At 39.6% G+C, this 283617-nt stretch overlaps 24 protein-coding genes and 1 non-coding gene across 44 annotated transcripts in view; 15 read left to right on the top strand and 10 right to left on the bottom strand.

Moving 5' to 3' along the window:
* laptm4b (lysosomal protein transmembrane 4 beta) overlaps positions 1 to 10548 on the top strand; it is a 14554-nt gene extending 4006 nt beyond the window's left edge. The window contains exons 4-7 of the mRNA XM_078268026.1: positions 4 to 126; positions 358 to 456; positions 1742 to 1837; positions 8320 to 10548. Of these exons, the coding sequence (XP_078124152.1) occupies positions 4 to 126; positions 358 to 456; positions 1742 to 1837; positions 8320 to 8394 (393 nt within the window). The 3' untranslated portion in view covers positions 8395 to 10548. The remainder of the gene's footprint in view (positions 1 to 3; positions 127 to 357; positions 457 to 1741; positions 1838 to 8319) is intronic.
* Positions 1 to 54269, top strand: part of LOC144529081 (DNA-directed RNA polymerases I, II, and III subunit RPABC4) — a 55151-nt gene extending 882 nt beyond the window's left edge. The window contains exons 1-10 of one of the 5 annotated variants that reach the window (XM_078268020.1): positions 41460 to 41718; positions 41949 to 42017; positions 46556 to 47146; positions 48826 to 48925; positions 49697 to 49849; positions 50896 to 51053; positions 52285 to 52426; positions 52772 to 52898; positions 53020 to 53157; positions 54002 to 54269. In XM_078268020.1, the coding sequence (XP_078124146.1) occupies positions 46789 to 47146; positions 48826 to 48925; positions 49697 to 49849; positions 50896 to 51053; positions 52285 to 52426; positions 52772 to 52898; positions 53020 to 53157; positions 54002 to 54007 (1182 nt within the window). In that variant the 5' untranslated portion in view covers positions 41460 to 41718; positions 41949 to 42017; positions 46556 to 46788 and the 3' untranslated portion in view covers positions 54008 to 54269. The other 4 variants (XM_078268021.1, XM_078268022.1, XM_078268024.1 and 1 more) reach the window with 4 other exon arrangements.
* Positions 16888 to 20366, bottom strand: rpl30 (ribosomal protein L30). Its single transcript, XM_078268056.1, has 5 exons — positions 20306 to 20366; positions 20143 to 20191; positions 19319 to 19464; positions 18243 to 18373; positions 16888 to 16988 (listed from the first exon to the last, which is right to left on the bottom strand). The coding sequence occupies exons 2-5, from the start codon at positions 20161 to 20163 to the stop codon at positions 16936 to 16938; spliced, it is 351 nt and encodes a 116-aa protein (XP_078124182.1). The 5' UTR covers positions 20164 to 20191; positions 20306 to 20366; the 3' UTR covers positions 16888 to 16935.
* LOC144529087 (uncharacterized) lies at positions 21726 to 29783 on the top strand. 2 transcript variants are annotated; one of them, XM_078268033.1, is made up of 4 exons: positions 21726 to 22134; positions 25908 to 26102; positions 28967 to 29020; positions 29113 to 29783. In XM_078268033.1, the coding sequence occupies exons 1-4, from the start codon at positions 22044 to 22046 to the stop codon at positions 29124 to 29126; spliced, it is 354 nt and encodes a 117-aa protein (XP_078124159.1). In that variant the 5' UTR covers positions 21726 to 22043; the 3' UTR covers positions 29127 to 29783. The 2 variants fall into 2 exon arrangements, with proteins under 2 accessions (XP_078124159.1, XP_078124158.1); XM_078268032.1 differs by having other exon boundaries at positions 25902 to 26102.
* rida (reactive intermediate imine deaminase A) lies at positions 29847 to 34176 on the bottom strand. Of its 3 annotated transcripts, XR_013502954.1 has the most exons (7): positions 34030 to 34176; positions 32858 to 32963; positions 32339 to 32393; positions 32174 to 32242; positions 31429 to 31602; positions 30994 to 31049; positions 30294 to 30313 (listed from the first exon to the last, which is right to left on the bottom strand). XR_013502954.1 is itself a non-coding variant. In XM_078268031.1 (6 exons), exons 1-6 carry the CDS (start codon positions 34092 to 34094, stop codon positions 30257 to 30259), a joined length of 408 nt encoding a protein of 135 aa, XP_078124157.1. In that variant the 5' UTR covers positions 34095 to 34144; the 3' UTR covers positions 29847 to 30256. The 3 variants fall into 3 exon arrangements, 2 of the variants coding, with proteins under 2 accessions (XP_078124157.1, XP_078124156.1); XM_078268031.1 differs by lacking the exon at positions 31429 to 31602 and having other exon boundaries at positions 29847 to 30313; positions 34030 to 34144; XM_078268030.1 differs by lacking the exons at positions 31429 to 31602; positions 34030 to 34176 and adding an exon at positions 33733 to 34005 and having other exon boundaries at positions 29847 to 30313.
* stk3 (serine/threonine kinase 3 (STE20 homolog, yeast)) lies at positions 34413 to 41379 on the bottom strand. Of its 2 annotated transcripts, none has more exons than XM_078268019.1 (11): positions 41204 to 41379; positions 40296 to 40376; positions 39947 to 40075; positions 39633 to 39747; positions 39138 to 39302; positions 38799 to 38966; positions 38479 to 38616; positions 38110 to 38235; positions 37823 to 38027; positions 37380 to 37573; positions 34413 to 37173 (listed from the first exon to the last, which is right to left on the bottom strand). In XM_078268019.1, the coding sequence occupies exons 1-11, from the start codon at positions 41224 to 41226 to the stop codon at positions 37015 to 37017; spliced, it is 1503 nt and encodes a 500-aa protein (XP_078124145.1). In that variant the 5' UTR covers positions 41227 to 41379; the 3' UTR covers positions 34413 to 37014. The 2 variants fall into 2 exon arrangements, with proteins under 2 accessions (XP_078124145.1, XP_078124144.1); XM_078268018.1 differs by lacking the exon at positions 41204 to 41379 and adding an exon at positions 40731 to 40945.
* Positions 54270 to 56775: 2506 nt separating the features above from the next.
* On the bottom strand, positions 56776 to 79965 carry LOC144528478 (E3 ubiquitin-protein ligase RNF19A-like). Its single transcript, XM_078267080.1, has 10 exons — positions 79813 to 79965; positions 69932 to 70793; positions 64704 to 64912; positions 64406 to 64550; positions 63821 to 63983; positions 63416 to 63530; positions 62945 to 63103; positions 60740 to 60959; positions 60463 to 60606; positions 56776 to 59922 (listed from the first exon to the last, which is right to left on the bottom strand). The coding sequence occupies exons 2-10, from the start codon at positions 70531 to 70533 to the stop codon at positions 59118 to 59120; spliced, it is 2562 nt and encodes an 853-aa protein (XP_078123206.1). The 5' UTR covers positions 70534 to 70793; positions 79813 to 79965; the 3' UTR covers positions 56776 to 59117.
* A 4468-nt stretch (positions 79966 to 84433) lies between these two features.
* On the top strand, positions 84434 to 96923 carry ptpn2b (protein tyrosine phosphatase non-receptor type 2b). The gene is made up of 10 exons (XM_078266970.1): positions 84434 to 84676; positions 85141 to 85231; positions 85351 to 85451; positions 87331 to 87429; positions 89385 to 89522; positions 90152 to 90361; positions 90934 to 91095; positions 92871 to 93079; positions 93207 to 93302; positions 95462 to 96923. Exons 1-10 carry the CDS (start codon positions 84620 to 84622, stop codon positions 95481 to 95483), a joined length of 1185 nt encoding a protein of 394 aa, XP_078123096.1. The 5' UTR covers positions 84434 to 84619; the 3' UTR covers positions 95484 to 96923.
* Positions 96924 to 97229: 306 nt separating this feature from the next.
* On the bottom strand, positions 97230 to 101614 carry psmg2 (proteasome (prosome, macropain) assembly chaperone 2). Its single transcript, XM_078266971.1, has 7 exons — positions 101400 to 101614; positions 100556 to 100727; positions 99977 to 100035; positions 99607 to 99725; positions 99335 to 99514; positions 98015 to 98135; positions 97230 to 97827 (listed from the first exon to the last, which is right to left on the bottom strand). Exons 1-7 carry the CDS (start codon positions 101454 to 101456, stop codon positions 97747 to 97749), a joined length of 789 nt encoding a protein of 262 aa, XP_078123097.1. The 5' UTR covers positions 101457 to 101614; the 3' UTR covers positions 97230 to 97746.
* An 859-nt stretch (positions 101615 to 102473) lies between these two features.
* LOC144529346 (putative 2-ketogluconate reductase) lies at positions 102474 to 106327 on the bottom strand. 5 transcript variants are annotated; one of them, XM_078268370.1, is made up of 7 exons: positions 106282 to 106327; positions 105751 to 105838; positions 104870 to 105248; positions 104396 to 104564; positions 103932 to 104110; positions 103722 to 103818; positions 102474 to 102998 (listed from the first exon to the last, which is right to left on the bottom strand). In XM_078268370.1, exons 3-7 carry the CDS (start codon positions 105243 to 105245, stop codon positions 102842 to 102844), a joined length of 978 nt encoding a protein of 325 aa, XP_078124496.1. In that variant the 5' UTR covers positions 105246 to 105248; positions 105751 to 105838; positions 106282 to 106327; the 3' UTR covers positions 102474 to 102841. The 5 variants fall into 5 exon arrangements, with proteins under 5 accessions (XP_078124496.1, XP_078124497.1, XP_078124498.1 ...); XM_078268371.1 differs by having other exon boundaries at positions 105751 to 105792; XM_078268372.1 differs by lacking the exon at positions 106282 to 106327 and adding an exon at positions 106151 to 106259.
* Positions 106328 to 115219: 8892 nt separating this feature from the next.
* LOC144528795 (neurocalcin-delta B) lies at positions 115220 to 131937 on the top strand. Of its 3 annotated transcripts, none has more exons than XM_078267624.1 (4): positions 115220 to 115423; positions 125915 to 126345; positions 128118 to 128223; positions 129849 to 131937. In XM_078267624.1, the coding sequence occupies exons 2-4, from the start codon at positions 125968 to 125970 to the stop codon at positions 129941 to 129943; spliced, it is 579 nt and encodes a 192-aa protein (XP_078123750.1). In that variant the 5' UTR covers positions 115220 to 115423; positions 125915 to 125967; the 3' UTR covers positions 129944 to 131937. The 3 variants fall into 3 exon arrangements, with proteins under 3 accessions (XP_078123750.1, XP_078123751.1, XP_078123752.1); XM_078267625.1 differs by lacking the exon at positions 115220 to 115423 and adding an exon at positions 115810 to 115917; XM_078267626.1 differs by lacking the exon at positions 115220 to 115423 and adding an exon at positions 120789 to 120951.
* A 4458-nt stretch (positions 131938 to 136395) lies between these two features.
* On the bottom strand, positions 136396 to 157214 carry grhl2b (grainyhead-like transcription factor 2b). The gene is made up of 16 exons (XM_078267359.1): positions 156853 to 157214; positions 154788 to 154977; positions 153887 to 153954; positions 153088 to 153466; positions 152043 to 152113; positions 151670 to 151826; positions 150666 to 150777; positions 144314 to 144408; positions 141192 to 141350; positions 139857 to 139914; positions 139453 to 139592; positions 138543 to 138580; positions 138255 to 138346; positions 137565 to 137650; positions 137406 to 137470; positions 136396 to 137317 (listed from the first exon to the last, which is right to left on the bottom strand). Exons 1-16 carry the CDS (start codon positions 156870 to 156872, stop codon positions 137203 to 137205), a joined length of 1845 nt encoding a protein of 614 aa, XP_078123485.1. The 5' UTR covers positions 156873 to 157214; the 3' UTR covers positions 136396 to 137202.
* Positions 157215 to 163851: 6637 nt separating this feature from the next.
* znf706 (zinc finger protein 706) lies at positions 163852 to 167069 on the top strand. Of its 2 annotated transcripts, XR_013502963.1 has the most exons (4): positions 163852 to 163961; positions 165759 to 165904; positions 166122 to 166294; positions 166447 to 167069. XR_013502963.1 is itself a non-coding variant. In XM_078268155.1 (3 exons), exons 2-3 carry the CDS (start codon positions 165770 to 165772, stop codon positions 166215 to 166217), a joined length of 231 nt encoding a protein of 76 aa, XP_078124281.1. In that variant the 5' UTR covers positions 163852 to 163961; positions 165759 to 165769; the 3' UTR covers positions 166218 to 167069. The 2 variants fall into 2 exon arrangements, 1 of the variants encoding a protein (XP_078124281.1); XM_078268155.1 differs by having other exon boundaries at positions 166122 to 167069.
* Positions 167070 to 170118: 3049 nt separating this feature from the next.
* Positions 170119 to 180727, top strand: LOC144528516 (14-3-3-like protein). Its single transcript, XM_078267151.1, has 6 exons — positions 170119 to 170230; positions 172007 to 172317; positions 176172 to 176295; positions 177328 to 177491; positions 178924 to 179019; positions 179229 to 180727. The coding sequence occupies exons 2-6, from the start codon at positions 172021 to 172023 to the stop codon at positions 179301 to 179303; spliced, it is 756 nt and encodes a 251-aa protein (XP_078123277.1). The 5' UTR covers positions 170119 to 170230; positions 172007 to 172020; the 3' UTR covers positions 179304 to 180727.
* Positions 180728 to 181994: 1267 nt separating this feature from the next.
* Positions 181995 to 190642, top strand: LOC144528990 (polyadenylate-binding protein 1A). Of its 2 annotated transcripts, none has more exons than XM_078267899.1 (14): positions 181995 to 182739; positions 183799 to 183992; positions 184373 to 184488; positions 186479 to 186618; positions 186756 to 186850; positions 187132 to 187269; positions 187647 to 187742; positions 187844 to 188210; positions 188332 to 188442; positions 188568 to 188710; positions 188835 to 188919; positions 189361 to 189491; positions 189790 to 189889; positions 190252 to 190642. In XM_078267899.1, exons 1-13 carry the CDS (start codon positions 182547 to 182549, stop codon positions 189880 to 189882), a joined length of 1902 nt encoding a protein of 633 aa, XP_078124025.1. In that variant the 5' UTR covers positions 181995 to 182546; the 3' UTR covers positions 189883 to 189889; positions 190252 to 190642. The 2 variants fall into 2 exon arrangements, with proteins under 2 accessions (XP_078124025.1, XP_078124024.1); XM_078267898.1 differs by having other exon boundaries at positions 188565 to 188710.
* LOC144529489 (small nucleolar RNA SNORA5) lies at positions 187390 to 187526 on the top strand. The gene has a single exon (XR_013502996.1). It is a non-coding gene; the product is annotated as a small nucleolar RNA SNORA5 (small nucleolar RNA).
* A 196-nt stretch (positions 190643 to 190838) lies between the features above and the next one.
* On the bottom strand, positions 190839 to 193752 carry LOC144528992 (type-4 ice-structuring protein-like). Of its 2 annotated transcripts, none has more exons than XM_078267901.1 (4): positions 193662 to 193752; positions 192044 to 192112; positions 191812 to 191935; positions 190839 to 191194 (listed from the first exon to the last, which is right to left on the bottom strand). In XM_078267901.1, exons 2-4 carry the CDS (start codon positions 192090 to 192092, stop codon positions 190987 to 190989), a joined length of 381 nt encoding a protein of 126 aa, XP_078124027.1. In that variant the 5' UTR covers positions 192093 to 192112; positions 193662 to 193752; the 3' UTR covers positions 190839 to 190986. The 2 variants fall into 2 exon arrangements, with proteins under 2 accessions (XP_078124027.1, XP_078124028.1); XM_078267902.1 differs by lacking the exon at positions 193662 to 193752 and adding an exon at positions 193598 to 193620.
* A 4623-nt stretch (positions 193753 to 198375) lies between these two features.
* On the top strand, positions 198376 to 204514 carry lix1l (limb and CNS expressed 1 like). Its single transcript, XM_078267900.1, has 6 exons — positions 198376 to 198943; positions 201238 to 201401; positions 201765 to 201905; positions 202445 to 202540; positions 202847 to 202924; positions 203738 to 204514. The coding sequence occupies exons 1-6, from the start codon at positions 198598 to 198600 to the stop codon at positions 203987 to 203989; spliced, it is 1077 nt and encodes a 358-aa protein (XP_078124026.1). The 5' UTR covers positions 198376 to 198597; the 3' UTR covers positions 203990 to 204514.
* Positions 204515 to 207465: 2951 nt separating this feature from the next.
* Positions 207466 to 213950, top strand: sf3b4 (splicing factor 3b, subunit 4). Its single transcript, XM_078268088.1, has 6 exons — positions 207466 to 207550; positions 208833 to 208961; positions 209084 to 209626; positions 211357 to 211524; positions 212744 to 212905; positions 213620 to 213950. Exons 1-6 carry the CDS (start codon positions 207517 to 207519, stop codon positions 213787 to 213789), a joined length of 1206 nt encoding a protein of 401 aa, XP_078124214.1. The 5' UTR covers positions 207466 to 207516; the 3' UTR covers positions 213790 to 213950.
* A 5322-nt stretch (positions 213951 to 219272) lies between these two features.
* On the top strand, positions 219273 to 229641 carry LOC144528927 (synaptic vesicle glycoprotein 2A-like). The gene is made up of 12 exons (XM_078267803.1): positions 219273 to 219882; positions 220517 to 220697; positions 221643 to 221794; positions 222434 to 222567; positions 222761 to 222850; positions 223558 to 223665; positions 224543 to 224631; positions 224730 to 224894; positions 225048 to 225181; positions 227048 to 227254; positions 227347 to 227506; positions 229458 to 229641. The coding sequence occupies exons 1-12, from the start codon at positions 219273 to 219275 to the stop codon at positions 229639 to 229641; spliced, it is 2214 nt and encodes a 737-aa protein (XP_078123929.1).
* A 5479-nt stretch (positions 229642 to 235120) lies between these two features.
* Positions 235121 to 237027, bottom strand: LOC144528889 (cathepsin S-like). Its single transcript, XM_078267757.1, has 7 exons — positions 236902 to 237027; positions 236468 to 236590; positions 236208 to 236345; positions 235860 to 236084; positions 235609 to 235774; positions 235407 to 235509; positions 235121 to 235279 (listed from the first exon to the last, which is right to left on the bottom strand). Exons 1-7 carry the CDS (start codon positions 237019 to 237021, stop codon positions 235180 to 235182), a joined length of 975 nt encoding a protein of 324 aa, XP_078123883.1. The 5' UTR covers positions 237022 to 237027; the 3' UTR covers positions 235121 to 235179.
* An 894-nt stretch (positions 237028 to 237921) lies between these two features.
* Positions 237922 to 244300, bottom strand: LOC144528888 (cathepsin K-like). Of its 3 annotated transcripts, none has more exons than XM_078267753.1 (8): positions 244196 to 244300; positions 243065 to 243185; positions 242829 to 242975; positions 240173 to 240325; positions 239852 to 240076; positions 239380 to 239545; positions 238400 to 238505; positions 237922 to 238301 (listed from the first exon to the last, which is right to left on the bottom strand). In XM_078267753.1, the coding sequence occupies exons 1-8, from the start codon at positions 244279 to 244281 to the stop codon at positions 238202 to 238204; spliced, it is 1104 nt and encodes a 367-aa protein (XP_078123879.1). In that variant the 5' UTR covers positions 244282 to 244300; the 3' UTR covers positions 237922 to 238201. The 3 variants fall into 3 exon arrangements, with proteins under 3 accessions (XP_078123879.1, XP_078123881.1, XP_078123882.1); XM_078267755.1 differs by having other exon boundaries at positions 242853 to 242975; positions 244196 to 244299; XM_078267756.1 differs by having other exon boundaries at positions 244110 to 244260.
* A 7576-nt stretch (positions 244301 to 251876) lies between these two features.
* LOC144529382 (leucine-rich repeat and immunoglobulin-like domain-containing nogo receptor-interacting protein 1) lies at positions 251877 to 253706 on the top strand. The gene has a single exon (XM_078268445.1). The coding sequence runs from the start codon at positions 251877 to 251879 to the stop codon at positions 253704 to 253706; it is 1830 nt and encodes a 609-aa protein (XP_078124571.1).
* A 5651-nt stretch (positions 253707 to 259357) lies between these two features.
* On the top strand, positions 259358 to 264450 carry vps72a (vacuolar protein sorting 72 homolog a). Its single transcript, XM_078268060.1, has 6 exons — positions 259358 to 259775; positions 260935 to 261087; positions 261289 to 261409; positions 261650 to 261826; positions 263123 to 263267; positions 263439 to 264450. Exons 1-6 carry the CDS (start codon positions 259659 to 259661, stop codon positions 263827 to 263829), a joined length of 1104 nt encoding a protein of 367 aa, XP_078124186.1. The 5' UTR covers positions 259358 to 259658; the 3' UTR covers positions 263830 to 264450.
* A 14413-nt stretch (positions 264451 to 278863) lies between these two features.
* LOC144528848 (ras/Rap GTPase-activating protein SynGAP-like) overlaps positions 278864 to 283617 on the top strand; it is a 37708-nt gene continuing 32954 nt past the window's right edge. The window contains exon 1 of the mRNA XM_078267699.1: positions 278864 to 278963. Within this exon, the coding sequence (XP_078123825.1) occupies positions 278864 to 278963 (100 nt within the window). The remainder of the gene's footprint in view (positions 278964 to 283617) is intronic.

Raw genomic sequence — 283617 nt, 5'->3', positions numbered from 1 at the left:
TAGCAACATGCTGCTTGGATCATTCCATTCTTCTGCTACCAAATCTTCGACTTTGCCCTTAACACACTGGTAGCCATTAGTGTGGTCGTTTATCCCAACACGGTGCAGGACTACCTCCAGCAGCTGGTAAGAACCATTTCACTTCAACCCCAACACCTACTTTTAATGACTTCATTTTAAACTGCACGGTTCTTTTTCTTCTTGAAATATTGTCAAACGCTATAATACAAAATGTTTATAATCAAGGAATAGTTTACTAAAAAGTTTTGTCAGATGCAGATTTGTAAAAAAGACACTTTCTGTCCTTTCTTCAACTCCTGACATTGATTTATTTGAATTTATATCCCTCCCTTCCAGCCGGGGACATTCCCTTACAAAGAGGACATCATGTCCACCAACAACATGTGCCTAGTTTTTGCAGTTCTCCTCTTCATTGGTTGCATCCTCTCCTTCAAGGTAAGCCCACAGATTCTCCCAATCTGCCTAGGTGTGGCCTTTTTTGGCTTTAGTAATTGAATCTGCAACATCCATCTGAACAGATGTAAAGGAAAAAGGTATTCTTTGAAAATAAAATGATATGCGCAACCCATGTCTACACATTACACACACTCACCGAACATCTGTTCCCTGTAGAACTGCCTTTTTTTTGTTTTAAATAGATTTGCTCATCAGTTTGCAATGTGATCAAGGCAATTAAGTCTCACACTGTGCACATCTGAGGCAATACGAACCATATGGCTCGTGTAACGAATCTGCCAGTGTGAACATTTCCATTATCAGTGTTCTCCACGAGATTATCACACAGTCAGAGAGCAGCGGCTCAGGGAGAACAGGAAACCAACTCCTGCCCAGTAATTTGTCCCCCTTAATGCATGGATGATTCTCCAGGCGTAGCTGTGCTCGGGGGGGCTCTTGGACGAGATGGGACAGGAAGTTGTAGTCATCTGTACAATCAAATCAAGTTGTTTCTCCTCCAAGCTTAGATTGGAAATGTTCTTGGCAGATATCCAAAGCTAAAGCCTGGGTTTTATGATAGGAAGCAGCCACTGCTGAAGTTCCTGCTGAAGAATCCACTTGACTGCACTTGGCATAAATGACAGATACAGACAGGCAGAAAGAAGGAGCACTGGAGAGGGAAGAGAGGGATGCGGCAGATGTAGATGAGAGAGAGAGAGAGAGACAGATGGTTGGATGAATAAAAAGATGGAAAGTAGGGGCAGGTCAGACTTAGACTTTGTAGCAACGCGAACTGCCAGCCTAGCACATTATCATTGTGATTGAAAATGTTAGAGAGTTAATATCACAGGGAGGAGGTCAACTCAGCAGATGGTAAAGTGATTGGCTAACAGGCTGCCTGGTTTCCTGGTCGGTCTGGCAGAGGTACAGACTCAGCAGGCTACTCGCACATATACACAATGAACCTCCTGTTCTTCTGCCAAGTCAGGCAAACCTAAACCCGACTGCTACAATGTTGGTGGAAGACCAAGAAGGGCAACATTGTCCAGGAAAATATCCCTATACTTGTACAACTATATCAAATGTCCATGTATCCTGACCTGTCTCGTTGCAAAGGTAGCCAATATATCACAGTCTTTATCAAGTATGATGCATCTCTGCCTTCATCATCCCTGACCTTGATGAATGGATGACATCATAGCAAGCAGCATCAGCAATAATATAAAGTGGAAACAAAATTGTTAAAGGTCATTGTGTGTTCTTTGTTTTCACCTCCCGGGGACAGGCCTACCTGATTGGCTGTGTGTGGAACTGCTACAGATATGTGAGCGGCAGGGGCACCACGGAGGTTCTGGTTTATGTCACAACCAATGACACCACGGTGAGTCCTCACATCCACCTTCTAGCGCCTCACCTCAAGCGCACATACTAAAAATATACTCTCACTCAGATCATAATAAAATTGCATTCCACCGTATAGTTTTTTTTGGCTTACAAGCTTTCAGTTCATTATATAAGGGGAAGATAATTTGACTAGAATCTTTTAAAAGTTGTTTTTGTCACTATACTTGGCACATTAACTTTAATACACTGTAAGATTCTAGGCTCAACATCGGTGAGGCTTTATCGACCTAAACTAAAATATAGACTACATTTATTTTTGTATGTTATTTCAGCTCAATGAGTTGACACCTCTTAATGTACAAGGTAAGGATTCTAGCCATTACTTGATAGAGACGGAGCGCATTTAAAGGAACACGCCGACTTATTGGGACTTTAGCTTATTCACCGTATCCCCCAGAGTTAGATAAGTCCATACATACCCTTCTCATCTCCGTCACCCATGTCCTGGTTAGCACAGATCCTGGAGGTAACCGGCTCCATCTAGCCTACTGCTCCCAATAAGTGACAAAATAACGCCAACATGTTCCTATTTACATGTTGTGATTTGTATCGTCACAGCGTGTACAAATAACAACGTCACATGAGACACAGCCATCTTCTAACCGTATACATACTGGAAACGATATTCTCAGAAAGGTGAAGCACTGCTACTCTCTGCTACTTGGGCGGAGTGATATGCTTGCAGCACCTGAGAAGCGCCGTGGTGAGGAGCAGAGAGTAGCAGTGCGAAAGCGAGGCTAGCGGTGGGGGTGTCAGACAGAGTTACAACACGCACAGAGATGAAAAGGGTATGTACGGACTAATCTGACTCTGGGGGATACGGTGAATAAGCTAAAGTAGTAATAATAATATTAATAATAATAATAATAATAACTAGAAAATGCATTTCCTGCAGAAAATGCGTGGGAATGCTGAATAGCTGAATTGCTAAAGCTAAACTGGATGAATAGCTTAAATCCGTAAGAAGAAGTTAAAGTAGTGATAATAGTTGGAAAAAGTTTAAATCGTTTTAATAAGTATGAATTTCATTAAAAAGTTAAAAGTTGACGCCAAACTGAATTGTTGGCTTTGAACGATGCCATTGATGTAAAACATTGTGAGTTCTGAATGTATCTATTAAGTATGGAAGAGTTACAAATGCTATGAGAAACATCTATTAAAATGCAGAAATCCAAAACAAAATGTTTAAAAAATCTCAAATGGTTTGCACTGCTGAATTTGAAATGTAAAAGTGTCAGCTGGAAGCTGAACTGCATTACCTTAATAAGCTAACGGTCGAAAAACATTTCTATAAAAGCTGGAAGCTGAACTGTAATACTGTCAAAAGTGGAAGTTCCAATAAATTGACTAAAAAGGCTGAAAGTATAAATACTTTGTATTATTATCAGCCATTTCCATTGCGTAGAACAAACAAGCATGACCCTAAAGAGCTGAGTGGTGAATATATTGCCTGAAAAGAAGCGGGATATATACATGGATGAAATCACAAATGACCCTGGAGGTAGGGAGAGAGGGAGAGAGAGAGAGAGAGAGAGAGACAAAAGGAGGGAGGGAGAGAGGGAGTGAGAGCGAGGAAGGGACGGAGGGAGGGAGGGAGAGAGAAGGAGGGAGAGAGAGACACAGATAGGCACAGACGAAGGGAGGGAGACAGATAGATTGACAGACGGTAGTGGAACGCAAAGGATATAGACTAATGTTCATATTAATGCCTGTAGTATTCAAGTTGACTGTCTGTGAAAGTGTTGTCATGGCTACTAATGACCCGTGACTAAACGCCCTTTGATCTGTGATGAGATCTCTTTGATCAGCTAACGACCGCAACACCTGCAGCTATTCAGAGACACTGCGATTGAGCTCTCAAATAAAGGCTCAGTCTGCTAAAACGATAAGTGCTGTCAGTCAGATGACCTCATCCTGAGCACCACAAGGCCTTTCTGAACTTAATCATATAAAATTCATATGGATAAACTTAAAAATGTGGGCATGTCAGTGATTTTTTAAAAGTGGTTCGCTCTGAAATGTGAAGGATCTTTAACAGGGGAGCGAATGGAAGAAGATTTGGAGCTGTTGTCATTTGGAAGCTCACCGAGCCAGAAACTAGACAAAAATACCTAAGTTTTGATGTATAAATTGTGTATGACAAGTAAAAACTGTGGGTGTGAGAGCAGTTTATAGAGCAAGGACAAAGATAATGTTTTCGAAGCTCCACACTCTAATCTGTGATATCACTCACTCTAAGAAGCTACATACACACTCTGTTTAATCAATAGAATTTCCTGAAATGAACACTAAACTTTAACAGCTTTTTCACAAAAACTGTAAAAGATATCAAAACAATGAGCACACCCCGAATACCTGAATATTTTGTGAACAGTTTAAAGTTTAAATCACGTCTGTAGGTGAAAGAATGTAGGAGGAGATACATTTTGAAGCAGAAGAGGATTTGAAGGATTTGAAGCACGCTCTCATTGACTTCAATGTTAAAAAAAAGTGTTAAAAAGCTTAATATTTAAAAAAGTATAAATAGTAGAAAAAAGGTTGAAAAAGTCCCATCATTAACTGAAAGAGCTGAAAGTATGCAGAAGTTACGGAGAGCCAAAAAACGTACAGAATAAGAAAAATAAAAAAAATGGCTGAACAGAATAACAATAGTTGGAATGCTGCTGAATCAGCATTCCCACTAATAAGTTGGTGTGTTCCTTTAAGTCCCGCCCCCACCCGAGGGGAAAAGAACCTTCCATTGACTTGTATTGCGTGAAGGTTCCTCCTCGTCAATTTCGTCTGCTAGCAAACAATAGAAAATATTCACTTCCAACAATGCAAGAACACATAACTTAAGTTTTCATAAGCTGCCGACCCGAAAAACTGAACCTTTTATAAAGACAAAAGTGGATACAGACATGAGGAATCAGCAGGAAGAATAGGGAGACTGTGGGATCCTGACACTAAACTAATGTTATGTAAGACGTTACTTGTTAGCTTAACTTACAGACATATAGTTAGCCTAAAACCAGCATGTGGATATTTGACTTGGTAACAAAATGCTTGCTGCAAACGTAACATCAGACATAACGTTAGCTTAGTGTCAGGATCCCACAGTTTTCCCATTCTCCCTGCTGATTCCTCACGTTCGATCCACTTTTGTCTTCGTAAAAAACCCTGTTTAAGGGTCAGCAGCTTACAAAAACTCAAAAGTCATGGGTTATTTACCCTGTTGGTAGTGAATATCACCACACAGCAGCTATTAGGCATTTTTCTGTTGTTTGCTAGCAGACGAAGTTGACGAGGAGGCTCCTTCACGCAGTACAAGTCAATGTAGAGCAGAGAGTTGTTTTCCCCCTCTGGTGGGCGTGGCTTTCAGAGTATGACGTGATGCGCTCTGTCTCTATGTACGTCATTATGATGATATAGTTTGAATGGTGCTTAGAGCAGCTATGTAGAGCCTGAAAAATAAACAGAGATTTCATTTTTAAAACTAGTAAATGCTAAATCGTCAGAAAACCTCATTAACCTCGACCTCAGACTTGAAGTTAAATGAAAATGCATGTTAAATAATGAGTAGTGGAAAAAAACAAAACCGCTTCGGCTTCTTCCGGCACCTTTTCGGACATATTGAACACATTGTTTGTAACACTTTATAGATATTGTTTTTTTTGTTGTTTTTTGTGTTGCAACACACTTATTGTGTTTTTATATTTAAAATTTTAATTTTTGTTCGAAATAAAAATAAATACAGGAAGAATGAGTCCATGTAACACAGGAAGACAGGAATGATTTTCTGTTCAGTGTGAGAAAGAATTTCACTGACAGATGATTTCATAACATTTTATTCTTTTTAATAAGAAGAAAATAAAAAGATCAGAACTTGTTAGCTTATTAGCTGTATCACCAATCTCTTTATTTACATTATTTACAGAAATCTAAAATGAAATTGAAAAATGTATTTTCGGTAAAGTATTTTGTCCTGTGCCTCCGTATATTGTAGCCATTGAGTCGTTTCACATGTCGAATAACTTCCATTTCCAAGAGGTTTGGGTTAGTGAGGTCCCGCTGTAAAATCACCACAAAGTACTAGAAATGATCAGTAGAACAGAACTGTGAAGTGAAACCAGTTTATCTGGGTTGTCTGTCAGTCAGTAAAGTGACATTGGTGCTGTGGGTAGCAGCACAGTAGGTGCTGTAGATCTTCCTGTGGTGTGATTGGCTGGCTGTGTAGAGCCGGGTGTCCATCCCACTTGTCCCCTTCAGTGTTGACTCATGGGCTTTCTGAGAGGCTTTAGCATAGTCACAGTTTCCATTTGTCTGTCTGTAATCCTCCACACTGATACATAAGACATTAATCTGTCCAACACCCGCTGTCGTCACTTTGTCCTTGTTGTCGTGGGCGGGCGGCCCTGGTTCATATTGCTGATGTTTTTCACCTTTATGCAACTGACTCTACATGCAGGATCTGATCCATTAGGGTCTGATATGATATTGTGTATCATATGTCCAAGTATTGGATAAGGCCCATCCGTTTTGTCCACTACAGATATGATGGAGGCAGGATGCGAAATAAATAGTTTTTTTCCTCAACCAAATTTTTTGAGAAAACACTGAATACATTTAAAATAAACACTCAGTTTAGAAAATACTTTGTTTAGGAATTATTTTAAATTAATTTGCGTGTAAAGCATGCAAAAAAACAAAACTAACGTGTGCAAATTTGTTTGGGTTAGCAGGTAACACGCTTACATTTTTTATTTAGTTAGTGTTGTGTATTATATTATAATTCTGGCTGGCATATTTTTGCCATGTACAAAACATTCCATGAAAACACCAGAAACAATAATAGTCTGTCTGTCAATACTGTGCTCTCAGTCAGTTCATTTATTCCTACTGAAGACATTCATCTTAAACTGTTCACAAATGTATAGGACCTTCTTTCTTTTTTTTTAACTCAATTATTTTGCATAAAAATGAGTGAACAAGTTTTGCGAAGCAGCCTGGCAAGTTGGTAAATAGTCAGCACAGTGAAACAAAGATGTTTAGGGATCTAATTGAGCTGCAACGATTAATCGAATCGATTAGAATATAAAAATTCTTTGATTCCAGCTTCTTAAATGTGAATATTTTTATATATATATATATAATATATATATATATATATACAGTAAACTGAATATCTTTGAGTTGTGGACAAAACAAGACATTTTAGGACGTCATCTTGGACTTTTGGAAAACACCGATCCACATTATTCACAATTTTCGGACATTTTAGAGACCAGACAACTAATTAACGCTTAATCAAAGAAAAAAAAATCAACAGATTAATCGACTACGAAAATAATCGTCAGTTGCAGCCCTAGAATCTAATGAACTTGATATTGTAGCAAATGTTTACTCTGTTTTCTAAATATGTAAAACGCCCCTTTAGTAAACAAATCATACCAATTGATAAAATACTGACTATATATGTATATTATTTAACTAATGGAAACAGAAAACGAGTATATATGTATACTAAAAAAATCAAATGTTTGGTCAAATTAAACCAAGAATGCACATGAATTCAAAAGCAGAACAGCTGTGGCAACTAGGTGAAAGTGAAGGCCACCGCACAAGCTGTGTGAATTTTAATTAGAGAAGTATTTAAATACAACAAATATCTGTGGCTGACAGTTTACGCAGGGTAAACAGCTCACATATTTGCACGAATAGTGACAACATGGTTTTATCACTGTATTCCCTCTCTCAAACACAGTGCTGAATGAATAGAGCGCTCCATCTATTTTTACTAGATGGCTTTGTACTGCCTCGAACATCAAGTACCCAGCTGCTTATCTGCCGTGCTTTTACATAAACGCCATTAAAATGCACAAGGGTCGTCTCTCTCTCTCTCTTTTTCCTCCCTCGTCCTCCTTCTCTCTCTCTATGTATCTCTGTCCGTACTCTCTTCTTTTGGACATGTTACATAATTGTCTGCTTGTCCGCTTCATTTCAAATCCTCCCAGTGATGTGTTCGCCGGGCCTCCCTGGCTGCTTCACAATTCAGTCCCCTCGGAGCATATTCTCTCTCACTGAATTAGCAGCAGTGCTGGTTTTATAACACCATTATAGAGAAAAACCTCTGATGGAGAGAAGGCAATCTGGCCTCTTAAGGAATGCGTGTGGATGTTATCCTTGCAGCTAGAAATGCATTCCGTAGGGATAGAATAAAGAGTATGAAAGATGGAGAAGAAACCTTCAACAGTTACTAAGGCTGTGTCGGAAATTACTTTCTATTTACTATATAATGTACTAGATAAACTGGCCGCCATTTTATTTGAGTGTCTTAATTCTGAATGTGTACATTTCTGCATCAAATACATAGTTTCCTCAAAAACAGCCCAATTGGCTCATTCATCACAATGGATGAATATACATTTGAAGTATGCTTGCGACTGAGACGCCTTCTGTTTTTTTTTTGTTACATTTCAGGTTCTGCTGCCACCATACGAGGAGGCCATCGCCATACCGCCGAAGGAGCCCCCTCCCCAGTATATGGAGGCATGAGAGACGTCCTCGATCCTGGACCCCATACCCCAAACACCTACCACATCTCCCTCCAACGCTGCCTGGAAGATGTTGAAAAACAAGACAAAACAATGTCTTAGAGGCTGATTTCATCTTGGATACATGCCAACCTTAGATTAGATAAGACTGACCCTGAGCCAACAACTCTCCACTCCCCCCCCCTCCCCCCCACCCCCACCACCACCCTCCTGGTTGTTGTGACGTGTTTTCCTCCCCTCTCGTTTCCTCTGTCCTCCTCCAAGGACAGTATCGCAGCAACTCCAACCGCTACCAACCAGCCCTCTTGGCAGCTGGTGTCCCCTGGCAGCATCTAAACTCTTGCACGCCCTGAACACTCTGTCCCAACTTAATTTGCACTTTTCTTTGAGTAAAACGTGCACCGGTTTGGCCACCAACTGTTAACCCCCAATACTGTGAATCTCCCTCGTGGTCTTTGTCTAGAAACAAACTACCTGAAGAGAGATAGTGACAGAGAGCGCGAGAAGGAATGCGACATACATGATCAGTTATGCAAGAGCACTTTTTTTCCCGAAATTGACAAATTCCTTCATTGAATGTAATGTTGAGGTATTTTTGTATGACTTTTTTGTATTAACTGAGAGATAAGAAGTGAATAGTGAAAGGCTGTCCTGCTGTGATATCATCTAAGTACTGATGTGGCTTGTCCAGCAGGTAATCGTATTGAAAAAGGTTCCTCGACCAATAACAACCACGTCTTCCTTTTGTATCCATGTAACACACGGTCTGTAATCCATTGACTGCTAGTGAAAAACCATGTTCACCCATTGATTTTCAAACACAATATTCCAGTTTGCCTTCCTGTCCAATTCCTGTCTGATCCAAGATCTCAAAAGCTAAGAAAGATGTACTCATCCAGTGAAGCACACATGCATAGATGTTTCACACACTACAGATTAAAAAGGCAATACACATTCTGTAAAATCTACAGTGTGTAAACATTAGTGTCTGAAAATGTTTCAGTTAAGACGTCTGTCGTGTGTTCCCGTCGAGCTGCAGCTTCAACAGTATCTTCTGTGTCTTTATTGTGTGTGTTTTTCTACATGGATCATGGTGTATAATCTGATCTTTTTAGATGAGCTAATTTAGCTGGACTGAGGGCATTTTCCTATTAAGGCGGCGCAACATGCTGCTGTACATGCAGAGCCTGTATGTTTGTGTGTGTGCATGTGTGCGTGCGTGTGTGACTGTATGATGTATCTCCTAGTTCCTTTTATATGTAGTAACATTTCCTTTGCAGCGATATAGTGTTGAGATGTTTCCTGTTCTGGTGACCTTTTTTTTTTTTTTTAAATAAACCATGGATGGGAATCTAAAGCATTGATTTAGCGTAGCATATTAGCATAAAATCAATATACAGTATATGAAGCTAACGAAGCTAGATGCTAGTCTTTTGCCTCAAAACTATTCTGGCAATTGTGAGAAATAATAATGGAACAAACTATATTAGACATAGCTAATCCCATTTTTTCCAATAAGAAGTATAATAAGTAGTATTTGCTATCGACAGAAAAACATTCAATCAGAGTTACACTTTATCCTTCGGACTATGCAACAGTGCATCAACAATTTCTTAGACCTGGAAATACACGTACCATGAAGTAGTATTCCATTTGATAGTAATAATGTAGTTGATAATGTAGCCGTTTGTTGCCCCGATCATCATTGTCCCTGTGTGAATTGTGACCAATGCGTTTGCAAATCCAACAAAGCTGAAAATGAAATTGCACTTTAAAGTCAGCATGAGCTCCCTGTGAACTGATTCAGTCTGTTTTTATTCATTTTTACCATGGTATGCTGTAGTGGTTCTAAATATGATCAGGCACCCTCTTCTGGCTGATACAAGCTTCTAATACAAACGACATAAAGAAATCAATATTCACATTGTGTGATGTGACTGAAAAGCTGCCGATTTTAATGTGACTGAATGAGGATTTCAGCTGCAGGGTTTAGAGAAACAAGTATTGTACAGTATGTGGACCAGAGAATGGCTGATACCTCATTTTATTAGACTCCCTTCAAGACTTGTTTTCCATCGCTTTCAATTCACACACACGTTGGATCTGCATAAGCTCATGTCTTCAATTCTGAACAATAAAAAGCTATATCAGTTGATGTCTGCTTCTGGCTGTATTGATTTAGTCAATGGTTTGTTTGTTTTTATACCTGAGCTTGTCATCTTGAAAAGAACAAATAAAAAAAACTATTTTTGAAGTTACTGTTATTCACATTCATTTCATTTAAATTAAAAAAAGAGGCCGTTATAAGGCAGTATTTGAACGTATCTAGAAGTACATAAATGGGATAGTCCAAACGTTTGCCATGACAGAAATAAGAATAATTAATTAAAAACAGAAATATTACAATTTTTTTGTTGTTGATTTTATTTTTAATATACTATACTATTATATATACTATTATACTATTATATATACAATTTATATTCACTACATATACTACATACATACATACTACATATAATTGTATACAACATACTTTACTACGACTTTTTTCGACTCTGACTTTCTTTTTCTGACTATAACCTTTTATCACACGACCTATGATACTATTAGTATTTTCGACATGAGTTTCATGAGTGGGACACTGGCTCAGTGGTTTGCGCTGCTGCCTAGGTTCAATATCCAGTCCATGCTGCCCCCTTTGTTGTTGACGTTTTTGACTTTTTAATGGCTTTTTTCGAAATGTTATGCTATTACTGTTTTCAACATTAGTTCTTTGGTAGCACACTGGCTCAGTGGGTTGCACTGCTGCCAACAAGCAACCAGCAAGTATCCACTGCAGAGTCTGACCCAGTTTTGATACCCAGTCCAGGATCGCATGTTTCATGATGTTTTTTTCGACATACTGTACTATAACCTTTTCATGCTACATGCTATACTATACTATACTATGACTATTTTTGACATACTATGACTTTTTTATCAGTTTATTTCGACCTGCTATACTATGACTTTTTTTTTTTACATACTCTGCTGTAACTATTTTTTGACATACTATGACTTTTTTTTTTACTTTTTTTTTTGACATCCTATACTATGACTTTATTCCACTTTTTTGACATGCTATACTATGACTTTTTTTTTTACTTTTTTTTTTGACATCCTATACTATGACTTTATTCCACTTTTTTGACATGCTATACTATGACTTTTTTCGACATACTGTACTATGACTTTTTATCACTTTTTTCACATACTATATTATGACTTTTTCATCACTTTTTCAGCATACTACACTATGACTTTTTTTATCTCCTTTTTCGACTTACTATACTTTTTTGCACTTTTTTGAATACCAGGGCTCTTTCAGTTAATCTCACTAGAGTTAAAAACAAAAAGTTGTGATAACTAAACATCAACGCCAAGGCTTGATTACAGCTGGAAGGACCAGCTGGTGTTCTCCTATACCATGACACCGCACTTTTCCCCAGACAGAAAAATTACAATTACAGACAGTAAAATGAACAATAACACATTACAATTGATTTATATTAATAATTCATACAGTATATGCTGTGTATTTGAAATAACAAAACTAATACATGTATTATTAATGATGAATTTATTAGTTATATATATGTGTGTGTGTGTGTGTGTCTCTAATGCGTTTACAACTAGAGCTATCTACTGGGATGGCAGTAGCTCAGTCAGTAGGGAGCTGGGTTGCAAGCTGAAGGGTCCTTGGTTCAAGTCCCCGTACGGGTGGACTGGTAGCTGGAGAGGTGCTGGGCATTCCTCTTGAGCAAGGCACTGAACCCCCAACTGCTTGGGCTGCCTTTCCTCACTCTGACATCTCTCCATTAGTGCATGTATAGGTACTGAGTATGTATGTGTAATTCAGGCCTGTATGTAATAACAACAGAGTGAAAAGATTCTAATGTCCCCTTGTGGGATTAATAAAGTATATATTATTATTATTACTTGAGATCCGATCACATCTTATTTTGTTTAATGGACAGGTCAAAACGGGGCATCTCTCTCCATATGTATACATCATTGGTATTTTTTAACATTTCAATGAAATTCATACTAATTAAAACATTCCCACTTTTCCAACTATTCTCACTTCTTTACCTTCTTCTCACGCAATTATGCCAATTAATTAATCCAGTTTAGATTTAGCTTTTCAGCACTCACAAGCATTTTCTGCAGAAAATGCATTTTCTAGTTTTATCTATTAAACAATTTCAGGTAAATGTGGATTTTTTTTTTTTAATGACACTAATTTCCTCCATTTTCTTGTTTCTGTTAAGTAATACAAATTCAAAAACCAGGGGCACTCTAATTATCTTCTTCAACATGGACCTTTTTTACAGCAGACATCTAACCTAACATCGTGCTGATCCAGTTCAAATTACAGGGTGTCTGTGTGTTGTGATAGGGGATTTGGCATTTTGGGAAACACCATTTAAAAAAAATAAAATTAAATTAAAAAAAAGCATTATAAACTGACATGGAGCTCAGTGGCTCACTGGGGTTCTTCAATTCAGCAACAAGATTATATTACCATAAAGACAGTCAAGTTTTAAAATGATGGCTTTTAAAAGAAAGTGTCTGTTATGCTGATGTGCGTGTGTCCTGCCGCCCTCAGAAATTCAGTTTCCCTCAGTAGAGACCAACAAACTGGCAGATCAGAAAGGATTTACCCGCCTGCCTCAAAATGGATGCTGGCATTACCTTGGGTCTGACAGCAGGCTACCCGACAGACACGCACACTTACTTTCTGCCACTAGGACAGGAAGAAAAAAACAAGTGGGTCACAGTCTCTTTTCTTGCTTGTTGGGTGCAGATAGACAATGCCATCAGATCTAAAAGGGGGACATATTTGTGAGAGAGCCAAAAGGTGGTTTGGCAAAATTTGTTAGCAGACTTTGTATGGCCTGGATATCATTAAAATTCTCCTCTAAAAATGTTTTTACAAAAAGGATGTGAATAAAGATTACAGACACTTTACCCAGTAACACACCTACTAAATGTGCTCCATAACATGTACAGTATGTCATGTTGTCTGTCATGACATTGCCTAGAGACAAGTTAATGATCAATAATGTTGTGTGTGAGAATATAAAGCACTCAGCACCCAGTAAATGTTGTCTGAGGTCACATACCATTCAGTGTATTGTCCTATGGGGAGAAATATTCAATTCTCAATTTACTCTAGTGACCAACATGGCCTGACGCTGTGACTGTGATTGATTTGTATTCAAGGGACTTGAGATATATATGACTGGAAATAATATCATCTAAGATCAGTCAAAATATAGAAGTACAAAAATAAATACCAACAGCAGCCCAAAAATGTGAAGTGTATGGCCCTTAACAGGCTTCAAGTTGTATTTATGGCGCAGATTGTTTACGCTCGTTATTCAAATCTTATTCTGCAACCTCTTTAGAAATTGTCTTCATTTGTTGCAGGGCATCTGCTGCACATGAAACAGATCATCTGTGATGATTTCATTCGATTTAATTGGAATCAAGAAAACAGATTAGTGAAGCAGTCAGTGGAAAAACTGGGCCAAACACTGGATGGATGATGGACGCTTATAATTCTGTCTGGGTAGATGCATTGGCATGTTTCAATACTGACGCCAAAAACAATGACATCTGATCCTGACATATATGGAATTATGTTCCAGTATAATATATCATGCCAGTTCATATTTCATACCTTTCAGTGGCTGCGTTCCTCATAATCATTGCCTGCAATTCACACTACATACATTGATACTAACCCTTTATATTTGATAACTTTTGATATATCGTCAAACTTAAATAACTTTTGATGCTAAAGAATATATTAAAATTAGATAATTATGCAGCAAGGTCCAAAATTACATATTTTTAATAAGATTTCTAAGTGAATGTATGAATGTTTACCACCATCACTGGAAAGAGGAAGTTGATTCCAGCAGTTGAGCCACATACCGGCTTGTTCTGAAGCTTTCGACCAAATGACATGGCCTTATTAGCACATTACGTTTTCTCTTTTGTCATGGAGCTGTAGGTATTCAAAATTTACATTATTCTGAGCATTACTACTGTAAGACTTTGATATTAATGTGGTCAAGAGATTAAGTGGACCATCAGTGAAAATTGTTTTGTCAACTATTAGTGTTTTGTGGAATTAAACACAATGCTCACCTTGCTTGAAGCCCTTGTATACTGGTATGCTACTTATGAGCATCACTCTATGGCTGCTGCTCACTCTGTATAAAGTATGTACAATGCGTATTCTCCATATGTATGGAGAGAGATGGTTGGTATTTTTTAACATTTTCAATGAAATTCATACTAATTAAAACATTCCCACTTTTCCAACTATTCTCACTTCTTTACCTTCTTCTTACACAATTATGCCAATTAATTAATCCAGTTTAGATTTAGCTTTTCAGCACTCACAAGCTTTTCTAGTTTTATCTATTAAACAATTTCCCTTGTATACTGGTATGCTACTTATGAGCATCACTCTATGGGTGGCTACTTTTCAGGGCCCCAAACAGTCCTGGGTCAGCCTCAGTTTGATGTCCATCAGCAGTTGCAGATACTGTAAAAGGCTTTGACTTTATCTACCTATAGTTATGCTACCAAACTGCCCTTCAGCAAGGCACTTAACCCCCATGAGCTGTGGCAGAGCAGATTTGTAGCTAGTGTGACCTCTGTGAAATATGTTACATATTTATCAGAGCTTATACATTTATAGTCTTAGTTTACTGGACCAGTAACTAGCTAGTGGTGTAGGCTACTGTAAATTTATGTAACAACAGGGAGAGGACACCCCAATGGTTTTTGACCTTATATTTTGCTGGGGGGGAAATAACTGATGAATATACTCTGTTACAGTCATGTTTACAGTGGGCATGGGATTTATCACTTAATTACCTTTATAGTTTCTAGATTTTAGAGTCCACTTTCTTCAGTGTCTTTATTTTCTATGTCCATATATACAAGGGAGCAAGGCATATAATATGTAGAGAAGGAAACTCGTCCTCTATAAAAAAAAAAAAAAAAAGAAGAAACGCGATTAGAAGCGTGGCAGATAATAGCGGACAGACTGAATGATAGTCTAAAAATATACATTTATGAACTACTGCTCTTAACTGAAACCATTCAATGAGTCACTTGTCATTTGCAAAAACGAACACTTTGCATTAAAAGCGAGCAGTAGAAGTTAATATGACTTAGGACATTTATATTTTAGCCCATGAGAGAGAGGGAGGAACAGAGTGAAAGATATTTTTAAGCATCATATTCTAGCCTAGAAAATTGATCTTAATGGTAAATTTCCTGAGGAACATTATCTTCTGCTTACTTTTAAGGCAAAGAGTACAACTGTTAATTTGTGCAAATGATTAGTAGCCTAGAGCAGTGGTCAGTTAATGTCTATATTTAGGCTAATTACGCGGTCGGTCCGTGATCGTCTGCTACGCTTTCTCTCGCTTGGTTCATTACAGCGGCCGTGTTTCTTTTCTTTTTATACAAATGTGTTTCACGTCATCATACTTCCACAAGAAGCTGCTGCTCACTCTGTATCAAGTATGTACAATGCGTATTCTCCATTTCGGCATCAGTAAATTTGTGATCGACCTCGCGGTCTTTTGAGGAAAGCCGTGGACGAGCATCTGTCTGAATTCCTTCATCCTGGCTCAACTAGTCGCTCCTCCTCAGCCAGGCTTGGCCTTCGTGAAACGCACCAAGCCAGGATGCTCAGATTAGACTAGGTCAAGCCTCGCTTTATCAGTTATCCTGGATTTATATATTCTGCTTTTGTTAAACAGGCTTTAAAAATCTAAAAATAAAGAGTTTGAGACAGTCCGTTTAGGATGGCTTCAAATGTGAACAAAATAATACTCTTTGGTCTGTGGCTAAATTAACCATTTGTTCTTGGCTTCTTAGTTTTGGGAAGTATATTCTCACACAAGTCAGAGGACAACAATATGAGTGATAGAGACAGCCATCACCCTCTAAAGCCTTAAGATCTCTGAGGAGTGTCCTTACTCAATTACAGTCAACAGGCTGCAGCTAATACAGCAGACCGTCAATCCCTAGGTTTATGTAAGTGAGGGAAAAAACTGTTCTCAAAGATGAGCAGTTGCTTAATTTTGACAAAATTGTGTTTAGGTCAGTTGGGTGAATCGTCATTTAAACAAAGTTAACCCTGTCGTTATGCTTTGTTACACAAGTCTTTGAAGAAAGATCAACCATTTAAAATCTGGTTTCCAGAATTACTTCTGTGACATTTTCTGCTGTTAGTATCATATTGTTAACAGCTCTGCAGAGACTAGAGGAAATACCTCACAAGACCTTGAAAACATTGATGGTAGTAACCTCATCTGAGAAAATCAAAGAGAACACTGGTGTTCTCTGGTGGACACTTGCAGGATTGACAGTATCAGGACAGGCAGGTTATATTGTTAAAAGAAATGACAGCAGCATGTACTGTTAACACCGACTTTATTTATAACAACGGGGTGGGGGAACAGCTCTACTGAGGTGGCTGCTGCTGGTCTGGCATGCTCCTGATGATGTCAGAATCGCCTGAAGAGGAAAACAACAAAAAGTTAGCTGATCAAAATGCAAATTGCCACATTCACAGTACAAATACATCCAATTATATTCCCTGCATAAAACAGCTAATTTGACCTCCTACAAATACATAAACAAAGTTGAAAATGAGGATAAAGGGTACCAACGATGCATCCATGAACTGGCCAGAAAGCACAAGCAGCTCAACTAAGCGCTCCGAAAGACTCCTCTAGCAAACCACTGGTCCTGAACTGGACCACTTTGATTAGCAGGTCCAAGAGCAGACATTTGCAGTGGCAGAAGGTAAAAAAAAAAAGTACTATCAGATAGAACTGGGCAATATATCAATATTATATCGATATCGTGATATGAGACTAGATATCGTCTTCGATTTTGGATATCGTAATATGGCATAAGTGTTGTCTTTTCCTGGTTTTAAAGGCTGCATTACAGTAAAGTTTACAGTCATTTTCAGAACAAAAGACTGTTGTAACTGTTCTATTATTTGCCTTTACCCACTTAGTCATTATATCCACATTACTGGTGATTATTTATAAAAAATTCTCATTGTGTAAATATTTTGTGAAAGCACCAATAATCAACACTACAATATCGTTGTGGAATCGATATAAGTATTTGGTCAAAAATATCGTGATATTTGATTTTCTCCATATCGCCCAGCCCTACTCTGTTTTAACAAACCAGCGTCTAAGGAGTGATCCCGATTATTTAAAAAAAAAGAAGGAAAAAAAAGCAATGATATTACTGATGCATGGATATTATCTCAGGTAACATTACATCAGATCTGGTAACTAGTACCAGCAGTGTGTCCAAAAAAAAAAAAAAATTGATTAGAAGACAAAAACATTACTTAATTTTTAAGAGACTGACTCTGTATCTCGATTCTGTGCTGAATGCCTTTGCGTTAGTATGAATAACAATATATTTTTTAAGCGAATAGCTTTATTGAATGGAAATGCTGTACTTAAACTGTTGGTGTTAGAGGGGCCTTTTTGCTGCTGTTCAGTCCTGAAAAAAGGCTCACTGGGACCAGTCCCCCAAGGCTAATACCCCTGCATCAATTTTGGCAGTGTCCGATACAAGCTTGTGTCAGAAACGTTTCATTAGTCCATTAATGATTCCAGTATGGGCCCACTCCATAAAATCTAAATTAGCTCTAAAGAGCCAAAGAACATGATCAATGTTTGTGGAAATGAACTGCACCATACTGTAGATGGTGTCAAAGACAAAAAGGTAGGTACTCACCAGGGTCAATGATCGCCAGTGTGCACACCCTGAAGTACTTTCCGCAGGCTGTGCCGAGCTCAATGTTGTTTCCGCTGTAGTGGTGGACACCAGTCTTGGCCAGCATAGCATAGTACTCAATCTCAGATTTCCTGAACAGGGCATACACAAAACGAGTCCAAAAAAAGCAGATAAATACACTTTGACAAGACTTAAATAAAAATAAAAAAAAACAATGCCCCAAAAGGTGCCAACAAGTCATTCTAGTGTAGAAGCTTGAAACACCAATAAGTGTGCAATTGGACAATTTATAACAGAATCAACAGCCTTTCAGACCTGTTGTGCTTTACAACCTCTGCATCGAAGTAGAGCTGGGCGATATGGAGAAAATCAGATATCACGATATTCCTGACCAAATACCTCGATGTTGATATTGCGACGATATTGTAGGCTTGACAATTGTTGCTTTAACAAAATTTGATTTTAGATAAATAATCATCAATAATGTGGATATAATGACAAAGTGGGTAAAGGCAAATAATAAAACAGCTAGAACAGTCTGGTAAGTTAAGAAAATGACATTTACTATAATGCAGCCTTTAAAACCAGAAGAAGACAACCCTTATGCCATATCCCGATATTATGATTTAAAAAATCTAAGACGATATCTAGTCTCATATCTCGATACAATATTGATATATTGCCCAGCCCTACATCGAAGCACACTAACCTGTTAAACACAGCTCTGTTGTCTAAACGGATAAATCAGACCAACTGATTTTAAAGAACCTGATATTTGGTATGAGGATTTAACTAAATGTTAAATCTTTTGACAGCAATGCAAACAATTCTCGGTTTGAACATTTAGCATACGCGCATCATATTGTGAATAGTCTTTTAAAAAAAAGTTATTGATGCTATATTCTATTCATGTTCCAGTCCTATTACTGTTCATATATCAAGTTGTCGTTACACACAAGTCATCAAATAACACTCCCCCCCCCCCCAATGTAACTACTTGCTTACAGAAACTAACATGACAAAATAACTAATCTTTATTGGAACAAGTATGAATGTCTTTATTTTTCTTCATATACCTGAGGGCAGGGCAGTTGTTGGCCAGGATAACCAGCTTGGCTTTTCCCTGACGGATCATCTTTTGGGACTGCTTGTAGCCCAGGACGTATTTTCCACTCTTCATCACCAGCTGGAGACGAGAGTTGATGGACTCCATGGACTTTTTCTGAACAAACAGATGTACATACCTAGAGTTAGTGACAGCACACAATCTACATCACTAACTTCCACCATCGTTGTCATGCAAAACCCCCCAAATAGCAGTGGGAATAACAAATGCCATTAAAAAAGAAGAAAAAAAAAAAAAAAAACAAGGTTAGCACATCAAATGTTATCGTACATTAACAGGAATGTTGCCACGTTAATGCTTTCTAGAAACAGCCGAATATTCACCTATTTAAACTTGCCTCAGTTTCAAGTTTGTAATTGTGGCTCACTTTTAGTTACAATTTTCTGTTCTTTTTACGTCTAAAAACGATTTCACCCTTGTGAAGCACTTTAAGACTTTTGTTCTGTAAAATGTTTTCATTAAATACCATTGTTACGTTTGTGTTAACTTTAGCAAACTAGCATTAGCTGCCCTGCCGGTGTTATAACTTACAGTTTAACAGCTACAAACGTTAGCCGAAAGACAAAGATAGATGGACGGCAATAAATAAAGGGACAGTCGACGCATGCTTTCACATATTTACAGCTGCAATGATTTAACGCAAAACTATACATGTTGCGTGTGAATAATACGTTTATAAGGACAGCAACGGTGCTAGCTAGCAGGCCGTGACAGAAACACGTCTCCACGTGAAGCAGCAGCTCGTGCACTCCTGGCCGAGCCAACGCCACTCACCGTTTTCTTTGCGGCCACCATTTTTGCGGTTTAGTCCTGACCGGCCAACCTGTGGGCGGGAGGAGGGAAGGAGAAGACTAGCGTTAATGTCTGGACAGTAACAAAACGTTAAAATTAACAAATCCTGGTGATTTTTAATCAGAAAACTCGGAGCTCGTCTTACTGTGAGTTAACTCCAATATGGCCTCGGAGAGAAAGGAAGTCCCATGGTGCACTGCGCTGCTATCTTTCGGTAGGCCTGCGCAAACGAGTACTGCGCAGACTACTCACTGCAGATGGTTTAGAGAAAATCAATAGACTGCGTGAAAATATATGTTATATATAACAAATAAACATTAGTCTACAGTGAGCATTAATGAGACAAAAAACAAAAGTAAACTCATATTAAAATACATACATAAACACGTAATAGTTACAGAATAGAAGTAAATAAAGTTTAAAAAAACAAAATGCAACAAAAATAAAAAAGACAGATCCATAGACCAAGACTTGCGCAGAAACTTGCAAACAATGATTAAAGCTAATAATAGGCTATTCATTGCACAACATATGCAACAAAAACACATTTAGGCCTATCTAAATGATCTTACCCATTACTTAAAGGTGCTCTAAGTGATGTGACGCGAACAAAAACAAACTGCGCCAACCTGCACCGAACCATAACAAACAGTGTTCCAGCCAATAACTGACAAGGAGGAGCTGGTTGAGCCATCACTGCAGCAGCATTAGCCAGTAGGGTACTTCCACAATGCATGTTTATGACTCAACCAACTCCTTCTTGTTAGTTATTGGCTGGAACACTGTTTGTTATGGTTTGTTGGGCAGGTTGGCGCAGTTTGTTTTTGTTGGCATTTGTGAAGCCTGGGCTGTCTACAGAGACCGTGTTTTTTTACAGTGTGTTCAGGGGACAGTCACTAGCACATAGTGTGGAGATGTTTGCTGTATGTGACAAAAAATGTTGTAGCCTAAAAAACGCATCACATCACTTAGAGCACCTTTAAAGTAATAACATGGCTCTAATAAAAGCTTTATTTCATCTATCTATTTTACACATTAGTCACTATAATGCATCGTTATAGATTAAACTACCCATGGGTATATAAAGTAGGCTTTTTAAAACTAGCTACATCTAAACCAGCATTACCACCAACATTAAAATGATCCATTATACATTAATGCATCATACATAACAACCCAATAAAACACTCTGACAGGGGCCCTTCTGCCTAGTAGATACTTTTACTTTTTATGCTTTAAGTGCATTTAGCTTTTGTAAGTGATTTAATGAATGCAGATATTTTTACTTCAAGTGGTGTATTTTTCTTTTATAGTGTGATGGCTACATTTTGGATAACAACACTTCTTCTACAACTGAGCAGATGGGTAATTTGACACATTTCCACAGAACATCACGCCTCTCCAGTGGATTAATTCAGGATTAAGATATTGGCTCAAGGGCACATAGACAGTGGGCCTAGTTGTTAGTTTAACGAGGCTACAGGCTGTTTCCCCGCCCCAAAGGTGGCCGCTGCAAACTGACTGTATAATGTATTTTTGTCCCTGTGCCAGCCTCTTGGAAACAGCCTACGTTACAGTACACAACAGAAGCACACATTTCACCTGCGTGCTCAACTGGATAGAGACTTGTAGCCACAACACAAATAGCTGAACGCGTTTTTGGAGGAAGAACCATGATGCGCAATTACGCACGAGACTAAAGTAATTTGACGTCCAGCGCCTGTCAATTTGTATATCCGCCAGAGGATTCGCTGTCCATAGTTTTCAACTCTCTCCATTTACAGAGACGATATCTATGCACGACGTCATTAGTGCAGCCATAGCCTCTCCTCAACTCTTAACCCTGACGTTAACCACCCAGTCCTCTATGTGCACTGGACAGGATGGGATGCTCCACCAGTTCCCAAACGTCAGCGGTAGATACGACTCGACCCAGTGCTAAGCCCGAGGAGAGCAACGGATCCAGCACAACAGGTGATGCACAAAGCTTTACAACTATAGGCTATGTAATGTAATACATATGCTTGTGAGATATGTGGAAAATACAAATAACAATTTTATATATACAGCTAGGTAGCATTCATTGCAAGCATATTTTAAGTGGCCAAACAGAGAATATGACATTAATACCTGAAAATAATGTTTTCAAAATAACGCTATTGTCAAGAGTCCATTAGAAGCAATGATTTCCTGTCCAAAATTTACATACTGTAGTTTCATATTTTGCATGTAAAATAGCAGTAGTATGTTTTTGCATTGTGTGAAGTTATCTGACAAAGCACTATCCATGGCTTCACTTTGGAGATGATAGCTGTGAACTATCTGTAATTAGAATGACACCAACCAAATGTATGTGTATAAATGATTTTTTGAAATCAAATGCATTAATCAAGGTACTTTTAATAGTTATTTTATTTCTTTAAAAAGCCTAACACATAACATATTGGTGGTAATGGTGTCGAACATGGAAGTTCACTGCCATATCCAAATAGAGTTACATAAGCCAAGTATACCGTGGTAAACCCTGCTCTGATAAGGAGGTCCCAGTTTACATGCAAATGATCATCAATGTATTTCTTTGAGTACAGTGTCTGATGTCTGTAGTTCTAGTGAGCCAGATCCCCACAGTGACAGGATGGGACAGTTTATTGTGATTATTTAACAGTGGTTTCTGGCTCTGTCCTCCCTGAGAGTCTCTCTCAGTGACATGAAAGCAGATTTGGTGACAGTCTACGGTTTCAATAGGAAATGGAGAAGACGCTTTAGACACTCCTTTGTTGTAGTGGGTCAGAGATGGCCCGGCTGTGTTGCTAACTAGCACACGTTTCAAGGTAAAACACCAACACTGCATCCTGTGTTTGCATTTAGCAGTGTTCAGAAATTTATAAATATATGCAGGTCTTATTTACCCTCAGAGGCTGTAAAATATTCAATTTTGCCGAATCTGTGTGCAATTACAATAGATGTGACTTTGTTAGCAGTTCTGCCAGCTTTAGCATTATATCAAAAAACCCAAAGAAGAAGCTGGTAGAAAACTGGTAAAAGATTCATATAGTGTGTGATATAGTGAGCTGAGAAACTGCCACTGCTCCTGCTAAAGTGTGTTTATGCTCATGCTACATGACCTCCCTGTAGAGGTTAAAAGCAAAAAGAGTTTCCCCCTTACGACTCCCAATCAAGTAGGCTATCTCATCATTGTTTTCAACTGATGATGGCAGAGCTTCTGACTGTTGCTCTCTAGCTTTATATCAGATGAATGACATTGAACATTGAGGTGTTCCTGTTATCATCGTCTTAGAGGTCAGATGGAAATGTGTCAGGGTGTTTCCTTCTTTTTGCATGTGGCTCATTTTCTTCTCCTGCTTACTACTTGTCACCCCCAAGAAAGAAAGACATTTATTAACCCGACGTTCTTTCGTTTAAACATTTAAAGAATGCAGACTTTAAAGGAAAAATATTGTGAAAAATACTGTATCAAAATAGGGGAAGACATCTCATTTATACCAACATAGAAGGTCAGTGATCACGACTTCTATGATCCATGCAAATACTGTACTTGTAATGCAAATCCCTCAAAAAAACAAGGTAGTCATTCACAATATCACATAACTTAACACATAGCAACCTGTCCATAGAGCTGTGAACTGTGCGTATGAGGCTGTTAATGTTTATTACCAACAATCCACATAATCATTAACCCTCTGTGGTTGCAATTATGTGTCACTGGGGTTTTTTTATGCTATTTTTTTACTTCCTACTCAATGATCTGAGGCAACTAGCCATTGTTTCTCCAGTTATTTCAAAGAAGAACTGCTGATCAACTGTTTCTAGAGAAGTGCACTATTACTACTTATTTTGTTTGGTGGTAACTTTGCGTGGTTCAGTGGTCAGAGACCAGAGACTGGAGTTTAATCATTAATCCATACTAATTTCATTCTCAAAATATAAAACCTAACAGTATTAATTATAAGATTAAAACAATCTGTATTTCTATAAACTTCTTGTCCATTTCCCTTGTCCATTGTCCATTGTCTATTATGAAATGTAATTGCATTTTTATGCCACATCCTCACTGGCTGCTCCTGTCATAATGTCTGAGCATTCTGCTAATAAAGCAGGCATTATTTATTAAGGTGCCTGAATAGTGTACAACAAAATGTGTTGCATTGCACCCATAAAAATATTTGTTACTTAACTCTCTGACTTTGGGTTAAGTCAATGCTGTAGCCATTATTTAGGCAACACAAACATAAAGTAAACTAAAACAAAGGAAACCTAAGAGCACAGTAATGATACCCCAAACTGTCTCACATTTAAATAATGAAAGTCTAGTTCTTGTTTTCTTACCTGACAGGGTCTGTGTGTACTTTGTTTGTGTTGCCCTCTGGTCACCACACACAAGTGACAGTACTGATACTGCCCTGTGTTGCCATGATGTGAAGTGTGAAGATACTTTTTTAAAGTATTTTGTGGGGCAGTTTTTTTACAGATAGAAGTAAAGAGATGAGAGGAAACAAAGGGGAGAGAGGTGCAACAAAGAATTTGAACTGGGGACTTATATGGGAGTTTATAATAACATAATAATAATATATACATGTTTTTTACCCAAAGCAGACAGAACAATATCATTAACATATTTACCTTAGGGAACCCCAGTGAAAACAAATGCTACCTTGACCCTTGACCCTGGTGTCATGCTGTGTTATAAAGATCCTGTGCCTCACATAATAAATTGTAAATTGTTTAATCTTGTGTCTAATGTAAATGTGATCATGTTTCTCATCTTTATTACATTCAAAGTTTTTGCCTTCTCGAATTTGATAGTACGAACAGCAACAACAGGGTACATAATTCATGCACTTTGACTGCAGTCTTAGTAGATATACAGTAATAGTAAGTAGTTTTATATTTCATTTATTAGTTTAAAATTATCTTCAAACTAGAGATGCACCGATAGACCGGCCGGTGACCGGAATTGGCCGGTTTTGGCGTGCTCGCCCATGACCGGCGACCGGCAGGTCAGTCTGACATATGCCGATTTCATGCCGGTCAATGCTACAATTAACTGACAACATGAGTTATACGAGTTACAGTTCTCAAGGACGCACGCACACACGGACGCGACAGCACAGTCTTTTTTTCCTTTCTCTCAACTATTCCGCCGTGTGTCGCGCGTACCAGCTCGCGGTGTGAAGCGCGTGTCCATGCTATTCTCGCACATGTAGGGAACCTCCTGAATTAACCTGCAACATGTCAGCTGTTAGGAAATTCTTCAGCGTGTGTGCAGAAGATAACAAGTTTGCAATATGCAACACCTGCAAGGAAAAAGTAGAGCGTGGAGGGACGACACCAAAAACCAAAATCACATTTTTTTTAGTTGGATATTTGATGTGAAAAGAAGGAAATGGTTCTAACATTGCACTTTAGATGTGTGTGAATTTCCCACACCAGGAGTAATTTATATAGTTCTATTTTATAGTGATCCATTATCTGTTCAAAAAATTTTCTATGTTCTGTGTAAAATGTTCTATTAAAGAAGAGATAGAAAATAAATATTCGTGTGTGCTGTAAAGTGGTTAGAAAAAATGAAATCGGAATCGGCTAAAATCGGTATCGGCTGGCCTAACTCAAAGAAAATCGGAATCGGCCTAGAAAGTTGTAATCGGTGCATCTCTGCTACTGTCTTTTTGGATGTTTGGATCTGTGGACACGTGCCGTGTTAATACTTGTGTTCCTGACAGGGGCAGCCAATGAGAATGGCAAAGTAGCTGAGGACAGCGAAACTATTCCCGACCAGACACCCGCTGGGGACGGCGATGCTAAGCCTGCAGATGAATCTGCTGCAGCTGCACCTGCAGGGGAGGAGCCTCAGCCTGGTGCAGCCAGTCTGCCTGCAGAGGCAGCAGCAGACAGCACCGCAGAGACGGCAGCGCCTGAGCAAGGTAGGTTGGAGTCAATTACAGAAACGGGGCAGGCCAATGACAATTGTTTCTTTTTTGATAGAAATTAATTCACATACTAGAATTTAGGCACATTTTATGAATCCCCAATATTTTCGTAGACTGTGAGATGCAAATAAACATACTCAATACTGGACACTTTGTCTCTGCAGTGTGATGACCAGTATAAAGCGTTGAAGGCTCTAAGCATTTTTTATTGTGAGCTTTATTTTCTATGCAAATAACACTTTTCTATTCTACACTCATCTCGTCTTGTGACATTTATCACACCGACTTTACAAAGTTAAAAGGTTAATCAAGATGGAGCTCCATATGTGTCCCATCAAGGAAGGGGAACTTACTAGGGACAAAATGTACAAATGTTTCCATTGACCAGCAGTAACCTGAGCACTGCTCCGCCTCTTGCATAGTGACCCATTGAACACATCACCCAGGTACATAAAGCCCCTTCCGCCTTTACCTAGACCCTCCACAGTCCCACTGCAATGTCGGTTGCCAGGTGGTATCCAACAACACACAGCCATGGCTTTTAATGAACACCTGAATGTGTTTATAAGTCACACATCTGATTATTTAGTTAGTATTTAGCCCTTGTGTTGTCGTCCGGGTCACCGGGACCCGGAGGACAACATAAGGGTTAACTATACGTTTATTTGACGTTTTGCATTGGCCTGGCGTTGAGCGTCGGGGTCCCCCCCCCTCCGCTGGTTCAAGTGAAATGACATCACGTAGTACGTGAGGGTCACTGGGAGGGTTGGGGGGGGACCCCGAAGCTCAACGCCAGGCCAATACAAAACGTCAAATAAACTGGACGGGTGTCGTGTTGACCCGAAGGACAACACGAGGGTTAAGAATCTGTCTTGACACTTTAATTATATGAATATTATTTTAGTCATGTTTGGACTCACAGTCTTCAATGAACTGCAGTCTTGAAATATATTTAGAATATGTTCTTTCTTTTGGCAGTGTAATGTGTAGGATGTGTAAAGTGTGATGTGGAAGATTCAAGCCTATACAGTCGGTTGATCTGTAAATGTTGTCTCTTGAGGTTGTAACTGTTGTTAAGGGCAATAGACCAAAACATTAACTCAACCAGTGTGTCCAGGATCAGCTCCTGATTTGTGTAAGTTGTAAGATTTTTTAAATCGCATGATTGTGCACAAAAATGGTTGAAGGACATTGCACACAGATTGTTTAGCCAAGACAGCTCTGTTGTTAGGGGGTCCCATGAACACATCCTCCCACACTAAATACATAATGTATTTAACCTCTCCTGGTGCTCTGGTAACAGGGTTATATGCTAAATTACAAATTAGTGAATGCTACATAACTTCCACTGCTCTAAATTCCAAGAGAGCATTTCAGAATGACGGCACAGTGATGATCTCTCGCCACAGAACAGCATTACATTGACTGCTCTCAGTTCACTTATTGCTTCATGATGCAAATTACAAGCAGCAGACAGGTTCATGGGGTCAGATCATTTTCCTCTTTGTCTAATGCAAAGTGTCTTTCACTGTAATGCGTTGAAGAAAGATGGACTGCATATTGCCTCCAAAGATGTTGTTTTTTTTCTATTTATTGTGGTCTACCCATACCTTCAAGCATTCATAGCAGGTCATATTTAATCCTCATATGCTGGTGCCATCCCTTCTTTAATGCGTACAGGTTCAAAATTGATCTGCAGTTTATATTAAGGATGCTATATAGAAATAACCGTCAACAGTTTGAGTGCTAGGATGTTTTTTCATCTTAACATACAATATAGAGAATAGAAAGACAGAAAAGCACAAGCTGTTTCTTACAGATTACTTGTATTTAAAAATACACATTTGTACAATTATTTAAATAAAATAGTTAGCACTCTCCATGACCTTTGTCTTCACTGGATTTTGACTCCCTTTGGTGTTTAACTTGACTCAACCTCAGTTAAAGCCTGACCACAGCCCTGTTTAGATGGCCTGCATGCAGTGTGTGTGTGGCCAACATTTTGTTGTCATCATGGTCTCATCAAGGTGCAATCTGAGTCAACAGAGAAACTAAAGCCAACTCATAGAGCGCTTCCACTGGCCACAAGTGATGTTGTTTCGCAGCCAATGGAGAGAGAGGGTCAAGTGTCACATTTAGCAGAGCAGACACAGCAGCTCATCAGCTTCTGTATCCATTAGTGGTCATTGTTGAGACTGGTTTGGTGGAAGTAATCTGCAATCATGAGTTTTTGATAAAATTCATCACGACAAATGTGATCAAATGTAAATGTGCGTTTCTGTTTGTCATTGACGTGATTTCACCCATTTGGATTAAAAGGTATTTCAGCCTTAATAATTAACGTTTCTTGATAGTGATCTAGATTTTTAGTGCAGTTCAGAACTGCAGGACTGGTCTTAAAGGGTCAGTTCACCCAAGTTGCAAATAAACATAAACTCATTTACCTCCAGCTGTATGTAGCCATGCAGATAGTTTGATTTGTCCAGGATTTTGAGACATTGTACCAAGATTTCTGCTGCAACCATAATACAATAAAGTTGAATAGAATGGTAATTGTGGTGCTCACAGCATTGAAAAAAAGCAAAAACATTTTAAAGACTTGTCTTGTCTTTGCAGAAACAATGTATGTTACTCAGGAGGATAATCCACAGACTTTGCTGTGAGCAATTTTTTTTTTATTGGAAGTACTCCCTATGAAAACAGTTTACAGTTATGTGGATTATCCAGAGTAACAAGGACACGGTTTCTGGAAAGAGATGCTTTTGAATGTTTGACATGTCATTTTGCTCCAGGTGAACTGATCTTTTAAATGTGATTGTCTGTTGTGCACATGTACAAATCTTTTTCTTTCCAAACAGAAATAGCAGAGGCCACAGCAACCGAATCAGAGTCCAAAACAGAGGAGGCACCAGGTGAGTGGCCCTGTAATGTCAACACAATGTCACATAATCCATACAAAACGTCTATGCCACCTTTAACAAGTTTCCCCTCTTTTTGTTTTCAGCGCCCAGTGAGTGAAGTGCAACTTGAACGACTGCACAGATGAGTTTGCTGGAAGTGTCTTACCTTGTTTGTATGCATGAGTGAAAGTATGTATAGGTGTTTGCGTGTGAAAGACATCGCCCTGTTGCCAAGATGCAGACCCTGCTTTGATAAATCACTTTCAGCCAGGGTTCCTTAGTCATCGCTGTGCCTTCTTCCCCTTATGATGATGTATGGCTGCAGTTTCTCCTTGCAAACTGTACATAGACAGAGTTCTACGGCACTTAGTGTTTATTTTCAGATGATGTCATCATTTCAGGAGAACTTAAAATTCTATTTATTACCTGTATAGAAATTTATAATAGCGGATTTTCGATTTAACTTGAACCTAAGAATCCATTCTTTACTTTTCTACAAAATTATAATTCTAAGGAAACCAAAGCCAAAATATATTTGATTTATGAACTTATTTTATTTTTGGGTAGCTGGCTTTGATTTTACAACCATGTTTGTAATAAATATGAAGAGCTGAGGACCGTACACATCAATATAGGAACACGAATGAGATAAGTGTACATTTGAAACTTTTTTTGTCTGTTTCTGAGGTGTCATGATTTCTCTCTGGAAAGATGGCCTGAAATCTGTAATAAGCTATGAACTGTCAAAAAATTAAAAAGACCACGTTAAAAACGACACATGCACTTTTTTTGTCGGATGTGATGTTTTAGGGTGAAATAACCATTTTAGAATCAGAGATGGTGCTAAATGTGTTTTTATTAGTGAGAGCGGAGCTTTTAAAATGTTAAAGTATTTCTCTGGAACCGAACAGAAGCTGAGATACCAAACTATAAACCGCACAAAGACGAAGGTGAATCTGACCACTGTGACCAGGGATGGGTCGTGCAGATACAATCCCACTTTATCATTACATTTTGTTCTTTGATGGTTAATTAAGTGCTGCTCTATTGTTCAGGGTTTTAATCTAAAGTGGTAAGTGGTGTAGTCAACCAGCTACAGTGGCCAGAGGAGAAACAAATGTATGCAAAAGAAAGTCAACAAGATCCTAGTTTGGTCTTTCATGTGTCATCTGGAAATACTCTAAGGCTTCCACTATAAAAGGTCACTTGATGGTTAGACTACAGCTTGTTTGGGATGTGGCTGTCTAGTCAGGAGTCTGAGAGAGGACCGAGAACAGCAACCGCCTCAATTTCCACCAGGCCACCCTGAAGACACAAAGGAGACAATGAGGACATGGGGAAGAAAGCAACGTGGGTAATAAGAAAACAATGCTTCTCTGGGATTTTTATGAACCAATATTAGTGCCAAAATGTGGAAAAAAGGCTGATGTTCAGACTTTGTCCTGTGTGTGCAAAGAAAGCCTATTTAACCTATACAACTATTTTTTGAATTTTCTTTGGTAGTGTGAGAGTGTAAGACGATCTTACGGCAAAAGTGTGAGAGTTGGGAGCCTAGCATGCTAACATTTGCTAATTAGCACTACATTTGCTGCTAGACTTGCTGATGGGAATGCCATTAATTCTGCAGGTATTTGGTTATAAACCGAAGTATTAGGACAACAATAATTTTATCCTGATGATGCCACTAGATGAAAATTGAGGGGATTACCAAAGTTATTACAATTCATCCTAGGGTAATGTCTGTGCAACATTTCATAGTGATCCATCTAATAGCTGTGGATATATTACAATCTTACCAAAGTGGTGAAATACAGTATATTCAATATAGTGAAAATTGCTGGATGATGGAAAATACATGGCACGGATGAATGAGCATGCATCTAGCTACCATGAATCACACCACCCCATGGGTATTGATGCATGAACCATGTATACCACCGGGTACTGCAGTTCTATATTGGTGTACAGGTTTCGTTTGTACTCACTCTGGGAAGAGCAGCGACTTGGTAGGCAGCTCTGGCAGGGAAGTTACTGCTGAAAACTGGAAGGAAAACATTTACATTGTATCAAAAGCATACTGGACAACCACCAGGTTAGTGGAACACTGGGAAACATGCCATTTTTCACAAGACAAAAACTATAATAGAGACAAAGCTCGCAATGCAAATACAAGTAATTACACTTATCAGACATAGTCAAAACTTTGGCCTGTGAAGTCAAAATTCACATGACATGTCCTCTCCTTCCTTTCATCAGGGTCAGGGAAAGTTCCCTGTCTGTGGTTCAGGGTTGAGTAAAGTCAGGAGGGAGGTGGGAGAGCTCGGGACCTATACCCGAGTCAATGGCCTGCGCAGCAAAGCTTGCTGGGAGGGTTAGGTTACATCTGTGTGCCTACATGGCGGTGTCCATTTACAACTCACTGGGCACTGCAGCTTCCATTACACCTGTCTGTTGTGATCCAGGAGGAAATGCCCAGACTGTGAGAGGAGGCTGAGTGAGCCTGCCTGACAGGTGACTGCTTCACTGGTCAGCAGTCATTTCCTGAGAGATGTTTGTGAAATATGAGGCGCCACGTGTACGGATCCTGGAGTCTGCTGTTGGAGGAATGACAGACTTTTACAGTGTTTCATTGTAATTTCTCAGTAAATTGTGTGCTGGATTGGAACACTTGTACAGAACCGCATGTATTGTAAGATGGATGGCTCCATACACAGGAACATGTATGACCATCAAGACAATTTGAGAGTATTTAGATATGTTTAATTAATCATATCTCCCTCCACAAAGCAAACGGTCAGCTACACATCAGCACTGTAGACATTCAGCGCCTTGCTCAAGGATACAGTGACTCAGGTATTCGTGCAGGCAGAACGGTCATTATTCTGTGACGGGACCACAACAGTGGTGCCTATATAAAGTGAATAAAATAGACTGCTTGTATAGGTGACATGGTCACTGATGTAACAGCAGCTCTGACAACCTTGTTCAAGGCTGCCACTGTGTGGCTGCTTTCATATATTAGAAATATATAGAAATATGAGAGAAAAACATGACAGGACATTTTACCAATTTGATTAGAAGACCACATATGTTTTCCATTATAATCTACTTTCTCGCATTAAAAATAACACACTGAGCTTTAAAATGAATAAAGTATTGCCTTACATGTTTTGTAGACCTCATTGACGCTGTTAAAGTCGTTGATATCAGCGAGCAGCACAGTCGTCTTCGCCACTGAAATTAGAAGAGTTAAGTTTAGCATGTTTGATCAAATCATATAAAAACACATGAGCAGAGTTACTGAACAGCCGGACAGTACTGGGATCTCACCATTAGTGTAGTCACAGCCAGCAGCTTTAAGAATCTCCCCCATATTGACGAGAGCCTGAGGGATGATTGTGATACAGTCAATCAATACGTAATATCACCGTCCTTTATTTATGTGGTTCAGATTGAATTGGATTCAGATGAGACCTGGGAAACATCCTATTTTGATTCATCGCTGTCAGTGTATTGATTTTGTCTTTGTTGTTTTGTCTGTTTAATGTTCTGTTTTTAACCATTTACTTTATGGGTTTTACCTCTATGACTGGAAGAACTTTTTCCGTTTCTTTGGTGATCTCTGTCAATTTCTATTTTCTTTGGTTGCAAAAAACTTTATCAGTTATCAAAAGCATGAAAGAAATAGAAAACAATTTAATATTGTATTGTGCTCTAATAAGTAGCAATGCTCTACACTCTGTGCCTATGCTCCATGTAAATAAAACAACTGTGCTTCTTGATGATCTTAAATGTAAATTACTTATCGAAATGGTGTTAACTTACTACTCTGGGAGAAAATTTCCTCACCTGTTTGGCCTGGGCCTGCACCCCTCCATCTACCAGCTGACCAGAGGCCACGTCCATTCCCAGCTGACCCGAGATGTACATTGTTCTATCCACAACCACCGACTGGCTGAAGATGATACACAAACACAGACAGACAAACACACATCTTCACACTTTAAAGTTGTAGTGCGTAGTTTCTGTCGCCCCCATGAGGAATTCTAAGTAATGACAACAAAACTGTCTGCACGTCCACATGATACAAGCACCCCCCCCCCACCATTTAATCTGCTTTAAATACTTATCAAATGAAATAATGATCTTATTTTTCTCACTTATTAACAGCATGAGGTAAAATGATTTCTCTCAGATGACTGACTAAAAAAAATAAAAATGTATGCAAAATAATAAATGTATCTACACTTTAAATCTCAATGACTTGATTTGTAATGATTAGCCTTATGATTCTGAAACCTGGATTTCATAATCTAAAATCCCAGTCATTTTGTGCTACACTTTTTTGTGGTAGTTTATCAAGTCAAATGTTATAGTAAATGACAGATACGAAATTTTTTCCACCAGGCAGCAACAATGGCTAAAGAAACTTGGATCCTGGAATCCAGAAGATAAATCAGAGGCCATCCAGTCAGACGTTACTGCACCCACACTGACTATTGACCTATTGGCCAGAGCAGGAACACCCCTCACATTGTGCACAGACTGAACTGAACAACACGACAAACACACTAGACTTGTATTATTGTCAGATGATTTGTGATCATTTCAGTTAATTTGGTTTTAATCAGGTAATTAGAAAACAAGGTGCTCTTTGTTGTTGCATTTCTGAAGATTTAGATATTAAGTGCAGATAAAGTATTTCACAGGACATAAATCCTTACCTGTATATTCCCTGTCTGACAGGGGCTTTTGGTGTGTAGGGGATTTGTCGACGAATAGATGCCATGATGTCAGCTGTCTGTCTCTACTCTGCGGTGCTTCTTCTCTGCTAAAAGTTCAACTCTGGCACTTTTTTTTATGGTGTCAAGTCAAGCAGGTTGAGTTCATTGTACACTAAGACCCGCCCCTGATCAAAACCCTGGACTGATTCATCCATTCATACAAACACTTTATGTACCTGCTTCTGCACCCCGTGTCGCTAAATAAAAGAAATGACGCATACAGTATGTATCTGTTACCTGTATGGACCGATGGCAGCCGGGGCTGATGTAGTGTTGACGATCTTTCTGTTGAGTGCAGACATGTTTTCCTGATTTGTTTCCCCAACTCTTTCTAACCCGCAGAGTGGCTGTGAATGGAAGGGAGTCGTTGTGTATGTGCAACAATTTAGGGAAGCAGGAAGAGTTGCTGCCGTAAAGTCTACCGTAATGTCGGTTAACAAGAGAACGCTGCATAGTTTTGGAGGCGCTTCTGCGTGCAAACAGAAAACAGCGGCGTTCCTAGTAGAAGAGTAACGGTACAACAGGTGGTCATTCATGATGGTTTCTACTGCAATTGAGTAGGTTCAAGTCTCCTTTTATAAACTCAGATTTAAGATTAAAGCATTCCACTGCAGTTGTGGTTAAGTATAAGTAACTTTTATTATTTCTTGCACCTTTTCAAAATAAAGTATTACAAACAAAAGATAATAAATTAGGTGATTCAAACAAATGTTTACATTCCACTCTACATCCTCAAGTCAGAATCAGAAGGTATTATATAGCGGAAATAACAGTGAAATAAATGAAAACAAAATAATATATATCAAAAAGTGATTTCAGATAACTGTCAGATTCTCTACAATGTCACATTTCAAACGGGGCTTTTATGAAATTGTACAGAGCAAATAGTTTCTGTTAAAGCTGAAAATCCATCTTCCACATTAACAGTACTCTTACCTGTGCAGTTAATACAATAGCATTCTACTAAATAGCAAACATAATTATAAACATGCAGTCTAAAACACACAGAAATCAAGCCACATATGTTTGACAAAAGGCAGAAATATTAACAGCCAAATCAGCTACCAGATTTAAAGCAGCGTCACAAAAAGAAAAAGTTTTGAACACATTTAATAAATAAATTGTGAATGCTTGTGTGTAAATTGCCAATGGACTGCAGACTTAATTTATGAAAGCAATGCATGGCCAGAATGTTGATTTCTGTGAAAGAACAGTTAAATAATAAGACAAAAAAACAAAACAACATACAGATTGATCATTCGAAAGAAACATTACTAATTGAAATTTGGATTCAGTTGTTTAAAATAGGATAGTGTACACAAGTATATTCATAAGACTATGGGATTATCAAAATGTCAATTAATATGCAGTAAGTAGGGGCTGAACCATCAAGACTGCATATTAACATATGTAACAGAAACCTGCAGATATATTGTACATGTAGTTTTAAAAATCATTCAAAGGGTCAATATTAGCACATGTGTAAATTCAATATGTCAAAACTAAACAACCACAACAGAGAAGTTTCTCTCTCACGAAGAGTAGCAAGAGTTTTCAATTAAACATTCAAAATTGGGAAATAAAGCCCAACTGACAATGGATATTTGAGTCCAATAATTATATCAATATTTGAGAGCAGAGATAATCTGATAACAGACAATATTTATATTTTTAGGATAAACACATGACATTTTCTTTCAAGTTGTTTAAGGAAAACAAACAATCACTGCACTGACAGTTTTGTGTAAATAATGAGCGTGTGTAAATCTTCATTCCTTCATCAACAGTCGCACCTAAATGTCAGAAAACTGTACTGGAGAAAGCAAAAACAGCACATTCTCTATCATACCTGCTGAAACATTGATATAGGCTGCAGGGAAATTTGCTTAAAAAAATCTTAATGCAAGCTGCAGCAGCTTGGTTTTTCTCAAGTATCAGTCAGTCACTTGAGTCTTTTATAGTCACTTGTCAGTTTACAGGACCAGCACTGGTCGTCTTCTTCACTGATTTGCATATTAGAAAGTCATATTGGAATCTGAAGTTAATCAATCATAGTGTGGAACAATTACAGAAAACATAATTAGAACCTGAAATAAATCTGCAGGGTTTTTAAAAGACGGCAGGGACATTCAAATAAAAGTCACAGTATTTTGGAATGCTTTGCTTTTTCAAAGTTAGGAATGAATTTTGGTGCCAACTCTGGTTTTAATTCGAGTGAAGTGGATCATTTTGTCAAGTAACAGCTCAGATTTTAACTTAATGAAGAGCAGTGGGTAAGTGGTGTGTTAAGAGACACCAAGATGCATGGAGTCAATACAGACAGTGCACTGGATGTTTAAAAGAAGCCCCAAAACAACATAGTTAAATAAATGATAATTAAGAATAATGAATAATGTTTTGAATTTTCAAGTCCACCATGAGAACATGCATGATCCGTTCTTCACCACCCACATGATTTCCGTCATTTCTGTCCATTCTTGCAGCTTTCCACAGTCCACTTCCAACTCATCTCCAAGTGAGGAAATGGAATTAACCAGCTCGCGACTTGGTTGTAATATTACATTTCTTATTTTAAAACCAGGTTTTAAATATTTTAAGGCATTCAACTTAATCAGCATCATCTTGATTGTCTTTGGTCATGGACAAGCCTCCACAGCTTTTTGTTGCAGGTATTTCCAAACTAGGCTCTATATTATATTTACACTGAAAGTAAAAAGTCTGAGGGAAAAAGAAATACCACTTGTCATTGACCACTGTGATTATACTGCTGCTACTGCCAGAGGAGAGGCTTCCTTATGAGTTGATGGGGATTCCCCAAGGGCTTTCTGTGTGACATGAAACGTTATTTCATTTGGATAAGGAGAAATTAATGTTGTGACTTTCAGGCGTATAATAGCCAGGCCTCCGTTCTCTCTTTGGCCGCAGTCCTAGTAGTATTATTCATGGGAGGGCAACTTTATAGGAACCATAGAAACAAATATAAGAGTTGGAGGAACAGCATCTAGACATAGTGTAGAAACAAGGCAGATAAGTGTAGATTCCAGGAGCCAAAATGGATGTAAAAGAAGCATCCAACTTCATTTAGAGGCAGTTGGCAGTCAGTCAGAACAACAGTGGGTTTTCAACAAAGACAATAAGGTCGTCTTAGTTCCTCTGAGTCAATGGGACGTAAGTTTTGTGGTGATGGTGGCTTTGGGAAACCAAGACTAGAGGAAGGGGCACTCAGAAGTTCTGTTGTCGTCTCTTCTTGGCATCCATGGCATCCAGGATGGGCTGTCTCTTGGCGGTGTAGCGCTGCCTGAGCTCCTCAATCTCCCGCTCCATCATGGGATCCAAGGCAGTCAGGCGCAGCTGCAGCTCCTCAAAGTCCAGGTTCTTCAGCTGATCAACAGCACACAATAAGAAACAGACAAACAATGGAGAAGGAATGAGTTGTATTTAGTGTCTTGTTGAGAATAATATTGCAAGAACTGTTTCGCTTTTGGTATTTATTTTTTTTACCACTGAGGCACTGGTGTTTAATTCCTTTAGGTCATACCCCATTAATTAAAGCAGTACCATCCATGCTCATGGTAGATGTTACTCACAAAGTCAAAGTCTCCATCCTGAGGCACCTTCCAATTGTCAGGGAAGACATTCTTGGACTGGATGTGGTAGCCGGGCTGCTCCTGCGGCTGGTTATGGTTGTAATTCTCCTGCTGCTGGGCTGCCTTGTTGGAGTCCTGCTTGTCAAAATAGTCCATGAAGGATGGACGTATTGGCTGCTGGGGGGTGGCGTGCCCTGTGGAGGAAAAGGAGGGTTGTGTTTCAACACCTGAATAGTCTCCTTAGTGAATACTTTGCTATTTTGCTGTACCTTCACCCGTTTATGACAATCTTACAGACCACGAAAACTAATAACACTGACACTTAACTGTTGGCTCAGGCCCTCATTTAACTTATGGGGAAAAAAACTGTTTTATAGTGTGGATGAGATTACACTTCAATCCTCTTTCTCCCAACAACTGAATAAACATATGTGTGTGCTCACTCCTCATTGATCCATGGTCTTCCTCCTCCTCGTCATCATCATCACTGTTGATGACCATTGTGCCCAGGTCAGACTCTAGCATGGTGCTGCCGTGTTCAATCATGGTCTGTGCCCCATCACTCATGGTGCTGGTGGCCCGCATGGTTCCTGCACCCTCTGAGCCTGACTTCACCATAGTGTGAGAGTCCACCTCTGTCTCCTCCTCCTGGAGGACATTTAGTCATATAGCTTCAAAATATAGCCTTCTAATCAAGTCAAGTTTAATGTAAACATCTCAGCTTACGTACAGAGTTGTCATCCTCCTCCTCCAGCTCTCTCTGCTGCTCCTGCTGCCTCTTGGCCTTCATCTCCATGGCTTCAGTAATCAGGTCTCTGAGGATTGTGACCGGCTTGGCCTGGCTGATAAATGGGTGCTGGACATCCACAAGAACAAAAATAAAAGTTTTGTGGGAATGTTAAGTGACTCAGATGCTCTCTGACAAGGTGTCAACACAAATGGAGCATCTATGTTATTTTGTTCACCCCTTGCATATACTTATGCAAAAATATTCCTACACCAGTTTCTCTGAGTGCATACACCTAGGTGTTGATGTTCTACTCTTACAAGTTTATATCTGTGTGTGTGTGTGTGTGTGTGTCCCCTTCCTTCCTCCAACCTGTAGGAGCTGCGTGGCGGTTGCTCTCTGCTCTGGATTCTTGACCAGACACTTCTTGACAAAGTCTGTAAAGTCATCTGACCAAAGCTCTGGCTTCCTGAACGTGGGAGGAGGGTTGGTGGGGATCATGAAGATCGCCTGGAAGAACACAAAGAGGTTTCAAAGAGTCCGGTGGAATAACAAAGACATGGATTCATGAAAGAATCATGTCAGCTGTTTGTTCTATAGGTACCTCAAATCCAAACCTTCTACCAACTCCTGCTTCAGATCTGAGGGATTGGGTCTAAGCACCCACTTCTTCAAACTATTTTTACACTCACTCTCATGGGATGGATGTCAGCATAGGGAGGTTTGCCCTCTGCCATCTCTATGGACGTGATGCCGAGGGACCAGATGTCAGCCACACAATTGTAGCCAATCTCCTGGATCACCTCTGGGGCCATCCAGAACGGAGTACCAATTACAGTGTTTCTCTTTGCCATGGTGTCCTTCAGAGAAAAAACAATGCCGGTATCATCATTATGGACTTGAAGTTTTCAAATCACTTAATATGGATTCACAAAATTAGTGAAAGATTATACATTCCAAGTGGAAGTTTACCAAGACCATTCACTTTGCTGTCACTAGTACAAGCCCTTAAACAACTGCGATAATGTTACCGTTAGTTGTCCAGCAACTCCAAAGTCTGCCAGTTTGGCATGTCCCTCAGTGTTGAGGAGGATGTTTCCTGCCTTGATGTCCCGATGGATCTTCCTCATGAAGTGAAGGTACTCAAGACCCTTCAGTGTCGACTTCAGGATAGTGGCAATCTCTTCCTCAGTCAACTGTAAAAAAAGGAGCAAGAAAACACACAGATGAAATAGGATCCAAACGAAGAAATTAGACAAACGCAAGTGTGACTTATTGTATTTTTCATGTAATCAGTACTTTTGCAAAGTCACAGACATAATCAACCAGGACATTTTCCTTATTCGTTATGTCAGTGTCTACAGCAATGACCACTGAGGTTTTATCACCATTATAGGTATTAAAAAGCAATGTCTTGCTAATGTCAATGTCTTGGTCAAACTATATCAGTCTAGGATATACATTTCCACAATCTGCTTAGAGTAAAATATAACATTTTAATATTCTCTCTCTCTCTCTCCCCCTACCGTCTTGTTGCGCAGTCTGATGATGTCAGAGACAGAGCCGGCTCCACAGTACTCCATGACAATCCACAAGTCTGTGTTCTTGAAGTAGCTGCCATAGTATTTCACTACGTAAGGGCTAAAAGGAAATGCAAAAAAAGAGTGGTTATCAAAAGAGAAGACAAAGTTTTGTTAAGAACAAAAACAGCAAAAGTGAAAAACCTCAAGACATCAGAGAGCTGTACATGCTGCAGGAGCCAACATTCTGGTAAATCAAACTTAGAGAAAAGTAAACTATGGAAGCAAATACGATGGGGAGCGCTGTGTTCGCCACTAACCTGTCACACTGCTGCATGATGGAAATCTCTTTGATGATCTCCTGCAGATCAGACTCCACAGGAACCTGCTTGATGGCCACCACCTGGCCTGACTCCTTATGGATGGCTTTGAACACGCTGCCATAGGAACTACACACACACACACACACACACACACACACACACACACACACACACACACACACACACTATATGTCCAGAGTGCATTTTATACATGATAATATTAACAAATAAATGCATTACACAGCAAATGAGTAGCATCTTAAAAAGTACAGACAAGTACAAACAGAAAGTTTCAGTCAGTGGTACACAGTGGAAACCGAGGTTAGTCATGACACAAACATCTTACCCTTCACCGAGTTTCTCTAAAACATCAAACACTTCCTCCGGTTGTTTGGTCAAACTGTCTTCGCTCAGCTTTTTCAGCTTGCTGAAAGAAAAGGGAACAGATACATTGTAACTTCAGTATAATAGTCTGCCTAAAACAAGTAGTGAAAACCAAACTAAACCACTATACCATAGGAGCATCTGAAATCAAATGCTATGCAGTTTCTAGCCATTTAATATCATTGCAAATTAGATAACGTTACATTTAATATACCACGTTATCGATACCAGCTCTTTCTCCCTCTCGGGTCAAAGATGATCTTCAAAGAAAATTAGCTCCTGTAGCGTTTAGTTGGAAAGACAACCACATGAATCACAATAGCACCAATTAGCCATTAAATGGTTGCCAAGGATATCATTTGTTTTACAAGAGTTTTGTTAGATTGTTTCAACTCACACACAATCCATTGTTTTGTACTTCATGTCCAAATAATACCGTAGCCAGATCAAAATGCTCCCTAAAAAGGCACTGACGGAGTTACCCAACTACGAAAAAAGCTACAAAGCAATTAGAAGCTTTAACACAGGACTTGCTATTTTGGTCAAGAATGACCTCTAAAACCATTTACTCGTCTTAACTGAGTAACGTTAGAAGGTTTGACAGAAAATTGGTCAAACTAACTAAGTTAGCATAAAGCTAGCAATGCGACAGCTAACGTTACCTGCCGCCTACGTTTTAGACCCAACGCGGCAACGGCACCGCTGCGCTCTGAGTCCGAACCCCATTGTTTCCAAAGACTTGCGCCGCGCCACGACGTTTTTTGCCGCTGCGCAAACTGCGTTTGGTCTGAAAGGCCTATTAGCCTTTAAGCTAACGAACTAACTAGCTAGGCAATAGCTTGGTTTAAGACTAGTCGGAAGTACACAAACCTTTTGGGCGCAGACGGCTCCATGGTGTATAACTTCAAAGAATAAAAAGTCAACGGACTTATAGTAAGTATTGGCAGTTATGGGGCCAATAGTCAAGATGAGAACATTGTCGACAGAGTCGTTGTTGTCAAAAACTAGTGGAGGGCCACTAGCTGACTGCTCGTTAGCTAGCTAGATGATGGACCGTTTGGGGACACACAATTTTTCACAGCGCCCCCTGTTTGACCGGAGTGCAAAACAAAAACATAACAACTAGCTAGCTACTGTCCTTAGAAAAATAAAAACAATGAACAACCTTAAATAAATAAACCACAAACACGATTGTATACGAAGGAATCTGTCATATAACGTTATTCACATTATTTGCGTTGTCTGGCAAAAAGGGAAACTAGCTATGCCAAATGTGACGGAGTATCTTCTGACCAATCACAAACCACTTTGCTTTGAGGTGGACGGCGGTTCTGCGTAGGTATCAGTGTGTGTGCGATGAGGTAAACAGTTGGCGTGTTAAAACAGTGAGTTGTGTTATTTTTTTATCTTTTCATTTAGTGTATTTCATATTAACTATATTCGTACTGCATTCGTACTGAGATTAATGAAATACCTTTGTTATTCACTACGCCTACTGCTAATGGCGGTTTAGGCTAATTCTGTCGGTACCACCATGCTGTTTCTGTGTCAGCATGCTGTGACGATAACGTTACAGATGTGATTGTGTCAACATTACCTCTCCTGTCTGTTATAGAAACAAAAATGGATCCACCGAAAGATGTGCAGCCGCCCAAACAACAGCCTATGATCTACATATGTGGAGGTACACTGCAAATTGTTTGTGTTAATTGTACAGTCAGCTGCTACAGCCGTTACTACTGCTAACGATGCTAGCTTACCAGACCTAACGTTATTACTTTGTTCTGTAACGTTAATGCTCAGCGCTGCTTTGGTATCACTGTTCTATCACTGCTAGTAACGTTACTGCATAACTACTTATGTTACCGTATACTAAAGTGAGCTATTACTTTAATAAAACGTTGATCATGTAGCTAACTTAAAGTTACATTCCAAATTAAAATAGATTTATGGCTGCGTGCACACACCGAGGCGGTTGCTGTGGAACGTTGGCAACTTGAGCGTACTTAAAGGAATTAGGCCACGGTATGCACATGCAATGAGTGACCATCTTTTAAAACTTTGTGTGACAGAACATCCGTTATTAAACAGTTTGGTATAAAGCTAACAAGACAGTCCTGTCTTCAGTCTCATTTAGGCAATACATTCTTATAGTATCGGTCATAAGATAAATGTACTGCAGTAACATATGAAGAAATGTACTACAGTAACGTATCAAGATTGGACGCTACTAGAATGTATTGCGCCGCTGCTTTGAATGGGAAGCGTGGAAATAACGCTCCCTGTGGACACGTATTATGTCATTGCCATGGTATGTGGTTATTATACCATGGCTATGAACCAATCAGATTGCTTTATTTGAGCTACCCGTTTTATAATACGTTATAATTACACACAGTTCTCGTAGAACTGAGTCAACAGTACTGTATGTACTTAACTAGTTTTGCATTGCCAGACCTATCTCCACAGCACTGGAGAAAAGTCTGGCTGCACCACCGCTTATCTGAGATAGGGGAAAACTGGTTTTGGCTTGTTTGTATGTCTTTGAACCAATCACAATCGTCTTGAGGAGGAGAATGATGTCTGAAATAGGCGGCCAATGGCAGGCATATACCAACATGTCTACATCCGGTGAGTCAGACTAGTACTTTACTGATGGCCAAAATTCTGCTGCTTTTTGAAAGCATTATTATGTGTTCCGCCCCAAAGGGCATAAATGAATACCAATCAAATAGCAAGGTGTCTAGTCCATCTTGCCTTCTCTTTTTAGAGTTTTGAGACAACTGTAACACACAAGAATTAAACAACCATTGCAATTTTATCGTAATCTTTAAAAAAAGGAATCATACTAAGTGAGAAATTTTACAGTTAAAAAATCAACTTGTCTGTGCTCTCTGGTTAACAAAATATGCAATGTAGACTGTTTCTAAACTACCTCAAGCCTAGTTTTGCATTTCTGTGCTGCAATTTCTTATCAGTTGACATGTACACAGATACTGATATATCTGCAATAAGCTTATATCCGTCTGACCAATTATCGTCTAGCTCTATTGGTTTATTGAATCTATAGGATATTTTATGTAATATCCTTTCTTTATTTGCAGAATGCCACACTGAAAATGAAATTAAGGCCCGTGATCCAATCCGATGCAGAGAGTGCGGCTACAGGATAATGTACAAGAAGAGAACAAAGAGATGTATCCTTTTAAAGGTCCCATGACATGGTGCTCTTTGGATGCTTTAATATAGACCTTAGTGGTCCCCTAATACTGTAGCTGAAGTCTCTTTCCCGAAATTCAGCCTTGGTACAGAATTACAGCCACTAGAGCCAGTCCCACAATGAGCTTTCCTTAGTATGTGCCATTTCTGTGTCTGTAGCTATTGAGGAGGAGAGAGGGGGGGGGGGGGCGTGGGCAAGGTGGAGAGTGGGAGTGTGGCCTTGACCAACTGCCACTTTGCTTGTGTCAGTACCCGATCCGTACCGCCTGTAAAATCCGCTCTGCGCATGCGCATAATTCAGCGCATGCGCAGAAACTCAACGTGTTTTACGACCCTGCCTGATCAGTTCTACACTTGCGCGAACACCGGCAAACTTCACAGCTCTATGCACGCATTGGCGTAAGGATGTTTGGACATTTCTGGTTACCAGAAGAAAACATTAGACAGTGACAGTAGACCGTTATGATGGCAGAGATGAAGTTTACAAGGTGTTGGCTGGAGTTGCCTAAAGTATCTGTTAATGATATACGGAGGGTCGTCCGGCCATCCAGTACAACACCATGTAGCAAATTAAATAAAGGCTTCAAATTTTACGTTTCATCATTTCTTTGCAACTTTGAAGGTAATTTGCTAACGCCAGCTAGCCTGAGCTAGAAGCCTTGCTTTGGTGTTTTAAGTCATGACTCCGTCCTGCTTCAGGTTAGTCATGCTTTAAATAAAGTTTAAGCATGTGTATACCTCTCACTTCATGTGTTTGTACTTCTATGAAAGTATCAGGTAAAAACAGGGCTACAAATGAGATCTCTGTGAGAGACCAGCTAACTCCTAGCAAACTATTATGTAGCTCAATGCTGGACATTTCACCCCAAATTCCAGTCACTTTACTGCGTTTGTATTTGGTTTAGAAGCCTTTATTGGTGATTTTTTACGGTACAAAGTCCTGCTACATACGTACATATATAGCTAGCTATATGTGCTCCGCTATGTCGCGTTAGCATGCAGCTACAATAGTTAGCTATGAGTATGCTAACGTTAGATTGTAGTAGAACGAAGCAGCACTTTCTATCGCAGATAAAGGCTTCTGAACCAAACACTACACAATTGGACATGTTTCAGCAGGAATGTGACCCGGAATTTGGGAGAATTTAACAACATTGCCAGCTAAGATGACATGTGTACTGCCGTTAGCATGTAGCTACTATAGTGGTATACAACAGTGGTGGCTGGAAGAGCTGTCATCCCGTCTTCAAAAGGACACTTAAGTACGTTTACATTTCATCGCATTAATAATAGACAGTCTATGGTTATTAGTCAAGACGAAGTATTAAAAGTAAAAACATAAACAACACAACATCGACGTCGCTACAAGTCTCGATTGTTTGTAGCTATGACTATTGTATAATAAAGATTTAATAAAAAAGTTGTGATGTTTGGTCGTAAAGTGTTTCAACGCATGCGTGGTACAAATTGCACAGGGACATTGTTAGTTTTCTACTACGTAATTATGCGCATGCGCAGAACGGATCTTACAGGCGGTACGGATCGGGTACTGACAGCTTGTTTGCAAGCCATGATGTCTCTCTCATGGGTGGGCCAAATTCTCTGGGCGGGCAAAGCAGAGAAAGGGAGGTAACCTTGCTCCTTATACGTCATAAGAAGCAAGATTCCAGATTGGCCCATCTGAGCTTTCATTTTCTCAAAGACAGAGCAGGATACCCAGGGCTCAGTTTACACCTATCGCCATTTCTAGCCACTGGGGGACCATAGTCAGGCTGGGGGAACGCATATTAATGTTAAAAAACCTCATAAAGTGAAAATGTCATGCCATGGGACCTTTAATGTAATATTATGTGATGGCAGAAGGCTTTTTATATAAAGTAAATGTATGAACTGAGTACTACAATACCTGTACATTTCCTTGACTCCTTGATTTCAGTGGTTGTCTTTGATGCCCGATGAAGAAGAGGAGAGCAGTTGTTTTGATTATTTTTGTTGTGTACTATTTTTGTAGTGTATGACCATGTATATACATAATGTAGATCAACAACTCCATATGTTCTGACCTCCAGGCCTGGCTACAGATTTCCAAAATATGGTTGAAGCTCAACATTTTCTTTTTGACACACATAGTACTGTTTTTTACCCAAGAGTAATTGATGAAAGGTTTTGGTTTATTAAAAAAAACAAGATTGACTGTGTTGGTTTTTTTTTCTCATTTGATCCCACGTTTCCTTAATATCAGTTTACCCACATATCATTAATACCCTCAAATAGTCCGCAATTATGATAAAATCTAGATGGATACAAGAATATGTACAGTTCTCTGTTCTCCTAAATTAATATTTAGGGTTTATACGCTATCATTGGAGGAGTAAAATAACAATGTTATCATTCAGTTGCTGTAAGATCTTCCAACCTTTTTGGCTTGACATCAATTCAAACAAACCAATGTCACAAGTTTTTAGCCTAACATCCAAAAACTAGCTGAGACATGAGCCGTCATTGGTGATTTGTGAATATAGACTATAGATACTTTGTAATAGTAAATGAATCAATATTTTCTTGGAATTAGGACATTTTCTTACACAGAAAATTTCATTTTCCCTGTCTATGTTATGCTATACCTAAACTTCCTAGGAATTTATTAGAAAATAAACACAAAATAAAGTGTTACAAGTAGGTTTTCTGCTTCCCTATCCTCTAATAGTCTTTAATCTAATAATCTTGTAAAAACCAGATTAAATTAATTTATAATGAAACGAATAAACGGAAATAAAATAATGCTTTTGTTTTGACAAGGTGTAATTTCACTTAAACAATGACAATAAAAAAGCATGAAAAAAATATATCATTAAAATTGTAATTGCTTGTTTTCCTATTATTAGATATGGTTGCTCTTAATTTGCCTTAAATTGCCATACATCTGTACATACATCAGTATCTGGCCGTTTTATAGTCATTTAGTTTTTTAATATATTGGTCTGTGTTCCTGTGTGTCACCAGCCACCAGAGCCCTTTACTCTGAAGTCTAATCTCCCATCAGAGCAGCTGTCCTACTGCAGCACTGCATTGCTGTGGCACTTCCCCCATCAGTGACATCACATCTGACATCTCATCCAGGGGGCGTTTCCAACAGAAATCCCCAGCTAGGCTTAGATAGATGTAGCTGCAGCTCTGTGAGAGGGAGAGGCAAGAAGGGAGGAAGAGTTTGAACACACTGCAGAGGGAGTGCAGCTATGGGGAACGCACAGGACAAGCCTCCGGGCAGCGGAGGAGGGGGAGGTAGATCGCCTCAGGCCACAGCAGGGAGCGGGACGAGAAGCCGTAGTGGAGGCAGCGCGGAAAAGCCCCAGACTCGAAGAGCTCCAGGGAAGGGGGCGGCCAATGGCACTCAGAGAGAAAACAGCCCTGCTGGTGGACAACAGGAACAGGGCAGCCCTGCAGTGGATACAAGTTATCTGGACGCCCCTGCTGGGGCCCTTCCTCCTCACCTGGCCAGGCTCAAGAATGCAGGAAACCACCTCTTCAAACATGGCCAGTTTGGGGAAGCCTTGGAGAAGTACACACAGGCCATTGATGGATGTGCTGAAGCAGGTGGGGAAGATATGAACAGTTTGTGTATTTTTTTAGAGCATTCACCTCATGAGCAGCATTTGATCTGAGGAGAAACACCTCTGTTGACTAGACAAATTTAGGGTAGAAAATGAATTTTACTCTCAGACATCTCTCAGATTTGTAAAAGGAAATTTGTTAAAGTTGACATACACAATATACAGTCCAACCAATATACCTAATACCTGAATTGGAATTGTCATTGGCAATACAGCTGCATGCCACATAAGAGCTTATGTCAAAGTAAATTACAGTACAGGGGAGTGGGTCTTATTTTCTCAATCTATAAATTGTTTGGTCTGTAAAATGTCAGAAAATAGTTAAAATGTCCCATACAATTTCTTAAAGCACAAGACATTATTGTCTGACCAACAGTCCAACACCCAAAGATGTTCAGTTTATAATTGTAGAAATTACACAATTTCACAAGTGAAGATTAAATCAGTGCATTTCTCGCATTTCTGTTTAAAAAATGATATACATTATTTTTTATTTTTTTTAACTCTAGTAAAGAGTCGTACATTTAAAACTTAAATGATAATGTGACTGCATACTTTATCTTATACCTGTTTAAAATCATTTTTAGAGTAAAAATGTGTCAGTCTGTGTTTTTTGGTGAAAGAAAATTTTTAAAAGCAGCTTCTGATTGCCGTCAAGTCACCAATGTAGAAACAACAACAAATCGTGGGCACAGAGACAGACAGACAGCCTCTTCTAGCATCTGTTTACTAGCCCTCGTAAGGGTATCAGATACAAGTTGACTCAGAGTGTCTTTTGGCTCCACAATCCACAGTATCCCATATCAATTTTGAATGCATTATGCTTGTCATGCTGCATAGCAGCCTCTATTTACCAAATCAGCATGCAAGTGCACATCATCCTACATTATAATTAATGTACAGGATGTGTACAGGTCACTTCTCAGATCTGTCACCTGTGTGGCTTATTGAACTGGTCATCACAAGTTTTTAGCCTAACATCCAAAAACTGTAGCTGAGACATGAGGCGTCATTGGTGATTTGTGAATGCAGCACTGGCATGAGACAACACTGCTGACCGTAGATAGAAGTCATGTGCTGGGGCATGGGGGCTTTTAGGTAAGATTGGATGTCATACTGCACCTTCAAGAGCACTTAGCCAACTTTTACTGTTGTAGCTGGCAAAAGAAGCTTTTTCTGCAGCACTGGAGATCGGCTGACAGGACTTAATTTCATAGCAGACTTAGCAGAGAGACTCTCAAAGCAAAGCACTGAAAACAATGTGTGATTATGTCTTTTTTTAGTATTGTTAAAAAAAAAAACCACACAAATGTAGAGGAGTATCAACATTGTTGACATCAGTGTGTGGGCACTGAAGCAGCACATGATGACTGATGCTCTGCTGGCGGTTGTGAAACTGCAGTGGAGGCTCAGAGGAGAAAGGACAGAGTAGAAAATGACTCCATATATCTGTCTACCATGCACGACCTCAGCATCTCTGGACACTCAACACTTTAAATTGACCTGTTTCCGTCTTCCTATTCTCTCTTTAGTTACAAAATACAGCACTAATACTAGTACTAATCTGTCCCTACCCCTGTATATACTGAGATCAAAGATGACTGGAGTGTTATTTCAGCATTAAGTCTTTCAGATAAGTGGGTTGTATTCGTCCCCCTGCAGGCATTGATAGTCCAGAAGACCTGTGTATCCTCTACTCCAACAGAGCAGCCTGTTTCCTGAAGGATGGAAACAGCACAGACTGCATACAGGACTGTACCAAGTAGGTGACAAGTGTCAGCTCTGTGCATGTGTGTTTCTGGCTGTCTGTGATCATTAAAAGATGTTTCTTTGTCCATTTCAATGTAGTCAGATATAAAAGAGTTCTCCACCAATTTAGCATTGCACTGCTATAACTTTGTCAGGCTCACGATAAACAGTAAAAAATATAAATTGAAGTAGCACTATCAGAGATATTGTCTTTTTTTATTCCACTCATTCTTCTTTCTTGTTAAAACTTGGCGCCTACATGACCCACAATGCAGCTTAACCGGCGACAGCTGGGACAGAGATTCAGTTATGTCATGCTAGTAGCGGAAGTGACCACTTTTTTGGCCTTTGTCTCATAATGAAAGATTTTAGTCTTTTTTTAGTTAAATTACATTACATATTTAATATTTCAACAGCTGAGTTTGTATGAGGTAAGTATCAGTATATTAGTAGATCGATCTCAGTTCATTACTTTGCTCACATGCCTATAATAATCTAAAGACTTATTTAAAAAATCCTTTTATAAAAGGTCAGTCTACATCTTGTTTTGCTACTTTGACAATATTTTGTATTTTATTTCATATCATTTCTTTATGGTTTTTTATTCAGTTGTAGTTTACTCTTAGTTGACCCTTTTAACTTTAAACACACTATGTGACTATTTGTGGTGTCTAAATGCTCACTCACGTGTTTATGAATGGAGAGCTACAGATCATCCCAGTTGACACAGTGTGCAGGTGTAGACCGTTGATCCTCTGTCTCTGCGTCTCTCTGATCCTCTTAGGGCTTTGGAGCTGCAGCCCTACTCCTTGAAGCCCCTGTTGCGCAGAGCTATGGCCTATGAGTCACTGGAGCGCTACAAAAAGGCCTACGTGGATTATAAGACAGTCCTGCAGATAGACACCGGGGTGCAGGCGGCTCACGACAGAGTCCACAGGTCAGCTGAAAACAGCCACACGTTATAAACTGTAGCTACTTAAATGTGGCTTCTTTAACTTGTCAAGTTGTAGAAGTTGTCTGTAAGAAATCTAGAGGTTTCAAGGTTAGAGTTTATTCAATGCTGTTGTGTTTTTCTCTTCTGTATCTGCAAGTTCCATCCTCACACTGAAGAGAAATAATTCTTATGATATTTTTGTAGACACCATTCTTTTTATGACAGTTTTATCTACAGTTACTTTAAACGATATGCATTTAATAAGGGTTGAATAGTTAATTAATTTGCCATTAACACCTGAGAGTTCAGGTGTTAATGGCTTTAATGGTGTTAATTTTTTTTTTTAAAGATTCTTTTTTGGGGCTTTTCCCTTTATTCGATAGTGACAGTGGATAGACAGAAAAGGGGGAGAGAAAGAGAGGGGATGACACACAGCATAGGGCCGCAGGTTGGATTCGAACCCGGGCCGCTGCCAAGGACTCAGCCTACATGGGGCGCACACTCTTACTGTGTGAGCTAGAGGTCGCCCCAGTTTGCACTTTTTCATTCAGCCAAACTGATTTTAAGTTGATTTCACTAAATAGCTGCTCTTGGAATCAGCAGCTAGAGTATTTGGTAGGTATGATGGGTAATGTCAGAGAGAACCACTGGTCTATACTACTGTATACTATGTCTATACTTGCCCATTTGTATTCAAATGTTTCTAATCAGAAGCCAAAAATGTTTTTCAAAAAGGGTGTTGTTTTTCTGTGGCTTTCCTGGCACTGTTTTACCACAAGCCACAATTAGTTTTACTTTATTTGTCACTTCTACAGTCTGAATACACTACAGACTCAAAATAAGCTTAGAATTAGCGTGTAGTATGGATTTGAGACGCCTCTGATCTGAACCACAAGGATGAGTGAGACATTCACAGTAGTAGAGGAACATGTGTCAAAAGTGAAATGAATAATGACTGAACCCTATAGTAGTTGCAGCATTAATGTAGCTAATTACAAAACACTTTCTGTGCTCACACTGCATGTTGTACTCTCTGTGTCCATTGCCAGGATCACCAAGATGCTTATTGAGCAGGACGGACCTGAGTGGAGAGTGAATCTTCCAGAGATTCCCGCTGTCCCTCTGTCCGTCCAGCAGCAACACAGAGACAAACCGATCAGCGCTGAAGTAGCCCAAGCCCGAGCAGCCAGGGCTGCACAGGAGGAAGGTCAGTGACATTGCTTCCTCTTGGCTTAGTGAGGAGCTGGACATTTAAAATATAAACATGTGCTAAGTGGATTTATAACCTCCTAGTCTTTCCCCTAAACCATTCACAAGCGCACGTACTCACACTCTGTAGGATTATAGCTATCACTATGTAGTACTGCCATTTACTTGTTTTCATAGTAGTTCTTCTGACATAAAAGCAATCTGGCACCTTTAGTTTTTTTTCCTCATACGTGGACAGAATTGTTTCTTAAAAAAATTGCCTGATGTGGGTGGGAAAATTTAAATCGAAAAGCAGCAGCAGCAGAAGTCGGACAGTGAGAATTAGTGTGGAAACGCTGATGAGCAGCCGTTGAAGGCTCTCCTGCTGGGAAATTGTGTGTGTGTGTGTGTGTGTGTGTGTGTGTGTGTGTGTGTGTGTGTGTGTGTGTGTGTGTGTGTGTGTGTGAGATCAATAATGCAGAGGGGAAGGCGATCCACACCGAGTCTAGCGCTGCTGTAATGGAACAATCCAGGTCAGGTTTCCTGTAGGCTGCTCCTGCTTACACTGATCAGAAAGCTCCACATATCATATATTGAAATATATTTATATACATGTTGAGTATACCGGTATAAAACACATACAGTATAATATAAATAGCTTTATTTGTATGCATTACTTAAAAATTCCATACACAGAACTTAAATCTTAGACAGATAAAGCACCTGACCCAATCCAGACACACCAACATGAACACTTAATGAATATAGCACATAGACAGCTCATCTTTGAATAGCATACTGCTGTTGCTGGGTAAACAGATGGAGGGTAGTTCAGCTTGTTGTCAGTGTTTATGCCTTTAAAGTATAAAATACCATAAGACAACTTCTACAGACAATCAGACTGAAATACCATTTTGTTGGCATTTGGTGTCACATTGTGCCTCTCTGTCCCTCCCTCCAGCCACTTCCCCAAACAGCAGAGAGCTCAGCAGGCAGGACAGCACTCATCCCCTCTGGTCCATTCAGACTGCTGCTGACAGGCTGATGGATTTATTGATCACTCTTACAAAAAGTTTATGCACTGGGCTGATGGGAAAAGCTTCTTGAAAGACAAACAATATGTGCAACATATCCATAATAACCTCCATTGAAACTGAAGACAGAAAGTGTAGTTCTAAAGTGTGTTTCTTTTTTTTCTTTCACCTGTTTCAATACTGAACTGTTGCTAAATTACAAATTCCTGTCCACAGTCAGCAGAAAAGATGCCCACTTTACTTTACTGAAACGGGAAGGCAACGATCTGGTCAAGAAAGGCCACTTCCAGGAGGCTCTGGAAAAGTACAGTGAATGTGTCGCATTAAAACCTGATGAATGTGCTCTCTACACAAACAGGTACACATTCAATTCTTACCTGCACACACAAACCACGAAAGTCCCAAAAACTAGAAACTAGAAGAATTAGAAGAAAATACTGTGTGCTTTAGAGGCACAGGTATAGACACTGTAAAAACAGAAACCAAAGCTTAGGATGTAACATAATTACATTGATTCTTAAACTTGCTGGTCTCCTTTAAGGACTATATAATAGTTAAAACAGTAGAGGGCACCACACGATCATCCATCTCTCCAATCCTTAACTTACAAAACAACTTAGCATTACCTGTAGCAGTATCCTGAATGATAGAAATGAACATGCTGCGTTCACTGACTCCTGTACCCTATTCTACTCTTCTCTAGAGCCATTTGCCTCCTGAAACTGAATCACTTTGAAGCGGCCAGACAGGACTGTGACTCTGCATTACAGCTGGAGCCGGGGAACAAAAAAGCCTTCTACAGACGGGCCCTGGCTTATAAGGGTTTACAGGTTACTCCCACATCATAAACACACACTGTCATTTATTTGAAGCAGTTGGATTATTTGTTGTGGTTTGTGCATTCATTTTTTGATAATTTCCAGCCACTCTTTTTTTTTTTTTTCTTCCCAGGACTACCTGTCGGCCAGCAGTGACCTCCAGGAAGTCCTCCAGCTGGACCCGAATGTTCGGGAGGCCGAGGAGGAGCTTGAGGTGGTGACGAGCTTGCTGAGACAGAGCCTGATGGATAGCACTGCACACACACCAAGGGTAAAAGATTGCACGCACACAGACACACACACACACACACACACACACACACACACACACACACACACACACACACACACACACAACGTAATTCAGTGATTCTCAAGAACAGGTCTCATAATCTTTCAAAAACTATATACTGTACTTTTAAGAAAGGGAGATTTTGGCTATCAAACCATAGGTCATTTGGATCAATGATTTGAGATCAGTATTAGTTTTGTCAACACCGTCATACACCAAAGATTGTATCATTTCCCAAATTTAGTTCAGCAGAGATGTCATTTATCTTTCATATTTTTTAAATGATCCATACTAGTCTTAAAATGAATGAGAATGTAGCAAATTAATAAATGGCATTTCTATTTAACTTGGAATGTCTTCCTTTTAGACTTTTTGATCATTTGCATTTAATGTAAGAGGTTAGGTAATTAATTGATTTGATAGAACATCTTTGGAAGAACCGGGGGAAAACCAGTTTGTTTTTCTTTATCATAAAACACTTGTGTTTACATTACATAAGAGACAGGACAAAGTAAAATGTTGGCCATTTCGAAATTATTTAATATGTCCACTTTTTAAATCCACAAAATACAAGGAACATATACAGTATATTAAGGATTTATCAAGTGGATTTTCTTGAGAAAATGCTAAATTGCTAAAAGCACAAACTTATTCATATTGGCAAATCAAACGCTAAACACAAACAATAAGCAAGCACTAATATTGTTTAAAAAAAAAAGATAATTATATATATACGGTGTGTATACATATATATATATATATATAAGATATATTGTGCCTTTTAAATGTTGCACGGATGCTGACTTTTGCTCATTTCCTCCAGGTTTGATGTGTAGGAATATGGAGGCAGAGGAATGAAACGTGTGTGGACATGTACTGTACTGTAGCAGTTATGGAGGAAAAGGACTCTTAAAGCCATCGAGTGTAGTGAGTAAGACCTGCAAAAATGAAAACGACTGGTGTTGACTCCTGGGACGGACTCCTTGGATGACCAGCTTTTCAGCTCTGCGCCATATGTAATGTGTGCAAACCACACCATAACTCCCGAGTACACAACCTTACATAATGGGCAGCTTTATTTAAAAAAAAGATAGGTATGTCAAAGTACTCATGACCTGCTTGCACTATAAATCATTCACATTATGATGTAATGTACAGTACATACAGATTAATGTAACAGGCTGCAGAGCGCCGTTTCATGGTGGAGTAACACGGGGAAAGTAAGAGTGTGTTATGTGTGCCTTATTGAGATTTCTATCACAGTTAGGATAAAATATGCCAAGATTTAAAGATGTTGTGTTTGGTTCCAAAATGGTTCACTGAGCTCACGACAAAAGCACTGACAGAAACTGATTCAGCTCAACTGTATTGTATATAGAGACAAGGAACTCCCAGAAAGATTTAAAAAAGGTGAAAAAGTCAAGATCTGGTACAATCTTTATGTATCCAGGGATTCAGCTATTACACATATTTCAAGACATTTGTCATTGTTTACATGTAATATCAGCTGCTACATATTAAAAAGGATAAGCCAACAAATTGCTATAAAACATTTCCACAGCTAAAGACCCTCTAAAGTGAGGTGTTACAACTATATTTAAGATGCTAAAATAATGATTAACCACAGTTAAAATATCCCCTGAGCTCAGTGCTTAAGTTGTTAATTTCACTTCATTGGTTTAGTAAATATCCAGCAATTGAAGTTAGCATTACTTAATCATGTACTGTAAGACTTACTTGTAGGTCTCAGGTTCAATCTTGAATGTATGACTGCGTGTCTTTTGTGTAAATAGGTGTCAAGTACTTACGTTTTGGAAAGTCTCTTACCAGAATACTACATAGTTTTATTCGTGGCCCTTAACTCTGAACCCTTGGATCCGTTTATAAAATACCTTACAGCTTCCATTCATCAAACATACTTGTTATTATTCATACCTTCAAAACACAAGAGAAGTAATCTGCAGGGGGAGGAATTACTGTTGATATGACCCAAAGCAGGTCCAGTCTGATAAACAGCTTGTTGTCAGGTTTTTTCATCAACTGGTTGAAGTCTCTTGAACAAACAAATATTTGGGATACTGCAGGTTGGAGACCTACACAGTAACAACTTAAAGTGTAACTCTCGCCAAAATGCAACCTAGGGTCTTTTTGTGAATGTACCTGAGTCAAACTTTCTATTAAAAGCATATTTAGGACGGAAGCGCCACTTTTAAGATTTACCGTATTTTAGTTTTTCGGTCAAATGGCCTTTTGAATGGGAGTGCTAGGGGCACTTTTATGCTAGCCTCAAAATAGCTATTTTTAAAACACTAAGAAGGCTTGACACAACATGAAACTTTGCTCCAAGTATCACCAGGGGCTCTACACCTTAACTACACCGGTGCACAAGGGATATACTAAATCTGTGGCTACTTGTTTTGATATCGACTCGTTTTGACTGCCGAGATGGTAGCAGCCGGAAACAACAAGAGCTACGGTGAGTTGTTCAAAACCTCTCTTTTTAGTAAACTCTGGGTACACAAACAATGTTCTCAATGCTCGAGTTCATGTGTAGAGCCCCTGGTGATACTTCGAGCAAAGTTTCATGTTGTGTCGAGCCTTCTTAGTGTTTTAAAAATAGCTATTTTGAGGCTAGCATAAAAGTGCCCATGGCACTCCCATTCAAAAGGCCATTTGACCGAAAAACGAAAACACGATATATCTTAAAAGTGGCGCTTCTGTCCTAAATATGCTTTTAAACGAAAGTTTGACTCGGGTACATTCACAAAAAGACTCTAGGTTGCATTTTGGCCAGAGTTACGCTTTAACTCCTCCACGTGAGCTTCAAATGTATATCCAGACTTTCACATTAACGTTTTTAAAGCCCTACAGCCATTGCCCACACACACAGCTGTTTTCACTTTACTTGCCTAATTAGAGCTCCCCTCAGGTCTGCATTGTCACCTACAGTCTGTGATTGTCACACCTGTTTGGGAGGGACAAATTAGACCGTTGTCACTAGGCGCAGATGTCTAATTAATCAAAAACACCCATGTGGGGAGGCTTCTTTCTTTTGAATCTCCCATTCCTATTCCTTTTAAACATCCCATGTCAGGCCTATAACACACAACTAATGTAAATCTTAGTATAGCACAATGTGCCACAACTTTTATTTAATTCATCCTTTGACGTATTCATGTATTAATACACTTTCTCCAGTCCTATTTTACCAATTACCTATTTTTTCCCTTGTATTGTCTAAATAAAAGCATAAAAATATCAACTAAATGAAAACACTTGATATGAGGCTTGAAGTGTTGCTTCGTGGAATGCAGCATGTACTGTATGTAAATAGTTTGGATGCAAATGTAAATAATAAACTGCTATGTGGATGCTTTAATGAGTCTTGTTTCTGCACCGTCATAAACTTGTTTACAAGGGTAATCTGAATGTATAGCCAGAGGGAAACAACAAAAACAGTACGACAAAATTGTTGATTGTAATGATTTGCTGATCTTCGGTCCCTCGGCATGTTATAATAAACTTAACTACATAATAGGCAAATGATTGCACTACAGAAAACCATCATTTTCATGTGAAAATTTACAGAAAACAAGCTTGATTGAGAATTTTATTATTTCAGGATATGCATTTACATGCATATTACAAAACAAATTATTAGGGAATATATACTTTTTCAAATAGCATACACTTCTTTTGACCAAGTTAGAAAATATACCTGGCTCTAGTCTTCAAATAATAATATAAAACTCACAGGAATTTAACAGGCATGTTTTACAAAAGGAACTTTAAGAGGGTGGGAATATCGTGCAGCTGGAGGCCTTTGAGGTGCACCAGAACTCCTTTAGCCAAAATCACAGCTTCTCTAAAGATCGACTCATTACTCTGACACATCTCCTGCTGAGCTCGGCTGGTTGACGTCACAGCAAAGTAATCTGTGGTCAGGCTGCTGAACACAACATCTGATACTCAAAATGCTGATTGCTTTGGATACACCTGGTTTTATTGCCAACAGGAGCTGACTAACAATGCAAGGTTCCTAAAAATGACCCAAACTAATATTTTGGTCAAGATTTAAAGTACTGCCCCAAAATCAGGTTTAATGTAGTGGCCTGAGAGCAGTCTTTGGTAGGCTAAACAAGCTAGTGTGACAGCTAGCATTAGCACTCAGGGGAGGATGACTATTTAGTATCATGCATTTGAAGCATTTTATGGAGGCAAATATAATTCATTCTCTCATGAATTTTATGCTTATCATTTGAAGACATACAGAATGAGGAAATAAAAACAAAATAACTATAATTATAACAATATACAAAGGATTTTCCCCCAAAAGGCACTGTGGGTCCAAAAAATAAAATCATTTGCAAGGACTTAAGAAAAACAACTTAAAAACACATTATAGTTAAAATACACCCAAAGCTCTGAATCAAAACTTATATTTTGATTTGGATATCACTGAGGGATAATCAAGAATGTAACTATTATCATCATACATTCAATACTGAATATTAAATCACTGACAGATGTATGTGCTCAAATACACAAGAGGAGTTTCCCATTGCACCTTTAACTATATCAAGGTTGTTTTTTTTGCTATAAAGTTGATGTGCTCCCTTGACTGGACACATGCTCTTGCTGATAACGTTATTTGAAAGTTTCATTTTGTTATTGCAAAGACATTGTTTGGTTGACTTTACAGTTTTAGTGACTGAGCACTAAAACAAGCCCTATACAATTGAAAGAAATGCTACAGTTCCAAATTAAAAAAAATTGGGCTTCGCTCAGTTACGTTTACAAGGAATAACTTAAAATTCCCTTTCTTTAATATACCTCAAGTAATACCATAATACACTAAAACGTTGCAGTGAAGACTTGATTACATTTGCAAAGATGCAACCACAAACAAAACTATTATTTCACCAGGGCAGACAGAGGCTTGTGAAGACGGCCGCTGTCTTAAATCCACAATATGCTACGTTTTGACTTGTCAACACTATTTTCCACCTGATCATACTAACAGGTTTGGACCCAACACTGGGCTTCAACATTAAAAACAACTTTCCCAAAATGGAAAATAAAAATAAGCAAAGACAAAGAACACAAATGACAGGAGTCACATTTTAAACAAAAGCAACAATAATAATTTTTCTTATAGATGATTATGGAAAAATAAAATGTGCTACTGTACCGAGTGGTCCCTCTCAGGTTCAACAATCCTTATAGCTGTGGTGTTTCTCATGCCGTTTTAAGAAGTCACAGAATGAATTGGTGGCACAGTGGTGGACCACAGTGATGACATATCCATCCCTAATTCAGGCAAACCAGATTTTTGAAGATGTCACGAGGGAGGATATGTTCAGGCTTTAGGATAGCAGCTCAACTTTCTATTGGAAATAATATCAAACATTTTTACTTGCTCCTCTATCCAGCTTTATTACGTCTGCTTTTTGTAAGCATTAGGAAAAGGTTAAGATCTGCCTCAAACTTGGATTCAGAACATCATTCAGGGGTCAGGCTTTGCAGATCACCTGGATAACCTACATTACAACCTGTCCAAATACATTCAACTCCACCTACTATAGGCCTTGCTGCTCCAGATGGCACTTCAACAACAGGCTGAAACCTCTGGTTCACACATCTTGCTTGCTCTGTCACTGAAAAACAGAACCCACTGATCTGCCTTTACCGTTTACTTTACAATTCTCACTCCAACTTAGACTCTGACCCTCTCTAACTCTATAGACTGACATTCACATAATATTCCTGCCTGCCTCCACAGCAGGTAAAAATATAATTAGACTTGAACTTATAGCCTTAAACCTGACCACCAGTTTCCCAAGATGCTGGGGGGGTCAATTAAGAGTGAACTTAGGTGATAAGGCCAACTGAGCTAGTAATGGTAGCACTGCCAACACCCAAAGAACAGGAGAGTTCCTTTAAATATCGGTTTGTATACAGCGGCTCCTTGTTGGGCTTACAGGCTGTACGGCAGTGTTTTCGCTGGTCTCTTTTATTTCGTCATCCTTATCTGGCTCTGTGTCTGTGATGGCGCCTCCCCTCTCCTCACTGATGTATAGAAACGCCCCGCTACTTCCCTCTTTTGGTGAAGCAGCTGGAAATGATGATAGCAGGTGGTGGGTGAAGGCTGCATGGCTACTCAGAGGCGGATAATGCTCCAGGCGGTCGTTCTCCACCTCAGGCATGGGTGTGATGGTGACGTCACTGAAGTTGGTGGAGGGATGATGAGGGTGGGGGTCCGTTGGGCCGGAGCAGGGTGGATGAGCCGGTCTTGAGGTTTCAGGGTCGGAGCAGCTGAGCTCCGATGAGAAGTGGCTACAGTGTGAGTCGGCCACTGAGGGCAGGCTGCCGCTCAGAGATGGTGAATCGAACTCAGAGGAGTTGGTGCTGCGCTGCTCTAGGAGCTGAGCATCTATATCTCCTTGTGTCTCGTTTATTTTTGTGTCTCCTTTGCTGCTGCTAGCTCTTTTCCAAAGCTTTCCTCTGCTCTTCTTGCCCCCTGAAGTGGAGGGTTCCTTTGACCAGGGGGACGAGGGACAGCAGTGGTTGTCGTGCTCCGCACAGCAGCAGGTGGACGGGCATGAGCATGTACCACCACTAGCACCTTTAAGGCCGGCAGTGCTACTGCTACAGCTGGCTTCATCCAGGCTGCTGCTGGCGCTGCAGTGCCTCATCTTTTCCTGTTTGGACTCCAAGTCTGCCTGGACGTCCAGACTATTGTCTCTGCAAAATAACATCACTCAAAATTAACTTTAAATGTATCAGTAAAAGAACAAATCATTCAGTATTACAACTTCTATGTTTGGCATCTACCATGCATATTCACTTGAATATTTATTAAGAATCAGTTTTTTTTCTAAGATAACTTTTTGTGCATTATTATGTCCTTATAGGACAGCTGAAGACATGGAAGGGGAGAGAGAGAGGGGGAATGACATGCAGCAAAGGGCCGCAGGTCAGAGCTGAACCCGTTGCCGTTGCATCGAGGAGTAAACCTCTGTATATGGGCGCGCGCTCTACCAGGTGAGCTACCCAGGCGCCCAAGAATCAACTGTTTTTATGTGCTACCGGCATCAATTTCTACTCAAGCAGAAAGCTTGCAGTACAATAAATACTGATAAAACACACAATGACTTTCTTTCAAACAATTTGACCACAGGGCCTCTGGCAAAAGGAGAAAAACTAGGACAGGGATTTCTTTTTAAAAATAGGTCAGAAATGTGCTGGTGTAACAAGTAAGATGAGAATGCTCCGACTACTAACCTTTCCAGAGGCATATAGGCATTGAGGATAGAACCTGCCATTGCTTTTGTGCTTGCGTTGTCACTGATTGTCCCGAGACTGACAGTGGCTGACTCCCCGCTCAGACTGCAGCGCTCCTTCTGGACATCAGCCTGCACTTCCATCCTGAAAATAAAAATTGCAACAAAATAGAAAATAATTTAGGCCTCGATGAGTCACTGCATGTTTGCTTTATCCAGTGTAGAAAAACTAAATGGCTACAGTTCATAGCAATGCAGAGATCCTCCAGGTCTATTACCTGTTGTAGCAGCTGCCAGAGAGGCTGCCTGTGATGCTGGTCCCAGCGAGGGCCGTGGTGCTGGCATTGTCGCTCATGTTGTCCCGCTGAGTGGAGCTCATGCCGCAGCGCTCCATGTGGCTCCCGCTGACACTGAGGCTCAGGCCCGTCAAGCCACCGACACTCGCTCCATCTCCGAGGCTGGGATTGTTGAGCCGAGTCTCTGCCACAGAGGTTGTGTCTGAGGAGAAAAGGGGCAACAGGATGTGTAATTTTGTTAATTTAGAGAAGGTTTGGACTGACAAAGAAGAGCCATAATGTATGTGCAGCAAATAACTATTTGGCGTGGAAAAAAGAAAGAAATTGGTCAAGGGGAGGAGGGAAATACAGATTGAGCCATAAAGGAGAATTGGGGCAGGCGACTCCAGATAACAACAGCAAACAAAAGTGAAATTGAGGTCAGGGTGCAGAGTTTTTTCTTCTGAAGTTATATCAATGACCTTACTGACATTTATAGGCTTTTAATTCATCCTGGAACACCAGATTGATGAATTATTACCCCTAATTTCCACCAGGCGCGTCTGCGCCGTGTTCCGGGCCCGGCGTGCCCCGCGACCAAACACGCCCATTCAAGTCAATGTTTGATAATCCACCAGCTACGCTACGGCGTGTCCCAGAAGCGTGCGTGAAGCAGCTCTCCAATCCGCACCGCTAAAGATATGCGCCAGGCCAGGAACAAAATCGGAACACAGCTGGAAAGCAGCACAGATGTGCCCAGTGGAGAATCGGAGCTAGGTGTGAATAAGTGTCATCATGTCTCACACCTGGTAAGGTCAAAGTCCTTGCTGTCATTTGGATTTATAATCATCATTTCCAGTGAGAAATACAATCCCTCTCTGTAAACACTTCCTGGGAAAGCTCAACCTCACACAGCAGTTAGTTTGACAGTGACAAACACATGACAGAAAAAAACCCACTGACACTGCGCCAGTCATTTCACACCATTGCACACCTCAACTGTTTTGGCACTTCATGGGCTATGAATAATCCATAAGTCCACACAAAGGCACTGACAGATGTAGGTGTACTTCTGCAAGCTTAAAGTGCCCATATTATGAAAAAAAACAACACTTTTTCTGGGATTTGGGGTGTTATTTTGTGTCTCTGGTGCTTCCACACGCATACAAACCTGGAAAAAAAACATCCATGCTGTTTTGAGTGATATACGGGTTTCTGAATGTATCCTGCCTTCAGTCTCCGGGTGAGCTGGTCAAAATCGGCAGGGCTATCTACATCATCGGCCGAAACATTTGGTGTGTGCTAACCACTTTAGCTAATACCACATCAGTTAGCTGTTTTTCCAACTTCGGTCAGTACAAGGCAGGATTAGCCGGGAGACTTCTTCTAAACGAGGGCGCACTTCCAACTTTGCGTTAAATACCTGCAGACGAGGGACATGTAAGTAGTTCTATACAATTTATTTTGTAGATTAGGGTGAACTCGTGTGTGTTGTAGCAGTGTTTTGCCATTGAAAACAAGGTGGCTAACCGCTAGCAGCGTTAGCTTCTAGCTAGTAACCCAGTACCTTGCTACTGCGCAATACCCAACTACTGAGCATGTGCGACTTCCAACAAAGATGGGATAGAAGTGAGATGCCTCACTCTGTAGCTAAAACAGAGAGCTCAACACACAGGGTGAAAAGAGGAGCTGCAGCAATGTGCAGCACAACAAAAACATGGTGTTTTTTTTTTAATTAAACCATGTAAACCTATTCTGGTACAACCTCAAAATACAATTATGAACCTGAAAATGAGCATAATATGGTCGCTTTAACAGAGTGGCATGAACACAAATGCGCAAGCACACACAGCTACCACAACGCCTTGTGTAGTTCAACAGACAGAAATGCAACAGGTTTCTTGACATTCCTGTGTTTGCAGGCTTTTAATCTGATATGATCCATGGTTTGTTGAAGTATTTTGGAAGATGGCTTGATGTACTCTGGGTTTTATGTTTTGGTGTCACCCTTTTACATATTTGCAATGTATGATTTATGTATTTTATTTGAAGTCTGTGTTTCACCTGACTGAAAACAAGTTTCCATTTAGAGACAATAAAGTTAAGTTGAAGCTATAGTTTAAGTTGTACTTCAGCCTTTTATATATTCTGCATTCTCCTGGGAACATATAGGGAATAAGGGGCATTGCGTTCGTTAGAGATGCTGACCTGTGGCTGCTGCTCCGCTACCTATGTTGTCATTTTCGTCGTCAAACTCGATTCGCACCCCTTTGCCATTGCCAGTAGACACTCCACAGCCGCCACTCCGGCACAGTGAGATTGGGACAACTCCGTAGACGTACGCCAGCATGATGGGGACGCCAATGCCTGCACAGCAAATTGTAAACAGTACACACTTAAACAGTAAAAGTTTTATCTGGGTGAAATGGTAAACTGTAGATATATAGCATCATATTACTTTCCAAACACTGTTAAATAAATTCCAGCATATCCACCTTTTCAGACAGTTCAAAGCAGACATGTTTTAGGCTAATTTCCAAACTAAATGATGCTTTTATACAGATTTATACTAGTGACCCCCCAAGTAAACCCTTTTAAATAATTCAAAAGTTGTCATGAAACAGATGATGAAGTAGAGAAATTCAAAATGTAAAAGAGAGAGAAGCCCTTCTTTCTTACCAACAGTGACTGCTGCGACTACAGGGGACACGATCACAGACAGCGTCACACCACCAGCTATTACCAAGTTCCTCTTGTGTTTAGAGATGTCCTTGCCCTCGTAGCGATTATGGATCTGAGGAGGAAAGTCATTGTTAATTAACTTTGAATTAATTCACATTATCGGCAACTGTGACTCAGAAATCATACAAGGCAGCAAAATTAACTGGAGAGATTCTTAAACAATGATTGAGGGGCTGTGCAGAATGAAGTAAGATTGCTTACCATGGAAAATGCTTAAAACTGACGTATGTCCAAATAAACTAGATTTTCTCACACATGCTTAAAAAAAGGTATTACATGTCACATTGTAGTTCTATGCTTTCCATTTTTCCATTTCCTCAGCCGTCTGGTGTTAGCTCTCACCTTTCTGCCCACATAGACTGGGATGCCAATGATCATTGCAGGGATGGCAATGCCAGCTATGAGGGCGATGCCCACGGGCGCGCCCACCAACGTGCCGAGCTGCCACAGGATCTTCTTCTTTCTGCTCCAGGGCTTCTTCCCCCAGAAGGTGCAGCCTGACGGACTGAGAGGATTTGAGTGAGAGAGGAAATGGGTTGTCAGGGCAAACAGAGAGAGAGAGAGAGTGTATCATGTTTACCATAACTACTAAGACTAGGGCTGAAACATAAGTAAAGTGATAAGCACTGATGTAAAATAATTAAGAAGAGATTCAGATTCAGGAAACACTGTCAAAAACTAAATAAAAATTAAAACTTAACAACTTAAGACTCTGGAAACGGCTCGTTATTGGACCATGAGTTAAGATAATTTTGTCAAACTACTATTTCCAAGGTCAAGAATGAACCTTAGACATATTTTTACAATCACACAAAACTGAAATTTGATGCTACACTGTTGGTTGTAAAACAGAACAAAAAAACTGTACAACTGTAGTAACTACTGAGTGCAGATGAGCAGTTCTTTTGTACTGTAGGTTTGTTTCACCTTAAATAGTGCAGGTCAGAGATCTCCTTCATGCACAGCCAGCAAAACTCGCAGCCGCAGACAGCACAGGTCATGTGATTACAGCTCCCATCATTCATCTTGATGATGTAGGCAGCACACCGAGGGCAGGGCTTGATGTCATCACCTGGTAGGGGTTGATTGAGGGGAAAGCGGGAGAAGCCTTTTGAACACAGTATTTTTGGTGCATATTGTATACTGTGGCTTAAAAGGGTGATGGGTGTGCTGAAGGTACAGATGTGTGTGAGCATTCGAGTGCAGGTGTTTATTTGTATATTACCTGCAGCTCCACTCTCTTGGCTGTAGCTGAGTGAGGAGGACCTGAAACTTCTCAACCGAAGGGTTTGGGCCCTTTGTTGCCGTGCAGAGTCACATGTCTGGTTGGGATGCCACAGCTGTTTGCAGTGATAGCAGAACTCTGTCCCGCAGCCCTCACGCCCACAGGTGATCTTCGGGCAACTGGCACAGCCAAACGCAATGACTGCGTAACTGAGAGAGAAAACAAATTTAGCCGACATGGTGGCTAGTATTTGCTGGCAGGAGAGCAATGTAGTAGTATTTCCGCCTTTAAAGCGTAACTCTCGCCAAAATGCAACCTAAGGTCTTTTTGTGAATGTACCCGAGTCAAACTTTCGTTTAAAAGCATATTTAGGACAGAATCGCCACTTTTAAGATTTACCGTATTTTCGGTCAAATGGCCTTGTGAATGGGAGTGCTAGGGGCACTTTTATGCTAGCCTCAAAATAGCTATTTTTAAAACACTAAGAAGGCTCGACACAACATGAAACTTTGCTCGAAGTATGACCAGGGGCTCTACACCTTAACGAAAGCATTGACAACATTGTTTGTGTACACAGAGTTTACTAAAGGTTTTGAGCAACTCACTGTAGCTGTCGTTCTTCCGGTCGCCGTCTATCGAGCCAGTCAAAAATAGTCGAGGGAGGAGAGTAAAGATGAAAAGCTACAAAAGCTTAGTTCCATATAAATGCACGGATAATTTGTTGTTTTGTTGTTAGTGAAACACAATATTGACCTTGTAGTTGAAAAAGGAGCCTCATATAGGAATGACATTTCCTCCTATGGAGTCCGTTCATTCGCATTCGGAGATCGCCTATTTTTGACTGGGAAAATGGCGGATAGTGTAAACAATAACTGCTAACGTGAGTTGCTCAAAACCTTTAGTAAACTCTGTGTACACAAACAATGTTGTCAATGCTTTCGTTAAGGTGTAGAGCCCCTGGTGATACTTCAAGCAAAGTTTCATGTTGTGTCGAGCCTTCTTAGTGTTTTAAAAATAGCTATTTTGAGGCTAGCATAAAAGTGCCCCTATTACTCCCATTCAAAAGGCCATTTGACCGAAAAACGAAAATACGGTAAATCTTAAAAGTGGCAATTCCATCCTAATTATGCTTTTAAATGAAAGTTTGACTCGGGTACATTCACAAAAAGACCCTAGGTGTTTTAGCGAGAGCTACACTTTAATGGACAGGACAGCTAGGTGAGAAAGGGGGTAAGACATGCAGGAAATCGCCACAGGTCAGAGTCGAACCATGGCCCTCTGCGTCAAGTCATAAACCTCTATGTATATGTGCGCCTGCTCTACCAACTGAGCCAACCCGGCCACTGCTATATACAGCTTCAGGAATCCAACACCTTGAGAAGCATTTGTTACATAAACACATGAAATTAGCTGAATTTTTCCATGATGAATTTACCAATGAGCTCTGTTACAATAAATCTTGCATAAGAGAGCTTGCATAATCAGTTCTGCATGACTGCATGTCACCATAGTGTCATCAATCATAACAGTGCTCCATTTATTATTTTTATTTTAATATTTATTTTTAATATTTTATTTATTATTGAAAGGTACACGGCATGACTGAGGCAAAGTCCAACAACTGTTTTGTTATAAACATACAAATGTAATTCAACTTGACAAACTGGCACTATAAAAACATCTTGCAGCAGTCATTTAAAACCCAACACAATTACTGCCTCAATTAAATGGCTTTATTATTTGTGAAAATAATAAAAATGAATGGTAGCAACCGTTTCCTTGTTTGCTGACTCATAAACTCGTTGTGTCCCTCTGGTATGGATACAATAAGACATTAATAATGATTTTGTTGAAAGAAAGCACCTTCGATACTGTAGAAAGGAGCGCAGAGCACGTGCCCTATTAATAAAGTACGTATATATGGCACGTGTGTATGACAACCTCAGTTAAACCCTGAGATTGCTGCAGCTATTCAGCATCCCATAGCGGGGTTATCATGGGAACATTAGAAACATACGATAAGGAAAAACAAACACTCTGGCTGACGTATTAAACTGGACTATACTGGATAGGACTGTGTGCAAAAGCATGAAGGTCCAGTGTAAATGATTAGAATAAAAGTCTGCAGCTTGCATGAAACCTTCAGCCTTTTTCTGCTTTAGCCTGTGTTACAAAGCATGTCATCTTGGACACTGACATTCATGGTGGGCATTTTTTCAGGGGTTTTTATGTTTTATAGACCAAATGATTCCTCGAGAAAACAATTGGGAGATTAATTAAAGCCCCTTGCAGCCCTACTTGAGCAAACATTACAAACAAGAAATGCTCAATCCGTTTCCCATGCACTGAGATCCAAGAACCTTGAGGTTGTCTGGAAAATGGAAAAAAAAAAAAAGTGATAAAATGGACAGAAAAAAAGAAACTTTAGTCAATTTAGCTTAAATTAGAGCAGGGTGATTTGAAAGTCATTTTTTTGAATGATTACAACAACAACAAAAACTGGTTTCACACTTAGGGTCTTCATTTGGGGCAAAGTCACTACAAAGTTAAAAATGAGAGTCACAGATACTGCAGAATTTCCATAATATTCTAAATATTTTATAGTGGTTTTCAGTGCTATGGTGTCGGATGAAGGTAACAAAAACTAAAAAACGTTAACCAATAACTAACGTCACAGCATTATTTTAAAATAGGAAAATACGATGCTTTTTTCTAGGAAAAAAGCATCGTATTTTCCTATTTTCCTAGAAATTGAGAATGTGTGAGGGCACCATATACCTACAGAGCATTCAGTCTAGACAGACAGTCTCCACTAACACCTCAGTGAGGCAAACTGATGGCAAATGGTATATAAGTCGTAAACTGGATGGGAGAATTTCCAAAAAGACCTTTGCATGTGCACTGAACTATCTATGACACCACTGTAAAGTCAAGACTCTGCCAAAGTCTGCAAAAAGATAAATGTTTTATCTCTTTAAATAAAATGTTTGTACAGAGAGGATTCTTACATTTGTGAACTGCCGAGCTGACAAATGCAGCCCAATAACTTGTGAGAGTAATTATACAACAATTAAGAGCGCAGCATTAACCGGTGGAAAGTGTGACAGTGAGCCAGAGCTAAACTGATTAGATGACGCGAGCAAGAAGAGCTGAAACAAGCTCATGAAAGCGCCATTATTCTAACAGACAGGGTCAGCAGTGTTGATGTTGATGCAACAAAGCAGAGAGAGAGAGAGAGAGAGAGAGAGAGAGAGAGAGAGAAAGAAAGAGAGAGAGAAAGCGAGAGAGAGCGAAAGAAAGAGAGAGAGAGAGAGAGAGAGAAAGAAAGAGAGAGAGAGAGAGAAAGGGGTTAAAGTCATTAATGAATTCTGCAATCACTCAAAACTAAAGTGGGTTAGTAACTGCTCCAAAACTCCATGACACACTCTATATGAATAGTTTTCTTTAAAAACCTTAGTGCCAGCATCGGCACAATAAAAAAATAGACTGACGGAAATGCAGATGAGCAGTTTCAATGATGCTGTGTGGCCTACAGGTGCAGTAAACAACAGGTAAAGCAGGGTGACCCAGTGAGCCACAGAGCATAATGTCAGCTTCAGTTCCGGCTCCTGTGAGCAAACTGTTGAATCCCTAACAGCTCCAAATATACCCTGACCCGACCCTCACCTACACCGTCACCTCCTTGTCAAAGAGGAAACCAGAACAAAAACATCTTTTTTTAAGAGGGGCTGAAGGAGTGGACTGAGGTTTGCAGAATTCCATCTGATAGCAAGTGATTAATTTACATTACTAAATAATACCAATACCTGGAAGTTTATGTTTTTTTTAAAAAAATTTTTATTTTGGTCATTTAAACTGTTTTTTAACCCGCTTTAATTTGGACTTTTTTTTTATGTTCTTCATCGTTTTACTGCTTAATTGTTTCATTTTGTGCTACTGTAAAACTCTTTGTAACATTGTTTAGAAAGTGCTTTACAGTTAATAAAACATGAAGGTATGATGACAATGACGATTATTATTATTATTATTAACAACAAGCAATCAGTTCCAGCTTCATTCACTATGTGGTTAGAAAAATGTTAGGTACGGTCTAATAACAAATATCATCATCACTTGCTGCCTCCGTCTTTTTTGGCTGACTCATGAGGACTGACAGAACAAACAGGTCTATTAATGCTATGAGTTATTTATAACTCAGACATCAATGCAAAAGCTCGTGTGAACTTCAAAAGGCCACTATGTTATTTTGGGACTCGTGTAATTTTTTCACAAGTACCAAACATCAAGCACAACGCAGGTAACCGAAAGAGATTTTAAAATATTTAAGAAAATGTGCTTGATATTTTTATGGTTGACTGGCTTTGTTAAGAAACAATAAAGAAGACACGCACATCCCTAGTGGGGATAGGTAGGTCAAAGTAGAACACACCACACCACAATTAGCTTGCGTTAGAAGGATGTTAATGCTTTAAGTAGTGACGTTTCGAGGTCCTTCTAACGGGAGCTATTTAGTGTGTGGATCCATTTGTGTTTTTCTATCTTGCTTTGTTGCCATAAATGTTAGGTGGACAACACTTAATATAAAAAAAAGTTCAAATTCAATCCTACCCTTGAGTTACACCTAGTCTATATCCACGACGTTCTGCTTCCACTCTTTGTGTTGGAATTTTAAACTCCGGTTGATGTATGAGGACTATGGTTAACTGCTCCTCAGATCTCTGCAGGGTAAATACAGACAGCTAGCTAGGCTATATGTCCAATCTGAGTTTTCTGTTGCACGACGAAAACAACTTTTTAACGTACACGTGTGCCACCAAAACAAGTTCCTTCCCAAGGCTATTTTGCAGCGGCACCATGGCTCTGCCCGGTGCTTAGCGCCGCCCATGACGATTGTGATTGGCTTAAAGAAATGCCAATAAACCAGAGCACGTTTTTCTCCCTTCCCGGAATGTTGTGTGGACTAGCCAGACCCTCCTTTCTCCTCCGCAGCGCTGTGGAGGAAGGTCTGGCAAAGCGAGACTAAGTTACACCTGACTGCAAAATCTTTGTAATTTGTCTATGAGTAAGACCCTTTTAAAATCGTCATGTCACCCTCTCTAACTTAAATACAAATCAAAAAAGGGTCTCACCTCCATTCAGCTGGTGAGTCATATTTTATGTAAAGAGCAGGTTGTCCCAATATGGTAATCTTTGAGTAGCATATATTACCCCTCAGCTCTTATTCTTACCCACAGTCTGGGGCCGGGCACCAGCGGCAGTCAGGTTCGGCCACCAGCCACCTCCTCAGCATGAACTCCTCATACTTCTCCATGAGGGCTCGGTTCCCCAGGATCATCTGGATGTCGTGGGGATTGAAGCGTTCTGAGCACTCGGGGCAGCAGATATTGACACGAGACTCTGAGATCTCGATGCGCAGGTACTGTCGCAGGCAGTCTGCACAGGACCGGTGGGGACAGGTCATGATGTCTGGGAAGCGCTCGCGTGCATGGCGCAGTAGGCACAGTGGGCACTCCAGCAGCTCTGATGAAGAATCTGACATTGATGAGGTCGATGCTACGGCCAGTGCAGAGTGGGCAGCAGTTTTATCATGGACAGGCTCTGACTGGACGCTTTCTGTGCTGACAATGCCTTCCACTCCAGCCTGCAGAGGCCTGGACTTGCGCTTGGGGTCGCGGTCAGGCCGGCGTCGCCGACTGAAGAATGAGTGGAGGGACAGACGGCGTTTTTTGGGGGTCTTTCTAACTGAAGGGAGGCTAACAGAGGAGGCAGCAGAGTGAAGGTCTCGTTCTGAGCCTGTGCTGCCATGATGCTGCTGGTGCAGGCTGCTCATCGCGCTAGAAGGGGCGCCGCTAGTGGTGCAACCAGAAATCACCACATCAGGAGAGGAAATGAAGGACTGGGTGAGGGAGGAAGATGGAGAGACAGACTGGGGTTTAGAGGAAAGGATGGTCAGGGGAGGGGCCTGGGCCGCTGTTAGCTAGGTCATAGTGGCTGGAAGCTGGTACAGGAGGTCTGGAAGTCTGTAGTGTGGTCTGTCACTGGTTTAAATCACAGTGATGAGATGTAGATGTTCAGATGTAGGACACCAACCTGACAGACGGAAGAAAAAAACAGAAAATCAGGTACAGAGCCAAAACATTTGGATGATTCAGGATGCACAACAACCAATAAACTGGAGAAATCTAAGACAAGGCAGCCATCACTGAGGCGTTTCACAGACTTGTGTGGAAAGGAATGACAATCCCTTAGACAATTAAGAGTTTTCTGGCAGGCTTTAAGCCTTTTTTCAGGCGCATCTTCTGTGTACGTGTGTTTGTGCATGTGAGACTCATAAATTGTCTGCAGGCTTTCCCTGGAGAGTGTGTATTAGTCATGAGTAGGCAAAACAAGTAAAATCTTTTTTTTTTTTCATCACAGAACTCAGATGTGGCCACATCTGCGTTAGTGTGTCTCTAGAGCGGTGGCCACACCTTGCCTCGAGTGCTTCACATGCTGTTATTTTACACAATATGAACAACAAAGCATAACTCATCATATTTGAGAGCAGTGCTCAAGTGCACTTGTAGTGAATGTGGTTAGCTGTTTGAACGTGGTGCTACATAGAACCGAACAAGTATAAGTATTTAAAATAGTAGTGACTTTCAAGTAATGAGAAGCAGAGCTCATGCTGAAATAAACCAACACCGTTTGTGGGTGTGGTAGTGCTATGCAGGCTTCCATAGAGTCCACAGATCCAGCTAAGGAATTGACATCTTTTGAATAAACATTTCTGCCCTGGCCTCATTCCTAAAGAGACCAACTAATAGAAGGCGGAGGAAGCTGAATAAAATGAGTGCTAATGTCTCACTATTTTTTATTTTTGTGCTCCATCATTCTTTTAACAACAACAATACGACCCAGTTCCCAGATGTAAAAAATATAAATAAAATGCTGGATAAACGACAGCTTTAACTGGTCAGAGACTAGGATAAGAGACTAAACTAAATGCTAAACTCTTGCCTTCTGCAAGATGTCTGTCGATCTTTCAAGGTGACCTATTTGTTTTTGCAGACCAGTCCAAAATCAAAATCAATAACCATGGCCAAATCAGGTTGTAATACGGCTCTAAATCATGTGGGGTGTTCCCAGCTAAAGTGAAGAAACAGTTTGTTTATTGATGTCCATTTGGAACAAATCACAGCACTGCTGACACGACTGACATCAGCAAGAGATGCTGCTGCTGAGGGCTATGCGATGTTGTTATAAAACGCTTGCATCTCCTTGAGATTATAGTTTGACCATGATGAGACACAAAACACAATTAACCATGTTGGTTTATTCGTTCATTTCAATACGATGTGACCGCTATTCCAACACATTTTATGCCCTGATTAAGAGATTGTATCTTTCTTTAGTTTAAATTCTCACTAGGTTTAAGCCACAGGAATTTGAACTAGGGCTATCCCCGAATCAGGGTTTTTCAGAGTTGACTCTCAGTTGGACTACAACGGACAAACCTACAAATATGAGAAATATATTGTTCACTCCTCTGCCCAGTTTTAGGGTAATTTGTTTTCACTGGTCCTGACATGTCCTTAAAACTAAAATTGCAGGTTCATCTTTCAAAATCCTAAAGCATAATACCAAATGGGCAAAATGGAAGACAAAGAATGATTTCCCTTCACCATCTGTATGCTCTAAACTTTGAGTTTGAGTATGTGTTTGTCATTACAGACTAATTTCAGGAAAATTCCAACGGGGAACCATAATGTGACTAATTAAAAAGCCCACTGCAAATCTCGACTGGGACAGCAATCCTGCAGTTCACAAACGCTCACTTTCATAACCTACAAACCTTAGTCTGACTGGCTGCGGTTTATATGCCCTCATGATGACATGCAGGTAGCAGTTTAGTTTTACTACGGCTACTTTAGTGTTTTAGTCTATTCAGCCAGCCAGCCAGTGCCTAGACTCTCCTTCCTCTTTCATAATCCACCAAATAATATAAGTTGAAATAAGTCTGCATTAACAACTAGCACTGAAATGCATCTTGGGTGCAAGTCAACACCTCTAAAAATAAGTGTGAATGCAAAAACATACTGACTCAGGCCACATTTGGAAGGTGGTCTGGGATGTGTGTCCAACATCCAACCTGTTCTGTATAGTGTACATGTAAATTAAACTCAAGATTCCACACAGTAGATTATTATACGTCAAACAACTCAGAGGTTTTTAAAGCTGAGGGACCAAATTGCTACTTCGGTCCACTTTTCCAACTGAATACGTTTTCTGTTTATCAGCAGTCAGTTTCCCACAGAAAAATGTGAAGTGGAAAGCAGAATCTCAAGTGGTCAGTTGATGTTCATTTGAGAGGCTCTCTGATGCTGCGAGAAAACGGCAATTCATCTCAATTGGCTCTAAATATGGCCTTCCACTATTCCACCTTTCTGATCACTTCTGTTGCATAAGGGCTCCTAAAATTAGCTTGGAGGGAAATATACTGTAAAATAGATGTAAATATAAGATAAAAGCTGTATGATGCTTAGTGTTTTCAGCAACATTTCCAACGTTAAGCAGCAGTAATCTCACCAACTATGCACACTGAACAAAGGAAGTAGTTGTCACAAAACTATCAACCTCTCAAGCCTAAAGATGAGCTCTATGGAAAGACCTAAACCTTCAAAAACATATATGCAACAAAACCCCACATAGGAAGCTGATTTGGAAGGAAAAAAAAATCAGCAGAGAACAGGTCACTGACACAAGTCAACCAATGAATCATTGATCAATGGCCTACTAACAGTGACTGTGTACTGCAAAGGTATACAGAGGACACTGAAGGGTTTTGGCTTCTTTGACAATGGTGTTTGTTTTGTTGTGTCATTCCACGACTTTTCCCTTGACATACTAAATTCTTTCTCTGATCGTTCAACCAGTGTACCTGAAATTTGGGCACAAACTATTTGGCCCTTTTGAAGCAGTTAGATGTCTCTTCTTACTTTGAAAAGTAATATTAAATTGCCAATTGGCAATCAACCCAGTATGAACCACCACATTCTTTCTAAGTGTTTACATTCAGTCTACACGCTGTGAAGTAAGGGCAGTGTAAACATCTAGTCATTTTACCTCGTCTGAGGTCACATTCAGAGTACCAACACTGTGATTGCTGTGATATTATGGTGATACCAGGACTCTTATGATTTGGAAACAAACACTTTACCTTTAAGTAGTAGAGCCGCTCTTGATTCATGACACAAGAAAAACACAACTGCAGTCGTGAATGACAGGTGGGACAAGCTAGAACGATTGTCCAGAAAGTCTGAAGAATAATCGTTATCTGCAGTCTCACAGATCCTGATGGTATCTCATCTTTCAATTTGGTCACTAAATAATAGTTCAAACATTATCCTCACTCATTAATTAGGTCTTTGCGTTGTGAAATAGCATCTCTGCTCCTTTTCTTAGAAAGTTATTGTATTACTTCTTAAAAGTATACCAAGTATCTCTGAGGTACTATATCTATCTAAAAGGCAGTACCATACGGGCAGTACAAAACCTAAAGAGGATTAGGTGTTACTAAGAAGTCACAAGCTAGCTGATTACAACATATAAATACATGTAATGCAAAGTGACCTATATGTTTAACTGTGAACTAAACTACTTTTTTTTTTTTAAGTACAAACCACAATTGCATGTCATTAAATAATTAGCACTGCAGCCAAGTTGTAAAGACTAATGTGTTTTAATTGCTCTTTCTGAAAGTTTACGAGTGACATTTAAAACCCAAAGCCTGCAAATGACATCTGAAATCGAAGCAACAAAAACACCAGTGGGTAAATCAACATTAGATGATGTTTGTTGGTGCTACTTCCTTGAGGCGTGCGCCAGCTCCAGGTGGAGCTCCTCTTAAAATAAAGACACAATGATGCCACTCAAAGACAGACTGTGCTGACATTTGACACTATACTGTAGCCTGAAGAACTCTTTGTGATAACAGGCGCTTCACATTATCTGGTAACCTTTGTAAATTTGCAAATAAATTAAATACTCAATTCAGTCAAGTAGAATGATCATTTAATAGCAACTACTGAAAACCTTTAAGCAGGCAATTTCCAGAGTCATCCTTGAGTATCGTAGCACTGAACTGTGTCATGGACCAACAAAATGCTTTTCTACGATGACCGTATAGCTCAACTTAATAACTTCCACTGTGAGGCCTGTCTAGTATTGGCTAAAGTGATGTCCTAACACTATAATACCACATCATAAAGCTTGATAATGTATTGGGTCAACTAACCAAGTCACGTGAGCAAGTGGAAATTTTAACAAGGCAGAGGGGCAATTTCAAGCAACCCGCAAGTCAATGTGAAATTACACTCCCATGGCGTAATTAAATGAAAAAAAAAAAAAAAAAGCCTGCATCGCCACCGTATGGACAGTGAGTGGGATTTTCCGACTGCGGTCAGTGTGTGCGTTTGTGCACGCAAATGCATGTATTCAAGTTCTGTGGCTCAAAGGCAATCACATGCAACCGCGGCTCACACACTGGGATGGTGTCCCAGTTCCTGAGACAACCCCAGGGCAGGAGGCCTACTGCGGCAGAATAAAAGGTTTCAACCCTCCGTCAACTCTCAAAAGAAGTCACTGAGTGTGAATCAGCTGATGCTACATCGGGATTGCCATTATAGTATGATTGAAATCTGTGGTTCTCTACTGAAGACACAGGTCAATGCAAGGTTACTGAAATTCTTTTGGGAGTCACACTGTAATTTACGTGTCGAGATAAACGGGGAAAAGAATAGTAACAAAATGAGTCACTTGGGGCTGCCATGGTAAAGGTTTTAACAAGTATAGACCTCCAGACCACGAGGCAACAACACGTTTGCTTTGGCACTGCAATAAAACAAAATAAATCCAGGTTTCCATTGCCTATAATTTTGCAAAGAGACAATTAGATGCATAACCAAATTGCAATGGAACATGTTATGTTACAGGTCTGTGACTGCACACGTCAAACACCGTTTCATTAATACGTTTTGTATTTTTGTTTACACAATAAGCTATAAACAGAACATTAATCTCTTCCAAAGAAACATACCTCCCTGAATATTTTCATTAACAATTTTCCACAGCTATTTCCAAAGTAAACAGAAGAGCGATCGCGCAAATAAAACAAGGCAACAGTCAACATGTTCACAATTCTTTTTCTGGAATATATAATGTTGTGCTGATGGGGAAATACATAGATACATTGACAGGATGATTTAGTTTAAATAGTGTAAAAAATGGATTCTTTAGGCCAATATCAATATAGAGTTACTAAAACCTGATAACGACACATCGGCCAATGTGAAGTATTTTTCATAAACCTATAACACGCACACTTTATTTGACATTATCTTTCAGTGTGCTGGATTGAATTCTCATCTTTTAACAACTGTCACTCTCTTCATAATTAACCTATATCACAACAAGTGTGTTCCATGCCTCTGGAAACCAAAAAAACATCAGCCCAGTCCTGTAGTACACAACCGTCACCCGGCTCTGGCATTTCCTGTGCATTGAATTGGACTTTGGGTCTTTTCTAATCCACTTCACCTACTTTTGACAAAGCTGTAGTTGAACTACCTCCAGTTTATGGCATTCCTGACAAAACCACAATTACTGGAGGTGCACATTATCTGACATACCATCTAAACCGTATTCCTGATTTGAATTCTTGGTTGACAGTGTTGATTTAAAACGGTGTGTAAATGAGCTTGGGTGGGTTTTAGGTCATCAGGAGTGTATTAAGAAGGAATCCCAGCTGTGTTTCTCAATGCGGAAGACCAAATTTGGGGATAGATGATGAAAGGTTTCGGAAATTTTGTGAGTTTGGTTGCCTATGTCTACCTTCAAACAAATCCCACATACAATGATCGGCTTCCAACACTGGCAACGAGAGGCTCAAAGCGTTCTTCTGCAAAGTGATCATCGCGTACGCTAATTTCCGGTGGCATTCCAGCCGGAGAAAAGACTTCCTGATCATAACAATGCATTCAGTTATTATGGCTTGAGACAGAGGAACAGCCCAGAGACTGGATGAAAAATTCTATAGAAAAGCTACTTTTCACATGACTTTACATTGTTATGAAATTTCAGCTTTTTTTTTGGAACTGTCACTGCTGTCTACAGAACAAAACATCCCTCTGAAGCGAATGGAGAAAAAAAAATGTATTGATCGACTGCCCAGCATTCATCAGGTGTAGGCCAACTTTCTGTCAGCTGGACATCGAAACAACCCTGTAGCTTAATGAATCTCTATTTAGCCTATTATCTGCCAGCCAAAGTATAATAATAATGCCTGACGTTCAACAGAGAGTATGAACAGGAGACACTGGAGCAAATGCCTCTGAGGCTGCTTTCAGCACTATTTACTAACCAGTCTGATTTACAGAACAGGCAATGTACTGTTCCACTGTAACTGCTACATTATAATGAGGCAGTAAAACTAAAGATGCAGCGATTAGGTAGCGAACTTCTCTAAAATAAAAATAAATAAAAAAAGTTTATCATTTCAAAACGTATCGACGTATTATTTTTCCCTTTCTCCATTCAGCACCATGGAGACAGCAAAAAAGATGGCTTGTGTTGGCCCCGGATACAGAGGGGGAGATACCATTTGCCTACTGCATAGAGGGACATCTACGCCGCCCAGTGGGGTTCTGACACGGAAAATAAAGGAGAAGAGCCACATCGTGAATGAATTCTAGAAGTCTAAAGTTTGCTGCCCATTCAATGATGGCTTGATTTCTTAGCAACGCGTTTCCTGCACTTCTGTATACACGTCCTGCTTCCAGGACGGCAAGTAGCAAGCAGTAATGTACACGAATTAGTGTGTAAAATCTTGGTAAGATTTTTCAATAGGCTATATATTATAAAATTACTTTCAAATCGTCGTTTTTTTTTATTGTTACTTGTGCAACTATGGACCCTTACCACCAGAAGCAGTCTGCTTCCTGTCTTTGCTAGCCAACTAAAGGGGAAATGGGTTATGTTAATGTGTTGAGCCTGTTGGCTATCTGTCAGTGCACAAATGTTTGCTAGCTAATTCATCCAGCCAAAAGAAAAGTCAGGATACGTGTCCATGTTTGTAGATAGGAAACATTATTGCAAAATGGCAAATGTTTTCGATTCACAGCCCATGGGTCTTGTGTGTCACTCTGTCACAGGCTGCTGTCTGTAAGTGTCCCACTCACAGCAAGGACTGAATGGTGATGACCACAGGATTATACAAATGCGTCCAAAAAATAAAATGTTTTGATTGGCTAAATACAGCGAACTTAAAAATGAATATCAAACAGCATTTCTACTGGTATATGCATAATGTTGTCCCCCTGCAAATTTAGGTCAGTTAACCTGAGACTAGTTCAGACTGGAGAATTGTTACCCTAGTAACAATACTAACAACAATTTTTGTTTTTACAAATTAGGAGTGGGGGTGATGCTGCAAACCCTTGTGTTAAGAAATGACAAGAAAAAAAAAAAAAAAAAGAGTAGCTTCTTTCATCACAGGTATACTCACAGGAAAAAGGTGTTGTGTAAAATGAAAAATATAAGGACATAATCCTCGGCTCAAAGTATAAGAAATGTTGGAATTTGCTTAAAGTTGTAGTCCATAACATTTGTATATAGTTATCTGTTAAGTTCCTATCTATCAAAGAGTGAGTTAAAACAATAGTGATTGAGCATATGACCCACTGATGAAAGCGCTTGTTTTCGCTGCTCTGCCAATTAATACAATCTGAGCGTCGGTGGCAGCTTTCCTGCCCTAAATTCAAATGCAGCGCACAGTCAGAGATGCTTTTTTCAAGTCAGGCAGCATGGGTTTTTCCCGTTTTCCCAGGTGGAGCCGCTGCCTCCCCCAGCTCTATCATGATTCATGTCCACGGCTGCGCGTCCCCAAACGTGTATGTATTAGTGTAATTTTTAACAAACATATGGGTCCCAAAATGTAACCAAACTGAGGAGTATTAACAGTTTAATTCAGTTTACATTTAGCAAGTCTGTGACTGAATTTATGTTAAACAGTAACGGACCATTAGGAGAAAGCAAAGCACTTTATGACTCACTGACAGAAAGCTTCAAGTAAGGATGGCTTGGATTAATTTAGCAGGCATGCTATAAAAGTCACACATTAATAAATAAGGAAGGACTGTTCCCAGTAATTGATAAGTTATCTATTCAGTAAAACATTGTTGACTATGCTATAAAAGTGACAACAGAAAAACACTGACAGAAACAATTACCATTAATAAAGACAATAACAAAAAAAACTATATAAAGAACAAATGTATTGATTTTATTATATGCACTGGTATTGGGTCACTTATAAGTGCATATAATATAACCTTTAAAAAAACATTGTGAAGCATGCCTTTACTTTAGCTACAATAACCAAGCATCTGCTCTAACATTGCACTTAGCACAAATGTCTTATAAGTTATGAATACAACACAAATGTTGAGTCAACAATAATTTAGCTGCCTGGACCTGTTCCAGTGATTTATCATGAGTACGTTCTGCAAACAAATGAGGATATTGAGGATAACGTCATTTCGCATGCAAAACACCAACCCACGTAACGTTAGTTTTAATAAAAATGCTGTTAATAATATATAAGAATAGCGGCAACGTCTAAATAACTAAAGAAAACGAAAAAAGGCACCGTATGTGTCATCTGACGCTCGTCACAGGAAGGACCTAATTCTGTAAACACTTTCCACCTGGCTATCCAGCGTAGCCTACTAGCTAACGAAATGAGATTTGGCTAGCAGGATAGCTAGTGCCTAACTTTAATCGTCCAAAGAGTTGCTTACTAGCTGTGCTGTTGTGTTGTGTTTACTAACTCGCTGGACAGTTGAATCGACAATATGGTTTATCTAAGTAAGTAACCTTAACGGTCATAAAACTTTATCTGCCAGCAGAGGCTTTCCGCCGACCTATAGTTTAACAAGGAGAGTTCACAAGCTAACAAAGCTAAAAAAACTGCTAGCTGCTCGTCAGCTTCGAGGAGGAAGTTGTGATCTGTGTGATCTTAACTAAAACTTAGCTAGATCTGGCTGTAAATACTATTCTTACACACACTCACCGTTAAATGTCCACCTGGTCTCCTTTTACTTCACAACAGAAGTGTACACCGTTGTCTCCATCTCTCAGTTAGCGTTAATTTAATATTTGTTCCAGAAAACTTCGCTGCACGGCCAACAAGGTACATTCCCCGAGTGAGTCTGACTTTTTTCGTCAAGTCAGTGAATAAAACAGCTACAAACAACAGTCAAACTTCCGGTCTGATTTGTCCGCTTTTCACAATAAAATACAACCATCCGGTTTCCATAATTAGATGTTTTAAGTACTTAGTACTACTCACATTCTTTACTTCCTTAAATAAAAATGTAATAACATTGCAAATATACTCCATTACTAGAAAAAGTAACTAGTTTAAAATGTAGTTAAATAAAAGTGAAAGGTATTAACAACAAAATATACTTACAAACTGTCAAAAACTAGATGTGTTATTCAAAATGTATCTTCTAAAAGGCATGTGTGAAATAAGACACTCTACTGACATCAGGTAAAAACGAAAAACTACAACAACAAAAAATACTTTCAATTCCCCCACCCCCCTCATGATAATATGATTTGTCTGTTCTTATTTGTAAGCCACATGTTTCAATCGGAACATCTTTTCCTGATAGCAGCCGTTAACTTGACACGTTGCCAGTACCAGCCGGTGTTTAGTAGTGGAAATACTGCCATCCGGTGGCCATTGAAGAGTATTTTTGTCATACACCCATCATTTATCATGCATGTTCCTACCATCACATAGGGACATTACATGTGCGCTCTCACTATTTGTTTTTGTCACTTATAGGAGGAACATTGCAAATGCTAGATTTACTCCCTATAGAGATTTATCCCAGCCTCTTCTACAAACATTGTATTCCTATCCCTAACTTTAACTTATTCCTGACTATAGCCTAACTTTAACCATTAAGCAAGTCTTAACCATAAAATATAATGGTTTAACTGGTAGGAACCAGCCTTTTGTCGTGAGCATTGAGTTTAGGCGTGTTCCCAACTTGATTAAGCATTCCCCCCACCCCCAATACAAACACTACAGTCACAGTGCTTTCTGCTCTCTGTAGTCACACATTGCTCGCCCGCAGACTCTTTTCATGCTTTGAGAAAAGACACATGACAAAGTAAAACTTCCTCTTTTAGTTTATGATACTTGGGTGTCTTTAAATACATGTCAGATTGCCTCGAGGCATCTTGGTATTTGTCAGTAGGCTAGTTTGAAAGAGAACATTGTGTTCATCGTGTGTTTTTCTATCTTGTGCAGCCATGTGTGGCCTAATCAGTTCTCACAGAATACTGATGATAAAGCCAACCGTTCTTAATTCCCCCTCAGAGACTTTGACATTTAGAAGAAACAGTTTCCCCAACAGTTTGACAACATAGCAAAAATAATGTTTATGTAAGCTGTATTGATCACTGTAACTACAGGTATATCTCACATAATGTAGGCTATATTGTGTGTCCCATTTAAGTTGCCATTTTTATGGCCAGATCATGACCTGCATCACTTCCTTACAACTTTATGTTGCAGACACGTTCAAACATGTCCAAGCAGACATGAGGCTTTTCCCTCTCTCATCTCTGTTTATTATTAACCTGGCACAAGAAGAGAAGTACATGGAAGAAAGATAAAAGATTGTTGAATAATTAGCTGTGACATTAAGGCAGATCTGTCTGAGGTCCTCTGTCCTCGCCCTCTGTCCTCTTTGTTGACCTATAATCAGTCATGATGAATCAGATTACTGAAGTGTTATTTGAATAGGTCACCGCAAAATTGTGGTGGGCTTTTATCTTTTTTGTTAATCAGTAGCAGTGGCAGTCCTAATAGATTTGGTTATCACTTATCATTTAAATCTGAACAACTAGGCCTAAAAGTTGACAAGTTGTAAAATCAAACATGAACATCAACTGTCAAATTGATTCATACAGCAACTTTCTTCAAATAAAAATAATTTCTAAAATTCGGATCACAATCTAACTCTTGTCACTAGAAAACTTACCAAAAAACGTTTCCATTCTTGTGCTAGAGAAAAAAAAGAAACTATTACAATCCCTAAAAGTAAATATCAAAACTTTGTAGCTGCAGCTAACCAAATTCAATGGGATGACATTTTGCCGTTAGTTGACAATGAAAAAGACAATATAAAAAGAATATTTTTAAAAACACTTGAGAAAACTATTAAAGAATTCTTACAAAAAATCAAGCACAAACAACACAAAAACGCTGTACCCTGGATAAACCCAGGCATCATAAAACTCATGAAAATGCGAGACCAAGCCCTAAAAATAGCAAATAAAACTAAATTAACTCATGACAGAGGACGTTTTACCATGTTGAGAAATAAAGTTGTAAGAACATTAAGAAAAGCAAAGGCAGATTTCTTTCTCACTATAATCGAAAAATCAAATGGAAATGCTAAACTAATATGGAACCAGCTAAGAAAAATGAAAGGTAATCGCCCCAAAGAACAAAATACTCTAGAAATTAAAATAAATGAACTAACAAATAATATTCAGGTTGTAGCAGAGGCGTTCAATCACTATTTTATTGATTCTGAGGTATCACAGCCCATTAAATCACTCAGATCATCAAGATGCAAAGATATTTTTGGTATGGATACAGTGATGCTCAAAAAGCTCAGTACATCAGTCACATGCACCCATTACCAAAATGATCAATCTGTCCATTTCACAAAATATGTTCCCAAGCATGTGGAAATCAGCTATTGTTGCTCCCATTTTCAAAAGTGGAGACCCTCAGTCCATGTCAAACTACAGACCCATCAGTATATTGCCCACAGTGTCTAAGATTGCAGAGAAACTGATAGCAAAACAAATTATTAACCATCTAAATACCACACCCTATCCTCTCCAGCCTATGCAGTTTGGCTTTAGAGCAAATTACTCCACCGAGACTGTGACTTGCTTCTTTACTGAAAACATCAGAGCTCTGTTGGACCGTGGTGGGGTTGTTGGTGCCGTGTTCCTGGATCTCAAGAAAGCCTTTGACACCGTCAATCATAAAATCTTGCTGACAAAATTACGCCATTTCAGTTTCTCCTCAGATGCGCTTAAATGGATTGAGTCTTACCTCACTGACCGCTCCCAACATGTCAAAGTCCAGTCATTTAAATCAGAGGCCCTCAGTCTGTCCACCGGTCTTCCTCAAGGATCAAATTTAGGACCTTTGTTGTTCTCACTTTATATAAATCACCTCCCGTCCGTCTGTTCTGATGGTTCTGTGCAGATGTATGCTGATGACACAGTAATCTATGTTCATGGTAGTAATATCTCTCAGGTGGCTGAGAAGCTCACTAACAACATGGTTAATATTACAGCTTGGTTGAAACAATCCTGCCTACAGTTGAACACATCAAAAACAGTAGCAATGTTCTTCGCCAAGTCCCACAGAAACTGCAGTGTTGAGCCGGATGTTTTGGTGTTAGGGGAAAGGCTGCAGATCGTGTCTGAATACAAATATCTGGGGGTTTTAATTTATTCAAAGTTGTCACTTACATCACATATAAAAAGGGTCTGTAATCGAATCAAATTCAACCTCAGTAACTTTAGATACATTCGCCATCAAATGTCCACACAGGCAGCAAAAATGTACATGCACTCTATGATCTTCTCACATATTACTTACTGTTTACCCATTTGGTCACAAGCTAGTGTTACATCTCTGAAACCTCTGCAATCACTTTACAAACGAACTGTTAAAATCCTGGACAAGAAACCAAGCATTTTTCATCATTGTCCAATATTACAAAAACACAGATTACACAACTGGGAAAACATGGTCACATATTCAAATCTATGTCTTGTCTCTAAAATTATTCACGGTTTATCATCCCCTCCTCTCCACCAGTTTGTCAACATCTGAACAGCTGATCACACAGCAGAACCAGAGGTGCAGCGAGGGGAGATTGTATCATTCCATTTAGGAAAAGTGTATTTGGCCATACTTCTTTTTCTGTTCGAGCTGCTACTGAGTGGAATCTCACCCCCATAACCATCAGAAATCTAAACACATATAGTACATTCAAGATCCAGTTAAAGAAATGGCTCATTGATAATCAGAACTGTCAACATTACCATTAACTTCTTGACCTGCTCTTGCTGCCCCCTGCTGGCTTCTTGCTTTGTGTGTGTACATGTGTTAATGTCTTTGTCTGATGTTTGTCTGATTGTGGTCTACTGTGCTCCTATTATACATTTTACCTTATAGTACTTTTTACTAAATGTATTTTAAATGTTATATTGATATGTAAATATGTAATTTTACTTTCTTTTAGGGTGACTTTTTACCATCTGTCTAGGGACTGCAGATGAAAAATAGCCTTCTGGCTTACTCTGGCATATTGACAGAAATGTTTATTAATATGCACTGTCCCTGTAATAAATTCAAAAAATATATATGTATAAAGCACATGTATATTTGTAATATAACAGAACAAATCTACATACGTATTAGATTCAATTATATTAATTTATTCTCAAAAGGGGGATTTTAGATTTAGAATGATAGATGCTTGACATCTCGTGTGTCACTGAATATCTTTGCTGCGTTTGTTTTTGAAAGCTACTGGAGGACCCCGAGCGGCGCATGCGCACATGCCACTTCTTCAGATGTCAACTACTGCACCACTAGAGAGAGAGAGGCGACGGACAAACGCTTTAGCGAGAGCTCGTTAGCGTAGGGAAGTAATAATCCTTTGACCAAAAGCTTCTCCAGCCTGAATAAAGTAATGAGGTAGTCAGTCGGATAGCTAATTATAGTACCTAGATTGAAATACACTGGCATTGCCACTGTGAAAATGGACCAGGAGTTTGAAGCCATAGATTCAGAGGGCCGGTGGCAAAAGCTTTATCTAGTAAGTCTGTTAGCATAGTTAGCATAAAGCTAACATAGATAGTACTTCAAGCGCGCATTAATCTAGCAAGCTAACAGTTCGGCTAGCTCATCAAGTATCCGATATTTAACCTGTTATTTATCGCCAACTTCCTTCATACGTTTGTTTTTGTTTTTTGTCCATGTTTCAACAAAAAAAATCGTTTGCCTATACACACTGATGCACTTTAATATGATAACGTAAATGTTACCGTTAGCTCAGTATTATAAACTTGTGCATGTGGTTGAAGCTCAGTGTGATTAGCTACATTTTATAGCTAAGTCACTTGTTTTATACTTCACTCTACAAGTAGGATCAGATGTTCAGTGTTGAAAGTAACTGTGTACAGTTTTTTGGGCAAACAGTAGTGTTGGGATTGAGCCCCTGTTGCCATAAAATGTAATGCTATAACCGTTACTTTTTGTGCATCTTTCTATTGTCTTCAGGAAATAAGGAATCAGTCCCACGAGTGCTCCTACAAAGTGGCAAAGTATCCAGAGAATCGCAACCGAAACAGATATAGAGATGTCAGTCCATGTAGGTAAACATTGGTGGAAAGTCCAAACTGTTTACACTGTGACGTTTCTCTAAACCTCTAACAATGTCTGTCAATTTACAACTTTTCCCAAAATCATTTTCTCTCACGCTGCCTGCAGTTGATCACAGTCGGGTGAAGCTGGAGAGCACAGAAAACGACTACATCAATGCAAGTCTGGTAGTCATGGAGGAAGCCCAGAGGAGTTACATATTGACTCAGGCAAGTCCAAGGCTTTTAATTCCAGTAAAAACAATCATGCATACAGGTCTATTATTACAACCTTAACACTAATGTTAGTTAAGAGGCAGTGAAATCCTGGTCTTGACAGTGGTTTATTTATTATTCATTTTTTCCAAGGGTGTCGCTGTGTGAAATTTACTCAACTCTCCAACTTACAGTAATGATATTTTAAGGGTACATGTATACGTTTGAAATAGTATGATTATTGAGGACCAATGTCAAGTAATTTGTAAAGCCAAAATGATTAAGTTATTGCTTTCCTAAAAGAAACCCAACACAGGGACATCTTCATCCCACACAACTTTTAATATTCTCCTGTATTCAGGAAATGAAAGGACAAATAACCACTTAACGTGTTAATGTGATTTATTTTTTCTTGCTAGTGTTAATCAGCCTCGTTAAACAACAACACCGCTGCTAAAGGTTAACTCAGCCGGTAACACTAATCCCCCGGTCTCCTTGTCCCTACGTGTCACGTTTAATGTGAAGATGAGACTAAGTTGCCTGGGTGAGTGTAGGTCTTCCCTAAATCTAAAGTGGTCGTGCAGAGTCAAGCTCGACCCACCCAGAGCTGCATAGTGTCACGGTCGGAAAACGGCTGCTGGCCCCGGTACCCCCGGCAGTCGACAGCCAACAGCTTCCTTGTGTCCTGCTCCAGCGTTGTCTCTCTGGGCATGGCCAGCCCCAGCGTTTTCTCGTTGTGTACATTCAGGTTGTTTTAAGAAGGAGTATTTACAAAAGACTTGTTGTGGGAAAACAGGAAAGCAAAGTATTTTCCGTCGGAACAGTCTTTCTCCCAGTGTTTCTCTTCAGCGCGTCTGTGGTGTAGTGTTGGTTCCACTTGAGGCCCTCGGCCTCTGCTTCCTCAAACTTCTCAATCTCTATCATCATCTCTGTACCCCATCCACACAGGCGCATCTGGCTTATCAGGCCTTGCACACACACATACCCTCATGTCACATGTCAGTATTTGCCCTAGCAGCTCATCATGACATCCTAACATCAACAAACTGCCACTCAAAAGACGCTGAAGATTCTTGTTCACCAAATGATATTGCTCACTGAATACTGCTAAAGTAATTAAAAGCCACAGAAAGTTTGCTCAATTTAACATGACTAGAGTGAAATATCAATTAATCTGTGGTTTGTTTTGGCATTCTAATGTATCGCAACACTGTTTAGACAGAGATGGTGTGAAATGAATTATCAGGTTTCTTGTTGCACAATAAAAAACATGTGAACAAAGTGCTTAAAAAAGCCAAACATTTGAGGTAATGCTTGCTTCTGTCCAATTCATTTTGTACCCTGAAATAGTGGAACCGTAAACAAAATTGTAGCAGTTTATTCTGCAATTATATCACAACTAATTATTTCCACTAACCCTAGTTAGTTAAATCCTAATTGACATGACATCAGTGTGTTACTCTACATGATGGATTATCCTTTTAATCGTTACTGACATATTTAAATTTAGTCATGAAAAGAAAAGCAAGCAAGCAAAGACTTGTTGACAGAGTCTCAGCATTGTCCATGCCTCTGTATGTTATCTATTCTGTTTTATTTCAGACATTTCAAGATATTGCACCTCACAGAGTGCAGTTTTCAAAACTCAACCACATTATAACCTTTAGCAGTCTTGACCTTTAAATGAACACTTGTTAGTTGCACAGTTATCACATTAATAAAGACAATTCTCAGCCTAATGTATTCATGCCTGAAAGATGATACACATTTCCATTGCAAATGATTTCCCAGTGTCCCACTGGACTCATTTCGTCCTGCTGTCATGTAACTGATCAAAGTGTGTGTGTGTGTGTGTGTGTGTGTGTGTGTGTGTGTGTGTGTGTGTTGCCCACAGGGCCCCCTCAGGAACACCTGTGGCCACTTTTGGCTCATGATCTGGGAGCAGAAGACCAAGGCGGTCATAATGCTTAACAGGGTCATAGAGAAAGGCTCAGTAAGTACACAATATGATAATAAAAAGGCCTCACTGGCTACATTCAGGCTGCAGGCCAAAGTTTTTTTTGCTCATTTCTGATTTTTTTCATGACAGTGTGAACCTGGGCTGGTCATATGGCATTCGATCTTTTCCAGTTTTGATTTGGGCCACTTTCATATGTGGTCCAAATCTGTTACAGGTCGGATACAAACAAAAACAAAAAAACAGTCAGTCTGGACAGTCGGATCGGAATCTGACATCAATTTAGAGCGACCATTGTCACACTTTCAGGCCGTGCCCAGTTCTTGAGTCTGATGCGGGCCACATAAAATAAAATAATAAAGTGAACAGTCAGTCATAAGAATCAGATCTGGCAATGAATAGGAATTGAGCATTAAGGTCTGCAGTCCGAACATAGCCATTGTGTCTGGTTTGACATCTTTGACACCCACAGACAGACAGACTGCAGAAATACTGAATAGACCACAGAAAGACTAGTTATATACTGACCACTTTATCCCCAGCAACACGCATACTTTGTTAAAGTAAGCAGTCGGCTCACAGTGTGAAATAAATTATGCCACTTGTTTGATCCATTTTGAGTTCTGTTAAAATGCTTCATTGTGAAGCTTCAGTCTCCTGTCAGCAAGATAACAGGAATTCATTGTTTTGACAGCATGTTCCCAGATGTCTGAGAGGAACTGGGATGCAGCCCAACCTCTCAACTATTTTTAAATCCAGTGATCCTGTGATGTGCCAATTAAATAAACACACACTTACACTCTCGCTCACGTAGAACAGCTGGGATCTCTCTGTTTCTCAGTAAAGCAGCTGGAGTGGATCTGGCTGGGTCGTGAGATTCACTCACTATTTTCTTGGAAATAGAAGATAAAGAGTACCTAGTCCACAGATATTATCAAGGATCTTTTATGTAGGCCAGCTCTCCAATCCTGCAGAGGAGAGGTTACATAACAGACTTATCCTCAACAGCTCTAGCCATTGTCTGTTTACTAATAAAATACTATATGCTGAGAATAAATATTGAGTGTATAATAATAACAATGATGATAGGAGCCAGGTTCTGCCTGTTAAAAGGAAGTTTTTCTTCGCTGCTGTCGCACCAAATGCATGCTCATGGGGGGGAATTGTTTGGACCTACTCTATCTGTAAAGTGGCCATGAAATAACGTCTGTTGTGATTTGACACTATGAATAAAATTGAATTGAATTGAAATTGAATAATAATAATTATAAACTTATATAGCACATTTCATACAGGAAATACAGCTCAAAGTGCTTTATAAAAGAAAAAAGGAAACAAATAAAAATAGGAGGGAAGTAAAATAACAGTTTAAATATTTATATATTTAATTATATTTATGCAAATGTTAGGATTAAAACGGTTTCAAATGAATTGCTGAAGGTTGTGGTGTAAGGACTGTGGTCACAAAATGAAAACACTCAAAGGTAACACAAGTGGAAAACTGTAAAACAAAAAATATAGCAAAAATAGAATTTTGACTAATACAAGTTTAATATTATTTTTATTTCTTAGTGCAACCTGACAGCACAAAAGGTGACTGACAAAGGTGCAACAACATATTCAGACAGCAAGGCTGTGATAGGATATATTTGGTGTGTCACAAAAAAAGAGTTTTGAGATTTAGTATCGTCGTTTACGTTGATGGGAAAGCAACGTTTTGAGGTTTTGTATTTGTGTATGTTTCTGTGCATGTGTGAAAGTGTATTACGTAAGTGTGACCAGGTAAACGTGTAGGTATGTGTGGGGAGAGAGGAGACGAAAAGGATGTGTAGCCGCAGCTTTATTTGATTTATTCTCCAGCTTTCCTAAAGCCGAGGCTCAAACTGTCCTCAAGGCCAGCATCTGCTTTTCATCAGGTGTATTTCTTTGTCAGAAGTTTAACCTATTTGGTATCTCTTACCATGCTTGTCTCCTTTCTCCTTGTGTGACAGGAAAAGTGTGCCCAGTACTGGCCCACAGCCGAGGAGAGGGAGATGGCCTTCAGAGACACACGTTTCTTGGTCACGCTGCTGTCAGAAGACACCAAGTCTTACTACACCACCAGAGTGTTGGAGCTGCAGAATCTTAGTGTAGGCACAGCACGGGGCATTCCCAGTTAATGGTTTCAAAGGAGAACTGAAATGGTTCAAGGGTATCGCACTAAGATGCATCACATGCCCCTGTGTTGTCCGAGGCATCTTTGAACTGAAAACATCCTTGTGTATCGCTAAAGCTCATTCTTTTCTGTTTTCACAGACTTTCAGACAGAGTAAACAGAGTTTGATGTTCCCACACCAAAGTATTTGCAGTGTGTAGGTGTTGAGAAAATGCAAAAGAGCTGTAGATTATGCAGCAGAGCAATTTCTGTATGTAAAATACAAAGCATATGCTTGAACAACAATGTTTTTGAATCAGAATGAATTTCTGCAATCCATTTTTCACCTGGAGGAAGGAAGTAACTGCCAAGCTGATAGAACAATACGCATGAGAAAGAAGTACACACAGGGCTTGACTTGCTGTTTTGGTGTGGCAAGTTTTCAGAACCTGGTTTATTGCATGAATTGAAACTGTAGAACATGTTTGTTTAGTTCAACTCTCAAACACTACTGAAAGTGTACTAAAGTCACCTCAAACAGAACTGATCAAAATCCGCACTGACAAGGCTGCAAATATATGTTTTGTACCTGCTAATAAGGGCCTCTGTTCGCTGCTCTCACAGACAGGGGAGAAGAGAGAGATCTGCCACTTTCATTACACCACGTGGCCTGATTTTGGTGTCCCAGAGTCCCCGGCATCCTTCCTAAACTTCCTCTTCAAAGTGCGAGAGTCGGGAGCGTTGGGGGTAGAACACGGGCCGGCTGTGGTGCACTGCAGCGCTGGAATTGGACGCTCAGGGACGTTTTCATTAGTTGATACTTGTGTGGTCCTGGTAAGTCCTGCCTCTTAGTTTGTATCGGTGTTTCCATATTCTAACTAAGCAGAAAGATTTGCCCGTTCTTTGCTACAGTGGTTTAATTAGTCATTTAGACATTTGTGTGTGTTAGAGCAAACACAGACCCATCTGTCATGTCGTGTTTATTTACATTTCAAATAAACCTATTTTCTGATTGATACCTGCTTCAGAATGTAGTTGAAAGAGGAAAAAATACTGAAGAAAAACAACTCAAACATAAAACTTTTATGTGGTTATGTACTTGGCTAAAATGCAGCATTATTCTCTTGGCATGCTGGGAAAACGCATGAAAACATGATGATGTAGCAATAGATAAGCCAGATCAAAAAATATAAGGCACTTAAAAAGCTTAATTACAGCATATGATCCCAAAACTGTTGCATTATACCCACTGTCACAGACTGGAGAAGTGCAACAGTGTAACAATGTGTCAGACTTAAATTTTCCTTCCTAAACACAACCAACAAATTAGTCACCAGATATCGAGAGAACAGGGGGTTCATCCTGGTTAGCTGAGCAACAGTAGTTTACATTGCTGTCCTGTCCAGATGGCCAAGAGGAAAGACCCCTCATCAGTGGACATCAAAAGCATCTTGTTGGACATGAGGAAGTATCGCATGGGCCTGATCCAGACCCCTGACCAGCTGCGCTTCTCCTTCATGGCTGTCCTCGAAGGATCCAAGTGCATCATGGGAGACTCCTCTGTACAGGTACCTGCACCCATAGACAGTATATAAGAATGGAAGCTGAAGCATTTAAAGACTATTTGTCCATTGTTTATTTCTAAAGAAACACGACAATGTATAAAAGGCTCCATTACCTTGTATCTCATGTTATGGTAAAAATAGGCTAACGATTGTGTCTTAACCACGCGACTTACTGTCGCACAGTAGAGGAATTACCGTATAGTACAGGAGAAGCTCGCAGGCAGTTTTGACTTACATTAGCTGTTTAAGTTTAATTACTAATGTTAACTAGCATTTTAGTGAGCAATAATTACCCTGTGCCTATGTTATCTCCTTACATATACCTACGCTCTCCGTCTCTGTAAGATTCGGAATGATTGAGATTTCTCTTCGCACAGCTACCAGAAGACTTACAACTTTCAGACAGGTTGCTCACGTCACATCTACGTCGTCAAGCTCACTTTGAGGCTGCACAGTAACGCTCAGCCCTCACCGGAAATGTACTTCTAATATACTTCACTGGTCTCAGTGGAAGTCTACGGCGTGGCTTTGTCCATTTCGTTACCTGTCTATGCTCAGTACACTAAGTACTTTTTCCTCTCCATTTTATCTTGTTTGCTTATAAACACAGATACTCTTATTTCCCTTCATCCTTATGGTCCAAACACAGACTGTACTATGTCAGTTTGTGAGTTTCTGCAGGCATCTGTTCAATTGGGATTTTGGCTGTAGAGAAAAATACAAAAGTATGGCAGATAATCAATATTAGTTTATTTTATACGCCACAGTTATTCAGTCTATGCATGCTTAAAAGTCACATACTGTCAATTAAGGGGAATAAACGTTTGCCAGCATGTGAGCCACATTGTAAACAATATTTCCAATTCAAAATATATTCCAGTCTAAATGATTATTTACAAGAGAGTATCATGTGGAGTTTTTATTAAACGTATTTGATTGAGGTTTGCATCAGATAATTATTGTGATGCAGCTGACTGAGAACACGTTGAATCCATTAGACTCACCCCCATTATTAACTGGCAGGAGGTAGATGAAACAAGGCTACTGTAGATCTCCCAACGTATCAGCAGACCCTTCTGGCCAGGCTTCCGGGCACATCTTATTGATAAAGGAGCTTTATGTAATTGTATAGAAAGAAAGAAACACTTCCCTGGGATTTGAGTCTAAAAATAAAAAATAAAAAATAAAAAGTTTGTTTTATTAAATAAAATGATCACAAAAAACCTGTTGCTTAGCACTACATCCTCTGTCAGAAGCCCTCTGTCACTCTTCACAAATCTTGCTTTTGAAATGAAAGTCAGTGTTTCCCACAGATTCAAAAGCAATTTGTGGCGGGGGGGTGTCAGAATAAAAAATGACATAACATTATTTATTATACGTTTATTTGATTCACAGCTGCTATATAGTGTTTTGACCTCGACAACCCAACTGCATTTTACCGCAAACTTGCGACTAGTTAACTTTCTAAAGCAAGCACAATCGCTTGTTTGCTAAGAGTCGGGTCGGTGATTGTGAATGTGTGATTGTGTAAAGGTGTTCACGAGATGGATACCAACCTTTAGTGAACTTGTGAATTTCGCCAGCCGTTATGGAGACAGACGCTGTGTGCACGGTGAGCTCAATGGTGTCTGCCTGGAAGGTGACGTTGGGGGCTAAAAATGCCAAACACCGCTGTGTGTGTGTGTGTGTGTCCCTCTCAAATTATTTGGCATTTATTTATTGCGTCAGTAGAAAAAAAACTTGAAAGTCAACTATCTTCCACTTGTCTGTGTGTTAAGAACCGGTGGCGGGAGTTGTCCAGAGAAGATCAGGAGCCGACATCGGAGTCTCCCCCCTCAACTCAGCCTCAGGCCAGGTGTCCGACAGAGCGATTCAACGGCAGCCAACGGGGAGGTCAGCTGGAGGAGGGAGGAGACTACAGACAGGATGACAAAGTACCAGCACAGTCTCCTTGCAAGGAACAGGAGCAGGACGGCAGCACAACACAGTCAGTACACTCAGTCTGGCTCTTGGTCGTATTCGTTCAATGTTCTGAATCGATCATTGGTGATTTTTTTTTTTTTTTTACTGGACATTGGACAGCTGTTTACCCATTTTCCCTTCTTTTTACACAGCAAACGACGCAGAGAAGACAGCATCTCCAAATCAGGCACAGCCAAGACACCCCAAAGCAAGCCTAGGACAAACGACTCAGAGAAGAAGAGAAAAAGGTGATTATATCTTTTGGCCGAAACCACCTTCCACGATGATTTATCAATCACCATCACAATGCCATTTTTGTATTCATTACATGCTGTAATTTAAACTGCCAAGTGTGATATACAAACATTTATGTATTAAACAAAACCGACTCCATCATATGTGTTAACAAAAATGTTCATGTTCTCATAAAGGCGGAACGGTTAGTCCTGATGAAGCACTCATTTCTGATGACTGTGCACCTCCAAAACTGGCTCACTAAGTCATTTCTCAGAAGCCTTCCTTTGTTGTGTGACATGTCAGTGTTGTTCCAGTAACTCAGCCCAAACTGCACCATTTCTGACGAGATCTTACTCTGCTGTTGTGGTTCTTCTCGGACAGTTTGGGCTGCATTTGCTGCACATGACAAGAGCTGGCCTGTCCAGTCGGGGGTAGTGTATATTTACCCCCCTCTGTGACAGCAACAACAACCACGAAGAGCACATTTAGAGGACGAGGTTTACCCACAGCTTTTAAAAAGAGTACATGGAGGTGTGTGTGCACTTGGTGTATGCTGTGTTTTTGTTTTCTGTTGAGGTTTTGCTCTTGGTTTCATGATTTGCTTGGCTTCTGTGGTTTGGAGTTGTGTTAATTCTGGCTGCACTCCAGCACGGTGTGTGTGTGTGTGTGTGTGTGTGAGGCGTGTACATTTGTGGTTTAGCTGTTGAAGCTCTAAAATGTCAGGTTGAGTTGGAATAATGCAAGGTGCTAATTTATGCTGTGCATCATAGATTCAAATGTGGTGGCATTTAGTCTGTTCAATCTTGTCAAAGGTTATTGAGCACACCAGTGTAAAACACGATTATAATCAACAACCACTAAAGTTTTCCCCTCACTAAGACACTGCTTTGCAGATAAAAGTGCTGCTGTTTTGTTATCAAGCTAAATTGTTTCACCTCTATTGATATTCATCCTGTAACAATTGTGTTCTTTTTGCACGTTAAATGTAATATTCATGCCGATGTAAGTAGGTTTTAGCAGTAAAAGGCACAGGGCAGTATAAATAATAACACATCTAAAGCCAAATCTGGGCAGATTTACATGCCTACAGTACATAACCTTTGTTTTGGCTGAATTTGAACTTGGTAGTACAAGAAGTTGCTTGATAATTGACCTAAATGATTAAAGTTGTTCTGTTCATCAACTAATCGATTGACTAATTGTTTCAGATCTACTCTTATCTTCCAAACCCTTCTACATCATACGGGGATGAGTCTCCGTTTAGCTCACAGATAATCAAATCTAATCACGTGTTCTAATGCTCTGCCATTACTAAATGGAAATGTTCTTCAAAATGTTACAGCTAAGAATATCTGAATACAGTGTGACATGTTGCTAACACGATGGCTGCTTTCACTGTATTTACACTCAATCTAATGTTAGTATGATCAAAGTGATCCAAGACATTGTATCGTGCCACAGCTCCTGCTAACCACTGAGCAAACCTTTAGATCTCTGCGGTTTAGTTTTATTTTGTTAAAGATCCTATGACATGCTGCTTTTTGGATGCTTTTATATAGGCCTTAGTGGTCCCCTAATACTGTATCTGAAGTCTCTTTCCCGAAATTCAGCCCTGGTGCAGAATTACAGCTACTAGAGCCAGTCCCACAATGAGCTTTCCTTAGGATGTGCCATTTCTGTGTAGCTTTAAATGCTATTAAGGAGGAGAGGGGGGGGGGGGCAAGGTGGAGGGTGGGGGGTGTGGCCTTGACCAACTGCCACTTTGCTCCTTTGCAAGCCATGATGTCTCTCTCTTTCTCATGGGTGGGCCATATTCTCTGGGTGGGCAAAGCAGAGAAAGGGGAGGTAACCTTGCTCCTTATGACGTCATAAGGAGCAGATTCCAGATCGGCCCATCTGAGCTTTCATTTTCTCAAAGGCAGAGTAGCATACCCAGGGCTCAGTTTACACCTATCACCATTTCTAGCCATTGGGGGACCATAGGCAGGCTGGAGGAACTCATATTAATGTTAAAAAACCTCAAAGTGAAATTTTCATGCCATGGGACCTTTAACTTGACCACGCTGAAGACAATAACTTGATTAATGAAACTTGAGCTTCACTGACACTCGACACTAGTAGAAAATTGTTTTGAGTTCAACCTCTTTAAATACTCTGTGTCTTGTGACAGGGCGAAAACCAGCGACTGCTAACCACCTTGACCTGCAGCCATGCAACTACAGCTCTGGCAGAAAAGCCAACATCGGCAGGGACCTCAACCTTTTTCCCCAACCTCTGTGCCCTTCTTCCTTGACTCCAAACCACTCTTCCTCACCTCCACCTCAAAAAGCCAGCTCTCCTGTCTTTGTCGCTTTTTGTTGTCGTTGTCCTTGCCCTGAAACGCTATTCGGCCACCGCACATCTCCCTCTTCCTCCTCCATTAGCAGCACGTCACTCCTCAGTCCTCCACCTCACAGCTTTCCCATGTCTCCTAATCCTCTCTAAACTGTTTACAGCAGACACTTCGACATTCTTTGAAGACCGCACATTTGAAAAGACGAACACACCAGCGCTTTCTCCCCTGGTCACACCTCAACCACAGCCTGCGCTGCTTCTGGAGTCAAAACTTTTTTTTTTTTTTTTTTGCTTTATTATTATTATTTGCAGCTTTGTCATCTATTATGCTTCTTTGCATTTATGAAATTAAGAGTGATACTAAGGCCTATGCATTGCCAAATTGTAATGCTGTTCATATGTGTATTTTTAGAAAACCTTTTTTCAGAGGCAAAAATAAATGTTCTATTTTTTATAAGAGATTACTTGAAGTTTTTCACAGTAATGGGGGTCAGTTAAATGAAAAGCACTGCCTCCCCCCCACATGAGAATTTCAGTGGCATGTAATGTATCCATGATGTACATAGTGTTCTTTTAAAAAAGATGTGTAAAAAGACATATTTTTGCTTGTAAAAGAAAAAAAAGATGTACGACAATGTTACAGATTTGAATAACTGATTTGATGACTTGTTCTCCTTTTGAAATGAAAATGTCTTAAATTTCTCTCTTAGAGTGTAATCTACAAATAAAACTGGTATTATCTAGTTTACATCATAACCTGTCAGTCCACAAATGATTGTGTAATAGTTTGAGATTTTGAGAAAGTTGGGTGAGAAGATTGATATGTATGTTAAATATGAGGACAGCAGCTGGTTAGCTTAGCTTACCATAAAGACTGGAAAAAAAACTGAAACTGAAAAAAGACAAGCTGTAAAAACGACAAGTTGCCTTTTTATGGATGGTTATGTGACGGACTATTTCTTGGCTAAGAGTTACTTCCTCTGGTTGCCTGGCAACTGCTTAGAGCCAAGAAATAGTCCGGCACAACCATTCATAAAACAGCAACTTGTTGTTTGGCCCCATTGAAATACAATGGATCTAGTTTCTGTTTTTGGCCGTTTCCAGTCTCCATGCTAAGCAATGCTAACGGTGTGCCAGTGTCTAGCAACGCAAACGTAATTAATTCTGAGGTCTATGAATATTTATTTTTATATGTACAACAGAAAAGCAAGTTTAAATTAACAAATATTTTGGTTTTGATTTATATGACATTTTGTTGGCCATGGTATCTCTTAATTAAAGGACACATAAAAGTGGAATTACCCTTCTCATTTACTATAACTTACCTCTCTGCCAGAGTAAATACATGTACCGGTATTTCACTATATGTCAAACTATTCCTCTAAAAATACTTTTAGGATAGAAATTATGATCCCTTAACTGTTTCTAAGCAAATATTTGTTAATGGCATAATATATGTAATATTTTAAATAGCTTTTTAGGGGAAGCAGAGCCAAACCTTCATTTTATGATTCCCCCTTAAAATTGCAGAACATTCCTTTCCCACAAGCAGTGCTACACAGAAACCACCCAAAACAATGATGCAGACAGAAAGGAAAACCACAAACTTGGCAGAACAGCTTTATAAAGTAAACATATTAATCAGAGTGCTGCCTTGTTACCACTATGAAATTGTTGTAACATGTTTGTAGAAAAGAATCAAATTACAGAGAGGCGGGACTGCCAGGAATACAGAATGGCACCTGGCCAACTACTTTCAGTTAGGCAGGTGGGGGCAGGGTCCGGTGAGAGTAACTTAATCAAAGTCTTAATCATTAGATAAATTCACACTGGATTCTTATCGCAATGTTTTACTGGAAAAAAAAACATTTAAATGCTGCAATACAAGGAAATAGTATTCCAGAAGTGCACGTTTGGGTCAATTCCTGTACATGACATAATGTTTGTACATTTAAAGATTATTCTCAAAATAAAGGAGTGGTAGGGTTCTTGTGGGGTCAGTTTACAACTAAGTTTTAGATCCAGACCAAGTAAACTCAATATAATACATATATAAGACTTTGCTGCAGTCCCCATGATGCTAATTATGAGCTAAAATAGCAAAAACTAAATATGTGTGTATCAGAACAGTGCTGGAGGGATACCGCTGCCAAAAAGAAGACTCCAGGAAGTGGGGATCTTCCATTTGTTGGGCTTTTGGCTCTGAAATGTGAATCAGGCAAAACCATAATTAGAAAGTAATAGTCGCAAATCACACATTATAGTATATAGTGAGTTCTGAAACAAACTAAGCATGTTGCCCAACATGACAGAATACTTTTCTTAAACAAGTTTAAAGTCTCTGCAACTTTATTTCTGTAACCTAACTGTGTATGTAAGGCTGTCTTACAGGATTTTCCAGCAGATGAAGCCAGTTGTTGAGGTGGTTGACAAGCGTGAAGGCATCTGGGATGTTGTCGCCTTCTGAACAGAAGAGCAGCAACACAGCCAGAGGGAGATCTTCTGCACAGCTGAACACAACATCCAGCACACATGGTCAAACATGGTAAAACAACCCTGATCAAAACCTATTACAGGGTGGTTTCAGCGTGATGAATTAAAAAAATATTGTAGTAGAGAAAGTGTGTTTTGATATTATCCAGTAGCAGTATGCTAGAATTGTACAGAAGGGCAACTCTTTCATAATTATGACTGAGCATCTTGTTATTATGAGAAAGAATACAGACATGGTTAACAGTCAACACATGGTAGCACGTCACATGCTGCTTGCAACACACACACACACACACACACACACACACACACACACACACACAGCTGGTGAACAATTATGACTGCATTTAATGAGTAAATTATATCAGGATGCAACATAACCGGCTCAACGTTCAGTTTGTTGCTGTATTTGGTTAATTATACAGAACCATGACCCCTGTCTCACAGACAGGGCAGTTACAACCCTATTTGTACTTCTTAGAACCTCTAAAATGAGCCTCAACTTTAAAGTGCTCATATTATGCATTTTCAGGTTCATAATTGTATTTAGAGGTTGTACCAGAATAGGTTTATGTGGTTTAATTTTATAATTATGCTTTTTGGCTTTTCCCCTTTCCTTTATTGTGTTATATATCTTTTTGTGCATGTTATAGGTTTACAAAGTGAAAAAGCCCAAAGTCCACAAAGGGACTTACCATCTCCAACAGAAAACACTGTTCACAAACTGCTCCAAACAGCTCTATTGTAGTCCAGCCTTTACTTCCATGACGAACGTGCGTCACTTTGTAACACACATTACAATGCTCACCTAGCTGCTAGCGTGGCACGCCCTCATATTCTGCAACTGACAAGCTAGCAGTACTTACTACACATGTGCGACTCCCAACAAAGATGGAACAAAAGTGAGATGCCTCACTCTGTAGCTTAAACAGAGAGCTCAACACACACAGTGAAAAGAAGAGCTGCAGCAATGTGCAGTACATCAAATATATGGTGTTTTCTAAAAATTAAACCATATAAACCTATTCTGGTACAACCTCTAAATACAATTATGAACCTGGAAATGAGCATAATATGAGCACTTTAAAAATAAATAAAAATGCACACAAATAATCCATCTAAAATGTATATTTGTGTTCTTTCAGATAAATCATGATATGAGGTCTGTATGAAGTTGCCAACAGGCAGATGCAGCTCTCTCTCTCTCTATCGATACCTGTCTGTGTAAAGTCCTTTGGTTATGCCTCCTCCGGGGATGTAGAGGCGTGGCTCTGTGTTGGCGTCTGTCAATCCTGGGAAGGCCGACACTCGCTCCATCTCCTTCCAGCCAAGGTCCTTCAAAGCATCCGCACTCACCTTCAGCAGGGACGGAGTGACCAGGTACCTCAAAGGAGTGCTAACATGGACACAAATATGTTAGCAGAGATCATTGCAAACAGCAAAGGCAAAGAAATGCAGCGATGATGTGAAGTCCATGGTTGGAAGTACCCTTGCAGCTGTTGGTCATCCCTCTGGTAGGCGTGGCTGCTGGACAGAACTACAGTCCTAGAGAACCCGCTGGCTTTGATCCAAGACACGAGCAACTGACGGAACTTTTTGGATTTTGTCTGCAATTAAAACAAAGGTTCGAGCCACAAATACAGTAAATACACCCACTCCATTCTAGGTCCATGGAAACACAAACTACATCATCATCATACATAAATGTGTAGTTCATGCTCTCTTAAAACATATCTCAGCTTAAAAAAAACTAGATTATACAATTGAAAAGGTAGGCCTCAAACTCAAGAAACCACTCATTTAGGTCATAAAAAAATGAAGAATCACCTCATGCCGATATGCAACAGACTGGTTTTACCTGAATAATTGGCGCTCTGATTTGAAGAACTGCCATCTTTAGTTCTGCTGCTGTGTAAACTGTTGATGAGGAAAGGTTAACAGATTAATTGTGAGTTAGTTTTTTGTAATGTGCTGGGTTTCTTTTTAACTTCACAGCAGTGACAAATTACACTGCTGACACTCTCACAATTTATTCACAGTGTGCCGACACTCATTGAGACCCTGTTTTGGTCTATTCGGTAAAGAAGCACCATTCAGTCTTCATTTTAGTCTTTGACAACCAATGACTTTGGGAGAATGTAGAGTAACACAATAAGACAACTGGACCAGAAGACACTGACAGGAGACATGGCCTGTTTATCAAACAGTACAACACATTTAACACTAATAGCTTTCAGTACAGATTAGTGTTTTTGGCTACACATGCATATTAGCAAACTATACTTGCACAGACAAATTAAAGTTAGTATTAGTTATATTAGCAGACTTGAATGGATAACAAAGTACCTCAAACAGGCCCTCAGTGCTGGTTTAATAGAGAACATACTTCACAGATGAAATTTGCACATTTATTTTGTATTATTTACTTAGATGGTACCTTCTGCAGGGGTGTGCAGCTCCTCAGCATCTCCTTTGCAGGTAGCGTACGGGTTGTTTCCAGTCATGGGAATGAGACAGTCTGTGTGTATGTAGCCAACTCTGCTCATGTTGAGAGTGGACACAATGAGGTCCACAGCCAGCTGGCCCACATTCCCAACAGCCACTGCTGGCTGGTGGGGAGAATACAACTATGAATTGTTTCATTCTTTTTTTCGTGCAAAAATCCAGCTGCATTTCATGGTTTAGTAACGAATTGCAGCCCTATATAAAAAAGGTAAATGGTGATAACATAAATGAAAATACATGAGTAATAAAAATCTAATGATATAACATTTGACAGTATTAACAGTCACATTTATCTGCATTGAGTACTTTTGATACGCTCGTACTTTTAACTTTTACTTTGCAGGACTTACATTTGTAATTGAGTATTCTAACAGTTTTAGTATTAGTACTCTGTGATTCTGGGCTATATATGTAAATCAAATTGACATGACTTGGACTTGACTCTAGTCGCATTAAATAACTAAAACTGTACCATCTTTTGGGACTTGAAGAATCTGTATTTTTATAATAATCGGGTGGGGGTTTCCGATTCTTCAATGTAACTGTTACAATATGCCCCACCTCCATCCAATACAAGTCAGTATAGCAAACTGGCACTGACAAAACTTTGCGGGATATTTGTCCGGTAAAACCTTGCGTCTAAACCAAAACTACAAGGCGTAAGCACTGACTCATTAATAATAACACACATTGTGCAAGGCAGCCATGAAATCAACACGTAGCTATATTTTTGCCTCTGTCAAAGTGAAACCACAAACTCCAGATGTGTCACTCACCATGACGAGGGTGAAATCTTTGAAGGAGGGCGGTGCGTTTTGCGAAGAGATAAACATGGTGCCGTTTAGCTACCAGACACACAGAGCCAAACAGATACTGAGTAAGAGATTTAAATGTAATTATACTATGTTCTCCAGGAAGTTTTCGCTTCTATTTTCATGCCTGATTGCTGCTTGTGAGGACCTTCTGACTCGGCGTCGATTGTTGATGATTGAGCGACTTTAGGGCCTCCTGTGAATGCCTGAGTATCTGTGAAGGTTTATTTCTGAAAAAAATATTTAGTAAAGGTCTGTAACGGCTGTCACAATCTGTGTTTATCGGTCTATGTATCTCCTTTAGGATAAATATTTGAAATAGTGTTTTAGGAGTTTCTATTACAATCAGGCATATTCACTGCAGCTCCACAAAGATTTCTTGCGTAGTAGAGATCTGCAACCCCACTTCCCCCTAAATTTTAAACATTACATTTTAAACACAACTACTACATTTACAATACTACTACTACTGCTTACAAATTACTGCTTACAAATACAAATTATATATATATATAAAATTTGTATTGTAGTAGTAGTAGCAGCAGTGTATCTATATATATATATATATATATATATATATATATATTTATATATATATATATATAAGGATTTACTGCAAACAGGGTAAAGAGCATCAAAATATACTTAAAAGTAAAAGTACTGCAGAATGCCCATTTCAGAATTTCTGCTTATTGTACCTATGTGTTTGTAGTACTCTATTTCCTCAATGCATCAAGATAATTACATTCTTTCATGTTTTTTCAAACATGTAGAGGAACCCCCTGCCCATTGTTACACTAAATTAGGGGTCAATCAGAGCTTGCATTAAGAAATTACTTGAGTTTAGATGTATCATCTTCCTTTCACCTTGGCTTTATTTTGAATTAATGTTATTTATGGGGTGTGCCAATATCTGTCAGTTTAACCACTTTTGCAGTAAATGTATTTCATATGTGGGAGATCTAAAAGAATATGAACATTTGCAAGCATGTTGTGCTTTGTTTTACATCTGGTAGGGGTCATGAAGGTCAAGTGTGCCAGGTGCAAAATTTGTGGTAGCTTTATTATCTTTCTTTTTTTGTTGGTGAAGCATGTACATATACTTTGTATTTTAATGTCACAGTCATTCAGTATAACTAAGTTGTTATGCTACACTAAAGTACACTTAACGTTAAAATCCTCATGTAATCATGTAATTTCTAACATGTATTGTTGTTTACAGACAAGTGACATTAAACATTTGCTAACTGATACATTTTATTAATCTTAATATAACAAATCATCATTTTTATCAAGGTAATTGTGGTAGAGCTTTAGACAGAACGGTCAAACAGCTAATGTATGTACTTCATTTTGCAATAGGAAACCATTTCTTACTACAGACAGTTGAGGTACTATCAGTGAAGTCATTTTGGTTTGACTTCATTGGGAATAGTTTGGCCTTTCAGTGCAGCCATAGCATTTTCTACCATCCTCTGCACCATCCTTCTTGTTGTAGTGTAGGTGTTGGTGCCAACGTGGGGGGTGATCAGCACATTAGGAAGGCCAAGGAGAGGATGATCCCTGCACAAGATGGAGAAGAGGAGTTGTAAGGAACCAAGTTGGTTGAGTGATGGCAAATGTTAAATTCTGCTTCCTTTCACTATTAGCTGCTTGTTACAGCCGAATGGTTGATGAGAGTGAAGTTCCGTTCCAGAAAACCAAAACAACAAGCTAAAAGACGCTAAAAACGTCGTAGAGCTGTACAGAGCTACAGGGTGATACTTCTCTGTACGTTCGTGACAAGTGACATCTTTCTCATACATTTGATCCATAAAAACACTGCCTAGTGCAGCTTTGAAGAACATTGACATAATAATTTATACTTGTAGTAGAAATACAAAAAGAAATATTCTTGACCCCCAAATGAAAACAGTATCTTATTTTATATTTATGAATGAAACTGGCTTTGATCTGTATGAAACTTGTTTGCCAGCAGCCTACATACTGTGTTCCTCTGTGATCTATTGATGTGACAAGGTTGATATTTGTACAGTTAAGTGAGACTATGTAACTTTTGCTGGGAATTGACTCAGTAATGTTGTTGTAATTTAAAAGTACCCGCATCATTTTGTTATCTAAAGTAAGACTGTAGTAGCAAAACTCCTTAGTGTACTGAACTGAGCAAGAGTATGTTTTATTGCTCATGGGTACTACAAAAAAAAATTTGAAAAAGGAAGGATGTTCTTCTTATAAAAGTTACACAGTCTTACTTTAATGAACTGTGATTGGAGAGTGTGGTGAGACCTTGGTAGAGGTTCAGGGTGAGTCACGTCTAATGCCGCCGCACGAATTGTTCCAGACTGCAGAGCCTTGACTAAAGCATCCTGGTCCACAACCAGACCTGAGGCATGAAGGGTCCAAACGTGCATTAAACATCAGTGTTTCAGAATAATGTCACAGTAGTGTAATTCTTTAACCAAGATTAGTGAAGTCTAGGAAACACATTATCCTCACCTCTGCTGATGTTGACCAGTGTTGCTGTGGGTTTCATGAGGGACAGCTCTCTGTGGCTGATCAGGCCTGTGGTTTCAGGGGTCAGGTTGACCGCCAGCACGACGAAGTCCGACGCTTTCAGCAGGTCATCCATGTTGTCATGGTAACTCGCACCCACTGCCTGCTCATCTTCAACACTCCTAAACAGCACATAGAAAAGCTGAAGCTGACCATTACCACCGTCTCATTTATTCATTGCTTTATAATATCTGGTTATAGTAGTGAGTACAGACGTTGGCAAAGCTTTTTTTCATCCATTATTGGATCTTGACATATTATTTCATCCCAAAATTGTCATAAATCATTTTTTCCCCTAACTTTATTTTTTGGCTGTACAACAGATATACAGTTTCTGGAATTATGCCTGTATTTGATATGACATTTCTAAATAAACCAAAAGAACTATTTTGTCATACAAGTTTTACCTCCTACTCCTGTTGTGATACAGGATCTTCATGTCAAACCCTTTGCCTCTTTGAGCAATTTTGCAGCCAATGTGTCCCATTCCAATAATACCCAGCGTCGACCCTGTGACTTCAACTCCCATCTGGCATTGTGTATGCGTGGTGTTGGAGTTAACGGCTATTTGGTGACCTATGGAAAATCAGGACATTCCCTTAAAAAAGTTTTTTTTTATTATGACCAATGCCACATTGACGAGCATACTGCCTCTTGTTTGGCCTCCTGCGACAAAAAATGTATGAGCACATAATGTTTAGTTTTTTTTTTTGTCAGACTTGCTCTCAAAGCTGTAGGCTATAAGTGGAAAAAGCTGAAAGTCTTAGTTTTGTAATTGTAAGGATTCACTTAAACTTTGACCTTGGGAGTCTTAGGATACATGGCGTCCTTCAGATTGTAAAGCCCTTTTAAGAAAATGTATGATTTTGGTCTTGACTCACCTTCAACGATATTGCGTGCCGATGCCAGAAGCAGACCCATTGCAATATCAGCAGTGGCATCGCTCACCACACCAGGCGTGTTGGTCACCTTCACTCCCAGACTGGTGATGTACGACACATCCAGGTGGTCGATGCCCACTCCTCCGTTGGCGACTACCTTCAGCGAGGGAAGTGAACTGAGCAGCGCAGGCTCGGGTGCGGGAAGGGCGTTCCACACAAACATGGCCTGGATTTTAGGACCGTGCAGCAGAGGGTTTTGAAGGAAATCTTTGTGGCAGATGATTTGGAAATGTTGTTTCATTATGTCAGTAACCTCTTCGATGTAACCTTGTCCGCCCACTTCTGAGATCAGAGCCCATGGCTTGTTGTCCTCCATTACCTGATGGAATAAAACACAAGTCAAAGAGGGGACAGAGGTGGAGTATATGGTGTCTGAAAATGCCCCGCCCCATCCATGACCTACAGAAACATGTTGGCTTGTTGATTTCTAACACTGCACTGTAACTTTTATTCTTGTATTTTATACCTGTCCTATTCTATTATAGCTTGTTTTTATTTTCTATTCCCTTTAATTAATGTATTTAATTGTTTTAATTGCTGTTTAATGTTTTATTTAAAGCACTTTGAATTGCCTTGTTGCTGAAATGTGCTAATAAATAAATAAATAAATAAATAAAGTTGCCTTGCCTCTAGAGTCAAATCCATTCTTATTAATGAAATATGAATAAACTTCAGCCTCTTTTTGTTCATGTTAAACAGCTATTTTGTATGTAAATCGTTTCTGTATTTATGGTTTATTCATATTATTGTTTAATATGTTCATGTTTATGTATGCACCAAGCCACCAACCACCAAGGCAATTTCCTATAAGTGTTACTTACTTAGACTTAGACTTCTCTTTATTGATCCTTTTAGGATGACTCCTGCAAGGAAATTGGATTTCCAGCAGCAGATTTCAGCTTACAAACACTTGTATAGAAAATAAAGAGGTAGAAAAATACAGTATAGAAAATACAGTATAGGAATAACAATAACAATAAACTTTTAGCTATAAATAGGAAGTAAACAAAAAGTAAATAAATAAACAAGTTAACAGTAAAACAAAAAACTATAGATAAATAAAGATAAATATATAGGACTGTGTATGGCATTGTGTTATTATACAGTGACTAAATGACATTTAGCATAAATTAGCAGTTAAGAGCAGTTAGAGTGTCCAGTTATGTATATGAGTAGATTATTAATTAAATTGCACAGTGAACGAGTGAGTGAGAGATTTACTTGGCAATAAATCCTTTTCTGATTCTGAACTCTCAACAACAACCAGTTACACATTCAAAAGTCACGATTAATGAGAATCAGTAGGACCTTAAAAACTTGCAAAAATTGGGAATAGACCGGACGTTACTCACAAGTGATCCTTGTTTGATTTCCCTCTGCTCTTGAACCAGGAAGAACTACAAGGGTATGTGGATGATTTCAAAATAAGAGCCTTTTTCAACACTACTACTATTGCTCATATCCTTCTCCTTCTATTACTGCCCTACAATATAATGAAATTATAACAATATTACTACTACTACTACTACTACTACTACTACTACTACTACTACTACTACTACTAATAATAATAATAACAATAATAATATTAATAATAATAACAATAATAATAAGTTGGTGTTTCAAAATAATCCAGGCCATAGATAGCCTATTTTACTTTTTTGGGTTATTAAGAAATGCCAAACACAGTGATATTAGTAACGTTGCAGAAACATGCATGAACAGAGACTGATGTCCATAAACCTGTTGCCCCTGCTGGGACACCCTGCAGGATGGCACAATACTTGGGTCAGGAGGTTCAGCAACACCATCCTGTTTAATGTCTCACCTGATTGGAAAGGTTGAGAGGTGTGGACTTTATTTTAGGCATCTGTATTAAATTTGAATTGTCAAGCCCAATCTGAGATAACACTGATGACATCATTATGACATCATTAAGGTTATTTTTTCAGACTTTTAGAAAGCTCCATTCAGAGCCACAGAGGACATGATGCAACTGTTCTCACACAGTACTCCTTGTGACAAGTAAACTGAGCATGGTCATGATTGGTGGAGTGTCCCTTTAAGTTGAATTTGGTTGCACTTAACTAATTCAAGTTACACTTAAAGTCTGTGTTTCAATGTAATATTAGTATAATTTTGATTTTAACTTACCATTACCCCTGGACCGTAATTCAGCCTGAAATCTGTCCTGCACCAAACACTCCTTCATCTCTCCCTCCTCTCCTATAACTCTATAATGTTAAACACTTAATTGCTTTGCACCACAATGATTATATGAATATAAGAGCCCTGCACCCTGCATCTTCTTCCCCCAACCAAAGTTTGTATCCTGCATATCCCCCCAAATACTTGTGAACTGTATATTGCAAACCTTTTTGTGTTGCAGTTGGCATACGGATCGGTGCATGTTTGTCACATTTAGGATCTGGGACGCTTGTGCTGGACCCCACAGTCTCCTCACACACTGGACATAGCAGACACTTTGCATTCTGGCTGGCAAATTCATGATATTGTCAATATAGAGTTTAATTATGTTAAAAATAAAAACAAAAAAACATGAGCACAGCATTAATGCTTATCTGTAAATAGGCCTATAGATTAAGATGATTAAAGAGGCAATCAATAAAAAGAATCCTCAAGAGATTTAACATAAAACAGAGGGAAGTAAAGTGTTACAAATGTGTCATAAATGTGTCATACATACTGTATGTAAAAGGTGCATGCAGTAAAAGTCCATAGGTCAAATTGCTATCATAAATTATTAACTTGTGGGTCAACTAAAGAATCCAAAACAAACCTGTGTGTGTGTGTGTGTGTGTGTGTTGAAAAAGAAAATGCATTAAATGATCCAAAAATATTTGATGCACGTAGTGGTGAAATGGCATCGAATTTGAATTTCACTTAATGTTAGTTGAGTTCTCACCTTCAGCTGGAGCTTGAGGAGTTTTTCTCCACCCTTCTGCTTCCTGACTCTCAGTTATGAGGAGTGCAAACGGAGGGGGTGAAGTAAGACATTTAGCTGGTCTTTGATAATATTCAACCTCCTGTTTGCTGTAGATGAAAAGATGAAACTTGAGAAGCTGATATGAAAGCAGCACAGAGGGCTGTCTACACCCGGTGGCAAAGGAAGGACAGGAAAAGAGGAATTCATAAGGCTCAGTGGCCGAGCAGGCAAAAGCTTCAGGGTGGTGATTGCACAAGACTGACAAGACCAACGGTCCAAAACTTGAGAAAAATATCCTCCATGGGCAAGTTAAGCAACTGTAGCAGCAAATAACAGTTGGAAAAGCAGAATATTAAAAAACAAAAGAGTAAATGTGGTTTGGTTACATGCATGAAAACTGACAGTTAACCAACTAAATTTATGACCACCATGTGCAAAAACTATGGATTCTAGCATCAACACAATGTGGAAAAGGTATAAGATTATGTAAGATTTGTACACTATGAAAGTGTGGAGTAATATGAATTACGAACATCTATTAATCACATGCAAATTATAACAATAAGAGAATTTTGTGAATATGAGAAATGATAATAACATTCAGATGAGTAAAACGTGTATAAATTCACGTAGATAAGTTCCAAAAAGACAGCCACGTGTGGGGTTGCTACCCAGCTCTATTAATGTACTAACAATTTTAACATGAAATAGTAATCTAAATGAGTGCTTTTTAACTTTTTGCAAGAAGCGTGCCTTTGATTTTTCTGAACTTTGTGTACCTTTCAAAGAGCACCTCTGTGATTTGTTCAAACTTCTGAGCACTCCAAACTTTTTTCTTCTAAAGTCATTGAGAAGTGTTTTGAAATGTAAAAAAAAAAGAAGAAAAATCCACAGTGCAGCAAACATTTGCTCAATCACAAGAAAGGAATCAACTTAATGTTCAATATGTTTGTTTGTGTATATATGCACCAATCACCAAGGCAAATTCCACGTAAGGTAACTACTGTGGCAATAAACTCATTTCTGATTCTGATTTATTTATACAGCTCTTTTTAAAACTCAACAGAAGAAGGGAGAAGAAAGACATACTTGTGCTGGAAAACTATCTAACTAAAAGTATAAAGTTAGATGGCAGAATCAAGTATATGGGGTTGGTGTGCAGGCTGCTGTTGGATGCAATTGTGGTCACTAGAATTTCAATACTTACAAAACTTACTTTAGTGTCACCAATTTAAGAAAGACCCTTTTACTCTAACCTACATTAGGACGCAAATGCCAGTTGAACATACAACCACTAGGTGACAGTAATACATTAACCTGTGGTGGCAGCACTGTGACTTCTTCACGTGTGTTTGAATGGGCCATTAAAGTAAAGAAATATGTGCAGGTTGTGGCCTTAGTCTGGACATGAGAGTGAGTTCATATAATGTTTCATCAGAAGGGTTTTTACAGGCCTGCAGAGGTGAAATAATTGAGTAGCTATTTCAGAAGAACATAGCAAGAAGTTACAAAGTTAAAAATTAAACAACAACAGATTCTTTTTCTGGCTCTTTGTTATCCCTGATGTAATCTTGTGATCTATCAAATTTATCTTGGTGCGGTCTCTATCCTCTATGTCGGGAAACATATTGTGTCAATAGGCCTTTCTCACTGCATGTCATAGTAGGAAAAGCCTCAGATGTTTCTAATAACTAACTAATGATGACTCTGTTTTATGTGTTCAGTGAGAGTGACAGCGAGCATGCATGATCTATACCAGGAACCTGAAATGATAGCAACTTAATGGAATTCAGCCATTGTTAATTATTTACACCTGTGTTGTTTCTACTGTGGCCTATAAGTCACACAGAGGTGAAGAGCATTTTATATAGCAAAGGAATAAACTATAGCCTTATAACACATTTAGCCGTTTGCTTTAAAATAGCTTATTTTAACTTTTAATTTAACATTCTGTAAATACATCATTTACAACACATTAACAGTGATTTACTATGTGTGTGTGTGTGTGTGTGTGTGTGTGTGTGTGTGTGTGTGTGTGTGTGTGTGTGTGTGTGTGTGTGTGTGTTTGTTCCTGCAACAAGCCAGAGCATCAGGGATGGTCACGTGTGCAAGGCAGTTGCAGATCAGCAGCTTACCTGTTTTCACTGTTAAGTAATCTCTCCACCTGAAAGCATCTGCTCCTCTTCATCTCCCTCTCCTCCCTGTAGCTCCTCATCCCTCCCTCTTTTCACTTCTCCTCTACACCTGTGTCTGTCGCTTCTCTTCACCTCTCCCATCTCCCCCTTCTTGCTTACTTGTCCACCCCTCTGTCATCTGCGCACTCCCCCAAACTTTCACCTCCACTCTTAACATTTTCTCATCCACCTTTCTTGTCCTTGCCTCCATCTTCTTCTCTTTTTAGATTTTTACCATCCCCTCCCATCCCCTCTCGTGCCTTTTTTTATGTCTCTCCTTCGTGCATCTGAGACTGCTTCCTCCTTTATTCGTTTATCTATACTGTCCAGGAGTCATTAAGGCTTTCATTAAGCTAGTTTAGATCTCCAGACAGCAGGTGGCCTTTTAGCAAAGTGCTGACTCACGTGTTAGACACAGAAATTATATCCCTGGTTCATCACATAGCATTTTGGATATTGTTGACTGTACTCTTCTCTGATTAAATAAGCAGACATGGAAGTGTGATCCATGTCACATCAGGAGGTCAAAGGGCAAGTTTTATTTTGTATTTTAAGGACAATGCATCACATTTCATTAAAGCATAGTTTTCAATACCACCCCTCCTAATAAACACTTCATGGCTCAGTACAACAGAACATGTTGTGTGGCGTGTCATGGTCTGATGTTGGTTCACAGTTGAGGACTTGATACCTGTGGTGTTACAGCTGTCACGCAACAGCACAACTTACTGCCGTGAGTCCACAGCCTCATCCTGACTCAGCTTATCGGCTCCACAGAGCTCTTTGAAGTCAAGGTGTTTGCTTTTCACTTTGCCTTTTCTGAGCAGATAAAAATAAAACTCCAAAACAATGCACATTTATAAATGGTGTTAACGCTGTGATGTCATATCTGCTTTCTTGTATTTTCTGGCAGAAGTCAATTGCAGTGAAACAAGACATGTATCTATTTATAACTCTTTTTCTACTGTCAGTTCCAGAGATAAACTAATAAAGTGATCTGGAAAGAGTCAGAAATGATGCAGGTTAATGCTAGTAATATTTTCCAACAATCAGCTAATTAAATGTTTCAATGAATTGAACCAGATACTAGAGTTCTGTTTTGGTGGCTTGTTTGGGGTGCTTGCATTTATCATTTTATATATGTAAATTAAGTTACATGTTGTTTACTTTGTGGGGGCATTTTTGCTTGCTGCAATCCTGCACATTATTGTGTCTTTTTAAAACTATAATCAATAGTTGGCACTTTTCCAAACATTAAACATATTTCCAGACCATGGTACCACTATACAGTGGGAGAAGTATTGAGATCCTTTACTTAAGTAAAAGTAACAATACAAGAGTGTGAAAATAGTAAATAAGTATTATCAGCAAAACAAATATTGTATTTGTTGTGTATTTGCCACTGTTGTCACATTTGTGCTAGTCTGGCTCAACAGATGTACATTGCTGGGATAAAGCCTGACATCCAGCACCCCTCTCTGCTGTCGGGGCTTAGCACCGCCCAGGATGGTTGTGATTAGTTTAAAGAAATACAAATAAACCAGAGTTTTTTCCCCCTTTCCCAGAATACGGTGTAGCCAGACCATACTCCCTCGCTGACACAGCGCTGGGGATAGGTCTGGCAATGCGAGACTATGTTTGTGTTTACATCTTGTGTCTTAATCCTGCTAAACCTGTTAGTGGACATCTGCAGGATATTATGTTTCTGACCAAAAAAACGGTTTGGTATGTGCTGAAAAAAAAGTGCATGTCTTCTGTCTTCAGGCTTCCCACATAGGGTTTTTTTCTCCTGGGATGTTACTGGACAAGTGTGCTGTTGTTTTGTAGGAGTACAACAGAGTGTTCACACCAGTGTCTTCTTAATGGTTCTGAAGAAGCTCCACATGCAACTCTCAGCATGTCCTGGTTGAGAATAAATTCCCCTGCTGGGTATAATCCAGTCAGCTTGAGCATTAGTCTGCTACTCATGACGCACAGGTCGACTCAGTAGAGCCGTCCTTGTTCTCTGACTGCTGTCAGATCACCTGCTCCTCTCTGATGTCCAGTGACACATGCTTTGTCTTTTGATACAGGTGACACCTTCAGTATACACTAAATACATATAAAACCACTTTTATTGCAGATCATAATAGCACATATTGTTCAGTAATTTTGCAGAGTCAGTATAAGAAACTTGAAAATGAGAACTGCAACAGAAACAGTAACAACGTCATGATGATGCAGTCTTCATCTTTTGTAGTGGAGAACTTTTGAAAGTGTAACTTTTAAGAGGCCTTTGCTCAATAAGATCACAATCCTCAGCCAGGGGATGGCTGCCAGAGAGCTTAACTCAGCTCGAAACTTCGGCCACACTCCTCAGCGGGTTCAGAGCAGCACAAGGTTTGCTCTGTGTGGTTAGATAACAGATCAGCGAGAAGAGGTGTTTGGTCATCTACTGTGCAGCTCAGTGACTTCTTCATCCAGCAACAGCTACTTAGCCTCGTCTTATAGCCGCCGTTACATAATAATGGAGTCTGTGCAGAGCCATGGGCCGGCTGAGTTAGAAGTTCTGCAGTTCAAAGCATCTTGGCGTTTGTACTGTGGCAGGCTGGTGCGTGTGTGTGTGTGTGTGTGTGTGTGTGTGTGTGTGTGTGTGTGTGTGTGTGTGTGTGTGTGTGTGTGTGTATAGATGAGTGCAGAGTTGGGGATTGCTCTCCAGTCAGATCAATGCTATCAGGCAAACCTATTAGTCAGAGGTTGCAGTGCTAGCTCCACAGTACTCAGGGACTCTCCCTCAGGGTCCAACTTACTGATGAGCTCTCTCACTTCTGTTGAGAGTGAGTAACAATGTTGAATGTTAAAGTCAACGACATGAGAATCACAGCATTATAATGTCAAACAATGCTACCATGGCACGGAACTACTCACCTGAAACTGCATTGGTACAGGCGTCAGAGTCACTCATGACCTAAGTTCAATCATTAAAATGGATTTATTGACCTTTCATATACGCTTTTGTATTTGTTTCCTTGTATATTTGCTTTGTTGTTTGAAATATGCAAGTTCTCTAGTTGTCATTGAGGACATTGAACAATGTCATGAGGCAGAAACCAATGTTACAGACAACAACAAGACAAAACCAGTAACATCTAAGGTTTTATGAGATTTGTGTAATACTTATCATGATCACAGATTGCATGGCACTCCTTGTACAGTATTGTTTTCGAAAACTGGATGTTAATGTTTTCTGTCATGGTTTAAAATATATGTTTGCTCATTCATCATTTGTTCCTGTTTGCTTGTTTATACTTTGTATGTAACTCTGCTGTCATTTCAGACCCTGCCACTCCCATCAGTAGATTAACCTCACCTGCTCATCCTCCCCACTCACCTGTTCCCAGTACATTAACCAGTCACTTCCATTCACCCCTGCCACATTGTCTCTGTGCTTTATACCTTAGCTTTCCAGCATTTAGTTTATTGTTCAACCTTTTTCTCAGCAAGCAGGAGGGGTTCTCTGTGTACTTTATAAGGCCATTAAGAATACGGGCTGAATAAGCCCGGTGGCTTTGACTTCCACTAATCATTTCAGCCAAAGCATGGCTCCCAATATGCCTGCAAGGGAACATAAACCATGAACTCTCTCATCATTATCATGCAATACTACTAAACAATAAATAAGCTTATTGTGAAGTCCCTCTAACAGAACATATCAACTAGAGGTAATATAAGTGAATACAAAGAAAGAAAAAGTCTACAACTATTTATCTTTATCATATGAATTCTTGCAAAGCACAAGGTTGCAAATACTCCTCATTAGGGAAAAACAGCAAGGTGGAAAAAATACACAATGCATGCAAAACTATGGTTAGAGAATGCATTTGCATTAAATTACATTTGCATTAAACTTCATTATTGAAGACAAGAATTTTGGAAAGTGTAACCTGAGTGCACACGCATTGCACGGCCGCACAAACAGCTAATACCTCTGTTTTTCCTCTATTTTATCCTTCTGAAATATTTGAAATGCTGCTTTAAGGGTTTTTATTTGTTTAGTTTTTCCTATCAGCAGCAAGTGTCACATCCTCTAACCCGATAAACTCTTGTTAGCAAAAATACACAAGTAAACGCCGTCTTCTGAGGATGACTGTGAGATGCTGCTAATAGCAGCAGGAACAAGCTAGTGCGCTTGGAGTTAATATAATTTTTTGTCAAACAGAAAATATTATGCTAATATGAAAAAGATAAGATTGTATAGGCTTATGTTTTAATTTTTAATTTAATTGGATGCTGTGTATTTGTGTAGACTTCTGACTACTGGCTTATGGGATGTATTTTTCTCCAATTGCTAAAATGTATGATGACATCATAAACTTATGTAAACAGAAATGACTAACAGTTCATTTGTTCATTTGTATATGGTGCTTTGTGCTTGATGTTCCTGCTTACATGACTGAATGCATCAAGTTTGCAGCGTTGAGTATTTGATGTAAAGTTTTCCAACCGTTTTTATTTGTGTTTGTATTTATTTATCTTATAATTGTTATTATTGTCTTTATTATTATTATTATTATTATTATTATTATTATTATTATTATATAAAATATTATCAGAAAAAAAGATAAGGAAAGGTAATGGATTGGTCCTCAGGGTACCAAAAAAGATTGAAATTAAAAAAACAGAGCAAAGGAAACATAACAACAAAAATGAGGAGGTGTAGGCCTATACCATAAATCACAACTAGAAATAAAACTATAAATATAAATACAGGAGAGTATACAGTATTTAGAGAAACAAATATACAATAAATAGAAATATGAAAGCTACAATGTATTGTATGCGCAGTAATGTCATGTAATGCCAAAAGACTGTTCAGTATTACAATCTTTTTCATATTCCTGAGATACATATTATAAAGCATGCCAACATGATCCACTATCACTCTTTAATACCACACAACTCCTAACACGCACCTATTCACACTTGTGTTCATATTATAACTATATATATATATATATATATATATATATATATATATATATATATATATATAATAACAAAATGTTTTATATCTATGATTATAACCATGTCATTAATTCATTAGTCAGAAAAAAAACGTATGTGTTGCCAGGACAACGCGGCTTCTCATTGGCCGCTGCAGCAACCCCGTGACTAACAGTCTTGACGTCACTGCGAGAGTCTGCAGGGCAAAGCGGAGTCTGTGCAGCGGAACAAGCCTGGTGTCGAGTTTTGGACTGAGAGCAGCCGGGAAACTCCAGCTCATGAGTGGCTCCTGCAACCTGTTGCCACCTTTGTGTCTGAAACTTTTTACCGCGAGGTAATGGACTATTAGAGAGACTTTTAACAGGGCCTCCACAGCAACTTAAAAGCGAGGTAAGTTGCCGCTAATGTTGGGTCCGTCCCTCCCTCGTAGTTTTGTCCGCTTCCTGTTACTTCTTGCAACTCAGGTGAGATGAGTTTACAGGTTGAAGCTGCAACTCTTACCAACACTCTTATTCGGCTGTATAACATAACAGGAATAAGAGTATTTACACATTTTCTTCCATAACGTTGCAGTACAGTAGAATTACAAGATGCTAGCAGCCGATTAAGCTTTACCTAGATTTCTAATCGGATGAGGCTGCTTCTTCTGTCCTAAATGAACCCTCAGAGGAGCCGGTAAAGGTTGTGCTTGATGTCTTCATACACTCTCTCCATATTTAATTGTAGAATGAGTGAGGACAGGAAGTGAAAAAGGAGTCCTGCTGCCACACAAGGCTGAGTGAGGCAGGGTATCTTATTTCAGCCAATACACAGTCAGTCAGTCAGTGGATTAAAGCAGAGAGAGGAGGTAGCATTATTGGACTGGTGGTGCTTTATCTTGACAAGTGAGTTAAAATGTTTGTTTTACTGTAAATGAATGCCTTTGGTAGAGGTCCTCTCATTATATACTAGCGTACAGTGACAGTGTTGTAGCAGTGAGATGTGTTTCACTTTAATGAGCTGACATCTGGAGAGCTTCAGGGCATTACATGGCATAACATTTAGGAACAAAGTACTTTGAAGGACATTAACAGTCAAAGAAGCCAGGGCATCAGATCAATGCTGAAAAATATTTGACAATGATTTTGATAATCTATAAAGTAATTTATCAAGCTAAAATGTCAAACATTTGCAGGTTCCATCCTCTTAAATGTGAGGATTTATAGCTTTCATTATTTTTTTACAGTGAACCCTATATAAAACTATATCCTGAAACAGGCCCATTGCAATTTACCCTGAGTCCAAGGTGAGGTCTTGTACTACAACAGAACATGAGTTAAAGGATAATATTTAATAAGAAGTTTTACATTTCAAACATGTTTTTAACTAGTGGGATGTAAACAAGAACCTGTAATGGTTGAATTTCCTCTTGTTCCTGTGAAGTGTTTACGAAGTGATCAGAGCGGGCGGTGATGTGAAAAGACGTGAGTGGACCCGGAAGGAGAAACAATTAAATGTTACAGACAGTGACAAGAAAAGCTCAAGTTAATTGGATCAAATGCAGATACAGGGAATGAGAGGAAAGAAGTTCACTCACACAAAGAAAACCGAAAACTACTACTGACAGACTCTAGTTTTCTATCTTTGAGGCTCTGTGGCTTCCAAATGTTTGATATGTTTTAAGTGAATTTCAACCAAAACTCTCTGTCCAGCTCCTCCTCCTCTCACCTCACCTTTAAAGACCTGCGGAGGTGCTGCTGACACAAGGGTGGAGTCGAGATAATAGCCCCCTTGGTGTTAAAAGCATCCCTCCAAACATTTCAAGATGCTGAACTCTCACAGACGTATGCTAAATTTGAACAGATGTTCTATTTTCATTTGCGTGGGTTTGTTTTGGACCAGACTGGCCACATTGGCTGCAATCCTCTGTAGTTATGCTCGTCTGTGCAGCAGTCAGTGCTCTTTTGAATTGAATTAGACCTTTTGTTTAGAGAAAGCGGAGAGGGATTGGGAGAAAGCAAAGGATGAGTACAAGATTAACCTGAAGGAAGAAGAGCATGGTTCAAATGCTGAGATAAAGAAATAGATTTTGGCCTGTCACACGGATAATTGTTTGGATAGAAAGCCACATTTCACACATGCTGTGCAGCAGATACCTCTGGCCGAGAGGGGTGGGAGTTGTTTAGTCATTGCACAGATTGACATTTCCATCTCTGTAGCCTTTGTCTTGATAGCATGCTGTTTCAGAGAGAGGCACATTTAGATATTCAGTGCAAAGTAAACCACACTCTCCTCGTGCAATCAGTAACAATTTGCTGCGACTGTGTGTGTGTGTTTGTCCGATCCCGAGTCTGTTGCAGCTCTGCCTGCCTTTTTGGACTTTTTTTTTTTCTTGTTCTTGTTCGCACGCTCAGAATGGCTTCTCTGTCATGATTGTGGTTTTCTGCAACGCCTTAACGCACGAAGCTCTCTGGCTGAAAATGGGAGCTCATGTGTGCTGCATTATGATGACGTTGCTGCCTTAGGTCTCTCAAAGGCAGGATGGATGGGATTTAGAGAAGTAAAGAAATGGTTTAAGAAATTGTCAAGCAACAAAAACAGTTGCAATTCAAATAATTTACATTTTAAAACTGCTGTAAAATAAACAATTGCATTGTACTGATATTTGAGTCGTCTGAGACAGCTGTGTCGGAGCATTTACCAATATTCACATTCCACTGATGTCCATTGAAATGACAGAGGAAATAATGCATTTATTGTGATTACCACAAATATTAAGGAAGTGTAAGAGGAAGTTATGGCTATTTTTAGAGCTGTGATTTGACCTTCAGCCTCTCTTCTCTTCAGTCTTATGTTTGCATCCATGTGGAGCAAACTGGCTGCAACTAATGGTTATTTTCATTAAAACCCAATCTACTGATTATTTCTGTTTTTTTTCTTCTAATTTTCAGAGCCTTTGGTGACAAATTCACATGTAACATATGCCAAAGAAAAGGCAGTACATTCTCACATTGGAGAAGCTGAAAGCAGAGAAAGTGTTTTTTTTTGTTTTTTTTTTAAGATTATTTTTTGGGCTTTTCTGCCTTTTAAAGGACAGGACAGTTAAGTGTGAAAGGGGAGAGAGTGGGGGAAGACATGCAGGAAATCGTCACAGGTCGGACTCAAACTGTGCGTCGAGGCACAAACCTCCATGTATATGTGCGCCTGCTCTACACACTGATCCAACCCGGCCACAAAGGAGAGAAAGTTTGGCAATTTTATGAAAATAGTTCATTTCTGTCAATTGATGAATCCACAATTATTTCCGCTCTAAACTGGATGCAGTTATTTCATGACACTGTTGGCATCAAAATCATACTTTTCACTTTCACTCTTTTACCTTTATATCTCTGTGGATATGTTAGTTTCCCCGGTCAGCATCTGGTACAGGTCAGCCCTCTGACCTTACAGTAAATAACACAGGAGATATAGTTGCAGTCAGATATTCAAGGAGCCACTAAAGCACACTACACTGAACAGCGCTCGTCACGACACTTGTAACATGAGCACTGGTGCTCCCAAAGCTATGTCGCGCTGCAGCAGCGTTGGATATTTCGAAATGTGCTGCTGATCAGACATGTGGGCTCTAATCCTTTTTAGATCTTGTTTTGTAAAAACACCTCATAGTTCATACATGCCTCATTTGTGAGAATAATGGCTAACCCTTATTTCATTTTAATAATTTACAAGTTTCTACAGAGAGAACATACCGTACAAGCGTTCTGTGCTCAACACTAAAGCCTAGCTTTAGTTTGTTTGAGTAATAATTGCTCTGACATGACTTTGATGTGCTCAACATTATGTGTCTTCAGTTGCTCACATGCAGCAGTAAATGACATTTTAAAGAGTGGTATTGAGTTTGATGTGCTGTAGGATCTCAGTAGTGATAGTAGAACGTTTGCTACCATGTCAGTTTTTGTCATCCTGCACTTCAGTTAGACTGATGATGATCTCTGGCAGAGCGTCCAGAGTCACAGTCATCTAACTGCATGAAAATGTTCTCCACCTACGAGTTAACATCTTTACTTAAAAAGTTAAGCATGGGAGGGCATAGATCCTACATACTGAAAGTACTTTCACACTAACACATTTTTTTTCACCTTTTGTGCATCAACTAGAAGACGGAAAATAAATCTGCTACATATTTGATAATCGATTAATTGGATAAGTCATTTTTTTGAAGATAAAATACCCCAAAAAATCACTGATTTCAGCTTCTCAACTGTGAATTTTTGGTGGTTCCTTCCATGTTGCTGTAAACCGTCTGTAACACTGTCGTTGGGACTGTGTTAATCAAACGCACAACTCTGAGCTCTTGCAAAAACAGATGATGCGGAACAGAATTACTGATACATGAATGACTTGCTTAGCAGAGGAGAAAGAGAGTGGTTCTGAGATGAAGCATTATTTAATTTTGACCTGTGGGTGAATGTCAGATTGCCAGATCATGGTTCGAGAATGACTGGCCTCAGCTCTGCAGCCTGATCACAGATGGTTCATATTACGTTATGAATGTGTCATTCACAAACTCACTATCTGTGATCGGGTTTCTTTTAATCACTCTGGCTCTCTCTTGCCCCTGATACATTTATTACGTACTTACTTTAAACTTACTATTATTTTTATTTAGGCAGTTTTTAAACACTGATTTCATTGCATTCATATTGAAACAAATATTAAAGCTGAAATGATTGATTAATTGCTCGACAGAAAATGAATCTGCAACTATTTTGATAATCGTTTCCAGTCACTGGTTCCAGCTCAAATATGAGGATTTGCTGCTTTTCTTTTTTTCTTTGATAGTAAATTTAATATGGTTTGGACGGTTAACTAAACAAAACTAGACACTTAAAAGATGTCATCTTGGCATTTTTTTTTTTCTTCTTCTTTTTTTTTTTTTTACTATTTTCTTGCATGCTGTAGACCATTAACCTGACGCACCAGATGGTTTGTTAACACAGAAGCTTCTGAGAAGCCGCCATTGAAAACTGTTTGGAAAAGGGCAGGCACATTCAAAAAAATACCTGGCAGGTGATTGGATGAGCCATCTGTCTATTACGTCCGCCATTGTTGTTTTGAACTAACGGTCGTGGCCGTCGCACACTCCTAAACCCCGCCCGTAGCTCCTCGCAGGAGGCTGATTGGTTCGGTTCGCTGCTGTTCGGACACAAACTCATGAAAGCCTGACGAGATGGATGTTTGTGTGATGTGGGAACCTCTGATTCTTGTGTGATTTTATGATTTGTCGAGAATCCAGCTGCCGTGCAAGCTAGATTGGTAGAATTTGTTAAGATATTATATATATATATATATATATATATATATATATATATATATATATGGTCACAAGCTTGCTCCTTAACCTCTAGGCCACCACTGCCCCCCCATGAATAAAAAATGAAAATAATTGTTTGTTAGACCATAATTTTATTTCATGGAAATGAAAGAAATGTTTTCGTGATGTGTTGCTTTAGGTAGCTGTTGGATAAGATAGTTTGTGCCGCTGATGATGTTGTGTCATGATATTGTCTATAGTTGAATATGAAGCAGCATTGTTGTTGTTGGTTTTAGGAGTTCAATCGGTCTCAAAGCCCATCAGGTTGATTTTGTCCTCTGCTCAATGTCTCAAACACTGAACAACGTGTGTCCTGTCGGTGTTATTAGAAACCGAAAGTGACAGCCTGTTCTCCGCTGGATTATAACTACACAGGCTGAGGTCACCGACTCAGGTCTGTTCTTCTCACGGGCGCACTCCCGAGGTTAAAGTGCCTGGTATTCACTCACTTGTCTTGACTTTATGAGACGGTAGAGGTAGAGACTTGGCTCAACCATGTGACCTCTCCACTTGTCAAAGCCTGGGTTATGTAACGGTGCCAATAAAGGTCTGCCAGCAGCAGAAGGTAAGAGTATTAACGGTTAATTATAAGCAGTGATCTTCAGAGTCAGAAATAGGGTTCTTAGGGGTGACTAGTTGAAGGGATGTTCAGTAGAGGTCTGATCTTTCATGCTATCATTTCTTCTTTTAGAGAGAGAGAGAGAGAGAGAGAGAGAGAGAGAGAGAGAGAGAGAGAGAGAGAGAATACATACTGTACACATGGAGCAATAGCTGCATGACTGTGGGAGGAAACGAAAACCCACAGGGAGTAACATGCAAACTCCACACGAAAACTACACCCAGCAGTGTCGTCTAACAACTAGCCAAACATTTTTATAGAAGTCAAATACTTGCCTTGTAGTAATGACAGAGCATCCAGTGTGAGACAAAGATCCGTTCATATCACACAATAGAGCTGCAACTAATTATTTTCAATATTAATTAATCAATTTAGCTTTTAGTTTCCATTAAAGTGAAAAATGGTCATTATAATATGTTGTTGTAAAGCTGATGAGTGCACACTAATTAACCTTCCCTCGCTCATGTTGAGTCATAGGGAGAGAAACACTTTAGTCGGCTCTGTTTGTGTGGACAGTCGGGCTGAAGGTATGATTGGAGCCACAGCTAAAAGCAAACAATTAAATAATCCGTCAGACACACAGAAACTATAATTAAATGCTATTGTGAATCAAAGGCGGCGTGCAAAGAAATATGTTTGTGTTTTTGACAACTCGCTGCCAAAAACGAGCGCTTGTGTGGTCAATAATCATGACAACGCAGCTTCAATTATCATGGAAATGCTCCACAGTCCATTAAGAATTGAAAATGCAGATTGAGTATGTGACGGTCTCGATCACCGCATGAGACAAAGCGTGAGTTTATGAATGAAATGAATGGAGGTAGTCAGGATGGTTGATTAGTGGAATGAACGGGGTTTTGACTTTGGAGAGTCATTGCATTTGTATTTAGACTTTGAATGAGAGATATAAGACCTTAAATTGGTTGTGATAGGGCTTTCTAAAAACACATGACATACCACTGTGAGATCATAAACTTGTTGATAAACTGTTGCTTGCAGTGAAATGTCAGATTGTTGTCTTCTAGTGGTATGTATGTATGTATGTGGAAGGTTTTAGCTTAGTATTCATTTATATCATATGTTTTATTATGTTATGTGTATTTTACGTTCAGTTCTGTGTGGAAGACAAATGTCCCCTCTGGGTCAATAAAGTGTAGGTTGAAGTTGAATACAGGAGAGGACACATTTGTGCCATCTAAAAGTAACCTGGTTTCCAACTGTTACTTTCTCTTTCTCTACATAACCGCTTCTACCACGGTCATATCGCAAATCTAATCGAGCAAATTCAGTATTTTTAAGTAGTATAGTTAAGTATTTTCTGGCTTGTTTTAGTTTTACAATCTGTCTAAAACAGGAAAACTTAGACTTGAATGTACACCCTGAAGATATCATTTTCAAATGATGCCATTCAGTAACCGATAATAAACAATGTCTACCAGGGAAAGACATATTTCCTGATCTTTGCTCAGGTTGAAGTAGACCATCTTTTCACAGCAGACAATTTGACATGCCACGGTGTGTTCATAGGCCTTAAAATTCAGATGTTGGGAATGTTTCAATGGTAAAAAGAAATTCATTATTGATTAACCTGTGAATTATCTTCTCGATTAATTGTTTGGTCAAATAAAACATCAGAAAACAGTGAAATATGCCCATCACATATATCCTAGAGCACAAAGTGATTAAATGTCTTGTTTTGTCCAACTAACAGGCCCAAACCCCAAATTATTCAATTTACTTTAATCAATAGACTAAGAAAAGCGGCAAATGCTCACATTTCAGAAACTGGAACCATCTTGAAAAATGACAAGCGATTAATAGATGATCAAAATAGTTACCTTGCGTATTAGCTGATAGCTTCAGTTGTAATCTTATATTGTAAACAGTCCCTATGTTGCCCCTCTCAGGTCTAGACTGTTTGCTTCTGTCTAATTTAAAGGTAGACACACTTCCAGTCTGTCAGCAGTTCACATTGGACCACTGCTGTGTAGCTGCTGTGTTTTGTTCCAGAGTTCTATGAGTGTAAATGGGTGTTAATCTCTTTTTCACGCTGGCATTGAAGTGAACTATGGGTAACAGCAGGGAACTCATTAGAGGTTGCTGCCACATTGCTAGAGCCCATTGTTTATTCTGAGTTAGTTAAAGGATGATCGCTGGCTGTTTATGGAACATGCAAGTGTGAAATAAAGGGACAAGAAGACTGACTCTTTGCATTAGCAAAACTAATGAACTAATGAAAATGCAGGCTGTTTAATTGAAACTGCAACCACTTCATCACAAATCTACTTATTCATACGGTTATACTTAAAATGTCCAAATTGCTAAATCAATTTGTGTAAATTGGTTTCAAGGACCCTCTTGTTTCCTGTTGAGTTTGCCACTGAAGCAGCACTTTTCATTAACGCTAAGTTGGCATGAAGAGCATATTCTCACTAAAGCACCCACTTTCCAGGGAAGTAAACACGATGGCAGCTCTATTTTAATCAGTCTTGATTAATTAATGGATCAGCTAAAAGGGCGAACGTAAGACAAGTCAAATGGGATCAGTCTATATTTGCATACAGTTGTAGTTCGACAGCCATATCTAAGTATGTTTCTTTCCATTTTATTAACTATCCCTTTCATAATTTAGCTCTGGAGTCTTTAATCCACGTAAGAGAGGCCACAAACATCGACTGGATACAAAAAGGTGACAGATCTTTATTTCCTGTTCTGGAACAACCTACATACCTTTACAGTAATTTGGCCTGACTTGACATTGCTGATTTTATCTGTCATTATCCGCAGCTAAGCTTAGAACAGCTTCCCTCCTCTCTTAAGCCTGGAGAGCTCAGCAGCAGCTAGCGGTCTGACAGGGGAAAGTGCAAAGCACATGAACTGCAGGGTTAAATGATGAACTGTGTCTTGTGTTGAGTGTTCAGGCTCTCTGTTCACTTTCTGCAACGACTCATCGTTACAAGTTGGATCAGCTCGTGGCTAGTATGCATGTTGTTTAAGCGCTTTGGAAAGCGTGAAACATAGGCAAGTCAAATTGTACTTGAGATTTACTTAATTTATCCATATCTTTTCTGCAGATTTTATTTCAAAAGCCTTATCAAAACTCAAACTATGTCGATAAACTACTGGACTGTTAGAAGTGTGTGTGTGTGTGTGTGTGTGTGTGTGTGTGTGTGTGTGTGTGTGTGTGTGTGTGTGTGTTGATGCATCGGCATCAAAGTTCCTGCAGGAAATGGAAGTTGCATCTGCAGAGATGCACGCACAGACACATTGGCAGGAATTGGGGTTATCAACATTGTGTGTGCTACACTGGAAGTGTGGGCGTAGTTGTGCATATGTGGTGGTTGTGCACCATGAAAATATTTGGTGGTCTCCTGTTGCAGGTGCACTGAAAACTGAACCTGGCTTTTCATGTGCACAAGACTGCATACTCAACTTTATCTCCCTGCTTTTCTTTTATCTCATGTACTGTCATAGTTTCTATGATAACTTTTATTTGCATTTTTTCACGAAATGAAACAAAAACGGTAAAAAAAAGAGCAGTTAAGATTAAAAAGACACCAGACTGTCAACTAAGTTACCGCCTTAGAATAGACAAAATGAAAGCAAGAACTACAAGTTTAACACGTGACAGTGAAGCTAATATAAAGAGATGATATGAAGGGGGGAAAAAAATGTAAATTATTTTATTAAAACATATCATTCCACAGTTTGTAGTGAATACTGTAGGTTGTTTTTACATATTTTCCATCATTTACATTGACCTTTTTTAGAAGTCAAGAGTTAGTAGGTGCCAGTTTTGAACTGTCTAGTAACACTTTTCACAAAGAGCAGTACAATTTTCAATAACTGCTCTTTGTGATAACAACAATATGATGTTAACAGCCCAAGTACACATAATGTTAGGGAACTTGACATCCCAAAACTCCATCTCATCTTGTAAGCAGTTTAGTTGGTAGATGATGGCCAACGTCGTTTTTAGCAGCTAAAGAGTCAGGTGCTGATGGACACCAAAACCAGAGCTGAAAAGAGAGTGTATATTGATAATGGGTAATAATATGTTAGTAATGCGTTTACAGCTTGTGCCACTGGCCCCAAGTTGGCAACAAGTCAGATATTGTGTGTGTGTGTGTGTGTGTGTGTGTATATATATATATATATAGATATATATATATATATATATATATATATATATATATATATATATATATATATATATATATATATATATATGAGTGACAAACGCCTCTCAAAATCTGACGAAAATCTTTTAAACTGACCTTTGTCGATCTGAAATGAAGACAGATTCAGCAAATGCATGGCCTGTTTCTGGCTTAAAATGTTTTCAGAAACACGTTTCAGTGAACTATTTGCGTGAAATACGAGATCGTATTTCGAACAAGCCACCATTACTACCGGCTGAAGAAGCCGGACCCACCTGATGCGTTGTCATTTCCGGTTTTCATTTTTTGTATTACGTCTCGCGCACACGCAGAACGTACGCTCAAGACGGCATCGCTTCGGTGTGTTCCAAGGCACTTTTTGGACCTCGGGGAGCCGACTGATCAGTCCGACTGCCTTTTCTGCCGATGGTCAGCCGTCGGGTTGGTGTGTCAGGGGCGTTATGAGTGGATTAATTATTTCGTTTTTTCAGAAAAGCAAACATTGTTTAACAATGATGCTAACAGAAGTTAGCCCAGCTTTTTAAAGTGTGAAAGTGCATCAAGACTGTATGTTGTTTTTTCTTCCTTTTTACAACACTGTCTTCCCCCCTCCTCTTATGTCAAAAAGGCTCAAGGTCATTTCAGATTATTTCTAAAATCCTTTTCCTCCTCTCTCTCTCTCTCTCTCTCTCTCTCTCTCTCTCTCTCTCTCTCTCTCTCTCTCTCTCTCCCTCCCTTACTCTGAGCAGTCTAAATTGCCGCTACCCTCACAACACCCACAGCCTAAACACAAGCAGCGACCATGGGCAAACAGAACAGCAAGCTACGTCCCGACGTCATGCAGGACCTGATGGAGAACACAGACTTCACCGAGCATGAGATCATGGAGTGGTACAAGGGCTTCTTGCGGGACTGCCCCAGCGGTGCGCTCTCCATGGAGGAGTTTAAGAAGATCTACGCCAACTTCTTCCCTTATGGAGACGCCTCCAAGTTCGCCGAACATGTCTTCCGCACTTTTGACGCCAATGGAGATGGGACCATAGACTTCAGGGAGTTCATCATCGCCCTGAGTGTGACCTCTCGTGGTCGGCTGGACCAGAAGCTGAAGTGGGCGTTCAGTATGTACGATCTGGACGGGAATGGATACATTAGCAAGGCAGAGATGCTGGAGATCGTAACGGTGGGTTTACTGTTATGGTCTAGAGTGTTTTTGTTCTGTTTTGGTTCATTCTCTCAGTCTTTATTTCCCTCCATCCTTCATTCTCTCAACTGTTCAGACTTTCTGCTTCTTGAGCTTTATTTAGCCCTCAGTCCTTCAGTGGCCATAGCATGCCATTATGGTAACACCATGTTCCCTGGTCCTAAAACTACTCCTGCAATGAAGCAACATTTTGCTTAGCCATCCACACCAGAGTTGCTACACCATATATCTGCTTCTGTGTTCGGCACCATTTGACTGCCCACAGCAGGAAAACCAGCAGCTGTGTAATTTTAGAAACCAGCTGTTCCTCTCAGCCCTTCAGACATCTCTAAATAAGACTTGACTGTGGTGTAATTCTAAATGTGAGCGGTCCTCCTCTGATCCTCATATTGACTCAGCACTACAGACTGCTCTTTATTTATAGTGTGTCTGTGTAAAGTGAGCGAGTGTGTTCATGTGTAGGGGTGCCTTGATACATTGGCAAAATATCCATCAGATCTACATCAGATCATTATCAATTCATCTATTTATTGTTGGTTTTTTATATTAACTGATGGTTTTTATGATGCCTGATTTTAGAAGGTGCTGCAGCCCCCTCAGCACCCCCTTTTTTTTTCCTTGTCTATGAAAAGTAGTAAAATGTGTCCAACACAATTACAGAGAATCCAAGGTGACGTCAAATTCCTTGTTTTGTCTGACTGTAAGATAGCACATTTACACTGTATAAAAAAATTACTTTAAAATAATTAATTGATTATTTTTCTGTCAATTGATTTAATCTACTAGTTGTTTCAGCTGTAGTACAATATTTTTTACTGCAAATATATTGCTGATTGTTGAATTGAAGTTTCTGTGACCTTCTTTTCTGGAGTTATCTTCCTCAATACAAATGTTGACAACCCCCCCCACAAAACATACCCATGCTTTTCTATTACTGCCAGTTACTTGATAATCAATTAGTTGATCAGAAATGTTTTATATTAAAATGAATTATTCCTTTATCGACTACAAATACGTACTAAGTATTACCCCTTTTCAAATGCTAGGCGTTGCTTATAGATTTTGTGGCTGCTGGTTAGATTGCCGGTCAAAAAATCAAATCAATATAATAACTAGCTAACTCATAATAAAATTATCAATACCTGCTGCCCTAATCACCATTGTGTGTGTGTGTGTGTGTGTGTGTGTGTGTGTGTGTGTGTGTGTGTGTGTGTGTGTGTGTGTGTGTGTGTGTGTGTGTGTGTGTGTGTGTGTGTGTGTGTGTTGGATGCAGATGTACACAGCTGCTCTGGTGCATTGCTGTTTGGACAGATGATCTGACAAAACTCTTGATCATTATGAGGAATATTTCACACTCTAATGTTAAAGTGTCCAATAGAAAGGTGGTACAGGCTAAAAAACAAAAGTTTGCAGCACTATTAATATATACTACCAGCGCTAGCTTTTAAATCTCACAGGAAACCTAAACAGTGAAGCAAAACACATTCATATACAATCATATATATATATATATATATATATATATATATATATACATTTCACGGCACTTTGCAACAATCCAGCTGGTGCTGCTTCTGGCCAGTATAACTCGTATGAAATGTGATCAGACTGTAGACTCTTTATTGTTGTCTTTGTCGTTGGAGCTTTGACTGAGATATCTACAAATAAACTTACAAAAACAACAGATTTTACAGATTCAGTCAGAAACATACTAAAATGTGTGTTCATGATTTCCACCTTTCTGCATTCAGGCTATTTACAAGATGGTTTCTTCTGTGATGAAGATGCCTGAGGACGAGTCCACACCTGAGAAACGTACAGACAAGATCTTCAGGCAGATGGACTTAAATCGAGATGGTAAGTCTTCACTTTGCTGCAGTGTTTTCTGCTGAAACGGTAGCTTCTTTAACGCCTGTAAGTGAACTCAATGTCCCGTCAATCTCAATTATAGCCCAAATGAGCAACAGCTGCCCAAAACCCACCAAATTAAATTAAAAGAAGTGAAACATGAACCCAATCTGGCAACACTGGTCAAGTTATGTAGATGCACTCTAGCATTTTAAGTTGAAGCCATTTAAAGCTATAGTGCGTAGTTTTTGTCGCCCCCATGAGGAAGTAATGACAACAAAACTCTGCACATCCACATGATACAAGCCTTACGTGATCGCGCATGCGCCCCTACCCCTCCTCCACACAGTTGCTAGTAGCCAAGGAGGACACGGAGGACATGATGGACTCTTCAGAAGAGGTAATTATCTTCACTCGAGCGTCTGCGCGGGAAAATCACCGGACGACACGATCTTCTGAACATCAGCCATACTGAGAGATGCAGAGAGAGTTGTGTGGAGCTGATAGTCTTAAAAAGCTTTGTAGCAACTCATTTGGCAATGGCTTGAATGTAACAGACGTTTATTAACAGTGTTGGGGAAGTTACTTTTAAAAAGTAGTGTTTGCTCGTCACTCGTTACTGCTTAAAAAAGTAATCCGTTACTTTACTTAATTACCCCCTATGGAAAGTAACTTTTTACTTGACTCGTTACTTTTATGTTACTTTTAAAAGCAGGGGTCTCTGGCAGAGACTGAAGTTAATTATACAAAAACTATCTTTGACCATAAAGCCAATCTGTGGTTTATCAGTGAAGTGTCTGAACTACACTGCAGGCTGGATTCTCTACTCACAGAGTGACGGCTGATTCATTATGAACGAGTCCAGCGCGGGTTGAATGCAGGTCATCGGCGTTACACGGTGTTAGTGTATACTATGTAATGTCTGTATCGACTTGTACTGGTCGCGCGGCCACGATGGTCCGTGCATTGTCGTAGACACATGCAGCCTCTTTTCTGGAAATCCTTGCGTGTCCGTACAACCGACACAAGTCCACAGCGGTCCGCTGCGTTTATGTATGAGGCTGTCTCCACCGCATTCATCTGTGAGGTTGTCAGCTTTGTGTCTGTCTGGCTCAGAGCGCCGTCTAGCAAAAAGCCACAAAGCTTAAAACGCCCTCAAAAGTTAGCTTTGGCTGCTTCTCGCTTGCCATGATTACTCTGCTACCAGCCTCTGCCACGTGCCGTGTGGAGCTTATGAGCGTGCAGCTGAGAAGGCGGTGTTGCTGTCAAATCTGTCCCTGGGAAAAGTAATGTTGCGCCGAATTGAAAAAGGAACTAGGTTTCGTTACCAAATTTTCAGTAGTAGCGCGTTACACTACTTTTTACCCAACACTGTTTATTAATAACAAAAAGTTACGCACTAAAGCTTTAAATAAACAAATTAACTAAAAATGTATTGCTATAGATATTTAAGAGACTTGGTAAAATAATTTTGTTGATAACGTGTCACATCACCTTGGGGAAGATATCTGCTCTCTTTTTTTCATTTAATCTATTTTTGATAAAGTTAGATCTGCTGCAACGCTTAAACAGGTCAATTAACTAATAATCTTTCTCTGTCTGTCTGTCTGTCTGTCTGTCTCTCTCGCTTTCAGGTAAACTGTCCCTTGAGGAGTTTGTTGAGGGAGCGAAGAACGATCCCTCCATCGTCAGGCTGCTTCAGTGCGATCCCAGCAGTGCTGGGCAGTAGAAAGCTGGACTTTTTCCATCGCAGTTTGATTCATTTAACACATTTTCAAAATCTCTCCAAGCTGACCCACCTGAGATTGTTCAGATTTGATCACTTGAGCTATAGAGGCCCATTAACAAACACACACACACACACACACACACACACACATAGAAAACATGCAACAACTGTGCATACTACAAGTACCAAAGCCTGCCGCATATCTAACCTTCAGACGGCCACATGCACATGCTCTAAATGTGGCTATGTTTGGTCAAAAGCTGAAGACAACATGGGTGTCATACGGTACAAATATAACCCAAAGAACTGAAACCCCATCAAAGACTTGTTAAACACTGTATCAAAGTTGTGCTATCTCTGTCTGAGAAGACAGCCAGAGAGGATAATCCAACAGATTTGTGAGGTACATTGAGCTGAATCCAAGTTTGCTGTTTCTTTTTATTCTTTCCTTTTATTTCTTTTCTTTTTTTTTTTAAAGCATAATTCTTTATTTGAAGGGAATCATTGTTCTCTTTTAACTGACTCGGTTTGTTGAGGGATGACAGACAGATTTTCACAAAGTATTGCAGTCTAGCTCCATGTTAACACTGGACGAAATGAAGTATGTGAGTCTGGGACGGCAAGCGTTCACAGCTTACATTATGGCTTTTGATGACAGGAGATATGGGATGTTTTGGATAGTTTTTAACCATAAAAGATTTTAAAAGGGATGAAAGCTGATTATTTTTAATGTATATCTTGGAGAAATGTTACTTTAAACCAAAACTGACTCTAAATGAAGGGGAATATTTTGACTACAGATTACAACCATCTGTTCTTTTGAAAGTGACTTTTTATGCCAAGTTCTGTATCCACACACACGCACACGCACACACACACTTACTTCATATAACACACACCTTTTATTTAACTGAAGACTACATTAACTTGACAAATGCATATAAACAGCTGTGATTCTCTTCCTTCAATTATGGTTGAACAAGTGTATGAGCAAAAAAAAAAAAAAGTTAGATCTTATGTGAATATATAGTATGTTACTTATATATTCTTTTACTTTGTGATCACATTGTGGAAATTTGCTGCAATGGAAGAAATTCTATTCTTTTATGTATAAATTATTGGAATGTGATGATAAACATTTTATTTTATTTTACTTGACGAATATGATATGAAAGAAAGTTGTACAGTATATTCATCATATTTATGCTAGAGATGTTAAAAAGGAGAGGACCACACATATTGCTATACATTTTGCTTTAAATATCCACAGCTACATTTCAGTTTGATCCCCAGCTGCCCCTCCACTGACCTCATATTTCCCAGGAAGTCAGTAAACATTGGCAGTCATTACATTTTTCCTGTACTGTATGTAACTGGTGTGTAAACACTCTCTAAATGGTGTTTGCGTCATTAAAGTGAAACAGTAACATCTGCAAATCTCAAGTTTTGTCCAAATGTGACTTTACATCTGTGGAATGTGCACCAAATAATTTTAAATACAAATGTAAATTTAAGACAATTTCAGTGCTACTGTGACAATGGCGATACCAGAACAAAGCACTGACGGTAGCGAGTAACAGCTTTGTTTTTGCCAGATTTACTGATAGCTCTTTACTGCTTCCATTCTGCTTAACTTTCACCTGCCTGTACCTGCTGGTCTGAAAACACCATGAGATGCAGTAGTCTTCACAGGCAGATGAATGATGACTTTGAAGGGGGAATAGTTGTGATAAATTCTCTGGGCTTTTGCATATTTTAAGTATGTGATCAAGTACGTTAGTCCCACATTTCACTTCAATAGCATATTGTGGTCAAGTGCCAAATATAGATTAATTAAAAAAAAAGAAAATACAGTATTGTATCCATTTATACTGTGCAGTTAACTGTCGAACAAAAAGCTTCTATCGTTTTGTAGATTTTATATTATTAACTTGCATTGTGTTCTGTGTAGAATGTCAATTTTGTTATTCAAATAAAGACAAAATAGGAAAATGGCTGATTGTCTTTTTTTCATATACAGTGGTGTGAAAAAAGTGTTTGCCCCCTTCCTCATTTCCTGTTCCTTTGCATGTTTGTCACACTTAAGTGTTTGAACATCAAACCAATTTAAACAATAGTCAAGGACAACACAAGTAAACACAAAAATGCAATTTGTAAATGAAGGTGTTAATTATTAAAGGTGAAAAAAAAATCCAAACCATCATGGCCCTGTGTGAAAAAGTGATTGCCCCCCTAAACCTAATAACTGGTTGGGCCACCCTTAGCAGCAACAACTGCAACCAAGCGTTTGCGATAACGTGCAATGAGGCTTTTACAGCGTCCTGGAGGAATTTTGGCCCACTCATCTTTGCAGAATTGTCCTAATTCAGTTACATTAGAGGGTTTTCGAGCATGAACGGCCTTTTTAAGGTCATACCACAACATCTCAATAGGATTCAGGTCAGGACTTTGGCTAGGCCACTCCAAAGTCTTCATTTAGTTTTTCTTCAGCCATTCGGTGGTGGACTTGCTGGTGTGTTTAGGATCATTGTCCTGCTGCAGAACCCAAGTTCGTTTCAGCTTGAGTACACGAACAGATGGTCGGACATTCTCCTTCAGGATCTCTTGGTAGACAGCAGAATTCATAGTTCCTTTTATCACGGCAAGTCTTCCAGGTCCTGAAGCAGCAAAACAGCCCCAGACCATCACACTACCACCACCATATTTTACAGTTGGTATAATGTTCTTTTTATGAAATGCAGTGTTCCTTCTACGCCAGATATACTTGGACACACACCTTCCAAAGAGTTCCACTTTTGTCTCATCGGTCCACAGAATGTTGTCCCAAAAGTCTTGGGGATCATCAAGATGTGTTCTGGAGAAATTGAGACAAGCTTTGATGTTCTTTTTGCTCAGCAGTGGTTTTCTCCTTGGAACTCTGCCATGCAGGCCATTTTTGCCCAGTCTTTTCCTGATGGTGGAGGCATGAGCGCTGACCTTAACTGAGGCAAGTGAGGCCTGCAGTTCTTTGGACGTTGTTGTGGGGTCTTTTGTGACCTCTTGGATGAGTCGTCGCTGCGCTCTTGGGGGTAATTTTGGGCGGCCGGCCACTCCTGGGAAGGTTCACCACTGTTCCATGTCTTCGCCATTTGTGGATAATGGCTCTCACTGTGGTTCGCTGGATTCCCAAAGCTTTGGAAATGGCTTTATAACCCTTTCAGACTGATAGATCTCAATTACTTTCTTTCTCAATTGTTCCTGAATTTCTTTGGGTCTCGGCATGATGTGTAGCTTTTAAGGATCTTCTGGTGGACCTTACTGTGTCAAGCAGCTCCTATTTAAGTGATGCCTTGATTGTGAACAGGTGTGGCAATAATCAGGCCTGGGTGTGGCTAGAGAAATTGAACTCAGGTGTGGACAACCACAGTTATAGTATGTTTTAACAAGGGGGGCAATCACTTTTTCACACAGGGCCATGATGGTTTGGATTTTTTTCTCCTTTAATAATAAACACCTTCATTTACAAATTGCATTTTGTGTTTACTTGTGTTGTCCTTGACTTTTGTTTAAATTGGTTTGATGTTCCGAAACACTTAAGTGTGACAAACATGCAAAGGAACAGGAAATGAGGAAGGGGGCAAACACTTTTTCACACCACTGTATTTAGACAATGTACCATGTAATAAAGACGCATAACTAGCCAACACCGTGGCTTAAGAGATGTAATGTTGGTTAGTTTTTTGGGCCACTTTAATAGGGACTGAAATAGCCAAACAAGTATTGGATGGATTGCCAGTAAATGTCATGGTTTCCAGATGATAACTCCTGATGACTTTTTTGATTCCTTAACTTTTCCTCTTGCACAACCATGCATTCTTTTAGTTTTGAGTTTAAAGCCTACTTGTAGCCTACTTATGTTAAGAACTTGGCAAATGCATGCTAACCCTGAGATGGTGAACATGCTAAACGAAGATTCTCGAAAACATCTCTGCTAATGCTAAACATCAGCATGTTAGCATTGTCATTGTGAGGATGTAAGCATATGGGGGCCGAGAAGCAAAACTAGCTAGCATCACATAACCGTAGCAGTAAGTTTTAGATGTGAAGTTAATGAAAGAAAGGTGGATGTACATTTCCTTCAAATGATGAGCAGCTTTTGGTACGTTTAATGGATTTTTCTGCATTTTATTAAAATAATTTTTACTAGCTATTACTGCTTGGTTTGCTGCTGGTGTTAAAGATTTGAGCAGTGTCAGTGGCCGCTGGCGCTGTGCCCTTGTATGTGTGTGGTAGCAATGGCATGTGTGTTGTTGAGCCCCAGCAGCTTGGCTGGAATTAGTTGGGAAGCCTGTTGATAAAGGTGACCAGATTTCTGAGACAAAATCCGGGGACATTTTCAGTTCAGAAGCGTAAATACCTCCAAAACAGGCAATTTTTTATCTTTGTAAACTTAAAATGGGGGCACTGCCCCAGTGGCGTCACTGGGCCTAGAGCTGCACTGGAGCACAAGCCCCCCTAGGGGGGGGGGGTCCATGGGCATGCTCCCCTATAAGAAAATTTTGTGTATTTTAACGTTTAAATGCATCAATCTGGCGCACTTTGAAAAGAAATTCAGAGGTTAGACTTGATTATTCATAAACTATGGATGGGAATATTTGTGCTGTAGCCTGAGCTATTTTGCACTTCACAATTTTAACCATGCACACAGGTGGAATAGTTTTTTTCTTCATATTTTTGCATTAATGTCACTAGTAAGCATACCAGTAGAAATATATATTCATATTTGTAAGTGGGATATATATATATAAGTAAGTGGGATTGTCTGGAATCTGGCAATATAATAACCATTGTGGTGGAATACACTGGCTAAGCAATTTACAAAAAATATCTGTGCTGACATAGTTTACATGAGAATACATTATAATTTTGTAGATCATGTAGAAATTATGTTGCAATTTCAAAACCGGATTACTCAGGGACCGCTTGTTGTACCGATGCATGTGTTGAGTTTGTGAGATATTTCACAGAGAATAATGGGTGTGCAGAGATTTATGCAGAATGCAAATATGATAACATTTCATGTAAGTTCAATGTTAATTTTCTTGCAATTTGTCACAGCAAGGGGTTAACACTTTTGCATGCGCCATATTCTCATTAGGGGCTGAGCCCCCCTAAAGGTCTGATCCTAGAATCGCCCCTGCTGCTACTTCATACTTGTACTCCCACTACACCTCAGAGGGAAATGTTGTAATGTTTACTGCACTACATTTATCTGACAGGTTTTGCTTTATTACTTCACGCTGGGCTTGTTTCTGCAACAGCTCATTGAGTTTCAGATACAATTAAAACTACTGAGGAAATATTTTCCTTTGACATTGGTCCAGTATTAAACGAGATCACTGCAGTCGGCAACGGCGAAACAAGCTACAATGTAAGTTAATAGGACGTCAATTGTACAGCTTGTTTTTACGTTCATAAAAGTGCCTGTTTTCCACCAGCCTCCATGTAAATAAACAGTAATTTTAGCATCGTAAAATGGGCATTCTAGAACATCACTGAGCTCTGAGGCTTGCTCTGGTTGTCTTGAGCCTGTGCGTGTAGGGTGTACGACTATTTCATTCCAATTTCGGTTCTGTCAGTCACAGTGAAAACCGGGGACATTTCCGGGGACAGCTCCAGCCGGGGACAGGTAACCGAAACCGGGGACGTCTGGTCACCCTACTGTTGATCGCTGATTGTGTTATTTGTGTTTTTGATAGCTTTGTGGTTGTGTATGAGTAAATGTGACCAGTTGTTGTGGGTTTGTTTTGGTTTCTTTGGTTATTACATTAATTTTGACTATATAAGATACAGCATCCTGTCACACTGCCTAAAAGTGATGGCTTCAGTCACCGTGTATTCATGTTTCTGCAATAGTGTATTGAAACTGTCTAGGTTTTGAGGCTTGGGTTAAATCACTTTATTCCACATAATAATGTCCTACTGTCATGGTTATGTTATTCAAAGGTACTGAAGGCCCAGGTGTAAGATACACGGCCTGCCACTGGGTTACACTAACATCAAATAAAAGCTAGCTGGGCAGATAACCACTGCTAGCCCCTGGCTAGCCTTTAAAGCTAAATTTACTTTAAACAGAGTTATTTTTCTACATTAGACATTGACATAGACATTGTGGTAATTCATTTAGATAAACCATATGGGAGAGTAACTAAATATAAAAAAGCTCAAAGCTTACTAAGTTAGCCTAGCTTAGCATAGCATATCAAAGCAGTAACTTCCATTACTTTTATTATTATTATAGTTACGTTGCCTTAAAACACACCCACATTTTCATTGTTTCCGGATACCTGCTCAACATCAGTATGTTAGCATTGCCATTGTGTACGTGAGCATTTAGCTCAAAGAAACCTACGTCTTAGGTACAGCCTAACAGAAGCTCACTCTTCATCTTGTTTAACCAAAAATGACATCTCTATATTTATAACTTTATTCATCTGCCAAGCACATGAGGTCAAGTGCCATTTGTCACCAAAACAGACGTTGTTTACAGTATTTATTTTTTGTCATTACCATTTCATGTTAGGTCCTACAAATTTGTCAACATGTAAATAGTACAACATGGCTGAAAAATAGAGATAAGCCATTGAAAACTCCTTGAGTACTCTTAGAGAGGGTGACTAAACAAAGTCACTGAAATGTAAGTACTTGAAATCCTTGGATAAATTGCTAAATAAATGAAAAACATTGTCATTAATAAATAATAACACAACTAATACAAACAAAGTCTGGCAAGCAAAGAAGCTACTAAGCTACTAATTCAAGCTACATACAGTGCATCAGGTATTTCATGAGGCTACTCCTGATGTGTTATTTGGCAGAAACACAAGACTGTACAGAAAAGTAAAACCTTTTTATACAATAAAAATATTTAGCAAAAGTGGAGGCCATTGATCTGTACTGCATCATTTCACCTCACAACATAGAGAATGAGTACAATGAGGACGTAAATATAACCAGTTCATAGAATTTCTATAATGTTCTCTCTTTATAGGGTCGTCCTCCTCCTGCACAGAAAATATGACTTGCTTCATAGTGTAACAATGTCAGAGAGGGATCAAATGTGTCGACGTTGACCTGAGCGTTGGAGCAGCGCCAACGTCTCCAATACTGTCAGTCAGCTTATCAGCCAATCAATAGCAGCCTCGTAGATTTCAGCCAACCAGCAGTCACAGCGTCTCTTTTGTCTCAACCTGCGGTCCTTCGAGTTGGCTGATGAGCAGTCAGATCTCTGTCAGTGTGATCTTGTAGGCGTCTGCGTAGTTCTCAATATTGAGGATGAAGGTGTCTTCGTTGGAGTAATGCTCGATGATGTTATCATCCATGTTCACCAGGATCCTGATACAAAAGACACTGAAGTTTAATTTCACATGCTTAACACAATGCTCCAAATAGGCCTAAAACTGCAATCTGTCTCCTTACTCACCCTTTTTTACTTTTCTTGTACACTTTGGCTATCCTTTCTGTGGCCACGCCGTACTTCTCTGATATCTACGAATGACAGATGAAAGCAGTTTGTAAACAGGTGCTCTGCTGCAAACAAATTGTGCCTTTCACATCACTCTTACAGCGAGGTGTCACTCACAGCATCCATCAGGCCTCTGAGCGTGGGATTCTTCAGCATTAGAGCGTCAAACACCTCGTCCGTCTCCTTTCTTACGTACAACAGCACTGCAGAGAGAGGAGGAAGAATAAACCTTATATAATCTATAACCTGGGTTTGGAGTGTATATTGCGCTACGATGTGAATATAAGACTCTGGTTTCACACAGACTGTCAGGCAAATAATATGAAGTAATATTATATATTTTTTCTTTAAACTAATAAGTCATTAAACCTATAAATAGCCAGAAATAATGACAAATACCATCACAAGTTACCAGACTACAAAGTGATGTCTTAACATTTGTATAATCATCAAAAGAACAAAAACATCATCTACAGAAAACTCTCATTCATCAACCATTTTGAAAATAATATTTGTGTTTGTCTATGCAAAAATGCCAACAGTCTTTTTTTCCAGCATCTCAAAAGTAAGGGTTTGCTGATTTCCTCTGTTTTACATAATTGTTTATTGAATATCTTTGGAGTATTTAATAGCTGTTGACAAAAAGCAATTTGACGACATCAGATTGGGCTATTTTTTATTTTTTTGTTTTGTTTTTTACATTTTATAGACTAAATAGGTCATTGATTAATTATATAATAATTTAAACCTAAACTTCCATGACAACTAGGCTGAACCTGAACAAAGAAGGAAGCGGCCATCTTGTACCTTTCTTGTGCGTCTCCTCTTTGATCTGTTTTTGAGGTGACGGACACAGATCTTCATCTGGCGACCTGAACATCCTCTTCACCAGCACACTCCTGGTGAAAACACACAAAAACAAACAAACGTGTCAGGTGCCATGAACGTGTATGCAATGTGTTTGCATTTGTGGTGATGACACAACATGCATGCATGCTCTGTATGCGTTTGGTCGGTATCTGTACCTGCTTTCATTTGCATACTTTATATTTGTATCACGTGTGTAAATGAAAATGCTCATTGACACACACTCACCCTTCTCTCTCGATCTCCTCTGTGTTGAAGGTAAACACCTGCAAATGAAGTATTATGCATTAATGTACGTTTTAAGTGTACAAATAAAAACATTAAGTAGAATATTTAATTAATATTGAGAAATTCTTCGAAGACAGGAGGTGGTGGGAGAAATACTCAAGATCTTTTCCTTAAAGTGCTCATATTATGCTCATTTTCAGGTTCATAATTGTATTTAGAGGTTGTACCAGAATAGGTTTACATGGTTTAATTTTCAAAAAACACCATATTTTTGTTGTACTGCACATTGCTGCAGCTCCTCTTTTCACCCTGTGTGTTGAGCTCTCTGTTTTAGCTACAGAGTGAGGCATCTCACTTCTGTTCCATCTTTGTTGGGAGTCGCACATGTGCAGTAGCTAAGTAAGGACAACTAGCCATTAAGAAGCAGAGTATGAGGGCGTGCCATGCTAGTAGCTAGGCGAGCATTATAACATGTTACAAAGTGACGCACGTTTGTCACGGAAGTAAAGGCTGGACTACAATAGAGCTGTTTGGAGCAGTTTGTGAACAGAGTTTTCTGTTGGAGATGGTAAGTCCCTTTGGGGTGGACTTTGAGCTTTTTCACTTTGTAAACCTATAACATGCACAAAAAAGATATATAACACAATAAAGGAAAGGGACAAGCCAAAAAGCATAATATGAGCACTTGAAGTACTCATTCTGCATAAAAATGGCTGCTGTGACTGATTTATTTATACAGTATATCAAATTTATGTTTTTTTTATATTTATTACGATTGTTAAAACTGATGCATTAACGTGTAACAGCATTTTACTGTGGCAGCTCCAATTTCCCCTTTCAGCAGATGAACTCAGCTACTGTAAAAGGAAACAAGTTCCTTCACTTTTGTTTATAGAGAGGCAACCTATACCTGTCCGGCCCTCTGCAGGTTGCCAAAGTGAACATCGGGGATGAAGAGTACGGGCTGAGCCTCCAAGTCGCTCATAGTCTTGAAATAAGTGGTGTCGGACTTCTTGGGAGCGGTTATCACCCCTACACCTCCATCTTTACCTAAACACCAGTGACGAAGGAGATTTTTAGAAAAGAACAGATAGATTTCTCCAGCCAAAGAAACTTAAATGAATACCTCGTAGACACAAATATCTAAAAGCAGGGGAGAGAGAGATGTATTCACCGTGATTTCATAAAGAGTTAATGAAGAGGGTGTTTGATACCTCTCCGGTCCTCATATCACATCCTGCATCTATAATTTCCTCTGATTTTGATACCCAAATTTTACAAGCAAAATGATTTTTGCAATTATGCAATTCAAACCTTTGGACTTCTTTCGGAACAGTTTTCTCTCCTCGTCCCTTATTTTCCTCTCTGCTCCCTGAGAAAGACAACAGACAAAAACATATTGAACACATCGGTTTGTGGAAATGTTACCAGCATCCTTTAAACACACTCTGACAAAATGAGTAATTACCACATTGTTTCTGTTGGACAGAAAAGTTTCAATTTTTAATAGAAATGGTTTGTGTGTGTATATGTACAGGTGTATCTGGAGGCTCAATGTGCAGGTGAGACCACTAGAGGGAGGACTTATATCATGGTTTAACTCCCTCACTGACAGTCAAACACACCTGTCTGTGACACATTTACAATATACGTATACTTAGAGCTGGGCAATATATCGATATCGTGATATGAGACTAGATATCGTCTTAGATTTTGGATATCGTAATATGGCATAAGTGTTGTCTTTTCCTGGTTTTAAAGGCTGCATTACAGTAAAGTGATGCCATTTTCTGAACTTACCAGACTGTTGTAACTGTTCTACTATTTACCTTTACCCACTTAGTCATTATATCCACATTATTGATGATTATTTATCAAAAATCTCATTGTGTAAATATTTTCTGAAAGCAACAATAGTCAACACTACAATATCGTTGCGGTATTGATATCGAGGTATTTGGTCAAAAATATCGTGATATTTGATTTTCTCCGTATCGCCCAGCCCTACGTATACTGCAGCATTTTCACTTGATGGCAGAGATCCCAACAGCTCAACACATACACAAACTCAATGCTGACAGCAGAAAATGTAATATTCTGCTTTTTTTTACTCATACAAGTTGGAGGCTTACTTTGATCAGGACACAACTGCTATAATAAAGCTTCATATAAAAGCAACTTTAACATCTCCTCTCCAGAAATCGCCATGAATACAGCTGTAGTTTATCTCATCTGTCTTGTTCAATATTTTGTCCTCCATTCAGTTTCCTGATTTTATTTGTCATATTATATGTAAGTGAACTGAATATATTTCTAGTTTTTGACTGATGGTAGAATAAAACGACAAATTCAAATACACCATGCTGTCTGGGCATTATAACAAGCATTTTTCACTCTGTTCTGACAGTTTATAAATGAAATGATTGATTAATCAATCGAGCAGATTGATTAGTTGCAGACCTAGTTACAAATGAGCAATATTAACACATTTTAAATCCACTTAAAAAATACGGACAACAGGGAGCAAAAACCCTTGTCCCAATACAATGTTTTCTAAATGGTACCCTTTAACGGACATAGATTTACTGACAAAATGATGAAACATTTCACAACATCCTTATAACTGATGAAGAGGAAGTGATTCCTCACCTTGTCACAGAAGACCTTAATCTGTGAGTAGGCCCTGTGCAGCGGCTTGTTGCTGCGGTTGTTGTAGCTGTACGTGTCGATCTGGATCATCAGAGGAAGACCCTTGACCCCCTTCTGAGAAGAGAAGTCTGTACTCAGACAGTTGACTGTGATGAAGATCTGCGGGGGTACATAAAGGAGGGAGGGTTTCATGTTACAATAAATAACAGTTTATTTTTTTCTTAAGCTATTTTCCTTAAAGGAATCTTTTCATTCTTTTATACATAATTTAATCGACCCAAACAACCACAACAACTCAAAATGTTGACAGGTGCAAATAGAAGCTGGTCCTTGAACACAAAATGAAAAAACAATATTATTCAATTTATGTGTGGTTGAAGATATTTTCATTTTTAAAAACATGAGTTGGTACTCCCGCTCAGAGACACATGCTGCAGCTTTTAAAGTCTGTATTTCAAATACTTGATGAATACCTTTTTTTTGCTGTTGCCAAAAACATAGCTGTATTTTTTTAAATGTCTACGTTCAGCGCCACGAGTGGGAGATTGTTTTCTCGAGAGATACTGTTTCTGTGGAAGTTTCAAATGTATTTACAAACAAAATTCCTTTCACCTCTGTTGTGTTTGGTTTGCACCAGAAATATCAGATATCTCAGAATCTCTGTAGATAGAAGTCAAAACTACATGTAACTGCATGGCTACATAGCACACCAGATTAGTGAGAAGCTTGTTACATAACAGTGTTGTATTTCTACATCTTCTTCTGTATGTATCTCCAATTTCCTATGTATTTAAACATTGAGAGTTACAATTATGAACTGCATCACAGGCATGGTCTATTTGATGCCATTCTACGCTCTGGGGTTCTCTTTTTACAAATGCCCCATTTCCACTGCATGGTACGGCTCGACTAATGGCGTTTTTCCATTACGTGGTACCTGCTCAACTTGCCTCGACTCTATTCGCCTTTTTTGGTTTTCAATTACGAAAAAAAGTCCCTGGTACCTGCTAACAGGTACTTTTTTTAGTACCACCTCAGTCGATGTTCCAAGCGAGCTGAGCCGATACCAAAAGGCGATGTGAAAGCGACAGACGGGGGGTGTCTTGAACAAACCCGCCATTTTAAAATAGTTTAGCCAGCTGTGTTTTTTTTGCTGCCTCCAGCTTCATTTGAAACAAAATGTGTCTTCTGGCTGTGGCAACAACAACACACCTTCCACGTTCTGTGTGTGTGTGTGTGTGTGTGTGTCGCGTTAGGTCACGGCAGTTTACTGCGGTGCCGCTATGACGACCAGCCAAGCTCGCCTCACGCATGAGGTAAATCTACAATGGAAAAAGGAGGACAAGGCACTGCGGCCGAGTCGAGTCGAGTCGAGCCGAACCGAGCCAAGTAGAGCTGGTACTAGCAGTGGAAAAACGCCATAACTCTTTTTTGGTTTTCCATTAACAAAAGCCGTGGATAGTACCTGGTACTTGTTTTGGTACCACCTCTGTCGAGGTTCCGAGCGAGCTGAGCCGATACTAGAAGGTGGAGTAAAAACGCTGCAGACCAGTGATTGGTCAGAGGGAACTGTCACACGGGACATCCTGCACAAACAAACCATTTTTAAATAGCTAAGCTAACATCAGTAGTAACCGCAATTTATTTAAAAAATGGCAGCCCACAAAAACTGGATAGTACACTACATGCACTGCGCTATACAATTGACCAAGTGCAGATGTGTTCTTCTGTTTGGTTGCCGATGAAAGGGTTCAGCATGTGTTGCGTTAAAGATAATGTCACAGCAGTTTTATGCGGTGGCGCAATGGCAGTCAGCTGAGAATCCCACCTACACTGAGGGGGTACTATCCACTGTGAAGTACTGGTACCAAAAAAGTTGAGCAGAGCAGACCACCATACAGTGGAAACACAGCAAGACATGTCCCCTGATAAAGGCCTTGTGACCATAAGCTTGGCTTTGTCATTAAATTCTTAAATTAGAGTCTTATTTCTCCATATTTGATTTTGTCTTTGCCCTCCTCATTTTGTGACACCTCTCAACTGTCTGCTATGAAAAGAAGCTTAGCGTAAGTTCATTCAGGTAGATTTCTATACTCTATACTCGCTCTCTCTTTCTCTCTCTCTCTCTCTCTCTCCCTCTCTCCCAACCTAATCAGCTGACTGGTTCACTCTTTCAGTTAAACCATCCTCTCCGTGAACTTTAAATAGACACTCAAAAGTTTTTTATTTGGTCTAAAACAGAATTAGAAATTGATGAAGACATTTGGAATAATTCTGTCACTTCCTTTTTAGACCTACAACAGTAGAGGCATGCTGAACAATAAACTACCTGGGCTGGCATTAAACCTGTTCCTGCGCTACCACACAGATATATTCAGGCTCAATAGCCACACAGATTAAGAGAAAGAGAGGGATAGAAGTACAGAGAGAGAGAGTCAATATTGGCCCAGAGAAGTGTGCTTGGATTTCCACCAGCAAAGTCTTTGTCCGCGGGCTGCTATTACAATGAACAAGCCACACACACACACACACACACACACACACACACACACACACACACACACACACACACACACACACACACGTAACCACTCACATTCACACAGAAATGAGGGCAAAACAAACAACAGAGGGTGGGGACAGGGATTGTTCTATGTTGGCCCTTGGGGGCCTCTGGAGTTAAACAGTGATGGAGCTCCATTTAAGGAGTGGCCACAAAGGAGTGGGTCACAAAGACAAAGAAGACAAACACAGCAAAAAGTACACAACACTGGCTATCAGCTTTATGATGGACAGCGGAAAACATACCCATTGGTGCAAAGGAGCCACGTTTGGCTTTCAATTCTTGTATAACAAAACTTGGACGATTTAATTCACCATTTCTTTAAGTGAGTATTTGTGATGTCTACACGTGAGCTGCCTGCATCACAGTTAATCTGTCAAGTGAATGCATTTGTCACCTGAATCAGCACAAAAAACCTGTCCCGCTGCTTTTTTTTCTGTAGATGTAAAAGAACATCTACTGCCTGCCTCCAGCGAGAGTGAATATAGTAGACCGGTTTCTAGGAAAATTAAAAGGAACATTTATGTCCTGCAAAATAAACAATATTTGTGTTTAATACCTTGGCCTCTTCATTCACGTCCCAGGTGAAGGAGATGGCGTTGTAGGCGATTTCTTCAATGTTGCCAATCGTGTTGAAGCTCTCCTTGTAATCAGCTGTGAGGACAAGCAGAGGGACAGGCCCGTATTAAGACAATGTGGTGCCCCTGGGCACTATACCTCAAAGTCATTATGCAAAGAGAAACCAACACTTGCTTTTCCCCTGCCAAAAATATCAGACATAATCAAGGGGATTTCTCAAATGTTTTTTTTTAACTTATTCAATTACATACATGTAGGCATATGAGCAGTGAGCACTATATTCAAATGTCTCAATTCAAAAAGCCAAAATCAATACAATATATTGCAGCATTGTGGGTCGGTCAAATTTGTATTTTTCCGACTTTATTTCACGGGCCCTGAAAGCAACTCCTCTGATTGGTCAAAAACGTTCAAAAGCATCATGGGAAAGCTAAAACTGCTTTAGCATCACAGCTAACGACAATAAAAGGACCGAACATGAGTAAGATATGGACAAAAGACTATCAATATTAGACCTAAGAATATGGATTTATTGCACAAATTCCTCTGAAAGAAATATGAGTTCTAGGAAAAGAAGCGCAGACTGTAAACCGGTCTTTTACACTTCTCTGCATAAACTCACGAAGCGCACACACCGTGCTGTGTGCTGGGAAAACACGGAGAAGGGTTGGGCGCAACCAAGTCTCACCCAGAGGTGGGGGATTTGTGTGAAAAAATGTTTTTCTTTGCTTGCCAATTACATTGAATCAAGAAAGCCAACCACTTATCATTTTTTATAACAGTTAATATTTTAAATTCATCATTATAACATTTTTGGGGGATTAAACTGGCCACTTTTGATTATTGTTAACCCCCATCCCCCAAATGATACATTTGCGCGTACTTGTGGACCAAGTCAACTCTGACAGATTGGGGAGGGGAGTGATAGTGGTCATGTAATATGGATTTATTTATAATTTATTATTATTATTATATTATTATTATTATTATTCTGAAATTAGTGTTCATAAACGAATAATGTATGGTCTTTCAACAATTGTGAATAATCAAGTGAATAATATAATAATTTACGGAAAAAATTGTTAAAGTTTGTGTCATGTGGTGCCCTGCCCACTGGTTGTGAATGGTTGGTGCCCCTGGGCACTGGCCCAAGTGCCCTTATGGATAATCCGGCATGAGAGGGATGGTTTATTTCCGCCCTTTCAAATATAACTTCTGCCATAAAAGCATGCTCAAAAGTATTTTTTCAATCTACGTGCATTCCCCTTTACTTTGCCGATATCTGCTGTTTAAAAAACCTAACCAAACACCATATCTCCCCTCCACACATGGCATAAATTGGTCAATAAATGACACAAGCAGGTAGCTATTGTTTGTTAAGATAAGCAATCAAATGGCACGCTTCAATTTTATAAGATAAAACCTTATCTGCTTGGGCAAACAAACTCTCAAAGGCTTCAAAGGCAGCAGGAGGAACACAGGAGGCTATATGGCTCTGAGAACCATATTGGTGAGTGCAGGTGAGTGCATCGGCTGGCTATTGTTGACCTGTGTGACCACAAATTGGAGGGACTTTAAATGTGAGGCGTTGAGTATACCGGTATGCTGTGGTAACAAAAGATTAATCTATGTACCTGTGAGCTGTTTTAAATTGGCTTAGACATGGTAGGAAAGTGGGAGAGAAGGACTAGTGCATTGTTGGTTTTTGGTCTTTTCATAGGATTGGGTTCCAGCTACAATTAAAATCTATCTGTGAAAGAGATGTTGATAGGATGAGAAAGATGTGATTTGGGCTGAACGTCTGATGTGGTCAACTTGTACTTCAGGTCAATCGTTATAGATGAACAAAAGAATAACTCGATCAGCCTCAGTTACACACAGCTTTATATGGAACCTTAAGTCGAGCAGAGTCAGGCCACCTGGGAGGAGGCAAAGAAATGGGTAACCCCCAGTCAATGTTGTTTCTCATTCAATACTATAAGGGAGTCTGAAAAATCTCCAAGGTCCATCTTGTCTATTACCTCCGGCCAGAGCAAAGGCTCCCAACATAAAGCATGACAATACTGAAGGACTTTAAAAAGGCCTCTTAGGTTAATTGCGGTAAAAGCAAATTTATTCTAGAACATCATTTTATGGAGAGGTAGCTCATCCGACAACAGTTCTGCTGGTCACATCTCAGAGCACCCCCCCTCTGCTTGAATGACCTGCGACCTCCTCCATCATCCTAACTGCAGTTACGGCGACACTTCCTGGTTCTTTAGCAGGTGCACAAAGCAGCAAGGCAGGCGGCAACATGCCTAACTGCTAGTATCCCCCAAGAAATAACCCCATTCAAATGATCCATTCTTTGACACGGCCCAGGGGCATGATCACACACCCGCCGTCGCCCCCCCCCTCCCCCCCCCCAACAAACCCTCCACCACTATTCAGATCAGCTCTCTGGACAGCTTCAGATTACAGGTTGCATCCAGCTCTGAGGAGCAGGGTGGAGGGGTTTGTCATTTGACCTACTGAACTGTTTGAGTGGAGATTCCCCACTTTGATGCACAGTCATGCACTCACAAAAATGAGAGCTAAATGATTTGTCTGGTTTCTTTAGTCTTGATATTAAACTAAGTACTTTTGTGTTTTGGACTGTTGGTCGGACAATATAAGCTATTTAAATATGTCAAGGGTAATTGTAATTGTAATTGTGATGGGCATTTTTCAGTGATTATTCGATGAAGTGAGAAACTAATTCACAGATTAATCAATACTGAAAATAATCATAAATTGCAACCCTAATATAAATTATGAATACATACAGAGGTAGAAATTCAGGATAGTATTTTAAACGTGTTAAGTAGTTTCTCAGCATCCTCATTTGCAATCTGTTATGGGGCTCTATGTTTCTGCATGAGCAGATAGGTATCTGTGTTTACACTACATGTGTCAGTGTGGGACGGCTCCGTGGGTCAAACTGGAATCTATCTATGGCTCATACACACAAACAAACAGACTCATTACACTGGCAAATGCCAAACAGGATGCTGGAAAAGATAACATACTTCCTCTTAGCAGGATCTAATGATAGCTTCAAAAAATGTCAAACAAATCTTTAAATCATGTTGATACTGAGATACTCTTCAGCAGCAAAACAACAGAAAGTCAAGTTATTGCAGTTATCAGACAGTGGTTCCCAACCTCTTTTGCTTAAAGGAAATAGTTTGATATTTTGGGGAATCCGCTTATTCGCTTTCTTGCTGAGCGTTTGACGAGAAGATTGATACCACTCTCAGACATGAAAGTGGTATCAATCTTACCATCTAACTCTCAGCAAGAAAGAAAATGTGCGTATTTCCTAAACTATTTCCTTTACTATGAAGCACTGTCCATTTGCGACCCTTGTCAAAGGGTGCCTGTATATCAAAGAGTGATTTTCTCTGCTTCACACTTTAAGTATTTACAGTGGGGCAAAAAAGTATTTAGTCAGCCACCAATTGTGCAAGTTCTCCCACTTAAAAAGATGAGAGAGGCCTGTAATTTTCATCATAGGTACACTTCAACTATGAGAGACAAAATGAGAAAAAAAATCCAGAAAATCACATTGTAGGATTTTTAATGAATTTATTTGCAAATTCCTCGGGAAAATAAGTATTTGGTCACCTACAAACAAGCAAGATTTCTGGCTCTCACAAACCTGTAACTTCTTCTTTAAAAGGCTCCTCTGTCCTCCACTCGTTACCTGTATTAATGACACCTGTTTGAACTTGTTATCAGTATAAAAGACACCTGTCCACAACCTCAAACGGTCACACTCCAAACTCCACTATGGCCAAGACCAAAGAGCTGTCAAAGAACACCAGAAACAAAATTGTAGACCTGCACCAGGCTGCGAAGACTGAATCTGCAATAGGTAAGCAGCTTGGTGTGAAGAAATCAACTGTGGGAGCAATCATAAGAAAATGGAAGACATACAAGACCACTAATAATTTCCCTCGATCTGGGGCTCCACGCAGATCTCACCCCGTGGGGGTCAAAATGATCACAAGAACGGTGAGCAAAAATCCCAGAACCACACGGGGGGACCTAGCGAATGACCTGCAGAGAGCCGGGACCAAACTAACAAAGGCTACCATCAGTAACACACTACGCTGCCAGGCACTCAAATCCTGTAGTGCCAGACGTGTCCCCCTGCTTAAGCCGGTACATGTCCAGGCCCGTCTGGAGTTTGCTAGAGAGCATTTGGATGATCCAGAAGAGGATTGGGAGAATGTCATATGGTCAGATGAAACCAAAATAGAACTTTTTGGTAAAAACTCAACTCGTCATGTTTGGAGGGGAAAGAATGCTGAGTTGCGTCCAAAGAACACCATACCTACTGTGAAGCATGGGGGTGGAAACATCATGCTTTGGGGCTGTTTTTCTGCAAAGGACCAGGATGACTGATCCGTGTAAAGGAAAGAATGAATGGGGCCATGTATCGTGAGATTTTGAGTGAAACCCTCCTTCCATCAGCAAGGGCATTGAAGATGAAAACGTGGCTGGGTCTTTCAGCATGACAATGATCCCAAACACACCGCCCGGAGCAACGAAGGAGTGGCTTTCATAAGAAGCATTTCAAGGCCCTGGAGTGGCCTCAGCCAGTCTCCAGATCTCAACCCCCATAGGAAATCTTTGAGGGAGTTGAAAGTCCGTGTTGCCCAGCGACAGACCCAAAACATCACTGATCTAGAGTAGATCTGCATGGAGGAATGGGCCAAAATACCAGCAACAGTGTGTGAAAACCTTGTGAAGACTTACAGAAAACGTTTGACCTCTGTCATTGCCAACAAAGGGTATATAACAAAGTATTGAGATGAACTTTTGTTATTGACCAAATACTTATTTTCCACCATAATTTGCAAATAAATTCATTAAAAATCCTACAATGTGATTTTCTGGATTTCTTTTTCTCATTTTGTCTCTCATAGTTGAAGTGTACCTATGACGAAAATTACAGGCCTCTCTCATCTTTTTAAGTGGGAGAACTTGCACAATTGGTGGCTGACTAAATACTTTTTTGCCCCACTGTAGTATTCCAAAAGAACAAGGAACCAAGACAAAATCTGAGAAAAGTCCAAAGCTAAACAAAATTTAGTGCAGCTGAATTTTGTATTTTTCTTGTTTCCAAACACAGTAACCATATCGCTCGACGGTGTTTTAAGCCCTCAACGTCGTCTTCAAGGCAGCGCTGCGACCGTCGACTTCAAGGCACCTAACCCTTACCTTAACCCTAACCCTAACCATTGCCTAATCCTAGTGCCTTCCAGGCAGCTCTGCCTGGAAGACGACGTTGGGGGCTTAAAACACCAATCACCAACCATCACACTACCACTTTAATCTATTCCGCTACGCCCCGGTTGGGAACAGATATAAAGCTATGTGTGAATTGTAGACTGATTAGGATTTGGATTGGTTCATGTAAATATAGGAATAACTGTAAGATGAAGATCTAAATTGGGCAAGAATTTCTTTCAACAGACCAAAACCAGCCAAGGTAACAGTGTGGCTAGCATTCCTCTCTCTGTCCCAACAAGCTGTGTATAGGTGTGTGTGTGTGTGTGTGTGTGTGTGTGTGTGTGTCTGTGTGTCTCCCATCCACCCCAAGCTTCCCACATACCTCTGAATCTCTGCCTGGTTAGCAGGCCCAAGCTTGTCAATCGCAAACCGTTTGCTAGCTTCTCACACACTCATTCAACGAGGCGTAAAAATGCTTGGTTGAAATTCAAATCTATCAACTGAAAAAAAAACGCTGGCAGCCAATAGGTCAAAAGGTATAAGATACAAATACATATAAATATAAATATGAGGCTTCAGATCGACAGCATACACTTGGAAAATGCTGCGAGAGAGAGAGAGAAAGTGTTGTTTGCTCAATCTCTCAGGCAATGTAGAGGAGATTAGAGGATTTATGTTGTGTGTCTCAGCAACACATAGACATTAGGAGATTTTTAAGAGACTTAGGTGTGTGTGTGTGTGTGTGTGTGTGTGTGTGTGTGTGTGTGTGTGTGTGTGTGTGTGTGTGTGTGTGTGTGTGTGTGTGTGTGTGTGTGTGGGGCAGCCCAGCCTCCTGTCTGATGGTGGATGATGGTGGGCAGCTGAGCAGCCTTGGGCAGACAGTTGGGTTGGCTTATTTGCGCTTAGTTTGGTCATGCCTTGTTTATTAGCTAAGTGCATTCCAGCTTTTGCAATAACATAAATTAGTCATTGTCTTTTGGTTCGTGTGTTTTGAATTATTCAAGAATTTGCTCGTCATTCACATATAAACACGGAGAAGGTCTTGGAAAGAAGGAGTAAGAAGTAAGTCTTACCGATATCTAAGACTCTCTGTTTAGCTGTGTGTTGCCGAGAGTGCCAGTACTTCCAGTACTTCAGCTGCTCGTCTCGGTTCTTGTCTTCACTGAACACCACCATGATCACACTCTGAGAGGGTAAAAAGGACAAATGATGGTCAAGTTTTGAGACTGCGCTGTTTAGGATTGTAGGATAGCATAAAATTCCATCACAAATTAATGATAAAAAGGTTTCTGAGATCTGGCAACGCAGCAACATCGCAAAATAGATGTCTGACAAGGCAATAAACATCAGCAGTTGTTTACATTTTAAACTTCTTATTTTGGGGTGCATTAACTTTCAGTTAAATATCCACAAAAAGAGATTTGCTGTAGATCATCTATCAATCTGATCGTCTGACCCTTCCCCCTGTAGGACTTCTAGTAGCGATGGTGCCAGGTCTCAGAAATTACTCTGGTGAGTATAATAGAATAATCATTAGAAATTATGGCCAAAACTACAGTACAAAAACCCAAATTGTAACAAACCAGAATTATCTTCTAATCTGTTGTCCTGTCAGCCACTTCATTTGGAGTTGTGTTTGTGTCCAACTGAGGAATGTAAATCATTCACTCGCTTTAAGCACTTTGTTTACCAATGCCCGTGGGAAATATCTGGCTCTTTAGCTGCTACATGCTCCACTACCAGACGGTCGCTAACTTTGTCCGTCTGCTGTTTGGTGCTGAGCCGGTAGTGTACGGTGGGTTTGTCAGAGCTTTTTCACTGAAAACAGGAGGAAGTACATCCAAGACAATGAGCTGAAAGATGCTAAAACGCTCTGTAGAGCTGAGGGGAACTGCAGAGTCGCCTCTCATTCGTAACGTGATAGTTATTCAAGCCATTGTTATTATCAAAAGATAGATTAGAGCGGCTTTACATTTTAAGGTTTGGTAATAGGTAGACTTTAATTACATACAAAAAAAACAACACATCTTGGTATTTTCTGTGGGATATATAAGACTGCAGCAAAAATAACCCTCACCCGAACTTTGCTGATGGGGTGACGGAGGCGTTTGTTGGAACTGAGCTCGTTGAGCGTCACAGCGTAGAACTGGCCTTTGTTCAGGTAGGTCATCGGCCCCTCACCCTGCTTCTGACGCAGCGAGCGAGTGGCGTCCAGCGTGTACTGGAAGCTGTCACTGCGCGCGCACACACACGCACACGCACACACACACACACACACACACACACACACTGTGTGATTAGATATAACAAGGTGGGATGGGTGTACAGCAACACACACTTTCCATTCCTTTATGGCTCACTTCAAGTCAATGTTTTGATCTCATAATGTATTTGAATATTAACACCGTTATATATATGTAGACTACGTGATTGTATTTTGAGTGACTTACACTCCCTCCTGGTGAAATAAGAAGTCATCTGTAGCCAGAGAGGAAGGTGTGTGGTACTTCTGTTGAGAACGCTTAAAACATACAGAAAGAGGAAATTACTTGGGCAGAAGGACAAGTTCATTTAGCCAGAGAGGAACTGGTTAAACAATGCTGCAAATAAGGAAAAAACTGTATTGTCATATATAAAGATCAGAATGACGACATGGAGATTTCAGGCAAACAGGGAACAAATTCAACAACCACTTGAAGATTCCTGTTCAGGTAATGAACCTTTGGACTCTCAGTGAATCATATTTAAACATCTATCAGTCGTCACGTACCATTTCACCACAACTCCACCCTTGCATGTACTGTATAAGATCATAACACAGTAATAATAACACGATAACACACAGGCCAGTAGCCAGCCTAGTGGAAGGGGGGGGGACCTTTTGCAGTTTATCCCTCATTTTTGTATTTGAAGAGGTTGAAATACTTCATTTTGATGTCCTTGGCCTCACAGATTTTGCTATGAGTGCACAAAGTTAGCTGTGTGGATTGTTGATATATTAGATTGTTACATGTGCGTGCCAGTTAAAACATTCACAGAAATGGTGCTTTTAACAAGATTAGGGCTTCGGTTTGGTTTATCGGGGGGGGGGTTTTGTGACTGGGTTGGATCAGTGGGTAGAGCAGGCGCACATATACATAGACCTGGCTACCTACATCCGACCTGTTACGATTTCCTGCATGTCTTCCCCCTCTCTCCCCTTTCTTACCTAGCTGTCCTGTCCATTAAAGGTGGAAAAGCCCCCAAAAAAAAAATCATAAAAAGCCACTTGTTTTTTGGACTCTCAGTGAATCATATTTAAACATCTATCAGTCTTCACGTACCAGATCATAAGATCATAACACAGTAATAATAACACGATAACACACAGGCCCGTAGCCAGCCTAGTGGAGGGGGGGGACCTTTTGCAGTTTATCCCTCATTTTTGTATTTGAAGAGGTTGAAATACACGGGCCTGACACAGTTATCTGTTCAGACTCTAGAGTTTGTTCTCACCACGTCTCTCTCCTCTTCGTACGGGCTGTCAGGCGGACTCTGCTGGTCGACTTTCACATACGAGCTGTGACTGACGGTGGTGACCTCATACGGACTCTGTTCGTAGATCACCCGCGACGACTCTTCTGCCTCGACCCTGTAGTGAAGCCCTGCTCCTGTCATGAAGACGGGCGCGTACACCTCGGCCTTCACCACGGCCACAGCTGGCGAGCCTCCATCCCCTGACACCACCTCGGTTGAGCTGCTGAAGTCTTCCCGTTTGGTCTCCTGGTGCTCCGTATTCAGAGACAGGTTGACAGGAACAGATTTGAGGACTTGAACACGGTTGTCCACCATCTCCACCTCACTTTGGCTGCTGGGGTTGCTCACCAATGCAGACCTAAACAACAACATGGATGAAAAACCAGAGACACATTATGTCACAAAATCTTTTGTATTTTCTCTTCTGCAGGGATCAGGAGATTTTCAACGGCCTCAGTCCAGCCTGTGCTCCTTTCATTCAGTATCAGTGCTTCAAGTGAAACAAGACTCACTCATCCCTGATATTTGCACACATGCATACTAGACGTGCTTGTCTCATATCACTATCTTATGGAAATTGTGTTTTATTCTTAATAAAACTGAAACTGCTTAACTGCTTACCACATGGCAATTACTGCAATCACTGAGCTCCATGATTTAATTCCACACATTGCTGAGAAAGGTCTGCTAGCAACTACACATTTAGCTTTTTTTGTTTTCTGTCTGTACATGTGCAACCTAGAGCGAGACATTGAAATACTTATTCTTATTCACTGACCTCTTCTCTTGTTCCTCTGTACTTTCAACAACTTTTGGAACTGGCAGGAGCCTCTTTTCTTTAGGCACCTGGAAGGAAAAATGAGGGCGTGTTATATTGGCCTCTTATCTTTACTTAACATTTTTCTTATTCCTGAAGACAGAGACAGTCAGAATATGTTGGAGGGTGAGTGATTTGTGTCTCCGTCCTTTATTATGTTTGATAAACAGTTTGAACACAGAAATGTGGTTTATTAATAATCAGTGTGTGTGTTGGGATTTTATATGTTGGACTTCCACTGACCAATATAATACTGTGAGCATATTAACTTAGACTTTTAAACAGTCAGTGTAATTTTGGAAATGTCTAGAAGTCCAAATGAATATGCTACTAAATAAAAAAATGAATATGATATGAATTATTTTTCTGTGCTTTTTGTTTATCATGTGGCTTTTTCTCAAAACAGACAACGGCTCATTATATTTGAGTTGAGTTTGTAAAGACGTATAAGATGCAGACAGTCCTTAAGGTTTTCTGTTGAACATGCAAGAAAGGCACAGTGCAATGCACGACATCCAAATATTTTAAGCATCCAAACTTTTATAGCTCTTACTTAAAAGTTAAGGAAATCTCAGAACATGCTTGACTTAATCTTCTTTAAAGTAAAAATGAACCCATATATAGAGGTTTACTCTTTGATGCAGCGGGCCTGGGTTCGACTCCGACCTGTGGCCCTTTGCTGCATGTCATTCCCCCCTCTCTCTCCCCTTTCATTTCTTCAGCTGTCCTGTCAATAAAGGCCTAAAAATGCCCAAAAAATGAAGCTATCTTCAAATGTCTAGTCTTGTCTGACCACCACCCAAACACCCAAAAGATATTCAGTTTATTATAACACATACAAAGAAAAGCATTAAATCCAGACCTTGTAGTAGTCGTAGAGCAGGCCCAGGGCATTGGCGCTGTCCTCGTCCCCGTTGATGCTCATCATGGCCTTGGTGGCGGCTGTCAGCGGGTTCTCCAGGTACGACCTCCATGCCTCGTCCTCACTGGTGTAAGCTCGTCGCACTGCAGGGTAGGAGCTCTCGTTGGGGACCACCACCACCAGACGCTTACTGGAAGACATGCATAAACATTTTAATTCAAGTGGACATAGATTAGATACAGTAAATTAATCTGCTGGTTTTAGCTTCACATTATGCTTAAATGTGCTTGCTTTCCTCTTCATTCTGATATTTAAAATGAACTGGTCATTTGTCATTATTTTGGACATTTTCTGTATCAAATAAGTTATCAAAAAAGAATTAAAAATGTATATACTATATCCCCTTTTCATGTCTGTCTTGTGTGTTTACATGGGTTTGTCTCTCTACTCTGTTGGCCCACTTAAGTCACAGACCAGTTAAACACAAAGTGTTGTCACAACATCTCTTCGAACTCAGCCAATCACAAGCGAGGCTCTGAATGTGTCAACTTGCACTTGTTGTACAATGCACGGTATCAGCATAATGTCACACCTTCAGGAAAGGCCTTAGAAGAGGTTAGTTATAATGCTGTAGCCTCATACTAGTCCTTTTTCTGTTTTTGTTCATTCAACATTCAGTTTGCTTGAATCAAACTAACATAATATGGAAATATTAATCAGGAATATTCTAAACTGTGAAATTGTCTGTACATCTTGGAAACTAATTAACAACATGAAATAACTCCTCTATATTTCTGTTGTGGTTTCTCTAACTGCCATTAACTCCTGTCCGCCAGATCTACCTGCCAAATAAAACCATTTGCCAGCCTCTAATCTGTGATGTCACACAGATGCAAACCTTCATGGGAAAAGGTGTAGGCTAAATAAAGAGGCACCCAGGATGAAAATGTTTGACCCTTTCTGCCTTATATTATCACAGTTGATAGTATATTTCTTTTTTTTAATGTTACAAATTCTGCTCAACTTCTCCAACCAACGCCTGCAGGTAGAGAGCTGGCATGAAGGTATGAAAAGGCCAAAGACGTCTAGGTGATGTTTATGATTTCAACAACTCTACTCTGGTGGATTTGACTAAATATTACCACTGTGGGTCATAATAGTGTCAGCCAGTTGTTGTCACTGATGCATGAAACAGCATCACTGCAGTTACACTTAGATGCTTTAAGTTCTTTTAAATACACAATAATAATAATAATAATAATAATAATAATAATAATAATAATAATATTAGATCACTCATAATAATAATCATGTTAGGAACAAGTGCCCTATTTGATTAATATAGATTATTAATAATACAGTTATTCCCATTTATAACTAAGACTATTAACAAATGTAAAGCTTATGAGACTTCCGTCAGCCAAGGCCTCCTCAGCTATTTCTGGTGTTTAAGAAGATATTAAACATTTAAGTATACGTATTTTTAAAAGCACAATCCCTCCTAAAACAGTTAGTGAAATGTTTATTTTTTTCTGATTGTCGTAGAAGTAGCTTTAGCACACAGGTTATAATGTATTCTTTAATAATAATACAGGAGTTCCTGGTGTTACAAAACAACCCGGTAACGTTATGCCCGCCCCGGTCAACACACACTACCCTCATTCACACGCAGACCCATCGCGCACTGTAGGCCTAAAAATATGAAAACAGGTATGCAACAAAAAAGCTAAAACTCTTATTTTCAGTCAAAGACATCAAAGTGTTTTGAAAATCCAGTCGTTGCACTTTGAAGGCTTTTTTCAGTAAAAAAAAAAAGAAAATGGCGAATTTAGCTCTAATGAAATGCACGGCGCCAAGTTTACTTGTTTCCTCCAAGAATATTGTTTAATAGCCTATTTGTCACACATATCCAAAAGTAATATAACCACAACGTTCATTTCATCCTCTGATACAAACTAGGCCTACGTATACAAAAACATTATTCTTTTAGTTAGCTTATAAAAAGAAAACCTTTCCTTTTAAGTTGAAACCATCAAAGATCCTCTCAGCAGGCTAGATCACTTACTTGTCTGTCTCCTGTGACATATTTTGCTTCCTCTACGGTTCTTCCTTGTGAAACTGGACTTTCAAGTCGGAGCAGGTAATAGAGTGAGTGAGTTGCCAGAAGTTGGGCTACAGGTAAGTCGACTTTTCTCGCCCCGCTTCTCTCTCTCTCTCTCTCTCTCTCTCTCTCTCTCTCTCTCTCTCTCTCTCTCTCTCTCTCTCTCTCTCTCTCTCTCTCTCTCTCTCTCTCTCTCTCTCTCTCCTCCGCTCCACCTGGCAGGTAAAGCCGCTTTTGTCCCCAAACAGCCAATCACTCTGCGTGTCTCGTGTTCAATTTGTAATGATATTATAACAAATATCCACACATCCTGCTGCCATGCATTATAATATTTGCCTGCGTTTGCTTTAATGGCAAGACATTCTTTCACTATAAAAAGAAAAGAAAAGAATTGAAGGTGAGGGCGAGTCTGACGCTGATTGGCTGCTGCAGATTGAGCCGGGCTCTGATTGGCTGGTGGGTCAGAGAGGCAGGTAGAGGCTCACCTTGCTTGCAAGCAAAGGAATAGACGGCTTGAAGGCACCATAATGACACAGAAAACACGTTTAAAATGAACTTCTCTGCCTCTGGATTTTATTTCATTCTAAATAAATAAGAGCTTTATATAAAAACAAGTGGGTTAAAAGTTGTTGGCTAAATGGAGTAATGGTAGCCTCATAGTTGACCTCAGACTGACACACATGCACAGGTTTGAAAATGTTTCCCCCCCTCTCTAAATTTTCATAATGACTTGTCTGTGAGTGTCTGTGTTGCAGGTCATCTCAGAGCAGACAGAAGGCAAGGAGGAGCCCTGTCATTAGTTGACACAATGCCATTGTCCCCTTAATGAAGCCATTGTATGAGGAGATCCTAGTGTTTGGGATTAACCTACCAGAGCAAACAGTGTGTGTGTGTGTGTGTGTGTGTGTGTGTGTGTGTGTGTGTGTGTGTGTGTGTGTGTGTGTGTGTGTGTGTGTGTGTGTGTGTCTTAATGTTGGAGCACTGCTGAGGTAGGGCACAGTTTGTGACCACTGCCCCAAAATATTCCTTTTTTTGTTTTAATTATTGTTGTAGATAGATGATTTAATTAATCGCAATGGAAACTTAACGTACATGTACATGATTATTAGTGCAAGTCTAGTAGATAATGTATAATAGATAATGTATAATGTCTCATATTGGATAGTATATATATATATATATATATATATATATATATATATATATATATAGTATGGTTTGTTCATTTTTAAGAGATTTTCATCACACTCAAGTAACACCATTTAAAATACTACATGAAAAACTTAATACAGAGTAATTTTCAGTGGTGGAAGGAAGTATGTTTACTGAAGTACTGGACTTATTCAGTACATATTAGAGGGTTTGTAAGCCTACTTTACTTAAGTCTTTCATTTTTGTGCTACTTCATACTTCTACTCCACTACATTTTGTAGAGGCAAATATACTTTATTTTATTCTACTACGTGTTTCACAGCTGTAGTAGGAGTTTGAATGCAAGACTATTATTTGTAATGGAGTGTTTTTACATAGTAGTATTGGTAATTTTACTTAAGTAAAGAATCTTCCACCGTACTTCTACAGTAAGTATTCTTCCACCACTGTTCTACTCCACTACCTTTCAGAGGGAAACAATGTAGGCTACTTTTTATTCCACTATAGCTGGAAAAGATCTCGGAACTTCTTCCACGACGTCTACAGAGTTACATAACATACAGTATATATAAGAATTAATTCAGAAAGGATAAACTGCTCCTCAGTTGAATTTTCAAAAACGGTTGGGTTGCAATTTCCAAACTGGTTTGTTTGATTTCCTATGAAGATGTTTGCATGACAAAATGCAAACCTTTTGCTTATCAATGCCTTTAGGCACTCTTATATGGAAATCTAAAAATTACATTTCAGATTCAGTTAAACCGTCAGGGGTGTTTTGTATTTGTTTGGCGTGTGTGTATGAAGAGCAAGCATGTGATCACTACTATCCTCCCTTGTCTAATTTGTTTTACAGAGCACCTGGGCCTTTCCTGAGCTCTCTCTGTATGTGTTTGAATGGGACTGCTAGATAAATACAGGTGGGGTCCTTTAGTTCCAACAACACCCAGATAGAGAGATGAACAAAGATTAAGAGAAACAGAAAACCTTGTTTAAATTAGGAGAGGAAAAAAAATGAATAGCTGATGTATACCAAGCATATTTCTACCAAACTTTATCACCACTTTTTCCAATGAACATGGACAGATTACTGAATGGGCCTACCCAGCACATGCCCTTAGAGCATCTGGGTCTGTACCCAGAGCCTCTGTTTGAAATGACTGTTAACATTTCTTGTTGGAAAGTCAATCAAACAACTACAAAACAGATGTCTCAAAGTCTGTCCATGCAACTAATTAACTCTACTCAGAAAACAAAGTGAGAAGTATTTTTTGCTTGACTTAATCAAAATAATGTTTTGAAAAAGATTGCCCTTATCTGTACCTTTCCCTACATGACTTCTCCTAGCTGGAATGTTTGCCATGTGGCGGTATGACAGCTGAAATAGTGCGAAGGCTACGATACAAGCTGCCACAAGCAGGCATGGGCAAGACAGAAAAGTCAGGGGCCAGGAGCCACAGAATACCTATCTGTGTGTGTGTGTGTGTGTGTGTGTGTGTGTGTGTGTGTGTGTGTGTGTGTGTGTGTGTGTGTGTGTGTGTGTGTGTGTGTGTGTGTGTGTCCCACTCTGTGAGAGAGGTGAAAGGCATACCTGAGTTTTTTCGCAGAGAGAAGCAGCTTGTCTGGACTTGGCCAGGATTAGGTGTCAGAGTCTCCCTGTTTGAGTACAGAAACTCACAGCTGAGACAGAGACGGAGAGTCAAGGGGGGATGTGTCGTTCTCCAGATGGACAGCAGTGAGGAAAACAGGAGAGGGGGGGGGGATGAAGGAAGAGTAGAATGAGTAAAGCATAACATGGAGAGGAAGGTGAGAGATGACGGGAGACATAAAAAAGTGGAAGCCGGGCAGATTAAGGCACATTTAAACAGATAAATATCCATCTCTCTAAATTAATAGATAAAATCAACCGCAACCTGCGATACAGGACCCGTCTCAAAGGGTGGTTAGAGGGGTAAGAAAGACAAATATATTTATTGTACACAAAGTTATGTTCTGAGAAGAAAAGAAATGTATTTTCTGTTGATCTGCTCGTAACTCAAGATGAGCCATGAATAAATATTGTTTTATTATAAGGGTTTAGGATATCCTATAAAACATTATGTGTTATGCATCAAGGCGTTTCAAATGCAAAATGGTTATATTATAGCCTACTCATCACTACCAACCTTGTATTGTCTAAATCAGAAATTCCATGACATTTGTGTTACGGTAAAACTGACATTCGATCCAATGCTGTTGACTTCATTCACTAACAGCCACAGTTCAGATTCAGAGCTGCTGCTGTTAGTGAGGTTAGTGAGTGCTGTCACCACCTTCACAATCAGCCTCTGTCTGACCGGCTTATATCTGCCCGACCCGAGACCTCGCCTCTCCTTCAGTTGCACTCTGCGTGTAGAAGTGTTTGTGTGTGTGTCTTTGTGTGTGTTTGTGAGTCAAGGTAGGAAATTAACTTTTTCCCCCCTGAAGGCATGGTTTGCCCTCTTGATGTGATTTCTTGGGCCATGTCAGGGTCAATTTCATTAAACCACTGAACAAATACAATTGCATTGCAAAAAAAAAAAGAAGCACTCTGTTTGTGCCATTAAGTTTGGTTTTAACTTTTCTACCCTCAGAGATAGATTGACGATAGAGTGTGATGTTGGAGGTTTAATTTTTAATTTGATTTAATTTTTCTTTGCAAAAAATACACTAAAAACACAGCAGTTAAATGCTTTAACAAACCCTTTGTGTGCTATATATGTCAATCACGTCACGTGGTATGAGGCCTCTAAAGGCAGCAGCGAAAATTACCAGCATGTGGATGTGTTGTGACTGTGTCACAGCTTGTGTACAGCCAGCCCGACTGGTCTGGCAACATTGTGGTATGTCATGGTGGTGCAGCAGCAGGCAGTGGACTGTGGCAAAAAAAAGGGAAAGCATGAAGGGGGAGCCGGTAGAGGAAGTGCCCAATGGGGAAGATGAAATCCAACTTCCTCTTCCCTCAACAGTCACTCTAGCTACTGTTTCTCTCTCTCCGTATGATGTTTTGTTGCAAGAAAAATTTCGCTATCCTACAATGCATCTTAAAAAAATCTTTCTTGACTCTGGCTTAACCTCTGGAAAACTAGCTAAACCTGGATATGTGGTTATGCCGTTAGAAACATAAACCAGAAACTGCAAAAGATAATATACAGCAAAAGGATTCAAAAACAACTTGGCCAAGCAGAAAGTGAACCTGAAATCCCTTGTGGTGGGATTAAAGGACCCAAATAGGAAAAAGTAATCTCAGGCTATCTGTGGCAAACCCCTGCTTATTCATGCACACAATGGATAGCCAGATACTATTCTCCTCCACTATTGAATAGCTGACACCTGGAAGATTTGCTTTCACACAGGCCCTAAGGCTGGACAACCTCACCCCAAACCTAAGCTAGCAAGTCCCTGCACAACAACCTCCAGGGCGGGGGGAACTTGAGCAATGTGTGGCTTTTGTCTTTTTTTCTCTCCCTTCTTTCTTTTACTTTTCACCCCGTTCTGAAAGCATAATCACATCCTTCTCTTTGAGAGATATTTCCACCTCTTCACAAAAGGATTGTCTCTCTCTTATGATGAGGGGGGGGAAGCAGGAAGGTGGAGGGGGCCGCAATGGCAGGCTGCAGACTTTTCTCACAATGATACAATTTCTCTCAAGAAAGTCATGACACCTAACTTTTGGGAAGTTTTCCAACAGGAATGAGTACTATAATGACTGTTAGTGAATAAAAATAGACACACACACACACGCACACAGAGTTGACTGTCTTCTTTCGTTCTAATAGAGACAATTACAATAATGCAACTCACAACTAGACACATACACACTAGGATGTATTATTTTATTTACAGACTGATTGACATTTTGATGTTATTGGGATAACACGTGAGTTTTTGTTTCCATCATGTCCTAACTGGAGTTTCAGTTAATTTACATATTAGCTGCATTCAGTCAAATACAGAGCGGAGGTGAACAGCTCCACTGTTCCCAAAACCAAAGTCACAGATAGAAAAAATAAATATCCAATGCAGTCCCATGAACCACATTGTATAACTGTAATTAAAAATAGATTTGAATAAATGCTTAATATTCAAGACGGATCTTAGTGGGCCAGCAGTGTATACAGTAATCTTTGAATTTGAGATTGTTATAATGATAATTTAGCTCTTTTAACATTACAGCCACTAGGTATATGTCAGTATTAGTGTTAGGTGTGTGTGCACATGTTGTGGATGCTGGTACCACTACAACTTACAGTATTTCTCCCACACAACACACCAGTATACAGTATATTGTATGTAGTCTTACATACCTGCCATCTAGTGTTGCTTTGGGGGAACATCACGTTTTATCATTTATCTCTCAAAATCTGTGTGTTGCAAAGAGTTTGGTCCTGTGCATACACGGGATACCAATAGATAAGAGGTGTTTAGTTTAGTAGTAAAACCAACAATAACATAGAATGAGGTGTAAAAGGTTTATGTTTTGTTAATTTGTTTCACTCACATAAATACAAATCACATTAAAGAAATATAAAATACATGTGAGGGTGTGGTAGAAACCTCTGATGGCTTATATTAAAACCACAACGGACATACCAAATGTAAAATGTAGAAATACAAAATCATCAGTATTTTAAAATATTAGTGTTCAAAAGTTTGATATAAAATAAGTTTTAAAAAGAGAAATACATGCAGAGAAAGAAGTTACTAGAGGAAGAAGTAATTGCTGTATTTACAGTATAAACAATAGCTTCTAAGAGTGATCTTTTTTCCAAATCAAAAGAGGAATCCATTAAATTTATTCCACAATATCTCCACGAAATTCGATAGAAAACTGACCACAGGATGTTTTTATACTAAGGAAGATGAAGATTCATAGCCTGTCTCGTAATTATGGAAATGTGAATTGTTAACAAAATCTTTTTTGAAATATTTTGTTTTAAACACAAATGTACAGGTTTGAAGAATGTTAATGTCGAAGATAGTCAATAACTGCAATTAAAACAAAAACAAATAGCAAATAAGAGGTAGACAACTATTTTTTATTTTACTTTTTATTTAAAACAAAACAATAAAACAACCATGGTCAAATAGAAAAAGGCGTTATTATTGCATACAATCTCTTTCTCAAATGCTCTTTTGATTGCAAGCACACTGTTCAAATCCCATACATGTGTGAATAGTCTACTTAAGTTACGACACAAATAATTAGATGGTAATTATCTCCTAATTCCAAACAAATAATGAAACATTATTAGGCAACTAGGCCTGTGTCAGCACGCACATTTTATGTAGATTATAATGCAATAATAAGCACAAAAGCATTATGAATAAAACACTGGATAAACCATAACTTCTAACTTGGGATCACCATGAAGCATTTAATTCAAATATTTATATATATATATATATATATATATATATATATATATATATATATATATATATATATATATGTACTTTCTTCTACTAATTCCAGTTTATGTGGATGTGTACTAACCAAACTCCGCCACATAGGGGCGACATTGCCAACGTCCTGTATCTGCATCATGGTGACTACATCTGCCAGCCCAGAGCGGCCCAGATACCATAGACAACTTTACATTACGGCTTCTGCGCATGATCACAGCTATAATATGAATACGTTTTTTGTGTTATCCTGTCATTCACTAAAATCAAATTTTGGTAAACTGCTCCTAACATAACACATTATTAATATAACATACGTACGTATGATTTTACAAGATTTTTAAACCATGAAACGGTTTAATTCATATTAAAGCCGAATTATACGAAAGTCTTTGAACGCAGCAGTAGCTTTCAGCTGTCTGAGAACTGAGCAGCTGTCACACTTGTGTGTGTGCGCGCTCGCGCGTCCAGCAAACGACACGTACCGTTACTTGTAAGAGGTAAGATTTGCTGTCCTTTTAAATTGTTTTTAACTATAACATATCGCTGATGCGTTTCCCTGTTAACGTTACCCTCATGCGAATATTCATTTCAAGGTTAGCTGGCTAGCTAACGAGATAGCCATAGTGAGCTAGCTAAAGTTAGCATGTATGCTAACCCACGTTAACAGCTCGATTAACGTTAGTGCAGGGGAAAATAAACTGGCGTCACCTCGATAACAATGAGCCAGATGTACTATGGTAACTTTAATGTAATTGTTACTAATTATATTATATTCCTCAATCTCTAAGCACCAATAAAACTAGTTTTTGAATCAGCTGGCTAACACATGGTGTTAACACAAGTTAACATACTGAGTGCTCAGCAAGCTTACCATATTTGTCATAAGATAACCAACGCTAGTTACCACTGAATACATTGCTGACTAACAGCATACTATTAATAGACGTTGCTAGTAAGCAAGGCTGGATTACCAACGGGGCAAAGTTGGGCAATCACCCCAAGTCCCTAGACCTTCAGGGGCCTTGAAAGCTCCAGGGTCACACTCAGAGTGTGATGATTTGGGAGTATGCAACACTAAAGTTTACAATCTGTTAAGGGCCTAAAGGTGGGTGCTGCATTAGTACCTCACATTAGATCATTGTGTCAAAATCTTGAGGCCCATAGCTATGAGAGAACTTGTTTCCCTCCCCAATGCCACTCTCTCAAATGCCAATTGCAAGTAAATTGTTGCACAAGCTGCCAAACCTGGTCCTGTTCCAAGAAACATATTTGTTATCTTTGCTGATTAAAACCTGGAACCAGGTTTATACAACTGAATTATCCAGACACTTGCTTCCTGGAATCAGCCCCTAAGCTAAGCAGTTCTAATGTTGTTTAGTTTCCCCTGTCCTGATTGTCTTTCATGGAATACATTACAAATCATACCCTCATGTAAGTCAAGGTTTCGTTTTAGCCCTGCCTCTGTTTCATCTAAAGCACCTGCATTTCAGGTCAGGTTAAACTGAAGCTTTATCTTGTTTTGTTTACTTTGCCTGACCCTGGCTGACTGGCAGTTGTTGATTCTTTTCGGTTCTTTGGCTTTCTTTTTCCAGTGTTTATATCCGCTAAACATTTAGCTGCCTATAAGAAAAGCATTGCTTTGGCGCTGCAACAAATTGATGGAAAATAATGAGAGAATTGCCTGTCCCATAGACCAAAATGTGTGATAGTCTTCATACTTTACCTTTGCCATGACAGTAAACATGGTAGCCTATTATGCAAACCTTCTTTGTGGGCACTAAAATAACTATTAACTGACTTGTTTATGGTAGATGAGTAGGCTACCAACCGTAATTGAAAGTTAAGTATGTCCACAACACGGGCTGCATGATTTGAGGAAAATATTTCGATAACGATATTACTTGCGATACATGAACATATATTTAAGTGTTCTCAATTGTGCTGCTTTCAGTATTCTGCTATAATACAATGACCTGCTTGTTGAATTTAAAACGAATAAAAGGAAATCATTTCCAACATTTTATTGAAAAAATTGAACATTGACTTGAATATAAAAGGAAGCACTAAAAAATGATTGACGGTTACATTTTAAAGTGCAGTGTTCTACTCCTATTTTCTTTCAACTAACAAATATTTCGCGAGTGTCTTACGCGATATGTTGCAGCCTTTTGATATCGCGATGACGATTAAAAAACAAACAAAAAAAAAAAAACGGTATATTGTGTAGCCCTATCCACAACACTGATGTGTATCCGTAAACATTAAGTCCTTTGTCCTTGCTTCCTACTCTTTAGGCTTGGCCAGAATGGCACGCGGGCATCAGAAGCTTCAGTCTCAGCAGAAAAACGCCAAGAAACAGGCGGAAATGAAGAAGGCCAAAAGTCATGATCAAAAGACGGCAGCCAAGGCAGCGCTAGTGTTCACCTGCGCTGTGTGCAGGGTGAGTATGAAGTCTGAACTCTGACAACCCAGAAGCCAGAACCTGACTCAGGATGGGAAAAGGCTTTATTTTTCATTTTAACTTGTTAATTCTGCGGCCGTTTGGTCCCTTTTTCTTTTAGATTTGTATAACATCCTTTGATCACTGAGAAACTATATTTTCCAAAGACCTCTGCTACGTCCCGAAAATATTACATTATATTTGTTCCTTCCTGCAGTCCCAGATGCCAGACCCAAAAACCTTCAAGCAACACTTTGAGAGCAAGCACCCGAAATCCCCTCTGCCCCCCGAGTTAGAGGGAGTGGAGGCATAAACGCTCGCTCTGGATACCAAACCGATTTCCTTCTAGGCCCTGCACCAACTCTGCACCAATCTCAGTCGGACGGCAATGTATGATTTGATGTAACCAACATGAAGTCTTTATCTTCATTTAGGCTTTAACAGGCCAGGTTGCCTTTAACACAATGCTTCCTCCCATCCAGTCCTCTTTTCGCTTGTTTAAATACACGTGGGCAAAATTTAAATGCCGGTTTTAATTTCAGGGCCACTGAAGGACTGTACAAACCAGTAACAATCCAAGTGGTGAATGAGGATTTCTCCCTTTTTTATTCACACGGTTTCTCAGAACGGACGCCTCACTGCCTCCTGCCACCCTGATGCACATAGGAGTATTTCTCGCTGCCAGCTCTTGTACCTCTCTATCTGAAGCTTTGATGGATTGAATTGTCCGATTAAACCTGTATAGAAAACTTGACACATGAGGTAAACGCATACAGTGTCATTAAACAAAGCATGGGTTGCTTGGGTGGGAGAATTATGATTTTAAATTGCTGCAAAAAAAATGAAAAATATAACTGTCTATTTGTGCTTTGAGAATTGACTTGAAAGGAGGCTGTGATTTTTTTCTTTTTTTCTTCTCATGTCAGTTGTTAAATATGGAATTCCTCCACAGCTGTCTGCCATGTTATACTGCAATGTTTCATCTCACTAATCATAATTTCATGTTAAAAATGTGAAATTTTGCTAGCCATTTCCAAGGCGCTACATGAATTGTAAGTTAATACATTTTACAGGAGAGTGTTGGCAAGATGTGTACACTTGGAAAATGTATGAATGCTCCAATGATGTATTATAGCATTTTATTAAATTTTACTTTGTTGTAATACCTGCGTTTCTCTACAAAGTGTTTCTTTTCATAAATTCCAAATTTTCTGCCTGAGGGTTTTGTAGGAAGCACCCTTATCTGTTTTTCTGCCTTGGTGGACTTAAACTCACTTCTATTTTTCACGGTTTAGTTGGCCCGTATACTTTTACTGACAGTTGAATATTTACTGTCCAAATTGACTGCATTTCTCTGCTGCTCTGTTCACATAATGTAAACGGTTATTTTCTTCACATTATGTAAATGTGAATTCTTTGTAGGACTTTTAACTGCCACTTTAATGTGCAATAATTAATGAATAATGATGAATGTTTGTGTACACAGTATTGTATTTTAGTAAATCGGGAGCTGTAATATTATGGCAGCAAGAGAGAGAAAGGGTTAGACTCACAGAGAGTAACTGACAGCTGACTTGGACATCATCCCAGGTGGCAATGTTCATAATCTAAACATTTGCATAAACTTGTACATTTGCTGCACTTGGAGGTTTAAACACAACCTTTACATTGTGGAGGCTTGTTCTTTTGGGGGTTTTTTTCTAGGTTGAATTGCAAAACACAGATGATGATATTAGGTTATAGTAAACAGTTCAGAACAGTAAAAACATATTAACAACTCAAACTTCAACAAAAAAAGAATATACAGAAAGTATAAAAATCTAAGCATTTTGAAAAGGGAAAGGGTTATGCATGGAAAACAAGACTTTGATGCAGATAAGAATACCAATGTCAAATATGAAACGGATATTCAAATTTTAATGAAACGTATCGGTGGTGCGATGTAGAACCTGATAACAACCGTCATAAAAGCCTTGTATCTGCCAAACTGCTGACACCCGGAAATGACTCAGTGACAATGGCAGCAGCAGCACTGTGTGTTAACCTCTCTATCTGAAGTACCGTAAGTCACTCGACCAGCTAAAAATGATGTCTTTGACTCTTTTGTCACAAAAAGCATTCATTTTCTGTGCTCCCTTTTCTCCAGCTGTGACAGATGCATCAGTTCAGCTCAGACTTAGTGACTGAAAAGATGTACTGTCTTACCATACAGTCAATAAATCACCACAGCATTGCATTTACTGGTGTAACAAGCTTGCCTTGTATTCACAGTGTCTCTTGAAAAAGGTCACAAAACGAGAAATAACTTGTTTTACCTTTTATTCTGAGTATTCAGAAGAACAGAAAAGTGAAGCAAGTGCCATGCTTGTTTTTTTTAATGGTTTGAGCGGCCCGACTAAATGAGTCATAGCACTGGTCCTCTGTCTCCTGACACACAATCCACCTCCTTCTTTCCCATTTGTAAACTTGGGAATTAAAAAAAAACACATCTGCTAGATCTCTTTTGTGTGTTATGGCCCGTCTGTTTGGATTCAAGCACAGACAGACTGATGGGAAAAAGAGAAGCACTTGCACAAAATGAATTAGTTGGATTAATTAGGTGAAGGAATTAATTAGATTCCCATCGGCTATAGATCATCTATTTCCAGGCACATATCTCAGTTTGAAGAGATGAAAACAACTGGAAACCAGAGACTGCTCTCACTGTACTGGTGATAATGAAACACTGGGGTTTTTGGCATTATGTGACAGTATAAGGTTAATTAAGACCAAATTATGAATAATTGTTTATCTGCATTTTTCTTTATAGGAAAACAACTCAGGGTTCTGAAATCCCAAACACATTTTAATGAATCAAGGCAAAACCTGATTATTCTTCTTGAGCGTGTTACTGCTGGAATAGCTGATTATATTTCTAGTATTCTAGTTTAAATTATGTATTTTTTTTCTTGCTGTTTTTGAGGTAGACACTTGGTGAGCTTCCAGGGCCACTCTTACTTTATTATTTTTAATAAAGTTAGGAGAACATTTTGGGGGAGCATCACTTTCATTCAGGTATATGTTGCATCTACCTCAGCTGTATGTTGTCATAAATGTGTCAGAAATAAGGTTAGAAAAAATGTGTAAGACAGGTCAAGGCAATGTGTGATACCATGATACCAGAGGAACTAACTAATGGCTATTTGTAAGACTAGTGCAATTAGATAAACATGGATAGTGGCTAGACTACTGAGGGAGACATGAAACTGCCTATCAAGCTGTAAAGCCTGTTTAAGCAGCTGAGTATCATCATTGCCTGGGCAAGGGTATGATTCAAAGACAGTTTTAAGGTTCGTAAATTCAGGGTTAAAAATGGTGTCACCTGTCAGAGGGCTCAGTAGATTTATGACGGCACAGCCTTATAGGCTACATTACTGACAGATGCTTAATAGGTCAACATCACCATTTAACATTACTTCCATAGTAATGCTCATTTATTATTATTAATCAAATGGCATCTCGCTATGATTAACTTACGTTATAGTGTAGTCATAAATGGACATTTTTAAATTGATTTATTTTTCACTTGTGGTGATAGAGAAACTGAATTCAAAATAATGACATATATATGCCCAGTTTCCATAGCAACTGAACCACTTCGAGCCAGTCATGCCCCACTTCCGGGTGAGATTCTGTTCACTTTTCTTTTTTTTAAATTAAGGACTTATTTCATAATTCTTTCTGAGACGCTTAAACAGGATAATGTTTTCTGTCTGACACACTATCTACTACTATATTAAGCAGTAACATTTGAGCTCCTTGTCATAGCCTACCTAAGATAGAACTAAATCAACTACAACTCCCATGAGTCCTTGCAAACGTTGTTAGACAAAAGTACATTGGATTTTTTTTTCTACATTCATACGACAGCAAAACCCATGCATGTATAATAAAACGGCCAAACCTTGTAGATTTACAGTTATAGGATTTTAGAAGCAGAGAATAAAAGGGGCATTGAACCAAGACTGACACACATATTGTGTTCTAAACGCATTGTTAACTTAATTTACAATATGAGTTTGAATAGCAGTAGGTTGTTTGTTGCTTGTTATATATGTTAAGTAAACTTTTGAAAAAAAAGAGAAATTGTCCACTGACTGAGTTTGCATGGCTTTAAAATGTTTCCTCTAAATTGGGTTGCCCTAGCAACCCGAGTCTGACGTCATCCGTCCCAGTGCGACCCTGCTGCTGTGTCTTTGATTGAAGGGAAACCCCGTGGATGAGCGGGAGAGATCATCAGCTGTGCGGCCGGGAATCAGGAACAACATCGTCTAACGACACTCACAGGTTAGTTCACATTTATTTACCACTGATGGTCGGTAGTATTTTCGACGGGAAATCGTCACATTTGCTCCGTGTGTTATGGGGATTATTTTAATCCTGCTTGAATCGTTTGGGCGTAAGAGGAAACCAGTGATGCGCCGTTGCTCAGTCATTGTTCGGAGCTTACTGAATGGGAAGCGTTTACTGCACTTTAAGGCATCTATTTCTTTTACACGCTGTGTCTAGAAGGCAGCTTTCGTGTTTAACGTTACCACATTAGCTTTCGTAAATGAAGCAACCTAAAACAATTAATGGTCAATGCTCGTAAAATTAACAGCTCTGGGTTGTTTTCCGGGAAGCGAAAAAGGGCGTTCACTTTGGACTGAACTAAGCTAGGCTCCTTTTATTGCAGTTAATAAACCGAGTCGGTGACACCATTATTGTGGCTTATCTGTTCATCCGCAGCGCTGTTAAGCATTTTTCACATTACACACTGAAAATATTAAAGCCAAAACATATAGCAAGGGTATTTTTGTCGCTGTTTGTATGCTTGCCGCACAGAATACGAGCTCGGTGGGCAGGTGTGTGTGTGTGTGTGTGTGTCAGTGACGTGAAACCGGGTGGCCGACATTCCTCAGAAGGGTGCAGGTGTGTCCGTGCTTGCAAATCTGACTCACTGTGAGATTTTTTTAAACTTGTTCAAGGTTTGGTGTTTCTGCGTTTGTTCAAGGCAGCTAGTAAGTAGTAACCTGCAAATGAGTGTATTTTTTTATGCACTGCAACAGTCCTGCAGTTATCTTGAGATGAAGCAAGGATATTGTAAAATGTGTTAGCTAGGAAGTAGCCTACTTAAGAAACTTGGCTAGTAACTTGGGTGTCATTAGGGGTCTGATCAGCTATAACTCATTTTTAAACTAACATACTAATTGATTAAGCGATGGATTGAGTAATGGATTGACAGAAAATGCATCTGCAAGTTTTTTTACATGCTGTTAATCATTTGTCATTTATCAAGCAAAAATGTTTTCTCTTTTCTAACATTGATTCGAGAAAAATAATCTGCAGATAAATTGATGAATGGAACATTCATTATGAAAATAATAATTCGTTTCAGTTAACACAACATCTTGAATAGGTCACCTTGGGCTCTGGGAAATTATTTTTATTTTTCAGTATTTCACAACATATTGTATTACCTTTTTTTAAATTGCACAGCCCAGACAATTAATCTAGAAGTAATCTACAGTCAGTTTAGTCACCAGTATAAATCAAAAGAGTGCCGATGAGTCAAGCTGGTTTAAATCCAAAAACTATTTAAAAAAAGATGGTGTGCGCAGACCAAAGACACATTTACTATTGAGAAGAAATCCAAGAATTGCGAGAGACATTCATAGATTGTAGCACAAAATAATATGATGAATACCTAATGTGATGCAAGTCATGCTGACCAATGTAATGTAAATGTTTGCGTGACATGGACTTTTGCCCATGTAATATTCTCCAAAAGAGTAGAGTACTAGTAAAAAGTATATACCCCCTGTTGACTGACTGCTATTCACTATATCTTCATATTTACATGTACCAGAAACTGAGAAATCGGGCTACGCAGGAGGGACATGCACTCTAGTCCTCCTCCATTCAAGTTAAATAATCGAACCCCCCCCTTCCCCACCATGTTGCTCCTCTCTTTCTCTCCTTACACTTGCCCTCCCCCACCACTCTCTCCTCTGTCTTCCTAATCCTTCTCCTGTCTCCTTTTTGTCCTTCCCGACCACCTCTCCTCTGTCCTTCCTTCCTCAGCCCACTCAGGAGCCATGGCAGAAAAGGAGGACCTGATACAGCAAGCCAAACTAGCCGAGCAGGCTGAGCGCTACGATGACATGGCTGCAGCCATGAAGGCTGTCACAGAGGAGGGCACGGAGCTCAGCAACGAGGAGCGCAACCTGCTCTCTGTTGCCTACAAGAATGTGGTGGGGGCTAGGAGGTCCTCTTGGAGGGTGGTGTACAGCATGGAGCAAAAGTCAAAAGATAATGACGCAAAGAGTGCACTGGCCAAGGAGTACAAAGAGACGATCGAGAAGGAGCTGAACGACATCTGCAAGGAAGTACTGGTAAGAAGCAGAGACAATGGGAGGGTGAAGACAGTGGATAGGTGGAAGGAAGTGGAGAGTAAATTATTTAAATCGAGATTGATGGATGGGTAGACAGAACAAATTCATGGTGGCATAGAGAAGATGACTGTTAGTGAGAACTGAAATGATCTCTGGCTGAGGGAGGGACAGAAGGTGAGAAGCAAGTATTCCACTTAGATATTAAAATGTTGCTATGTGGAAATCAACAGTGAAAACTAAAGTGTAGTTTGAAAATCACCACCAAATATGTTTTTGTAAATATTCATGTAGAATTCTCAGCCACCGCTGCAGCAACCTGCGTTCAGTGCATCTGGCCTGGCCAGTTAGCCAAGCAGCCAATTTGTACCAGTGGCTAATCGTGATACTACAACTAATATCCCCTGTAGCCCATAAAGCCTTTTCCACATAGACTGTTATAATACAATTTTGTAAAGCAATTGAAAGAACACCCTCAACTGCAAACAAGGTCACTCATCACTCTTTGAACTATTTGCAATTGGAATTTTTCAAACCAAGAATGTTTTATATTTGCAAAACAAAGCATGTGTGGGACATCAACCCAATGCAAAGTCCTATTGGACATGCATGACCCCGCAAACTAAAACAATGAATGTGCCGTAACAAGGGTTGGGTATCGTAAATGGTGCTGGTGCCTGAACCGATACTTAAAAAAAAGAAGGGCACAAAATGACAGTCGGTGAAATTAAAGAATGGCTTGTTTATTGCTAAGGCCATGTGGTCAAATTTTAAATGATGTATTAAAAATGTAATAACTGTTATAACAATAACTTGCTGTATTTCACCAGTCAATTGCTTTTAAAAGACAAAAAGAACCACTAGATGGCAGAAGGGTACTTTACAACAACATTGAATGCACTTTGAGCTTACGAGGTGCAATTGAACACACCAAGTGTTGTTGTTTCTCTGACAACTCTGACTCTGGCACTGTGGCCATTCTGTCTCAAAGCAGCTAGTCTACTCTGTGTCTTCAGCTGCAGACTGTTGATGGGTGTTGTCCCAATGTTGGATTCCTTTTGAGTGAAATACAGCCACACTTAAGACCATTTAGCTGTTAGCATTTTAACCGTCTTTAAGCCAGCTACTAATTTACAGTAGGCTAACGTTACCTGCTGCCAAGTGTAGTGTTAAAGCAACACTATGTAACTTTCCCTCTTCGGTCCCCCTACAGGTTGTCTCATTGGAACTACAGCCGTGCGAGCTGTAGTTCCAATGAGACGACCTGTAGAGGGACTGAAGAGGGAAAAGTTACATAGTGTTGCTTTAACTAGCGTCACATGCAGTGAGGCTTCTGTTGCCTCTAAAATGCGTTTTGGAGCACCAGAGAGCAGCGCAGGCATTTAAGAGGCACTGAAATGAGGCATCGGAATCTGATCTGCATTTGGTCCGATAGATACCGGTGGTTTAGGAACTGGTACCATATTGGCACCTGGTTTCGGAACCTTAACCCAAAAACCACACAGAAGCAAACCAGGACGCAAGAAAACTTGGAGTCCGGTATCTAGGTATTGTAATACATCCATGTGTGAGGTACACACAAAACAATGTTCTTCAATGGGAAGCCAGAGAGGGATCATGCCTTTGTCTACGTAAGTGGCCTGAAGTTTGTACTTGTGCGTGGGGAGTGTCTGAAAGAGCGAGTGACGGTGATTAGCTTTGGAGCGAATACAGACTCTAGAGGCATAGTGGGAGAAACAAAGTGTCTCCCCTGTGCTTTCTGACCACGGTGGGAAATCTGTAGCAGGAAAAGTTAACACTCCTTTAACTTTATGGAGGAGGAGAACCTGGAAATGAGTAGGGGGAAATGCAACGCTACCAAGCCACGGCCAAGAGGACTAATCACAATTGTTGCAGTCTGCGCCGCCGCAACGTGTAGTTAAATTTTTTGAGAGGTTAACGTCAGGCTGCGGCGTAGGGTCCATATATCTACATACGTACCCACGGCATCGATTTAACGCAGACTCATAAATTGGCCTTAAGGCAGGGATTGCTTATACCCCTTTCACACCCAGGGCTCAACCAGGGTAAATGCCAAGGTCGACTGTGTGTTTGAATGGGTTAACCCTAGTCAATCGAGCGACGTGGGTTGGTTCAGGTTAGGACTAGGGTTGATTTCAATGTGAATTGCACAAGACCTGGGTCGCTAACAGCCGGGGCGGGACAAATTATGTGATTGGTTGGAAATGACAGTGGGGCAGTCGTCACAGGTCGCCACTTTGAAAAAAAGAACAACACAGATTTTGTCTCACGCTGGGTTTTAACAGGCAGCTTCAACAACAGCAGAGCGGAATTCATTCCCAATGAGAACAGTCTGCTGACTGAGTGCCCGGATGTCCACCTGTCTCCAAAAAGTTTTACAGGCAAAACTACCTGTAAAACCCAGTATTATAACGTAAACGTATGAAAATGTATTTGTTCAATTATTTCAGCACCGCCGCCCGCTCTTTCTCTCTCGCTCGAGACCGCGACACACCCTTCCAGACCTCAGTTCAGTGCGGTTGCTGGGTAGCGCGAAACTCTCCTTTTTTCTCTTAAATTAGTCGTGAAGTCGACAGCAAAGCCCAACTTTATTTTAATGACATCAAACAAACAGAAATGTTTTCTCCTCGTCTTGTCTATGTGATGTTAGCTGTTCACTGAATATGACGTGCAAAGCCCCGCCCATTTCTAGCACTAAAGGAAATTTGTATGCATTGCTCCCGGGTTGTGACCCAGGTCGTACCTGAATTGTCATGACCCATGTATACTGGCTTGGTTTGAATTTCCAAAATTGGTCAGATTACTAGGGCTCAACCCTGGTCATTGGTGTAAAAGAGGTATTAGGTGCAAATAATGCCATACACTAATTTCCACATTTGTGACGTCATCGCAATTACTTGCATAAAGCTTAATGGTGGTCAGTTGCATCGATGGAGAGACCATTAAAGCAGCTTGTCACTAAAACGAAAATAGCTGGTCCACTTTAGTGAGCCTGTGGCTAACCCCCTTCACTTTCTTTAACCAGCATGCGGCACATGTGCAGAAGAGAGGCACCCGTCCCATGTGTCGGCTTGTTGTCCACATGTTTTTATGTTCACGCTTAGGGCGGTGCCCAAAAAGCTTAAGCACTGCACCTAAGCCATATAATGGCAGGGAAAACCCTGTAAAGCGGGAATTATACTGGCCGTTCCCAACCTGGCGCGGGCCATCGTGACGTCAAAATGACGTAGATCTTGCCGGCGCACCCGGATTTATAGCGCATGAGCCGAGGTCACGCACCACTTTTTTTCTCTCTCCTCCTCTCTTCCTCCTTCCCCCCCAGCGCCGCGTGACAAAGCGGAAACGGGAAGCATGAACGAGCTCGAGAGCAACCAGATGCCAGGACTCTTGTAAACTTGTAACTTACTGATTTACGATGAGTTCTTTTCTGGTGAATGGAAGGCTTGATCTGACCAAGTAGGTCATCGAATCAAATCGAAGCATTGATGTCAATGCTGCTGCCAGTTCTGCCGTTGTTTACCTTTTTTTTTCTTCTTCTAGTCCGTAGAAAGAGCAAAGTGGTAGCATTTCCTCATTAATGCCCCCTCTGTTCAGGAGAAGACTGCAACTAGTGTCGCGACCACCAGCGCAGGTATAAATAGTTACGGCGATTCCATGACATCACATTTGCGTGCGCCAGCTGGGCTGCGGCCAGTATAATTCACGCTTAAGGGGGGACAGTGTAAAGCTAACAGAGACGGGTCTGTAGTATGTTTGAACTGACTTGTAACTACTAGGGCAGTTCTTTGTTTAGTTCCACACATTTCAACACTAATGTTGCATGCCTTCACTTGTAGGACCTGCTTGACAAACATCTGATCCCCAATGCTAAGCCTGCTGACAGCAGTGTCTTCTACCTGAAGATGAAGGGAGACTACTACCGCTACCTGGCTGAGGTGGCCATTGGAGAAAAAAAGGAGGGTGAGTAAAGCAGACCTCTGTTTCCTGTAACAGTGGCAGTCATTTTGAAGTTTTTTGTCATCATACATTGCTATTAGCCTCTCCATCCAACTCTTGTGAGGAAATTGCACAGCACAGGGAGATTATGCTCAGGGTTCATGCTTTATTTGATGATAGGGGTTTTATTGTCTGCTTTTTGTGAGCCATGTTGGTGAAATAACACATCTTTCTTAACTGTAAAATGGTGGCCAAAGCACCAAATGATGAAACGGTGCAAAGAGCTGAAACAATCGATTAGTTGAGCGACAGAAAATGAAAGTAGTTTTCTAGTAAAAATGCTGGACATTCATGGGCTTCAGCATCACACTTGGGAGAATTTGCTGCTTTTTTTTTGTACGCGACAGTAAACTGACTGACTTTTTTAAACTGTTGGACATAACCGAAACAATAATGACATCACCTTGGGGTTTAGGGGTGATTGTCATCGGTATTTTCATTTTAGACTTTCCATTCGTTTTGAATGGGGGTAGTGCGTTTAGGCTGCGGCGGTGGGTGCCGCAGGGAGGAGGCAGAAAAAAACGCAGCGGCCTTTGGTGATAAGTTGGTTAAAAAAAAATTTAACCAGCGATCAGTCGGTTTTGAGGCGGTGTGAGAATCCAGATTAAAGAAAACAGGAAACGGCACTGCCTCTATCGCTGCCACAACAAAGCTTTAAAACACTGAGGGTAAAAAAATTAAAACGCAAGCACTAAACTGCGCAGGATTTTGTGTAACGGCTGAATGCTTGCCAAACAACAAAGCACAGTTGCTTCGTCTTGTCAGAAATGGGTCATTTCAGTGACACTCTCACACCGCTGCATCACCCTGCGGAAAATCGCTGGATAATGCAGTTTGAGGAGCAGGAACATAACAACATGCGCACACACAAATGGTCCACAGTGGAGTGTACTCCTATTCTGGGCGCAGTTACAAAGTAATGTGAGCAAACCTCAAGAGATCGTTTTTCCCGTTTGAAAAATCTGCTTCCTGATTGGTCTATCTTCGTATGTGCAGAAATCATCAGTAGTTCACGAGCTGCCTACCAGCAGGCCTTGGATATCAGCACCAAAGAAATGCAGCCTACACATCCCATCCGCCTAGGCCTCGCTCTTAACTTCTCGGTCTTCTACTACGAGATCGTCAACTCACCCGAGGAGGCCTGCAAACTGGCCAAGGCGGTAAGAACCGTCCTCTTCTCCACCTTTAGTGATTTATTTCAGTTTCTTTTTTATTTCATTTCCATTTTGTTTTGTCCTCTAAAAGATGAACGTCCTGAATCTGGTGAAAAGTATAATATGAGGTTAATGTAACAAATGAGTTTACTTGAAAGCGGAGGTATTAATTTTGGTGTTTGTGACTGAGACTTGCTCCAGTCACTGTATCTATCCAATATGGGGGTTGGATACAAGAGGAATGCTACGGGCCTTTTTCACAGCAAGTTTGAACTTATACTATCAAAAGTACAGGTGCTACTAATTGGTTTACAAAATTCCAGGAATATTCAAGGCGGAAGCATTCCATGGGAATTAACAGGAACCGACATAATCCAATAATTTGCCAGATAAATCAATTCATTTCTCAAATAGATACAATGTGAAATGGGTCATGTGGTGAGTTAGCTAGCAAGTTTACTAATGGGAAAATTTGAGCAACAATGTAGGTTGTGTGCAAACATAGGGTTTAAAGTGAAACGCACATTTATAAAATAAATGTTTTACAATAAAGAATGAATGGAAATAGATGACTATAAACTTATCAATTAGCATGCTTAATCAAGCTACCCCCACACAGCTAGCTAGCAAAAACTAGCAGAAGGTGTTAACAAGTTATAAACTTTCCAGTGCAGTAGTGTGGGTGTAACAATGCACTGTATAGGCAATTCAATTAAATGAGCATCAATTTAACCAGAACATACTATAAGACCTAGTATTGCTTTTTATGTGTATCCATATGTGTATTTATGTTATTGTTTAAGACCTAAATATTGTATAAGGACTTATTATTATTAACGCGTTTTCTGATCCTAATAGGCCTTTCATTGTAGTTTTATAAAGGGCAGGTGTTCTGAAAAAATAAAACCAATTAAGCATCAGTTACAAGGCTATCCCCAAAGATTGGAGCTATGGGGCTGTGCCACCATAAGTGTTATAACCAATTAGAAGAACCTCAGTGTTTCAATTGTGTATTTCTGTTACACATTTTGTGCAGGCAAGTTTACTTCCTCCATCATTCTTAAAAATCTCAGAGTTGTTGTTGGTCAAAGATGCATTATGTTGTCTGCTACATTTAACCCAATGCTGTATGTTGTGGATTGTTATGGTCTTGTAACTTTTCACCATGAAAACTGTGTAGCACAGATGTACCCTTTTATATTGAACTCTATTAATGTGTGTGTGTGTGTATATATGTATATATATATATATATATATATATATATATATATATATATATAAAATAAATAAAAATGTATTTTAATTCAAAACATTGTCTTTTCATTTTTGCCCTGTCAGAATGTATTTAAATCATTGCATGTCAGTGTATTTACAATCTTATTTGGAAACCTGCACACTGGTATTTGGAAGCACTGATGGCTGTCTCTGTCTCATCCAGGCCTTTGACGAAGCCATTACCATGCTGGACTCCCTCAACGGTGAATCCTACAAAGACAGCACCTTGATCATGCAGCTGCTCCGTGACAATCTGACAGTGAGTGTCTCGTCTTCCGTCTTCCTGCATGTCAGCTGTGTCTTATACTTTCACTTTCCTGCTCTCTCTTATCTCTGTACTGGTATGGTTGAGTTTCACATTACTCATCAAACTCTACTATTTACATATTTGAGACGCAGAGTTTATTTTATTTTTTTAACCATGGTTCTTAGTGTGCACTTATCCCAGTATCCTTTGCTTTATTGCAGCTGTGGATGTCAGACGCCCACGGTGAAGGCGAGGGTGAAGGAGAGGAGACGGAGCAGGTAGCTGATAAGAACTGAACTTCGGAAAAACAGACAAACAAGAAAAACACACATTTTTTTACCTCTCACCAGCCTAAGTTGTGTGTGTGTGGTTGTGTGTGCACATACATGCACAGATATGTATGTTTACACTCCACTCACAATGTGTAAAGTACAGTATGTGTGTGCAGATACATTGAAGTGTGTGTGTGTGTGTGTGGTAATTGTATGAGCACCTCCACAGAGAAAAGAATGAAATAGGTCTGTTTCTTTTGAACATTACTCATTGTGTCAACCAGTGAATGTTTATTTTTTGTTCTTTTTGTCCATGGTTTAGTCCAGATGAAATCCCTTCTTAGATCCAAAACAGCCCCATTCACTTTAACTTTATTCACTGTAGCAAACTACTGCTGTTGCAGGAAACGCAAACAAAAAACCTCTAAATGTAATTTTGATAATTTGTATGTTTTTACTTGAACTCAACATTTACAATCTTTGACACTTGGATCTACAAAATCCTTTGAAGCATGTAAAACGAAAAAGAAATGAATAAATGTCACAGCGGTCTGAATTCACTAAATTTTAGGTTTCATCTGACAGACTAGCAGTGATCATATAGATGGCAGAACTTACCTTGGTAAAGATCTATTACCATATTGCTTGTATCCATCCCGCCCTGTCAGTGTCCAGCGTAGCAGGTAGTGTTTTTATGGATGGTACATGTGTCATGGCTCAGTGGGTTCTATGTGCATTCAGATGTTGGAAAGGTTTTCTGTATGAAAGGCCACTTGCGAAAACTGTAGTTAAACTTAATTGATTTTGTTGAGAGGATTACATTCCATTTCACTGACATCTTTTCACTCTCAGTGAAATGTATAGACTATAATTTCCTGCAATTTCCCATAACCCACAACAAGGTATAGACAGCCTAAGAAAGTGAACAACTTGACAAAATGGCTCGATACTGTAACTTTTGATATTTTATCTTTTCAGCAGTGCAGAGGATACTTTTGCCATGTGCTTTTGTGGCTTTCTACTCCTTTCTATTCAGGTGTTTTGTATTTTCTTTTGGTGTATTTTATTCCCTTTGACTCATGATTTGACTCCTGGAATGTATGTGGTTCTCAGTAGTATGGTGTGAGGGTTAGGCGTGCTTTGAAACTGGCAGTTTTTGCTTAGGATTTAGCTTGAACCAGGTGGTTTACAGTAACATTTACCTTCCTTGAAATAACATTGTGAAAAGACAAACAAACAATGCTAAATATAAAATGATTATTAAAGTAACTTGGTAGAAAGCTGCATTATGACCATTTAGTAGTCACAAAGTAGTGCCAGTTTATTCTATTACAGTATCTTGGTTTTAAAAAGATGGGATGCAGGATTGAGAATTTGCAAGTTAAACTCTGAGTACGTTATTTGGTTATGTGCTTTCATGTAAGTGGAATTAAAAACATTAAAATCAAGTGTGCTGTGCTCAATGTTTGTTTGCTCTCTGTACATGTAGAATGACAATTTTACATTGTATTAACGCATATAAGAAGCTGTGTTGGGCCTCTGTTGGTTCATCAGTGCAGTCTTCCAAGATTTACCATGTCAGCTGCTAACATCAAGACATCCTGTGATCATAGTGATTTGAAAATGCAACCATGTCAAAGCTAAGAAATGAAGACCGTCCCCTTGGTTCTGGTGAATTAAAAATGTAAAGGGGAGTAAAGCACATTGAAAGATGCAGAGTTCTGGTTTGGTTTTAGATGGACACAAGCTTTTTACTAACAACACTGCCCTCTGCAGATGGAGGTGGTTTTGAAGGGCAATGTTTGTGGTGCATTTGTTTGTTTTAAGATGACTGACCAACATCTTTTAATCTATCTACACAAACCTAGAAATTATTTTTTTCCAACCCTACTGAGAAAAAAATCAGACTAAAAACCAAGTCCACCCTAATGTGTGAGATGACAATGTGCCAAGTCTCTTGATTTGATTTTTGCATAAATATCAAACACTAATCTACTCTTCACAGCCATGCAGATCATACCACACTGTTGTTAACCTTAATATTTATAAGCAATAGTAAGCCTATCGCATATAATTCAGCGACATCTGTGAGCAATTTAGCTCTGATCAATGACCTTTAAAGATTGACAAATCTAGTGAAGTGAGTAATGTGGCTCTGTCTCTCATTTTCACCCTGATAGCAGCTGATAAGGCCCATGTGAGTTACACAACAGCATATGCTGTGTGATGGCTCAACATCACACTTCTGTAAAAAGGTTAAATTTATAGTGTTAAGGATTTGTATGTGATGCATTACTGCATATGTAATTTGCTAAACGACTATACCCTTATCAAATGAGGAATGTCATGCGTTGTGTTGCAGTAAAACGTCATTCCCGGTGCATGACAAGCCCATGACATTCCCTGAGTTGGCTATTTAGCAGCGAGAATGTTTGTGTGACTATGGGTCGCCTGCAGATCCTAACCACTGCGGCCGAATCCACGTCGTTTCCATACAGCATCACTAAACAAATGAGTATTGTGGTCAACACAATAAGTTGATTTTAGCCTTTAACAATACGTTGTTTTTTTTTTTTTACCATAGACTGTATGATTTCATCATCATGCGTACAGTTGTGGTTAACGCCCCTTTGTTGCCTTTTTTTCAACTACACTGGAAGATGATTGGTCCATTTCGGTGACGCGTTCACTAGTATATATTAGACAACTTCCCAAAGATTTCCTCCCCCTCAACCCCGGCTGTCAGTGCTGTGTGAGTGCGTGTGTGCTCCTGAGCTCGCTCGGCACACATTCTATAAAAAAAAAAAAAAAAAAACAAAAAAAATTCAAAACGTAAAAAAACCAAAAAATCATTTTTCTTTTTGTAACAACGGTGAAGCTGGAGTAGACATTCGAGGACTGGACGGTAACGTATAAGAAGGGGCAGCCTAACGTTAAAAACGAACGACAATTTTTTTCAGTCGACGTGTTACTGGTTCAGAAGCGAGGCTAAGTAACGTTAATTTGCTTTTATCATTGTGTCATGTTTGAATGACAGTTTTACATTAAAAGTCGACATTGTTCAATTTTATCATATTAATCTTCTACATTTTAATCAAAAACCCTTCAACTGACAAGCCAACAGTTGACGTTTAACGTTACCATCAGCATTCTGCCCCGAACTGACGTGACGTTAGTGTCCGTTGAGAACCAAGCATTCGAAAACTTTTTTCGTTAAGAAAATCCGGCTTTGACCGAGTACTTTGCTAGCCTCCTTGGCCAACGATAATGAATCCCAGTGCTCCCAGTTACCCCATGGCCTCCCTGTACGTCGGGGATCTGCATCAAGATGTGACCGAGGCCATGCTGTACGAGAAATTCAGCCCAGCCGGAGCTATCCTGTCGATCAGGGTCTGTAGGGACATGATCACCCGGCGTTCCCTTGGATACGCCTATGTCAACTTCCAACAGCCAGCGGACGGTAGGTAATTTATTAAAAATACCGACAATGTGTACAAAATGTGTTTAAAAATGACAGGCGGTGACGAGTGAAAGCTAGCCTCTTACCACTGTGTTACACGTGACTGAGGCCGACATGTTGTCGGTAGACTGTAGGGTCTCCTCAGTTGAACCTCCCAGCAGTGGCGTAGCAGAAAAGCACCACGTCCTGCCTGTCTGCCTGCCTGCCTGCCTGCCCCCCATGTATTGTAACAGTGGACAGTAACTGCTAGCTAGCTACCAGCTGAATACTAAATGCCTCTTTATCTCTGTTCTGTCAGGACAACACCCCAACTGTTCAGCGTAAAGTGCTGACAACAGTTTAATTGATTATCTCCCCAGAATGCTTGCCAGTCAACTTTGTTATGATATGAACATTAATCTTTATTTGTAAAGAGAAACACATTTAGTAATTCCTAAAACTGTTAGAATATGTCAGCCCACATACCTAGAAGCCAAGTATCTATTCTTCACCAAACATTTTCTGCATTCCCCTGATAGGAGCATAGTCTGCAGCCTTCTGTTTTTCTTGGGTGTGTTCCTGTGTGCTCTGTTGTCTGTGTATGCAACTGTTACAGTTCTATAATATCCTGGTAATGTAATTAATATAACGTTGTGTTTTGTAAACACTATCCTTCCCTTCATTGGTTTGTAGTTATTCAATGAATACTTATTGACACACTGCCAGTTTAAATGGCTTACTTGGTAAAGTATATTTATTGTCCAATTACAGTATTTTACGGTAATTATATGTTCAGAGGCATCATAGAATAATACTAGAGCTGTAACAAAAAGTAAACTTTATTAAATGTGTACTGATCTGAGTTGCCAAGCTCTGAGTTTGCTAATGCAGTTGTGCTGACGTACTTGTGACTAGAAAAGCTCAGTTTGAACCTCTAGGCCAGGGAAAGTAGATAAATGCAGCAACACCTACTGTCAAGCTGCCCTGGAGCAAAGGAATAAAAGCAAGACTAACCGTTATATCCAGCACTTGAAGATTTAGATATACTAAATCAACTAGCTCCTGTGTTTCTTCCCGCAGCCGAGCGTGCACTGGACACCATGAACTTTGATGTGATCAAGGGGAGGCCTGTGCGCATCATGTGGTCGCAGCGTGATCCGTCACTGAGAAAGAGCGGTGTGGGAAACATCTTCATCAAGAATCTTGACAAGTCCATTGACAACAAGGCTCTATACGACACCTTCTCTGCTTTTGGCAACATCCTGTCATGCAAGGTAAAAGTCTAGCGGCTGACCAACCTTCTTGTTGTATCTAACCTGAAACCTGGATGGCCAACCGTCATTGTTATGTTACAGCATTGTGAGTGTAGGTGTCATTTGCATGTGTGTGCTTTGTAAATGTCCTAGATTTGTTTGCACTATAGAGATGTGAAAGACATGCTCCCAAACTTTCCCCCCAACAGTTTGTTTCTGTTTCCCTGTGCCCTAAAATCAAACAATGGCTTGTATGTCCATTAATATTTGAAATATCAACTGTATATCTCTTCCCAAAGCAACTCTACAACTCTACACCAGGCTGTTCAGGTTTAATATACTGCATGTGTGTTTGTGTGTCTGTGGCTTAAAAGCAGCATGTGTTTTTTTTCTTCTCTAAGGTGGTTTGTGACGAGAATGGCTCTAAAGGCTACGGCTTTGTGCATTTTGAGACTCAAGAGGCAGCTGAACGAGCCATTGAGAAAATGAATGGCATGCTGCTGAATGACCGAAAAGTGTAAGTGGATGTTTTAACTAGTTTTAAACTGTGGTGCATACTAATGTGTGAATTGGAGGAAAAAAAATACTTTGTTGAATTACTCCACCTGGTCTGATTGAAGGTTGCACAATGATGCTTGAGCACTTTTCACAAGATGAGTGAATAGATTTGTGGCAAATGAAGACTACCCTATTATATGCGTAACTCACACAATGGGGCAGTGTGTAATTACAGAGTTTTTCCTGACTCAGAATAGCCTTTGGGGGAGGGGAGTGACAACGCACAACAGTAAACATGATCGGTTTGCATACAGTAAAGGGAATGAGTCTGTTACCTTATTTGACAGAAATCTACATGCATTTGCCTGTTATTTCTGACAATTTGATAAACAAAATTACTATGCTTGAGTAAATTAAATTACTCAATTAAACCCGAATCAACAAAACTGCTTAAAAATAATAATATTAAAATACCACCGTTTAAAATCACCGGTAGAGTCTGGTACCGCCTGACTCTGGACGGTAAAATTGAGATAAGCGCTCCTATTCAAGTTTATGTTCTGCTTTTTCAGCTGTTTGGTAAATTTGCTATTTAACACAGTCGGAGAGGCTTTGAAGTGTTATTTTTTTTCACTCAATTCTTATAATTTTGGCACTGGTGGTTTTCCTTTATGGCTGGCTAAAACCTCTTTGGGGTTTGCCAAAAATTCCCCTATGCAGGAAAAACCCCTGACTTAGAATAGGCTTGATGATGCTGTCGTAGTTCATACCATAGACTGTATTTAAAACGCTTGACAGCTCCCCAAACTGAAGTCAAAACATCTCAATTCCCCCTGGTGGCTGGCTGCAGTATAGGTCATAAACCCTGCCCCCTCTATTTTAGTGGATGGGACATGGGCCTAAACTAACCCAAATATGGTTTCTGTCATTTTAGGTAGTTCTCATAACCTGATGTTTGTTTTACTGATACATTTGGTTTTAATTAGTTTTTTGATGCTATAAAATGGGGTGTAATGTCATGATTGACAGGTGTGATTGACTCGCGTTTGGTGGGTGTATGGGCGGGGCCTCGATACTGAGGCTCCACCGTCCGCTCACGATTGCACTAGTCTATATCCACGATGTTGTACTTCAGGAATTGCTCTAGTGCCGCAGGAAATTCCGCTGGATGCGTGTCTTTTAGCCGATGACCGTTTTCTTCCTCTATCTTTGTGTTGGAATTTTAAACTCCGGTCTATTTATGAGGACTATTGTTCACTGCTCCTCAGATTTCTGCAGGGTAAATCCAGACAGCTAGCTAGACTATCTGTCCAATCTAAGTTTTCTCTTGCACGACTAAAACATCTTTTGAACGTTCACATGTTCCACCAAAATGAGTTCCTTCCCGAGGCTATTTTGCAGCGGCTCCGTGCAGATCTTAGCGCTGCCCATGACAATTGTGATTGGTTTAAAGAAATGCCAGTAAACCAGAGCGTGTTTTTCTCCCATCCCGGAATGCTGCGTGGACTCGCCAGACCCTCCTCCGCAGCGCTGTGTAGGGAAAGTCCGGCAATGCGAGACTACCATTGCACAGACTCTGCCTCCAAAATTACAGGATGGCAGTGCCCGTATCCGGGGTGCAAATTTCCATTTTCCTAAGATGGCGGAGGCATGATCTGCCCCACTCTGCCTCTGATTGGCTAGTACTGGTTGCCTTTTGTTGGTTGGATTGGTTAGATTTAGGCATGATGAGTGAGATTGGTTAGGGTAAGAATACCAGGGTAAGGTAATCAGAGGCAGAGTAGGGTGGGTCATGCGTTCGCCATCCTAGGAAAAGAAATATCACATCCGGGACATTTTGGCTTCACTTTTGTACATTGGGAGGAAGTGGAGACGTGTTGTCCATTTTATACAGTCTGATTCATATGGTTTACGATACAACATACACAATTGGCTTTGCAGTTTTAATGAGCATTTTAGTATTCCTATAAATGTATATTAAATTTTGCTAAATGTCCATTTCAACACAGATTCGTAGGTCGCTTCAAATCCCGCAAAGAGCGCGAGGCTGAGCTGGGTGCCCGAGCCAAGGAGTTTACAAATGTCTACGTTAAAAACTTTGGTGAAGACATGGATGATGAGAAGCTGAGGGAAGTCTTCAGTAAATACGGTCAGTCAGGGTGTCCATATTTCAGAAAGCTCTTTGAAATGAGTCTGCTCCTGTTCATACATAAATAGTGTTTTCCTCAGCAGTAAAACATTATGGGGTAAAATATAGTCACTAAAGTTGATCTCTCTGTTGTCTAGGAAACTCCATGAGTATCCGAGTCATGATAGATGACAGTGGAAAGTCTCGAGGCTTCGGGTTTGTCAGCTTTGAGAGGCATGAGGACGCTCAGAAGGTAAGAGTTGTACCACCTAGAAACCACCACCATTATTTTTTAACACCGTTAGAACAGAAAGGAATAGAGTATAACTTTATTGTCCAGCTGAGACCGGAAAATCTCCATGGGTCTCGCCAAAACAGAAACCTCAGATTACAGATAAAAATATTACATCAATGCAAATATACACACAGTGTACAATATTCTTTCTGTGGTGGAAGGTGCAGATTAGTGCAGTTTATACATTAGGTTTATTGCACTATGTATAAAAGGTTGACTTAGTTTCTTGTTTGCTACAGGCAGTGGATGAGATGAATGGAAAGGAGTTTAACGGCAAGCTCATCTATGTTGGCCGTGCCCAGAAGAAGGTGGAGCGACAGACGGAGCTCAAGCGCAAATTTGAGCAAATGAAACAAGACCGCATGACTCGCTACCAGGTCCATTTACTGTTTCAAATTCACAGGGCCTTCCTGCGCCAAAATAATGCCTCATAGTTGTATAACGAATCCATTCCAATCAATCCCTTTAGTTGTATCATCTGGTTAATATTGAAAGGCTGCAGCTTTGTCAAATTCAGTGCTCCCTCCTTGGTAGGTTGCACTGGCCAAAATGGCTGCAACAGTGACTCTGTAGTTCATGGGCCCCACATTTCTTCACCATGGATTCTGGGGATAAATATGTATTACAGATAAATACTTTAGATAAACAGTAAAGTGACATTTTTCAGTCCATTGACATTGGATTATTTCTGCCTAAAATGTAGTGTTTTCCAAAGAAAACACTTAACTTAACCTTACGTTTGTCTTATTTTTAGGGTGTCAACTTGTACGTCAAGAACCTTGATGATGGAATTGACGATGAACGTCTGCGAAAGGAGTTCACACCATTCGGCACCATAACCAGTGCCAAGGTAGGAGCTCAGCTGTTGATCTTCTGTAATCAAAGGTGGCTGAGAAACGGCTTTAATTTACCGGTGTCCAGATTCCTTCATCAGTTCCATTTGACTCTCAGGTCATGTTGGAGGGCGGGCGCAGCAAAGGTTTCGGCTTTGTCTGCTTCTCGTCCCCAGAGGAGGCCACCAAAGCGGTGACAGAAATGAATGGGCGCATTGTAGCCACTAAGCCGTTGTATGTGGCCTTGGCCCAGCGGAAAGAGGAGCGTCAAGCCCACCTGACCAACCAGTACATGCAGCGCATGGCCAGTGTGCGTGCAGTACCAAACCCAGTCATCAATCCCTACCAACCATCCCCGCCCTCCGGCTACTTCATGGCAGCCATACCTCAGGCCCAGAACCGCGCTGCTTACTACCCAGCTGCTGGGCAGATGGCCCAGCTCCGCCCGAGCCCACGCTGGGCCACCCAAGGTGTCCGGCCCCAACGTGAGTATCTTGTCCCTTCCGAGTTGTCCTTCTGTCATTTTGTATTTTAATGTAATTTTAAAAGCACAGTTGTTTGTAGGCTACTTGTACATGAAGCCACTATGTTTTTGTTTGTTCATAGACTTCCAAAACATGCCGGGTGCTATGCGTCCCTCAGCACCACGCCCTCAGACCTTCGGTGCCATGCGTCCGGCCTCCCAGGTGCCCCGCATGATGTCTGCCCAGCGTGTCGGTCAGTCACCTATACTTAATCAATAGTCTAACTGCACATCAAATACAGTTCAACTGTGTGGCTAAGCCTGCTGCTTGTGTCTTTGTGTTTTGTTTCTATCCCCGTGTTGGCTTCTCTTGCAGCAGCTCAGACCATGGGCCCCCGGCCAGCCACCGCAGCTGCTGCAGCAGCCGCTCCTGTGCGTGGAGTCCCTCAGTACAAATATGCCGCAGGAGTCCGCAATCCCCAGCAGCACATGCCTGCTCAGCCACAAGTCACCATGCAGCAGGTAGGAATGCACATTAGTTTTTAGGCCAGACTTGCTGACCAATTCTGCCCTCCACATGAGGAAATTGTTCAGCTTGGATGTGCATTCAAAATGGACTTTTAATTCCCTGCATCCCTCCCCTCAGCCTGCTGTTCATGTTCAGGGACAGGAGCCTCTGACGGCCTCCATGCTGGCCGCTGCTCCACCACAGGAACAGAAGCAGATGCTGGGTAAGTGTCAGCAACAGCTCTTCATGACCACATATCATGTTAGCTTGACATAACATTCATCCCCTGCCTCTCACTGGACATTCATGCAGTCTGTGCTACCTCTATCCCCAGCTAAGAAAACCATACCACCACTATACCTTCTGTGCTGTATATTGTTTAGAACACATGTATTTGGGGCAGCCTCTAGCTCACCCAGTAAGAGCGTTGAGCGTAGAGTCCTGCAGTGGCGCAGGGTTCGAATCCGACCTGCTGCCCTTTGCTGCGTGTCATTCTCCATCTCTCTCCCCCTTTCATATCTATCCGCTTTCTAATAAAGGCAAAAGCCCCAAAAAATAATCTTTAAGAACACATGTATTTACATGGTGTTGTCTTAGCAACTGGCCCTTTGGGGAGTGATAATTAGATTCTGTATTAAATCCTCTGTATCTGTCACTCCTCTAGGTGAGCGCCTGTTTCCACTGATCCAGAACATGCACCCAAGCCTGGCAGGGAAGATCACTGGCATGCTGCTGGAAATTGACAACTCAGAGCTGCTCCACATGCTGGAGTCCCCAGAGTCTCTCCGCTCAAAGGTAAGTACTTCTGTTCATTAATATTGACAACGTTCCTTTGGTTGTTTCTCTGAAGAGTTCACCAGGACTAAATATAAAAAGGACAGCAAAGTGCAGAGAGCACTTTCTGTTCTTAATATAAATGTCTCGGGAAACATTTCCACCAAAGGATGTGAGTTTAAGTGCAAGTATGCATCTTCACTAGTTGGCAGCCATTTTTAAGATACAGGAAAGGTGGATCTTGTGAAAGCAGAGCTCTTTTGAAATCCCACCATGATGTTGCGGTTGTTGCTAACATGCAATAACTTTTTCTTTGCAGGTGGATGAGGCAGTGGCTGTGCTTCAGGCCCACCAGGCAAAAGAGGCCGCCCAGAAGACCGTGCCAAATTCAGCTGGTGTTCCGAGTGTCTGAACCTAAGGTATGACTAGTTTTCCAGAGCTACTTTAACAAAAGGACAGTGTTGACAGGAGATTATGGCTTCTCATGATGACATTGCCACAATAAAAAAAAAAAAAAGTTCCCCCTAGCATTTACTATAAAGAAAAGTTATGTAAACAAACTCGCATTTAAAGTGTTAAAATTCTGAAACTAAATGAATATTCAGTAGTGTGATCAGGACTAATGTTGAGTTGTTTTTATGCAGACATTTTTTTTTCCAAGGACATCAGAGCAGCTTTTGTAAAGGGATGCACAGATGTTAACAGTGAGTTGTAAACTGTCCCCACCTTAGACGTATAAAGTAGTGATTAGTGTAACTGAATTATTGTCTTGTTTTCACAGGAGTGGGGAACTTCGAGACCAGCTTCACCGATGGACAAAAAAATGAACAGTGAAAAAATTGAAAATACACAAAACAAAGTAAAAAGAAGTCAAATGATATATTAAAAAAAATACCAATGGAAACAAGTCTCCAGCCAGGTCTATAATGAACAGAAACACCAGGCCTGGTGTGCTGAGTTAAAAAGAAAAAATACACAAAAAAGAGAAAAAGTTAAAATAAAAAATGATCAGTTCATGAGGGGTTTTAGAGAATTCTGTGGCAAAGTAAGATTGAAAGCATTCCTTTCTGCCATTTTATCCCTTTTAAATGTTTGAATGTTTGGGCTGTAGAAGCCTGTTATTGTCAAATTTCCCATGACCTTTGCTTGCTTAAATAAAAATTATAAAATAATGAATGAGTCTGTTGGCTGTTAGTGAAATTACAGATACTGACAATCGGCCTGTTCCTATAACTAATACCAACTTGATCTTGGTAAGTTTCTGAATGTGTTGGCCTAATCCAAATAATTCAGATCTCCAATGAGGTTAGGTTAAGTGTTCAAATGACACACACACACACACACACAAATAAAATTGACACCGTGAAGTTGTGTTTCAAGTTTAATTGTGCTTTGGGACAGAGATGATAATGTCAACAATCCCTGAAACACATCTTTGGCTGTTGCACTTCTTCCTCCACTTTCAGGCCAGCCATCAGATGCAAGATGGTGGTGTGGTGGCACATTTGCATCTCTCTTAGTTGCCGATGGCCTTGGTCTGCTCTGTCAGCTTCTGGAAGATGGACTCCATTTGCTGCTTGAAGTTATCGACCTGGAGCTGAGCCTGCACGTTGGCGGCCAGGGGCTTGATCTGCTCCTCGACGCTGGCGGCAACGGTCTTCAGCTGCTCCTGAATCTGGGCGACCAGGGGCTCCAGCTGGGTTTTCCTGTCCTCCATGAAGGTCCTGTGGGGTAGAACATGATAAACCACCATAGGTAAAAATCGGAAATGCACCCGTTGTACCTGTGCATTACAGTGCCGTCTGTTAGCCTCATGTGTCCTGAGCTACTAAAAATCAGGTCCAATTTGTATTGTGTGTATATATTATTATTACTGATGCAGTAACTACTCCATATACAGCTTGGTAGTTCAGTATATAATGAATCATATTTCATACACTAAACATACATTATGTTAAATCTTAGGTAAGTTCTTTCCCTCTGAAAGTACAAGTTAAAAAGTACCTTAACATGGAAATGCTCAAGTACCTCGAAGTACAATACTTCAGTAAATGAACTAAGTTACGTTCCACCACTGCATTTACTCAAATTGACATCACTTAAAGACTGACCTCTAATTTAATCTTTCACAGTTAGAAAAAAACATGGATGTGCATGTGGATCTGTGCATGCCTTCCATAAATATTGAGAGGTTGTAGAAGTTGCAACTTGTTGATTGGATTTTAACAACGGACAAGGTCCAGTGTGGTCAGCAGCAAGTAGATTTGCATCATCGTGAACGTGAGTCATGACTAAACCGTGACTTTTGCGTGTGGAGGTGTCGAGGCTTCACTGTACTCACTGAGCCTGGTTTGCCAGGTCCTGGTTGCGTATAATCTCAGTCAGGTCCTGAACCATCTTGTTCTTCATCTCCTCAAAGTACCGACCGAGACTTTCAAGATCGGAAACATCTTGTGCAAAGCTTCCTGTGGGTTTACAAAGACAAAAAAGTCAGTAATTAAGTAAATATGTAATAAACAAAATACTTGCACTTTCAAATTTGGAGAAGTTAAAGTAAATGTGAAGGGTCATACCTTGTGCCAGAGCAAGCAGAGCAACGGCTGCAATAAGGGAGAATTTCATGGCTGCTGAGTGGAGTAGACCTTCAAAAACAAACATTATTTCATTATTCTGTATGGTTAATGATGATAGAACCTGATGTTAATATACTGCATGTTCCTCTGTCTCATTTTTGCTCTTTTGCAATTTAAACTTCCCTTACAATTTTCCTTTTTAAAACCAAAAAGACATCTAGCCATTAAGACGTTCCATGAAGTTCTTTTTTTCTGAAGTTGAATGTAGGAAGGCCTCCTGTTGCGCAATCAGATGTCTCACTAATTAAACGTTCTCACATTTTCTAGGAATGCCAGCCCAGCTTTTTCATCGTGATGTAATAAAATAAATATTTTTTAGTCACCGCATGTTTGTCCAAACGCCTACGTAAACTTTATCTGGTTTATCAGAGACATTGTGTCCACAGATCCAGGACAAAGCTAGTACGTGAACCTTGAGTTTGGAGTAATTTGTCACAGATGTGTGTTCCCACGGTTACATAAGGAACCTCGATCATTTTTATTTGTCACATGAAATCGTACGGGGTACAATTCCAGTGAAATGTTATCCCATTTTATTGCTTTGATTTAAGAGCAGAAAAACTAACCTGATTTTTAAACCTCTACACCCCAAATATACTCATCTGCTGTGGGAAAGAATATTTTCATAATGTTATAGCCCATATCGTTTAAAGGCTTTTATTTTTGACCATCCACTTAGGTGCCTGGAATTGAATTTGTTATACCACTACTAAAAAAGTTTTTCCTCTTTAAAATTAAAAAAAGATTCTTTTATAATTTACTAATAAAATATGAAAAGGAACTTATCACTTCCATTAGTTTAGTGTTAATTTAGACTATGCTGGATACTACTGTTACGTTAAACTAAACTCAGTGCTGAATGTTTCATTGGTTCATTTATTTAATCTTTTAAACTTTTAATTAAGATTGAATGCAATTAAAGAAATAAACAAAATACAATAAATGGACTTATTAGTTGTAAGTGTCGATAGCAGGTTGCAACATGCTTTGGAATTTGGCAGTAGTGTAAAGTGTACAGCACACTGCTTAGCATATATGGGCTGCAAAAAAATAGACACGACAACCGGTACATAATGATTACCCCTGTTCTGTAGTTAAACATGATCTTTATATATTTTGATCTAGATATTTTTTTTAGTGTAGCCTACAAATATACCAACGTGTGTTGCTGCTTTTGAGCTTTGTGTGTTGTCTCTTTAGAACCTCTGTTGCAGATGATGAAACTAAACTAAGAAAATGGAATTAGCGTGGATAAATACATTCTAAGATCAAAACAATAGATTGAAAGGGATTAACACTTCCAGGAGCAAATCCTACACATAGCTGGTTGTTTTACACAAGACGTGTTTTCCTTTCAAATGTATTATAATTCAGTCCTCCCTTTGCCATCAGTTACCTCTTTAAATCATAGTCATACTAAGAAACAGTTTACTTTCAATGAGTTACATTTCAGTCTTTAACAATTGACAGTTTTACATTCAAAATACTACTTACTGTTTCAGTGTATCAAATGCAGTTTAAGCCCATAAGAAAATAAGATTAACAGACTTCGACTCACCTGTAGTGCAGGAGAATTTGGAGCGGATGGTGCCTTCCTGTAGGACTCTCACACGTCTTATAGTCCCGCATGGTGATGCAGCCCTGTCGCAATGTGAATCTGATTGGACAAGATAAAGACACAAAACATTATTGGATGTTTGTGCCGTTAAGGGAATCACAGCACCACTGACCCTTGTTGCTCATTCTGCCACCTGGGCAAACTAAACCAAAGTCCAACAGTCCCTCTGCTGACTGTCCAACATCAGTGTGCATCTTATCATATTGATTAAGTACAACCCTTAATCACCAGTAACAGCATCACCATTATGACAGCGGCAACATGCCAGAACTTTTATTATTGCCACATCATCTTCAACTGATATGACAACAGATAGACAGTTTTATTCTTGTTTTTACTCTGCATTTCAGTGAACTATTGTGGTTGTAAAATATTTTGTAATTCATATTTAATGTTAAAGCATGCACTTTGTAACTTTTGTTTAGAAAAGTGACTTATAAATTATTATTATTATTATTATAGAATCAAACTTTATGTAGATGGTTATGTGCTCGTTTTCAGTCATTTACTTTTTAAGTTTTTATGGTATATGGTTGTATGGTATTATTTTTGTATTGCACTAATGAGCTCTGATTGATTGATTGAGGTGATCTGTGTTGTTTTAATGTTGAATTATGAGTATTTGTATAAAAGTCTCTAGATATCGCAAAATAAAAATGCTGTAGTATGTGGCAGTAGTCCATGATATGTGCCTGTCCCAATGAAAATAAACATTAAATGAAAGATATAAATGTAAGTATGGCCATAAAATGTTTTATGTTAAGGGAATCTATGATCACTCCTCAGAGATCATTGTAAAGGCATTGACAGCATTTTAACAACACAGAAAAAAAAATCATTATATTCACAGAAAAGCATTCTTTCTTGGTAGCCATGCTAACAGCGGCTCTAGGGATGGCAAAGTCTGTCCATCTTTCGGTCCACCAGTTTGGTGCAGACTGAAATATCGTAGCCTGTTAAACTAACTGTTAAATGGACTGGCACAACATGTGGTACAGACTTTCATGGTGTCCAGAGGATGAATCCTTAATGATCTCCTGACTTTTCATCTAGCGCCTCCAGCATGTTGACATTTGTATTTTTTAGTGAAGTGTCTGAACAACTATGGGATGGATTGCCATGACATCTGGTACAGACATTCATGCCCCTTAGGATGAACTGTAATCACTTTGGTCATCCCATAACTTTACATTACAATGAGTCCAGTACCTGCAAAACTAATGACATTCCAATCAGCCTCAGTTGTACTTTATTAGTCGGCTGCTTTAGTACAGCCTCACAGAGCTGCTAACATGGCTGTGGATTATTGTTTTCTACTTACTTACTTATTATATATACCTTGAACTTTAATTGTGAGGATGTATGTCTGCCTAAATAGGTATTGAATTAAGAGGTATAGACCAGTCTCCTGTTTTAGTAAATACAAAACCTTTTCTTTTGACATTTAAGACGTATTAGTTTAATTTAATAGACGGACAGAAAGTATAGGATTGACAACTATTCTCTAAAAAGAAAACCAGAGAGGTTTTTTTTTTAAAACAGTATGGTCTCTGTCAGCTGTCCTTATGTATGACACTCATTCATGTGGATGTAAACCTTCTACCTTTGGTTAACATCCAACAGGGTGTTATTGCTACTAGTCTATCTTTATGGTTGTTGTAAAGTAATAAAGTAATTAATTATCAGTCCCACTCCACCCCAATCAGTAATTAACAGTTCAAGACAAGCGAGAAATAGGAATATGGGGAAAATACCGGAGAAGTTAACATAAACAACACGAGCTGTTTAATAAAACTTGAACGACAATCCTGTGAGTCTCTTTTTATCTAGTGGGAAAGCCCTGCACTGGAGTTTTAAAAGGCAGATTTTGACTATAAAGCTTAGATCAAAACCAGATGTGGGAATGTATTCTCTCTGTCCAGAGGCTGTTCACCACTGGCCTGGCCTCCCCTGGTGGAAACGGCTAAGGTTATTTACGTCTCTCAAACCCATCCTCTAAAAAAAAAAAAAGAATCTGGCATGCAAGGCAGACACGGACGAACCTGAGCAGCTACACATAAATGTTGCAGCAGGAGGAGGTGGTAAGAACAGTTTGGTATAGAACAAAAAACGAGAAGACATAAAGCTGAGAAAAGTGTGTCGTTTTGCTGACCATTATCTGAGGACCTTTATTGTACAAAGAGCAGTACAAAAACCTGGAAAGAGTGCTTAATTATAGTATTGGATTATTATTGTTATTATTGTTGCAGTAACATGTAGCATTTTAATGTTTTGTCTGGAGCTAATTGAATCATCTTTTATCATATTTTATAAACTCTACTGTTTTTAATCTGTAAAGTAACTACAGCTGTCAGACACCAACCCTAGATATTACCTTTCTACACACATAGTGGAACATATAGTCACATTGGTAGCCTTGATGTAAAAAAATGTCATTACAAGTTAAAGTCCTGTATTAAAACACCCTGTAAAAGTACAGTATTTTTAGTATTATCAGCAACATGTACTTAAAGTACTCTTTCTGCAGAAGAATGGCCCCTGTGACTGACACATTACTGTATATTACATGATTAGATTGTTTCTAACGCATTAATGTGTAAAACAGCACTTTTCTGTTGTAGCTGGTTGAGGTGGAGCTAGTTTGAACTATATATAGTTGAGTTTAGTCCAGTGGACCCCAACGAAGAACAAAGAAGATTTCACTTTTTGGAATTTGCTCCGATCTGTGCTTTTTGTGAATTATTTGAGGGTTTTACTTCCTTTGGCTTCAAATTGTTATTTAACTGAAACCATCTGAGAGGTTTAGAGGGGAAATGTATTTTGGCTGCAACTGCTAACAACTCATAGCTACTATAAGGTCTAGTAGCTACAGCTGCCAGGTAAATGTAGTACAGCAGAGTAAAAAATACAATATTTGACTTTGAAATGTAGTGGAGTATGAGTGTAAAGTAGCATGAAATGGAAAATCCCAAGTAAAAAACCTCAAAATTGCATTTAAGCAAATGTACTTTCCACCACTGGATTCTGTCAAAGTCAGACATTTGACAGGTCAGCTTACTGTGATGAAAAAAAAAAAACATGTTTAGGCTGACTGTTAGTTATAATGATAGTAATTTGATCAACAGTGAGAAAAAGAAAAGATGAAAAGAAATGGGGGAAATAAATGGCTTGAACACACACACACACACACACACACACACACACACACACACACACACACACACACACACACACAAACTACGCAATAGAAAACGACTGGAGAACAACATTAGTGGCTAGGTCACAGCTGCACAGCTGAGGTTATACTGATGTAATGAAATGAGAGCACGCCCTCCAGTGAGCCAAACATTCATTACAATTGTCACAAATGACAAGTTTTCCTTTCTGTTGCGTTTACTCTAAGGTAAAGAACAGGCCACATCTCAAATGTTAGATTTATGTGAGATTTTCAGTCCCTCGGTCTACTTGAATTGTTTTTGAGTTTGAATTTAGTTTTTTAGTTTCTTTTTTTGCAGATTCAGCTTTGAAAAAAGATACTGTTTATTCAAATGCTCCACAGTTCCTCCTCCACACTCATCTGGCCTCAAACCAGACCACAGAAAGAATGAAAAATTACACAAGCTCCAGAAAGTCGTAAAAAAACATCTAGAAGAGGTCCCATTTCCTCTTCAAGTCTTTGGTGGTCCACTAACTCAAATAAATCCCAGTTACTTCAAACTTTCCTTATCTGTTTCAAAGGATGATCATCATTGTTTTCGCCCTTTCATCGAGTAAACTTAGCTACTCCGTTTCCAAGTTTTAATCACATGCTTCAGGCTGCAGAGCTGGAGCTGTAACCCACTGTAGTTGTACTCTGTTGGTGCCAGAGAACAGGGGAGGCTCAGATTTCTTGGCTTGATATTTCTTTGACTTTCCACTGCTGCATTCAGGTGCTATAGAAAATATCGTAGTTATGACAACAGCGTGCACATAACTGAACACACTACATAGCATTGCGAAAAAGTGGAATTTTCTGATGCCCGGCACCAAAATGTGACATTAAGGAGTTCGTTATTTTAAGGAATTGTATCAACGCATTACACAAGAACTACACATCTGTTTCCCATCTTTGCCATTTGACCATTTGAAAGGGGAATTAAGTGAATTATTACATTGTCCGTTTCTATTTGCATAGACTTATGCTGTTGACATATTAACACTACAAACAAACAACTATCAGACATCTCTGGTGATTAACTGCAAGCTGTGTGCTGCTGTAGTGCAATTTGCTTATCTATAGATTATAGACAACAGCATTACCAGTTATGGCCTCAACAGTTACCATAGAGTAGGCCTACACTTTTCTTACCTAATATTAATAAAAAAAATAAAAAAAACCATTATACACTTTACAAACTGAACTACAATAACTAAGCACACCATTCACATAATCAGGCTACAAAACAAAAGCAAAAATATTAGCACACAAGCACACTTTACAAGCCTACAACAAAGCACACAGTTGACTAAAAAACATCCTACATCCATTATGTAGGATTTAGTAAAAGGTAGATAATGCAATAAAACCACAGCCATCAATGGCTAAACATGCAAAAAGTGTGATGGATCGTTACCACAGAAGCTGTAGAGTACGAGGGGTCCTTGAAGGCATCACTTGACTGACAATCCCGCAGTCTAATCCAGAGAGTGAGGATGCACAGCAGCGGTGATATATCGAATGAACATCGGCTAACTACTTCTTTCGGCTGTGATTGACAAAACCCTGCTAACACTTTGTTCACCCAGTCCTCAGAGATCATTTTTAAACCTGAAACCGCTGGGTTGATCGGTACAGATTTAATCCGGACCGGAATTTCGCAGACGTTACGTTGGGACAATGGAATCTAACGTTATGCCGGACAGTATCCGCCCTCAGAGGCTGCAGCCAGGCATTGGATTCGGTTTAGGACCGACCGGGACCCTCCGCTCCTCTCTCCGGCCCGGGGTTACCGTCCCAATCGCGCCGCTGTTGCCCTCCGCGGCCTCTCTAGCCGCTTCGTCCGGGCCTCCTCCGCCGCCGCCTCCGCTGCAGCTCCACAGCCTGTACGGCGGTATCGGAGCGGGGCTGGGGCTGGGGCCGGGGGCGACCGGGCACTGTAACCCGGGGAACCCGGCGGTGCTGAAGGAGGCGGTGGAGGCTGTGGTCCGCAGCTTCGCCAAACACACGCAAGGTTACGGCAGAGGTAATGTCCAGTGGTGATCATGTTCTGTTTAATGTGGAGATAATGGTGTTCATTTGTGTATTATTGTTCAGTTTAAACTTGGGGAGTTTTGAAGAGCAGAACGCCACTTTTAGCTGCGCCATTTGTTTGGAAGTGGATTAGAAAAAAAACATGCTGCATTCCTGTAATATTCATGTTTGGCTACACAGTCTCAAATAAACTGACTTTATATTGTTTCACCGTGTATTAGGGTGATTATCACCTATTGTAACATCACCATAATGTTTCTATATGAAATTAAAGTTTTCCTTTGATATTTATACAGTAACACTGGCTTCTCTCACTTCATTACAGGATTAAGTACCACAGCTCTGAGGGATTACATTTACGAACAATGAGATATTACGCCTATAATATAGCCACCTTAAATTCATATTGTTTTTTATTGGACACGGTAAAATACTGGTCGTGTAATGAAAACTGTAAAAAAAATACTAACAACAAAAGAAGAGGCAGGGGCTTTTCACGTTGTCATAGACAAAGATGTTGTGGGTAAAATCAGGTTATCGACTTTTTATGGAGCATTTATGGAGTTGATCCATATTTTTATATTTACAAAGACTGTACCAGACCGTACCTCTTTGTATACCAGATGGAAGTACTTTGCACAATAGCCTATTTTCCTTTTTTTTTTATCGAAAAAAACATGAATAACTGTGATGTTATAAAATATAAATACTTTTTGCTCATATTGAATGTGGTCATAGTTTACCCACTTTTTATTTTATTTTTTATAAAATCTTTTTCTTTATCACTACAGCACACTGACAAGGGCTATGCTTAAAACTATTAGACCAAAAGCTGCTAATGTTGGCTGTTGGGTCTAATACAAGTGTTCCTGTCTGCTGCTAATAGGATTTATTTCTAAAAGATTGTCCCTCTGTGCTCCTGACTAACAGCCTCTTCCCTCCTCTAGGCTACTTAACACCGTCTACTTTGGAAGCACAATAAAGACTGTTTTATCAGGGTTTCATGTTTTTTTCTTAATGTAGCACCAATTTTGTGATTTACTCTTGGGAAAAACATGTCATTTTTGGGCATTTGGCAGTAATTACTTACTCAACATTATATTGTAATTTGAGTTTTCTACATTTTCCTGTGGTATAGTTATAATTATGCCATTAGGTCTAAGGCTTTAATTTGCACAGTTGGAGTCTGGGCCAGCACCATTGTCACATGTATATTCACTATCTCCCAATATTTCCTGTCGTTCTATCTTATCACTGTCCTGAACCCTTTCGATAGGCCTACTTAATAATAATAATAATAACTTTGTCAGGGTCTGGATTTAGTTTGTTGAGCCTACTGTGGGTGTCCCCTGATCAAGGGAAAATACTCTAAATTTCAGTCAAATGTAATGCATATTCTGTACATCCCATGGCTTACCATACATCTAGTACCATCTTAAGTTAACCATTGGAAGCATACGTATGATGAAGAATATGTTTGAAAATGTTTTAAACAGAGTACACAATGGAGTCAGATATATTTGCTGTGAAAGTCATATCACAGAGAGCAACTTTCACTGTTAATAGTACATAAACTGCTGTTTTCAATTGCACATAATTAATTTACTTTTGATTGGCTAACAACAGTGAGAACAGTTTATAGTGAGCACTTTACGTTTACACACAGTAAGCGCAATAACAACATATTTGGACTGCAGTTTAGTGATTTATATATCGCATGTCAGAATATATCTCAGCTTGTTTACAGAAGCCACAATAGTCGCAAAACTGCAGCCCTAAAACGCACTGATCGGGCTCCAGACTGTACGTGAGCGTTAAGCAGGCTGCTTGTGTTCGTTTCAAACAGTGAGAGCTCAGCAGGAAAGTGGTGGGAGCTAACAGGAGTCAAACAGTCTTCAATAATTTTGGCTGCACTCACATCTCCCTGCAGATCCCAAACGCAAATAATCCTTTCTGACTCAGCCGCAGATTTTTACTGCTTTTCTTTGTTGTTGTTTCCTTTTAGAGGACAGGAGTCTAACTTTCTCACATGAGCGCATAAAATGTAGAGTTGAGGGGGGTGTTTCTTTAAGCAGCTCCTCTGAGGTGATGCAGAATTTCCTCTGAGCAGCCACCTAAATATTTACAGGAAAAACCTCTGGCATCCTTAAGATGACTTTCCTCCCACCCTTTCCATCTTTGTTCTTAGAGAGGATGTTGAAGAGCACAGTCAGGGACTAATGGCACTTCAGAAAGTGTTGATATACCACACTGTGACGAGGCTTCTTTTATCTCTGTGCCCTCCAGTAAACGTGGTGGAAGCTTTACAGGAGTTTTGGCAGATGAAGCTGACCAGAGGGGCCGACCTGCGTAACGGAGCTCTAGTTGTTTATGAAATGGTCCCATCCAGCAGCCCTCCATATGTTTGCTATGTCAGTCTTCCCGGAGGCAGCTGCTTCGGAAGTTTCCAGGTACCTTGTCTGCATTTTCTTGGCATGATTGTGATAAGATCATCACAGAGATGGAGTTTTCTTGGGTTTTAAAATAGTGATAATTGGTGCATGATGCAAAAAGCTTTCATACTAAATGATTCATGTAAGAAAAATGGTCCCTTAAGTGCCGTTTTACAAGCTTATAAAGTTCCAACATGCTTGTAACCACAACAACAACCACATATGAATGCAGCCAATTAAGATCTGTGCACATTGACGCTCACTGTACTACACATAAACACTGGCTGTCTTTATCTTTTTTGACTGCATATCTGTATTTCTGATTGTATCTGACCACAAATGCATGTTTTCTTCACTGTTCTTTTCTCTGTTTCCTGACAGTTCTGTCCCACCAAGGCAGAAGCAAGACGCAGCGCTGCCAAGATTGCTCTAATGAACTCTGTTTTCAATGAACATCCCTCCCGACGCATCACAGACGACTTCATCGAGAAAAGCGTCAGTGAGGCCCTGGCATCCTTCAATGTAAGTTGCGTATAATAGGTTAAAGAAGGTTGTGTGCCTAAGTCCTTAACTGTCAGTCAGGAGGAAGCAAGGTCACAGTATATCTGCAGTATGTTGTGGTGATATATGAATACAAATGAAAGCAAAGAAAATGTATGTAATGCAGTTTGCAACATGCACATGTCTATTTGCAGTACAGTAAGATGTTTTAAAAAAGGATGCGCAATGCATACCAATAATTGTCAGTTTGAAAAGAAAATTAAGGAAGATTACTTTGGCATGAATTGCTTCCTAAAATCTTACACTTTTGCCAAGGTTGCTTCTACGTACAACTCATTGTAAACCACGACACAAAATCTCTGGAGAAACCTTTACAAGAAAACATTCAGATATCATTATTTCAGGCAACTCCCCCCCCCCCACTACCAAAAATGTTGCATACTGCATACAACACAAATTTAGATATAATTTTTACATATTCTCTTAATTTCAAGTATTTATCAAACTGTTGTCTGGGCCAACACAGAACACTGACATTTACTAGTTGATGTTGTTTACAGGGAAACAGAGAAGAGGCTGACAATCCCAACACAGGAATTGGGGCATTTCGCTTCATGCTTGAGTCCAACAAAGGAAAATCCATGCTGGAGTTTCAGGTGTGTAAAATTCAGGAATGTCTGAGTCGTATTAAGTAGCATTTTATGCTACCCAAACGCACCAGGATAGTGTGAAAATTGCGTTGGCAAGGTTTGAGCCCAGATGCTGTGTTAAAATGTTTAACAGGCATTGACCTTGAATATGCATACGCACAATATAACAAATAGAGATCAGATACATGTTTTAAAAGAAATTATGGAAATCTGAAGGAAGCATGCTTGGTTTGCAGTACTGAGTAGCTACATATTGAGTGTCCTGAAGCGAGCTTCATAATTCCTGCTGGTTTGGCTGTGTTTGTGTTTCAGGAGCTGATGACTGTGTTCCAGCTGCTGCACTGGAATGGGAGTCTCAAAGCCATGAGAGAACGACAGTGTTCCCGACAGGTACTGTCATTCATCTCACGGATGGGTTTAATTATGCAAGTGCAGTAGTAGTTTTCATCATTTTTCATCAAGTTTCCTAAACAAACAAACTCTGAGTCAAATCTTTCCCTACATGGCGTGACTGGTGTAGAAAGAATAAACATTTTTGGGAGCGTTGCTGGACAGCAGCGGTGAGCTGGAAAAATATAATCACTGTAGAAGAAGAGCATTATACTTTTTTTTTAAAGATTATTTTTTGTGGCTTTTATGGCTTATTAGTGACAGGATAGGGAAGAGAGGGGGGACGACATGCAGCAAAGGGCCGTGAGGTCGATTTCAACCGGGGCTGCTTCCAAGGACTACAAACTGCCTACCAATAACATTGATTTAAAAATAATCTCTACTTGAGTTATAGCTTATCCTCTTGGTGTACAGACAAATCTACTTTTACTTTCCCATCTGCCGATATTGATCCAATACCTGTGCTCTCTTCTCACCACATTTGAAATCAGTATACACTGTGTGGAATTCAGTGGGATCAAAAACATGAGGCCAAGGATTGCTGTGGTGCTAAACACTGATTTGCTACTAAACCGATAACTGATAGCCGAAACACAGAATTTTGGAATGCAGAAGAAACCATATTTAATGTGGCTCGGTCGTGTCTGGCAGATACACAATCTTCTTAATAAAAAATCAGTATCACCGCCTATATCTTTTCTAATTGAAAATATGATGCTTTATATTCTTTAGCCACGGCCAAAGAAATCTCAATCTCACTAGATTGACAGTTGGCAATACCGCTTAGTTTTCTGTCTCTTATTTTATTTGCAGGAAGTGCTGGCTCACTATTCCCACCGGGCTCTGGATGATGACATGCGTACTCAGATGGCCGCCGACTGGGTGAACCGAGAACAGAGTGTAGCGAGCACTATTGCGCAGGAGGTGGCGTCGACGGAGAGAGAACTGGAGGACGCCAGGCTGGCGGGCAGAGAACTGCGTTTTTACAAAGAGAAGAAAGACATCCTGATGTTAGCTGTGGGCCAACTTAATGCAGCCAACACTGCCACACTGCCCTCACACTAAACCTGCCGTCCATTGTGGAAACATTTCTTCACACTCCGTAGGATTCCTGGTAACAGTATTGATCGCATCATAGATATAAAGTTGCTTCATTTGAACTTTTAGGTTTTGTATCATGTCTTTTATTTTTATGAGGATCAGGTAATCAGGCCTTGACTAACAGTATGCACATCCGTGCATAAAACCAACACTTGCCGCTATAGCCGTTACCTCTTCGTGCCTCATGATTACAGGATAACAGTGCTTTTTTTGTAAAAAAAATTACCTGTAAACTTGCTTGGCATTCCAACTGACTGGTGTTTATATGTTCTTTCATTATTTCATACTGAAGTAGACCTACAGAAACACAGCCTGCCTTTCATCAGTGAATGTAATGGACAGACGTTAATATGACACATCAAACCAAGCACAATTGATCAAGGTATGGATCATCGAAGTTTGTTTCTTTCATGTTTTGGGTGTGTTTACTTGCATATTTTGTTTTGGACGGTCAATAATTTGGTGGTCAAATGTAAGGGTCTTCTTTTTTTTTTTGTGAAGACTTTTGACGGTTATTTTAGTGTACATTGTGTGCTTGGTAACCATGACACTAGCTGAATGTATATTTTCAGTGTGCTATCAACTAAAGGATCTGCAAAACGATGCTGTTTACCATTTAGACGATTGAATTACTCTTGTGATACAGGTTGTGTTTGTCATGTGTTTCATTTAGAGGAGTTCAAAAGGGTTGTTGCTTGGTAGACTAAAAATGTAGGTCGGGATCTCAGCAGAAACAAAGAAGAGCGGTGATTGGAGGTAAAATGTGAAGGCCAAAAAAAAATTAGTTGAGGGATCTTTTTGTTTTTAACAAGCTGATTCATTATGTGTGAGTCATTGTAGTCAATACAAAACAGTACCAGCACTTGCGGTTTATGTATTTTGTGACATAATGGAAGCACAATCTGTTTGTTAGCAGTGCTGGTGTATGTCCATGGGCTAAAACAATGTACGTAACTCACACTTATCACCTTTCAAATGTTTTTATGTTGAAGGACCTGATTTTGTTTATACTGTAAACGTGATATATATGTTTCTCTATGTATCTCAAATGTATTGAATACATTATACGGATAAAGGCATTTCAGTCAGTAGCCTTTCAAAGACCCCATGTAATGGAAGTGAGAGTTTAATTGATAATGTGTGGCTCTGGTTGGATAGAAATGTGGGCAGCGAGTTATGCAAGTTAAACAGCAGGAGGGCTCATTCTCTCTGCTGAATGCTGGATTGTCAACAGCAGAAACTGATTACACTAAATTTGGGGAGATGGTAAATAGAAAACAAAGAAGCAGAGGTGGAGTATGGTTAAAGCCCGATCCAATTTTATTATTGTATTGCTGTGTCTCTTCCCTGGGATCATTGTGCCTTTATGAAATTGGTAGCATGCACCAATTAGACATGTAAAAAACTCAAAAGTTTCACTTAATTTAACGAGGTCTTTAAAGGACGTTCTACTTTGCTTTACAATGTGTTTTTTTTGGTGTTATTTCATGTTAAGGTAAAATGACAGATTACATGATATATAATTGTTACAGTATCTTAAAGGAGTAGTTCGACATTTTGGGAAATTTACCTTTCACTTTCTGTTGGAGAGTTAGACGAGAAGATCGATACCACTCTCACATGTGAAAGAGGTATCAGTGGTTTCATGTTAATCTCTACCAGAAGGTTAATAAGCATATTCCCTAAAATGTCAAACCATTCCTTAAATATGTTACATGAAATTAGATTATGAAGGATTTATTAAATCTTACTACCTTTGGTATACATTTATAATCATTATATATTGTTTGTTTGGTACTCCGCTTGCAAAATATGTGTGCAGCACAAGCAGGAAAATGTATCAGTAAAAGTAATTAGATCTTCTCAGTAAATACTAAAAAGCTTTGAACTGATACAGTGAACATGTTGACCTTACAATTCTGCTGCTCCAACCTGGTTAATCTCACATTTTCCTTTTCACTTTAGTTTACTCCTATTTCCAGAATCTCATTTACTGATTACGTTTTCTAAATTCATCAGTGATCATATCGTCCCATGAACCAATTTGCTGAGATTTGCAAAGCTGAAATGTAATTATTGAGAAAAAAAATCAACAAATAATTAACTGGTTACAGTAATGAGGCTGGAGATCTTGAATTGTGTTTTATTTTTTTTATTTTTTTGCATTTTTCTTCTAATTTAGATACTTTTTCTGTGTGTGTGTGTGTGTGTGTGTGTGTGTGTGTGTGTGTGTGTCTGTTTTTTAGTTTTTTTACCACAAGCCATTAATCTAAGAGCGCTCTTACTCTGACCTTTCTTTGTGATCATTATCAATGAAGGCTTTTTTAAACAATATATCTTTTTTGGTATTGATTTTATAAAAACATTTTTTTTTTGCTTTTCATCTTTTGGCTTTGATGCATGATGTGTTGATTAAGTTTTGTTTTTATATGTTTCATATTCTATTCAGTATTGTTTTATAGAAGTGTTTCTGAAGGCCCTTATTGTGTATATTTTCTATAAACATTTTGTATTCCATACTTTTAGTAGATTTATATGATTGTAATAAAATGGCTCATACAAATGTTTATTAATTGGTCATTATTCTTATTTCACTGCTTAGTACACAACTAGGACCAAGTCAGTCTTAATAGATAATCATTTGTAATGGTTTAATGGTATATGTGTAATTTACACTAATGAAAAAGGAGCTTTTCACAAACATTTTAGAATGACATTTACACATTGTATGTATTGTACACAAGGATAGTGTGCTCCAAAACACGTTTGGACTAGAGTTGAAATGAATAATAGGATATTTTTTTTAAAGTGCCAGGCAATACACATTATTTTAATATTATGACTGCATAAATTCCTGGTTTCTCTTTTCATTTTTTATTTATTTTTCAGTATTTTTAACAGGGACAATACAGATAGACACTTTCACATAAAATGACATAATGCATCTGATGTAATGAATACAGTATGGGGCATCTAGCTGAAGCTAGTTTGCAGTCCTTGCGAACTTGTCTTCACCCTCTATGTGTGTATGATCATAGCCTCTGTTATGGATTTGCAGTTGAAACATATGTTCATTTTTTATTTTCAGTTAAAAATAACAAAGAATCTTTCGATTTAAAAGTTACTCACTCCTTTAACCAAAGGGCGCATAGCCTAATTATTATATTACCATCAAGCTCTTGAAATGTGTTGTCACATTCTTTATCCTTTGTGGTAGCTAGATCCTAGAATATAGCTTACTGTTAAACACATAAAAGTAAAGGATTCTTAAAAACGATTGCAAAAATATGGAGGGATTATTTTATTTTATTTCATCTTTTTTTTTATTACGTCTTATTTAATCGTATTTCATCTTATTGTATCTTAATATTATCTATATTTAATTTAATTTTCTTTATTTTTGTATTATTACTTCCGCCTCCGGCACACAGTCAGGAAGAGGCGGGGCCTCAGTACAGGACGGGACGCTTGACCACCGTTGTTCATTCAACATGGCAGCGGGACCAATTTCAGAAAGAAACCAAGGTAACTAGGTTATTGTAAAACCTGTTTCAACCGTTTGTTAAAGTCATTTATGAATCTGTTTGTAAGCTACACTTTCAACTGCTCCCCGTGTTTTTATGAGCGCCGCTGACCGCCGGGTCAGGTTACTTAGCTAAATATTTAGTTTGATCACATGGAAGTGTTCAGTTGTTAGCTTGGCTTGCCGCTAATTTAGCCCATATATATAAAACAATGTTAGCCATTCAGCGAAGTTCTATTTACTGTTATCTATTTTACTTATTTGCTGTACAATAACCTAACGTTAGGTGTAACGTCAGCGTTGATTTTTGATTGATTTAGCGAAGTTTGGCGGCTGTTGTGAGCATGTTGGAAGCAGAGCTACGTTCTGTTGGCTAACAGCTACAGTTAGCCTAGCAAGCTAATCCTGTTGACTAGCTTAACAAATGATCACACATTTTCTCATTGTACTTATATTTCAGCTTTAGGTGCTTTCACACAGCGTTTGATAAGATGGAGATGTGGGCTGTAGAAATATCTAGCTAAACAGATAGTATTGTATAGTATTATTGTTCACATCAGTTAGAACTGTCAACAAAAGGTAAGAAAGCTTTATTATTTGGCTCTATAAAACATTTTAGATTAGCCACATCATCAAGTTACATCATGTCAAAATATATTATAACTAATTCTATATACTATAATTATTCTGTATTATTGTTTTGATGTTTTTACACAATTGGTGTCATGTCCTCCAGCTATAACCCCAAAACAGCATTTACTATATTTTCCAAAGAACTGAAAGTCACAAACTTTCATTCAGAATACTTTATACTTTATTAATTCCCTCAGGGAAATTATAACAACATTACCTGCATAATAAGTTACTTTACTTTGTAGCAAATGTGCAGCCTTTTATGTGTAACTTTAATCTTAGCTACTGAAATTCAACTTTTATTATTTTTAGAAAATTGTTGGGCAGTTCAGAAATGGTTATAAGGTTGAATAGAAACAGAATGCATCTTAAGCAAAAAAGAAAACCAACATTGATGATTGAGTTTTTTTCAGTGTGTGAGTGTACAACCACAGTTAATGAACAGTATCCCATGACTTCATCATTAACTTAATAAAATGTAAAAAAGAAAAGACAAATCTTCATCACAGGTTACCAGACTTTAAAGTATTCCATTTGAAAACCAAGAAAACAAGTCCCAAATCCATGTGAAGTTTTGTCTAATTTGGACATCTCAGATAAATTCCATATCAAGTTTTTTTTTTTTATTATTATTCTTATTTCTTTTTTCAGATGCCACTGTGTATGTTGGTGGCTTGGATGAGAAAGTGTCAGAGCCATTACTATGGGAGCTTTTCCTGCAGGCCGGTCCTGTGGTCAACACGCACATGCCCAAAGACAGAGTGACTGGCCAACATCAAGGTGACTATCAGTTAATATTCTCTACAAAAAAAAAAACATCCCTAAATCTTTTTGTATCCATGAGAATCTTTTTTTGAAGATAAATAACAATCATTGAGTAACTTTTATTCTCTCCTTCCCAGGTTATGGCTTTGTAGAGTTCCTTAGTGAAGAAGATGCTGACTATGCCATCAAAATCATGAATATGATAAAGCTCTACGGCAAACCCATTCGAGTTAATAAGGCCTCTGCGCACAACAAAAACCTGGACGTGGGTGCTAACATCTTCATTGGTAATCTGGATCCAGAGATAGATGAGAAACTGCTCTATGACACATTCAGTGCCTTTGGCGTGATCCTCCAGACGCCAAAGATCATGCGAGACCCAGACACCGGCAACTCCAAGGGTTATGCTTTCATCAATTTTGCCAGCTTTGACGCATCAGATGCAGCCATTGAGGCCATGAACGGCCAGTACCTCTGTAACAGGCCCATCACAGTCTCCTACGCCTTCAAAAAGGACTCCAAAGGAGAACGACATGGCTCGGCTGCAGAGCGACTCTTGGCTGCGCAAAACCCCCTTTCCCAGGCAGACAGGCCACATCAGCTGTTTGCAGACGCCCCGCCCCCACCGAGTGCTCCGACGCCGGTTCTAACGGCAATGGGAGCTGGGATGCCAATGCCAGGTATGACTGAAATACTATGGTTGCACAGGGTAGATGGTAAAACTTATAAGATGTTCTGTGGCTCCCCTCTTTTCAATTGTACATTAGTTAACCACTGTTGCAATGTAACACAGAACATTTTTAGCCATTGTTCATCAAGAGATCAGGAAAGACCCAGTTGATAATAATTTAGATTATAATTTCATATTCTCACAGATAACATAATCTAATGTATATCTGTATGGTTTGACTCACGAGCAAAATGGCAATTGCGCCAACTGTTTCATTTCCTGAAAGTGACAAAAAAAAGAAAATATATATATATATATATATATATATATACACACACACTCGCCTAAAGTATTATTAGGAACACCTGTTAAATTTCTTGTTAATGTAATTATCTAATCAACCAATCACATGGCAGCTGCTTCAATGCATTTAGGGGTGTGGTCCACGTGAAGACAATCTCCTGAACTCCAAACTGAATGTCAGAATGGGAAAGAAAGGCGATCTAAGCGACTTTGAGCGTGGCATGGTTGTTGGTGCCAGATGGGCTGGTCTGAGTATTTCACAATTTGCTCAGTTACTGGGATTTTCACACACAACCATTTTGGTCTGAAAAAGGAAAAACATCCAGTATGTGGCAGTCCTGTGGGCGAAAATGTCTTGTTGATGCTAGAGGTCAGAGGAGAATGGGCCGAGTGATTCAAGCTGATAGAAGATCAACTTTGACTCAAATAACCACTCGTTACAACCGAGGTATGCAGCAAAGCATTTGTGAAGCCACAACACGCACAACCTTGAGGCGGATGGGCTACACCAGCAGAAGACCCCACCGGGTACCACTCATCTCCACTAAAAATAGGAAAATGAGGCTACAATTTGCACGAGCTCACCAAAATTGGACAGTTGAAGACTGGAAAAAATATTGCCTGGTCTAATGAGTCTCGATTTCTGTTGAGCCATTCAGATGGTAGAGTCAGAATTTGGCGTAAACAGAATGAGTTTACATGAATGATCCGTCATGCCTTGTTACTACTGGGCAGGCTGGTGGTGGTGTAATGGTGTGGGGGATGCTATCCTATCCATATGGGCCAACATTTCTAAAGAATGCTTCCAGCACCTTGTTGAATCAATGCCACAAAGAATCAAGGCAGTTCTGACGGCGAAAGGGGGGGTCAAACACGGTATTAGTATGGTGTTCCTAATAATCCCTTTAGGTGAGTGTATGTATATAGTAAAGAATACTGCAGCAAATTAGTCAGTTATACATCTACACTTTCTTTATCTAACAGTTTTTGCTTATCAATGGTGTTGTTTTTCTCTTGTACTGCCCTGTCATAGTGCATATACAGCAGCTGCCTTTGGTGAATGGTTATAGATTGAGTGCTTGATTGTAGTTAGTGCCATGAGAGCAAATAACCGGTTTCATTACCGGTAATGAGAGGAAGTACAACCCTGTAGGGAATGGGCGTGTGCTTCTCTGAGTGATGTCTTTTATCAGTAGGCGATAATGAGATTGATTTGATTCAATCGTGGGCGAATTCTGTAACTAAAAGTGAACATAACAGCTGACAAATGAGACCTTTCATGAGATACTAATGATATACATTTATCACATACATTTGTATTTTGTATAATTGCCTAATGATGACTATAATATTTAATAATTTATCAGTCAGGCAGCCTGACTTTGTGTACCAGTAGAATATGAAAACAATAACTTCTTACAACTTGTTTCTGTGCAGGCATGCCACCTCCCGGTTTCCCTCCTGTTCCTCCTCCTGGATCTATGCCCCCATCAATGCCCCCTTCGATGGCCATGCCTCCAAATGCAGGGGGACCAGGCCAACAGGGTGGCGGTGGTGGGCCCCCACCCGGACCACCACCCTTCCCTCCTGGCAACATGCATCCAGGTAACAGTTGTTAAAAGGGGCTTTCCGACCGGAGGGATTTTTGCAGTTCTTGGAACTAAACGTTCCTAGAACACATTTTTTCGTCGTGTTCCGACAGGAAAGATTTGGGGATTTTTAAGTTCCTCTGGCCACAGTAGCGTACTTTTTTAGCTCCTACTTCAGAGCAGGGTCTTTTCCCTTTTCCTATGTGTACTTGATTGGTCGAACTTATAAGTCACGCCCACTGCCAACTCGGAACTTGCAGACAGAGCAACAACCAACAATGGGACATTTTAAACAATTTTCACCATCTTATTCATCATTAAATTCACTTCTGACAATGTGAAATTAACTGTTTAGATTTCAAATATAGGCAGTCTTGCGAAAATTTATGCCGAATTGACAATTTGCTTCAAAGTTTTCGGAGTTGAGAACCTCCCATGAAGTGAGGCGACAGCCAGCAAGCGACAGCCAGCAAGCGCCTGCCCCGGCCTCTAGCTCGTCGCTCGGCCAGTCTTGCTCAGACACCTCGCTGTAAGCTGGAAGTCTCTCAGACTGCTCTCGTAAATAAGAGGCTTTTATTTCGCCGTTGACGGTTCGTTTGTTTAAATATCACAACACATGTCCATCATAAGATTAACGGGAACCTGTGGTTAACTGTCTTTTTTGGAGTTAAACTCCACAAGCGTGGAGTGGCTCGCCGGCCGACACACACACACACGTACACACACGTACACAGCGCAGCAGGCAGAGGCAGGGTCTGTTCCGAGTATAATAAAACCCCGTCTGTGTTGAGCAAAACATTACGTGAATGGACGGAATGCTGCTTTGTTGTTGTTGTATGTGGCGCTAAGGTCTAGTGATGATGCTATAAAGACCGTTGCCGTGCTTGCGTCACTCCCTTTCCCCTCCTACCAGTCCCTATGGCCACTTGGCGAGTGGGAATGCAAACGGAAAAAAAGATTTTGGGGGAGAGTAGTTCTTAGAACTGCTTAGAAGTGTACTTTTCCTCTAAAAAGTACAAGTACTATCCGGTCGGAAAGCACCTAATGCACCAAATGTTTCCACAGTAGTTGCAAGTGGGAAGTTGTGCAAAAATACACTGACAAAGTTTGGACATTTGTAATAGATCTGTGTGTCCTAAAATTCTGTCGTACATGTTAATCAGTGTTGTTAAAAACGTAACAATGTAGTTCGTTGCTCGAGCATGCCTGTAGACTTAATTGTTTCTGCTGCACAGGTATGCCTCAGATGCCCATGCCCCCTCCTGGTCCACCTGGCATGGTGCCTCCACCCCCTGCTCCCCCAGGATCAAATCAGTCACGGGCACCGCTACCACCTGGCATGCCCCCACCCCCGCCTATGGGCATGCCACACAGAGCACCGTATGGACCTCCCATGGGTAAGCACTGTGGCATCTCCTTGAATCTTTATTGTCAAATAAAAGTCTCTACAGCCTAAAAATACTACCTCAATCATTTTGTGGGGGAAATTCCTCAAAGAATTATTGAAAGAAGATTAGATTTAATGATTCGTACTATTGACACATACCCCCGTTGCCATGAATACCTTGACAAATTACCTGTTATGGGCAGGTGTGCTATGGGTAAACCAAATTTTGTTGCACAATTAAGTTTTAAAGGACACCTTCACCATAGGCCAGTTCTAATACTGAAAAGAAGAAACAGGTGACTCTCGTGACGTGCCTCAAAATATATAATGATATATATTGATATTGAAATGTACGGTCTGACACAGATTGGGACCATGGCTTTATTAGATGTATCTCACACACTGTGACTCTGTAAGATTGTTGTTATCGCACAGTGTATAGGTGCCCTTACACACTTGAGTTTCACTTTAATCTGGAGGTTGGTCGTCACAAAGTCGTATCCAATCTGCATCCAAAACGTGCCACCACACAAAACCATGAATATGTGAGGAGAAAACATTAAAGGAAAAATGTAGTGTCTGGTTTCCTAGATTGGAAAAGCTGGAATATGTTATATATATATATATATATATAGTTTACTGTGGTTACCTTTGTCTGTGGTGAGAGCATATAGTCAACAGTAAAGATTGTATCATGTTATGACTCTTGCTCCATCTCTCTCAGGTCACCCTGTGCCTCCAGGTATGAGAGGGCCTCCTCCCATGCCTCCACCTGGCTACGGTGCTGGCCTTCCTCCGCGTCCTCCTTTTGGCTTCCAGAGAGGACCCCCAATGCCTCCAAGGCCCCCCGGTGTCCCGCCCCGCATTCCTATGAGAGCACCAATGCCACCGTAATCCATCTCAGGCTGCAGAAATGCGCTCTCATTTAGGCTTTTTTTTTTTTTTTTTATAAACATCTTAAGAACTACTCAAGTTTGTTATAGTGAGAATAATTTAACCCTGTTTTTTCGGTGATTGTACAGATGAAGACCTCCGAATAAAAATTTTTAGTACAAGTTTTTGGATGGTTTTTGCCTTCCTCACCAACAAATACTACTTGTAAGGATTTCCGTGTGCGTTGTAAATCTCATAGGCCCTTTTCACTGCAGATATTTTGACACATGCAGAAGGAAAAGTAAAGGTGTGATTAACATTGATATTAGCTGTTTTTTTTAATAAGGCCTTATTTACCTGCCAGCTGACACACTGGCATTTGTTATTGGGACAATTTAATGGAGTCATCAGTAATGCTGTTTGGTTCCACCTGTGGTTTTACTGCAGTATTATTACTACAAGTCAAAATGTCTGCGGTTGGGAAATGGGTCATTTCTTTTGTCTTGTGTATATGTGGAAGTTTTTGTCCGAAGGTGGTTATAGGGAAACGGTTATAGGGGTCACTAAAAGTACTAGTAGTATTCATACTCTGATAAAGATGAATATCTGTCAAATGTAACGGCCGTATAGGCAGTAGTTGTCCTTATATCTTGAGTACCAACAGTATATAAAGCAGTGATGTAGTCCACCTAAATTAATACAACATAGAAATGTTGCTTACACTAATAATAATTCAACATATGTTTAACACTTTGAAGTGAGCCATTCTGCATGAGTTAAAAAAAAAAAAAAAAAATAATACTTTTTCTAACTATACTTGACCCTACTTAGTAACATGAATGCAGGGCTGTTGCTTAAGAGTAGTTTTACATTGTGTAACTACTTTTACTACTACTTCCACCACTGGCGATCAGGATGAGGACTAGGACCATCCCATATTATATGACACCGTGCTCCCCCTAGTTAACAAATACAATCGACAACTAGAATTTTTTTTTTTATTTCATTGACACAATATGATGACCTCACACTGTCTGGAAAGCTCACGTCTCTTCATAGCAGGTCTTGATGCAGCAGAAGTGATCAAGAACATGGCAAGGGGTTGGCATGGCAACTAGAGTCAGGTGTGCTTGCACGTGTGTGGTGTCTGTGCACACAATGTGATATTAATGTATAAAGACAACATCTGTAAACAATTATATATATGTATATATATATATAGATCTCTCTCTCTCTCTCTCTCTATATATATATATATATATATATATATATATATATATATATATATATATATATATATCGCAGATGCATGCGTACGAGAGTGTGTCTATAATATGGATTCAGTGTTTCCTAGCATGTTTTGCACAAAATATAATTATTCGAAAAAAGCGTAAATTGCACCAGCTTTAAGGGGCATTGTGGAGGAAAGTGGTGCGCAGATTGTGTGCAGATATGCGCCAAACCCTTCCAGATATGAAGGCGTTAATGTGTTCGTGCGCTCGTGAAGGTTTGCATTGGGGGAGGGGACCCCTGCACATCACTGAGTGTGTGTGGATGGCGTGGGCTTCTCTCCTCCTAACCGCACAGCATCATCACTCGGTTCACAGCAAAGACTCGTAGGCATCATCATCATCATCATCATCCTCCTCATCACCACCATCTCCGGGCTGAAGAGGGATCACATCGCAGGAATAAAGGTGAGTTTGAATGTAACGAGAAGAATAAACTGTTAGCGGCTGATGTCTTATATGTATATATATATATTTGCATTAAGACATCGTGAGGAAGAGACGACGGGCGTGTTCTCCAACCGTTTGCTTTACACAGAAATTAAGATCGATTTTTGTGAATCGAGTCGCGGGCCTATAATCTAATCCAAGTCGTGACAAGCTGCTGGCAGTGTGATTCCTGAAAATGAGCACAGATGTCAGGATGCTGCCTAGGCTGCTATTTCTGACAGATTTATATTTTAATCCGGCATTATTTGTAGGCTGTGTAAATTGGCCTGTTAGCGACAAGGCCTTTTTTCTTCTTCACATCCATGATTAACTACGACTGTAGTGGAGGTTTATATTGCCCATATTAAATCAGACTCTTGAATTCACATTCTTGCTTCCCCTTTCAGGCAATTGCTCCTTCTGAAAAATAACCATGTAAGACAGCACAAATATTATAACCATTTATAAATAGACCTGTCAGAGCATATTAGGAGAACGATTTGTGTTATTTCTGTGGCTGTCGTAAATGCGATGTTATCTTCAGATGTCCAGATTATTCATCACGACACTTCACATTCTGATAGAAATCCCTCAGTAGCTACTTTAAAAAGCTTGCGTGCATGTAATGTGATGGCTATCTGCCTTGCTTGGCCTTCCAAAGGAAGTGGTAAACTAATGCTGATGATTTTTTTTTTAATGGGGGAGAAAATATAGAGAAAAAAATAAAAGGGTTGTTCAAACCAGAGAGCAAAACATCCATCGTCCTCATCCTCATCCTGCTCTTTATTACTGACAGAGCTGTGTGTTGCAGGCTGCATGGCGCTGTCGAGATGCTGTCAACTTGACAACAGGGACGAAATGAGAAAAGTGCGTTTAAAGCCTTTGTTTGAGTCTCCTGCTCGCCTTTACACTTTAGTATCTTTGTGAAAAAGAGATACAAAATGGGATTAAAGGATTAAAGTGCATAGGTTACCTGTTGCAAATAGGTTGTGTTTTGTAAAGAAGAAATATATATCCATATATCCATCGAAGTCAGCCTTTTTCACAGCAGAGATTTAGACTTGTAACAGTAGGAAGAACACAAGTGTACATAATACATTTATCGTTAATATTAATAGTAACACCTGTGCTTTTCCTACCATGACAAGTCAAAATTTCTGCTGCGAGAAAGGCCTATCAGACCTCTGACTTAGTTCTATTCAAGTGCTCATGTTGTCAAGGGGCAGTGATTACAGGCCTGTAAGTGCTTGAGTTCAAGGCATTATTAAGTTAGTGTCTATAGTTTAGCCTGGCTGACCAGGCCTGTGGGGTTCCTTTGATCTGTGCCAGTAAATCTGCTCATCATGCTGGCAGTGTGACTGGAGATGACGTTTGAATTAAATTGACCAAAAACAAACACGTATTGTGCATTGACCAGGATACAGATGCTGGTACATGTATACTGTATATCTTAGATAACTATGGGCCTGTTGTGATCTGGTTTTAACATCCATCCTGAGTGGTCTGATCCCAAGTGGACAGCTCTAAGTACCGATCACTCAGGACAGATGTTTAAACCAGGTCAGAACAGCCTGTATGTGTGTTCTGGCTGCAGGATGTGTCTCCAAATGTATCCTGAGTGACCACTTGTGATCGGATCTCACTTCCCTGCTTTTTATGCAAATAAACACGTACATCATTTTAATTTTGTGTATAGGCTGATTATAGAACCATTATACAACAACGTGGTAAATAGTCTTTTTGAACATACCTCATTTATAATGTACCCCTTTTACAGCAGCTAGCATTGGCCGTCTAGTCTGCACAACTCAGGGCTGTAGCTGTCACTGAGGACATGGATTTCATATACTTTTATTTATTTTATTTTACCAACATAAAGAGCAGTTCTGTCATTCTGTAATTACACAGTGTGTTTTTAATGGACGATTCTAACATTTTTAGATTAATCATATTTACTGTATGTTTGACTGTTTTTAGTCCACAAATATTAAAATAAATATATGATGGGATTTATTATTTCACCATTATAATTTTACCGTGGGAGTGTGGAGACGGCTTTGAAGTAGCAATTAGACCATCACATGGGGAGATACAATTTACAGAAAATTGAAACAAAATAATTGAGAAATAAATTTAATACCAAAAATTGTCACATGTGTTATGGCCTGACCTCAGTATTTAGTCAAACCTATCTTTGGCCCTGTATATGCTGTATACCTAGCAGACATTTAAAGTGTTGTCAGACCATTATTACCTCTCAGACCTTGATTTTGAAACGGGTCAACGTGTGCGTTGCAGTGACGTCTCTCATTCTGTGTCTGTTGTCTCACTGCAGCGCAAAATCAAAGTTACATGTTGTTTTATTGTAAGGCAACCCGTGGCGCACAGCGTCTTACATACAACAGCATGTGGATGTGGGTATCATCAGTGAACTACACGAGTCAGTGCCTTATAAATGTTCTTATTTCAAAAGAGGATGTGATACTGCAGCAGACAGTTTATATGGACATCAGTTTTTCATCTTCTTTTTCTCAATTTCAAGCCTCATTTATTTTGGCACAGAGCTCCTCTCAATTTTTGAATTAATGAACCTTTATGGCTTCACTTGATTAATCCATGAAGTATACTTTATTGGTTTTATTCAATATTGTCAATGCATTTTTTTTTTATCGGTTAAACTATTCAAAAACTCACATTTTAGTGCAGGATTTTGTGGGATATCACAATAAACAGTGATCTGTAAGGCCTTCACAGATCCTTTGGAGCATTATATCAGTCCCATTTTATCTGAGTCTTTTTCACGTACTGTAGCTCTTCACAATGAACTTCTGCACCAAGAAACCATTAAAAATCACTCTTGCCATTCAAGGCTTGATGTCTCACCCTGTCATTACTGCTCAGGCCCATCTGTGACTCAGCAGTAAACACATGCTGGGCAGATAATGGAAATGCAACAGGTGTAGTCTGGAAAAACATCACTATAGGCTGGTTAGGTGGTTTGGTTAGCTGAATGAAAACAAAGAATGATCAGTTCAAAGAAAAAAACGTCTCTGAACAGTAATAGGCATGAACCCCCCCTCCTATACTAAAAGAGACACTAAATGCCTACAAACAAGATTTTTTTTTCTCTTTGTGGTTGTTTTATGACCCTTTGTAGTCATTTGAGTCTCTTTAATCAATCGAGTCGCATTATAGTCATCTGTGTTTCTTGTGGTCACTTTGCACCTCTTTGTAGTCATTTTGTAGTTTTACATCTCCTGCAGTTTTCTCTTTGTGGTCATTCTGCATCTTGTTGCAGTCATTTTGTGTCTCTGGATGTTTTAAGTGTCTTTGTAGACATATTGTAGTCATTTAGCATCTCTTTGTAGTCACTTTATCTTTGTGGTCATTTGATTGACCTTTGCAAGAAATGTCACTACATTGCAACAGTCCCTTTAGACTGAGGGCTACCGGGCACATGGCCCGCTGACCCTTCGGGCCCCTGTTTCCAGTAGGCCCATTTATTGTAATGGATCACCAGAAATGCATTTTGCAGCTCCTATCAAATGTCTCTCTTGATAACAAAGTGCCTTTCCATGAAACATACCACTACATGCCTGAATGAAAATTATATAAGATTGGTTTATTTATATTTTTATTTTCTCCCCAGACATAAGAAGAGCCTGTTGTCAGTCAAGTGACTGACAGCTCTTTAAGTCTGTGAGGTGTATCGTGAACACACTGAAGCTTCAGGTGGCTTCTCCTTTAAATCTTTGACCACTTTTGCATCTTCTGACCCTCTTTACAATGGAGGAAGGCTACCAAAACCGGACTGCCTTCATAAAAGGCGCCAAAGACATTGCCAAAGAAGTCAAGCGGCAAGCATCTAAGAAGGTCGGCCGTTCAGTGGATCGGGTAAGTGATCAGTACAGCAAGCGCTCCTACAACCGGTTTGAAGAGGATGATGATGAGGACTACCCCACTCAGGGAAGCCAGGATGGAGGCTATTACCGTGGAGACAGCCAGGCGGCCAACGACGATGAGGGCGGCCACAGTGACTCCACAGAGGGTCATGATGAGGATGATGAGATCTACGAGGGTGAGTACCAAGGAATTCCCCGGGCTGAATCAGGCAAGGGCAGCCTGGCTGGAGGTCCGGGCTCAGTGACGGCCGGCGCTCAGCAGTTCAGAGATATCGGAGTGTCCGAGGCCGAGAGGAGGAAAGACCAGGAAGAGCTGGCTCAACAGTACGAGACCATTTTACAAGAATGTGGTCACGGGAAGTTCCAGTGGAGCCTGTACTTTGTGCTGGGGCTGGCTCTCATGGCAGACGGTGTGGAGATCTTCGTAGTTGGGTTCGTCCTGCCCAGCGCTGAGAAGGATATGTGCCTGTCTGAACCTAACAAAAGCATGCTAGGTAAGACTCTTTTACAGTGTCTCCTCCTTCTGTTGAACAGGTTCTGGTTTGGCTGGTTTTGTCATAAAAAGTCTAAATTTTTCTCCATTTTCTCCAAAACCAATCTACTAACAAGAATTGGCTGTGAATCCACATCTTTACTATCATGAAGATGAGCTCTTTGACTCAATCCTACGTACACAGTCCTGCTGCCAAATGTGTAATAATTCGCAGCTGAAAATAGTCCCCAACGAATACACTATTTACTCCTGTTTGAGTAACGTTTGCTAAAAACTACAGTGCCCAGCTGTTTTAGAAATTTACATAGCCATAAAAAAAAAAAAAGTAGAAACTATATATTCGTAAGCTGTTTTTAAAGGTTTAGGTCTTCAGTAGACAACAGACTTGGAGCTGAGAGACGAACTAACTCATCATTGGTTTTGGTGTTTTCATGGAATTTGTTGACAATAAGAAAAATAAAGAATTTTGCCTGATCTTTTGAAAAAATATTTGAACTGTTGTCTGCCTGTCTTGAGAGGCCAGCTGTCAGCTGCCCATAACATAATCTTACAGTAGAAGTGTAGCAGAAATGAAGAGACAGGACAGACTTACATTTGTTGCTGTAATAGTTTAATTTTCTTTGCTCTCTCCACAGGTCTGATTGTATATTTTGGGATGATGGTTGGGGCTTTCCTCTGGGGGGCTCTGGCTGACCGGATAGGCCGTCGGCAGTCTCTTCTCATCTCTCTCTCCATCAATAGTGTCTTCTCCTTCTTCTCCTCCTTCGTCCAGGGCTACAGCACCTTTCTGTTTTGCCGCCTCCTCTCAGGTGTTGGGTAAATGGAATTTTTTTATTTAACCTTTATTTAACCAGGTAAGCTGATTGAGAACAAATTCTCATTTGCAACGACGACCTGGCCAAACAAGGCACAAAACATGCGAGACAACATAGTTATGCATTAAATACGCAAAATATAAACATACAAAATACAACAAAGAGTCTACAAAAAATACGGATCAAATATAAATACTGAGTGTAGTACAGAATCTGTATACAGTTTGTGCTAATGGAAAAGTGCAAAAAGCATTAAACAAATATTGAAGAAATATGACAGCAGTGCAAGTAAGAATGTGCCACTATGCACTGGAGCATAAGAGACAATAAAGTGAGCGTATGCAATACTGCGTGAATGATGGAAGAGAATTAACACATGCAGCGGTCGGCCAAGAGCCCAGACAGCAGTACTTTAAGAAATAAACTATATATATATATATATATATATATATATATATATATATATTTTTTTTTTTTAATCTGGGCCACTTATTCTGATCTGATTCGTCAGTTGCCTCACTGTAAGGTTGGATATGTTTTAGTTTACAGGGAATGACAATCCAGCAGGATCAAATGAAACATAAAAAGTTAAACTCAAAAATCAGCTTTAACATTAACATAATAAAATTAACAAAATTACTAATTATTAATTATATTATATATTATATTATATTATATATTATAATTAATTATAGTAATTGCACCAGCAGTAAAGTTTTTACATCATTAAAAACAGCAGTTTCTCTGGTTTAGTGAAGTGGCAAATTTAGATGCTGTAATCATTCCCATTTGCGGTCAAATCAATCACGTCTCCACAGAGCTTTTGTTAGTTTTGCACCAATGTGATGGACTCATGCAAGCAAATAATCCGTCTACCTAAACTCTGTATGCTTGAACTTGCTTAAACACAGGGACAGTTACTCAGTTGGTTTTCTGGTCTTTGCAGGATTGGTGGCTCGATTCCCATCGTGTTTTCCTACTATTCTGAATTTCTGTCCCAAGAGAAGCGCGGTGAGCACCTCAGTTGGCTCTGCATGTTCTGGATGATTGGGGGAATATACGCATCTGCCATGGCCTGGGCTATAATCCCACATTATGGTGAGTACAGTCACCATATCCATATTCCTGACCATATCCCTGAATTTATGAGATTATGGTTAGCTACCTTTGCTACTATTTAAGCTAGCGGATCGTCCTCTTTTGATTTACAGCAAAATTTAACAGCAATAGTTCACCATTTTGGGGAATACACTTATTTGCTTCTTGTCGAGAATTACATGAGAAGATCGATACCACTCTCATATCTGTCCATTAGTAGGCTATAGCCAGTTAGTTAAGATTAGCACAAAGACTAGAAAAAGGGGGAAACAGCTGTCTACCTAAATAACACATTACATCTTATTTGTTTGGACTATTCATTGGCTCTAAGCACTGCAGCCAAGAAATAGTCCGGTACACATATGTTATTAACCCCTAGGTTAATTTTGCGCCGGAATTGTCCTTTAAGCTTGTCTACTAGAAAGCATCTTCCCAGAGACACTGCACACCGGCTGATCTCTGACTTAAAGAAAAAAAAGTAAAGAACATAGTTCATACAGTGTCACATCAAACTAAATAGTTTCCTACCTAAGCTTCATAAAAATTGATTGTCCGACTGTATTTGTCTTAAAAAGTGTAAGGTGTGAGCTCATTTCTTTTTTATTTATTTCTTTTTTGTTCTTTTTTTTGTCTTATTAGGATGGAGTTTCCAGATGGGCTCGGCGTATCAGTTCCATAGCTGGCGTGTGTTTGTGTTAGTGTGTGCATTTCCTTCTGTGGCAGCCATCGCTTCCCTCAGTGCCATGCCAGAGAGCCCACGCTTCTACTTAGAGGTTAGCAGATGTGCATGTTGACAGATATTCTCACAGTATTGGCTGGTTTTACTCATGTATGAATTATTACACATGTGAAGTATCTTGAATGAAGATAATTTCTTCTTCTGAATGTTTATATTAATGGAGATAAATGCATACAAAAAAACAGAAAGGTTATACAGAGTATGAGTTTTACTTTTCTTTCAAACAGAATGGCAAACATGACGAAGGCTGGATGATTCTGAAGCAAGTTCACGACACTAACATGCGAGCAAAGGGACACCCAGAGAAGGTGTTTTCTGTAAGTATCTATCGTAAGAAAATATCATTATACTGTATATCTGCTTTATGCCTTCATTAGATAGCCGACAGCAGAGAGATGACAGGTAAGGAGGGGAGAGAGAGAGAGAGAGAGAGATTGGGAATGACATGCAACAAAGGTCACTGGCCGTTTTTGTGTGTAAGCTGCACAGTTATTAAAACTTTGTCTCTAGTCGACACAGCTTGAACAAATTTCCCCTGGGATCACAGGTGTATGACTTCTCCAAGTTACGTGTATTCTAGCAGGTATATTAACAAGAAATGATCTGCTATTTGTTGCAATGAAAACACGAGGAAGTAGATTTTCACTTATAAAAATCCAAACAGTCGGGTGCATATTAATTGTTTTGCTTTTACTCTGAAATCATTACAATTGTTATGGATAAGGTCCAAACAACATCTGCTTCCACATTTGTTGTCTACATTTTAGTGTCAACATTAAAACAATTAAAGTAAACAACAATAACAACTCATAAAAAGTACCATTGTTATTTTACATAGTTATGCTTTCTGTTTGCCTAATCCTTTTCCTCTCACTGTGTTATCTGCTTGACATTCCTCTATGGAGAACTCAAAGCAGCAGGAGGAAGAGTTTCAGGAATGCCACTTTTAGTCGTTAGAAAATGTTACCTTCCAAATTCATTTTAATGACATCTGACTGAAGGACTTGCATCTCTTTCATCCAAGGTCACCACGATTAAGACGGTGAAACAGATGGATGAGTTGGTGGACACTGGCACCGATACTCCAGTCCTGAAACGCTACAGGCTAAAGATTATGAGCCTCTCCCAACAGGTGAGTGAAGGAGATTTGATGTGGCAGTTCGGAACCAAAACTGTAACCAAGTTTTAAAAGCATGAATTAAAACACCCCTGAGATCATGTCTGAAATCAATGCTCTTTAAAAACAAAGTCTTACAGTAATTGTACTATAGTATGAGGCTGAGGCATTTCACAGCTTGTGGCTATAAGTAAAAGGCCTCAGTGGAGCTAGCATCAGTGGATAGGAACAGTGTGGATGAGGCGTGGTTAGCAGCTGAGAGTAGCTAAGAGGATGCAAATGCCTCTTTGCCTCTTTACCTTCTTGACCGGCGTTTGATTACATGAGTGAATTAAACCAGAAATCAACAAATTATTAGAAGTTTTTTCACCCATTTCCACATGCAGACTTTCTCCTAAAATTGAATTTGGTGATACTTTGTTTGCATCTGTGACTAAATCATTAACACATTTGTATTTGACTTTCTTGTGTTCTTGATTCTGTTGCACAATGTTGCAGCAACACTGCTCCAGGCATAAACTTGACCAGCTTTGCGCCTAATTTTAATTTGGATTCAGCCTACGCTGTGCTCCACGCCTACACCCTCCATTTTCTTCTTAATCTGAATCTGAATCCTACAGAAAAGTCTCTACTTTTAATGTTGAAGATGTAACAATGTAGTTTCGTGTAGATGCCAAGCATGCAGGTCTTAGAAAGGAAGACATTATGGGAAAACCAGGCTGGCTGCTGTCATGTTGCATTCAAATTTTACCTCCTATTTATAAAGTTAATTCTAGCAGAAATATCACCATCAGATTACAGTAAGACCATAATGCAATGCATAATTGAATCTGACAAATTAACTGAGAAGAATCTTATCAGAAATGTTTGTTTTCTTGTTCACATGTTGCAGATTCGGAATAACATTGTTGCCTGCTTCAGCCCAGAATATAAACGGACGACTTTCATGCTCATGGCTGTTTGGTTTACCATGTCCTTCAGGTAAACTAAAGACTCATAAAAATCTTTTCTGCTATCTGGTTAATCACGTTCACCTTTGAATCCTATTTCATCTGTATTGACTCTAAAACACTTTGCAGCTATTACGGTCTGACAGTGTGGTTCCCAGACATGATTAAGTACATCCAGAAGCAGGAATATGAATCACGCACAAAGACCTTCAGTAAGGAACGAGTGGAGCATATCACTTTTAACTTCACCCTGGAAAACCAAGTTCATCTTGAAGGACACTATTTTAATGACAAGTAAGTGTTTTGTGAGCTGCAGTTTTTAGTCAAACAGAGGTGGATTGGTCATTAGTAAGATTTACATTTGAACGCTACTAAATCAACAATAAAGCACAATAATAAAACCACAGAACAGAACGTTTGGCTGTAAACCTGTGACCTGTTTATTAGGTTCCTCAACTTGAAGATGAAGTCCATGGTGTTTGAAGACTCTGTGTTTGAGGAGTGCTATTTTGAGGACATCACCTCCACACACACCATATTCAGAAACTGCACCTTTGTTGCAAGTTTGTTCTATAACACAGGTAAATATGATCGGTAATTCATCAGTGTTCAGTATTGATGTGCATTAAGGTTGATTGTTTTATTTTTTTATCATTTAGTGTATAAAATGTCAAAAAAAGAGTGAAACATGGTTATGAAAAGCACTTAGAGCTCAAGGTGAAGTTTTTTGAAAACTTCTTGTTTTGACCCAACAAATGTCCAAAACCCAAAGAAATTCAATTCAAATCTGCATTCATTAATTTATTTACACATGCATTAGATACAGAGCAATATTAACATTTATTTGGAGTCATATTTCTGGCCACCCAGCAAATGTTAGTGTATTATTCACTCACCTTTTAGCTCTGCTTTGGTCTCCACCACCTCCTGAGGGAAATATCTTGCTCTCTCAATGAATTAAAACTGAGAAAAGACTTCAGGGGAACAGCGGAGGCCGGTGATAATTATTTGTGAGTGAATCCTTTCACATTATGTATAGTCATTTGATACATTGTTAGTGTTAAAATATTGCAGCTTTAAAGTGACATCAACTAATCATTTCAGCACAAGTTTTAATTACAACTGTAAGTAAACAGTTTTGTAATAATCACTACACTGTTATTACACATGCTGCCCAGCAAAAGCACAAATCATTTGTGATTAAATATGAATTTTAGGTCATTTAATTGCAGCCTGAAGTAAAAATAGAGAACATATAAAACACAGATGTTCAGCAGGATTGCAACCATGGAAACAGTCTGTTGCTAGTAACCCTGGGTTACTCTGCAGCAGAACTGTTACCGTAGCAACATAAACAAATCCCGGCCAGACTTATTGACAGCGAGTGATGCGATTAGCTGCCAAACATGCTTCATAATTAAGAAAAGACAGATGTAAGAATGTGTTAAGTGGATACTCAGCACTAAAGCTTCTTCTTAGACACAACTTGATTCAACATCTTTATTTCTCTGTCTTTATTTTTTCTCTTCAATGTGCTTTTGTTCTGTATGTTTGATGTTGTTCTTGAGATGTTTTTGTTCTTAAATGTCAACTTTTAACTAAGCAATTACAGCCTACAACTAATTTTACAGTAGACCAATCCTTTCTATATTAGTGTATTACTGTTCACATGCATAAAAAAGAAGGTGGGGGTTTGGTGCATAGAGGGCATTTTCTGTATGGTTTTGATTTATGCTTGTGCTTTTAATGAATATGTCAGAATCTCCCTGAGAAAGCTGTTTCTTAAATCCCTACATCTTCACTTCCACAGTAACCGCTTTAGCAGCTTTTATAGCAGCAGTATCTTCTCATCCCCAAAGCCAATGATACAATATTTTATGTTTATATAATTTGGACATCTAAGGTTTTATAATCATTTTAATGCCTGACTCCCTTTAATAAAACTGTTATTGGTTATTGGTATAGAAGCAGTTTAAGCAGTGTCATCAGAAAATCTAACCATGTAGTTTTGTGCAGCTGCAGGCAACAAAGTATGAACAGAGTATAAAGTAACAGGCCTTTATAAAGAGCACTGTCCTAATCTTTGGTTGATATTTACTTTCTAGCGTCTTTTAGGAGAAGATAAACTGTAAATATACACGTAATTTAGTATGTGTAATCACACACTGAGGAGTGTCGCCAATCCTCCACTCAGGCTGCATACAGCCCGAACAACCTCCATTTGAAAATGAAACTGTAAAAGTTAGGGGGACAAAAATATGATTTCAAAAACCCATCCCTTGTGATAACTGCACAGTTTTATGTATGTCAATTAATTCTGCAGGTATTCATAAATCTCAGACCAATAACACCTCTCTCTCTCTCTCTCTCTCTCTCTCTCTCTCTCTCTCTCTCTCTCTCTCTCTCTCTCTCTCTCTCTCCCTCCCTCCCTTTTTCTCTTTCATCAGATTTGTTCAAATACCGGATGGTCAACTGTAAACTGGTCAACAGCACGTTCCTCCACAACAAGGAGGGCTGCATGCTCGACTTCAGTGATGACTTCAACAATGCCTACATGATATACTTTGTCAACTTCCTCGGCACGTTGGCAGTGTTGCCTGGCAACATCGTGTCAGCTCTATTAATGGACAAAATTGGGCGTTTAAGGATGCTGGGTAGGTTAATCTAATCAATGCAGATAATTAACTAATGGACATAGAGGCTATATGACTTAATGTTATTCTGATTCCTCTCTCTTTCTTGTCAGCGGGATCCAGTGTCATATCTTGTGTCAGCTGTTTCTTGCTGATGTTCGGCAACAGTGAGTCGGGGATGATCGCCCTCTTGTGCCTGTTTGGTGGCATCAGCATTGCCTCGTGGAACGCCCTGGATGTGATAACAGTGGAGCTCTACCCCTCTGATAAAAGGTAACGTGAGATGCACTAACTAAATTGTTGATTTTCTGTTGAATTGTGAACTTGTGGGGAGTCAGAGTTGGAAATGCAACATAGGGCTCTATTAGTTATTCTTAGTTTTCCTGACAATATTTTTTTATTTTGTATTTCTATGTATTCGTTTTTCAGTATGTCATTTCTTCTTTTCTTTTGTTTGTGGGGAGGGGAGGCTCTTCCTGCAGGTGTACAGGTGCACTTATTTCGGTTGATTGGTGATAACATGATGAATCAAATTACTTGAAGACAGCGCTGTCAGTTAGATGCTGTAGGTTGTAGACTGTGACAATAATTTCCCCAAGCAGATGTGGACAGATGGAGATGGTGTATCATGCCTAAACACTGTTCCTGTCAATCTTCTGAGTCACATATTTCTGCTTGATATGGATTAGCTGTAAAAAGTTATTTCACTTTAAGTGTTGTATGAGTATTTATTGCTTAAAGGAGCAGTGTGTAGGATTTAGGGGGATATATTGGCAGAAATGGAATAAAATATTCATAACTCTGTTTTTATTAGTGTAAAATCACCTGAAAAGAAGAACCGTAGTGTTTTCTTTAGCTTAGAATGAGCCCTTCATATCTACATAGGGAGTGGGTCCGCTTCCACTGAGTCCGCCATGTTGCATTGCCATGTTTCTACAGAAGCCCAGAATGGACAAACCAAACACTGGCTCTAGAGAGGGCCTTTCACATTTTTGATGTTACAAGACCACCATAGTTTCTACTACACACTTGGAAAGAAAGGGGTGATTGAAGTATTCAGTTGGTTGCAATCTCTAACCTCACCGCTAGATGCCACTAAATCCTACACACTGCTCCTTTAAAAAAAAAGAAAAGCTCACTGCTGTCATACATGCCCTGATGATGGCTCCATGCCAACATGCTTCAGCAGATTTGTGAGCCTATTGATTGCAAATAAATGTACCCGAAGGATCAACACATGAGGTGATTCTTTGTTGTTTTTGACCTCTGGAGCATTGCCTTTTCTCCTCACTTTGTTTTTTGCGAAATACAGACATTGCTGTTGTTGTTTTTAAATAGAGCTAAAGCTTTTTGTGTTAATTAATAAACTTTAGAGGTGCTGGTTGGCAGATTTTGTTACATTTGGACAGAGCCAGGCTAGCTGTTTCCAGTCTTCATGCTAAGCTAAGCTAACTGGCTCCAGCTACAAATTTGACTGACAGACGTGAAAGTGGCATAGATCTTCTCATCTTACTGTAACTGTTGGCATGAAAACGAATAAGGGTATTTGGTCAAAATGTTGAACTATTCCTTAGAAGTTCTTTTTAAGTTGGTCTTGTAAACTTTATTTTGGTCTAATAATCATGATACTTACTTACGTGATGGTCTTTAAATGTCTGGCATAAACCTTATGTTTGACTGTATTGCCTTATAAAAGGTAACTATACTATGTGAAGAAAAAAACGAGTCAAAGGTCTCTTTCAAATGTTTAATTATATGTACTTGTAATATGATTTACTTAAGACCGAAGGTGAAATCCATTTAATATTTGATTGATTATTTAAGGACTCTACTTTTAAGTTAAATATCCTTTAAAAATAAATAACTAATAATTGTGTTTTAATAAGGGAACCTTATGTTTGGAAGATTAGAGGAAAAAAAGCCCCTTCTTTGCAATGCAGTGTTGTGTATTAGAAGTTAATTTCTTGTCGGACAAATGCTGTTTCACCACTGCAACATTATCTTTTGGTGTCTCATAAGTCCATGTGGGCTGGGCACATATTTTTACTCATCTGTACTACAAATTACTTCAGAGAAGTTGCAGTAGAAGAAAACTAAGCATGTCCGTATACAGTAATCTGGCACACTGAAATAGGATTAAAGATCAGTAAAAAACCCTCATCTTGTATCAGTTGCTGAAACCTCTTTACTGTGATTGTGTTTCTCCCTCTTTTCCTGTCCTCAGGACCACAGCGTTTGGCTTCCTGAATGCCCTCTGTAAGCTGGCAGCCGTCCTGGGCATCAGCATCTTCCAGTCATTCGTCGGCATCACCAAGGCTGTACCCATCTTATTTGCTGCTGGCGCACTCGCTGCAGGTAGTTTCCTTGCAACCAAGTTGCCTGAAACACGAGGCCTAGTGTTGCAGTAAAACAAAATGACCAGCAGTGGGCAGCAGAGCACAGCCAGCGTGTGTGTTCGACAACTAATGAGCCCGAACATCCCTGAGAGCTTCAGCGCTGCCCGTCACACACACCAACAGAGCTGACTGCCATCCCCATTGTAAGCCCAGAATCCTTTGAAATATGGATTGCATCATTCAAAGTCTATACAGAGCCACAGTGATTAAGAGAAGAGCACACAGATGTAGAATTAAATACCTGTGTCATGATAACACAACTACATCTGAATGATAACACTTTCAGCTGCACCGTCAGGTACCAAAAACATCTCAAAAGTGTAACATCCACAGGGTGATGCAGTATAAATTGTGGTGTGCAGTAAGGATAACATGATCATTCCTGGGAGTTTTCTCTCACCGGCCCACAGATAATATCAAACACATTTGAGAAGACACAGATGTCAAATGAAGAGACGAGACAGAAAAAAAAGCCATTTATAGGGGAACATGAAAAGATTTAGTCCATATATGTCGTCAGTTTTTGAATATGACTGCAGTGTTTTTCTTTCTCGTCTATCCGCGGCCTCAGTGACTGGCTTTCAGTGCTGCTTTTTCATTTGCTGCTTGTACAGTTCACTTCACATTTCCATCCAGGCTGATGCTTGTGCTTTGATGATGTTGTTCTTTGAAAAGATCTCACAATTTCATGGTTAATATATTTTCTCTAAAAAAAAATGCCCATGACCTTCGACCACTGCCGAGCCAGACCGGTTTCTACCAAATAATATGAAAACATTCCAGTGATGCTTGATTTATTCAAAAACAAAGAAAGTCATTTTCCTTGTCCCTTCATAAATTCAGTCTACTCCTCTATTGACAGCCTCAAAACACAGACAGGTGAAGATGCATTTCACAGGATTCTCTGTTGTAAATGGGATAAGTTGGATCCAGCTCCTTAGTGTTTAGTGTTAAACTAATGTTTTTCCCTCCCTGTTGTTGAACCATACAGCTGTGGCAGTGTCATGTTTGCAACACAGGGACGTCTGAGGGACAGATTTTGGTCAAGTGCTAAATGCAGAGCAGATACTATAGTGTAATATTTGCCTAAATTAGTCGTGTGCATGTGTGTGTCTTTGTTACGTGAGACAAGAGAAAGCGTCCATTTAATGCAATTCAGTGCAGCCATGTAGACCATAACTTACTGATCCAACAGCAGAATGTACGGAACATCGGTCCCCAATTAATTTATATCAAATAGATCTCATGCAGTAGCTCAGGTGTGGTGAAATGTTTAGGCCACGTGCACAGCTGGAATTATCTTTAAGCATCACTCCAACAAATTATTCTACATGCAGGATAGTTTTCTGATATTTCTGATTTAAAAATAAATAATTTCCAGCTCCATCTGATATGCATAGCTGTGTTAGCCTTAATGTGAACACAAGTCATTTGATTGTGAAGTTTGACAAAAAGCTTTCTGCAGAGCTTTCAACAGCATCTGTTTCTTAGCAGATTGCTTTGTGTTTATAGAGAATGAAAGCTCTGCAAAAAAAGCTACCAAATTGACCTCAACATTATTTTTTTATCATTGTCATTTGGTTGTTTTGTATTCTCCTGTTTGGCCTCAAACAAACAATGCAGTATTCTTTCTTAAAATTGTGTTAATGCCCCTTAAAAGTCATGACGTGACTTCATTATTCTCATAAGCACAAATCAAATGGGACCAACAGAAGAAGAATCAGTGAAAAAAAAGAGTCCTATTGATCAGGTAGTGCAGCACAAAGGGAAAACAGAGATTACAAATCCCTTCTCTAATTTCATTTTAAGGGCTCGTGTTCCTGTTATTCTTTTACTGCATTCTTTCGTGCCAGAAAAAGTGACGTTATCCCTCACTGTGTTCCTGTATGTGATAAGTACACAAGAAAAATGCCTTTATAATATTGTGACTTTTATCCAAATTGGACACAATCGCTCTAAAGGAAAGCTAACTGAGTACCATTATTTATACATATCACTACTTCGGTATAATTTCTCCAAAGGTATACGTCAATATGTGTGCTGACAATCAGTGGGTGAGTATGTGGGTGCTGCTGTTGCCCAGTAGAGTATGTTGTTAGACCTAAAGACGTCTTCTGGATTGTGTGTGTTTGTGTGTGTGAGAGAGACTTTAAAAAATAATTCAACATTTTGATAAGTGCGCTTATTCATTTTATTGCAGAGAGTCAGATGACAAGATCGATACCACCATGTCTGTGTGTTAAGTATGGCGTTGAAGCCAGGAGTTGAATATCTTAGCCTAACTAAGCAAAAATACTGTAAATGGGGGAAAAGCTAGCCTGGCTTTTACATTTTAGTTTTTGTATGGATTAAATAAAAGGGATATATTATGTTAATTAGTGAGCTTTAGAGGTGTAAGTAAGTGGATTTTGTTACCTTTGGATTCAGCCATGCTAGCTATTTCCTTTGGTTTCCAGTATGTATGCTAAGCTAAGATTTATATTTTGTGTACAGACATTAAAGCAGTATCAATTTAACTCTTATAAAGAAAAAGCGCATTTACCAAAATGTAAAACTATTCCTTTAATGCTGTCTTATTGGTCTGTTTAATCTGGCGTCCATTCTAAGGGATCAAATCTCTCCTTCCCTGTCTTGTGCGTATTAAACAAAACATGAACGTCTTGTTCATGTTGGAGAGACTGTTTGGATGTGTTGTTAATGTACTGATGTGTGTGTGTGTGTGTGTGTGTGTGTGTGTGTGTGTTAGCTGAGTCTAAATTGTCTTTCACATATTTTTCTACTTTTTTCTGTTGCGGTGTTTTCATCCCTGCGATGAATCTACAGCTCAGTTGGGGACCACGGAATTATATTTACACTAAGAAAAACAACAAGTATATGCAGTGTAGAATTTAATCTGCTGTTCATTCATAATAGACTCGGGTGCTCTTTTGCTGATACAATTAAGTCTTTAAGACAAAATCCCATCAAAGATAGCCAGTCTCAGAGATAACGTGCGGTATATTCTGTATTAAAACATACAGAAAAGGATCACAGCTGAAATTCAACAAGACAACTTCACCCTCTAATCCTTATGTATTCAACCAATCGTGACGCATGTTTGTATCGTATTGTCTGACGTCCTGTTTGCCAGCTGTTTTTGTCTAAAGCAAGAACTAGTGTTTTCATTGTTGTATGATGACATAGATTTGTTGCTTGCAGTGATTGTTCTTATTCAAAGTGGGGTTAAAATTGGTGAAACTTGAGTATGTGTTCTGAAAGTAAGTTATTGGTGACTGTGCTCCTCGTTTACCTTGGACCCAGCTAACTCTTTTGTTATATCTATATATATATATATATATATATATATATACCTGAATTTATGAGGAGGATTCTTGTAATCGTGCAATTCATCTTGTCACAGAGGTAGAAGATACGGCAGGAAAAGGGCAATACACTTAAGGCGAATAGAGCCGAAAATTTGCATAAATGAAGTAAAATTGACAAATACTCATTTGTTCATGTGAGTCTGTTTTAAGAGAGGTAAGTGTGAGCAATAAAGTGGAGATTTTCCCCAATTCTGAAGAAATAGGAAGTCTGTGTCAAACCTAAAGGACCACGGTTTATCAACTCATCAAAAGAGCCCCCTCTGTCAAATTGAAGCTCCTGTCCAAAATGTAAAAGTTTACTATTTAATGTCACTATGCGTAGCATTTGCATTCTATACATATATATGTGTATATATATATATATATATATACATATATATATATATATATATATATATATATATACATATATATATATATATAAACTATCAAAAGGGTCACTGGTTTGAGTTTTATCTATAATGATGGCAGTAATATGGGATGTGTTAGCGAACACCAGCCTGAAGACTTCCCTTAATGATGGCAGTCTGATAAAAGGATGGAGGACATTTTATGGCATGGTTTCGGTCTCAACTCTTAAGAGCACACGGATCCATTCTGAATAAATCCTGAACAAAAGGGCCGACCCATGCCAGAAAACAACTCCATCTACAAAGAATCCTTCACTGTAGTTTGTACTGAAGGAATTTATGTTTGCGTTATCTTTAGTTTGACTCTGACCTGTTTATTAAATGATAAAAGTTCTACTCTAAATGTGAGTTCAATTAAAAAAAATTCAATGTACTGTGTGTAGAAACTGTAGATGTACGTATGTGCAAGTTTGGACTTTGTGGAACAAAAGATCAAGGAAAAGAATTCCAAAAAAAGTTCTATGACACAAAAATCTATTGTGTGTTGTCTTTGTTTTGTAAATGAAGGCTGAATATCTTGGTAAATTCAGTATTTATTACTTCTGGATATTGAGAATATTTTAGTGATGCTGAAAAGGTGCTGTATTTATTTTATGTGAGAGTTGTTCATTATGCTGGGATTTGCACTTTTGTGCCATTTATCCAGTTCAATGAAGAAAATGATAAATCATAATGGAAATAAAACTTGAAAAAAAACCAATGTCATGGTTTGCATTGCACAGCATTAAGTCAACTTAAGTTCAGAGTTTTTCTTCAAACTTTAAATGTCAGGAAGTCATGCTTTACAACAGTATCCAGCTGGATACACTTGAAGTTAACATGAGTAACTTAAAAGATCATAGGGAAAAAGAAAAAACTAAATGCCACAATTGTTTTGTTTCCCCCCTTTCCCTCACTTTAAAAAGGATTGGATCAACTTCTTGAAGTCTGTTTTAAAACAATACTCCTACCCATATGTACATTGAAAAAGGTTTTGCTTGCTGTAATCATTCCTCCTGTTTATACTGGCTGTTAAAAGATCCTTCCTAACCTGCTTCTAATGCAAGTGACTTATGTGCAGAAATACATTCAAAAGTGTATCACATGCTAATGAGGCTTCAAACATCTGAGCTAGACAGATTAAGGGGTTATTTACTAAAGTCATTCTTTTAGTTAGGACATTTTCTCTGTGTGTTGCCTTCACTTCAGCAAGGAAACAAAGCACACCATTTTGTGCTAGAACTGTAACTTTGGGACACGCACACACTTAATTGGAAGCTGTAACAAAGGTTGGCAAGTCAACTTTACTTTGAATTGAGGAGTCACAAACAGAACCATGTGGGAACCATTGATCTAGTGCAGTTTGTCAACGGTTCAGAGTGGTCTATGAATGCCATTTGCAGCAGCCAACTTGTGGCATTTAGTTCATTTTGTATTGTCTTCAAGTGTGTTTATAAAATAAAAGCTAATGGAGAAAAAAAAACAAAACAAACCACACTTCTTTTGAGCACATCTTCATTCTTAGTGAAGAACCAACCTGCTTTACTTATATTCCAGATGTCAGCAGGCTAAATGACTAAACATTAAACTTCGTTCACAAGTTACAAATGTGCAGCTAGGGATGCTAGTAGTTTCCGCTTAGGGAGGCATGTCGCTCATCACTGGTTCCAGTACTCAAAAAAGGTTGAGAACCATTGATTTATTCATTAAGTTATAAAAAAGAAAATCAAGTTATGGATCAAGCCGTTTATTTAAAATGTCCCAACCACTGTTGAGAAACACATACATCCTAAAAATCACATGAAGGGGAAACAAGCATAGAGAGCGATGCCACACTGGTTGTGTCTGTTCCGAGCCATCTTGACGTAGCCTCCCTCGCCGTAGTGTACACCCCAACTACAATTGAATGTTTAAATCAAAACCATCCAATGAATGAAGTAATCAAGAACCATGGATATACAATCATTGCTATAATAACAAATTTACATTGTAACATTAGAAAACAAAAAAACTTGAAACTCACCTGTTTTTGACCAGCCAGTAGTCCTGTCCCTTCTCAGTGCCATAGCCCACAGCCAGCACTCCATGGTTCACATTGTGGGTGCATGTGTGGTCCCTGTAAACACCTGTGGGGCCACACAAAACAGGTGAAGAGTAACCTGAGCTCAGATCCAAAAAAAGGTTAGGAACTCACTTCCAAGATTAGATAAGATTAAACTACTCACCATGACGATAGAAGACAAACTTGGGCCTGGTGCCATCAATTGCTACAGAGATGGGGCCGATGCTAGCTAGAGCTTCCTTCAATGCAAACTCATCCCCTTTTGGTAAGAAGGTGTAGCCCGAGCAGTTAGCAGCCCGATACTGTGGGTTATACTTGCATGGACCTCGCTGAAAAGAAACAGGGAAGTTGATAATCAGGGTTTACCCACAGTAGACCGCAAAGTTGAACATATGCATTGTCTCGGAAACTCACCTTGCCGACGTAGGGGTAGGCTGCATCAGAATCTATGCCTTGGTTTTTAATGACGTATCGGAAGGAGTTTGTCATGAAGCCACCGCAGCACCCACAGTTGCCGAATTTTATGGAGCAATCCAACAGGTTTTGAGTACTGAGGGACATCAGGACGCCTGAAGTCTTCTTGAGTTGCCCTTCCAGAGCTCCAACTGCACTGAAGGCCCAACAAGAGTCACAAGAACCCTAGAAGATAGAAAAGTTGTATATGTAAATGTTGACCAGGCCTACCTCTTCTTCAAAAAGACAACCAAGTCCTATTGTTTTATGCTAATGTATAGCCTACTGATACTTCAGGGTATACCTCACCTGCATTTTGACCTCAGTTACCAGGCCTTCATCCCTCCAGTCCAGTGATGGTGGTAGAGAGGTGTTGACCCTGACAAAGTTAGAAGGACCCCTCTCCAGGTCAGAGGGTATGATGGTGCCCGTCAACATGCGAGTGATCTCCTCAAATGAAGAAAACAAAACATCAGTCAGTGATCTCCAAGTTCCTGTTAAATATAGCTTTGAGGCTACACACAGAAGTTTAATGGAAAAAAAAATTGGGGTGCCTTTAGTCTACCCACCCGGTCTCCGAGGTGGTTCATTGCCAGCTCATAGGTGTGTAAGCCCAGGGAGGTTTCCAGGTTATGGACATTAATCATTTCCAAGTTTTCGTCCCATATCTGCCTGCGACCTGACTCCTCAATCTGGGAATGTGATACATGACAGTTAATTCATCATCACACACACACACACTGATACCAAGAGGTGAATAATTTATAAGTATACTGCATGTAAAGGAGTTTTCTTCAAAACAAAATAAAAAAAAAAAAAGTATTGCATTTATACAGAATTCAGGTAATAAGGAAGAGACAACTTAAAAATCATTTATGCCTAAACCAAATTTAGTTTGGGGTGACTGGCTATTCATTTAATTCACAACTAACTGCACAAATGCATCACACATTCACAATGTTAAGCCACTCAAAAAACAGTTGTTTTAAGACTTTTGTTTTACCTGGTTAGAATAGACTTTATCATGCTTCTTCTTCCACAGTTCCCAGTGTTGATCCAGTTCTGAATTGATAACAGCCGCTGCAAATCCACACACGATGGTGAGAAGCAGGCTCTGAAACATTTTTGGATCTAGGGAAAGAACAAATGTTTTGATAAAGTGTCCTACATCTGACTTAAGGCCTTGCTCAGCACTGATTGGACATCTGCAGCAGTTCCTATTGAAACACCACCAGCTGACATCAATTAACTTAGAAGCAGTGAAAATAATACCTGACTAAACCCATACATTAGTAAAGTGTATGTTAAAGATATTTGTACAACACAAAATCAGTGAAGGCATGTTGTGTGTAGAAAAAAGTTGATGGAAGATGATGCATCTTAAAAATGATAGGTTATTTCCAATGAATTTCAGATGTTCACAATTGATATAATTAGACACATTTACTGGTAGATGATGCTATACTCTTCCAGGTGTCCCACTTTTTATATTAGGCTATATATGATGCCATTACGAGAGAAAACCAAACTGAAAACCTAAAAGTAATGTTAGTCATCATCATTTGATGCAAAATGTGACCAACCTGAGGAGATGCACCATGCAAACTGCACACCTGCAAACCACTCTAAATGTATAAGCCACTAGGGGGAAGCAGACACATGCTGCACAGCACTTTTATATCATCACCTTTTTGCAAAACGTTGCTTATTACACATTCAGCAACATTTTCATTTGGTGTGTATCTCTTTTAGCTCTGTTTTGGTCTCTATCAACTCCTGGGGAAATGTCTATGGGAAATATCTGTCTCTAGCCGCTAAATGCTCCACCAGCTAACCATTACAGTCTATGCAGCTAACCTTAGGTTAGCTTAATTGCTAAATGTGCCTGTGTGCTACCAACCGTCAATCACCACTACCAGAGACATGTCTATGCTTTGTACACCTTTTTGCAAGATAACAGGCTGATGGTGACAAAAAAAGATTAGACTGAAAAAACTGTATTGACCACCAAGACCAAAAGTAATCCATTTCAGAAGAAGTTTATTGTTCTCACCACCTATGATTATATTAAATAACTTTATTTAGGCTATTAATAAAATACCTCTACAACAATGACTCCTACTAATCAAAACAGAGAGAATACCAAAGCAGATACAGTAATTATTTTTAATTTAACATTTCCAACATTTTTTCACAGTATTTTTGACAGTCAGGACTGCATGATAACTGATATTGAATAAATAAGCTAAATTTTACCAAGATGATTCAGGTGACATTCATGACTATGAAAATGACATTCATTTTCATAGTGTGGGGTAAACTGCAAAACTGGCAATGCCGCAGAGATTATTCTTGTTTCTGGCAATTCGAATGAAGCCTCCTTCTCCCCATGCAGTTCCCCAACTGGAATCACAAAAACACTCACATTTAATATTTAATATTGGTCATACATTTATTTTGACATGTAAACACAACTTTGTAGCCAAAAGAGACAACTTCACCTGTTTTTCACGAGCCAGAAGTCTTGTCCTCTGTCTGTGCCGTAGCCCACAACCAGGACAGCGTGATTTGTGAACTTTGGGTTGCAGTTGGGTACACTGTATACACCTGAAAGATAATGTCCTTTAGTGGTAATTAAATCCATGTTCTTCTGTCCAGCACCTAGGATGTGCAAGCATTTGTAGACCATGTTGCAGAGTAGGGCCTTTTGATGCAAGTTCTCAGAAAAAGATCACAAGCTGTAGCTTAGAAATCTGGACGCACTCTAGCGGCAGCAAATGTAATTTGCAGCCAGGGTCAGTCTAGCAACTCTCCGTTGGCTTGCGAGCTGGAAAAACCAAACTCTGGTCGGGCCAATCACATCGTGTATAGAGTAGGTGGGCGGGATTATGGCTGCTGCTGCTGCTGGGAACAGCGGTCTTTCGAATTGGCTTTGGCCGTGACTCTGGAAGAATTAGAGTTAAGCTTTTCTTTGAGAAAAGAAGAACGGCACTGAAGTCATTCTTAAAAAAGGAAGCTGTGTTCGGAGTTTTGCTCCTAATAATTTATCAACTTGCTCCTCTACCTTCTTCGTTGCTCTGGTTGGTTGTAGCGCTATCCTATTGCATGCAGTGGGAATTTGAAAGACAACCGTTTATCCTGCCCCTCAGATTGAGCCATGTCAATGGTGAGTTCCCAGACCCAACATCTTGATGTGGGTCTGGCTTGTCAGGCTACACAAGTTGTATAAAAGAGAAATAATGAAGCAAAAGGAAGTCATACTACTTTAAGCATTGTGTTTCATACTTTTTGCGAAACAGAATTTTTTCAAAGTTCTCCATGAGATAAATGGAATGAAAAGCCTGACTTTTTTTGGCAACCAAAGTATATATATATATATATATATATATATATATATATATATATATATATATATATATATATATATATGCACGTCACGTTGTCATGTAACCATTAAATACACAGAAGCCCCCAGCCTCACCTCCTCTGTAGAGATGAAAAGATTGCAGCATGGCGTTGACGGCCACAGCAACCGGCCCCTCCGATGCCACTGCAGCCTGCAGAGTTTTCTCATCTCCCCGTGGGAGGATGTGATAATTAGAGCAGTAGCCGGTCTTTCCCTTGACAGAATAACGACATTTCCCGTCCTAGAAATATAAATAAGACAATTACACACGCTTTGTCTTAAAACTGTTTAGCATATATTCTAAAAAATACTGAACACATCCAAACTGTAATAGTGTTATTGAAAGAAAGACAGAGAAAGAAAGAAACTGGAAAGGAAGGAAAGCAAGAAACAAAGAAGCAAGCATGAAACATGAAACAAACGAATAAACAAGAGAGAAAGAAACAGACAAACAAGAAACAAACAAACAAAATGCCAGCAAATAATAAAATAATCATCCAGCCAGTTAATTTAACAAGAAAGCTGCTTGACTTGTGCTGAGGATGACCTGGTGTTCGTAGGGGTAAAAGCTCTCTGAGTCTACGCCTCGGTTGCGGATGATGTAGCTGAAGGATTTAGAGATGTATCCTCCTCTGCAGCCGTGATTTCCATCATTGGTGCTGCAGTCCACCAAGTTCTGTGGGCTCAGGGGAACAAGGACACCTGTTCTCTTCTTCATCTGGCCCTCCAGAGCTCCCAGAGAGCTGAAGGCCCAGCACGACCCACATAACCCCTTGAAAAAGAGACATGATGTTTATAGCCACTAGTTTATTTATCAGGTTGTTCTCATTTCCACATTTCAAAATAGCTATCTCAACTCAATGCTTGCCTGGTTTTGAACTGGACTGACCAGGCCGTTCTTCCTCCAGTCCACACTCTGAGGCATCGATAAGCCACTCACGCCCTTAAATGTGCCATTTCTGAAATGAATAGGCTCCTCCCGCTTCAGGCCGTTCAGCTTCTCATTGATTTCCTCAGATGTCTTAATAGAAAAGAGGGCTGGTAAATATATGAAATGCACATAAAGGACATTTTAAAATGTCAAAGATTAGTGATGGTGTCTTCAGCAGTGCTCTTGCTAACTTTTAACAGATTTAACATTGCAATAATGTGTATTTAGGCCTACAGCAGTTTAACGACATAATGAAATACATGTCATCATTACAGCGTGCTACAAAAATTCACATTCTTCTATAAGTTCCTCTCAAAGGTTTTGCACTGAAAAAACTCTACTCAAATGATCATATACAATGCTGTTTCCTTCACTCTCCCAGTCCCCCACCAGGCTTTGACTCTATTTAGAAATAGTTGTAGTCTCACATCTTTGGACAACGTTTTTATATTGCACATGGTGCCCCTAAGTCTCAGTGACACCAACAAGCAATCATAAAATGAACCACAAGTTCCTCTGATTCTCATTAAGTTTAAACTTTTGCCTTTAGGAGAAAGACAAGAAAATAGAAAATGTTTTTATTTTACTCATTAGAACGCCACACCAGGTCCATCGTCTCACTTCTTCCCCTTTTTTTGCTGTACAGTCCCGCTGTGTTGGTGTCAGATTTGACTCTTGCCGTAATTTTATCAATGATAACTCTGTAAAACATTCTTTTTCAAACAATTAAAAACATGTCCTCACATTTATTTCCAAAGCAACTAGCCTACAACACAATAATCCTTTGGTTGACATGAGTCCAACAGCTCAAATGTGTCCTAAACATTTCTGCCAGGATCCTGCAGAGAGTCGACACGTCACACCCATCCGGGCGTCACTGCTCAGGCTTCCTGTCGTCTCCATCGTCAAAATAAAACCCTCCCTCTTACTATATATTCCAGTGCAGCCTCATAAATCCCCTTCTTCTCAAGCTTTCAACTCTCAAACCTTTATTAACACTGAAACATGTTTTCAAAAATTCTGTCTGTAATAACAAATGTGCCTCTTATTTATTTATATGCCAGGATTTTACACTGCATTTTCTTTCATTTTGCGGTACTTGCATTCTGTGCACAATATTTTGTGAAATTATTACCAGACGCGACAGCCACGCTGGTATTGTTTTTACTCGGATTAAAAAGAACTGAATTGAAAACAAGACACAACCTTTGCACCACAGCAATAGCCTACTGTTATTCTATGTATTCCAGACATATATACTAGTTTGTGTGTACATATTTGTTTATGTAAATGTCTGAGCCTTCCCAGATGTACTCTACTTCATAGTAGTCTGCTCTATAGGTAAAGGTTTAATTTAAGCCACGGAGGGTGAAGGTTTAAATGCAGATTGGACAGTGACATCCGTCTTGCACCAGCAGAGGTCAATGAGTGTGAATCTACTTTAGGTTATTGTGTCAAGCATACAGTATGTCTGCACAGGTCCTGAGAGGGAGAGGAGCCAGTTCAGTGACATAACAATGACTGGTGTATTTGTCATGCAGTTTGTATCCACTAGAGCTCACTCTAATACATTTCTGTCCTAAATAGTGGCATGGTCAATGTTTGAGCACTCCACTCTGGTCCTGTAATTTGTAGGACAGCCTCAGTTTGACAGCAAATATCTTGATCTTGAACATTTTCAATCTTTAATGATTCTCTTTTTTTCTGTTCTGCTAGAGAGGGGTCTTTTATTGTATATAAAGCTACTTTAGTGAGTTATAAGTCATGAGATGTATGCAATACCGGTCTCTGATTAGACTCTACAAACAATAATCCAAACTGTGTACTATAGTCATGTAATTATCAGAACATGCATGGGTAAGTAAAGACAGTTATCCACTTTGTTGCTCAGGGATGATGCAGGTCATAGTTGATATTGATGAAGTATGACGGAAGTAAGGACGGAAGTAAGCAAAGAAGGACGGAAGGAAAGAAGGAAATAAGAAGAAAGAAACAAACATGAAAAACAAATTAACAAGAAGAAACAAACAAATGTGCAGGAAGGCTAAATGGGCAGCTCAAAACCTAATAAATAACACAGTGAAGTTACAAATAACATGTTGTACATTTTCTTATCCTAACAGATGCGAGTAATGTGAAGATTAGCTTGGCAGTCGAGGTGGTTGTCTTTATTGACCAGAAAAACTGCTAATCAGGTAAATATGTAATTCTTGTTTTCTTTCTGACTGAGCACCACTGGATTTAACCAGTTCAAACCCACTGCAACTCCCTGCCAAGCAACAGCCGAAAAACCTCCCTGGGTTATTATTAATCATCTGTAATATGATGCAAGCAAATAAGTATTTGAATAAGCATCAACATATTTTTGGTAGTTATCTTTGGATTTGTCTCAGTCATGATACTGTGAAAAAACAAATTATCTGCATGGCTAAACCTACATTCATGCTTTGATACAACCCTGTGCAGTTCTGACTAATTGCATTAAAGCTATTAAAATGTTACTGATGAATTACTCCAGACTAAGATTTAAGGCATTTAAGTCTGTCCTGTTTAGGATTGAGGGTTTTCTGAGCAGGAGACTGAAAACACAAACTGTTGCTTTGGAGCAGACTGCTACCATGTCAGCCAGATGATTGAGTCCCATTGTGAAGCTTTGTTTTCCTGCTGAAGCCTCCTGGTTGTGTCTCAACACCAACTGCGTGTTCTTCTCCCACACTGCTCTCCTGAAAACGATCTCAGTCTGAAACAAAAACACTGACTGAATGATCTGAGGGTATACAGTAGGTGTGTGTGTGTATGATGACGAAGAGAGAGAAATGGTTTACATACTTGGTTGTCATAAACTTTGCCATGTTTGATTTTCCACTCTTCCCACTCTTTATTTAAGGCAGACCAAGAGTGGCCCAGAACTAGAGCGTCCAAAAGCAAGACACCACACAAAAGGTGCATCCTGCAGAGGAGAAAACAAAACTCGTCACATTACTGTATATGAGCAGACATGACCCTTATGTAATTCTTACTAGAACTGAAACGATTAATCGACTAATAACAAAAATAGAAAACTGAATCTTTAGATTTTGTTTTCTGTTGGTTGGACAAAACAAGCAATTTGATGTTTTGTATTTTTGTTGGACCTAAATTAGTCAGATTTAACTATATTAAAATATAAAATAAAATATATATACTAGAAGCAATACTGCTGTTAGCCTAGAAAATATCCACCAAGTGTTTCTTTTCAATTGTAAAATGTTGATAAACCCCCAAATTCTGACAAAGAACACTGAAGACAAAACCTCTTTTGTCCTCAGTGTTACTGTAGCTGAGGCCTATACATGATTTGTTGATTCATTAAGAAACCAGTGGTGAGTTGCAGCCCTAATTTAGCCCAATTCTTACAAAAAAAAAAAAAGCCCCATAGCATCCAGTCCCTGCTGACTGGCTTCTTACTAATAACTTTTTGCAGCAAAGAAATATTCACATATGCACATTAATCTATATTAAAGACTATTATAGTATGTGTACAGTGCTCGCCTAGTCTAACAACATCATCATCATATTATACTGCATTTAAGATTAAACACAGAGCAAATTGAGGCCTGTTAAACTTTGATTTGAAAGCAGGAAATGCAGCAGGCTGCTTTCTAGCATTGCAGAAGTCTAAAAAAAAAATATAATTCTTCACCGCAAAGAAGAGAAGGTCAAACCTGTTGATCTAAACTTTTTTCGTATCAAATTGTTTCTAGCCTTTTTATCCACACCACACACACACACACACACACACACACACCATATAGCCATTAGCATTTGATCTCTGCTCAGAATATGAGCCTAAGTAAACCATCTAAGTGCATTACTAAGAAGAGTTAGCATTTACCTTGTTGCAGAATAATCAGCAGGGTTATTTTGTCCCAGCAAGAAAGTGCACCCGTTTTTAACAGACTAGAGAACCTTCACACTTACTGTAAAAGAGGAAGTATAGTTTCCTCATACACACGCTGTTGTTTTTCCACTCTCTTTTTCAGTGCATCTGCTCTCTGGCTCGTCATGTGAAACTAATTTACAACCAGCTGCAGGGGCCCAGAATACCACTGCAGTACCAGAGCTAGAAGTGACAAAAGTTATGATAGAAATACATGTAAATGAAACTGCTTGTTGAGGAAAATACATGTGGAAAGAAAGCTGTGAATATAAGAAACCACAATTCACATTTACTGCTAATGATGCACATTTCTAAGTTTGTTATGAGAGCTGCAGTTAGTTTCAACTTTCTGAGGAAAAGAAACTTCATCGTCAAGGCTCTTAGGGGTGTGAATCTTCACTCGTCTCACGATTCGGTTACGATTATCCTGTAAACGATTCAAATCAATATCAGCAGTCAGATACACATGAACCCTTTTTATTGTATCTGCTCTTAAAAAGACACTTCCTGAATGTAGCGGAGTCTAAACACAGCAAACAAGACAAATGGCAAAAACGAAAAAAGCAGCGACCAGAAAATCAGCAAGTAACATCAATAGGCAATAATTGATTATGGTCCGTCACTGCATTGATGCAGAATTGTCCACGTCTGCATCGCTATGCATCGATGCAATGATTAAATTCAACACCCCTAATAAATAGGGACTGAAAGTTTCTTGTTCATGGATGAAAAGTTGGGGTGGTTTTCTTTTGGCTAACGTGTTGCTATAATGTAAATTCCCGCTCAAGATTTCCTGTTTGTGTGTGAAGTTGTATGTGTAAAAAACTAATTCTCCTCCTATGTGTACATATGTTAATCACATATTTACAAGATGTGAATAATTACATGACTCTCATAAGCACGAAGGGAATATTTTAACATTTTGGGAAATTTGCTTATTTTTTATTGATGAGAGTTAGAGGAAAAGCTTGGTACCACTCTCATGTCTGTACGATGAATATAGCTACAGCCAGCAGCTAGTTAGCTTAGCTAAGCATAAACACTGAAAACGGGGAAACAGCCAGCCTGGCTTTGTCCAAATTGTAACAAAATCTGCCTACTATATTGTGTTGGACTTTTTCTTGGCCCACATCATTATCTTGTCATCACTTTGGAGGTTGCCTTGGAAACCATCAGAGACATCAGGCAGTTATTGCTCCCAGCCAAGAAATACTCTGGCACGTAACCCCCCCCCCTTCGTTTTTTTGTACAGATTACACAAATGAGATAGTGTGTTAATTAGTGAGCTGGTATAGGCAGATTTTTGTTACCTGACAGAGCCAGGCTAGCTATTTCGACCTGTTTCTTATCTTTATGCTAAGCTAAGCTAAGTGGTTGCTGGCTGTACTGCTGCTTCATGGTATGGTAGCAATCTTCTAATGTAACTCTCGGCAGGAAATCAAATAAGCTTATTTCCCCAAAAACTGTTGCCGATTATGTAATTTGTAGTGTCCCTGGGTAAAATGTGGCCCTTATTGCAAATCTCTCCCTCCCCTTTTTTCTGTCAGCTTAAAGCATAAGATGTCCAGCAAGATAATTACCCAGAGGCATCACAGCAGTCACCACTACAGGGAGCAGCAATGACGAAACAACATGATGGTAAAAATACAAGACGATATTATGCAATTAGGATCTTTGATTTGGCTGAGGCTGTAATTGGCGTTCATAACTGATTTTCTCTTCGGGGGTTGGACAGAGATTCGCTGATGAATGTAGGATTCCTGAGGTACCAGATGGTAACTTCCTGACTCAGGAGCAGCTTTTCTTCTGTGGTGTGGCTCACACCTTATAATTCTGCAGCTGAGCAGAGAGACAGGAAATTGTAATTGTTTTTATATAACTTTCATTAAATCTGGAGGGAGTGTTTGCCAATGAAACAAATTAACAAAGGGAGCAGTGTAGGTGTACAGAACAGCTAAATCACAAATGTAAAAAAATGCACAAATACATTTACAGTCAATAATTCAAGTCTTTTAGAGACCTGGGATGAGATTAGAGATCATTCAGTCACAGGGGGGAAAGAAAACAATCAAACCAGAGTCGGCAAATTTGAAATGCATGTTACTGCCCACCTCTTATGATTGAACCTTGAAATATTGATTTTAATGCTAATGCGTTACTCTGATCATTCATTGATGCTGAATATGTGGAAATATCCCGAATGTTGGATATGAAGGTAAATATGGTGCAAAATGTGAGAGCTTGTAGAACAAAAAATCTGAACTTGTATGTTAAAATTTACACTTGTAGAAAATATTCACACATCTGTATTCTTAATGTGAAGTCACAAAAAATATTCACAAATGTGTAGATTGATATTTGTATGAACACTGACAGCTGTAAACTTAACATAATGCAACATTTACATGTGTACTCTTTTTAATTAGTCGGGTTCATTTTCCATCACAACCATAGCTCAGTGATTACAATCTCTCAAATCTGTCACTGCAACTTCACACGTGCTCTCTCGCATCACGAAGTGGCGAATCTGCGCCTCGACTTTTGCAACACTTCTTGCGATACATTTGGTGCAAAACCAATTTGTACCTGTGGACTTTTAGGCTGTAGAGCCCTGAGCCAACAGAACAGGGAAAGCAGGGTTTCTATCGCCAGATGAGGGACAACTCTGTCCGGCTTATTTATGTAGCATGGAAGCTTGGTGGAATAGCAAGCTAGCGTTAGCTAACTAACCACCAGCCTGCTTCTAAATAAATACTTTTTAACAGTCAAACTGAAACACTGGCGGTGAGCTCCAGGTCCTGCAGCCGCAGATGGACTGTCATCAGTGGGGATCGGCCAGCATACAACAACACACAAGTTCAGATTTTTTGTTCTGCAAGTTCTCACATTGTATTCTACAAGCTCTCACATTTTGCACCATATTTACCTTCATAGTTGGAACTTGTTTGTGACACCAGTTGTAGTGAAATCCTACCCTGCAGGTGCGGTTTAAAATGACCTTGGTACTTTGTCTGGTAACCAGCATTTTCTGTGACTCCAAACCAGTTTAACCCTTTTAGTTTTCATGTCAGACCTGCAGAAAACCCATTCACAGAATTCATGTTTTTCCTCACATACCAACTCCTTGTATCCAATTCTCTTCCATGGTCCCCAATTTCAGCTTGTGTACTTATTTAAGGAGATGATCGCACATCCAACTATCTCAGTTGCAGGTGTGTTGGAAAGTATTAACTGTCTTGAGAAAAGAAGATCCTGCTTACCGCTTATCACAATCTATTGATCATACCAGTGTTTCGGTCCCTCTGGAGCTACGTCAAGGGTGTTTTAAACAATTCTTGATCTTCAACATTGATCTTAAATAGATAATGCTCTGCCCATTCTGTGTGCACAGGTGTGGGACTCCTATGGGAGTGTCTCTCAATAATTGTCAGGTGTGTACAATCTGTCACATTATAGGTAAAGTAAAATAAAAAAACGGGACAAGTTAGACAACACAACAATAATTAAGTTTATTTACAAGACTATTTAAAGAAATTGCATATCTGATAAATGAAAACCGGCATTGCAGCTTTGTTTGTTTGTTTGTTTATTGGTTTGCACACATTCATTAAAAAAATATAACATTACAACATAAATTGCAACATATCTCTTTCACATAGAAAGAGAAAAAGTGTGTGCTGGAGAGGTCAGAAACCCGTGGGGGGCTTATAGCCAAACCTCACCAGGGGCCTGTTGCACAAAAGTAGAATGAAGAAATCCAGGATAACTGAAAAAGCGCAGCTTGACTTAGTGTGATACGCTCATCGCGGCTTAATCGGTTGCACGTTTGCCGAGCCAGGATGAGAAGGTGAAGCTGTGTCAAGCCAGGTGTAGATAGCTGTGATAAGTGCACGTTCACAGCTTTCTTAAATAGACCACGGTATCGATCACAGATTTACTGATGCAGAAATGGAGAAGATGCGTGCGGCATATGTTTAACCCGCTGAGCAGCAGCTGTTAATGGAAAATTACGAGGAGGTGAAACATATAATATGCAAAAAGGGAAATACGGCTGTTGTTATCAGACAGAGAGAAAAAGTCCAACAGACAAAACAATGCGTAAGGATTTAAAAAGATCTACTTAGGGCCTACTAGTCACTCCATATTTTTACAAAGTTTTAACTGCTTTTAATATGCTTGTTTTGTGTTGGTTTTATTGCTGTATCTGTTTTTATGTGCTAAATGTGCTGGTTTTACTGTAAAGTGTCTTTGAGTAGCCTGTAAAGTACTATATAAATAAAATGTTTTATTATTTAGCCTACTTTGCCTTAAAAGTGAGCAGAGGGAATTCATGTTCCTCGGGAAATTTACCCTATGAACTAGGCTTAATTTCAAACCCTTATTCATAATGAGAGAATATGTTTTACAACCATATCCACAAATCTCTATAAGCTATAATTCTAAATATCGTTCTACAATTAATGTTCATACAGAACAAACATGACTGGACAAAAACTAGAAAAAGAAGTAAGTGACTTCAATACACACTGTAAGCATATCTGTAAAACAATATAGCCTATTATTCAGGGTTTTTTCTCACTCCCAAGCTCCAAGATGCGTGACGGCACCAAAATAAAAAGATTAAGAAGCTTTGTGGCATTCCAACACATTCCCACTCCCATCTCGTAAAATACGGACGTTTGGTCAGGTGCCATTGTCGTCGTTATTGACGCTAAAAGTCTCCTTTAGAGTCAGTTATTTCGGATCAGAGCAGCAGCTGATTTAACACATCAGACTCCAGGATTAATCTTAGCCTGGCTGTTAGCCTGCTGTGGAGCAGGCTAGCTGCAAAGAATAAATCTCCATGGTTGCTTGGCTGGGTTTAATTCAACCTGCTTTTGTGCAACCAAATCAAAGCTAAATTCATCCAGGATAACTTGAATATCCCGGCTTAATCCCTTATCCTGGTTTTGTGCAACAGGCCCCTGGTCACTAGAACCTAATTTACAGGAAATAAAAATAAAAACAAAGGACATGAAATAAACTCAATATGGCAAAATTAGAATAAGAAAAATACTTACAGGCTTAAACTCAATTTGGTTAAAAAAAAAATGATGATGATAAAAGAAACTAAATAACAAGACTTATGATTAAAGAAAAAGGCAGGCGATTTGAATAATAAAAACCGAAGAAGAGTTCAAAAAGCTGGTAAATCATTTCAATAGCTGCTAGTCAGGAGGTTAGATATCCACTGAGTACAATTTTTCTTTGTTTTCTTTCATATATATAGGTAGGGAGGATGAGCTGCATGTCAGGTGTATGTACTTACACAAAGATATGCCTTTATTTCTAAGTGTCAGTGCTTAAATTCATTCCCATCTGGTGTTTGCGCCTACATCTCTGCATTTGGCTGACCTGTGTGCCTGCCTCCTGTCATCCAGTGCAGTATGTTGGATGGAGTCCACAAGCTAGTGTATATAATCCCCCAGCATGCACCGAGCTCCCACCCGTCCAGAGCCAGGTTGTTGTTGCCATGAGGACAGCGAAGCAACAGGGAAACCGAGCTGCAGGAACACGCTTCCTCTGGGCTTGAATATATCTAAGAATGGGAGGATGAAGCTTTCTTGTTATGATATGTCTGTCTGTTTCTCTCACATTGCAGGTTTCATTTGGATGTATTTCTAAGCAACAGAGGTGGACCTGACAGACCAAAAAAAGATTTACTCTGCTCTTTGAATTCTCTTCCCTTGTGTCAACAGTTTATTCAGAAACAAAACACCCACTTGCAAATATGTTTTTTTTAAACCACAAAATTGTGAAAATGGAGCTATCACAATGACGAGCCCTCCAGACTGAAGAGACGGTGAGTTGCAATACTTGATTTTCTCCCCCCCCCCCATAAGATCACTATACTTCTGAGCCTTTGATAACACTATGCTTTGTATTATAGCTCTTGAAGCTGTCAGGCCCCAGTAAATAACTGTGATTTCACCTTTGTACACTATTTCACTCTCTATCATGTACGCTCCCAGAGGAGTTTAAGAGGAGTCAGCCTCCATCACTCACTGCTCTGGGGAGCTGCTGTCATCACCAGCAGTCAGGCTACACAGTATTCCAAAGCTACATACCGAGATATACAATTACTACCTTAAAAATATGATTTTCAAAACAGAAATATTTTTATTTTCTCCCTGATTCACTCTATTCAAAATTAGACTTTGTAGGTGGAGTTTTCAAGGTGACCACAAAGATCTAAGTGGAAAATAATTTAGGAGCTCTTCGATATACAAGCATTAAATACGTCCAACGCATGTCGAACTTGATCAAAAATCACTGAGCATGCTTGCATTTTACATGTAGAAACAGCCCTTTTTTCAAAAGGTGTCTAAAAAATGAGAGTGATCGGTCCTACTGTAGTCTTTCTCTCTCCGTCCCTCGTTCTCACACGTTATAGTGTTGCAGCGTTCAGCAGAACAACGTGAGGAGATCTGAGGGTGGCATCTCCCTTCTAACACTCCCTTGGCAATTTAAACAGAGCGTTTAAGCAAGTCACACATTTTTTGATGAGCTGATCAGTTAGTCATTTCTACAGGCTTACCTAATATTCTTGTTTCCATGTTAAAAGCAATGATTACATATATACATATTCATATGACATGCCAATATATATTGTTGCATGGATTATTTTACAGTTATTGTGTGATTACTGATAGCAATTACATTTTTTCCCCAGTTACAGTTAATCTTCAAGCAGTGTTATAAAAACCAGTGGACATATAATGTACAGAAATATATTTTTGCTTTTGCCCCCCCTAGAGGTGGATTTAGCAATGGTTCATATAAAGAGAGAGCTTTTGATCTGTAGTGACAACCCCAGTTATCTAAATAAACAAAAACAAAAATGTTGAATGTAATAAAAGCCAAGGATTATGTGTTTCTCTGACATTATAATGTGCCCAGCGAGATGATGTTTACAGTATTTCTTAACAGATAATTGAGTGGTTAGGTCCTTAAAGGACCACTGAGCTTTCAACAGCCTCTGATGGTGGTCAGTGAATGGAGGTTTCTTAGCAAGAAAGCAAACAAGAAAACTTTATTTATGTAACACTTTTGAAATAGAAGTTGCAAAGGAAGAAGAAAAGGTATGAGAGGGAGGATAAAGAGAGAGAAAAAGCATAAATTAAATGCAGCTACAACACATAGTGTAAGGCATACAATCAAGAGATTGCCAGAGAAAACAAATGAGCTTTTAGCTGCTTTTTAAAGATGTGTACTGATTTGGTTTGTCTGAGACCTTTCAGGAGCCTGTTCCAGGATGGATGGCACAACTGTTACCTCTGTATCTTATCATCTTGGATTATTGCAGCACTGTAAACAACATAAATATAAACTGAAAATATTGACACTCATAGTTTGCCAAAGATGATTCAGCACCCCCATCTGACAGCATTTCACCTTATCGCCTTTGCTTTCTGTTCAGACAGAACCCTCCATCAGCAGCTGTCTGATTATGAACATCTACTTCCTGTTATCCAAGAGATGAGAAAAACATTAAACTATTTTCAGTTAAAAAGAACAGATGAATTCATTAGGCCGCACCTTAACCCTATCGGCCTTCTCGTATTTATGTGTTGCAGAAAGTCACGTTTCCCCCATTTTCACTATTGTGACATCAGTAAATATAAATTCCTCACTCTTTTTCTCAGCTGTCTCTCTCTCTCACACGTGCAGACAGGCCAACAGATGTTTGAGGGGATTGCCGTCCACCAATGGCTGTGCTGGGGAACTCTCTCCCTGTTGGCAGCAGGGGTGGCATTATCATCTGAAACACGCTGGCTGTGTCCAAAGTCCTGCCGCTGCAACACCGTGCTGCTGGAGGTGAACTGCTCTGATGGCCAACTTACCACAGTGCCCAACGGTCTCCCACAAAACTCTAAACTACTAAACCTAACACATAATAAGATCAAGACTGTGGTGCACCAGCAGTTCCGGACTTTGACACAACTTTTTGATTTGGATTTAAGTGACAATATTATAGTAATAATTGAAGTGGAAGCGTTTCTCGGCCTGCAAAGTCTGATAACTCTGCGTCTTGCCCGCAACCACCTGAAGATTATTCCTGTCGGAGTGTTTGCTGGTTTGCCAAAACTGAAGTTACTGGACATAAGCAGCAATGAGATCCTTGTTTTTCTAGATTTTACCTTCCGTGACTTAACTTCCCTGCAGTTCATTAAAGCAGCAGATAATGACTTAGTTTTTATTTCTCATCAAGCTTTTACAGGCTTAACCAGTCTGCAAGAGCTGCGCCTTGACGGCTGCAACCTCACTGCTGTGCCAACAGAGGCACTCACACAGCTCGGGAGCCTGAAAAGTCTTCATTTTTACCAAATGGGCATCACCACGCTGCCAAACTACTCTTTTCGTCACCTAGAGCATCTGAAGGAACTTCTCATTAGTCATTGCCGCTGGCTGGAGAACCTGTCAGGAAACAGTCTCTTTGGCCTAAATCTTACATCCCTAACCATTAGACACTGTAACCTCAGTGTTGTCCCCTACATCTCTTTGCATCATCTTGTATATCTTGTATACCTTGACCTTTCTTTTAACCCAATCACCTACATTCATGAAAACCTGTTTGGAGACATGCTCCGGCTCCAAGAGCTCCATCTGGTGGGGGGATCATTGCTACGTATCGAAATCGGAGCATTCAAGGGTTTGGCACATTTCAAATTGCTGAATGTATCTAGAAACTTTCTCACCACACTCGAGGTAGGAGCTTTCCATTCGGTGGACGTCCTAAGAACTCTGGGAATCGATAACAACCCACTAGCATGCGACTGCCGTCTGCTGTGGGTGGTGCAAAGACGACTCTATCTGGACTTTGGTGGAAATCCACCGACTTGCGCAACCTCCGTCCAGTTGCAGGGATGGTATTTTCTAGACTTTACTGAAGCTGAGCTCCCAGGCCTGCTCACATGTCGGCAGCCTAGTATTCTAAACCCTAAACCTCAAGAAGTGAGAGTAGATCAAGGACACACGGTTGTGTTTTATTGCAATGCAGAAGGTGACCCTCTGCCATCTGTCACCTGGATAAGCCCGCAGCTAAAACCTCTGTCACCTATTGGTAGAATACGGGCTCTCTCTAATGGCTCGCTGGAGGTTCGCTATGCTCAACCTCAAGACAGTGGTGCTTATCTCTGTGTGGCATCTAATGCGGCAGGAAATGACAGCCTGCTCGTCAGCATTCATGTCCGAGCCTTTCCATCATCTTCTAAAAACCCCTTTCATCTTAAAGGTTGGTTTGCCTTTCCATCTGCCTCTCCAGGTGTGAATGGAAATCAGAATATCCCATTAGATGTCAAGACGTTACTGGTAGCTGCAACCATTGGATTGATTTCATTTTTCAGCTCTGTGAGCGTTTGTTTCATCTTCATGTTTTTCTGGAGTAAGAGTAAAGGGCAAATAAAGCACACAGCCACAATAGCATACGTGCCACGAAGCGCTGTGTCAAGTAGTAACGGAGGGAAAGGCAACTATATGGAAACAAGCAGGTTCACCATGAAACTAATATGAGTCTATAAGTAAAAATCCTGTTTTCACTTGGTTTGACCTAGTACATTCAAATGTAAAACTTGTATTTTAATTTTCATTACTAGAGATAATTAATTTAATTTTAGAGCATGTAAACTTGTTTCCAACAGAGGCTGACTGTTGATTAATTCATATAAACTAAAGCATGTTAGCCTATGTTGTGCAATAGTGAAAAAAGACAAGACATACTGGAAATTGTAAGAAGCCTATAAGCCCTTCTGGACATTAATACAATGTTAAGTTACATTTTAGGACCATACAGTATAACCTAGAGTTTGACATCATTATAGCTTTATTTACTTATATACTGTCTCTTTTATGAGACGGAAGCTACACTATAACAAAGCCTGAAAGTAAAACAACCAAAGTAAGCAATATTTAATGAGCATAATGCATGTTCTATGTAGAGATGTAAATTATTCAGTTAATGTATTCATGTATTCATGTATTCATGTTAATATATATATATATATATATATATATATATATATATATATATATATATATATATATATATATATATATATATATATAAACAATTTAAGAACTTCTTTGTTTTGTCTATTTGGTTTCTAAAGAACAGATGATATATTAGACTTTTTAAATGAAATAAGTATGATGGACCTCAGATGGTAGCCGTAAGATAAAATGTAGTATAGCAATGTTAACCTTATATCTATGTTAATGTACACGACTTGCATTTATGTAATTTCTACTTAATTTAAAAAAAAAAAAAATCTTTTGCTGGTATTCTAATATTGTCACATTTACTGCTGCAATCATTATTTAATGGATGTTTGGATTGTATGTTTTCTTTCCCAATAAAGCACTTAATAAGTTTGCTTTCTAAAAGTAGCACAACAAAATTATTGTGCTTTCAAAAATGTATTTTTTGGTGTGCTTATTTGGTGGTTCTTGGTCAAAAAATGTAGGCCTACATCAGAACATCTGAAGCAGTAACGGGAAGCATTGTGTTTGCTTTGTGAATGCTTGATAAACAGGTTAAATAGGCTAAATGATTTATTTCACTAAATCAATAACTGTTAACCACAAGCACAGACAAAGGTCTTTAAGTTAAAGTATAGTGTAATTGTATGCAGCGAGCACACAAAGAGCACTTTGTATCTTTGTAACATACATTTTTGCCGATAACCAACACTTAAAAAATTGTCTGCCACAAGGAAGTTCATCCAAATTATGTTATTGCCATGGCAATACATTAGCCCTCCACTGTGTGGCCGCCATTGTAATGTACCAGCCAAATGATTTGGAAGTTAAGATAATTACATAACGTATTTATATTTTCTTTTGCTAACATTAGGTATTTACACGTGACGACAAAGGACGTGCCTCGTGGCCCGCCTTATTCTGCCTTTTTCAGCCTCTGATTGGCTTACCCTGATATTCTTACCTTAACCTTAACCAATCCCTACTCCTCATGCCTAAAGCCCCTGACACACCAACCCGACGGCTGACCATCGGCTCCCCGAGGTCCAAAAAGTGCCTTGGAACACACCGAAGCGACGCCATCTTGAGCGTACGTTCTGCGCGTGCCCGCAAAAAATGAAAACCGGAAATGACAAGACGTCACGTGGGTCTGGCTTCTCCAGCCGATAGTAATGGCGGCTGTTCGAAATACGATCTCGTATTTTACGGAAATAATTCACTGAAACGTGTTTCTGAAAACATTTTAAGCGAGAAATAGGCCATACGGTTGCTAAATCTGTCTTCATTTCAGATTGACAAAGTTCAGTTTAAAAGATTTTCGTCTTTTTTCTAGCTTGAGTAGGTTTATGGCCCTGACACACCAACCTGATAATCGCCTGTCGGACAGTCTGACGTGGTCAGTGACTCGAGTCTGTTCGGTGTGTTCCGTGCTGTCGTCCGGAGGCATAGACATATATAAGAATGGACCAACAGATCCCATTGCTCTGGACGGAGACCAGTGAAGGATATTATAAGCACTTTTACAGTGATGGCTGAGCGTTACTGCGCAGCCTCCAACTGAGAGAGACAACGTAAATGTGACGTGAGCAACCTGTCTGAAAGTTGTAAGTCTTCTGGTAGCTGTGCCAAGAGAAATCTCAATCATTCCCAATCTTGCAGAGACGGAGAGCGTAGGTATATGTAAGGAGATAACATAAGCACAGGATAATTATTGCTAGATAAATTGCTAGTTAACATTAGTAATTAAACTTAAACAGTGAATGTAAGTCAAAACTGCCTGCGAGCTTCTCCTGTACTATACGGTAATTCCTCTACTATGCGACAGTAAGTCGCGTGGTTATGACACAATCGTTAGCCTATTTTTACAAACTACGGAGCCATAACGTGAGGTACAAGGTAATGGAGCCTTTTATACGAGTCTTTCAGATGTAAAGTTATTCGCTGTCAAAGTGGCGCCAAAATGAATGGCAGTCAATGGAATGCTAACGGGAGGTGATGGCTTGGTAACATCGAAATGGCGCCATAGGAGCTACGCGTTCCGGGGAGAGGCTTACGCCGCCTTCCCACTGGCACTTGAAATCAGCTCCATAATACGCAATACGCCCCCAGTGGACGTCGTACTACACCGTTGAAAAGCGTTGGAAGCGACTCACAAAAATGGCGGAGAGACTAGAACAACTGATAAGTGTCTGAATGTACGATTCTCTATGACTTCTCTGATGAGGGTTATAGAGATATAAATAGAAAGGCTGCTGCGTGGAGAAAAGTTGCCCAGGACGTTGACAGTCAGGTCGGTTAAATGTGATATAGCGGTATAATGTCAATAGTTTGATGGCTGTTGTTAGCTAACCAATTAGCATTAGCAGGTTTGTTTATCAGTACCATAGCAACGCTAACTTCCGCTTGGATTGTCGGATAGGAACCGTCAGTAGCCTGTCGCAAGAGTTTTTCAACGCATCCGGATGACCAACTGTCGCACCGCACTCGTTCGGACCCTATTCGCATGTGGTCTGCGAATCTCCATAGGAAATGAATGACTTCTGGTCGTTTCGCAGCCGTATCGGAGCTGATTTCAAGTGCCAGTGGGAAGGCGGCATCACCCCCTTGGTTGGAGGAGCTGTCTGCCTTCATTTTGGCCGACCTGACTTGCTGGGTCGGAGGGCGGGCAGTCAGACTCACTCCACCAATCTGATTGGTGGAGTGCTAACCCGGAAATAACGAGCGGGATGAGTGACGAACGCTTCTCAAAATCTGACGAAAATCTTTTAAACTGACCTTTGTCGATCTTAAATGAAGACAGATTCAGCAACTGTATGGCCTATTTCTGGCTTAAAACGTTTTCAGAAACACGTTTCAGTGAACTATTTTCGTAAAATACGAGATCGTATTTCGAACAAGCCGCCATTAGAAGCCAGACCCACATGACGCGTTGTCATTTCCGGTTTTCATTTTTTGTATTACGTCTCGCACAGATCCGATTTAGGATTTGATTTGCCCCTAAATAAGTGGCAGTGGAGAAACCCATGTGACAGTTACAGGGGTTTCTCGGTTCTAAACAAATAAACAAACAATCTCTGGCTTTATCCAGTCACATTGTCTGTGTCCGAAATCACTCACTACTAGTCCACTTTATAGCGTAGTGGTCAGGGTGAGTCATTTACATGGAAAAAGAACTTAAAACATTTTCATTTTAGCAAGACCTATGACTTTAAATTAACCTCCCTGGTTGCTGCTTTTAGTCTCCCATTTGTATGTGTTTATCTGCCTTTTATATTGATGCTTTTACCCTGTAGCAGTTTGAGATTTGTTTTAAATGTAAAGTGCGTTATAAATAAAATGTATTATTATTATGTATTGATTTAGACCAGGAAGGCTCCTGACCCAGACGGTGTGTCACCATCCTGCTTGAAAATCTGTGCAGACCAGCTGGCCCCCATCTTCACTCAGATCTTCAACAGATCACTGGAGCTATCTGAAGTTCCATCCTGCTTCAAACGCTCCACAATCATCCCAGTCCCCAAAAAACCCTCCATCTCTGGACTAAATGACTACAGGCCTGTCGCCCTGACATCTGTAGTCATGAAGTCCTTTGAAAGACTGGTGTTGGCCCACCTGAAGGACATCACAGTCCCCTTGCTGGACCCCCTGCAGTTTGATTACAGGGCTAACAGGTCTGTGGATGATGCAGTCAACTTGGGACTGCATTACATCATGCAACACCTTGACTCTCCAGCATCTCTATGCAAGGATCCTGTTCGTGGACTTCAGCTCGGCGTTCAACACCATCATCCCGGACATCCTCAGCACCAAACTCACCCAGCTCACTGTGCCAGCCTCCACCTGTCAGTGGATCAAAAACTTCCTGACTGACAGGAGTCAGCACCTGGACTATTAGTACTGGCGCCCCACAGGGGTGTGTGCTCTCCCCACTGCTCTTCTCCCTCTACACCAATGACTGCACCTCAGGAGAACCATCTGTTAAACTCCTGAAGTTCGCTGACGACACAATGGTCATCGGCCTCATCTGGGATGGTGATGAGTCGGCCTACAGACAGGGAGGTTGATCAGCTGGCTCTCTGGTGCGGTCAGAACAACCTTGAGCTTAACACGCTCAAAACTGTGGAGATGATCGTGGATTTCAGGAGGAGCTCCCTACCTCTTCCCCCCATTGCCATACTCATCAGCCCTGTGTCTGCTGTGGAATCCTTCAGGTTTCTGGGATCCACTATATCCCAGGACCTAAAGTGGGAGCCCAACACTGACACCATCATCAAGAAGGCCCAGCAGAGGATGTACTTCATGCGCCAGTTCAGGAAACTCAACCTGCCTAAGGAGCTGCTGATCCACTTCTACACAGCCATAATCCAGTCTGTCCTCTGCACGTCCATCACTGTCTGGTTTGAATCTTCCACCAAAAAGGACAGGCGCAAACTACAACGGACAGTTAGGACTGCAGAAAAGATCATCAGTGCCAACCTGCCCTCCATTCATACACTTCCAGAGTCAGGAAACGGGCAGGAAACATCACTGCAGACCCATCTCACCCCGGACACAACCTGTTCCAGCTTCTCCCCTCTGGTAGGTGCTACAGAGCACTGTATGCCAAAACCAACAGACTCAGGAACAGTTTCTTTCCACAAGCCATAACTCTGATGAACAGCTGACTTCTGACTCACAGTGTCAGGTTCAATTCCTGTGCAATAACCCAGCAACACTGTCTCTAATCAACACCTGTTTACTAGTTCCAAGTAATTATTTATTCATCATTCTGTATTTCAGAGCTGTTCATACTGTTCATATTGTAATATAATACTTATATAATAACATAATACTTATTTATTTCAGCATCCCTTGCACTGTGCTCCATAATTAAAATAATAATAATTTATCATAAAAATAATTTACTCCTGCACATTTTGCACTCTTCATTGCACTACTGCCTCAACCTGTCTATATTGTTTCTGTTTATAGTGTGTATATATTGCTGGTTTTTGTTGTTTGTTTTGTATGAGTAAGCACATTGTGAGCAATGTATAATCCAAAGCAAAATTCCTCGTATGTGTCCTCATACCTGGCAAATAAAGCTGATTCTGATTCTGATCCTGATTCTGATTTGGGACTGCCATTGCATCGTTTTATTTTGAACACAACACCGTACCCCCGGAAGTACATCTACTGCTCCGGATGTTTGGTTAGTGACAAGTAGGCAGCGGCTAGTATTAGAGGTTAGCTGTGTACAGGTCGCTAATAAGGAACATCCTTTTTGCACATTAACGTGAATTTAAAGCGTATTCATAACTTAAATAAATATGGTTACGAACAGATAATTGAATACGCACAGTGAGAGGTAAAAAAGGTCCCCCAAAACACCCTAACGTTATACCGGCTCAAGTTAGCACAACAATAGCACAACGCTAGCTAACGATATAGCTAGCTAGACACCCAGACGTTAGCTACGTTTGTTAGCATTGTTTAGAGATTACAGCCATGACGCTGGCAGTTGATCGGGAACCCAGAAAGACTGCGGGTAACCGCTTGTCAAAGTTACTGGATGCTGAAGAAGAGGATGAATTCTACAAGACCACGTATGGAGGCTTCAACGATGTGAGTAACCAGTGAACTAGCTAATACGTGAGCATTGGCTCCCAGCTAGCTTGAGTTGGTCTATTGGTTGAAGATTCAATATGTTCACAAATATAATAAAATAAGTAAATAACAAACCTAAAAGGCAATAAAGGAAAAAACTAAATATAAAAAGACATGCAATATAATAAAATATAAGAAGCAATAAAAGAAGTATATACATTCTAGGCCTATTAACAAAACAGTGACTATTGCACAAAGAATGAATAACAGTTATTGCACAGTGGGTTGAATTATATTTGAGACGGTATTGCACAGGTTGCACTCTGTGTGTGTGTGTGTGTGTTAGTTATTTATTTAGCAGTCTTATGACCTGGGAAATAATATGTTCCTCAGACTGACTACTCATTTTAATTAATAAAACGGTTTATTTTCATTATAATCCAAAGGGGACACATGGCACTGCCTTAGAGTATCGGTATCGGCTCCGATACTGCCTAAAACGCTGGTATCGGTATCGGGAAGTACTGGAGTTTATGCACCGATCCGATACCACGTAATAAAGCCCTAAAGAAAATCTACGTTAAAGTAGTTTATTTGTGTTCTTTTTCCGTGACTGTTAAACTGGATAATAAAATAAAGTTCTGTGGCGATCATTGTTTGTGTCTAACCTGAGCCAGACCGACAACAAAGATAGAAATAATATCACATCCATACAGGGATACTAGTATACAGTTGTTAAAACATAATAAAATATATGACACACTGGTATCGGATTGGTACTCGGTAGTGGTGCACGATATATCGGCCGCCGATATAATATCGGCCGATATGGTCATTTCTTTAACACATCGGTATCGGTTCAATGTCAAATTATATAAATATTATTATTTTCTTCTGAAAATCTGATGACCGTCATATTTTGCACACAGGTAAAGGTGCAGCAGCCATCTTCTTTGTTTTCAAGTAGCAGGGAATTCATGCGGAACCGTCGCAACTCTGCCATCGACTCTATACACGATGTGATTGGCCTGACCAGAATTTGGTTTTTCCAGCTTGCAAGCCAACGGAGAGTTGCTAGACTGACCCTGGCTGCAAATTACATTTGCTGCCGCTAGGGTGCGTCTAGATTTCTAGGCTAAGATGTTTGGATAAATCATGCCCTTTTCTTTCCTTCCAGGAATCAGGAGATGACGAGTATCATGGAGAACATTCAGACACAGAGGATGAGGTGGACAGCGACTTTGACATCGATGAGGGTGATGAGCCAGACAGCGACCAGGAGGAGGATGCTCCTCGGAGGAAAAGTCGGGTTGTCACTAAAGCGTATAAGGTAGCAACAATTATTTCAGGAGTGATCAGAAGTTGAATGAAGTTTCTGCATTAATAAGGTCTACATTCATATGAAAGTGACCCAAATTAAAATGCAGCATAACATAACTTATTTTTTGTGACGTACAAGTATTTTGGGTGATTTGATTCAGAATTAAATATATTTGCAGTTAATAGGCTTTTTATCTTTGTTTAATCCAAGGAACCAATAAAGGTGGCAAAACCCAAACCCAAAAGGCCGTCCGAGGAACAGAAGAAGACTGAGAAAGTTAAAGTGGAGCTCAAAAGGAGGATTCCACAAGAATTCCAAGATTTTGCAGAAAGTAAGATTGGTACAAACCTCCCACCAATGGCTACACACTGTTTTCAGATGCCCCCTGTAAATGATCCAAAAACACTTAACTTAAACAGATTAACACATAAACCATCACTTCATAAGCACATGATGATTACATCACAACTGCATTAGAGGGTCAGTTTTTGAACATATGAGGATTGTTTTAACAGGATTTTTTCTCCTTTTGGGTTTTTTGAGCTGTGATGTATGCTTAATCATTCTTTAGCTCGGAAGTCTGTGCGACAGTCTACCAGTGAACATACCCGAAAGACCAATCTACGCTTGCAAGAGCGTCAAGATGCCCCTCGGAGAAGGAGAGGTGCTCATCGGGACCGGCCCCTTACCCAGGAAGAACTGCTGGCTGAGGCCAAAATAACAGCAGAGATCAACATTCGATCTTTAGGTAAGAATATGTTGGTCAAGTTACTCAAATGTAAAGAGAGTTTTGGTTCCAAAATGTTCTGACTGCAGTTGAAAGCTTTTGCGTAAGCTTTAGTATATTCACTCTGTAACGATCACAAATAGTCTACCACTGCTGCCGATCACCGGGTCGCTTTTAACGGACGTCGCGGGAGAGACGCCTTCCAGCCTATCCACGCCTAGTGGAGTGACAGTCGCTAGGTCAAGGTAGTTTAGTCCCTCGATCAACTCAAAACCAGCACTCCAAACCGACAGACACAGATCAAGGAACGTGAAACGCGGTCAGTTATGGGAAAACTAGTAATGTACCGATCAACAGACTGACGTGACTGACTGTTTTAACTGTGTTTGTGTATTTCCTGCATGGCTCGCTGTCTGCCGGCAGCTCGTTGTTATTTTTCTTTATTTAACTTTATTGACACTTTTGAACTGTTGCCTGATTTGGCCAATAATTGATTGTGTTTTGGAAATTATATTTTTTGTTTGGGGATTATATTTTGTCTGTCCATCCATCCATCTTCGTCCGCTTATCCGGGGTCGGGTCGGGGGGGTAGCAGCTTTTGTCTGTGTGTTTTTCAAATAAAACAAAAACAAATCATAGTTTCACACAAAAGCCGTCACATCTGTAATGTTACAGTAATGGCTAACACGAACATATGTCTGACTTCATCAGTGGAAAATTTTTTTTTACATCGCTCCAAAAAATAATATATATATATATATATATATGGTAACTATTTCATATGGTTTTTTATTACAAATACAGCATAAGTCACACAAATAATATTGCATTGACAGAAGATAAATGACAATAGAAATATTAAGTATACTGTACAATTGTATTAAGCTTAAGGATCCCAAAAAGTACACTAAGTAATTTTTCCTCTTAACAGACATTAGGCCTGATGTAGTTAGTTGCTTTGTCATGCCCATAACCTCTCTAACATATGTTATGTGATGTTATGCTATATGAGACACAAATGGTGCGTCTGTTGATGGTTACAGTATAAATAGTAATAGTTGATTTTGTGTTGGAACGGACGCCACTAGCTGTATTCAGAATGTATGTGAATAAATGTAGCCCATCTGTTTGGCGAAGAGATACACAGAATCATAGTAAATATTGGATAATGATTGATTAATTTGACTAGTGATTGTTTTTACTAAATCACTACTGACTACGCATTTACCAATCTGTTGTCTCAAGATGTCTTAAGTTGTTTCACCTAATGCCACTTGAAATAAAGATAACCTTATTTATTTTACTTTCTGTGTGTAGAGAACTATGAACGTCTGGAGGCAGACAAAAAGAAACAGGTCCACAAGAAGCGGCGTTTTGAAGGACCAACCATCCGTTACCATTCAGTCCTGATGCCACTAGTCTCTCACTCAGTCCTGAAAGAAGAAAACGTGGATGTTGAAGGGTACATTACGTATGATCTACTGCTAGACCATTGTTTCCATTTGTAGCTTGCTTGAAGTAATCTACTTCAACTGCAATGAACTTTAGTATGTATTTAAGTAGGCAAATCTTAAATAGACCAAAAGCATGTAGTCTGTTTGTGTAAAAATAGTAATTTTCCCATTTTCCAAAGGTTGGATCAGGACGTCCCTCAAACTGCACCACAGAATCCCACAACGCCGTCCCAGCAGCCTGCCGGAGGCCTGTGCTCCCGTACTTACATAACATTCAGTGAGGACGAAGCTTTCGAGGTGGCCTTTCCACACAGTGCCCAGTCGAGTCCTCAGCTGCCCGTCCAGGAGGTTTGTCCCGTCACCCACAAGGCCGCACTGTACCGAGACCCTGTCACTGATATACCTTACGCTAACACACGAGCCTTCCGCATCATCCGAGAAGCGTACCGTAAATACGTGGCTGCTCACGGATTTCCAAACACTTCAGGAGGGGTGACGGGACTTGACTCTTCAGCAACGAAGGGTTCCCGCCAGAAAATGGTTGTCAAGCAGAGTGCTATGGCAACATAGATTAGTTTCAAAAAGAATTTAGAAAATAAGTTTTTCTTTTTTCAACGGATTAGTTTGGGCAGAGCGACTTGATTGAATGACATGAGGACAAATCACCACCAGTCTCTGTCCTCCACCATGGGACTGTCTAAATCTAGTTTATCTCCATCCATACAAAGTATCCTTGGCACCAGAGATTTATTGTTCGTTGCAGACAATTTGATATTCAGCATCTCTGTGACTTATACGCCACAGTTGTGGAAGCAGTTAAAGGCAAACGCACATAATTTCAGTGCTACTGTTGACTGGACACAACATGAAATTACAAGAAGCAAAATAACTTACTAAGTAAAAAACAAACATTACCATAACCAAATCAGTTGGTGCATTACCTTAAACTACAAAAAAGTATATATTGTGATGTATCTGTGTACAGAAATTAATTTTGAACATTAACACCCTGATTGATCAAAATACCAGCTTCGAGTGGATGAAAAAACACTGATTGGCTTTGGAAGCAAAGTAAGTCTCCAGCTGCATTTTTTTCTTTTTTCTTAGACAAAATGCCTGTTTTTTACTGTCTCTATATATGGTTTCTACATATTTCTCAGCAAAAATAAATATTTGAAACTTTAGAAAAAAGGATTCATATTTACTATATCTGACTGTTTATAACACATTATATTATTATTATTATTAAACACCAAACAGTGAAACAGCTGCTACACTGAAAAGACTACTGTGGAACAACATACTAAACACAAGCATTAGTCTGTGTCTCTTGAGGGTTTTGTTAATTAATTGTTGTTTTTATTCTGTAGTCATAATTTACAGCTCGTATGACCCCAACCCCATCGTATTAAAATTAATTCCATCTGTAATGCTTTTCACAACCTCATATCCATCCTGATTCTACCCATACAGTAAGTCAGTCATTGAAACTAGTTTAACCTTGATTACCAAGAAGACAAATGACAAAAATTCCTATTTGTTTTTAAAAACTTTAAAGTGACTATATGGAACCTTCAGTTTGTGTTGATTTCAGCGGTCCATTTGGACAAAATCGGTAGTGTTTTTACCACACAGCGTTACGGGAAGGTCATAGTTGCGATGAATGTTTTGCTCAGACACAAAATCATTTATTTACAATAAGTGAATATGTTACAGATGCATCGTTGCATTTCAAATGTTGCATACGGTAACTTAGCCTACTTTGGATGTCTCGTGAACTAAACTGGGTATCACTGTCACTGTGTCACGAGCCAAAGCAATAAGAGTTTGTTGTAGCAACCAATGTTATTAATAACTTATATTAATATAGCTCATTTCATGAAACCCAAGGACGCTTTACACAAGTACAGGGGGACAAGGGAAAAGAAAATAGTAGGCCAACACAAACACGGACTAAAAGGAATAAAACGTTCGCGCTTAATGGAAGGGGGACGTAATTTAATGCCGGCTACTGACGTACAACCACGCCGCGCAATCTGAAGTAATTTTATGAATGAAATAGACATATTACACACCTGAGGGCCAATCCGGGGTTGGTTTTGAATAATTTACAATCCCGTAATTGTCTCCATCTGTTGAAAGCCCGACCGAGTGTGACTCGGGTTTTGCCCGTTGTCTTTCACTTTCCCTTATAGCTTTTAGTTGGTCTTCGTTTAATTTAATTTTTTTCTGTGTTGGCCCTGCCCCAGTATCAGCCATGACTACAACAGATAACTTCTAAAATACAATTAAAATACAATTAGTCCTATATAAAGAAATCTGCTGCTTCCCTTTACCTGGCTGGATACAATAACACAGGCTTTTCCGGTGTTATGCCGAAATCTGTAGCATCGTCTATCTGCTGTAAATCATTTTGTGACTTTTCTGGAGAAATCAGAACCGGGCAAAGGCTTTAAATAAAAACTATATAAAAATAGCGCTCTTTTCACTGTTAGGCTCGTTTGCTGTTACAGGTCATTTATGATCATCAGATGGAAAATTATAACGTTTCAGAAACATTTAAAAGTTCCATATAGTCACTTTAATTTCACATTCAGTCCAACGCCATTACTGAAATCACATGAGATAGTTTTAGGAAAATTGTCCCCAGGGCCCAGTTTTTCAAAAGATTTAATCTGGATCAAATTGATCTGGATTTGGAAATCCCATGTTTTGCTATCCAGGATCACCTGATCCTTCTTACTTTTATGCCAGTTTTTTAAAGGAACATTGGATTGGATCACTGTGATCCAAATACCAAATTTCAGGATTACCAAATCCTGTTTACCAGAGCCTTAAATGGAACCAACAGTGTAGCCTACTGGCTTAGCAAAGAACAACAGGTAGGCAAAATACCGGTGGCCACAAATAGCCATTGTTTGTTTTAATTTTAAGAAAGAGAAACACTGTAATAAACAAACATTTTACATTCCTTATTTTGTTATAATGTTAAATAACAAAACAAAAACAATACTATCCAATAGTCAAAAATCATTAGATGTGACATGCTTCATATATGCTTCAAATATGAAGAAATGTATATACATCATCAGTAAACACTGATTTTGTGATCATTCACTTAAAAAAAAAAACTGATTTATTTGGTTTGAAAAATCACAACTGAATCCACCGTTCTGATGGGATCAAGATAATCCTGTTTTTATTTTTATTTTGGATCAAATCGATCCCAAACCGAGTTCAAAGTTTTGAAAAACCCAAAGGGCAGGTTTGATTCAGATCAAATGTAAAATCAGATTACATGATCTGATCTTAGTTTGGAATCCCTCTTTTGCTTTTGAAAAACCCATTTCCAACATTTGATCCAATCCGTGATCCGCAGTCCCACTGGATTACTTTTGAAAAACTGGGCCCAGGAGTTTAATTTCCTGCCTGTATCGGGCAAGTCATTGTGACAGTTTTAATTGATCAAAGCATTCAAAGCTGTATTTCCTCCCTGCTATTTGGTATTGCTAAGTTTTAATAGAACATCCATCCATCCATCCATCCATCTTCATCCGCTTATCCGGGGTCGGGTCGCGGGGGTAGCAGCTCCAGCAGGGGACCCCAAACTTCCCTTTCCCGGGCCACATTAACCAGCTCCGACTGGGGGATCCCGAGGCGTTCCCAGGCCAGGTTAGAGATATAATCCCTCCACCTAGTCCTGGGTCTCCCCCGAGGCCTCCTCCCAGCTGGACTTGCCTGGAACACCTCCCTAGGGAGGCGCCCAGGGGGCATCCTTACCAGATGCCCGAACCACCTCAACTGGCTCCTTTCAACGCAAAGGAGCAGCGGCTCTACTCCGAGCTCCTCACGGATAACTGAGCTTCTCACCCTATCTCTAAGGGAGACGCCAGCTACCCTCCTGAGGAAACCCATTTCGGCCGCTTGTACCCTGGATCTTGTTCTTTCGGTCATGACCCAGCCTTCATGACCATAGGTGAGGGTAGGAACAAAAAACTGACCGGTAGATTGAGAGCTTTGCCTTCTGGCTCAGCTCTCTTTTTCGTCTAACGGTGCGTTAAATTGAATGTAATACCGCACCTGCTGTGCCGATTCTCCGACCAATCTCCCGCTCCATTGTCCCCACACTCGCGAACAAGACCCCAAGGTACTTGAACTCCTTCACTTGGGGTAAGGACTCATTCCCTACCTGGAGAAGGCACTCCATCGGTTTCCTGCTGAGAACCATGGCCTCCGATTTAGAGGTGCTGATCCTCATCCCAGCCGCTTCACACTCGGCTGCGAACCGATCCAGTGAGTGCTGAAGGTCACAGGCCGATGATGCCATCAGGACCACATCATCTGCAAAAAGCAGCGATGAGCTCCCCAGCCCACCGAACTGCAACCCCTCTCCACCCAGACTACGCCTCGATATCCTGTCCATAAATACTACAAACAGGATTGGTGACAAAGCGCAGCCCTGGCGGAGGCCAACTCTCACCTGAAACGAGTCCGACTTACTGCCGAGAACCCGGACACAGCTCTCGCTTTGGTCGTACAGCGATAGAACAATAAGCATTAAAATATGAACGCCTGTATGGTTTTGTTATTGACAGAAAACCCTCTGTTTCTTCCCATTGTAATGTTCTTATTCCATCTTTCTTAATGTTTAGTCTGATACCTAGACTTTAATTAAAATGTTCACTCACTGCCTCACTGTGCAGACATCTGATGAATGCCAGCCACATAAATCACATTACAGTATAAGCCAGACAGTCGATTTATTTTAAATATGATTGAGCCAGCTGTGAAGCTACTGTATTATAAAAGGTGTTATTTTAAAATAGTTTGTGCTCGAGTGTCACAGCGAACAATACTGCTACGTTGATCCCTCTAGGACCTTAAATAATGTGTTCTATATTTGTTCTCTCAGGGTACAATCACAGAGCAACAGAGTCACCCTGAACATCTCTGAGTGCTTGACTAGCGTGGCACCTTTGACCCCTCACACATTGAACAGGAATCACTCCCCTGCACAGCTTCCTGCAGCTGTTGGTCATCTCGACCAGTCTGTGTTACATAAAAGCCCACTGGGGAACAAAAATAATATAAACGTTTAGTCACCCAGGTTTCAAGGGTAAAAAAACATGCTCCTGAAATACAATGAGTAGCTTCCACATTATTTCTATTATTAGTTTGTTTTTCATCCGCAGTACGGCTGTTCTTACTTTCACACTTTCGCCGGGAACATGATCACTGAGGGTGAAGGTGTCACTGCTGGCTGGTGTCTGCCGACCTTGAATTCCTTCGGAGTTTCAGGTACAAATCCTGCTGAGTCTGCCTTCATATCAGTTAGCCCTCAGCAAATGGTTCAGGAAGAAATTTAACTTTTAAAGAAAAGCCCCTAAAATTCAGATTTGACATTGTTGCCAAAAGGATCATTTTGCACTCAAGCGGATTTTCTCCTGCTGTTCCTGTAGTGTCTTGATTATGTTGGGCAGAGCATCTCGCTGAGCACTCAACCAGTCTTTGTTCTCTGTCATAAGTAACCAGGCTGTTGGTGCAAAAAAGCTTAATTTGATGTTCTTATCTGTCAGATGGTCTTTGATTAATGGAATACAAGAAAAGACCCCTGGCCCCCTGACCTCTGCTACTCCCTTCAAATATCCTGTAAACTCAGGTTGTTTTGTTGGTTGAAGGAAAAAATTATGTGATAGAAAAAGGAACTCAAAGTCGAAACATAACATCCAGAATGAACTTACCAAGACAGATTTAAAAATGAAATGATTAGTTGATTGATTAATCGGTCTGTTGGCAGAAATGTAACTGATAATTCTTCAAGCAAAAAACAAACCAAAAAACAGACTGCTTTCAGCTTCTTAAAGCGTAACTCTCGCCAAAATGCAACCTAGGGTCTTTTTGTGAATGTACCTGAGTCAAACTTTCATTTAAAACCATATTTAGGACGGAAGCGCCACTTTTAAGATGTATCATATTTTCGTTTTTCGGTCAAATGACCTTTTGAATGGGAGTGCTAGGGGCACTTTTATGCTAGTCTCAAAATCGCTGTTTTTAAAACACTAAGAAGGCTCGACACAACATGAAACTTTGCTCCAAGTATCACCAGGGGCTCTACACATGAACTCTAACATTGAGAACATTGTTTGTGTACCCAGAGTTTACTAAAAAGCTCTTGTTGTTTCCGGCTGCTACCATCTCGGCAGTCAAAACGAGTCGATATCAAAACAAGTAGCCACAGATTTAGTATATCCCTTGTGCACCGGTGTAGTTAAGGTCTCAAAGACACACTGTCTCAAAGAATTTCACCAGCCTTTTTATGGTTAATATATATCATTTAGCACACATTGTTGTCACATTCTTCCGCCCCAAGTCGAACTGTATTCAGCACACAGTGGCATCTTACAGATTTCAAAGAACATGTTGCACAAAACCATGTCTAAAGGTTTTGAATTGTTATAATGTCACTTTACACCAGCGGCATCAGGAGCAGCAGCTAGATTTGAGAAAAGGCATTTATATTATGTCTTTTTCAATTCTATCAACCTCAATACTTGTTCTTTGAAAGCTACTGCTGCCCACACACTGTGCCACGTGCTTTGACGAAGACGGGGGGAAAAAAACACATTAATTCAAAAATAACAAGTTATACCTTAAAGCGATGATGATGAATTCAGTTTTAAGCTAAAGCCAACGTCTCTGGTGGATAGATGGATGTAACGTATGCAGTCCAAATATTTAGCCAGTAGTGTTTTTAGAAGCATTACATCGAAAGCATCTCTCATATCATATGCAACAACAGAATACTGAAAGCTTTGTTTCTCACATACCGCACAGTGCATATGGTACCAATTGAACAGTTTTCAGAATTGGATGAGAGGAAACTGCATTATCTCTCGTTCTAGTGTGGTAGTTGCCATGGAGACGAGTGTAGGTGGTGTACTGTGCTGTACTCCTTCCCTTGTCCTCTCCCCTCTTTCGTTGCCCACCCTCTCTGTTCTGCTATCTGCAACATCTGCGTAACTTTTATTCCTTCTTATTGACCCAAATCCTTCTGCAGGATTTGCGTCAAGCTAATTTTCAGTGTGAGTCACACTCGCTTTAAATGTATAGCCTGTAGTTAAGCCCCCAAAAAACAGCAAACTGACAAAAAGTTCAACTGGTTTGAGAGAGTGTTAGGCTCTACTCTTTGTAGATTCAAAAGGTTTACATGAGTATAATCAAGTTTTTTGACATAGCTAATTTAGCATCTTTTTCATATCCTATGACTGACGGCCTTTGTTCTGCTTAGATCCCTTAAATTCATTCCTGGATTATTCTTCATTCCATACATTTGTTTCTTGCTGACTGTCCAGTTCTTGTATATATTTTGTCAATCGCTTCTTTTTGCAGACCAGCTATTCTTTTATCAGTTGCCATGGAGATGTATGTGTTTCTGTGTGTGAGTAAAGGTTGAGGGTGAGTGAAAAAGTGGGGATGTTTCATTTCCAGTTTATGTTTTTGGTTTATTTTTGATGGCAGCATGTGCTGTCCAGTGTCCCAAGTTAGTTTTTGACATTCAGTAACATCACTGTTTGCTTCTCCCCATCTAATCATTTCTTGCAGCCTATACATTTGTCTTGGCTCTTGTTCATTGCAGCTGGATCACACTTTAAATCCCAATAAAATAATCATAGTAAAAACCTCCAATTTATACTAGAAAGATAAATACAAGTACAAATGTTAATGTTTTCAGTTTTAATGCATTAGTTCTAAAGCATGGTTTTTCTGTGTATTTGTAACAGATCCAACCTTTAGTGATTTATTTAGAGGATTATTACCATTTAGGAAAAAGGTCATCATTACTCACGTCTCAATTTTCTAACCTTTTTATATCCAGCAGCCTCATGTTTGTGATATAGAGACACAGGAAAACTGGGTTGCACCCTTTTTAACAGGGATTTATGTAACACCATTTTTATATATGCCAACGTAATGATCTATGACACATTCAGGATTTAACAATTAGCAACACACATTTATGTAACATGTTTACATAGCAGATATCAAAATAAAAATGCAAAACAATTGCTGCTGCCTCCACACTTCTGCGTCTATATAGACAGTGTTTGTTGGACTGTCTGGCATTTTTTCAGTGACCACAATAAAAGTGATTACGGACTGTTAAAATACAAATGAGTCACCCACAGACTTTGCCTTCTCCTGTGTATGGACTAAAAAAAAACATCACTGAGCACCCTAATGTATAGATTCACATTTTTTCAAGTAAGTCACATGCTCATGTACATTGAAAGAGATGTTGTTTTTTGTTACTATTTCTCCTCCATACTTGCTTGAACTTAGACTGCTGAACCCTTGTTAGCTTCATCTACACTTAAAGGGACACCCCGCTGCTTTTATGCATGGGGATCAGTTCACTCGTCAAGGGGAGTACTACAGTTGTCATAATTTCTTCTGTGGCTTTAGTGCGAGCTTTACAAAGTTTAAGAAACTAGAATAACTCCATGTCATAGTATTCCCGCATTGCCAGACCATTCATCTATCAATCGAAAGGTTGGTGGTTCGATCTCTGCAGTCCCATGTCGAAGTTTCCTTGGGCAAGACGCTGAACTCCGAATTGCTCCCGATGGCACCTTGTATGGCAGCCTCAGCCACCAGTGTATGAATGGTCAATTCTTGTCAAATAAAAAGTGCTTTAAACTGCTTATATTATGCTTTTTTGGCTTTTCCCCTTTCCTTTATTGTGTTATATATCTTTTTTGTGCACGTTATAGGTTTACAGTGAAAAAGCCCAAAGTCCACCCCAAAGGGACTTACCATCTCCAACAGAAAACACTGTTCACAAACTGCTCCAAACAGCTCTATTGTAGTCCAGCCTTTACTTCCATGACGAATGTGCATCACTTTGTAACACACGTTATAATGCTCGCCTAGCTGCTAGCGTGGCACGCCCTCATATTCTGCAACTGACAAGCTAGCAGTACTTACCGCGCATGTGTGACTCCCAACAAAGATGGTACAGAAGTGAGATGCCTCACTCTGTAGCTAAAACAGAGAGCTCAACACACAGGGTGAAAAGAGGAGCTGCGGCAATGTGCAGTACAACAAATATAGTGTTTTCTGAAAATTAAACCACATAAAGCTATTCTGGTACAACCTCTAAACACAATTATGAACCTGTAAATGAGCATTATATGAGCACTTTAAGTAGTCACTATATAAATACAGTCCATTTACATTTACACATTCCTGGTTGGATTACCTTGTAGTGTGAACACTGTATTTCTACTGTTTACCTCGTGATTGTTGCACCAAAACATAAAATACTGTAGTTGCTGCTGTGATAACCTACCAGAAATTGCGAAATAGTGTATTGGCGTCTGAGAAGGCTTCTAATTTCTGGATCTTTTACTCAAACTGGACTTGATGGTACATCATTCTCACTGGTACCTGAAGCACCATGCCCCCACCAACACAACCCCTTGTGCTGTTTTAAGGCAGGGCTGATATCAGTCTGAACGCCCACTAAAAGTCTGGATATCTCTGCCTCTGCTGCTTCCATTTTGGGCATTCTTTACGGCCAGTATGAACAGGAGAAACAATTATAATAATGAATAATCCTTTAGTGTACACATGTGAGTATTGTATTAAGATGGATTTTAAAAAATCTGAACCTGTCCTTTAATCTGTTTCTGTGGCTGATTTGAATGAACTTGAGTAGCAACTGTTCTACATGTAAATCAGATCTATCCATGGCCAGATAAGTGTGCTAGGTATTATTCCTATGCTGAAATATTGCACACTAATTTAGGAATATGCGTAATGTAAGCATTGTATCTGCTGATATAAAGATCCTAAAACTAGATTTTGATACTCTTAAGGCCTCAAGATTGGGCACAGCAAGGTCCCTTAACATGTCGGTTGTGCTTTAGTAGCTAGTGCATATATAAAAATGACAATTAAGTTTCCTCAAAGCAACTTCTACACAGTGAACCTGGGGCTTTTGGGGGCTCCTGGGGATCTTGTTACCAGAAATCAGTATGACCAGCTGACACAGAATAAGCTGTTATTTTCCGTCCATTTTCCTGTTGGTTTCCATTTACACCTTGCAGCTGCTGAGAGCAGATCTTATTAAAACGTTAACATGAAATGTCACTTGGACTGTTCCTAAAGCTATAAAAAGTATCTTAAAATAAGTTTATGGAAATGATTCAAGTGTGCAAACTTGAGCCTTATTAAAAGTGCAGCACCCCTACTTTAAGACTGTGTGAGACATTAAGCCCACTCTACATAGTTAAGATGTGACTTATTGAACTTTGTTATACTCCCTAACCTCTTTACAATCGTAATTATTCGGCGCATTGGGCGGCCGGCCGTCATCGTTTCGTTTTATTTTCGGGTGTTACAAACTCCAGAGATGCTACAGCACAGCGCAGGGCGGACTCGAGCTGTCTTCGGAGGCGTTGGTTTCTGTTTCTGTCTATCTTACGCACTATCTCCGCCCTCAAGAGACCGACTTCTCCGTTTACCGAGCACCTTTTTTTCCACGCACATCAAAATTAGGTGTGACGGACTGCAGGAGCGCAAAGGACACACACGGCGTTAATATAGCACCGGATTCCCCTTAATCGGTATGAATCTCTGGATTGTGGGAACGTCGTTATGCCAAGCGGGGTGAACTACAGCCGCTTTCCAAGATTAAATCACCCGAGCTAGAAGCAAGGAGCACATCAAAAAATGTGCATGAATCAGATGTTCAGATGCTGCTGCACATCTTTGGGATTTCACCAGTAAACACCTTTTGGAATGTTAATTTTCTATGCTTGTGTGGGTTTAGTGCGCACAATGTGCAGTAGCCTACGTTTGTGTGCTCGGAGTTGGCATAGCCCGCAGGCATCACCTTGATAATTATCCTCATTTCAAAATCGGCAATCAGCGTGATTCGTGCAGCGTGCAGTAGTTGTAACCATGCAGTATCTGTGTTGTGTTGTAAAATCTATGTAAAGTGTTTTAAATGTAAATATAAGTAATAAATGGTTAACTAATTGGCTCTGTTTTTCGTTAAACCAAACGCGCTTATAGGACTTCGTATCATTCCAACATAATAAGGCGACGCAGGGGCTGTTTGAAGTCACATGTGCCCAGAACAAACAATTAAGATGACAAAAACCGTCCTCAGAAGAGATTCTCTTTATTACCGAGAAAGCTGCATTGGTATCACATGTCAGTTCCTGTATTGCAATAGAGTTGGAGGACAGGGAGCAGTGGAAGAAGAGAGGGAGGAGAAGAAGCAGAGGAGAGCTGCTGAGCTGCACAACAGAGCCACTGCTGATAGGCACGCTTTGGCTTCAGTGATGGACTGAGGTGAAGGTGACGTGACACCCTGTGACAGCCAGCTTCACGTTTTCCTCAAGAGCCTTCACACTTGACAACGGCATGGATGGACACACCGCAGCATAGGTGAGAGCAAGAGGAGCAGCCCACATTGAGCACATCAAATTGGCCTAATGATTGAAATACAACTATCTCTCAAAGAGGACAACACCTGGCCGTTTATTTGGAAACAGTCTCTCAGGTCTGCACACACTGATTCTACCTTTGTCCCAAAAAGCAAGTAAACCTGGAACCTCAGCCCCTTCCCAAGTGCCCTGGAAACCCACTGGATTCTGTCTGCAACCACAGATGTAACTAAGCTGTCAAGATTTCTTCACCAGGAAGTCCTGTTATTTTGGGTAAGTGTTGTATACACATGTTCAGGCAGAAAGTACAGTGACATACTGCTAGATATATTACCCCGTCTTACAGTAAAGTGTTCACCAAATGTTAGTGGCAGTTGGCCTAGAGAGGCTCACTAATTGAGGTGTTGAAATCCACCTTACAGCCTGAATATTATTCCGCAACAGGCAGCACAGTCTCTATCTGCTGTTAATACTCACCAGCTTTGCTCAGGTTCATGGTCTCACTGAGCCTGTTTTAGGTGATGCATTGCAGAATAGGAGCCTCCTCGAGCGTTGGCCTGATGAATGTTTGATAAGACAATTTATGGAGGGTTTCCATGTATAAAGTTCTGATTATGCACCATGTTCTTTGCAGGATATGAGGCCACTAAGTATTACATGCTAAATTAGCATAATATAGTACATACAATGCATGCAGGGCACCAGCCACTGTGGCAGTTGGATTTGAAAATCCACTAGCCACATGTTTTTACCATCCAATTTCTTTTTGCCTCATGTAGGTGAAATACAGGAAATGCACGAGCATCGTCATTGAACTTGTTAAGAATACACATTTAAGTTCTGTCAAGTAATTAACCAAAATTAATTTAAGTAATGACTCTTAGAATATATATATATATATATTTTAATCTTTTTATTTATTCATTTCCTCTGTCACAGACAGTTATAATATACTGACTCCTCTGAGTTCACAAAAGAGGAAATGGTGGACTTGAATGTGAAAGAACAATGGCAAAAAACAACTAATCAATTACTCAATTCTCATTGGCTACCTGCCAACGTGGCAGGCAGATTGACAGTTTCACCTGCCAAAGGCAAAATTGACCAGTATTTGAGTGTGTGGTCGGGTGTTAATTTCATGCCCTCAATTTATATTGTACCACTATGTTTTAGTCAATTAATTTTTATGAGTGCAGTTTTCTGGTATTTGAAGCCACACAAGTGTCATGAATTTGAACAGCTGCATTTTCTTGCATGAAATGTCTGCTAATTGGCACAAAACTGCTTTCATAAAGTGCCACTAGCCCAAGATGCATTCTGTACACATAAATATGGATATCACATTACCTATGATATCATATCACAAAATGCAGCATGTGACACCTAGTGTATTGGACCTAGAATATTATTTATTCATATAACTTATTTCAAGAGATTTTTAAATGAGGTCCCTGCACTCTTCCCTCCAGAGGTGAAGTCAGTGTAAGGACCTGCTTGATTGGCAGTTAGCTTCTGTGAACCAGACTTTCTTGCCATTTGGCACTGGCACCTGTTTGATAATTAGCTATCTCTGAGTGTTGCACATTGAACAAATGCACAGTCTACAGGGAGGTTCTGAAAAATAGGATATGCAAATGAGATATTATTGGTCATTCTTGAATTTGACTTAAATAGCCAAATGGGAGTTTGCAGGGTTATTTTTAGCTTTATTCAAATGAGTTTGCTCTTGACGCCAACATTTGGCAAAAAGTGTCCCACTTTCACTGGACATTGCTCTGGGTCTGTGTTTTTTGGATGAAAAGGTAAGATACGCTTGTGTGAATTTTTCCTCATCTGGCAAAAACAGATGTACTTGATGTTTGGACACTCTGTAATGTAGCACCGGTATGATTGGAGGCCACTATCTTTACAGTCCATTGTATTGCACTGCGGGCTCTTGCATACAGCTAAAAAAAAAAAAGGGAGGGAGTGGGAGAGAGAATAGCTTCAGTTAATGAAATGTCTGAGGCTGCACACTTGATAAAACGAGATAAGTCCAGCTCACTCTGACTCATTGGCCCTCGCAGGATTTCCTCGTCCTCCTCCACATGAAATGCCTATAAAATATGAATCTCATACATCTCTTCATGAAATTATTTTCTTCGTTTAGCTGAAATAGAGAGGCGAGAGTCGTGGATGTCTTATTAATCTTCCTCTGTTCCTCGTGAACTGTTGAGAATCTGGACTCCTTGCCTCTCTGCCACAGTTGTCAGTCGGGCGCCTGACAGCCGGCAAAGAGCTGAATCTACTCCAACACCCAAGTTTCCGTCATAATTCTGCTCCTCTTCAGCCATCTTTAATGCAACGCATGGAGGGGGCTTTCTCTCGCTGCCAAGGACAGAAAGGCTTTGTCAGGCTGTTTGTCAGAATGTTCTCTAAAAAAAAGTAGGTACTACTGTTAGTGAGCTCTTGTCCTGCAATCTTCTCAAATTGTTTTCTTTTGCCTCAGGCCATTCATTTCTTTTGCCATCCTCATTTCTTTTAGCAACCCAACAGAAGAAACACAGTATATTTTTACCCTTCTGGTAATCCTTCTCTATATCCTAAACCTCTGGTCTCACTTAACACAACATGTCTCACAACATACTGCCTCATAAAGGCCGTTTTACAGTCGCCGTAGCCGAGCTGGCGCGCGCCAATGTGACGCCAAAATGACGTAGATCTCGCTTGCGCGCCAGGATTTTGAGTGCGCGTCCAGAGGGCGCGCACTACTCTATTTTTTTCAGCGGGGCGCGACAAAGCGGAAACAGGAAGCCTGAATGAGCTCGAGGGTAACCGGATGCCAGGACTCTCAGAGTGACTGCAAGTCTCTTGTAAACTTACTGGGTTAAGATGAGTTCTTTTATGGTGAATTAAAGGCTTGATCCGACGAAGTAGGTCATCGAATCAAATCAATCAAAAAAGTATTGACGTCAATGCTGCTGCCAGTTCTGCCGTTGTTTACCTTTTTCTTCTTCTTCTAGTCCGTAGAAATAGCAAAGTCGGTAGCCTCATTAGTGCCACCTCTGTTCAGGAGAAGACTGCAACTAGTGTCGCGACCACCACGCGCAAGTATAAACAGTTACGGAACTCCCATGACGTCACACTGGCACTCGACAGGTCGACTACGGCGACTGTAAAACAGCCTTAATACTCCTCTGTTTTCTCTTGCAGAACTGCCTAACTCCTCATATTCACATTCTCTTAATTCAATTTCAATTCAATTTTATTTATAGTGTCAAATCACAACAGGATTTATCTCAGGACACTTTACAGATAGAGTAGGTATATACCCCCAACAATCCACGTGCCACCCTAATTAATGTGTTCCTACATGGCCACTAGTGTTAGCCACCTCAGATTGTCCAAATGTCCCTGTTTGGATGGGGGATTGTTTTTAAATTCCAATCAGAGAACAAGGAATGAAACACTGATGTGTCGGTTGGAATGCTTATTAATAAATCATAGTAGCAGCTTGTGGTTAAGCAGCATCGTGACATTTAGTCTACAAGGCTGTAAAGGGCAGCTATGATAAGTTGAATCTTGCTATATCATTTACTGTGGCCTTCAGTTTTTCTATGGTGAGTGAAGTTATTATGACAATTAACCTGCACAACTTTTTGGGGGGTAAAAATCTGATGTTTCAAGACGTACACAAGTTTGTGAGTATGTTCATATTCTCTGCAGTAGTCCCAGATCGGGCCTCCCTCGTATATGTATTGCATTCGATTCACACAGCTTAAAAATGAGTTTTTCTGCAAGATAAATCCCTGTTGATCTTTGAGAAAACCCATAGGGTCATTTAACAACACCTACTGCTGTTTTTGAGGTTTTCCAGAATCCCCAAAGACTCAAATATTCCACCGGCTGCATGATAGAAAAATATTTTAAACTCAGTTCCCAAGTTGCCACTTTATTCCTTATTCTAAACCAAAATTATAGTTGCATTTCTCCTTGTTTGATTTGAACCAAAATTATCAAGTCTTGTTTTCATCTTTGGTCATATTTTTCTATATTAATGTTATTTTTTTAAACGTGCACAATAACGTTTATTTTCCATGTCATTGTTGTTGTAAGTGACTATCGGTCTATAAATCTTTAAAAAACTTGTGTCTGTACAATATAGCTGCATGGACACATCTTCAAAGACGTGGCTGCCGCATCAGAGTCAGTTTGGGTTGGTTGGTCAAGCGGAGGTTTGCTGTGGCGGACCTGGAGTTTTAACCCCAAGTGAGTCAGTTTAGAGGTCTACTTTTACTGTCAACTGTACCTAACTTTTACAGCCTCGTCTCCAGTCTGTCATGGTCCAATGAGATTTTTCTCTGTTATATGTTTTTATATGTTCCCCCTAAACCCGCTGTTTTCTCTGACATCCTTTGACACCACTGTTGCCAATAGTTAATGAAAGGTTTAACATATGGTGTGAATGGAGGGCTCTGCTGTGACATTCTGCTCTTTTTCCCTCTGCTATGGCTTTCCAGTCCTTTTCAGCCCTGTAAAGCTTTACAAAAGTACCTCCATATATTGAGGATTCTTTACTGCTCAATCCTCCACCGGAGCATCACTCACCCTCTGAGCCCAGCTTTGTCACACTCCCAGAGTTTTATTTTGACACAGGTTTGATTACGGTATTTGCCTTTTACTCCGGCTTTGATACGCTCCAAGTCTTTCACCTCTCTATGCTCTTTTTATTTCCTTAGATGAAAGCAGCCATTTCTGTTCCCTACAGGGACAGGAAGGGAAATCATTTTTTGTAAGTTAGCGCAGCGTGTAAAGCTGTTGTTTCATTTCAAACATTAAGACCTACGCAGTAATGTTTTGAAGTGTTGGGAAGAAACAAACAAGAAGCAGTCCATATTGTAGGGGGTTGTTAGTTGAGAATCACCTCATTTTTAATTGTGATGAGATACAGTAATACAGAAGTATCTCTGTACAGTCGGTTTTTAAGAGCTTCTGCTTGATCTTTAATTTCATGTTCTTGTTGTTCATTTACAAGCACAGCAGTACTGCTTCTAAATACAGTAGTAAAAAAGGGAGTTTGATGGAGAGCTGTGCACAAGCTGCGAACATGTTCCTATGGTAACTAGGCCACACTCCCCTTGGCTCGCTCACACACAGGCAGAGGGACAGGCAGGAGAGAGACGGGAATGCTGGAAAACACACATGACAGAGAGAACATCTTCAGATTGTTTATTAAGGTTACTGTTCTTATGCCTTCCTGCACTCAAAAGGTATTTACATTTTAAAATGGCTGTCTCTAGGCCTTGAGAAATCGAGGTTACATTGCACTTTCTTTCTGTTACTCCAAAAAATATCAAGCCGATCTCAGGTTCTTTCCCGCGGCTCCCTCACGCCCACGCTGCCCCTGCTTCCTCAACCCCTCCACCCACCTCCCCTTTCAAATGCTGCAGCTCTACCTCTTCTGTGCATTTTACATTTACTCGATTACCGTGCTGTTTCTAAACATAGCACCGAGTGGCTCTGAACAGTCAGAAGTGTCACTTGTCCCTTTTTTTGCTCAGCTTTTCTTTACATACTGTAAACCCAGCAGCCCTATTTAAACATATTGTAATGAAAACACTATTCACTTTTTGGTGCCCTTGTCTTTTGAATATATATGTTGGGCTCAAGTTTAGCTCGAACTTAACTGTAATAAACAATAGCCCTGATGTTTATTCACCTTGCATTTAAAAGCACCCGTCATTGCAAGAGACAAGAGTTTATTTCATCAAGCAGCTAATTCTCAGCAGTGTACATCTCTATGTGCTCGGCATCTCCAATGTCATTTTGCGTTTCTGTAAATCACTGCTCACATTTAAACCATGTCAAACCTCCTCTGGCGACGCTGTCGGCTTGTCAAAGAGCCACAAGGTTAATACAGCGAGGTTTTGCGTCTGTCAGTCATGCAGGCTGATTGTTTGGACAGCTCGCTGTTGATGAATGACCTTAACTTTCTGCACACATTCTGTGGCTTTTCAACAGCTGTGATAAATTTAGGATGGCCCAGTGTACTTTGGCAATTGGCATTTATTTTACTTAAACAAGCACTTCTAGAGTTAAGCATTGACTAAAAGAGTCAATTCACCCAAATTAAAAACAAATATATTTTCTCACTGGCCTCTTTTGCTATATATCCAAGTTTTTGATGATTTAAAGTGCGAACACCCTGTTTAAGCAGTTTTTAATACAAAAGATATTGATTCACATCTATTTAATTCAAAAATAAATTTGAATTGAAAAAAAAATAATTTGCCCTGTACTTATATTTCAATGATATCCAATTTTGCTGGTGCAAGATACGCTAAAGACTTATATCAATTGGCAGTATAATAAAGTAATTATTTACTAATTCAAGAAAAGTGCATTTATCTTTAAGTTACTCTTAAAGCCCTTAAAACACAATTCTTTTCATCTCCATTGTATTGATGGATGCTTGAAATAAAACAGTTTAATACAAACAGCATCAAATTTGACTCCTTTGAATAGAAATACAGAAAAAAAACCTGAACTGAACTGCATTCAGCCTTTAGCTAAACTTGCATTCAATTGATAACATAGTCCCCAATGTTCAACAACAGTTTTATGATTGGCAGATCATGCAGTATGGGTAAAAAGTGTGCTTGATAACACCATTAAATTAAGATTTCATCAGGATACCTTGATACATTGACATATTGGAGCTGTCGGAAAAACAACAATTTCCTAGCCACAATTACCATTTTGTTGTTGACATGAACAGTATTTACTAGTTGGAATATGGCAATTAAGGAGGCTTCCATATGACATGAATGCGACATCTGCCCCAGCAGGCCTGTCTGTGAGTCACCAGAGGCTCCTCGTTGTCAGATGCTCCAGACAGACATAACGAGATTGTGTGTGTGTGCTCTGTAACTGGAAACACAGTCACCTCAAGACAAAGTGGACTGCTGCACCATCAACATTGTGGACAGTCTCAATAAAATTAAGCTCACTCAATTTTCTCCTTAGCTCCCACCCTCAATGTAGCGAATTGCGAGAAATCTCAAAGAGGCCTCTCACATGTAACATTAAACAAACAAAACATATGTCAGAAAGGATGCCGCCTTATTTAGTAGCAATGCAGATTCTCATCACGAGTCAAAATGCAAATGATGATAAGAGATGCTTTAATTGTGTGTGTTTTTTTCTTTGGGATGCAAAGTGGCATCAGTAAAAGTATCTGCATTGGCATAATCTTTCATTTAAACTTTGCTGTTTATTACAGTCATACTTTTATGTCCAACCCAAAATGTGAGTGATTTTTATGACGTGATTTTAGGTGTTTAAATACATAATACAAGCACATATTGCAGTTAGAAAAGTCACTGTACTATATAACAACAACTTACCACCCTGACATCTACAGTATACAGTATACTGTCCCGGCAGTATTCTCTGTGGGAATTTGGACCATGCTTTTTTTTCACTCATAGTTATAACTTCACCTGAAGTGTCGCCATAAAACTGCGACTTTGTCAATGTTAATTTATCTTTACAAACAAACTATAATATTGAATAGTTTTTTGTTTTGTTTTCCGAGATCTTTCTGGAGCTGTTTCACCACCACACACACTTTATTTATTTTTTTCCCAGCTGCTAGTAGTGCCTCCATTTCCTTTGTGCATTGCATTGTGGAAGAATAGTTGCCATCAACAGCACATTCAAAAATCAACCTTATTTAGTCTTGTACTTCATTTTGTCACTTTTCTAGTGAACGAAAAAAAACCCTGCTTAGAAGCAGTATGGATTTGGGACATGCTATTCGTTGTTAACATGCTGGGGTTAGCATTTAGCACAAATGACTGTTGTGCCTAATTACAGGCTAACAGAGCTGCTAACAGGACTGTGGACTCTTGTTGAACACTAATAGCGCTATGGAGCAGTGTTTTTGAAGTGTTGTCTTGTTATGTAAGGTAATGTGAGTCCAGGAATAGTTATGGTGGCAGCCTGCTTGGACTGAATGAATCAGAATCGGGTTAGAAATCAGAAATACTTTGCATTGCAGTTGCTCCCATTCTAGAATAAAAATACAGATAAACATAGAGAGATTATAAGACACATATAAATAAGAAATAAGTATCTAAACAATGTGAACATTATACTACAATATATAAAAACAATAAATAGAAAAAATAAAAATAAGAAATAAAATAAAATGTAAAAACTATGTATACCACCATATGTATGTGTGTGTATATATATATATATATATATATATATATAAAACAGTGTAAAAAATAATAATAATAATATTTTTTATAATAAAGTATAAATAAATGTACAGTATAAATGCAGTATCAATACCAGAGATTTGCATATTAATTATTATTGTACAGAAATTATAAATAGATTAAAGAAGTTAAAAGTTAAAGTTGCTTTAGGTGAAATAAGTCCAAGGGCCAGTCTGGAGTGTCAGACGCTGATGCACCACCTGTGGCGCTCTGTGGTGCATCTCGGTGGAATTATGTTTAATGAAATTGATTAAGTAAATGTATTTAATGTAGATTGGTGTCATAGCCGATACCCAGTCCGGCAAATAATGTCAGTATTGGTGCTGATATCGATCCGGCGGATTGAATCGGTGCATCTCTAATTGTAGTAATTGTTGTTTCGGTAATGTTTGTTTCCCTTGGGTTAAATGGACAGTTAGGGTCAGTTTTCATTAAGTACATCTTTTGATAAATGAATAGCTGCTTTGAGATTTCACTGTTATTAAAAACTATTTCACAGTTGGTATTTAGCAGGGCTGCTTATGCCATGATTACTTAGAGGGTTGGCACATAGTATCTAATACTGCTTCTATTTTTATGTCTGTAATAAAAAAAATCAATCCTGTGGAAAAAAGGTTATGATTTTAGTCAATTTA

Source organism: Sander vitreus, chromosome 14, assembly GCF_031162955.1.
Source record: "Sander vitreus isolate 19-12246 chromosome 14, sanVit1, whole genome shotgun sequence".
Taxonomy (NCBI): domain Eukaryota; kingdom Metazoa; phylum Chordata; class Actinopteri; order Perciformes; family Percidae; genus Sander; species Sander vitreus.
This window is presented reverse-complemented; position numbering and strand designations above follow the sequence as displayed.

Excerpts from the sequence above, each read along its gene's own strand:
- rpl30 (XM_078268056.1), bottom strand. The coding sequence starts at position 20,163 with ATGGTGGCCGCAAAGAAAACG. Across the intron at positions 19,465-20,142 it reads TGGTGGCCGCAAAGAAAACG|AAAAAGTCCATGGAGTCCAT; the intron begins GTGAGTGGCGTT and ends CTGTTTGTTCAG. Across the intron at positions 16,989-18,242 it reads ACTGGCGATCATTGACCCTG|GCGATTCTGACATCATCAGG; the intron begins GTGAGTACCTAC and ends TTTCCTCTTCAG.
- LOC144529087 (XM_078268032.1), top strand. The coding sequence starts at position 22,044 with ATGGGATGCTCCACCAGTTCCCAAACGTCAGCGGTAGATACGACTCGA. Across the intron at positions 22,135-25,901 it reads CAACGGATCCAGCACAACAG|GGGCAGCCAATGAGAATGGC; the intron begins GTGATGCACAAA and ends TGTTCCTGACAG. Across the intron at positions 26,103-28,966 it reads GACGGCAGCGCCTGAGCAAG|AAATAGCAGAGGCCACAGCA; the intron begins GTAGGTTGGAGT and ends CTTTCCAAACAG.
- rida (XM_078268031.1), bottom strand. The coding sequence starts at position 34,094 with ATGTCTGCACTCAACAGAAAGATCGTCAACACTACATCAGCCCCGGCT. Across the intron at positions 32,394-32,857 it reads TGCAGGCCCAGGCCAAACAG|GCTCTCGTCAATATGGGGGA; the intron begins GTGAGGAAATTT and ends ATCATCCCTCAG. Across the intron at positions 32,243-32,338 it reads TGGCTGTGACTACACTAATG|TGGCGAAGACGACTGTGCTG; the intron begins GTGAGATCCCAG and ends TTCTAATTTCAG.
- stk3 (XM_078268018.1), bottom strand. The coding sequence starts at position 40,756 with ATGAAGTACAAAACAATGGATTGTGT. Across the intron at positions 38,617-38,798 it reads CTGACATCCATCCCATGAGA|GCGATCTTCATGATCCCCAC; the intron begins GTGAGTGTAAAA and ends GTGTTCTTCCAG. Across the intron at positions 37,174-37,379 it reads AGGATGGAGACTTTGACTTT|CTGAAGAACCTGGACTTTGA; the intron begins GTGAGTAACATC and ends GCTGTTGATCAG.
- LOC144528478 (XM_078267080.1), bottom strand. The coding sequence starts at position 70,533 with ATGAGCAGCCTGCACCAGCAGCATCATGGCAGCACAGGCTCAGAACGA. Across the intron at positions 63,531-63,820 it reads CAGTCTATGTGGGCAGAAAG|ATCCATAATCGCTACGAGGG; the intron begins GTGAGAGCTAAC and ends TTTCCTCCTCAG. Across the intron at positions 60,607-60,739 it reads TCTGGCAGCTGCTACAACAG|GATGGAAGTGCAGGCTGATG; the intron begins GTAATAGACCTG and ends TTTTATTTTCAG.
- ptpn2b (XM_078266970.1), top strand. The coding sequence starts at position 84,620 with ATGGACCAGGAGTTTGAAGCCATAGATTCAGAGGGCCGGTGGCAAAAG. Across the intron at positions 84,677-85,140 it reads GGTGGCAAAAGCTTTATCTA|GAAATAAGGAATCAGTCCCA; the intron begins GTAAGTCTGTTA and ends TATTGTCTTCAG. Across the intron at positions 90,362-90,933 it reads TTGATACTTGTGTGGTCCTG|ATGGCCAAGAGGAAAGACCC; the intron begins GTAAGTCCTGCC and ends TGTCCTGTCCAG.
- psmg2 (XM_078266971.1), bottom strand. The coding sequence starts at position 101,456 with ATGTTTATCTCTTCGCAAAACGCACCGCCCTCCTTCAAAGATTTCACC. Across the intron at positions 100,036-100,555 it reads GCTGCACACCCCTGCAGAAG|TTTACACAGCAGCAGAACTA; the intron begins GTACCATCTAAG and ends CCTCATCAACAG. Across the intron at positions 98,136-99,334 it reads AAAGGACTTTACACAGACAG|CTGTGCAGAAGATCTCCCTC; the intron begins GTATCGATAGAG and ends TGTTGTGTTCAG.
- LOC144529346 (XM_078268370.1), bottom strand. The coding sequence starts at position 105,245 with ATGGAGGACAACAAGCCATGGGCTCTGATCTCAGAAGTGGGCGGACAA. Across the intron at positions 104,111-104,395 it reads TATCACAACAGGAGTAGGAG|GAGTGTTGAAGATGAGCAGG; the intron begins GTAAAACTTGTA and ends TGTGCTGTTTAG. Across the intron at positions 103,819-103,931 it reads ACTGGTCAACATCAGCAGAG|GTCTGGTTGTGGACCAGGAT; the intron begins GTGAGGATAATG and ends TTCATGCCTCAG.
- LOC144528795 (XM_078267624.1), top strand. The coding sequence starts at position 125,968 with ATGGGCAAACAGAACAGCAAGCTACGTCCCGACGTCATGCAGGACCTG. Across the intron at positions 126,346-128,117 it reads AGATGCTGGAGATCGTAACG|GCTATTTACAAGATGGTTTC; the intron begins GTGGGTTTACTG and ends TTCTGCATTCAG. Across the intron at positions 128,224-129,848 it reads GATGGACTTAAATCGAGATG|GTAAACTGTCCCTTGAGGAG; the intron begins GTAAGTCTTCAC and ends TCTCGCTTTCAG.
- grhl2b (XM_078267359.1), bottom strand. The coding sequence starts at position 156,872 with ATGTCACAGGAGACAGACAA. Across the intron at positions 141,351-144,313 it reads ACGTGAATGAAGAGGCCAAG|ATCTTCATCACAGTCAACTG; the intron begins GTATTAAACACA and ends GTACCCCCGCAG. Across the intron at positions 138,347-138,542 it reads GAGGAGATCGAGAGAGAAGG|GAGTGTGCTGGTGAAGAGGA; the intron begins GTGAGTGTGTGT and ends TGTTTTCACCAG.
- znf706 (XM_078268155.1), top strand. The coding sequence starts at position 165,770 with ATGGCACGCGGGCATCAGAAGCTTCAGTCTCAGCAGAAAAACGCCAAG. Across the intron at positions 165,905-166,121 it reads TCACCTGCGCTGTGTGCAGG|TCCCAGATGCCAGACCCAAA; the intron begins GTGAGTATGAAG and ends TCCTTCCTGCAG.
- LOC144528516 (XM_078267151.1), top strand. The coding sequence starts at position 172,021 with ATGGCAGAAAAGGAGGACCTGATACAGCAAGCCAAACTAGCCGAGCAG. Across the intron at positions 176,296-177,327 it reads CATTGGAGAAAAAAAGGAGG|AAATCATCAGTAGTTCACGA; the intron begins GTGAGTAAAGCA and ends TCGTATGTGCAG. Across the intron at positions 177,492-178,923 it reads CCTGCAAACTGGCCAAGGCG|GCCTTTGACGAAGCCATTAC; the intron begins GTAAGAACCGTC and ends TGTCTCATCCAG.
- LOC144528990 (XM_078267898.1), top strand. The coding sequence starts at position 182,547 with ATGAATCCCAGTGCTCCCAGTTACCCCATGGCCTCCCTGTACGTCGGG. Across the intron at positions 188,711-188,834 it reads CACAAGTCACCATGCAGCAG|CCTGCTGTTCATGTTCAGGG; the intron begins GTAGGAATGCAC and ends CCCTCCCCTCAG. Across the intron at positions 188,920-189,360 it reads GGAACAGAAGCAGATGCTGG|GTGAGCGCCTGTTTCCACTG; the intron begins GTAAGTGTCAGC and ends TCACTCCTCTAG.
- LOC144528992 (XM_078267901.1), bottom strand. The coding sequence starts at position 192,092 with ATGAAATTCTCCCTTATTGCAGCCGTTGCTCTGCTTGCTCTGGCACAA. Across the intron at positions 191,936-192,043 it reads TCTGCTTGCTCTGGCACAAG|GAAGCTTTGCACAAGATGTT; the intron begins GTATGACCCTTC and ends GTAAACCCACAG. Across the intron at positions 191,195-191,811 it reads GACCTGGCAAACCAGGCTCA|GACCTTCATGGAGGACAGGA; the intron begins GTGAGTACAGTG and ends TCTACCCCACAG.
- lix1l (XM_078267900.1), top strand. The coding sequence starts at position 198,598 with ATGGAATCTAACGTTATGCCGGACAGTATCCGCCCTCAGAGGCTGCAG. Across the intron at positions 198,944-201,237 it reads CACGCAAGGTTACGGCAGAG|TAAACGTGGTGGAAGCTTTA; the intron begins GTAATGTCCAGT and ends TGTGCCCTCCAG. Across the intron at positions 202,925-203,737 it reads AACGACAGTGTTCCCGACAG|GAAGTGCTGGCTCACTATTC; the intron begins GTACTGTCATTC and ends TTTTATTTGCAG.
- sf3b4 (XM_078268088.1), top strand. The coding sequence starts at position 207,517 with ATGGCAGCGGGACCAATTTCAGAAAGAAACCAAG. Across the intron at positions 207,551-208,832 it reads AATTTCAGAAAGAAACCAAG|ATGCCACTGTGTATGTTGGT; the intron begins GTAACTAGGTTA and ends TTCTTTTTTCAG. Across the intron at positions 212,906-213,619 it reads ACCGTATGGACCTCCCATGG|GTCACCCTGTGCCTCCAGGT; the intron begins GTAAGCACTGTG and ends CATCTCTCTCAG.
- LOC144528927 (XM_078267803.1), top strand. The coding sequence starts at position 219,273 with ATGGAGGAAGGCTACCAAAACCGGACTGCCTTCATAAAAGGCGCCAAA. Across the intron at positions 224,632-224,729 it reads TGGTTTACCATGTCCTTCAG|CTATTACGGTCTGACAGTGT; the intron begins GTAAACTAAAGA and ends AACACTTTGCAG. Across the intron at positions 227,507-229,457 it reads CTCTACCCCTCTGATAAAAG|GACCACAGCGTTTGGCTTCC; the intron begins GTAACGTGAGAT and ends TCCTGTCCTCAG.
- LOC144528889 (XM_078267757.1), bottom strand. The coding sequence starts at position 237,021 with ATGTTTCAGAGCCTGCTTCTCACCATCGTGTGTGGATTTGCAGCGGCT. Across the intron at positions 236,591-236,901 it reads ATAAAGTCTATTCTAACCAG|ATTGAGGAGTCAGGTCGCAG; the intron begins GTAAAACAAAAG and ends TCACATTCCCAG. Across the intron at positions 236,346-236,467 it reads TGAACCACCTCGGAGACCGG|ATCACTCGCATGTTGACGGG; the intron begins GTGGGTAGACTA and ends TCATTTGAGGAG.
- LOC144528888 (XM_078267753.1), bottom strand. The coding sequence starts at position 244,281 with ATGACGAGCCAGAGAGCAGATGCACTGAAAAAGAGAGTGGAAAAACAA. Across the intron at positions 242,976-243,064 it reads GCAAAGTTTATGACAACCAA|ACTGAGATCGTTTTCAGGAG; the intron begins GTATGTAAACCA and ends TTTTTGTTTCAG. Across the intron at positions 238,302-238,399 it reads TTCTGGCTCGTGAAAAACAG|TTGGGGAACTGCATGGGGAG; the intron begins GTGAAGTTGTCT and ends TTGTGATTCCAG.
- LOC144529382 (XM_078268445.1), top strand. The coding sequence starts at position 251,877 with ATGTTTGAGGGGATTGCCGTCCACCAATGGCTGTGCTGGGGAACTCTC.
- vps72a (XM_078268060.1), top strand. The coding sequence starts at position 259,659 with ATGACGCTGGCAGTTGATCGGGAACCCAGAAAGACTGCGGGTAACCGC. Across the intron at positions 261,088-261,288 it reads TTGTCACTAAAGCGTATAAG|GAACCAATAAAGGTGGCAAA; the intron begins GTAGCAACAATT and ends GTTTAATCCAAG. Across the intron at positions 261,827-263,122 it reads GATCAACATTCGATCTTTAG|AGAACTATGAACGTCTGGAG; the intron begins GTAAGAATATGT and ends TTCTGTGTGTAG.